This window comes from Schistocerca nitens, chromosome 4 (assembly GCF_023898315.1).
Source record: "Schistocerca nitens isolate TAMUIC-IGC-003100 chromosome 4, iqSchNite1.1, whole genome shotgun sequence".
Lineage (NCBI taxonomy): Eukaryota > Metazoa > Arthropoda > Insecta > Orthoptera > Acrididae > Schistocerca > Schistocerca nitens.
Window position 1 is genome coordinate 304,778,483 of NC_064617.1, and position 265,879 is coordinate 305,044,361.

Sequence of the window (265,879 nt, forward strand, 5' to 3'; positions counted from 1 at the left end):
GACTGTACTTAATAGCATGTCTCACCTCACTTAGTTACTATTACAGCATTTGGTTTTCAGAGCATAATTTCCACAAAGATCTTAACTAATGAAGGTAGAAATTTTTGCCATACTTCCAGTAGTAAGGTGAATATTCATTGTCAGGTTTATGTGTAAATTTGTCTGGCAGAAGACTGATACGTTCTTCACAATGATGCTCATTGCCATTCAGACAGAGACTGTGCAGGGCATCTGGCAAATGCGCTTGATTTTTTTCTTCCAGAGACAAAACATTGACATCCACTTTCTAATCATCATCATCATCATACCAAAAACATCAAATTTCCAGCTGTTACCTCTGCTTTGAATGGTACCGCCAGCTAAAATGTTTATTTCATAAACACCTGTGTTCATTTTGTCAGGAGATGGAACAAATGAAAGTCACTTGGTGTCAGGTCAGGGTTGTAAGCTATATGCTCAAAGACCTCTCAAAAACTGAAGCAACTGATTATGTGAGTTGTTGACTGTGTATGGCTGCACATTTTTATGCAAAAGCTTGATGCATCCAGTCAGCATTTGCCATCTCCTGTTCTGCAATGTTCTTTGCAGATTTCACTTCTCCTGCAGTAAAAACTCAATGAAGGGATATCATGTCAGTTCCAGAAGAGAATGCGAATGATTTTTTTTTGGTTCACAGTTCAGCCAAAGTATATATCACCCCCTGAATTTCACTGTATATAGATGCAAAGAAATGTGGATTTTGGAGAATTTTTGGAAGTTACCATTGCCCTTCGCATAATCTATGAGCATTTGGAGTTTGTGGTTTAGTTATTGTAGTAGATTTTCTAACTAACATTTTGTCACATCTAGTCTTCCCTTAAAGAGGAGTAACCCTATATGTTATCTGTATTTATTCTAAATTAACTCAGTTTTTGAGTTTGCTAACAACTATAATTAACATCAAACGTTTTAGGAAACTAGTAATTTCTACCACAGGTTTTTGTGTTGCCTTAAAAGAAATCTCATTTTGTGTATCTGTTTCAGTTCTTATAGGGAATTAGCAACTTTTTTAACTCAACAGATTGAAAGGTAATCAACTGGTTTAATTCAAAGTCCTTTGTTCACTGCCTTGTAATACATTGCACCAGACAAAATGCAGCCCCACTGTGAATGCTGTCCTCAAACACAGGATGAGTTGGTTGATGTTTGTAAGCAGCTGGAAATTGCCCTGACTACTGTCAAACAATTGACAGCTGCTGCGAATCAGTGTGTTGGGAAGCTCCCGAGAGTCCTGTACCTGTGATACCTTAAGTACTATCCTCTCCTGTGTATCCTGTCTCCTCTGCAGAAAGTACAGTATCTGTCTTTACTGGTCCACCTGACTGAGTGGGGTGTGAATGGTAGATCTAGGCATCCTGTACAGGGTGGACCGGGACCAGGGAGGACTTGAGGTTTGTACCCATCCCTTTAACTGGCAAGTTTGAGGTACTGTCATTCATTGAAACTCAGCTGTTTGGGGAAACCTGTTTTCTCCGGTGTCAGGAGGAGGCAAACGCAAAAGGGTAGGGGTCATTAATCACTGGCTGTTCAAACGTATGGTGAATGATGGTAATGCTTAGGGGAAATGGCAGCAAGGCCTAGGAAAGGATACCAGGTGCACTCAGTGTGTATGCCTGGGGGCATCATTCAACATGTTGAAGAGGCTATTCCAACAGCCACTAAGAGAACGTGGTGCAACCAACTGCAGATTGTGGTGCACAATCGAACAAATGATGCCTGTCATTTGGGCTCCAAAGTCATTCTTACATTCCAGCAGCTGGCAGAGAAGATTGAGAAGACCAGCCTTGCACACGGATTTTCAACAAAGCTCACAATTTGCAGCATTCTCCCCACAACTGATAATGGTCCTTTGGTTCTGAGTTGAGTGGAAGGACTGAGCCAGAAACTTTGAAAATTCTGTGACCAGTTACGCTGTGACTTTCTGGACTTGCGACATAGGGTTGAGAACTGTAATCTTCCCCTAAATAGGTCAAGTGTGCACTACACATGAGAACTCAGGTAGCTGACTGTGTGAGGTGCTCACAAGTTTTTTTTTAGATTAGGTGACTCTCCATCTAATCCAGATAACAATGGCTGTAGGAAACCTAGAAGTACCAGTGTTAGATCTGTCGAAGCATTCATAACAAAGTGCCAGAATTTGAAGCACTCATAAAAAGCAGTGAAGCTTTTTGGGGAAAATTTAAGTGTATATTGAAAGGATAGGCAAATGGAAATGGAGGTGGCTTATTTATTGCAGTAGACAAACAACTCAAATCCACTGAGATAGAAATTGAAGCTGCATGTGAGATTATTTGGGCAATACTCAGTATCATGGGTGGGCATAAAATGATAATTGGATCCTTCTATCACCCACCAGACTCATCTCCTGATGTAACCAAAAACTTCAGATGAAATCTCAGTTCACTTGTGTTTAAGTTCCCCAATCATACTGTAATCATCAGTGGAGACTTTAATCATCCAACAATTAAATGAGAAAATTACAATTTTTTTAATGGTGAGCACGGCAAGACATCCTGTCACATTTTACTAGATGCCTTCTCTGAAAACTTCCTGGAACAGATAGTTAGGAACCCTCTCATGATGGAAATATATTGGATCTAATAGCAACAAATAAATCTGACCTCTCTGAGGATGTCCACTTCGAAACTGGTATCAGGGACCATGACATGGTTGTGGCAACAATGTTTGTCTTATCTCAATGAGAAACTTGAAATTTTTAGCACAGGTCAGGATCATGTAGAGGAACTCTGACTCAAGTCTAAAAGAATAGTTGACCATGCACTGGATAGATATGTACCCAGTAGAACAGTTCATAATGAGAGGGAACCTCCATGGTATACAGCCATTATAAAGAAACCCCTAAAGAAACAGAGATTACGGCAGATTAAGTCTAAAACAAAGCATAGGGCTATAGACAGAGATATGCTGAATGAAATGCATTCGGCTGTCAAGAGAGCAATGTGTGATGCCTTCAATGTCCACTGTAGAAGAATGTTGTCAAATGACATTTCACAAAATCCAAAGAAATTCTGGTCATATGTAAGCACTGCTGATGGCACCATAGTTAGTGTCCAATCCGTAGTGAATGAGAAAGGAACTGAAATTTATGGTAGGAAAGTAAAAGCTGAAATACTGAACTCTGTTTTCAAATGTCCCTTTACAAGGGAAAACATAGAAAAATTGCCCCAATTTAATCCTCATTCCATTGGAAATTTGAATGAAATAAGTATTAGGGTCAGTGGTGTTGAGAAGCAGCCGACATTAAAATTGAACAAACTTCCAGGCCCCAATAGAATCCCTGTCAGATTCTATACTGAATTTGCAGCTGAGTTAGCCCCTCTTCTCACTAAAATCTATCATAGATTCCCAAAACAAAAAACCATGTCCAGTTCTTGGAAAAAGGCACAGGTCACACTCGTCTACAAGGAGGATAGTAGAATTGATCCACAAAACTACCGTCCAGTATCCTTGACATCAATTTGATAAGATTTCGACATGGTGCAGAGATTGGCAACTTGCTCTAAATATTTAGAAATGTAAAATTGTGCACATCACAAAATGAAAAAACGTAGTATCCTAAGACTATAATATCAATGAGTCACTGTTGGAAGTGGCTGACTCATGCAAATACCTGGTCTAATACTTTGCAGGGTGTGAAACAGAATGATCACATAGGTTCAGTCATGGGTAAAGCAGGTGGTAGACTTCAGCTTATTGGTAGAATACTGGGGAAGTGCAATCAGCTTACTAAAGAGATTGCTTACAAACCACTTGTGTGACCCATCCTAGAACATTTCTCAATTGTGTGGGGCCCATAGCAGACAGGACTAACGGGGTATATAACGTATACAGAGAAGGGCAGCACAAATGGTCACAGGTTTGTTAATCCATGGAAGATTATCACAGAGATACTGAAGGGACTGAAATAGCAGACTCTTGAAAACACATGTGAACTATCCCGAGAAAGTCTATTAACAAAGTTTCAAGAACCAGCTCTAAATAATTACTCTAGGGATGTACAACAACCCACTATGTATCGCTCATGCAGGGATCATGAGGATAAGATCAGAATAATTACTGCACACACAGAGGCATTCAAACAATCATTCTTCTCATGCTCCATACATGAATGGAACACGAAGAAACCCTAATAACTGGTAGAATGGAACATACACACTGCCATGCATCTCATGGTGGTTTTTAGAGTATAGATGTAGATGTAGATTTTTTTTGCTTCACATTGTCTGCTTGAAGTGATTACACTGCCAGTGTCTGGGTCATTATTTTGTTTCTGGCAAGTCAAGCGACAACAAACTTTCATTCCCAGTGATATCACAAATGAGGACCTTCACCCTTTCCTCTTATCATTGGACAGAAGTCAATGCTACAGCTAAACATGTAGTTTTGTGTCAGTTGACATGGCACTCATCTAGGATAAATTTTGTGAAAACTGAACCAGTGCATGACAGTTATATTTAGTTGAAAAAGAGAGATATCTGGAAGAACTGACCAGAATTCTGAAACTGTGAAGCATCAGTTCTGTGAAAGTGCTTGACACATACACTTTCCATTATTTCTGACATTAGCCATTAGTGTCTTCATTGTGCATATTGGTTCGGCCTTTAGTGAATAGCCTGCACCATTGTTTGATCACAATGTTGAGTCCATAGGCATGACACAATCGGCACATGATGTCTGCTAGAATTCACTTCTAAGGGGACAGAGATCTGATAAATGCATTAAGCCCGCAGTTGCGTTATTAATGCCATCATTTCTCCTAGCACTGAAATGTCGTCATTCTCACAAAACTATAACTGCACCATATTGTTGCCACATACTTTCTCTACACATGCATGGACATTCTGCTATGACTGTTCATGCCATCTCTCGACAAAAATCAGAACTTACTTTTTGGATGATTCTTGTGCTTCATGTACCATGACTCATCACACTACAAAACTTTCTGCCATGACTCCAGAGATCAGTAGTGGCATCATTTTAACAACCAAGCCAAAGCACTTAATAGTTCTTGTGATCAGTTGTGTCTGTACAAACTGTACTGTCATTTACTTCAGAGCCTTTTCTGCAATGGATGTAAGCAATCACTGAAAACAGTATCACACTGGTTCATATGGCCTGACACACATCAGCAATCTCTATTACTTAACTTGTGAGACCTATCAAAGCATTCAATGAATTCAGTGCTTTCTTAATGTTTCCATTTCACAATAGCATCATTACCTGTCGATCTGTGCATGCATGACTCTATGAAATCTCTAACAGAATATCTGCAGTAGTTGGTCGCTAAAACCATGCCGTGTATGAACACACTCAATTGTCTCTGTTGACTGCTCTGAGTTGTACACTTTTGTACACGCATAGATTTGGCAGTGGAGCCTAACATCTGACAAAATGTGATCAGTGCATTATCTGGAGACTTTTGGCCACATAGTTTGGGGTTCCTATTATGAAAGTGTGACTCCCTTCTACAGTACATTACACTATCAGGACATTAACAATAGTTGTTGGCAATTACATGCTTACCTCCTACCACCCCATTTCACATACAGCAGAAAATTATTCTGGATAGAGTGAGAATCATATTTCATACTATCAATCTCAGCTGGAGCATGGTTTAAAGAGGTAAAACAGCGAATTTATCCATGGAAAAGAAGGATATATCTTCTTTTGAAAATAGGGGGGGGGGGGGGGCATTTGATCTGAACTAATAAATTTACTTCCACTAAAGATATCTCAGAAATTTTAGAATGTGAAAGCTGGTAAGATGACTTTGTTACTTAACAAAAATGTGTGTAACAAAATACATCTTCAAAAAGTCAAAAGAAAGGAACAGAAATGTGTTAAGACCAATTTGAATTAATTATCTAACAATTCTATTTCAATGGAAATATTTCATGGGCAATCAATCAGTGCTTGCTTGGTTATCAGTTCACTATAAAGAGATTGCAACAATTAATGCTTCTGCATGATACTTATGGTAGGTTGAAAACTATGAGATTCACAATACATCATAAGAAATGCGAGTGGAACCATTTATTAATGAAATGGAAAATGATGGAACTGAAAATCTTTGTCTTGTGATACAACGTCCAGAATAGACAAACAACTGAGTTTAAAGATGCCATTTAAAAAAGCATCAAAAACAGAGGGAAAAAGTGCACGCAAACACACACATGCGCGCTCACGCACCCCCCCCCCCCCCCACACACACACACATGAGAGAGTAAGAGAGAGAGAGAGAGAGAGAGAGAGAATACCATTGGTACAATACAAACAATAATGACTGTCTCAGATTCATAATTTTTATTTCCAATTATCTCCTGTTACAGTTTACTCTGTTCTTATACTTTTCTGTGCAAAGAGCACCAGTAGCACATATCTTTCATTAAAATGTGGTGCACACAGTGCAGCTAGGGAACGCATCACAAGAGCCACAACCATAAACAAATTTTAAATTTTAACACCCACTATTTTTAAATACAATATAAATACTGATGTACATAAAATTTGTTTCTTGTAGTAATATTTCTTTAAACTTACAAAGTTCACATTTTTTTCTTTAAGGACACATTTATTGAGGATCTTCCAGAATATCGCTCTTTGATGAAACACACTGTTAATAAATACTGACAGTTTTAAAAATACTGGCTGTGAATTCTACATCTCTAAACAAATACTATGAGCAAATAAAAATAGAATAATGTATACTCATCACATATCAGCAGATCCACTCACAAAATATAGTCTGTCAGATATATTAACATTTGGAACTATCAGTTCTTCTGCCCAACAAAAAATAAATGACATGAAGGAAGCAGAGCTCCATAGGCATTATTACCAAAAATTGATTTTTCTTTCAGTCTGTCACCACTAATAAAGAATATATTTTTTCTATTTTATTTGGTCGCATTATCATTCTGGATCATTCTATAAAACATTCAATTCTTACATTAATTAATTTCATAGTATTGAAACATGAATATGTATTCCATACCATTTTCTAGCAATTTTTTGTGATGTTATGGCACAACTATCACACAAGGGTGTGCTATATAACTGTTAATACTGTATTCCCATATGGAAAATGACCTCCACCATCAAAAAAAGTCATAAAATGGGAATTATTTTCCCCAGTCTCACATATTATAGAGTCAACTGTTAATCAAAACAGAGTAATTGAAGACATAAAGCACTCATCCAGAATTGAAATCTTTACTTTCATAATGGCACAACTGAACACAATCACTGAAACTCATAACGACTACAATAATACATTGGTAACAACATTAGCTCATTTAACATATCATACATTAAGTACATTTCTTGGCTGCACAAAATTACAACCAAAAAGTATTGAAAAATTAATCAAATATGGACACTGTAAATGCATTAAATATCAGATTATTCAAAATTTTCTGCAAGAAGCCCAATTACATTACTGTAAAAGACCAAACTAACTTTATTTTTTTTTATTTATGTTCCAAAATAGGTGGTAGAAAATGTCTTTCAATGTTGTAACTGCAAATTATATGTGCACACCAACAGTTAAGCTACAATGTGGTCACTTCCAGGTCACGCAGGTCAGAGAACATCAGTAGTTACTGGAAATTAAGCATTCATCATGAAGGCATATGGGATACCATGAGACATTATTTTTTTACGTGAAACATTCATACAAATTTAAATGCCTGACTGTAAAATCTGTAAGAAACTCCGTCACTAATTAAACATTCAAATGAATTAACCGTTCCATGAACTTCAGAATTTTATTCCAGCCAGTGTTCAAATGCTGATAACCATTGCAAAGCATGGAACTAAGGATTCGAGAATATATTATCAGCACAGGTAAATATAAAATGGATTACAGTTTCTTCACAAATAAAACAGGCACAAAAAATGGAGACAAACTACAGAACTGGATGCATTGTAGGGAACAAAGCAATTGTTATTCTGTTATGTGAGAATGTACAGAAAAATTCATGATGAGCAATATAATTTACACCATAATTTTTTTAAGACCTCCAGTTAAATCAGGGCATCAGAAAACTGTAGTAAAACAGCATTGTTTGAATATATTCACAGGAAAAATCACCAACCACATGTTATAATTTTATGCTCAGAAACTTAAAACAGAGAAGAGGTGAGACATTCATATGTAATAATTTCAGAAACTGATTTCTTGTATCATTCTACTGTTGATAAGAAAAATTAGTGTGGCAACATCACAGAGGAACAAATTTAATACTATGAATTACATATTTACAGTTTGAATAACACTGTTTAATGCTATATTTTATACAAGAAAAATTAAAAATATCACATCATAGGAAAGCATTTCTAAGGCACTTCAAGTGAAATTATGTGCAATTTGTACTTTTTTTAAAATTTACTTACATTAGTCTTTCCTGTTTAGCACCATTTCACAATGTTCTGCTCCTATTTCTGCTCTTACAATTAAGAATACACATTACTGATAAATAAAATAGAAATATAATGTCAGCCTCATAAAAACAGAGCTGTTGTTATAATATAATGTGTCACACGTTTCACTTTTAGTGTAACATCAATTTCATAAATGTTAAACATACCATTTCTATAACAGCATTTAATACAAAACATTTTCTAAATTTTACAATAAAAATATATGCTCTTAAAATATTTTCATCAATTTGAAATAACTTTTATTGTATTACTGCAAGACGTATGCAAAAGCTCAACTACTCAATACACAGAAGTTATATAAAAAATTAAAATAATCTAAAATGCAACTATATAACTGTACAACTTTCCTTTTATAGCAGCTGAGAAACATAGTGAGTACAGTTAAAAAAAGGGATGTCAGAAAAGATGGAGATGGAGGGAGAGAGAGAGAGAGAGAGAGAGAGAGAGAGAGAGAGAGAGAGAGAGAATCCTTGAGGAGGGCAGGGGCCGGGGGGGAGGGGAGGGGTGATGGATCGCTAATATTTGCACTATTAAACAACTCCTTGGGGTAAATATTAGCCTATATCAATTACTGAACTGTTAAATGATGACACATTAAGTTGTCCACAGCTCTCTATGGGTAGGGAGGGCTAGGTTATGAAATCTTTATTACAAACTGCAGTTCGTCAGTTCAATAGTTACTGATCTTTGAAAATAAAAAAAATGCCATGGCACATTATCATTATGAATAAATACATCTCATAGGAGCTCATTCAGTTCTATAGCAATGACTGAAAATTCTACAAATACATCAGCTTGCTTCTTAATGGTACTACATCAAGTCATTAAATACAGTTCAAACTGTAAATTAGCACATACAAAAATGTGACTTTGTAAAATACTGTACATTAAATTTGGCTTTCATTGATCAGTAATCAACCAGGCTGCCCTTCATCCCACAATTTTCTTTTGAAATCAAAGTCATACAAAAATTTAACTACATTGCACTTTGCTTCAGTCCCCAGCGATACTTAAAGTGAAGTAAGAAAAAGAACATTTAGGTGTACACACACACACACACACACACACACACACACACACACACACACACACACACACACACAATCACACAAAAATATATGAAGGATGTACAATGTAACGAGCCACAGAAATAATTTTATGACATAAATATGAAAGGAAAGGCTCAAGTTCCTCACCCAAAATGTATTGTGTAACTTTTTAACAAGATTAATTTAAGATTGTCAGCTGGTAGCTACTGATTGTGTAACTTTTTAACAGGATTAATTTAAGATAACTGGTAGCTACTGTAAAATACCCAACTTTACTACAACACTTTTAAATAACAAACCATGCTGTTCAACATCTTTGTTCTGCAAAGGGGAAACAAACTTTGCAGTAAGAAAATTTCTCCAGCTGAGAATACTAACCGCAGCCAATACATTAAGAATCATCTTATATAAAAAGTATTCTTTATACAATTTATCTTCATAAAAGCCTTTTTTAACCAAACTTAAACTGTATACAAATTATTTATTGCTTGTCCAGTGTGTGGGACCAACTTATCTTCAGGAACCTAAACTGGCACTAATCACATCTATGTTGGCATAACATGTATTAGGTAACTACTTTTAGTGTTTCTCCAGAAAAGAAAAACTGATAGTTACTAACAAATATACACTCGGATGTGATTAGTGTCGGTGTAAGATTGCTGATGATGCCTAGTTTCCAACACCAGTTACACAATAAATAATTTATTTGTAGCTTGAAGGTACATTGATGCTGTGGAGTGCCAAGCATCAAAACTGTCGTTACAAGTTAACCCTCCATGCTCCAATTTCATCTGTCATTATCATGCTGCAATCTTCTGTTGTTGTCCATTTTCCATGATTGATGCATAACTGGATGGTAATGTGTAAACAATAGCACTGCCATCACGCCTGAAATCTGCTGCTTGTGAATCTGCAGATACTTCGACCCTTACAGGAAGGCTCTTGTTGCCCAGCATACACTGGAAGCTACTGCTGACTGTAACCGGCAGATCACTGCCGCGGAACCTGTGTACAGTAGGCAACCAACACTCATGTTTTGTGTACGTAAAAGACAAAAGACTATGGCATCTATTTTGCACCTAAGAAATCATACTATGAACAATGATTGAGAGGATGGACCACTACAATACTTTAAATATGATGTTCTGCAGTAATATCTACTGAAAGACAAAATGAACAGATAAAGTTAATTTTTCATTTGGTGCAAGCAATACAGAATGTAACAACATCTATCATGCATTAATTAAGTACACAGACATCCATTTAATGCCAATTCTATACCAACAATAATATATGCTGAAAAATTTGTCACAGTTTAATTAAATTGTAAAAAAAAGAAAAATATTAGGAGAAACAATATGCAACAAGTAATAATTGTAAAATCTTTGTCAGGTGTGGGGGATAAAAGGTTCTCCTTTTTGTTAGGAAAATGACTGTGAACAGTGTTCCCTAAATAATGTTTGTGTAAAATTTAAAAATTGAAGAATGTTAAGCAGTCTTTACATTCCTAAACCGGAAGAAAGAAAGAAAGAAAGAAAACAACAAAGTTAAAGCACGACAAGTTACCCATAGAAAGTGTTAGTGAGAGTACGTTATTTAAACACTAATACATGTAGGTGGGCATATTAATATACCATTATGTCACAGCTAATAATAATAATGATAATTCAGAAATGCAGACCTTGTAAATCAAATCTTTTGTACTATGTATTTACAGGGATGGTGAAAATGATGTGAAAGCAATATTTAATGTAGGTCAAAACAAAATTTTAAGCCAATGAAAGACAGCAGATGAAATTCAAAAGTAATCTAATATTCACAATCAATACATGTCCCCAGTTTTGAATTGATCTCAAAATCTAGAATGTAACTTTGACTCCTTCAAATCTTCATTTACTTTAAGCTAATTTCAGAGTCTTTCTGAAAACGTATCAGTTGCTTGCTGAAATCGTTTAACACTAATGAATGTCGGTTTGATTGCAGCACCTCAAGTTAGTTCATCGACTTTTGTAACAAAGAATATCATGAAATAAGATTAGTCAATATGCAAAATTATTGTTCCACTAAATAAAGTGACTAAAAAATAGAATTATAATAAGCGCTTACTCATGGTAACGAGAACATAGAATGGCAACCAGTTCTCCAATTCGATCTTCATTTGCCTGTAAAGACACCACAAGGTCATTGCCTTTGTTGGAGTGTATTACTATTAGCTGGTCCCGTCCAGGACTAACACTCAGGCCAGTTACCTGTAACAATAAAACACTTACCTATTACATCTGTACTACTTATAGGATGAAACATAAATTTCAACAGTGTACTGCCATTTGACAACTGCGAGCAACATGATGGCAAAGAAATAGACACAATATTGAGGCAACATCATGAAGCACATGTTCGTCAACCAGTCCCCCCCCCCCTCTCTCCCTCCCTCCACACACACAAACACACAAAACATGATGGGCAATGGAGCACAATGTAAATTGCCTAGAAAGCCTGAAACAAATCACACACTATGTTCACATGAGTTAGAAAGGAGAACATACGAACTACAACTTAAAAAATAATAAAATGACACAAATGTCCTCCAATATTTTTCAGTGACATACCAGATGAAAGGTTACCTAATTTAGGAATATAGAGTTTCTGGAAATCCTGTTAGCATTTTTAAGTCTCATCTTCAGCAAGTAGTTTTTTTACTATCCTAATTTTGTAACACCATGAAAAGCAGAAAGAAAGCAGTATCATGAAAATCTGCAACATAAACACTTTTGTAAAAGGAAACTTAACACATAACGTATGTTACATCCAAATCAGAATTACAAAAATGTTATCTGAAGGAAAGAAAGCAAACAGCAGCAGCTAGTGGGGTGCTCTGTAATGAACCAAATATAGGAAGGGGGAATTGGAGGGAAATTAAGTGAAAACAGAAACACGAAGGTATAATAAAAAAGGAATAACATTACCTTTTAGGGAAGTGTGAAATCACATGTCATGAATCAAATGGGTGACACAGCATGGAAGATAGCATAAAAATTGTGAAGTATGGACATGTCATTGATAACGTACAATGAAAGCCAAATATGAGACAATCACATGATGCTTTATTATAAATGTTTTCATGAAATGAACTAAAGTTGTCTCAGTTGTAACTGAGAATAATTAAGAGACTTAGCTTGGGAAGACTGCAAACAAACATTGCCACAGAACTGACTTGGTTTCAGAGGAAGACAGGCTAAAAATTAGGAGCTTTAATGCAAGTTGGTGAGACCATTACTACAAATATGAAGAGAAAGAAATTTGGAAACATGAGTTAAGAAACAGAAAATAGTTTAAAAATAGATGCGCATCTATACACACACACACACACACACACACACACACACACACACACACAGCAGAGTAGAGTAGAGTAGAGTACACAAAACGCTAAAAATAATAGAAATCCATGGCCTTCTGAGCATAATGCTTCATATTCATATAAAACACAAGACTGAGACAATAAAACAACCGACACTTCAGATGTTATTCATTGGCAAGCCTCAAGGTGTCTATGTACTGAGGAAGGCCACTACATCGCATCTAAAATATCTGTCATTTTATTATTTTAAGTATGCTCTACAACTATTCTTTGCTGGTTGCAAACTAGTTTTACACCACCACCACTGCCACCCTCACCCTTCTCCTCCTTCTACTACCACTTCTCCAAGTTTCTGAAAATGTCAGCAATACCTCTTGTACTATTTCATTACCTAGCCAGCCTTCCCTGTAAGCTCATCATGCGGCTATTGTGAGTGACAAGACTGGTTTCTGGGATCCAGCAGAATGAGACTTTTGCCCTTCCTGCGGAGAAAGAGCTGGTCTTCCCTTAATCCTGCTAAATAGGTTGAGCTGACTATGGCATTTTCTAGGGTGAGTGATTTCCTCAACAAGACCAAGCAACTGTTTGCTGAATGCTATTAATGGAATATGGTAATGGCCAATGAAAATGTCTGGATTTGACCCTGTGGCTGAATGGCCAAAAGGCCGGACTGAGAGCTGCTGTTTTATTAGGGATCAATGAAGTTGTTCTGACTGTATGGAAAGCTTTGAAAGAGTTCGTAGGTACATGACCATGCACAGGTGTGTAAACCAGCTTTGTCATCTGCCTGTTTTCTAGATGAATGTTGCAGCTTAGTTGTCCTACACATACTCGGTACGAAAAAGGCTGCATAGTAGAGCATGGAGCCATTAGCTAGCTGGAGCTAGTGTTCAATGAATGAGACAATTAATCTTGTTTGCTGAAGAGTGAACTTGATGTGTTTTTGTGTGTGTCCTTCATCTTCTGACTTTGGACTGTTACCCTTTTTTTTTTTATGGGTGAGATTACCAGTGGGAGACACTAGAAACCTTTTGGAACCAATGTAATGATCAGAATGAATTTTCCCTCTGCACTGATATGGAGCTTCCTGGCAGATTAAAACTGTTTGCTAGACCGAGACCCGAGCCCAGGACCATTGCCTTTCACGGACTGAGCTACCGAATCGCAACTTACAACCAGTGCTCACAGCTGATTGAGTACTTTCTTATGGAAGACAAAGGTCCCAGGTTTGAGTCCCAGTACGGCACACAGTTTTAATCTGCCAGGACGTTTCAATTCACTTACTGTTTCCAGTGGTTGTTTTCCAACCTAGTGATGAGATCTGAGAGACTTTTGAACTCAGATGTATTGTTGCAGGTATGGGAGTAGTGACTGTTTTTAAAACTGTTTTGTGGACCAAAGCAGGGCCAACAACTCTTTTTTAGAATAGTAATGTACAGTATGTGTAAAGTGCAGAGAATTGATCCAGGCTGCTCAATAAAATTTTCTGATCAAGTCGGCAGAGCAGTACATCACATAATTTGACTTGTGCACAGCCCAACACTAAGAATGGGGTGGAACTTTATGCGATGCACTTACTATTCCAAGAAATGGACAAAAAGAATGTTTCACCCTGTGGCATCTACACGTATTTACCTATTTGGGAACTATAAAAGAATGAATAACAAGAATGCTTTCAGTACTTTTTAATCTGTGGGATCAACTGTAAGAAGTTACAGAAAAATTAAATATAATAAAAGCATGAAAAATGCAGTTTTCTGGGAAGATCAACACATTACTACATTCAATTATTATCATATGCCAGATGCATACAAACTTGCTAGTACCCTGTACCACAACCCCCTCACTGTGACTCTGCAGGGGTAACAAAAATTCAAGTAATTTGTTTCACAAACATTCACTTTATTTAAAAGATAAAGTTACAATAATGTAATTTCAAAAGAACTAATTTCTACAAGGGCCTACCTTCTCCTTTAAAATTTGAGAATATTCAGTCACTTACTGAATCATTTCTTCATACACATACGATGCCGGCACAAAATTTATGAAAAAATTTCTTACAAGCAGAACTTCTACTTTAATCAGAAACATTTCACTTTGTCAGGTGATTTCTTGTTTTGTTTTAAGCATTAACAAATCAAATCTTGGGTGTGAACCAATTTGCTTGTATGTTTAAATTTACAGCAATCTTTTGTAAAACAGAAGAAACATGGCAGATCATTACTTAAAATGTCAGAAGAAGGTTCAGCTAAAGTGCACATTCAGTTTGTTCAGATGGTCCACTAATATATTTTTGGTGTATACGAAATATGCAAATAACAATCAATGTAAGCAATTTTACCATCATTTTACTCTCTGTGTAGGGCTAAATCACAACTACTTCTGCCTCCAATCTTCCAAGATGTAATTATTGTATTTCTCTTTGTGCCACAAAGACATACAATAGACTTCTTCCTGAACTTTTCATTAAACTGTCATTTGAGATACTATTCATCAGGCCGTTTCAACTTGCAGACATGGGCAGGGGTGAGTAAATTGCTGAGGTGTGGGCAGTCTTACAGCCAGTCCACAGCATACATGATCATGTTTCGTGGCTGAGTGCCCGCCCGAGAGTACAATGGGGGATGGGTACAAGGGCCCTTGTCCCAAGGGGTAGCATTGGAACAGCCTGCTGTACAGTAACCAGAGCATGCACACAAAATGTATGTACAGATGTGTGCAGCCCCCCCCCTCCCCTCCCCCACGACACAGCACACCAACCAGCACCACCACCACCAAGCACAATGACCAGCACCGGAGTGAGTGAGAGCAAGGGCAGTCTAGCACACAGGGGTGCAATACCAGCAGCAACTTAGTAACTTTAGAGAATGACATGTCTATAGCTAAACAATCAAGAAAACCTGCAACACCACCACTTCAGAAACGAGGCTCTGTTTCAACCATTAGCATACTAAGCAACACATACATATAAATGTTACAGCTTCCATTATACTTCAGAGAATAGTGCAAAATTTAGAACTGGAAGAGAAGTTATGCAAAAAATTCTGTATTACCCCAACTATTCACAGGGGTCCTATATGAAGCCTTCAGATCCCCAAAGAGGGGCAAAGACAAATTACTTTTAATGGGACGTTCGCAAAACAGGGAGAAGGGAGTGAGACAGGGTTGTTGCCTATCCCCGATGTTATTCAATCTGTATGCTGAGCAAGCAGGAAAAAGGAAACAAAAGAAAAATTTGGAGGAGGAATTAAATTTCGGGGAGAAGAAATAAAAACTTTAAGGTTTCCCGATGATGATGTAATTCTGTCAGAGACTGCAAAGGACTTTGAGCAGCTGAACAGATGGACAGGGTCTTGAAAGGAGGATACAAGATAAACATCAACAAAAGCAAAACAAGGACAATGGAAGGTAGTTGAATTAAATCAGGTGATGCTGAGGGCATTAGATTAGGAAATGGGACACTTAAAATAGTAGATGAGTTTTGCTAATTGAAAAGCAAAATAACTGATGATGGCCGAAGTAGAGACGATGTAAAATGTAGACTGGCTAAGGCAAGAAATGCGTTTCTGAAGAAGAGAAATTTGTTAACATCGAGTATAGATTTAAGTGTCGGGAAGTCCTTTCTGAAAACCCTTGTATGGAGTGAAGCCATGCATGGAAGTGAAACATGGACAATAAACAGTTTAGGCAAGAAGAGAATAGAAGCGTCTGAAAGGTGGTACTACAGAAGAATGCTGAAGATTAGATGGGTTGATCAAGAAACTAATGAGGAGGTACTGAATAGAACTGGGGAGAAGAGAAATTTGTGGTGCAATGTGACTAGAAGAAGGGATCAGTTGGTAGGACATGTTCTGAAGCATCAAGGGATCACCAATTTAGTACTGGAGGGAAGTGTGGGGAGTAAAAATGATAGAGGGAAACCAATAGATAAATACAGCAAGCATATTCAGAAGGATGTAGGTTCCAGCAGTTACTCACAGATGAAGAGGCTTGCACAGGATAGAGTAGCACGGAGAGCTGCATCAAACCAGTTTTCGGACTGAAGACCACGACAACAATCTAAACCACCTGCATTTTTGATGACGACGATTTGCTGTTGGCTTTCAGTGCTGATTATTTCAACTAATTGACCATGTTTGAAAACAGGCCTGAAATTCAATTATAATTAGACTAAAAATGTATAATCAATAATCAAAAATAGAATTGTACAAATCCATACAAATTATAAAAATGTATGACTGTAAGTATGATGTATGCATGCATGCATGCATGTTTTTTCCACATCACCACTTGAACTGATGCACTGATTTCAACCAAACTTCATACACATACCATTTACTGTCAGGAAAGAAGCACTGTGGGAGTAAGAACCATCCACCTATCCAAGTTGTGGTGGTGGGAATGAAAAAGCAGTGTAGTCCATGATGTGAGAACATCCGTAATTTAGTCATCTAGTATTTGAGAATGAGAGCACTTAGAGACTTTCAACAAACTTTACACATAAATTCAAATGTTTACAAAATTTTTCTCACTGATTGGCCCCCACAAAATAATGAAATGAAAAAAAGTTTATTACTTACTTCATTTTTTTTCTGTTCATGCAGTAAAACTGCAACATGAAGCACGACATTTTTAATTTATTACTTTTTACCACTAACAGTATTCGAGTCACATTTTGCAGACAGTATTCACAAAATGGCTCTAAGCACTATGGGACTTAACATCTGAGGTCATCAGTTCCCTAGACTTAGAACTACTTAAACCTAACCAACCTAAGGACATCACACTCATCCATGCATGAGGCAGGATTCGAACCTGCGACCGTAGCAGTAGCTTGGTTCTGGACTGAGGCACCTAGAACCGCTCGGCTACAGAAGCCGGCCACAGTACTCACATATAACACTGAACATACCATAAAAATTACAATATTGTACTACTTTTAGTTCAAGAGTATTACTTAAACACCAAGATGCATGAAAAACTGCACATCGTGCATGACATTTTAATTTATTACTTCTTTAGTACTAACTCTATTCACAATACATTTTGCAGACAGTATCCACATATGTCACTGAATGTACATGCACAATTACATCATTTTACAGTACATAATTCAGGAAATACAATGTCACAAACATTGAGCTGTGTGAAAATGAAAGTGCGTGGAAAAATTCACTAGACACAGAGGTGAAATATATGTGAAATATATTTGAAACGTGCATACGTGAGCAAAGCCACAGGTAAAAAGCTCTTCCTAAACCCCTGGAATGATTTCAATCAAGTTTGGTACATATATATAAATTACAGTCAGAAAACGAATATTGCACAGGTAAGAATCACCGGCCTCATATTGGGGTGAGTGTGATAACGTGGAGAGAGAAGGAAGAACGAGGAGATGGATAGACAGTAAGGGGGAAGAAGGAGTTGGCATGAGCAGGAGGAGGAGGAGGGGGAGGAGGAGGAGGAGGAGGAGATGGATAGAGACAGGGGGAGGGGAAGAAGTAGGCAGAGTGATCGAGAAGGAGGAGAAGAACAGGCAGACAGGAGGAGGAAATGGACAGAGAGAGGATAGAGGAGGAGATGGACACAGAAAGGAAAGTGGAGGAGATAAACATGGAGGGGGGCAGTGGGATGGAATTAAAGGGGGAGGAGGAGATCAATAGAGGGGGAAGGAGCACATGAAGAGAGGAGAGAGGAGGAGATTGACAGAGGGGGGGAGGGGGGGGGATGAGGATGAGCTGGACTAGAAGAAGACTGGAATAAATACATAACCAGACAACACCGGGTACTCAGCTAGTTAACAATAAAGTCCAACCCCATTTGATAAGTTTCTGCAGTTGGGGCAGTTGAAGACTAAAACTGGATGGACAGCAAAAGGAATAAACAAATGCTTTCGGTAAACTAACTAAAGTTTTCAAGACAAGGCTTACAACATTTCTCAAAAGCAAAATTTACAATCAGTGTGTTTTATCAATTTTGACATGTGGCTGTGATAGATGCAAAACTCAATCAAAAACTGATGGCTCCTTAGTAAACAAAGAGATGCACATTAAGAAACACAGAAGTAGGAAAACAAACAAACGGGTAAAGGAACAGACAGGAGTGAAGATGCAATTAAGATTGTAATGAAACTGAAATGGAAATAGGCAGGATGCGTAGCTGTGAAAATGGATGGTAGGTAGAGCAAATTCAATCTTTGCTGGATTTCAAGAGCTACATGGAATAAAGGAAAATGAGCTGTATATTTTCAACCTGAAAAGTAACTACATATCTACTGTGTGACAAATATTGGAGACACAAGAGCAATGGAAAACACTTTCTGACACCTTTTTTCTCTTAATTAACAAATAAGCAGTTTTGGAAGACTAAAACTAAATTTAAATATTTGATGGCATCTATAACCAATTACATTATATCTTTATTCCCATGTATCTTTTGTAGTTACTTCTCTTCCATCATCATTATGACTGCAAAATATACAGAACAGACACTGAGGATAGAAAAGCATTACACAAGCAGTAGCAAATTATCAACAGAAAACTTGTTGCATACAACAGAACTTAATTTTTATGCTACATAGACCACTGGGATAATGTAAATAAAAAAAAGTTGAACAAGAAAGTATACATTTGCATCATAATATTGCACTTGTGTTTTGATTCCATATATCTAACTTAACGCAAAAATATTTATTATTTTTGTGGAATAGGCACACATAGTTTTACACAATCAATCATTAACTTAGACTGTAAAAGAAGATTACATAATTAATTATGAGAAATTTCCACAATACTGAGGAAATCAGCGAAGCACATGTCAAACATATATGGAAAACAAATTAATATTTTGGTCAGCTGCCAGATTATTGGATAAATTTCAGAATATAAAAAATGGCTTATAAGACAAAAATATCCTTACTGACAATTAAAACGAATATGTTACAACTTAATAATGACACTGTACAAATAATAATTCTTAGATGCAATGACTTTGATGTTTTTGGCATGACAACTAGGAACCCATTCTGTGAAGAGACTACACAGCAATATCATCATCATATTCTCCCTACTGGTTGGTCCACGTAATGTCAGCAAAGTTCATCCATTCTTCCTTACATTCAACTCACAAATAAAAGAGCAACAAATGAACGAGCAACTGAAATACTTTTGATTCAGTTGTTACATGCTCTAAAGACAACAGTTTACATGCCAACTTTGCAAATAGAATGTTGCTACAAGACAACAAAGTTTTTGTGGATTGAGTTGTTTTCAGTGATGAATCAACATTTCACCTAAGTGAAAATGTGAACACACATTTGCGTGCACCTAGGGGATCAGCAAATCCGCATGAGATGGCACAGTTGCAATGGTGTTCCCTCGAAATTGAATGTTTTTTGTGCTATATCCCGGAGGAAAGTTTATAAGCCTTACTTTTTTAGTGAAGCAACTGTAAACGTCATTTCTTATCTTCATGTCCTAGAATTATAGCTCTTTCCTCAACTGTAAGAAGTTGAACCACTGCCTGACTGACATAACTCAACATGTGATTGGTTAAACAATGTTATACTAGGTCACTAGATTGGCTACAAGGGACCAGATGACAGAGTTTGTTTTGCATGACCTCTACATTCACACACAATCTGACAATGTGATTTTTATCTTTGGGGGTTCATAAAGGATCATCTGCATGTGCCCCCACTACCATCTGATCTACCCAACTTTAGAAACAGCATTGTTGCAACAATTACTCCACCCACAGTGATCAAGGTTTGGGAAGAAATCTCTAACTCTGTAAAAAAAACTGTTTGAGTTTCTCTTTCATTAGATGTGCTATAACTGTAAGTTGAATGTATCATATGCTACAAAGCCTTAAAATCCATATATTCGTTTTGAAACACCCTGTATGTTCTACTGGTCTCTAAGGTATCAATCAATTGAGCTCTTCTGGTTTCTACTTCCATATCCCTTTTGTCTTGCCATCTATATAATCATGCAGAAGACAATTGCATCTCAAAATATGGAATATCTCATTAGATTTTCTATGAACGATATTTGTGAAAGTAGATTTCCTCTTCATAACTCACAGCAGAACTAGTTTGTGTGTTATTTTTTCTATCAATCTCATCTTTTCTATTATTTTACAACAAGTTCTCTGAATAGTTTCTATTAATTTCTCTTAAGTCTAGAATTCAGATTGCAGAGATCATCTTTTTGTGAATGTCTCAGTGGCCATGGCAACTGGAAAACAGATTTCACTGATGCAATAACTTTTTCCAGTTTGGTCAACTGTTCTCTCTTATGAAACGGAATTGTTATTGCAAGATATTCTCTAGCACTATTTCTTTTCAACATTAATTTCTAATGTCATAATCATTCAAACACCAGCTACACCTTATCATTTATTGTGTAGATTCCCACCCCCCCCCCTCTCCCCCCCCACCCAATTTTGGCTATATCCACTACATGCATGTTTCACATTATTAACTATTCACTCCCATACGTTACAAAATCCAAATTTTGCCGATGCCTCTCAGAAGGTACTTTCCATATGTTACTTTAGGATGCGTGCCACAACCTAGTCTTGCTTCTCCAACAATTTTAACACTCTTGGTGTGTCCAATCTTGAGAATTAATTTTGCTTTCTGATACGTAGTATAAATTAAGAATTTGATCTTACCAGCCTACTCAAATTTACTTTAGTATTTCCTGGAATCTGGTTCAAATGAAATGATCAAAATCTTTTTCCAGTTAATACAACAAACAAGGTTTCTCACATGTCTCTCAACCCCATTCCAGTATCACTCTCAACAATCAACAGTATCTCTTGTTCCTTCTCATAATTTAAATCTGATCTTATTTTTCATCTTATTAGTCGAAAGTAGGGTTAATGCCTAATGTATAAAACAAATGGCGGTCCCTGAAGGATTGCATCCTTGTCCGAAAAGACTGTGACCATGTGTTTTCTACTGAAGATGATGTATAGATTTTCTTCAATAGGGTGCTGTCTGTATGCTCCCACTGTATTGATTGGGCTTTGGTCTCCGCCTCATGGTACTGGAGCCAAGTCTCATCACCAGTCATGAGTTTGGACAAGAAACATCCTGGATCCTGAATGAGGTGTTGAACGAGATCACTGCACATGCCTTGCACTGTTGTGTTTGTGCTACATACCGTGATTTGGGAACCAACCTGGCAGATACCTTCTCAAGCTTAACATGTCAGTGCGCTAGGCACTGCATAGTGCTTCTAACAAGTTCTGTGGCTGTTTCTTTTTCCATAAATATGATGCAGCTATTCTCCTGAATATGCTTTTTCACTCTTGAAATGTTGAGAGGTGTGTTTACCTCCGCCTTCCACAGAAACCATGTCGTTCAGCACTGTCCTTGATGATCACACTCCATGTGTTCCATTCACATCATGACACTAGTTGGGAGAATGGACTGTACTACATACGGATTACACATCTAGTAATTGTTAGACTACAGTACTACACATCTGCAACTGTGATGATGCACCAGATGGTGCATCATGAATGATGGGAAAAAATAAAGTGTACACCAATATGGGACTCCCCTTAATAGAAGAATATCTTACAACAAATAAAACAAAGGTAATCACTTTTTAATGAGGCTACAGATGATGCTCACAAACTGACAGGCTCAACACAAGATTTTTTAAATTTATTTTTTATTTATTTATTTATTTATTTTTTTTTTTTTTGGGGGGGGGAGGATAAGAAAACTACAGGCACAGTTTTCCGCTTCTTTCACATGTGCACCACTGCTTTATCATTTAATAAACTAATACCTTCACTAACAGTCCTCCTCAACCACTGAGAGCTTTCATGCTGCCATTCAATTTACAGTTGAAATAACTAAGATTGACTGCTGAAAACAAGCACCACCAACCTACATGTAATTTATAGCTACATCCATCCCCAGTGCCCACGTGCTCCCAGTTTCCTACACTCATAAACTGACATCCCCCCTCATCATATATTTGACCTGTCCACTTTATTTGTAATATCCTTCACCATAATCATATTTAAAATCTATGGATTTAAATAAATTTGGACACAATGACTATTCAAACACAGAGATTTTATTCAAACAAAATTATTTCATTGTAACCAGTCAAATTACAACTTTTATCCATTTTTTCTTTTTCTCCAGTTTCAGCTCAATAAGGTGATCTATAAGATGTACAGTGAGGTGACAACAGTCATGGGATAGCAATTTGCATGCAGTATAAAGCATACAATGTATAAAAGGGCAGTGCTTGCCAGAACTGTCATTTGTACTCAGGTTGTTCATGTGATTACAGTCGAACGATGGGAATTAACAGACTTTGAATGTGGAACGGTAGTTGGAGATAAATACATGGCACATCTCATTTTGAAAGTCATTAGGGAATTCAATATTCTGAGTTCCACGGTGTCAAGAGTGTGCCAATAACAACCAAACTTCAGGCTTTGCCTCTCACCACAGACAACAAAGTGGCCAATGGCTTTCACTTAATAACCGAGAGCAGCGGTGTTTGTGAAGCGTTGTGAGTGCTAAAAGCCAAGTAGCACTGTGCGATATAACTGCAGAAATCAATGTGGGACGTAGGATGAACATATCCGTTATGAAAGTGCAGCGAAATAAGGCATTAGACCACATATATGGCACTGGTGTGACCAATTCTTGGATACTGCTCGAGTGTTTGGAATCCGTACCAGGTCAGACTGAAGGAAGAAATCGAAGCAATTTGGAGGAGGGCTGCTAGATTTGTTACCAGTAGGTTCGAACAACACTTAAGTATTACAGAAATGCTTTGGGAACTCAAATGGGAATCCCTGGAGGGAAGGTTTTTTTTTCCTTTTTCTTTTTGAGAAACACTATTGAGAAAATTTACAGAACCAGCATTTGAAGCTGACTGCGAAACAATTCTACTGCCGCCAACATACCTTGTGTGTAAATAACACGAAGATAAGATATGAGAAATTAGGGCTCATACAGAAGTTTGTAGACAGTTATTCTTCCCTCATTCTATTTGCGATTGGAACAGAAAAGGAAATGACAAGTAGTGGTACAGGGTACCCTCCGCCAAGCACCGTACAGTGGCTTGGGGAGTATCTATGTAGATGTACACTATGTGATCAAAAGTATCTGGACACCCCCAAAAAAATACACTTTTCATATTAGGTGCATTGTGCCGCCATCTACTGCCAGGTACTCCATACAAGCGACCTCAGTAGTCATCAGACATTGTGAGAGAGCAGAAAGGGGTGCTCCGCAGAACTCACGGACTTTGAACGTGATCAGGTGTCACTTGTGTCATATGTCTGCACGCGAGATTTCCACACTCCTAAACATTCCTAGGTCCACTGTTTCCAATGTGATAATGAAGTGGAAATGTCAAGGCACAATTACAGCACAAAAGCGTACAGGCCGGCCTCGTCTGTTGACTAACAGAGACCGCCAACATTTGAAGAGGTTCGTAATGTGTAATAGGCAGATATCTATCCAGATCATCACAAAGGAATTCCAAACTGCATCAGGATCCACTGCAAGTACTATGACAGCTAGGCAGGAGGTGAGAAAACTTGGATTTCATGGTCAAGTGGTTGCTCATAAGCCACACATCACGCCGGTACATGCCAAATGACGCCTCGCTTGGTGTAAGGAGCGTAAACATTGGACGACTGAACAGTGGAAAAACGTTGTGTGGAGTGACAAATCATGGAACACAGTGTGGCGATCTGATGACAGGGTGTGGGTAGGGCAAATGCCCAGTGAACGTCATTTGCCAGCTTGTGTAGTGCCAACAGCAAAATTCGGAGGTAGTGGTATTATGATGTAATCATGTTTCTCATGGAGGGGATTTGAACCCCCTGTTGTATCACAGCACAGCCTGCATTGATGTTTTAAGCACAGTCTTGCTTCCCACTGTTGAAGAGCAATTCGGGATGGCTATTGCATCTTTCAACACAATCGAGCACTTGTTCATAACGCACAGCCTGTGGCAGAGTGGTTACACGACAATAACATCCCTGTAATGGACTGGCCTGCACAGAGTCCTGACCTGAGTCCTATAGGGATGTTTTGGAATGCTGGACTTCATGCCAGGCCTCCCCGACCGACATCAATACCTCTCCTCAGTGCGGCAGTCCGTGAAGAATGGGCTGCCATTCCCCAAAGAAACATTCCAGCACCTGATTGAATGTATGCCTGCGAGAGTGGAAGCTGTCATCAAGGCTAAGACTGAGCCAACACCATATTGAATTCCAGCATTACTGATGGAGGGTGCTGCATACTTCAGATCACATAGTCTAGATGTAGATATAGATGTAGATGTACTCAGCTATGGCAGCAGACAGCCAACACAAGTGCCTTTGTTACTGGTACATCATCCCCTGCAGTGCCTCTCCTGGGTTCATAACCATACCAATTGGACCCTAAATGACTGAAAAACCGTCGCCTGGTCAATAAAATGGTTCAAATGGCTCTGAGCACTATGGGACTTAACTTCTGAGGTCATCAGTCCCCTAGAACTTAGAACTACTTAAACCTAACTAACCTAAGGACATCACACACATCCATGCCCGAGGCAGGATTCGAACCTGTGACTGTAGCACTCGCGTGGTTCCAGACTGTAGCGCCTAGAACCGCTCAGCCACCCCGGCCGGCTCGCCTGGTCAGACAAGTCCCAATTTCAGTTGCTAAAAGTTGATGGTAGGGTTCGAGTGTGGCACAGACCCCATGAAACCACAGACCCAAGTTGTCAACAAGCCACTGTGCAAGCTGGTGGCAGCTCCGTAATGGTGTGGGCTTTGTTTACATGGAATGGATTGGGTCCTCTGGTCCAATTGAACTGATCATTGATTGGAAATGGTAATGTTCAGATACTTGGAGACCATTTGTGCCTCTCATGGACTTCGTAGTCCCAAACAACGATGTCATGTCATTGGGCCACGAATGTTCATAACTGGTTTGAAGAACTTTCTGGAAAATGGGAGCAAATGATTTGGCCACCCAGATCACCTGACATGAATCCCATCGAACATTTATAGGACATAACTGAGTGGTCAGTTCATGCACAACATCCTGCACTAGCAACACTTTTGTAATTATGGATGGCTATAGATACAGCATGGGTCAATATTTTTGCAGAGGACTCCCAACAACTTGCTGAGTCAATGCCACATCGAGTTGCTGCTCTACACTGGGCAACAGGTGGTCACACACAGTATTAGGAGGTATTCCATGACTTTTCTCACATCAGTGTATTTAGCCTGTTAATACACTGGAGAACAAAGGTTTGGTAATTTGGCTCTAGTCAAGCCATGGAGCAAATTTGCTATTATTTACTTTTTTTAAAAATAGTTTTTTAACACACTGTATTGGTTTTTTTTTTCATTTTTCACCTTTAAGAACATGTACAGAGAGCTCCCGATTATCTGAGTTAATGCAGATTGCAGAACGCACTAATCGCCGAAAACACAGATACCAAAAGTACAAGTTTTTAGTGGAAATTGCTATTCAGTCTATTTAAAAGACACGCTACAAGTCACGTTTTACAACACACTGCATTTATTTGTGTTTCTTGCTGGACATTGGTAACCCGTTTACAAATTCCCATTTAAAACACACTATACCTGTATTTTGTATCAATTACTATTAGTTCACTTTGGGTAAATAATCATCCAATTTTTTGATTTTTTCTTTACTTTTCTTCAGTATGACCATTGTCCTTTAGCCGAGAATCAAAACTTTGGTATAGTCCAAATTTTTCCCATGCATACCCATTGATCAGATCAGTGTATTTCATCGAACATGATAATAAGTTCCTCAATCACCTTGTCTCTCTCTTCCACTGCCAAACACACTTTGTTCACTGTATCTGTGTCACTTAGTTGCTCAAATCCTGGATCATAGGCACCACTCTCAGATGTTTTTGTCATTTATGCATTCACAGCCAGAAATTTGTGTACTAAATGAAAATATTCATTTTAACAATAACACAACAGGTCTGGCTTCAATTTTATTTCATTTCATTTCATTTTAAACCATGTAAAGACAATCTCTAAGCTTGATAGTCAGGAGTTGTCTGTATCAAAATCATTTATATAAGAATTTTTAACTTATTTCTAAGAACATTTTTTCCATAAATTTTAATTTTCTCAAATCATATCACATTTTAATAGTTCATAAGGAAGGGTGGTGGACCACTGAATGGAGACGACCAGTCAGACATTACCGAACACTCCACACGTGGAAAATGTGTCTTACAGAGAAATTTTAAAAAAAATATAAAAATATAAAAAAATATAAAAAGTACTCATTATTTACTTGGCCTCTAACAATACCTTGTCTCTTTTCTCATTCTTTGCAGCTCTCTCTTTAATGACAAACGTTGTTGACTCAAACATATCCATTAGGTTCTTCACAATATCTTTGTCTTTTCTGCAGCTTATATGAAAATTCACCATTTTAGTTCCAAAATGATTACCTAGTTCTGAGCTATTATTCAAGAGTCCTTCGGCTTCCAAGTCTCACAAGCTTTCAATGAGCTATATCAGCTGACTTAAATTATCTATACATTGTTTTTACACATGTATGAATGCAGCAGATATTTGTAGAAATAGGATAGCTGACACTGAACAAAACAACCTTCAACAATATTAGCATGCAAACAATCCATGTAATATTGATACAGTTCATGAGACTGTGACACAAGCAACAAAATAAAATATCGAATAAAGCTTTTATGCTTCACTTAGTCATGAATAGTGCATTTTCAAAAAGCCAAGTGACCATTCAGGCAACATAAAAATTCAAATGACACATTTAAAAAGTAGCTATGAAAGATGAAAGCAAAGAACATGTGACAAACTTCCTTAGAGTTTTAAGTTTGAAACATAGTAAGTGTATCTAGCACATCTAAGTTACAGCACACTATGGATCATCTGAGTTAAGGTAATAATATAACAACCAAACTAAAGTTAAATGAATAAAATACACAAATTAACCACGTAAATGTAATACAGAAAGTTCCAAATTATCGAAGTACGGAGTATCCTGCGATGTTTTCAAAAGGGGAGGGGAAGACTTGTTATAATCAGAATGAATATTTTCATTTACAATACAAAATGTACATCGTCTCACGTTTTACCACTGGAAGCTGACGTAAAACCTAATCGCATAGTCTACGTCTACATATATACTCCACAACCCACCGTATGATGCATGACAGAGTTCCTGTTACACTCACGAGCAGAACAAGGGAAAAAATGATGGTCTATTGCCTCTTTATGAACCATAATTTCTCTTATCTTCCTGGTTCTTATGTGAAATGTACATTGGTGGCAGTGGAATCTTTCTGCAGGCAGCTTCAAATGTCTGTTCTCTATATTTTCTCAACAGTGTTTCACAAAAAGACTATTGTCTTCCCACCAGGGAGTTCATGAAGCATGGGTTCATGAAGCATCTCTATAATACTCGTGTGGTGATCGAACCTACCAGTAACAACTTTAGCCGCCTGCCTTTGAACTGTTTTGATGTCTTCCTTTAATCCAACCTGGTAGGGATCCCAAACAATCAAGTGGTACTCAAGAATGGGTCGCACTTTTGTTCTATATGCAGTCTTTTTCACAGATGAGCTACACTTTCCTAAATCTCTCCCAACAAACCAAAGTCATCATTCACCTTCTCCACTATTGTCCTTGAGTGCTCATTCCATTTCATATCGCATTGCACCTTTACACCAACATATTTAATCGACATGACTGTGTCAAGCAGCAAACTACTAATGCTGTATTCAAAAATTAAGGAATTGTTTTTCCTACTCATTTGCATTAATTTATTTTTTCTACATTTAGAGCAAGCTGCCCTTCATCACACCAACTAGAAATTTTGTGTAAGTCCTCTTGTATACTATTACACTCAATCAACGATGACACCCTCCCCTTCACCACAGTGTCATCAGCGAACATCCACAGACTATTGTTCATCCTGTCTGTCACATAACGTATGTATATAGAAAATACAAGTGGTCCTATCACACGTCCATGGGGCACTCCTGACAGGATCCTTGTTTCAACATTCGCTGTTGAGGACAATGCACTGGGTTCTATTACTTAATAAATCATTGAGCCATTCACATATCTGGGAACCTAAGCCCTGTGCTGCACCTTCATTAACAATATGCAGTGGGGCACCATGTCCAACTCCTCCTGGAAATCTAGGAATATGGAATCTGCCTGTTGCTCTTCATTCATGGTTCAGGGAATATCATAGGAGGAAAGGTCAAGATGAGTTTTGCTCGAGTTATGTCTTTTGAATCCATGCTGATTTGTGGACAGAAGCTTTTCCGTCTCAAGGAAATGTATGACATTCGAATTCACAGTATGTTCAAGAATTCTACAGCAAACCAATGTTGAGGATATTGATCTGTAATGTGACACATTGGCTGTCATCCTTGAAATATTTTTCCGTTGTTTTTCAATTTATCATTAGATAAATGCAGGGAATCTTCCTTGTAACATATATGTTGGTGATTTGCTAGCCCTTTACCTAGGAACTGAAATTCAGCATTCTTTCTTTGTTTTGATATGAAGTGAAAGTATACTGTTCGACATCGTCAAGAGGAATGCGTTGTTCACTACTTTTCCAGCTGTAGACAAAGATTAGAAATAGTCAATAATCAACAACAGTTTCCGAAATGGATAACCGACAGTGGGTGTTATTAGTCTATACCACATTATTTCTTGTTTTTGACAGTACTTAAATTTACACTTGACAGATAAACCTAAATGTGTTGCTCTGATGATAAAAAAGAAATCAGAAGGTATACATTACAAAAGGGATAATCTGTAGTAAAAAAAAAAAAAAAAAATAATGTTGACAGTCAAGTTGGACCGTCAAACCATAAGTGCCCGAGAACTTCAACTTATGTGAAGCCAGATGAACCATTGCATTATTGGTTCCTGCAGAAGAGAGCAGAAATTGTCCCATACCAGGTTCGACATTAATAGCAAAAGCAGCAGAGTTTCATAAAAGGCTGAAGGGTAATTTCATGCTTCATCAGGATGGCTGACTCAATTTAAACACTACTTTGGGAGTCAAAAAATTGCTGTTAAGGGTAAGATGCAATTGATGCTTTTTGTAGTGAGTTCTCCAGCTACATCAAACAAAACAATTTTCTCCCAGAAGAGATCCATAGAGCTGATGAAACTGTACCATACTCTAAGAGTATGCTCAAATGAACCTTAGCCGCTCAGAGCGAAGCACATGCTACTGGACGTAAGCCTAGTAAAGAAAGGCAGCAAAAACTTGTTCTTTACAGGTCAATTCTTACAATAAAATAAATACAGCAACTGATAACTAATAATAATGCCATTTATTACCAATAAATAGTGCAGTTACTGGTCTCAAACTGACTGGTTCGGCCACAGAAAGCTGTTTGAATACAAAATTTTGTTGCAGGGCACCACCGCCCCAAGGAACTTTCACCACAATCAGTGAACAGCCCAGTACAGCATAATTACATTACAAATATGAACAGCCATCTGAGGATGAAGCTGTCAGTACAAAACTGGTAGCAGCACTATTAGTTCCCCATAAATAGCATTACTGACAGTGTGTGGTTGCTGTTATACAGGGTGATCAAAATAGTCAGTATAAATATTACAACAATAAATCACGGAATAATGTAGATAGAGAGGTACAAATTGACACACATGCTTGGAATGACATGGGGTTTTATTAGAACCAAAAAAATACATAAGTTCAAAAAATGTCCGACAGATGGCGCTTCATCTGATCAGAATAGCAATAATTAGCATAACAAAGTAAGACAAAGCAGAGATGATGTTCTTCACAGTAAATGCTCAATATGTCCACCATCATTCCTCAACAATAGCTGTGGTCGAGGAATAATGTTGTGAACAGCACTGTAAAGCATGTCCAGAGTTATGGTGAGGCATTGGCGTCGGATGTTGTCTTTCAGCATCCCTAGAGATGTCAGTCGATCACGATACACGTGCGACTTCAGGTAGCCCCAAAGCCAATAATCGCACGGACTGAGGTCTGGGGACCTGGGAGGCCAAGCATGGCGAAAATGGCGGCTGAGCACACGATCACCACCAAACGACGCACACAAGAGATGTTTCACGCGTCTAGCAATATGGGGTGGAGCGCCATCCTGCATAAACATTGTACGTTCCAGCAGATGTTTATCAGCAAGGCTGGGATGATGTGATTCTGTAACATATCGGTGTACCTCTCACCCGTCATGGTAGCAGTTACAAAACCAGAATCACGCAATTTCTCGAGAGAAAAAAAAAAAAAGGCCCGATAACGGTAGATGTGGTAAATCCAACCCATACCATGACTTTCTCGTTGTGCAATGGAGTTTCCACAACAGTTCTAAGATTTCGGTAGCCCAAATTCTGCAGTTGTGGACGTTGACAGACCCTCAGAGCGTGAAATGAGCTTCATTGGTCCACAACACGTTACTCAACCAATCGTCATCTTCCGCCATCTTTTGAAACGCCCACACTGCAAATGCTCTCCGCTTCACTAAATCGCCAGGTAACAGTTCATGATGCCGATGGATTTTGTACGGATAGCATCGGAGGGTACGTCTACGTGCCAACAAAACAGTAGTGTATGGAATGCCGGTGCGACATGCGACTGCATGAGCACTGACTTCCGCATGCATACACGAACCCGCTACAGTCTCCAGTTCTTCCTGAACTGTCTCAGCAGCATTACGCCTTGTGCTCGGTCGGCCACTATGGGGTCTATTGTCTAAACAACTCGTGGCTTCGAACTTTGAAATCATTCTCGCCACAGCTGCACTTCTCAATGGACCTTTACCCGTTCAAATCCCCTTCCTATGGCGATAGGATAGTAACACTGAACTAACACATTCCCCCTTCGGCTAATGCAACTTCACTAAAAGTGTCTTTTCAGGTAACGTCAACATGCTGCAACTGCTGGCGCATCTGATTCTCTCTCTCATTACAGCTCCTTTTATATACGATTGTCATGCGCAGTCACTGACGTTTTGCTGTCCAGCGCCATCGGTCAGACATTTTGTGAACTTTTTTTTTTTTTTTTTTTGTTCTAATAAAACCCCATGTCATTCCAAGCATGTGTGTCAATTTTTACCTCTCTATCTACATTATTCCGTGGTTTATTAAGTTTTCAAATTTATACTGACTTTTTGATCACCCAGTACTTCATTGTAAAAATACATGTTAGTTCGATATGTGAATACAAACTGAAGCAATACATTGATTAAAAAAAAAAAAAAAAAACACTCTGCACATTCAGAAGAATAATGAATTTACCTCTTGATTACATATGTCAGAAAGGAGTTTTGATGGACAGTACTGTCTTCAGAGACTTGTTCGTTCCATGTTTGTACTCAGCTCTGACATAGCCAGTCCTAAACCCTGTTGAGAAAGGAGGAGGGGGAGGAGTAACACCTTGTTAAAAAAACCTTAGTTCACCTAGCCCGAGTGACAGTACCTTGTGAGGGCCCCTTGCTAGGGTAACGGTGAAGACCTCAATGGCAGGGAAGGTGAAGATGAATATCATTGGTACAGTGGAACTGGCAGAAGAGGTAACGGTGAAGACCTCAATGGCAGGGAAGGTGAAGATGAATATCATTGGTACAGTGGAACTGGCAGAAGAGGCAACCCTGCAACCCAATGTATACTTGGTGGGAGTGGGTGTAGCGAACTCAGTAGGCTGGTACCAGGCAGCAGTGGACACCAGTTTCGACTTCATGCACAGAGCAAATGATACTTTAGATGGATCAAGATTGAAGACTCATGGGCAAAGCCAATCACAGTTTGGTTCCTCAGCCATGATACTGAAATGTGGAAAGGAATTGGAACGACTATGACATAATTATATTTCCTGAACGTCGGAAGACGGGGAATCACAATGGCACTTCCTGGAGTAAAATATTCTGGAGGTAAACTACTGCCCCATTCGGATCTCCTAGTGCAGAGTATTTCAGGGGGAGTTATTGAAAGAGATGATCATTTTAAGTTCAAGATCAGGACATGGAATGTAAGAATGCTTCAGACATGAGGAAAACTGGAAAATCTAAAGAGAGAAATGGACAAATGTGAAGTGAACATAATAGGTTTAAGTAAAGTGAGGTGGGCGAATAGAGGTGAAGTAACATTAGGTAATTACACAATGTTTTATGCGGGTGGACAGAGTTTTGAACATGCTGTGGCAATAGTGGTGGGAAATCAAATAGTTCAAAGTGTGACTAAAGTAATATGCCATAGTGATTGTTTAATGTTTGTGAGAATAAGTACACAACCAGTGGACATTCTGATAGTACAAGTGTACTTGCCAACAGCAGACCATGATGACGAAGATGTGGAGAAAATTTATAATGAAATAGAAGATCCACGAACCTACTACGGTGTCGTAGCAGGCGGAGAGGTGATACTCCGACGTGGCGCGTCCCAGGTGGCGGATAGGGGGGTCCTCACCGGTTTACCGGCGGACTTGAGCGAAATAAAATAGCTCTCGCGGACCAAACACTAAACAACCTCTACGGCTAACAACCGTAGTTGTAACTCGGAGCTTGCTCCATACAAGGTTGACTACCTTTGAAAGTCAAACATGGAAGGAAATCTTTCAAGGAATAATCCACCGCTTGGCAATAACCAAGGAAGACTGCACTCGGATACGGTGGGCAGTCACCTGAAAGATAACTTGGATGAGTCGGAGCATCTGAAAATACCCAAAACGGACAGACGACCAAAACTCAAGACAGGACAAATAAACTACTTTGCGACACACAATATAAATTCCCTCATACAACCAGGCAAACTCAAAATTCTGACGGATGAAATGGATCGCAAGGGGATTCTCATAACCGGACTTCAAGAAATGAGAAATACTGATCAGGAGCCGATAGAATCACAAGGATATAGGATTTATAAGGGAATACCAGGGAAAAGAGTCATGAAACAGTGTCCACAATTTGGAACAGGATTCGTGGTGAGTCTGAAAATAATAGAGTCCATAATAGCACAATCTCCCAGGCTCTCAACATTAACTCTAAAAGCTGCAAATAAAATGTATACAATAATAAATGCCCATGCCCCGACAAATGATAAAAATAATAAAAAAGAACACAGAGAAGAGGTAGAAAAATTTTGGGAGCTCTTAGATCAAACGACGAATAACATTAATAAAAATCACATCAAAATTTTAATTGGAGACTTCAATGCCCAGTTAGGAAGGGAAAAGAGATATAGAGACATAATAGGGAAATCGACAGCACAAAGAAGAACAAACAAAAATGGCATAAGACTAGTGGAATTTTGCAGAAACCATGACATGATCTCAAAGTCGACGTATTTTAAGAGAAGACCAAGTAAACTAAAAACTTGGAAACATCCAGACTGGAAAAAAGGAGAATGGCAACTGGACCATGTCTGCATGGATAAGAATTACCACAAGGAAATTTACAATGTGAAAGTACTGAAAGGGACAGATACCGGATCAGATCATTACATGATAAAAATTAAAATTAAATTAACCCCATTAGCAAAGAAAAAATCCCACCAGAAGAAGAAGAGAACCTATGACCCTCATAAACTGATACAAAATGAGGATTATGAAGCACAAACCAGGAATATAAAAATAACAGATGATCTGGAAGAAATAATTCCCAAATTGAAACAAATAGCTGAACAAGTTGCCCCTATAAATCCAAGGAAAAAACACCAGTGGTGGAACGATGAATGTGATGAAGCAGTGTTGGATCGACACCAAGCCTGGTTAAGGCATCAAAATGAAAAAACAGAAAAATCATATTTGGAACTCACAAAACAAAGGAAGACAACACAAAAAATAATAAGGTGAGTTAAACGTCAGTACCAAAAAGATATACTTCTAATGATAGAAACAAATAGTGAAAAAACAAACTCAAGAGACTATTACAAAATATTTGGCAGACAATTACAAAGATATGATCCTCCAACATTAATGTTAAAAGATAAAGATAATAACCTAGCCCATAGCAATAGTAAAAATACGGAAATTCTAGCAGAAACATTTAACAAGTTACTAAATTGTGAAGATCCCCCAGAACTTCTTCAGATAAACACAGAAACCCCAATTAAAACACCAGCAGAAAATATAAATCCACCTACAATTAATGAGGTCTACAGAGCTTTGAAAGAACTCAAAAACTACAAAGCAAGTGGAGAAGATCAAACGTTTGCTCAACTTTGGAAATATGCAGCAGAACCAGTAAAGATAGCATTACACCAATGCATAGTAAAAATCTGGAATGAAGAGAAATTACCAGAAAATTGGACTACTACTATAATACATCCATTACATAAGAAAGGAGAAAAATCAAATCCAGACAACTATAGAGGAATTTCCCTTTTGGACTGCACGTATAAGAGCATGTCAAGAATACTATACAACCGCTGTAAAGATCAACTAGAACTGGAACTGGGAGAATATCAAGGAGGATTTAGACCCTGGAGAAGCTGCCCAGAACAGATAATCACCTTGAAGTTAGTTATGGATGTCTACAAAAGAAGGCAAAAACAACTAGTCATAACCTTTGTAGATTTCAAAAAGGCGTATGATTGCATCCATAGATCTTCAATGATGAAAATATTAAGGAATTTTGGACTTCATCCTAAATTAATAAAAATGATACAGTTAACCTTAACAAACACCAAATCCAAAGTAAAATTTAGAGGAGAAATATCTGAACCATTTACGATTAAAACAGGTTTGAGACAGGGAGATTGTTTATCACCATTGCTATTCAATTGTGCTCTTGAATATGTAATGAGAGAATGGTACAAGGAAAATCCTATGAATATTAAAATTGGAACTAAGAAAGATAAAATAAACCTAAATTGCTTGGGATTTGCTGATGACCTAGCATTACTAGCTAATAATATTCAGGAAGCCACGAAACAAATAACAAGCTTACAAAATATAGCACAAAAATTAGGACTCCAGATATCATTTGAAAAGACTGAAATAATGGTAACGGATCCACTTGTAATAGATCACATCACAGTGAACAATAGGGAAATTAAAATAGTGAAACAATTTATATACCTGGGTGAAATTATAACACATAAATTGGATGAGAAACCTGCATGGCGAGCAAGAACTAATAAAATGATAAAAGCTCAAAAACTAACATGGTCTACGTACAATAAAAAATGTCTATCAATTAAAACAAAATTAAAACATTACAAGACGGTGGTTCAACCAGAGGTTACATACGGAAGTGAAACTCTTTTTAAAGTCACCCAGAAAAACAGAATTGACAAAATTTTAAAAGTAGAGAGAAGAATTGCTAGAACATGCATAAATAAGAAATATCAAAAAGCTGGGCAATGGCGGATAGTTCCAAATGAAGTGGTATACAGAGAACTGGAGCCCATCACTGATACTATACGAAAGAAAAGGATCTCTTTTTGTGGTCACATTCTGAGGACACCAGAAACCAGATTATCAAGGAAAATTATTGAGAAACTCTGGAATTTGAAACAACAAGGAGGATGGCTCAAGGAAATAAGAGAGGATATGGAAGAACTGGAAATAACTCTGGATGATTTGCAGAACAAAACGCCAAATTTAAAGAAGTTGAGGGACACAGAAATAAGATTTAAACCAAAAATTGACAAACGACATACAATGAAAAGGGTATTTACAGATAAGGAACGACGAAAAGCATCGGAACGAATGAAGAGATACTGGGCCACTCGGAAGGGGAAAAATACCAAAGAAGAGGACCAGAAATGATTGACTGAAGTGGTCCAATGAGGCCGTAAAAGCAGAAGAAGAAGAAGAAGAAGAAGAAGAAGAAGAAGAAGGAGAAATAGAAGATATCATACATTCTGATGGCAGAGGAAGAGTAAACATCATAATCACGGGAGACTTTAATAGTGCGACTGGAAAAGACAGAAAAGCAAACATCGTGGGTCAATATGGATTAGGAAGAAGAAACGACATAGTAGGGATGTTAGTGGAATTCTATCAGTGAAACAACTCGGTGGTAATGAACACCGGGTTCCATAGGAGTAAGAGTGAATTGTACACACGGAAGAGCCCAGGAAACATTCACAGATACAAGTTAGACTACATACTCGTCAAACACTGGTTTAGGGGTAGTGTAAAAATGCTAAGACTCTGCCAGCTGCTGATGTCGATTCTGACCACAACCTTTGGTTGCAGACATTAGTACAAGATTGAAGAGGATACAACAGCATGGGAGGAGAAAGCATAGATCAGACCTGGAAAAGCTAAGAGAGAACAATGAGGCAGTAAGAGAATCCTTGGAACAACATTTTGGGAAATTAGAGATGCAAATACAAGTGAAAATGTGGATGACCAATGGTGATATGTTAAACAGCTTTTATGGAATATGTTAAAGAGCAAAGTTGGTAGGGAGACAAAGAGAGCGAGGAAACCATGGATCACCAATGAGATGCTAGAAAAGATGGAGGAAAGGAGGAAGTGAAAAAATGTCAATAAAGAAGAATATAGAAGACTTACAACACACTTGGAAGAGAAAAACTGACAAAGAGAAAGAAAAGTGCGACAAAATAGAGGACCTATAAAGAAGAGGAAGGTATGACCTTGTGTATCAGAAAACAAAGGAGCTGGGAGGTAGAGAAAACAAAGGAGTAAGGACTTTTGGGACAGAAGATTCTAGAGGACAAATGGTTATTGAACAAATGGATGTGCTGAAAGTATGGGAAGAATATATAAAGAAACTCTACGATAAGGAACATCGCCCACAAGGCAGTGAAATAGAGACAGAGGAAGAGATTGACGAAGACAAAAAAGGACCTAGCACACTGACAACTGAAGTAGAGAAGGTGATTAAGGACATGAAGAGGAGGAAAGCCACAGGAGATGAAGACATACCGATGGATTTGTTGAAGGAAATCAGAAAAGAGGGTCTGAAGACATTCACACATCCCATAAACAAAATATATGAAACTGGGGAAGGGTCCAGGGACTTTTTGGATGTCACAATGGTTGCTCTTGAGAAGAAACAGCAAGCCAATAAATGTAGTGATTTCAGAAAAATCAGTTTAATCTCACACATAGCAAAGATTATTGCAAAAATAATCAACAGATGGCTGGAACACAAACTTGAAGTAGTAATAGGAGAGAACCAGTTTGGATTTAGGGAGGGAAAAGGAACCAGAGATGCCATTGGCATGGTGAGGATCTTGTCGGAGAGAGTTTTGGCTGTTAACGAAGAAATTTGTATTTGTTTTATTGACTGGCAGAAGGCCTTTGACAGAGTCAACTGGATAAAACTGATGAACATCCTTAAGGAGATAGGAATAAACTGGAGAGACCAGAGACTAATTCTCAACTTGTACCTGGGAAAGGAGTAAAGGTGTGGCTGAACTATGGAGAAACAAGCAGTGTGGAAATAGGAAGAGGCGTCAGACAAGGATGTTGTCTATCGTCGAGTCTCTTCAACCTGTATGAGCAATGCTGGCGAGAGCAGTTTTGAAAGGATATGGAAACTTCAGGATAGGAGGACGCCTCATCAATACCATGTACGCAGATGACCTGGTAGTGCTTGCTACAAATCAAAGACAGCTGCAACATATGATGAACTAGCTGGTAGAAACTGGAAGGAAGTACAGCTTGGAAATCAACATCGAAAAATCAAAAGTGATGTCGATATCAAAACCATCGACAAAGAAAACTAGAAGACGTGAAACAGTTCAAGAACTTGGGAAATTTGGTGACAAAGGATGCCCAACGCCACAGTAAAATTCAAGCAAGAATTCATATGGCCAAAACTGCATTCAATAAAAAGAAGAATCTGCTGACCAGCAAGTTAAGTTTGGAATTATGGAAGAAACTGGTGAAGTGCTACATCTGAAATATTGCACTGTACAGAGCAGAGATGTGGACCAAGAGAGAGAGAGAGAGAGAGAGAGAGAGAGAGAGAAATGAAAAAAAAAATACTTTGAAAGTTTTGAAATGTGGTGCTGGAGGAGAATGGAGAAGATCAAGTGCACTGATCGGGTGATGAATAACAATGTGCTGAGAAGAGTAGGACAGAAGAGAGACATTCTGAATAGAATTCTTCAGAGGAAGGCCAACTGGATCGGACACACACTTCGACAGGGATGGCCCATACACAAAGTCACTGAAGGCAAAATTAAAGGAATGGTAGGATGAGGAAGAAGAAGAAGAATTCAACTTTTGGATGACTTAAAAGATGGGAAGAGATACAGCAGACTGAAGGAAGAAGCTGAAGACAGGGAACATTGGCATTAGAAATTCTCCATACGAAGACACAGACCTGCCACTAGGCAGAATACTACATAATAATAATATGTTTGTTCCTACTACATGAATGTATCCGAAGGAAAAACGCTTAGCTGAAAAACAGTTGACCATGCACTGGACAGATGTGCACGTAGTAGAAATGTTGATTTTGGGAGGAACTCTCAATGGTTTACAGTCGCTGTAAAGTCACTTCTAAAGAAACAGCAACTACTGCATAATATGTATAAAACAAAGTATAGGGCTATAGACAGACAGCTACTGAAAGAAATTCATTTGACAGTCAAAGTGGCAATGTGTGAAACCTTCAGTGACAAACATAGAAGAATCTCACTGAAAAATTTCTCACAAATCCCCACAGAAATTCTATTAGGGACACCAAGGTTAGTATCCAGACACTTGGGGACAAGACAGGAACTGAAATTGAGTGTAGCAAAGCAAAAGCAGAGCTGCTGAACTCCATATTCAAACAGTCCTTCACAAAGGAACGTACAAATGTACTACCCCAGTCAATTCATTTGATTCAGTATCACAGTTACGTTTATTATCAAAAGAACGATTGTATGGGGTATCAAGTGAAACTGACGATTTCTTGGTAGAAACGATGCAGCATGTTACCTTGGATAGAAAGTCATTGACAGATGTAGAATTAACTAAGGTATACCCTAGAGACGTGTTGGGGTCCTATTAGTTCATATTCTATACTGATGATCTTGCAGACAACATTAACAATATACAAATCAAAAAACATAGTGTCCTACAACTACTATATCAATGCACCAGTCAACTTATACATGCACATGGGTGGAGCAGTCTGTAGGGATATGAGATGGGAAAATCATATAGGACCAGCAATAGGTACATCAGGTACAAAATACTTCTGTGATGCATCCTAGAATATGCTCAAACATATATGAATAGGACTACTAACAAAGGATATCAAATGTAAACAAAAAAGGGCAGCACAAATGTCATAGGTTTGTTTGACCCAGGCTGGAATATCACACAGATGCTGACAAAATTGAACCAGATGCCGAAAGATAGACATAAACTACACAATGAAAGCCTACTTCAAAATTTTCAAGAACCAGCTTCAAGTGAGACATCTTTCATAAAGACACGGGTCTTTTGTGTTACTACAAGCCAGCTTCAGTGTCAGTTCTCTCTTTTTTTATTTGACAGTGCCTTTACTCATAGAACACATCTGGTGGACAATTGCCAGTGTACCTTCTAGACTTCAATAATACTGAATATGTCTGGCATCTGCCTAAAAAAAATGTAGCAGATAGACTAGCACCTTCCACATACATTCCAGAACCAAATAAGGCTCTTTCTTGAGCTTCATCACTCTTGGATTTCCAAATTCATTATTTTCACTTGATTTATATAGCTATTATAAATTAATAAGCTGCTTTTATCCCATAATCATTCTCATAAGGCTATCAGGATTCCAAATACACACTTCCTATTCAAAGTATTGGATGGTTCCTCTAGGTTCTACATCTACATCTACATACATATTCTACAAGCCACCATATGGTACATAGCAGAGGATACCCTGTACCACTACTAGTCATTTTCTTTCCTGTTCCACTCACAAACAGAGCGAGGGAAAAATGACTGTCTATACACCTCCATATGAGCCCTAATCTGTCTAATATTATCTTCACAGTCCTTACACGAAATTTACATTGATGGCATCAGAATTACTCTGCCGTCAGCCTTTAAATTTTCTCACTAATGCTCCTCGAAAAGAATGTCGCCTTCCCTCCACATGGCTAGGCTTCACACTGGCCTTCCACCTCAAGTGATGCGAATACATTACCACCTGCCACACATCCTCCTGTGAGGGAAATATTGGGTACACTGAGAGGTGCCTCAGTAAAAGAGCAAATGGGCGAAACAAGCAATACCTGAAGTGCCTCATGCAATATGCCAGATACTACTCTGCCACTGCTACACCCTAGACAGCAGCCTGAAGATGACTGACTTGAGCCAAAAGCACATTCAGTTGTCCACGAACTGTGGCCAGCTCCTCCTGTGTCTGCTCACAGCATGCACCACATCCTAGCCATCCCAGTATTACTAACTTAAGAATCAACTATAAATGCACACACACAAAAACCTAGATATACAACTTGCTAACCTCCTGACAAGTCACCAATGGAGGGTGATGCCATATGGGCTGTGAAGCTGGCTGTTCATCATAAATGAAAACTGTGCTACAGACTGCCTGACAATGCTTTACAGTTACAAAAGTACAACAATTAAACCTCTTAAGTACAGAAAAAACACACACAAAATTTATGATATATACTACTACAAAAACACAGAGTTTGCTCTTTCCAGGTGTGTACCAGACAGCAGTAAGAGTCCGTGAGTTCGTAACAGTGTTATAAGTGTCATAATTTTTCTGTCAAATTTCCTTATTACTAAGATAAAACAGATTTAATACTGTTCCTACTTTTTCTGATGTTGAAGTTAATTTCAGTCAAAAAATCTACAACATTTCTCCATTACTCTTATGCTAGCTAACAACTTACAATGTCTGTATGGTCAAAACCACATGGATTCCCCGTCCTGAAACTGCTTAATAGTATTACTTGTCAAAATGCTTTTCAATAATGCAAAATAATTTACTTAATTTCTGATATTGCACAAATCTGTCAAACTCAAGATTACATCACTGAATCATCTATTTTTGGTAGCACAGTCACTTCTTTCTCTACTTGCAATAAGGACTACATGTAGTAATTATAATATTTTCAAGATAAGCATGGTACCAACAACATTTCTCTGTGATAAAAAGTAAAAATGGATGGATGCCACATGCACACTACAATGGAGATATTTCAATGAGAATAAGACCATCAGTCTTCATACAGTTTAAGCCCCATGCACTTACTGGCGCAGACAGTGAGTTCACCGTGCACAAGGGATCTAATTGGACACATGGAGGATTTCACATTCAATTCTACAACAGTAAAACAACTGAAAACAAAGAAAAATCACAAGTACTGCTTCTAATAACATTGCAAATATCTCTAGAACAAAAAACTGATTGAAATAAATGTTCAATAATCATGTATTATGAAACCTCCCGGCAGATTAAAACTGTGTGTCAGACCGAGACTTGGACGCGGGATCTTTGCCTTTTGTTGGCAAGTGCTCTGCTGTCTGAGCTACCCAAGCACGACTCACACCCAGTCCTCACAGCTTTACTTCTGCCAGTACCTCGTCTCCTACCTTCCAAACTTCACAGAAGCTCTGCTGCGAACCTTGCAGAACTAGCACTGCTGGAAGAAAGGATATTGCGGAGACAAGGCTCAGCCACAGCTTGGGGGATGTTTCCAGAATGAGATTTTCGTTCTGCAGCGGAGTGTGCGCTGGTATGAATTATTAATCTGCCAGGAAGTTTCATATCAGCGCACACTCCACTGCTAAGTAAAAATCTCATTCTGGAATAATGTATTATGTTACAGCTACATGTTGTTGAACTCAAGAATATATATAACCCACATGCAAAACTTCAACTTCACAGAAGGCATGCAGGAAACCTAAAACAATGGCGTTCTCCTTTCTGTGAGTAAAAAAGTTTCAGTGCACACACAACTTAACAATATCGAGATACCAACGCTTACGTTTTGTAGCACAGAAGGCTCCAAACATGAGATATCAAGCCCTGAACAAGGACAAAAAGTAGTAGTTATTATTTTTTATTATTATTGCTCCTATTTTGTATTGGTATCACAAAAAATAAATTACTATATTTCCTACCTCTGAAATTGAAGAGCCCTTTCGCATTGGTTTGAACTTATTTGTTTCCAGTTTGTACAGCATATTCTCAGTTATGAGCAAAGCTCTGTCAGCACATTTGCTGAACCTGTTTGTCTTGCGAATGAATGATGAGAATAGGACCTGAAAGAACAAAAGACTGTAGCAGGGAAGAGAAACAGGAAACATTTACATTTTTATTGTATATTAGCAATCACTAAAAGTATGTATTTTTAGTAAAACAAAACCAAACAAAAAGTTTTAAAATTGAGTAAGGCACCACATTTCATTATCTTTTCCTACATATCAAACTACACAAAAACACTGAGCAACTTCTCTGACATGAAACACATTGTACATTGGAAGTATCAAATAGCTGTCATGTTCTGAGGTATTTTAGTTTATCATTGTGATGAAGTTTATCCACATTTAGCACTAAATTATAGTACACATATATTGAAAGTGCAGTCAATCAACGAAAAAGATGAAATTTTTTTAACATTTCCTAAAAGTCTATGTCTTTGGATCATCACTGCTATGCAGTTGTAACAGAACACACTGTTTTATTGATAATATTATCTATATGAAAATTCTAAACAACATCAAAGCCAATATGTATTGTCCCAGATGCACATACTTAAAAAGTGGCTAAAATTAAGATTCAAATATGTGAGTCAACAATGATGAAGAGCCCAGCTTGTAAGCTAGCACAACAGTGGCTCACACAGTAGATACAAAAAAATATTTATTGGATCCAGTGATAAAAAAGTGAAATGAAGTTTATCCATATTTTGGACTAAATTATAGTAAATATATATTAAAAGTGGCACTGCAGTCAATCAATGGTAGATGGCTTTATATGGAGCATATCTTGCTACATGATTAATAAAAACTTTGCACACATGGACATAAAATTTAGTCTATAATGAGATTTTGTATCATTGTTAGCTCTCGAATATCAGTTACACCCAGTTTTCATAATTATGCACTGTTTTTAAATTATGACCACCATATTGTATTGATTATTTTTGTAGAAAACAAGGATATAATGTTTTTAACAATTTATCATATACCTTTTCTCCTGTTGTGAAAAGTGATTTCAGGAGATCATGAGCTTATATTGAAGTACAGCCTTTTTCCCCTATTCTTGTATGCCCACCTCCACACACCAAATGACCTTCTCACTCATATCAGCAGAAAGATGCATCCAGAACTCAACTTGCAACTCCACAGTCAGCTGTTTTATGAAAATATTAAATGTAGACGATTTGCTACATTAGCATGGCTCCAGTGAGGTCCTTTAGCTAAGATCTATATCCAAAACATTTGGGAGAGATAATCAAATAATGTAGTCTGTAAAAGTGGAAGTAAATTTCAGCTCAACTTTATTGATGTTCTACTGGTTTCAGCTTTATGATCATTGTATGAATGAATCTATCTAAAACTGCAACACAGCTTCTAATGCTGGCAGATGCTATTATATTATTGCCCTCACTATTCAAGCTCGAAAGAGAAAAAAACAATCATAATATTAGTAACATCTGAATGGGACACACTAGCAGAAATCTCTGCCCAATGACATTAGTTCTGAGGATATCAATGACAAAAATATCATTAAATACACATTAGACTATGCCGAAAGTCCTCATCAGAGGCACTGTTAAATTACAATGACTTATTTGTTACTTTCAGTAATATTTTGTTTCTACCAACATATTTACTAAACATAGTTTGTCTCTCGACCCTAAATAACAACAAACAACTAGCTGTGATAACGCAATTCATTCTTTTGACTTGAGTGGTACTGAGATCGTGGATTTATCCTATTTGGAGATGTGAGTACACACAAGTGCTAAGGATGAACTAAGTAGCAAAAATTTTGAACGCTTTTGGCATGCCACAAATGGTAAGTACTGTTACAACAGTAACCAAAGACCAACATCAGTAATAGACAATGTTTGAAAGAAAAATTCAATTAAGAAATTACATTATGAGACAGAACTGCAGACCCGTATTGCTCCTGACCTTGCTGAGGTGGAGTGCCTTGCATGCCTCTGTGATACTGTATTGTAGGTGCAACCGCAATGGAGCAGAGAGGTCAGACTAACCCATGGTTCCTGAAGAAGTGCAGCAGCCTTTTAAGTAATTGCATGGGCAAGAGTCTGGGTAATTGACAGCTCTTGTAATGTTACCCAACATGGCCTTGCTGTATGGGTACTGCAAATTGCAGGAAACAAGAGGAAAGCACAGCCATTATTTTAATGCAGGGTTAAATGATGATGGTATCCTCTTAGATACAATATTCTGGAAGTTCAAGTAGTCCTCTGGACAATTAAAAACTGATTTCATTGTTGCTTTTTACATGGTTTTTTACCTCTGGACAATTAAAATCAATTTTTGTCATCCAATATGGTATGACCTAGCCAAGGTGAATGGGCTTATGTACGTAACAGTGCCACAACTGTTGAATACTGAACATGTGCAGTCATGCACACTGCACAGTACAGTTGGTTTAATGTGCAACTCACACCACAGCCTTCATATTGTGATTCCTCTGTCCTTTGCAGCTGAACACATTTACGTTATGCTTACAGCACAATCTAGTGGAAACATTTTTGTTAAATTTTTTGTTTTCAAAATGTTTCTCCCTTGGTCAAAAATGTTCTATTCATATTTGAAGTTGTTCTGAGCAGTGGTTCTTTTTTTACAGTGTTTTGAAACTGGAACTTCACTTATAATCACACTGTAGAAAGGGAAGAGGAAGTAGGAATCAAAGTGCAAACAAGGACCCTGGAGTAGACAACATTCCCTCAGAATTATTGAGATCCTTGGGAGAACCAGCTACGACAAAACTACTGGTGTGAGGTGAAATACCCTCAGACTTTAAGAAGAAGGACATAATTCCAATCCAAAGAAGGCACTTGCTGACAGGTGTTAATATTAGAAAACCATTAATTCAGCATGTCATAACTGCAAAATACTGACTTGAATTATTTACAGAAGAGTGGAAAAATTGGTACAAGCTGACCTCAGATAAGATAAGTATGGTTCCATAGAAATGCAGGAACAAGCAGGTAAATTCTGATCCCATGACATACCTTGGACGATAGGTTGAAAGAAACAAACCTGTATTTATAGCAGTTGTAGATTTGGAGAAAACTTTTGACAGTGTAACTTTATTAATATAGCACAGTAACAATTCTGAGGCTGCAGCAGTACAACATAGGCCATGTAATGAAATATATCAGCACACACCACCAGCAAATCGACAACTTATTCATTTGTCATAGCTGTCAAATGCATTCACACACTGGCCGCCAGGAACACTGTAATTATTCTCCCTCTGGTACAGTGCAATGCTCTGTGACTGTTGATTCCAAATGCATAACTTCAGTGTGATACTATTCAAACTTGGATGATACAGTTTATTTCCATAGACACTGTGTCTGCCGTCATTCAATTAACGTTCAGATTACAGCTCGACATGACTATTTAGTGAGTCTGTATGTGCTTTTCTGGGGTTTGTTCTAAATAAATGTTTTGATTATAGTACACCAAAATTGATATTTTGTGTGTGTGCTTGGCCGAGTTTATGAATGTTTATAATATTCTGTTAGCAAGACAACAAGTAGTCTTGCAACACCTGTAACACAGTTGACGAAAGTGATATTAGAAAATCTTGACAAAGATTACACACATATTTTTAGATCTGTCCAAGACTTTTGACACTGTTGACCATGAAATACCACTAAACAAACTACAAGCATTAGAAATAAGAGGAACCGCTAAGCTAGAGGTGCATGAAAAATTGGGTGCAAAAGGTAAAGATAGCCATCACCTTATATGACGTTAAGTTTTTGTGCAACAGTTATCAGGTTCCTCATGGTGATATATTAGGACCAATTCTGTTCTTAAGCTCTATCCATGATTTTCGAGACAATATAAGACAAAGAGAAGAAAACCTATTTTTGCTGATGACAGCAACATTGTAGTAACTAATGCCACAATAGAACTCCCTGCTGAGAAAGCAAATGAGACCTGCAACAACACTTAAAATTGACTAACATGCATGACATTAACACTGAACACGAAGAAAACATAGTACCAACTTCAGCTCAATGAGGGAAAATAACAAAAATAATAATTTTTTAAATAGTGTAGGTTTAAGGATGGCAACTAATTTTCGACACACACGGAATGAACACAGAGACAATGGCGTAGAGAATACCATCAGCATGTTATGCCCCTAAGATCATCTCACCATGTATAACTGCCAATATCTTTTAGTGACATATTTTTCCTGGGTACTCTCAATTCTTACCTAAGGATTCTTTTCTGTGGATCAGACAGACACAATTTTCAAACCACAGAAATACTAATAGTAGTAATTCAGTACACTATAAGGAAATATTTTTATAAAATGGGTATCATTACTGAGTCAATGAAGTTTATCTACCTACCTATTACCAATTTAAAAAAAAAAAAAAAATTGTAAATACACTCTCTGATCAAACTGTATGGACACCTATACGTAATGCAGAACTGACCACTGCACGTCAATAGAGGAAAACCCAGAAGTGTAAAAGAAGGCGGGGAGTAAGTGTTTACCAGCAGCGAAGCAGTAACAACAGAATGGGTCAGTCAGAAAAATTCAGAGACTTCAAACAGGGATTAGTCATTGCATGGTGCCTGTGTAAAAAATCCTGTCAAGGTCATTTCAACCCTTTTAAAGCTGCCCAAGTCAATTGTTGATGATGTGACTGTGAAGTGGAAATGCGATGGAACAACCACAGCTAAGCCAAGGCCAGACACCTCATGTACTGATGGACAGGCACTGTTGAGCACTGCGGAGGTGGTGGTACAAAGTCATTTAAAATCAGCAGAAGAAATAATTCACGAGTTCTAAAGCATTACCAGCAGTCTCGCTAGCATAGTGACCATGCATATGGAGTTAAAAATAATGCACAACAATGGTCGAGCAGCTCCTCAAAATTCACACAAGCTGAGTGATGATTGAGGTGGTGCAAAGGCCACACCACTGGGCAGTGGATGACTGATAATAAGTGATTTAGAAAGATGAATCATGCTATACCACATGATAATCTTATGGAAGGGGTTGGGTTTAACAAATGCCTATGGGACATTACCTGCCATCATGTGTAGAGTCAACACTGAAGTCCAGAGGAGGTGGTCTTAGAGTATGGGGATGTCTTTCATGGTTAGGGTGTGGTCCCCCTTATTGCACTTAAGAAAACATTATATGCAGAAGCATATTAACAAATTTTACAGCAACATGTACTGTGTTAAGTAAGAGAAAAGTCTAGAGATGATGATTGTATAAGCATGACAAGGCATCCTGCCATAAAGCATATTCTGTGAGGCAATGGTTTGTGAACAATAACATCCTTGAAATGAGATGACTTGGCCAGAGTCCCAACCTGGACCCAATGGAACACCTCTGGAATGAGTTAGAATGTCAGCTTCACTCCAGGCCACAGTGTTCAACATCACTAACTTCTCTGGTTTCAGTTCCTGAGTGAGAATGGGCTGCAGTTCCTCCACAGATATTCAGCAACTTCATTGAAAGTGTCCTCAGCAGAGTTGAAGCTATCATAATGGTGAAGGATGGACACAATTCATATTAACGTCCACTAATAAGTTAACGTATCTTTCTGACGAGATAGAGTATGCCACAAATAGTTCTGTATATGATCATGGAACAAGAGACAGTTTGGTCTTAGAGTTACCAACAGAAAAGAAATGAGAAGATCAAACAACATTTTCTATCAGGAATTAAAGTTGTTCTACAACTTGTACAACAAGATGAAAGACTACTAAAATACATTTAATTAAAAAGGCAGTCAAAATATACCTCTACAATAATGTATACTACATAATTATACATCAGTTACACAACTAGGAGTAGGTGTTAATAAAAAAATAAAAAAAGTGACAATTACAACATCCCTGTCACATTATGAGGTCTGTTCAAAAAATTCTGCAACTTTGTCCACAAAATTTTTCTATGCTTAGCTTTTATTTATTGTGCATGGTCTCCTTTGAAATACTCTCCTCCACAATTGATACACCGCTCACACTGCCATTTCCACTTCGAGAAACAGTCTTGACACACCTCTTGCTGGATTGCAAAAAGTGCTATCTGCAAATTTTCTTTTATCTCATCTCTTGTTGCAAATCTTCATCCTTTCAATGAGATTTTCTGCTTTGGAAATAAAAAAAGGTAAGCAGGGGTCAGGTCTGGAGAGCACATAGGATGAGTCACCACAGTGATCTCATTTTTTGTGCAACAGTCACGCACCAACAGGGATGAATGTGCAGGTGCATTATCATGATGCAAGAGCCAAGAACTGTCTCGTTAAATTTCAGGCTGTTTCCTTCCCACATTTTCTCACAGGCATAGTAACACATTCCAATAGTACCACTGATTAATAGTTTGTCTTTGGGTATGAATTCATGATGAACTAATCCTTCAAAGTCAAAGAAAACTATCAGCATGGCTTTGATATTTGACCTGACCTAATGACTTTTTTTTGTCTTTGAGAACTTTTCCCGACCCACTGTGCTGCGTGAACATTGGTCTCAACATCATAACCATAGACTAACATCTCATCACCAGTTATGATCCTCTTAAGGAACATCCATTCTCATTTGGGCGATCCAAGAGCTCCTCACAGATTGCGAGGCAAAGACCTTTCTGGTCTCAACTCATGAACCCTGGTACAAACCTGGCAGCAACACGATGCACTCCAAGATGCTGTGTCAGGATTTCATGACATTATCCAACTGAAATGTTACATTCTTCTGTAATTTCTCAGACAGTCAGTATTCAATTGGCATGCACAATTTCGCTGACTTTCCTGACACGATCATCATCAGTAGACATCACAGGATGTCCTGAACAAGGGTCATCTTTGTCTTCTGTCCAGCCATTTTTAAACCATGTGAATCATTCATAACACAGAGTATGGCTTAAGCACTCATCACCATACGCTTCCTGCATCATTTGGTGTCTCTCTTTCAATATTTTCTTGAGTTTCACACAAAATATAATGCAGATGCATTGCTCCTTTAACTGTGCAATCTCGAAAGTCACAAACTGTGCCATGCAATGTTATACTCAATACAGCACTGAACAATAACAGACATAGCAAAATGAAACTTCTGGCAATTGCATAATAAACTCAGGTGTGTGCAAAGATGCCAACTGCATTTTGCTCGCAACACACCATTGGTGTGAAATTATTAATGTTCCAGAATTTTTTTAACAAACCTCGTACCCTTTACAATGTATACTTTGTTCATCCAATATCTGCAGTGCATAATACTAAAATTTCACGTCTGTCCAATCTTTAGGAGATCTTGACTCATTTTTTCAGGTATGCAGAGGGGAAAACATGCATGTAACTGAGACTGGTGTGTGTGTATTTGGATGACCAACAACAAAGTTCTTGGATTAAAAAGGGAGTAAGACAGGGATGTAGTCTTCTGCCCCTACTGTTCAATCCGTACATAGAACACGCAATGATGGAAATAAAAGAAATGTTTAGGAGTGGAATTAAAATTCAAGGTGAAAGGATATCAACAATATGACTTGTGGATGACATTTCTGTCCTTAGTGAAACTGTAAAAGAATTAAGTTCCCCACTGTTCTTTTTTCTGCTGCTTCTCATTACATTTGTCTTTTTCAGACTTACTCTCAATCCATATTCTGTACTCATTCCGTTCAGGAATGAACAGTTTAATGAGTACAGAATATGTCAGAGTAAGTCTGAAAAAGACAAATGTAATGAGAAGCAGCACAAAAAAGAAGAGTGGGGAACTTAACGCCAGGATTGATGGTCATGAAGTAGATGAAGTTAAGGAAGTCTGCTCCCTAGGAAGCAAAATAACCAATGATGGACGGAGCAAGCAGGACATCAAAAGTAGACTAGCACTGGCAAAAAGGGCATTCCTCACCAAGAGAAGTCTACTAGTATCAAACATAGGCCTTAATTTGACGAAGAAATTTCTGAGAATGTATGTCTGGAGCAAAGCATTGTATAATAGTGAAACATGGACTGTGGGAAAACTGGAACAGAAGAGAATTGAAGCATTTGAGATGTGGTGCTACACACAAATGTTGAATATTAAGTGGAGTGATAAGGTAAGGATTGAGGAGATTCTGCACAGAATTGGAGAGGAAAGGAAAGATGGAAAATGCTGGCAAGGAGAAGGGATGGGTTGATAGGACATCTGTTAAGACATAAGAGATGAACTTCTGTGGTACTAGAGGGAGCTATAGAGGGTAAAAATTGTAGAGGAAGACAGAGATTTGAATACATCCAGCAAATAATTGAGGATGTAGGTTGGAAGTGTTATTTTGAGAGGAAGAGATTGGCACAGGAGAGGAATTCTCTGCATCAGACCAGCCAGAAGACTGATGACTCAAAACTATTCTGTGAAAGCCTTCTCACAAAGTTTATAGAGCCAGATTTAAGTGAGGGATCTAGGAATATACTACTGTCCCTAACATATTGATCTCATAGAGACTGCAAACACAAGGTTAGACTAATCACAGCAAAGATAGAGGCATTTAAGCTATCATTCTTCCCACAATCCGTTTATGAATGAAATGGGAAAAAGCCCTAATAACTTGTACAATGGAAGGTACCCCTGACATGCATTTCAAAAGGCATTTTGAGAACATAGATGTAGATGCAGATATTATTTCTAAAGCATTCTTCAACAAACATTTACAAAAATTTCAAATTGAAAGTTATGTACAAATTTAATGTTCAGCACAGCATGGCACTGTGAAGTGCCACTGCAGCCACCTGTTGTTAAACTTTGCTTTCCTGCTAACCTCACCAAAATGTAAAAATTAACATTTTTCAATTTTGCAGCAATTGCTACATAAAATATTTACTCATGTAACTGCTATTTCCATTCTTAAAAAAATTCTATCAAGTGTTGAAGACATAAAACTAGCCTGTTGAAAATGTATGGGTGAGTAGATCATTAGTTACAACAAACAGCTAATTATGAACCAGCAGCATAGTTAAGCAGACTGTTGGTTTTATGGCTAGGGCACACAAAAATTCAACTGTACCAGAGATTGTAAAGTAGTGACAGATAACAAAGGTCAGCCAAACGTTTTGCTATTAGTTTATATCGGCCATGTTGTTGGATTTGAGCAACTGTGAACTTGTTAAATTTGGCTATAAAGATTATAGTGAACCCACTTGTCAAGAGTAGCTAATGTGACTACTCCAGCCAAATATGTCACTTATGGACATGGTATGAGGTAATTTGAGGTTACTGTTAATTACAGTATAAGCCCACTTTTATGTTCTTGGAATTAACGTTTTCCCACCGTTTACAAATTTTTTTATCATTTCTGTCAAATTTCCTATGCCCACAATGTTAGTTTGCACCCAATTTTGCATTAACATATTTATAATTTACGCATTATGAAAAAATATTCGTCGAGAAACAAAATGATGCTGGCATGTTGGCCGTCCAGCAGTGTTTAAAAATATTACACCGCTAAGTTTCTTGATACCATGGCACTCTACTCAGAGGACTTGAACCAGTAAACGTGTAAAAGTTGGAACAATTCATGCCATATCTCCCCCCCCCCTCCCCCCACTGCCAAACACTACTTGGCGTGATGGCTGATGGAAGTAACTAGGTTCGTTCGAATAAAGATATCATGACCATTCACAATCATTTCCAAACTCTCTATCATGCAAATGCAATTTCATGATTGTTGTGATCATCATGACATTTTTGCCGAACCATATTTAGTGTGTTTTCGCGTGTGGCATCTTGTAGCGCTAGTTGACACCGTCATTCACTTTGCTTTGCTCAAATGTTTTTAGTTTAAACAAATGCCGGTTATGATTTTTTTCATGTTGAACAAAAAGTGTTTTGAGAATTTATTCTCGTTGTCGAGTGAAGTATTTTCGTATTATTTTTTGTGATGTTACACAAACAGTATGAGTGACAGTTTGCATGTGTGTGGTTTTCTACATAACTGAGGAGGCAAAGTACCTGATAACCTCAAAAACACAACTACAGCGCATGAGAGGCAGAATAACACAATTTCATTATAATGAATTACAGCTGCAGGCTTCAGAAAAACATCGATTATGACCTTTGAAATTAAAAATTTTCAAAACACGTCATTAAGCAAGAAAAAATATGTAACTAGTGCAGTATTTCATTATTTAAATAATGAATGACACCTGCAGGCTTTCCAAAAACATCAATTATGATATTTGAAATTAAGTCAAATGTTTCTACTTCCCAGGCAGTTATCAATTCCAGTTACATCAATGGTTTTTATTAGATAATAAACTTTTATTAGGTAATAAAAAAAGTCCCTGACAAGTCTTTTGATGCCTGTTATGTAAATATATCATACGTAAAGTGCGAAAATGCATGAGCGAATCCTATACGTAACATCTACAATTTAAAATGTTATTTTGCACATTTTACACCTTTTTTTTAAAGTCAATTGAAAAGTGTAAAAGCGGGGTTTCACTGTATTACAACGTTGTTATCTTCAAATGCAACTACAAATTAAAACTCGAGTAACAATTTAAAGGGCTACACCAATCAGTTTAAGTAGAAGGAAGAAGTTAGCGTTTCACATTTTGTCAATAACCAGAGTATTTTAGACAGAGAACATGCTAGGAGTGGCCCAGGATGGGGGAGGAAATCGGCCATATCCTTTTCATTTAAAGGGAATACATATTGGAAGAATATCATACTTTTATCATTAAACAATGAAATCAAATTATCATTTAACTGCAGTCATTAACAGGTTGTTTCCTAGCAGATGACATTTGTGACACAGTAAGGTGTTCAATTTAGGAAACTGGAGCAGGAATATGCATTGTGGATGTTGTCATAATAAAATGTGCACCCCTTACAACTACCATCGTTATATTATCCCCAAAACAAACACAGCAAATGTAAGCATTAATGACTGTATGAAAGAGAAGATCAGTACATACCAGTGGTTTTCAAGCTGTGGGCCGTAGCTCCTATGGGCATCACAACCTTACAGTAGGGGCGTCGCTGTGGTTTCATAAGAATAATTTGGTGCAGTATGCTCTCTGATTAAAGGAACAACATGTGCACTAGTAGTGATATCTAGCAGGCCAGCACGTGTGTTTCTATGTCAGCATGATAGATGGCAGTCGAATTGTACTACATGACTCATTTATATTTATTCAGTAACAATCAGTTGGAAGGTTAGTTTAAGTGAATGCAGATCATTTATAATTGTTGTTTGTCTTCTTTAATATGTCTTTCTTTGTTAGCAAGGACAAATGTTTAAATTTAAGTACAAAACATAATACTTCAGATTATCATGCAGCTCTAAAGACTTTGAATAGATGACAATGCAGAAAGTATGATGACAGTTACTTGAATTTCAATTTTATGTGTACTAGTGTTGGAAATGAACTACCACACTGTGTCACGTGTCCTAGCTACTGAAAGCAAGCTTCGTAGTAAAATGAAACAACATCTGGAGTCAAATCGCAGTATTTTGGTAAACAAACCACAACAATACTTTTCCCATGGGTTAAAAAATACAGGAAAAACTATCTTTCATTTAGCATGCTTCGTTCCTACAAATGCTCATCTTTCATCTTACAAGTTACCTGCCACGCAGCAAAGAGCAAGAAACCTCACAAACTACTAACGTGGAAGAAGAAGTTGGATGATAAAGATATTGATTTCCGCTCTTCTCCACAAGTGTTAGAAGATAATGACTTTCAGATTATTAAAGAACTGAAGTCTGTGTTTGTCAATCATTTGACTGAACTCAGTGATTACGTTTTGAAGTACTTTCAAGAAGAAGTTGATAAGCACAACTGGATCACAGATCCTTTCCATTCAGAACCTCCATGATCATTTACCACTGAAGAACAAGAGAAATTCATTAATATTTCTCCAGACTCGCCACATAAATCAAGGTTAATGTCCTCATCGCTGCTGGAGTTTTGGAATGTGGTGAAACAGAGTATCCGCAAGTAGATAACAACACCCTACAAGTTTTAACACCTTTTGCAACGTCCTACTAAAGTAGATTTTTCAGCTTGGGCATTGATCAACATTAAGTATATATCATGAATGGGGCAAAGAGATGTGAATTGCCATTTCCAGTCCTGTGCCAAGATCTGAAGAATTGATGATGAAGCAGCAAGCGTATTCTCACCCTAGATTTCATTGCAAGAATAAAATATAACAATATTAATAGTTGATTAAAATGCGTTATGTCAACAATTAATAAAGAAACAACTACTCTTATTCAGTTTTCTAAAAAACTTCAGTTTACGTATCAGTGTTGGATGTTGTGTGCTAATTGAGCCACCAGTGTTTATGTCTCAGGTCAAGGGAGTGGTGGACCCAAAAGGTTTGGAAACCACTGGTATATAAAATTGTAAATGTTTACTAACTTTAAAGAATCTTTACTCACCTTCTGGAACCTGTCTGATGAACGAAGGCTATTAACACTTGTCATGAAAAGATTGGCATTCTGGTTTTCACTACTCTGGGCAAGATAATTGCCTTCCCACTTGCGTGTTTGCCCCCAGTGTGCACGTTTCCCTCGCAGTGCTGATGCAGCTATAATCTAAAAGCAGTATATATGGACTATGAGAAATGTACCCATGTCATTAAGTAGTAACTCAATAAATTTTTGCTGGTACTCTGTAGTAATTATATACCTTGAGCTTCAGCTGTGGCCATTCATCTCTTGGAATTGGCCTTAGGATCATCCATGCTCTCCAACGACTGTAAATATTTTTCAGAAGGGGCACTAGAGGGCGTACAGCCACTGGTGGTGATGGCCATATAATAGTTTTTCCATAATCCCGTAGTGATTTCACATGCCTGTAACAAAACATTATATCCATATAAGTGTACAAAATGATAATTCAAAAACCCAAGACAACAACAAAATGGTGTCTTCATTAATGTTTTATATAAAATTAATAACAGAAAAAATATTATGAAAAGGAAAGTTGCCACTCATCATATATCAGAGATGCTGAATCCCAAACAGGCACAACACAAAGACTGTCTCAAATAAACAGATCTTCCACACAACTTGTGTCTAACATTATAACTCCTTATAGAGAAGTGGGAGATAGCAGGTAACATTACAAACTATATTTTATCACAGATGCTCTTGACGATTTGAAATAACTGATAAAGTATTAACAGTTTCCTCTCATTTTAATATTAGATAATGTATGCTGCATTCACTCTTAATCCAGGACAATATGATAAATACAATGAGCTACATCAGCCAAGTACTATGATAACTTAATAGATGAAGACACACTGAACATATGCTATTATGGTTTGCACATCTATTTCTTCGGCAATGCATTCATATGGCTGTGTACGGATTATACAGTATGGTGGTGTTTTGTCACTCAACACAACAAGAATATATCAATAGTGTGTTTCCACTTATCAGTCATCAGCTGATAAATCTCATCACATAATCACATTGTCTGGGACCTAAACGTGCTTCTTTTTCAGTTTATCCAAATATCTGAAGGAACTAAATTAATAGTAGCAGGTATAATGTTACTACATGTGCACTCAAGCTACAAGAAACATACTCAAATAAAGAGAAAATTTTTTGGCTTGTCAATAAAAGACTGTTTAAGGTACAGAAAAAATCACTTATTTTTTGACAGTGTGTCATTTCAGATCTATGAAGACTGTCCTACATTTTTCAGTACACAGATTTTATCATCATGAGAGGTTCTGGAATATCTGTAAAATATCAATAGCCAACCAAAAACTTCTTTAGATATGGAAATAGGACAATGTCAGAGGGAGGCCACATTCAGTGAATACACTGATCATCTGTCTGCCTGACTTTATTGGAAAAGAGTGAACCCAAATGCTTTTGCATCTTAGAGAAGAACACGATTGCTGTCTTCTCTCTAATACACTATCCAATCTGGACTTTCCATTGTTTGACACTATCTCTTTCGTAAATCACTGTCCTCTTCAATTACCTCCAGAATAACACAACACACAGTCTTCCCACGTTCTTTTTGTTTCAATATAAGACTTTTTGAATCATCTTTTCACAAATTCAAATCATAATTTAACTTTTCCTGCAAAGAGTGAAAGTTCAATTTAGTTGATAATATGTATTTTAATCCTTGATTACTGATTCAGGAAATGTTAATTTTTTTTTCATTCCACATTATAATATATGATAAATTTCTGCAATTTGTGATCAAAGAAAATAAACTTTTCAATATTCATTTGCCACTAATGCTTATGAAAGACACTTACTGGTCAACATAGGGGACATAAAGGAGAGCTTGGTCTTTCTCTGTTGTTTCTATATTGTTAGTTTACTTCTTATTATTAGTAAGTGGTTGGTCTTCCTAATTGTTATTTATCCTTAACATTTTCATGGTCTTCTGAAAATGGTTGTAAAACTTGACCTTGTAATGAAAGGTAAAACCAATAAACATACACCAGCCCCCATTTTTTTTAAGTTTGACATATACTTAAGCACATGATGTTGGTCTATTTTCTCTTGTTTATTTCCATAACAAACGAACTATATGAGCACACTCCTTACGAATGCACCCCAATAACAAAGTGACAGTAAGGAGGTGTAGCTCACCCTGGCCATGAGACAGATTTTTATGAAAGAGGGAAGCATGCTGGGAGGATGCCAACATTATCAAACACACACACACACACACACACAAATACTTTTGCAGTAGTAGTTGTTTCATAAAGGTGTACTCTGTGTCAGTATACTGAAAGATAGGTTTATAATAAACTAATTCAATACTGCCATGAGTTGTGGGTCACCATTTCAAACCCAACCACTACATAGTTATTCATTACTTAGTATTCATCATTTCTAGAAGATTCTTGAAATATCGTATGTCTGTAAGTGTGTACATTCTGGAATATTTGATGTTTGTTTCAGTACCATCACCTTGGAATATTCAATGTTTGTATAAATAGTCGCACTCTCCATCCAGGAGTTCAGTTCGGTTCTGTTCTGTTCTGACTGTATGTCGGTTTGTAATAAATCTGCTTTTAATGCTAAGTGTTGATTTCATTGATGACCCTGCTTTCAAATTTAGACTTCAGTGTTGTTACATCGTGACATCCTCAGGTATTTCATATCACCTACATCATTGTGTCACATATTATGCAATGAAAATGCCATCCCCTACAGCGACAGGGACAGGAACTGGAATACAAGCATTACTTTTTTCCCGTGGTCCACATATTCAGGAGACTGACAGCTTCAAAAAGCCAGCAGTAAGTCAGCTGCACATCAGGCACCCATCAGTGATCTCCAGAGATGCTGGTCAGAACCCAATAAAATGACTGAAAGGACTTGATCAATTGCTAAATACAACAGGGCATATGACATGATGTGTTTGGTGAATGTGTACTTTTTACTTGGATGGCAAAGCCAAGCAAAGATTTGAGAAAACAGAAAAGAAGCTCAAAAGCTGGGATAAATTCCAGGCCAAATTGAAGAAAATGTTTGGCAACAAAAGCAGCAAGTCTGCTTGGTGGAAGCAAAATTACAGAATAGAGTCCAATGTAATTGGGAAACACAGTCCTACTCGTGGAATGTTTGGGCTCTATGCCACTTTGTGAATCCAAATATGGCATAAGCTGACAAAATCTTGCATTCAATGAAAGGAGTTGTTGGAGGCATGTATCAAGCTCTTTTGGTAAAGGATGTCACAATAACTGAGGGATTCATCAAGTAGTGCCAGCACATTGAAAAAATTCAGCATAAAAGAATTGGACAAAAGAAGTATGACTGACTCTCAAATGCGGTCCCTATGACAGTTGTGGAAGATCACCGTGTCCTCGGCACTCTCATATGCCAGCTTGTGAAAGACGAGAGACAGCATTTTATGGCAACCAGAGCTGTCAGACCCTGTAAGCGAGAGACAGCAGTGAGGAGGTAACAGAGGATGTCAAAGAAGAAGTGTACTGCTCTATAGCGTCAACAATGTATGAAAAATATTGATCACTACTTGCCGTAAGGATAGCATGTTAAGTTACAGAAGGCACAACTAAAAGGCACTTACACATTAGGTTTCTGCTACAGCCTTTGTCAGAAAAGGAAAAACACACACACACACACACACACACACACACACACACACACACACACACACACACACGAAGGGCTGGTGCTTTGGCAGGGGGCAGCACACAAAAAAGGGTGGGAGATGAGGATAGGGAGGAAGTGATAGGACAGAGCAGGTGAAAACTTGAGTGGAGGGTGTGAGGACAGTATGTTATCATAGGTTGAGACCAGGATAATTGCTGGAATAGGAATTATGTTGTAAGGATAACTCCCATCTGTGCAATTCAGAAAAGCTGGTGGTGGAAGGGAGGAGACAGGTGGCTCAGGTTGTGAAGCAGCATTGAAATCGAGCATGTTATGTTCAGCTGCATGGCCACACCTGTGGATCCTTGCTTTCTGGTTGTGTTGTTACATTCATCTATCGAGGATCAGCATCTGCGGCAGTCACACCTCCATAGACAGTTTTCCTGAAGTTGGCATCCAGGCGAGCGGTCATATCTAGGTATGGTGCTGGAGAATGGCTGCAATGTGTTGGCAAGCAACTTCATCCAGGGTACGGTGATGGCCTTTGTCTCACAGATTGACTACAATCATTTGCAGTTGGTGATGACTGTCAAAGGTAGCCTCTCCCATTGTCAAGCAGGTCTTCAGTTTCCTTGAAGCTCCCATTCTCAATCTGCCTCTGAATTGCAGTACAGTTTCATATGGATGGCATGGACGACTTCTCTGTGTCTTATCTTCTTGCTGAAGGACTGTAATTGTCAACTTAATACGTGACTTCCAACAAACTGCCACAGGACCATTGACAAGATCTACATCCATAATTCTGTAGTTGATTCCAATGAGAACTTGTGAAATAGTGGGTCACTGATTCTCCAGAAATAGAATAATATCACAAGATGTGGTGCATGCAGTGTGGTGTAGTGGATAGCGTGGCTGTTAGGCATGCCATGGATCACCAGCTTTGACCACCAGGCATTATTTGTTATTTAGTATTTGCCATTTCTGGAAGGTTCTTGAAATATGTTGTACGTGTAATATTTGCATATTCTGGAATATTCAATGTTTGTATTAATACCAGCATTCTGATATATTCAATGTTTGTATAAATAGCTGCGCTCTCTGTCCAGAGTTCAATTCTGTTCTGGCTATACATGAAGTGCTTTCAATGCTACATGTCATTGATGACCCTGCTTTTGGATTTGGACTTTAGTGTGGTTACAACATGACAATATTCTATTAAAATACATGTAATGCATATGAAATACTTCAGGGAAATAAAAAAGGCAAGGAAAATAAACCTTGAAACTGCTCACAGGTTAAAACTGTATATTAGGCTGGAGAACACAAACAGAGCATTATTTAGTAACGTACTAACAATCTGCCCTGACTTCGCACACATAGTGATTGAGTATCTATGGCCGGACAACTTGCCTTGTGTAAGGGTAATAGATTATATACACAAATCTTCCTCATGAATTAGTCTGCCTAATACAGAAAACTGTATCAAAATCCCTACAGTAATTCTTGAGATTAGCCTTCACATACAAACAGAAAAATGTGGTGGGTGAATTTAATTTAGTAATATGTGTAGATGCAGAAGTACTTTTGTGAAGTTTGCAAAGTAGGAGAGAGGGCCTGGCAAAATTAAAGTACTAGGACAGATCATGAGTTGTGTTTCCAGGGCTCAGTCAGTAAGAGGTTTTCCCATGAAAGGAAAGGTTCTGGGATTGCATCGCAACCCAGCACATGTTTTTAATTTGCCACATAGTTTCCAAACAGTGTACACTTTACCGCAGAGTGCAAGTACAGTCCTGAAAAGAATACTACAAGCATCAAACAGTGTCAGTTTGCCAGCCCCTTTTTTTATTTTTTATTTATTTAATTTTTTGGCCATATTGGACCACTTGAGTCAGTCCACATTCAATTTTTCTTTGAAGACTGTACTATTCAGTTCTTGCAATCCACCCAATACTGTTTCATTCTTTCCAATAATAATTTTCTCAATCTATACGATATCTCTACAGCCCTTCTATGTGTCATTTCCCATGAAGATTTGTATTACTTAAGAAGAGTATTAATTTTAACTTCGTTCTCTGCATCTGTTATCTGGAGTCCAGCTGCTTGAAGATCTTGCAAAGTTTACCAGATTCATCATCTTCCAGTATTTTCTCTAAGACTTCTCATCTCAAGTTACCATAAAATCCTATTTCCTTGTATTTGCAAGATGTGAAAGAAGTATGACACTCTTTTCTTCTTCATTATGCTGGTGATAGGGTCTATCCCTCAATAGACAGTTTCATTGTGGAAGATTCTCCAGACTCCTGCGACCAGGTATTTTTTATTTACACAAGGTCTGATGATTCTTGTTTTGCCTTTAAGGAGCCAATCAGTTCCTCTTTCATTTTTAATTTGGAGCAGAGTTTTGCAAGTAAAAGTGGTTTCCAAGAGATTTATTACTTTATAGAACTGGATCACAGTGTCTACTGACAAGCATTTCTTATTACAGATTGACGAGGTTAGAAATGGTGTTTTTTTTCATGTTGTTAGTTCTATTTAAATATATTTCTTTATTGCTTAATTTGTGCTTGATGATTTCTCCAAGATACTTAAACAGCAGACTATTTTAGCCTTTTGACTGTTTATGGAGACTTTACTAATACGCAAGAGTTTCATGGGCATGACCTCAATTTCCTCAAAGGAAACTTGTAATCCTATTTTTAAGGCGATTGTTAGGAAACTGGTGATTTGGGCATGAATTTTTTCCATTTCAAGAGCTAACAGGGCTAAATAATCTAAAAGCCACAGGCAGTTTGTTCTTGTCGAGGGTTTTATTCCAGTTACGATTTTGGGTGGGTTTTCTTTTTGTCAAACTTCAGAAGGCAACATTAGAAAGAGGTGGGGATAATCTAACAATTTGTTTAAGACCAGTTTTCATCATGAAAGCTTTTGAAATTTCTTCCCAGAACATTACCTTGGAATCTGTGTTGGTTAAAGTTAGTTCAATTATTTTTATTAATTTGGGATGAAGACCATATGATCTGACAATTTTTAGAAGTGTAAAACTGCGTACACTATCCTTCTCTGAAATCTGTAACTAAAATAGAGATGTTTATTTCTGGACTCACAATATTCCATTATTAGTTTCAAGTTGATAATCTGGTCTGAGCAGTTTTTGTATGTACAAAAACATCCCTGGTCTTCTCCAAGTTGTGGTTTCAGAATGTTTTGTATGTGCAGCGAAGAATGGTTATTCGTCTGTAATTATCTGAGTTAGCTCCTTTTTAAAATAATGGATGGATTAGTCTTGTGCTCTGAAATTTTCTCTGTGGTCCACATTTAGACTAGATGATGGTGATGATTTATGATTGCATCTTTTACTGTATTTTTTTCAGGTTACTGCACATATTATGTCTTTGCCACATCCCTTGCAATTTTTTAGTTCTTGAATTGCAAGTTTACCTTGTTGATGGTTGGAGGATCTATTAGACAAGGGCAATTAAAATGAATGTATCCATATTTATTTGAAACACTCCCAGTTAGCCAATGCAATTTAAAAATTAGTTGCATGTTTCAATGATCTCTGTACTTTAGTGGTTACTGTATGTTAACTTTCCCGATTTCTCTCTCAAACTTAATGTTGGGCATTCATAAATTTTAAGACAGCTGCCAAAAGTTTTGCAATAATCTCATAATATCTTTTCTTTGAAATTTTATTCCAAGATTTCTAGGGTGTTTTCAAGATGTTTAATATTTTGTCTGGGGATTTTTATGGCTTGAATTCATTTGTTTTCTTAGTTCTAAATTTGATTCTTCTGACATTTAGACTTGGTGGTTTATCCAAGCTTGGTTTCTTCTCTCTATGCCTGGCTGCATTCTTCATTCCACCAATTAAGTTTCTTCTTGGGATTTACTGGAAGTAATTCTTCTACTTATTAATTTGATATGGTTGAATCTTCTCTTATTTTTCTTTGCAGTTTCTTCTGTACCACAGGAGTTTTCTCAGTCCTGTGTGTCTACAATCAAGTCACCATGTGGTGTGATGGGTAGTACATGGTGCACTTGCACTGTTTTGTTTTATCTTTTTACTACTCAATTTGTAGACAGCACGTGGGGAGGAGGACTGAAAATATGCCCCTGTACAAAAACAAATTTCTCAAAGATCATCTTGTGAGATGTGTGTGGAAGGCAGTAATGTTTTTTCCCCCCTTATCTTGGAACTGACACACTAGCCAAAACCAGAATCCTATGCAAATTAGCTATAATTCAAGAACTTCCAAGATTTACTATTAAAAGCAAATGAATAGAAAATGTAAATGTCCCTAATCGCATCCCAATTATTCCAACAGATGGCATTCAAATTTAAATATTTTTTTTAATTTTTTTTTATATGACTCACATTTGCAATGACCATCAACAAGACACAAAATACAATTGCTACACGTGTGTGGACTACATTTGTAAAATCCATGCTTCTCATGTGGACAACTGTATGTGGCTTGCTCACGCTTTGAGAAACCGTCTGACTTATCCGTGAATGCACCACATGAAAAAACCAAAAGTATTGTGTATCCAAAAGCACTTAAATACACAGATTATAAACCAAACACTTTCTTTCTTTCTGTGGTGTTGCAATGCCTGGTGGGTACAGTTAGTATTTTTATACGTTTACTATTTCACTTATTATTACAGGAAAAATATCAGCTTAAACTTCTACCTTCTTTTTGAAATATGAATAAATCCATCACAAATCAGTTACATATGAAATTGTAGACATAATTCTAAAGGCACTGTTTTCCCAACATCTTAATTTTCTTGAATAATGTATAACTTCTCATCATTTTTAAAAAAGGGGCAATCTTATGAATTAAAGTCACTTATCAAATGCTACTGAACACGTCATTTACAAGCAATTTGCTTTCCTGGCAAAGATATAAAAAAAGTAACTGTGAAGAAATGGGAGTGTAAAAGAAGAAGTACTGTAACAGACCAACCAAAAAAGGAAATGCAAAACAGTTGGGGAATAGAAAGGAATACAATAGTTTAATCAATTAGAAATGAAATCAATACCGATGGAAGGGAGTTAAAGGAAGATGATTTTTTTAAAAAATGCAAAGGAAAAGTAAAAAAGTTGAAAGAACAGATTCAGTAAATGCAGCAAAGTAAAATAGATTTCAAAGAAAATAAAGCAAAGGAATCAACACCACGAGTGTGAACACGATTCCACTGGTAAATGTAGAAGAGAAAACAGATTGATGGAAATAATAAATTGAGGACCTTTGTGAGGTGGAGGAACTATCAGCTAATGTAATAGAACAAGGAATAATTGTTGATATGGAAGGGAGGGAGAGGGGTGGGGGGAGGTACGGAATATTCTGAAGTGAGATTAAAATTCAGGGTAAAAGATATCAATCATTAGATTTGCTGGTGACAGGCACTGTTAGTCTCTGTGAAAGAGCAAAGGAATTATAGGGCCTGTTGAAAACAGGGAGGAAGATTAAGAAGGAACCATCCCAGCATTTGCTTGGAGTGATTTAGGGAAATTATGATAAACTTGAATCTGGATGGCTGAACAGTGATTTGAACCATCATACTCCCAAATAAAAGTCCAGTTTAGGGTCCCTTGAATGGAATGAACATTTCACTGAGCAACTGAACACTGAATATGGTTTTAGAGTAAACCTAAAAAAGATCAAGGTATTTAGGAGCGCAGAAATGAGATTAGTGTCAAACTTAAAATTAAAATTGAGAAACATATGAAACAGATGAAGTGACCTTGGAAGCCAACTAAAACATAATAGGTGAAGCAAGAAGGAAAAAAGGAACACACCAGCACAGATAAAAATGGCATTCCTTGCCAAAAAAAGTATATTAGTATTAAATATAGACCTTAATCTGAGAAAAAAAAATCTGGGAATGTACGTCTCTAACACATCATGTTATGCATGAAAATGAATCTTAGACTGTGGGAAAAACAGAAAAGAAGAGAACTTTAGAGTTTGCAACTTGATGTTAGAAAATCATGTTGAAAATTAAGTGGACTTATAAAAAATGAGCAGGTTCTCCACCAAACTGGTGAGCAAATGAATATATGGGAAACACTAAGAAGAAGGGACACAATGATGATATGGCCCATGTTAAAACATCTTGGAATGAATTCCATTGTGCTACAGGGTGTCATAGAGGGCATTAACTGCAGGGGGGAGACAGAGACTGCAATACAATAGAACAAATAAGTCAGGAGAAGTGCTACTTGGAATGAAGAGATTGGCACAAGAAAATTGTGGCAGTCCACATTAAACCAAACAAAAGATTAAAAGAGAGAGAGAGAGAGAGAGAGAGAGAGAAAACCTTTACATACTATGAATAATGTTGACATTTACATTGCCCTCATAAAGATATGGAAGAAAATCTGTTTCAATCGCTTCAAAGCTTTTTACTGGCTTGGATAATAGGTCACCAGCAGCTTCTCTGTCAACATTTGTTTTACATAAATAAATAATGAAATGTAATGTGTCTGAATCTACTACTACAACGTATATGCTCCTAGATTTAACACTGGCTGGCAAAGGGATTATCTAATGCTGTGTTGGCAGGCAAAGCCACCATCTCATGCTGTGTTGACAATTTGTGTACATAAAGATTATCTTTCATTCCACACAGAAAAAGATCTTTTGTGATAAAATTACCCTTGTCATTACGTTAATTTTTGATTTACAATGTCTCTATGTAAATCTGTCCTGTTCATCATCATTGCTCCAACTGCTTATATACTTCTCTCCCACAATTCCCACAGGACAGTAGTATTTTATAGAATTTTTACACATAAAGCGTGTACCCCTTTCTAGAGCACTAGGAACATAATGTTCGCATTAGGGTCTAAACAGAGCTGAAACATTTCATTTTCCTCCAGTACAAATTTCAGCATTATACTTGTAGTCTGTTTGACAAACACAGCTTGATCCCATTCTTTTCCAGTTTGTTTTTCATATATACAGAGAATCCAATTGTCCTTTGAAAAAAGCAGATTGTTTCATGTGTGGAATTGCAATTCATTCATTAGGTTCTTTGTAATCTGTTCAAGTTTTTCTACTTGCAGCACAGTAGTCACTCTTCAAGATCATGGAAATAATCACAGTCTTCTGAAAATTTGTTGTTTCTGTCCACAAGATCATCTAGTTCCAAATCATTACTGATGGGTTCAATTATTACGTTCAGCAAGTGATGTCTAATAGCTCTGTTAACTGAATTACACATTTACATATTTTTACACATGAATGAACAGAGGAAGGACTGGTACAGTAACACAGAATGGCAAAATGAAAAAAAAACCTTCAACAATACGAGGTGTGTGAGAAGAGTAATGAGACTGACAACATTGTGACCGATCTGGCAACACTGTGTTGTTCTACTTGAGTAGACCAGTGTGTTGATACCTTCCAGATGCTCAGTCCAAGAATTTGCTCCGTACAGCCATCACATTATTTTTGAGACTACCATCACTGAAGTTTTGTTTTTGTTGTGTGTTACAAAAACAGAACAGTGGCATTTATACAGCAATGTTATGCCTCAAGTTTTGTATTAAACTTGGGGAATCTGCAAGTGTGGCCTTCAAAAAGTTGAAACAGGCCTATGAAGAACACTCCTTATCAAGAATACAAGTTTTTCGCGGCACAAATCATTTATGGAAGGCCAAGAACAGTTTGAAGACAAACCTCACTCAGGGAGACCTTCAACTTCAAAAACCAAAAAAAATGTTCAATGTGTGTGTGTGTGTGTGTGTGTGTGTGTGTGTGTGCGCGCGCGTGCACTCTTATGAGATCAGATCAGCATTTAATAATAAGGATGATGGGAGGTTACACTTAAACACTTTCACTATACATCAAATTTTGATCAAAGTTTTCCTCAAGCATAAGGTTTGTGCCAAAATGATGCTGAAAAACCTCACAACTGAGCAGAACGACAATCGAAGAAATGCTTGTGTTGATCATATTGAGAGGATTATCCATGACCATGAATGGTTCAGTCATGTGACCATAGGTGATAAATTCTGAACTTTTGAGTACATTCCTGACACAAAGAGGGAAAGCGAGGAATGGCACACTGAGACAACTCCTCAACCAGAGGAAAATGGAATGAGAAAATCGAAGATAAAAAAATACTGATTCACTTTTTTGATAGTAGGGGTATTGTGAAAAGATAATTTGTTCCTCCAAAACAAAATGTCGACCAAGCATTTTACAAAGATGTCCTGGAAAGGCTCACGAAAATGGTGAATTGAGTGAGACTGGACTTTGCAGACATGTGGATGCTGCATCATGAAAATGCCCTATGTCACATGGCCTCTTCCATCATGGAATTTTTTACCTTAAAAGACATTCCTGTTGTTCCACAGCCCCTCCCTCCCCCAATACACCTGGTCTGAGTCCTTGCGACTTTTTTCTTTTTCCAAAATTGAAAAATGTCTTAAATCTCATCATTTTCGGACTCTGGCGAATGTTCAAAAGAATGTTAAAGACCCTACCAGTTGAAGTCTCTCAGCGCTGCTACCAAGACTGAGAACAATGACTCAGCTGGTGTATAGCTGCCGAAGGGAACTACTTTGAAGGGGCAATATTGTTGTTTGAAAAAATAAATAAATAAAAACTTTGGTAGATAACAGATCAGTCCCATTCCTTTTCTCACACCTCATAATCCCAAATAAAAAGTAATTTGTTATGCCCTCAAACCATGAGCAGCGTATTTATGATACACAAAATAATGACTCCTGGAACTTGTTAATGTAAAACACAAATTTAGTGGTGCCTAAATAAGTTGGAAGTGAAGAACTTATTTTAGCACTGTGACCTGATTCAGACACTGAATCAGATGAATGCACCATCATTGTCCGTCCAAAGTTGTAATGTTGCCTGGCCACAACGTGGGCGGCATGAGTACAGTGTCTATTGGCAAGACCATCTGGCAGCATTAGCAATGACGGGAGTGCACATGTTTTCCTCAGCCAGTTGTGTTAATGTGTCTAAGGCTTTCCGGTTACCAATGTTACTATTTGCACACAGTGACATGGCTTGTTCTAGGTTATTTAACTCTGTCTGTTTGCTGTTTAGGTATTGTTCGTTTGCTGTTGACAATTCTTTTGGCCTCATGTGTGAATCCCTTTCTGTTTGTCCTTTTAGATTTGTATATTGTTAGCTGCCGTCGACTAGGTCTTTTTGCCCACTTACCATTTTTGAGAGGATACATCTAACGATACTCCGTCACCCAATATGTGCATTACAAAATTGGTGACGAGGCTGACTCTTGCATGCGAATAAGTTTATGTTGATGGAGCAACAGTTTTTGGAGCTTTGGTAGCATCAAAAACCACTGCATCAAAAACAGTAGAAACAGATGTGGCTGCAAGAGTTGATTAAGCAGAATGCACTGCTGATTCAAAACATGTGGATGCAGCCTGTGAGTTGAGGACCTGTGGGGCGTAATGGTGAGTCTTATAGATGTAGCTGTCAGATTAGCACCAGACAAGAAGGTACACTTTAGAGGTTTGGAATCATCCTACCTCCAGTTAAGTACAATTGCAAATATTGCCAAAGCGTTTGAGGTGCTGATACCAGCTCAAAAAGTGTTTTCCTACAGCTGGAAAATAGCTTAGCTCTCAACCCCTTATCAACAAATTAGTCCCTAGCTGAAATTCAGGGTGTGAATCCTGCACAAGGAAACTTTTCTTGCTCCCAAGTAGATTTCAACGAACTCAGAAAACAGATGCAACCTGGCCAGGCTTCCCAGCATAGACCCTGCTCCTTAGACATCAAGAAATGATCCCCCTCAGCATCAAATTCATCCTCACTGATGCTCATTTTCTGTCCAGACTGCTGTATGCGCCATGAACATCACCAACGTCCAAATTTTTTCAACATATGCTACACCCCTCACAAACAAAGCACTTGGAAGCAGTCTGCCAGGACAGGAAATAGCACTGCAGGCTGACGTACTATGTTCTCCACTACACCGTGGGCAGCAGAACTTGACCAAGTGCGGGTGTTCACTGTAACTTCAGTCTCAACAGAACCCAGCCAAATGCCTAATACTCCTGATGTAGTTGGCGATCAGTGGTATTACACATAATTTCAGGTGGACATTGGGGCAGTAGTTTATCTGATTAAACAGGACTCCTATCAGTCTCTGGGCTCCCCCACCTCAGCCACTGCAGCAGCAGGTGATTTCATATAGCCGGCAAAAGATACCTTTGTGAGGGCAAATTACTGTATGCGCAAAACAGAAGAAAGTGGAGCCTTGTTGGTCTTAAATTCATAGTCAGCTGTAAATATTTTTGGTTTAAATGTGTTCGCCACATTTGGTTTCCAAGTATCAGATGAGCTGAACCTGGGATCCAGTTAAGTACCGTTATAGGATTTAGAATTATTATTAGAGAATTATAGGCACTTATTCCAATCAATGCTGAGTAGGGCCAACAGTCTGAAATGAATATTTCTCTAGCAGTCCACCGTGCCTAAACTGTGTCGTGCACGGCCAGTTCCGTTTCCACTGCATGACAAAGTAAAGGGCACGTTTGAGAGGTTACAGGAATTGGGGGTAATTGCAATGATCTCAGCTAGTCAGCAGGTGCTTACCATGGTCGTTGTTTAGAAGCAAAAGGGTCATCATTAAGAAGTAAATGGGTCCCTCAGGCCACACTTATGCACAAAGTGAGATTAACATACATCCAGTCCCTTTAGCAAAGTTAGATTTGGGGGGGGGGGGGGGGGCAGTATTTTTTCGAGATTAATTTTAAGTTATGCATACTTGCAGTTACTTCCAGACACAGACACACAGAAAATCCTGGTAATAAATACACATTTTGGAATGTATCAATACAAGGGGTTGCTTTTCGAGCCACATCAGTGCCATAAATTTTCCAAAGATACATAGAGCAATAAACTAACTCACGGTATTCTGTAGTGCGTAAATTGTCTGGATGACATTTGGGTAATGTGTGTTACCAAGAAACAACACAAGCAAAACTTACTATCATTATTTCAGCTGCTACTGTAGAATGGGCTCTGTTGCAACCTGGGGAAATGAAAGTCCTTTGCAACAACCATGCAGTATTTGTGGCAAATATTAAGTGCAAAGGAATTATGCAACAAACCACATTGATGCAGCTGAAAAGCTGTCGAAAAACCTACAGGGATTGCAATCGTTTCTGGGGGAAGTGAACTACTACACAAAATTTATCCCAAAGGAAGCTCATCTCACACATTCACTGAGCCATTTCAGTAACAAAGGTGTTCTGTTTGTTAGTGTCCTAAGTATCACAACGCATACTTGCAGTTGAAAACACACCTGAGATCAGCTCCGTGTTAGCAATGTTCACACCAGGTTAAGTTCCTGAACCTTGCAATTGACTATATGGGATTGGGGCCATCCTCTTGCAAAAGAAAGCCTATGGTATACAGCAAGTGATAGCTTTTGTTTCTGAAACAGTTTTGCAGGCACAGCAAAATTATTCACAAATTGAGAAGGAGGCATTGGTGTATGGTGTTAAAAAATTCCATTTCCTGTATGGGAGTAAGTTTCAGTTACTTGCAGACTACAAACCCCTCATTTCTCTTTTTGTTCCATGTTCTCAACTTCCAGGCAGAACAACGCAGTGTTTGCAACACTGGGCTCTGATCTTGTGCAATTATCATTATGACATTAATTTTTTTACTCAATGCACAGAATTAAAATGTCTAGGTATTATCACGGCTCCCCAATGGCACCAACATTGAGTTTGACCGTATGGAAGCAGTGTGTTTTGTCCTAGACGAGACTGTGTGACACATCTTGCAAGATTTTCCAATCACCACTCACAAAATAGCATTGGCTACTAGCTGGCATCCCCTCTGTGTAGAGTCGGGTCAGCATTGCAATGTGGTTTCTATAGAGTCTCCAAAAGGACAAGAACTGATTTTTTTCTAAATTATTTTGCTATGAAAACAGGGTTAATGTTGTTCAGGGCGTACAGTGGAATTTTGCATAGTGAGCATAATTCGTTCCAAAATCTTACTCATAGTGCAAAACACTCATTAAGCCAAACAATTTATCCCGTATAAATTAATGTACAATACAATAATGTGTTCCATGCAGAAAAAATGCAATCTTATGCATGCCATTTATTAAAAAAACATACTTTATTATGTACTTTGTTATTCACAATACGTAACTAATTCTTTTTCACTAGGAAGCTGTCTATAGTAATTTGCTTCTGGTGACACTTCAACACTTGGCGAAAACACAACACAGAATTATTGTCAAATAAATTTGTAGCGCGCATAGCCACTGCTTTATTGGGGTGTTGATTGTATGATGCCACCAATTCCCATTCTTTCAGCATTTGTCTTATTGCACCAGAAGATTACTGCTTTACTGTTGCCGCATCCTACTACTCCTCCTCTGTAGAACTCCTCTCCACAACTTCCTGCTGTGAGACACACTGCAACTCCATAAGCTCTTCAGTGACCATTTCTTGTCTGTGATCTTCCACAAGCTCATCGATATCTTTGTTGTCCACTTCTAGTCCCAAGTTCTTGGCCAAAGACACAATCTCGTTGACTACCCGTTTCACAGGTACTGACTTAAATGCCTCAGAGTCACATTCAACAATGCACTCCACCCAAACCTTCTTCCGAGCAGAAGTGAGAGTTCTCTAGGTAACCCCTTCCCATGCCTTTTCAATCATCTTGACGCAGGCAACAATGTTAAAGTGATATTTCCAAAACTCTCTGAGAGTGAGATTGGTAGCTTCAGTCAACTCAAAGCAACTCTCAAAGAGTGCTTTAGTGTAGAGCTTCTTAAAGTTAGAAATAATCTGCTGGTCTATAGGCTGGAGTAACTGAATGGTGTTGGGAGGCAGAAACTGGATGTTGATGAATTGAAATTCTTCAAGGAGGTGGTCTTGTAGACAAGGAGAATGGGCAGGAGCGTTGTCCATACCAAGCAAGACATGGTGTGGTAGATTCATCTCAAGAAACTATTTTTTCACCAAAGGACCAAACACTTCATTGATCCAATCACAAAAAAAAAAAAAAAAATCATGTATCACCCAAGCCTTGTTGTTGGACCTCCACATCACATTTCATCCACTCTTCTGGACTTTACATTTCTTGAAGGCTCATGGAGTTTTTGAATGGTAAACAAGCAGAGGTTTAGTTTTCAAATTGCCACTTGCATTGGCTCAGAATAGCAGTATGAGATGGTCTTTCATTGGCTTGTGACAAGTCAAGGCATCCTTCCCTGCTGTTATAAAGGTACGCTTCAGCATCTTTTTCCAGAATAACCCATCTCGTCACAATTAAAAACCTGTTGCCGCAGATAACCCTCAGAATCTACGAACATCTTGAAGTTGCTGATGAAGTTCTCTGCTGCCTTTGTGTAGGAGACTGCTGCTTCACCGTGCCTGACAACACTGTGGATGCCGGTTCTTCTCATAAACTTCTTGAACCGTCCATGGTTTTCCTTAAACACTTCTTTGGCTGTTGAGGATCCTGGCATCTTCTTAACGAGGTCGCCAAAAATCGTTCTCACTTTCTCACAAATGATGTTCTCGTTGATAGTGTCACCCTGCAATTGATTTTCATTTATCCATGTAACGAGCAACCTTTTGATATTGTCCAGAATACAAAACCATTGTTTAGATACTCTTGTCATTCCCTTTGAAGTATATGTTTCCTTAATCTTATTCTTCTTCTTGAGGATAGTGCAAAAAGTTGATGTAGACTGATTGTATGTGTGCGCTAAATCAACAATGGTCACACCACGTTTACATCTTTCAATGATTTTACATTTCATTTCTAAGGTCATTTCCTTTCTCTTATGGTCATCTTCTTGCAACTTTATCTTCAGGGACATTTCTACAAAGTTTATTAAAATTTGCAAAAAAAAAAAAAAACAGTGTGAACACACGCTTAGAAAAATGTGCAACCAAAAGCTGTACTAAGATGGTAGCAGAAAGAGCACTAAATCCAGACGCTATATGTACTAAAGACATTGTTCATATCCCACTGCTGACAATGAAAGGTTTTCATATTGTTGAACGATTCCCCCACTGCATGTGAATGGTTATTCAAAGCATTACTCATTGAGTGAGTGACCCCCCCCCCCCCCCCTGCTCATTAAGCGAACTGCATGTCATGGGAGGTGCTCACTGAGCGAAGTTCCACAGTAGTGTTGTTGTCTACAGAGGATGCTGAATGTATACCGTCTTTCTATCTCCACTTTGTGGTTGCATCCTTCAGTTCTTACATAAATACCACTAGGAAATGTCGAGAATGATAGCTTTGGCCCAGTGTTATATTTATTGGCCAGGGATAGATGGCATAATTAAGCATGATGTGCATGTGTGTCAGGCTCGCACTCGCAACAAAGTCACTCTAGCAAAAAGTTTTTCTCTGTGGCCCCAGCCTGAGGACTCTCGGAAACGGGGGCACATTAACTTTGCCAGGACTTTTCATGATGCAGTGTGGCTGTTGGTGGTGGAAGTGCTCTCTAATTTTCCTTTTGTGGTGCGAGTCTTTTCTATGACTGCACACGCCTAGTGACCAGAGTGCAAGCTACCATTTTTGTTGTACAGGAAGCTCGCTAAACCATAGTATCTGACAATGGATCTCCATTTGTTTTGGCAGAATTTGAAGATTTCTGCCATTGTAATGCAATACAGCACCAGCCACTTTCTACCTGGCACTGAACTCCTAAGTGAAGCAAATGATCAGAAACTTCAAGACATGAACAAGGAAAGAACAGCATTGATGTTCATTGTCAGGGTCTTAACAGTGTTTCCTGCCACACCCCAATCAATAGATGAAGCCCTCCTGAGATACTGCATAGACAGTATGCTCTTGGATCCGCTGCATTTTGACCCATGAACCTCGAACCCAAGTTTTCATTACCAGCAGGGTGCCACTCTGTGGGCTTGCGCATTCGGCCAGAAGCTGGGTTTGGCACTGAGTATCATTCTAAAGCACAAAAGGTGCCAAATTTTACCCACCATGGCCAAACCAGAGTATCTGATCCATCAACTGACTCAGTTGTGGCTGTGACATATGCAGGAGTCACCCCACTCATCGAATCAATGCAGGGGACATCCAACCCTACCTTCTTTGGCAACCACGCTTTCAAGTCGTCCCCACCACCTGCCAGTACTCCCAGGTTCACACTCTGGACATTGGCACAATGCCATTACAACATGCGCCCAAACCATCAATACTAGCAACAGCAGCAGCTGAAGATGGAACTGCAGGACTGGCACCCACAGAGGTTAAGTCACTTCCTTCACTAATGCAAACACGGACAGTTTCAATGCCTCAGCAGCAACCAAAGTCTCCAGTGGTCCAGGCAGAACACTAACAAGATGCTACAGGGATATAAATCCCACAAACTGAGATGACATTGGTCTGCCCGTGCAATGCCCACCATTGCCCCAGTGGGTGAAATTAAACTATGGTCATTTCTGATCCTACAGAACTATTAAAGGTGGAGGGATATAGTACTGTTGTTATATATGGACACTAGCAATGGCCATCCAGAGTCGTGTGGTTTCACAGCTGCACCACAGCCATCTTGGACATGGTGTCCCTTGGCAAGAACCTCTGGCACAGCAGGCAATGAGAAAAGTGCACTCGTATTCCTTGGCCACTTGTATTGATGTATCCACAGCTTTCTGGTCACTGCCATTGCTATTTGCACACAGTGGCATGTTTTATTTAGATCATTTATCTCACTTTGCTTTTCAGATTTTGTCCCTACGCTGCTGACAACTCGTAGCTTCAATTCATGGCTTCCTATCTGAACTACTCTCAATTTTTACTTTCAGAGTTGTGTACGGTAAGCCATCATCCACTCAATCTTTTCTGACACTTGCATTTTACACAGAATAAGCCTAGTGCACTCCTCCCACCTGTGTATTATGTTACAAAACATGTGACATATGTACATCCTTAGCATTAAAATTTAAAGTATAGTGAATTACACCTAGTACATCCATTAGCCCCAAAATGTTAGCAAAAGGCTTATTTCCCTTCCAAAATTTTCATATTTTGCAATCCAACAATATACATACATGAAGGCAGTCTGCAACTGGATCATGTAGCTCCTGATCTTGTACTTTCGGTAGTGCCTAAATATGCATAGTGCTGCTTTCATCTTCCTGTAACGAATCCTACATATTGTGCCACGCCACAGTTTCTGAAGCAGGATCACAATGCCCGGGATTAGCTGGTTTCTTGCCTGAAGAGAGAAGAGACACCTCATTATACAATGGATGTGATATAAAAACTTTACTACTTCAACAACATATCTTTTGACCATACCTGTTCCAAAGCAAAAAGTGTTCTGGGTGAACGAATAAATATTTTTGTGTGCCCATATTTGACATCATGTGAAAATCCCTTTTCATCAATGAGCATTCGTGTCCCCTCTTTGTCAGTGCCAGCTCTGAAGTTAGGCCATGTATAATGTGATATCATCTTATACCTGTTCAAAATTGATTACAAAAGTGAAGAATGTTATCTTTTAAACACTATATATTTTTTAAAATAATGATAAAGTGACACAGCTCACCAGGTGTACCAGTATGAAATGAGAGGTTTTTTTTGTGAAAATGAAATACTAATTTTGAATTGAAAAGTAAAAACATTTTATTCAAATTACTGACCATTGCTTTCTATACATTTTGACCACCTTTCTGGCAATTCGTGGCCACCACGCCAACACCCAATTTTCGACCTCTTCTTAGGAATCGAAGTGTTCCTCAGCCAATGCATGTCCCAATGATGAAAACAAATGGTAGTCGGAAGGGGCCAAGTCTGGTGAATACAGCGGGTGGGGCAGCAGCTCCCAGCCAAGTGTTTTGATCATATTCTGAACCAGTTTTGCTTTGTGTGCAGGTGCATTGTCGTGTAAACAATTACTCTGCCATGTCTTCTGGCCCATTCTGGACTTTTTTCGATCAATGCGTAGTTCAAATTGATCATTTGTTGTCTGAAGCAATTAGTATTCACAGTTTCACCAGGTTTTAGAAGCTCATGATACACCACACCTTTCTGATCCCACCAAACACAGAGCACTGTCTTCTTGTCAAATCGATCGGGTTTTGCAGTTGATGCTGATGATTGTCCCGGATTAATCCATGATTTTTCCCGTTTAGTATTCTTAAAATAAATCCATTTTTCATCGCTAGTAACAATTTGATGCAAAATTTATTTTCTTTCATGTCTTTGAAGCAAAATTTGACAAATGGTTTTTCGGTTTTCCATCTGTCTTTCATTCAATTCATGTGGCACCCATTTTCCACACTTTTGGATCTTTCCCATAGCTTTCAAACGGTCAAAAATTGTTGTGCAACATTTAGCATTGCTGCTTCTGACTCAAAGTATCATCTTCATCCAATATTGCTTGCAATTCGGCGTCTTCGAACTTTTTTGGTGGTCTTCCACGTTCTTCATTTCTTACATCAAAATCATTATTTCTGAACCATTGAAACCATCTTTTGCATGTTGCTTCTAATAGAGCATGATCACCATATGCCTTGACAAGCATTCGATGCGACTCTGCAGCACTTTCTTTGAAATGAAAACAAAAAATTAATGCTTTCCGCAAATCATCACTTTCTGGTACAAAATTCGACATTGTTAACACGATGAAAACATATGATGTTTGTTCCATGACTTGATGTATATTAAATATCTTTGACAGATGTCATACCAACCAAAGAAAAAAAAATTAAGGCTCGTTCACAACAAATGTTCCCTATCGACACATTTGTATCTTAACGCTCCTTTCATTCCGGTACACCTGGTAGAGGACACACTGTCCATTTATTCTAGTGATGTGTTAGTTTTATTAAACTGCTTATTATTAGCAGTATAGTTCCCACAATTTTATCCTATAAAATAACTTGTTATGCCTTACAGTCCAGAGAAAAAGCTACTAACTTTCTAACAGTCTGGCATTGTAAACACTAACAGCAACATCTGAACATTCAATGTTTACAACTGTTGCTGTAAACAACATTTTACATATACCTCATTCAGGTGAAGACAACTTACTACACTACACATTCAAGAGATTATTTTTGCATTACTGAAAACAGAGTGTAAAATCTGCTTTGGAACTGAAATGTTTCTGGGTCATCAGACAACTAAACTCTGGCTGGCAAATTACTTAAAAAGAAATGAAGATTCTTTTATCTTCTTCTTTAAGAAATCCAAAGTGAGATATTACCGTTTAAGAAACTTTGTGTAACTCTGGCGATGCGCGAATCCTGCTCTGCGCACTCTGCAATTTTCCAAGAGCCCGAGGTATCGCACTTGGTGTTCCACTCGCTCAGAGTCAAATACACTAGCAGATTTCACATCATTTGGCTTAATGCACCGGACATAGAATGGTTCCTTGCTCTTCAGAGTCTTCACTAAAGCAATCATGGAGTTTTTGAACAAGGTCCCTGCTGTCAGTGGCCTTTTGGTTGTCTGTGGAGAAGTAAATGTTTAAAACATACAATTTAGAGATAATCCAGAATTTGGAGCAAAATGTTATTTACAACATGAAAGAAGTTTTGATCACGGCACCTCAGATAGAAAAATAATGACTACTCAGTCTGCTATCGCAATTTCCACTCCACAACTTGTTACAATATGTTGAAGACAATCTGGCCTTAGGCCTTGCATTAAATAAGTATCTAGATTCTCAAGGACCATGAAGAAAACAGAAGGTGAGGAGATGTATATGAAGAAAGAAGAAGATGGACATAATTTATGGTTAATGTAATACTGACAATGGCCTAGCAAATTTCACTAGCCTTGAGGTTAGTTAAAGTGAAGTTGGTAGTTGGTTTGGGGAAGGAGACCAGACAGCGAGGTCATCGGTCTCATCGGATTAGGGAAGGATGGGGAAGGAAGTCGGCCGTGCCCTTTGAAAGGAACCATCCCGGCATTTGCCTGGAGTGATTTAGGGAAATCACGGAAAACCTAAATCAGGATGGCCGGACGCGGGATTGAACCGTCGTCCTCCCGAATGCGAGTCCAGTGTCTAACCACTGCGCCACCTCGCTCGGTGGTTAAAGTGAAGTGTACTTTGTTGCAAAGGTATTCAACAAGCTCTTCCCTAATGAAACTAGAAATTACAAATCTTTAACAATTCAAAAGAAAATGAAAAACATACATCTGATTACTTAAATTCAAGAATTGAAAAATGACTATAAGGCAAGTAGCAGTGTTCACATAATAAAACTGCATGACTACTAATAGTGTATTATACAAAAGTCTCTGTTACAATGTAAGTAAACATTTACTTTGAAAAACATAAACATAATCAAGTAAATATCAAGTTACCAACAGCAAACATAAACAGCAGCTATTCAATACAAGTGAGAAGTACCAGACTCCTCCCACTCGAAGAGTAGGTGCTAGGGGCTTTACTTCTAATTTATTGTGATACAATTAGCTGGACTAATCACAAATAGCACTAACCATAAGTAAAGCAAAGCTGAATGATGCATTGTTTGCTCGAGGTTATATACCCTTGCCTTCCTCCAACCTTTGAAATGGGTATCTAGTTACAGGGGAACTTCCAGTTTAACGTAAGACTCTGGACCGTGGATAGTAACATTTTATTCTTAATACAATGTACAGATAATGTACCTGATATTTGTCTCTCTTGATTCACTTCACATCCTTGAAGGTTTTCTTTCTTAATGGGATCTATGGAACTTAATGAATGAATGAATGAATGAATGAATGAATGAATGAAATGAAATGAAATGAACTATACTTGTTACAAAAATCAGCATTGAATTTGGTAATCGTAAAATGAATTTCTGGCAAGCAAATTTCTGTTTTTACACACATATGTTCTGCATCACAATCTACTAACATATATAGTTCAATTACACACCTCACTACAACAACAAGAGATGTTATGCAAATAGAAAGTGAAAGGGCAATACATGAAATTATGAAAGTCCCTGCAAAAATTTGTTAAAAGAATATGGTGATGGGAACATAATTTCTGGAAGCCCAGTAACAGCTGAGCAGAATCATAAAATGGGATGGGACAGAGAGAGAGAGGGAGGGAGGGATTTGAGAAAAATAAAGTGTAGAACTACTGCAGAATACACAATAAAAAGGATTTTAAATAATGACTTACATTTAAATTACTAACATGTAAGTACATACTAGAAAAAAATAATGTATTTATATATAAACTAAATGTTAATGAAATTTTGTAGGAAACCTTTACTCCACATGGACACAATTGATACACTATCTCAGACCATATAATCAAAAGGCAGCTGGTTGTAACCTCTCAAGACCAAATCTGTCCTTCCCCTCCTTTTATTGAATTAATTAATAGACAGCATCTTCACAGTATTCTTGATATACTCAAGAGTCTCTCATTAGTTTATATGTTCCCCATTTCTATACGATTCTGCATGTCATATCAATGCTGGGTCGTTAGTACTCTTGACAGCAGAGCACGCGCCTCTTTCTCAAGTGCTCTGCTATAACTGGCTTCCATATAGGTATAGTATGGGATGCAACAGCATCTTGACTTGCCACCAGAGCATGGCAAGTGCATGGCTGATCCATGTGGGATTAACACAGCTACAGTGTGCAAGATAGTGTGCAAGTACACTTTGCATACCTCAGCAGAAGTTGTTGAAGATTACCAGTACTGTCTCACTTAATGATGGCCACATGAGAACTTATACATGATCGTGTAGATGGCACAGCCAACTAAGTGATTGTTCACAGGCATGCAGATGTCACACACTTGATTTCATTAGCACATAGGCTATGAATCTGCAGTGTGCATATGTGCAATGCACTTTGCTTTAAAACAGAGCTGGATAAAATACATTCCAATGGGGAATAATGAATACACACAAAAATTATTCATTATTCATGAATGGGAAATATTATTTGAAACATTATTCACTTAGATGAATAAAAACATTTATTTGTCATCTGTGAATAAAATTTTACAAATAACAGAAAAATTTGAGCTCAAATAGTATTTATTACTCCAATTCCTTGTCATTTATTAAACATGTGTACTTTTTGTTGCCTTTAAATTAGTTTTCACAAGGAATCTTTTATTCAAAAATCTTATCAGAAGTTTCAGTCGATTTTTGAAGATTTGCCATTGTGACGGTAAAGAAAATATATTCTACACATTCAAAGAAGACATTGCTGTTATATCTCCCACAATGATCTTTATTTCACTAACTGTACATGACTTTCAACTCACAATCTTCTTCAGCAAAAACTGAGAAGTCATCGATTCTGCCATAATTTCTGGCAAATAATTAATTGTGATTCTACATTAGCTTCACTTTCTAAATCACTTTCAAAATAAAATTTTCTTTTTAAGTCATATCATCATTTGAAACTTGCGAGTCAATTTCTTCAACATTTCTTTGGTTATTATACAGCAATAGTTTTTTGTAAGCCTCCCTTAGTCGTGTAAAGCAATATAGGTGAACTATTTGTTTTTAAATTGTGGATAAGACACTACTGAAATAACTACAGCTGTTGTAGAAAAGTGAAAAATGTCTTCCAATCCTCTCTTCACATTTTTCAACATGTACATTATTCGTTATTTAAGTTACACATAAATTTGTTTAAATGATTTACTTATTCGAATAATAATGCAGGTAGAAATTTGTTTGGATAATGCCCATCTCTGCTCGCCACTGCACCTCGCACTTCCTTCCTCTTTCCGTTCATAGCAATTAATTGTATGTATTACAATGAGTCCTAATCAGTCATTTCATCAATTTACTAATGAGAACCTACAGTGTCACTTAACTGAAGTTTTTTTGTGGATTTTAAATGAGATTGACAATTTTAATCTGTTGTCACACTCCTCAACATAAATAATGTCAGTGTGATTCTAGCAGCAGACTGAATGCGAGCATTATTTCATCAGCTATTCTTTCATGCAAATTTACAGCTCCACAGCTAAATCAATTGCCTTCAATAACATTCAATAATCGATTACCACTTTAATTTCCATTGTAAATGTGGTGTTATTTGGTGAATCTCAGGTGTACAGCACACACTTTTTCCATAGAAAACATGGGAAATCAACAGTAAAAAGAAATTCTAATTCTAAATGCATTCCAACACTTGTTGGGCTCATTAGTGCCACTATGTTTTGATGAAGCTGTATAGAATCTGTTGCCTTAGCCATGTGGCAGGGGCATGCACCTGCAGCCCAGCACTCAGTGACTGCATACCACTTGATACTCGAGTGAAAACACTGCCAAGTGCATGGTTTCACGATTCGTACAAAGCAAGTAATGGGTAGCGTGTGCTGCTCACACAATTCCGCCTCGCTGATGCAGTGCTCTCCTTGCAATGGCTTCAACGAGTGGAGAGGCACTACCTACGTTTTATTGATGTTAAAATCACTGTTGTTTAGGGAAATAATATAAATCTTGAATATATAGCTGATTTTTTTCCCACCTACTGCCGATAAGATATTCAATTTCTTAACCAATGTGTCCCTTCATCCCACTGCAATAAAATAATGAAGAACAGCTGCTTGAAGCATTTAATAACTGGCACAAAGTCTACACAAAACTTTACTGTTACAGTCTGATCAAAATTACTTGTTAGCTGAACTTCATTAATAGGAATTTGCTTTCAGAGTCACACATAAACTTGTCTGGCACTGAAAATGCACTGTACCATTGTATCAGTTCACTAGCAGGTTTTGAGTTATGTGCTGCACATTCATAACTTGTTACTGGATCCTGCAGGCAGGCCATTCAATGTTACTGTGAAAAAGTCTTTCTGCCCATGTTGGCAGCATGTTCGCTGTTGTTGGAGTCTTAACTGGCAGTCCGCTGACAGCTAATGTGGCAATGCTGCAGCATGACATGAAAAACATCAAATAACAAGTACTTTTAATCAGAGTGTAGTAGGCACTATGACAACGATTTCTATACGTTAACAACTGACAAGCAGCTTTACAAAACAAACTATTAAGTCATGTTTAATGTTGCTCAAAATGCATACCACCATATCAAATTGTCAAGCCTATTATATATTTTATGTGTCTGCCAAATCTGGGGGACAAGAATATAACAACGCACAACTTAAATTTTGTATCTGAAACAATAACTTAGCCCCATAAACGTCAAAAGAGGATTTGATTGCAGGACAGTTTATGCACGAATTCAAAAAGTTGTCAGTAAAAAGATATTGAAAATAAATGGGAAAAACAATTTTGGTGTACAAATTTTTATAACACTGGAGTTGATCTTTCCCCCTCCTATTCTCTCGCTTTGCTGTGCTAAAGATGACCTCTAAACATGAAGCATGGATCTGTATGCAATTATTTATGAAAACTGTGAATGGACAGAGAGTATTCACAAGGAAACTGATACATGATTTCCATACTATGCCCATTAGGCCATGGTCTAAGGCATATTTCCAAAACCTTTAAGGATATAAATAATTGACAAGAAAGCCTACATTATGTGAAGGAAACAGTCTATTAATGGTAGCATTATGAATGAACAAAATGTTGGAAATGGTGTCATATATTCACAGGAGGTAGAATCAATGTGCACTACGGTCCCAAATGTGTTAAGCCCTCTGTGAACTTGGGATAAACCCTGTGAAGAACTGAAGGTCCAATATGTGCATATCAGTGTTCTTAAAATATACAAACTTCTAACAATCATTCCACTTGGCCTTAAGCAAAATGAGTGCAGGCCTGATCTCAAAAATTTAACAAAACGAAAAACAGTTGTGTTTCTCCTCCCATGGCATGAAAACACAGTAAATACATTTCTCAACCACCAGAACTATTTGCGATTAGAACTGGCCACTGTATCTTTACTTCAATGAACAACTCTTATATATTACTAAAGCATATGTTATATACAAACCTTTGTTATATCCATTGCACCTTCAGGCCACATGCTGCTAATTAACTTATTAGACGAGTTGAAAAGAAGTCGCTTGAAATCTTGAAACAAAGTATCTTTGTTCTTGTCAAGAAAACCAATGATGTTATACACCACATCTCCTGCGTAGTGCCTAAAAAAAAGAACATTGCAATTGGAAATCATTTGAGGTTACTGTCTCAAATTCTATCCGTCGCCTTCCAAGCAACATGATGAAGTCTCATTAATTTACATACAATTAGACTATTAACTGTTAAAATATAAAAAATATCTGTTACTACAGCAAAACTGACCTAATGCGAAACTCTACTTTATGCTTTAGTTCCTTGTCCATTGGATTTAGCTGGCGACTTGTGAAATGTTCATGGTTAGACAGTTTTTCATCCATAGCTTCCAGCAGCATCTGTAAAATAAATAACCTTCAAAATATATCAATAACATGTTATTGTATTGGTAACAGCAGATATGAACACACAATCAATACATAAATTATGGATAGCATTGTTTGAAGTTAATCTGCTTGAATTGCTTATCATTCCAAGTTAAATCTGACAGATATCTCTAATAGTACATGGGATGCTGCTACATAGACAATATGCATATGCATTAGGAAACAAACATTCAGCCATAATGGCAATGAGGATACAAAATCAAAAATTAAAGGCAAATATAGAAATAAACTGATAGCAATACCAAAAGTTAATGATAAAGATTAGGAACATAATTCATTTGATGGCTAAAATGATTTTTTTGTGGAAATGTTGAGCCATAGAGCACAAAAGAAAATATTCTTGAGCAAAGATTAAAATGTGAAGACGGCATAGAAGCTCAAGGAAAGAGTAGTACAATTATATTTCACAAAGGTTTCATAAAGTAATGTGCATTCATTCCTCATGGAAACAACATCATTCAGAATTAAAAATGCAATATTAAGAGACGTCTGCTATAAGAAAGAATGGTAACAAAAAAGGACAATCTGGGATTAAATAACAACATGAAAAGGATACCGTATTTACTCGAATCTAAGCCGCACTCGAATCTAAGCCGCACCTGAAAAATGAGACTCGAAATCAAGGAAAAAAAATTTTCCGAAACTAAGCCGCACCTGAAATTCGAGACTCGAAATTCACGAGGAGAGAAAAGTTTTAGGCCGCACCTCCAAATCGAAACAAAGTTGGTCCATTTTAATATGAGACACAATTTAGGTCAAATGAATGATGATACAACTACAGTAGTTTGGTTCGAGTTGTAAGCTTAGCAGTTAAGCCAGTTAAGCTTTACAAGGTAGCCATTGCTATGCGTCAGGCGCTCCGTCCGTATTGATACGGGTACCCTTCCTTTTTCACGTGCTTCGTCTGGTTTGAATTGATTGCTTATTTTTCTTTGATCTGATAAGTGCCATTTTCTTTGCTATAGATGTTAACATCACTCTAAGCTGAAAATGCATTACTGTACTGTGTGATGCATTGTTTGTCGCATTCTGATAGTGCGTGTTCACGGCCTGTCGCCCCTCGCGGCATGGTTTGCTTTTCTGCGCGCTACCGCAGCTTTTTAAAAAAAAAAAAAGAAGAGGAATTGTCTCATTAGCGAAACAATGGCAAGAGACTGCTATTTGTTGTTATTTACACTGCTGCTTTCTTTGATAATGATCAACAAGAACCAAATAATAGATTGCGTATGGTAGAAGATGTTCTGAACAAGAGTTTAGCGAAAATTTTTCCCCGTTTGAAAATCTTTGCAGACGCCGCTTTAGTACATTACATTACAGTTGCACAGAAATTAGTCATCTTAGATTTAAAAATCTAGTCAATTGCCGTGCTTCATTTCTGACTGTATCACTATTAGCCGTAAGAATAATACGAATATAAACATGACATGATATGTATATTCTTCCGCGTTTGCTGTTGTCTCACTCTAGTTTCGTAGTTTATTAGGCAGATAGGATTTAAATGAGATAGCAGCAAACACGAAAGAATACATCGCAAAATGTTTATATTCGTATTATTCTTATGGTGAAGAGAATACTGTATGTGATTCACAATTCATAAAAGTTCCTATTAGCAACCATCTCTTCTCACAGGTAGGAAAAAATTCAGAGCATAGAGTTAGCCATATTGACAAAAACCCCAAACAGTCTTGCCAGTCGGATTTTTTTGGTACATTGAAATGCTGCTACATTCGAACATGAACAATACGGGATTTGTATTTATTTCGTTGTTTTGTTGGATAATGTATGGAAATGCAGTGGTCGAAATTCGGGGCGGAGAAAAAAACTCGTCTTCCACTTTTTTTTTGTTTTTTTTTTTTTAACGGCACAGAGGTTTTGGCGCCAGTATTTATCTTTGTGCCTGCAGAGCAAGCCTGTGTAGCGCTACATATTTTCGATGGCAGAAGTTAGTTGTGGCGGCACCTACCAACATTTTTCAGAGCTTCCGCTTACTTTGCACTCGATTCTAAGCCGCAGGCGGTTTTTTGGATTACAAAAACCAGAAAAAAAGTGCGGCTTAGATTCGAGTTAATACGGTATATTGCTGCTCACATCATGGAGGAAGTATTAAGTAACAAGCACGTAAACTGTAAAAAGACTGCTAGACGTTATTCAGCTGTCAGACTAAGTCCTTCATCAGACATAGGCACAACAAAACAACACACACACACACACACACACACACACACACACACACACAGTGGCCACAAGTGTTTTTCGTTTTATGAAGGATTTACAATTATAATACCAGAAGAAAGAAAGAGTTGCACTATCCTCTACTTAACCTATCTTTAGTACAGAAAGGGGTAAAATATTATGCTGTAAAACTTTCTGATAAATTACCGGATGAAATAAAATGTCCGACAGACAGTAGTAATAGTTTCAAAAATAAATTGAACTTGACAACTCCTTCTATACCATAGAAGAATTCTTGAAAAAGAATAAATAAATCTATAGGTATAATATATGCATTTTGTGCCATTTAAAGGAATGGGGTAGGTGATAAAAATTTTAAGCTTAAAAAGAAGAAGAAGAAGAAGAAGAAGAAGAAGAAAAGAATCTTGACTCATGCATGCATTTCTTACACATTTGACACGTTTCACATCATAACGGTTACTGTGAGATTGATCAATTTAACACATAACTAACTTAGTCCAGTAGCTGAATAATATCACCCACCTAATACTATAGGAAAATATCTATTGTACAGTGGCTGCAGAACAGAAAAATCCAATGTGACAAAGGAGCCTCTGTACTCCTGGATTAGGGAGAATGGAGTGGCAGCGAAGTCATATGCAGTTGACATACTGGCAACAAGAAAGGGCCACAAAGTAATTCACTTGCCACTACACAGTCGCAATTTGAATGCCACTGAGTTAGTGTGGGCAAAAATAAAAAGAATCTTTCAGGAACGCAACATTACAGGTGACATATCGTCTCAAAATCTGTTGACTCTTTCAAGTGCTTGTTTTCAGGCTGTTACTGAGAAACACTGGAAAGATTACTGCAAAAAGATACAACAGCTTGAGCAGGAGTACTGGAGGCATGACAGTGTGATGGAAATAGCCAATGACAACCTCATTGTCGAGGTCGGCTCTTCAGATACCAGTCACGAGTTAGAGAAAATGATTACGTGTGAAAATGAGACTGCTAGTGCATCAGAATTATCAGAAGCTTCAGAAAAATTGGCCTGTTTCATTCTTGTTTTATTATACATCTGTGTTGAATGTTATTATAGCTTTGCTAAAATGTGTGGCATCCAATAAATTTAAAAAATAAACAAATTTAAAAAATAAACAGGAAGTTATCTTCCATTCCTAGTATCGTAAATTGATCTTTTGTCTACTTCTAATTCTGCATTTATTTTGATACGCTAACTGATAATGAGGATGTTAATGACTTTATTTAATATGTCAGTACAAACAGTGATCTCAATTTCAATAGCACTAAGAATTTAACTGATGGTTAACTCTGTCCTACACATAGGTGCTTTTCTAGAAGTTTAAGGAAGACGTTTGTGTTGCCTGCACTGTGTGCTTGCAGTACATGGAGGAGGAGCTTGTTCCCCTCCTCACCCTGCCTCTCCCCTCAGCAGCCCTAGTGCTTGCTCCCCACTCCACTGGGAGATGCCTAGTAATAGTTTGCTTTCAGTATTTCATTATATAACATACAAATATTACACATAAACAAAACATATAATATATTAAACAAATATGCAAAAAGCATATATTCTAGGAAATTTTTCGAACACATTCTCACAAATAAACAGTGATAATCAACACAGAATTCGGTAATAAAGCAGACCTCATCTGTAATCTTTCCAACAGTCAGGCAAGCCTCATCTAATATTGCTAAAACACCTTTGTGTGGTTGCTCCACTAGGTCACAGATGATTTGATTATTAAAGTACTCTATGTTCTTCCACTCAATTCCTTCACGACAGTACTCTTCTTGTTCCTGCTTAAGAACAAGTTCTGCAAAGAAATGAAATCAAACACAAGATATGAGGATGAATTTCAGTGATGAAAAACTTAAGTAGGTTAACTTTTACTGTTAGCAATAAAGAAATAAAAATCACTGAATTAGTAAAATGTGGAAATTTGTGGTAAGATCTTATGGGACCACAATGCTGATGTCATCGGTCCCTAAGCTTACACGCTACTTAATGTAACTTAAACTAACTTACACTAAGGACAACACACACACCCTTGCCCGAGGGAGGACTCGAACTGGGGGTAGCCGCACAAACACTGAATTAGTATTTAAAATGCAGACGATCACGTAAATGAAAAATAAAAGTGGGAAAAGGAGATATGGAAGTGGAAGATTAAGGCTATACATACTTTGTGGATAGATTTCAAATACTGCCAGATCTAAAGCTATGTGGCAAGGAAGAGCCTGAATTTGCTTATTAGTTGGCTGAAGAATGAAGTCTTCAAATAATGGTACACGAGACCAAAAAATGATTCGAGTTTGATCTCGCAAAGATTTGCAGGTTTCAAAAATAGGCCATTCTGGTGTTCGTTGTTTATGACTTGTATTGTAGGCGTTATAAGAATGGTGGTGTATCAATTGTTTTACACAATTGATCAAAATAACAGAGTGCACTTTCTTGCCACTTGAGAACATTATAGAAATAAACTGGTGTGCAAAAGTTAAGGATGAAAGTAACTTTTACATGATCTATCACTGTCAAGTAAGATGGGGTGAAACTTGGACCACACATAAAAAGAACTGCTACAATATAGTAAATAAGGTAACTGACAGAAACATGCAATGAGATGAACAGAAATGGTACTTTCATTCAAAGACAATAATTACACTGAAATCTCCATGATTTATTATGTTCCCGTAAACACTAAAAAAGATTCTTAATAGGGTATGTGATCACCATGGATGTCAATGCATACCCTCATGCTGCCACTAGGTAGCTAACAAGTCCTTGTGCCAGGGTATTCCATCCTTCCACCAGCATGGGTAACAACTGCTGGATGGTGGTCATGCTGTAGTAGGTCTTCCCATTGCATCCCACACCCCATGTGCTCAATGGAATATAAGTTGCAGGAAATGGTAGGGCAGTCCATTCTCTGAAAATCCTCTCTTCCCAAAGGCTCCTCCACCCAAGCAATCCAATTTAGTTGTGCATTTTCATCCATAAAAATGAAATCAGCGTCTAATACACACCAGAAAAGGTGTGTGGGGAAACAGTATCCTGTCAAAATAACACTAAACAGTGAGTGTGAGGGTAGATAATGCACCCAGGAACACTGTAAAACATGATTGCCTTGACGTTAAAGGTATTATGGTGTGAGGAGACAATATTGCACAAGGGTTCTGCCCTCAAAATCTTTGAATATGGTACACTCACCTGTTTATGTTACAGTGACACAGCACTCCTCTCCCATGTGAGTTTTTCAGGGTTGCATTCAGCCCTGACTTTGTTTCTTATGGATGAGAGTGAACAACCGCATTGAAACTACATAAGTGGAGGAGCTCTTGGAAACAGAGCATATTCAGTGACTGGACCACACTGCCTATGTTAGCAACTTAAACCCCATAAAATGTGTGTTGTGTGTTATGTATATAGACTGAAGCAGTGAGTGAAAATTTGTACCAAGGCTGGGAATCGAACCTGGGTCTCCTGCTTACTTGGCAGTCGTGTTAGCCACTAAGCCACCATGGCACAGTGGTTCACATAACTGCATGAATTACCTTGGCATGCCTCCCTCCTCAATCCAAATTCTCACTGTCGCCCCAGTCTACTTTGAATTCCCCCTTCCACATAAACAGGATTTTCGAGATTGTCCATGTTCTGGAATAGCACCTCAGCATCAAATGTAAGTAGGTGCTTACACAAATGACACAGTTTTAGAGACTTTACTGGTCTCATACAGATATGATTTATGTACATAGACTGAAGTTTCATACACTGATGTACAACAACAAAAGAACAAAAATAACTTTCGCATGCTATGTCGCTGCCAATAACATAGCTTGATGAAACTTGGAACATACATAAAAAGAACTGCTACAGTATAGTACAGAAGGTAACTCAAAAAACACTCAGTGAGATGAATAGAAACAGCACTTTTATTCAAAGATAATAATTATACTGAAGTCACCACAGCTTTGGGGGGGGGGGGGGCGCTAGGACAGAGAGGAGAGAGGACGTACACTGAAATTGACAGTTTGAACTAATTTGGTGTCAACTATGTCACAGTAACTATCCTTTGGTTAAACCTGTTAACTACCATCAATATTAGCAAGTAATATTCAACATCTCATAAACAATTAAACAAAATCATCGTTACTCACCTTGCAAAATCAAAATCAAGTAGTGATTACAAGAACCCTTAATAATATTAAATACTTCAGTTATTTCTAACACACAAAAATTAAAAATATTTGGTTAGGGTTTATTAATATTTTCAAATACTTTTCAGTTTGGAACAGCTGCAAAACTTACAGGCAGACATGGGCAGCTTTTGTGCAACACACTAGAAATAAATTATCTTAGTCAAATGACAAGTTTTTTAAGAACCTAACAGCCTAAAGGTCTGTGGAACAGTGTAGCATTTACTACAGAAAAACAACTATGCCAATTTCCTGTGTTTCAAATGAACTCAGTGTCAACATTAAAATTAACATTTAATGAAAACTGTACTTATGGCTAATGAAAAATAATGAAAGGATATATACCTACCAATAAAGAGTTGCTGTAACTTCTCATTACAATAATTAATACAAAACTGTTCAAAACTGTTTGTATCAAATATTTCAAATCCATATATGTCTAGCACACCAATCACTGTACCCATGTATGACTTCTTCATCTGAAGATCACCACTACCAAGTGTCTCATTTATTTTTCCCACAATCCATGTGAATAATCTATCATACACAGCCTAAAAAAAGCAAAAATGAGATACATCTCTTACATTTTCAAAATCAAAATTTGAGAAAACAGATAAGAGAGGAGGAGTTGGACAGAGGAAGGTATGTTTAAAATATATTGGAATGTTTCAGGTTACATTACTTAAAGAGTTACTTAAAATACAGACATATTATTAAAAATTAATTTTCTCACCTTGGCTAATGCATCTCTGCCATACTCGGCTTCTGACTGGTTGTGGGTCTTCTGCATGACTTCCCCACGAGCTGCTATAACCCTTTCACTTAGTGCCTTAGTCAGCTCAGCTGGTACCACACTAAGCATAGATGCTACACGGCTTACTGCTCCTTGGTCTACTGGCCGAGCAATATCATCTTGTGAAGTAAATTCCACATTACCCTGAATAACATCCAATATGCATCACTACATTTGAGAAGTGATAATATATTGTGAATTATATTGCAGTATTCAGGTGTTCAAGTTTGCAGTAAAATCAGTGTTGTCACTTTCACGCAATATTTTCACAGTTTACTTAGCTGTCTTCTTCATATCTCGAAGCGCAGATCCCTGTTGTTCTCTGTCTGGATTCGCATTCATTTAGTTGGGATCCAGTCAGCAACTAAGATATACATTTCTGAAGAAGACAACTAACAAAGCTTTCTTAACATTTAAAATAACACAAAGTTGGCTGATAATACAGAAATATTGATCTTAAAATAATAACAGAACTGTATTTTAAATATACTGGTTAGGTTTCGTGTTGGTATGGTCATGATCCCTTCAGGTGTGGAGGAAATTTTCAGGTTCTCAGTATTATGGAAGAAATCAGTCCCAGAATCACCTGCAGAAATTGACAAACCAGTCAGACATCAGCATCAAGAAAGTGGCTTACACAGCAAAGCCACAGTGGCCACTCCAACAGATGACAGCCAGGTCTCGCATACATGCCAGGCCAGCAGGCAGCAGCATAATAGCCCCGAGAGATCATTGGCCACGCAGACCTACTTGACTCCAAGGAGCCACATGGTTTCAAATAGACCTGGCTGTATCCTCATACCTTCGCTGCATTTAGGTCAGCACCCAGGCTGTGCTATGCTATTCATTCCTACCGAGCTCTCCGGGCCAGGAGCCGAGCACAGTAGCAGTTCACAGAACCAGCAGGATCTTTGACATCATAAACCAACCAGCAACATCCTCTGTGTGGAACAACCAGTGCCATCAGCAGGCTTCACCAAGACATGACCTCTGCACCAGGGACATGTGTGCACTTTGGACTTGGCTGTCATAGTACTCTGTGTTATTAAACCTTTTATTCCAAAGTGAAATTAGCAATTAACTGTGATAATTCAACAAACTATATTGCGCCTTTCAATTGCAATTCTGACTTAAACACTTACTGTCAATGTAAAAACTTACTCCAAGGAGAAGCTTTGAGTTAATATGTTCACAAATAAACTTGTTCTGCACTAAGCTGCACTTGGCTGTGTTCTTATTGCACTTCCAGTGATGCAGTACATTTCGGTATGACTGCATACAAAAGCCCTCATGAACAAGAAAAGAAATACAGGGTGTCCATAGTCCCTTTAAAACTTCAAAATTTTATTACAATGGCAATTGTTGAAATATTTTAACAAAATTTCTTTTATTGTAATCACTGTTTACTAAAGTTTTTATATATACTAAAATTTTGTGTTTCAGATACTCTGTTGATGGAAGGAACTAAACATCTATGAAATGGCAACTCCTCAACACAAGGTACAATGTGTGTCCTGGTTTATTGAGACAAAAACGGATGTTCAGACTCAACAAAACTTCAGAAGAAAGTGTGGAAGAGATCCACCATTGCGCCCTCCAACCCATACATGGCACAAAAAATTTATGGAGATAGGGGCAGTGTTGGATAAAGGGAGGAGTGTGTGACCAAGAACATCCGAAGAAAACATCAATCGCATTTTAAATGTCTTCACTCATTCACCTACGAAGTCCATCCGCACTGCTGTCAGACAGTTGCAACTACCACGTTCAACTGTGCATAAGGTCCTCAACAAGAACTTACAGTTGTACACTTACAAAGTGCAACTGTTACAGACACTTGAGCCAAATGACAAGCCAAAATGGACAGAGTTTGCACTTAACATGCTGGAACGCCTTTCAGAGTATGAAACATTCCTCAAGCAAGTTTGTTTCAGTGACAAGGCAACTTTACATTTTTCTTGGAGATTAAACAGACAAAATGTGAGAATCTGGGGCTCTGAACATCCCCATGTGACTAGGGAGGTTCATTGGGCTAGTCCAAAAGTGAATGTGTGGTGTGGAATCATGTGCAACTGAATAATTGGTCCATTTTTCTTCAATGAGTCAATAATTACTGCAGATGTTTACCTCGATGTTCTGAGCGAATATGTAGCACCACAATTGACTAACTTACAACCAACTATCATTTTCCAGTAAGATGATGCACCATCACATTGGGGACTGCAAGTTCGTCGGTTCCACAATGAAACATTTCCAGGAAGATGGATTGGGAGGGATGGGCCAATTCCTTGGCCACTGCGTTCACCAGATATCACTCCCTTGGACTTTTTTTTATGGGGCTATGTAAAAGATATTGTGTATCAAACACAGATATGGGACATTGCTGACTTGAAGCAAAGGATTCATAATGTCATTGCCATCATTGATGACAGTATGCTACAGTGAACATGGCAAGAGGTTGAGTACCGTCTTGATGTGCTTCGTGCAACTAAAGGCACCCATACAGAGGTCTATCAAACACTGTCAAAAAAACTTTTATAAACACTGATTACAATAAAAGAAATGTTGTTAAAATATTTCAACAATTGCCGTTGTAAATGGACTTTATGGACACCCTGTATATTAACTAAACAATGACCAAGAGGAGAAAGAATACAGTTGGTTGCATTTTAGTTTTTAGATATCAATTAGATGAACTGACTTTTAAATTGATGTAATTGTTACATTCAAGAATTATCCATATTCATTCTCTACGGTACTTCAGCATTTTGAGTGATCTGCCACACATTCACAAATTTACCACAATAGTGCATACATAATTATGTATGTACGTTGTCTATGTGGAAAAGAGCTGCAGACACTGGAAGTGTTCAGACTGGTTACAGATTTTAAGCTGTAAGATATTTGCAGAGGTAGATGTGGACCCCTAGTTATGAATTGCACATTAAAACTGAATAAATTGCAAAAAGGTGGAGAATTAAGGTAATGGGACCTGCATGCATGGAGAGAACCAGAGGTGGTTGAGCATTTCAGATGGACCATTAGGCAATGTTTGACTGAAACAAGGTAAAGGTATACAACAGAAGACAAATGAGTAACTTCAAGAGATGAAATAATCAAGGCAACAGATGATCAAATAGTTGAAAAGACAAAGTCTGAATTCTCCGATAATGCAAGTGATATTGAATTTTATTGACAAAAGGAGAAACTGTAAAAGTGAAACAGGCAAAAGGGTATACAGACATCTCTAAAATGAGACTCACAAAAAATTCAAAATAGCTAAGTATGAATGACTAGAGGAGAAATGCAAGGCTGTAGAAGTGTGCATGACTAGGGGAAAGACAGAATTAGAGAGACCTGTGGAGAAAAGAGAATCATCTGAATGAATATCAAGTAGAAGTAGATGAAGATGAGATGACAGATATGATACTGTTTAAAAAAGAAAGAAAGAAAGAAATGATAGAGCAATCAAAGACCTAGATCATCAATATTAGGTCCCTGGAATAGATGGCATTCCCTCAAAATTGTGGAGATCCTTCAGTGAGTCAATCATGATAAAACTATTCGTTCTTGTGCACAACATATACTCCAACACAAAAAAAGAAACATGAAGGAACCATCTGAATTGGGCAGAAATTGGCAGATGTGATGTGCCTGTTCACACAAAAAAATTATTACAATTTCAGAAAAATTGGATGACTCAAGAGAAAGAGCTACACAAATTGAGCAAGTCAATAACATGTTGGTCCACCTCTGCAAGCAGTTAATTGGCTTGGCACTGATTTATAGAGTTTTTTGATGTCCTCCTGAGGGATATCATGTTGAATTTTGTCCAAGTGACACTTTAATCCTGAGCTGGTTGGAGGGCCCCACCCACAATTGTCCAAAAATTCTCAACTGGGGAGATATCCAGTGACCTGGCCAAAGCAGGGTTTGCCAAGCATGAAGACAAACAGGAGAAATTCTTGCTGTGTGCAGGTGGGAATTATCTTGCTGAAATGTAAGACTAGACCCCTGCCATGAAAGGCAACAAAAAGGGGCATGGAATATGTCAACGTGTGCTGTAAGGGTGTCATCCGTGACAACCAAAAGGGTCCTGCTTTTCATTGCACCCCAGACCATCACTCACAGTTGTTGGGCCATGTAGCAAGTGACAATAAGGTTGGTATCCCACTGCTGTACAGGGTGTCTCCACACACATCTTTGCTGGTCACTGTGGCTCAGTCTGAAGCGGGACTCATCACTGAAGACAGTTCTACTCCACTCAACGAGAATCCTGACTGAAGACTTGTCTGGAGGTGCCGCGGACAGTAGTGGGATACCAATCTGACTGCCATCTGCCATACAGCCTGACAAAGAGAAATGATGTTCTGGGGTGCCATTTGTTTTCACAGTAGGACCCCTTTAGTTGCCATAAGTGGCACCCTTACAGCACAGTGGTATGCTGACAATATTTTATGCCCCAATTTGTTGCCCTTCACGGTAAGTCACCCTGGGCTTACACTTCAGCAAGATAAAGCCGGGCTACATCCAGTAGTTTCTGCTGCTTGTCTTTAAGCTTGCGAAACCCTACCTTGGCCACCAAGGTCACCGTATCTCTCTCAGGTTGTGAATGTTTGGAGAATTATGGGTGGGGCCCTCCAACTATCTCAGGATTTTGACAATCTAATGCACCAACTGGACAGAATTTGGCATGATATCCCTCAGGAGCACATTCAACAACTCTATCAATCAATGCTAAGCCAAATAATTGCTTGCAGAGGTGGGCCAACATGTTACTAACTTGCTCAATCTGTGTAGCTCTCTCTCTTGAATAAATCACCCAGTTTTTCTGTAACTGTAATCATTTATTTGTCTGTACATGCGTATCATATCTACCAATTTCTGTCCCATTTGGATAGTTCCTCCATGGTAATTAATTTTCTTGACTGTCAGAAAGCTGTAAATAAAATAACATCTGAAGGTAATAACATATTTCAGCCTTCCATAATTATGTGAATTTATTTTAATTCACTTGATAGCGCCCAGCCACAGATATCCATATTGTTTTCATTTGATGTGATAGTAAACGAAGGAGACACAGCAAAATCACTAAATGTAAACACGGGTCACATGGAGACTACTCTCAATAACTCAGACTGCTCTGTGCATCAGCCCCGGATCTACGATATTTGCTAACTGGATCAATACTAAAAGAAATTGTATTTTCAAAAATATGTTCATCTTGTAGCACACATCTTCCTGAAAAGTCAAACATAAAACGTGTGTTCGAGGAAATGTAAGATATGTTGTTTAGTCTTAAGTGTGCCAAAGTGCAGTGCCATGCCTCTTCAGACAGCATTCTTCTATCGCACGTCACTGTATTTCGCTCTGTGGTATTGAAACGTGTATATTTTGTAATGGATGCCATCAAGCTATATTCAGGACAATCTAAAGTGAAATGTCCTGTGGTGTGTCTCCTGCTCCCAGTCAGCCGGTTTGACAGCCTGCCCCTCTTTTTTTTAAAAAAAAAAAAAAACACACACACACTCTGAATTAAAAGGGAATGGGATTATTTGTAATCGGGAGAACAACAAGAACTCTTCAGAAAATTTGCACTCTTTATTGCCTATTAGCTAACAACTTGCTGTTTTCTGTGGCATAAAATTAAATATAGGATGCATAAAACCAATAAAGACAATAGACAAGCAAGAAAGTACACATTTCTTCAATCCTTAGCTCCTAGCATTTTTTTTTTCTCTCTCTAATCTTGCTACAGCTTTACATGGCGTGTTTTTCTTTCTGCAAAAGAATCGATTAGCTCATCAAAGTTCGTCAAACGTTTTGCTACATGAAAAATTGAAATGTTGTTATCTAATAATAATACCAAAGACTGGTGTGGTTTCTCGATATGCTTACGTCTATTTTGTCACTGTCTGCTAGATAAAACAAAATAGGCCTTTCTAATATTGCAGCAATTTTGTAACACACATGAAATTAACAAGACTGTTTTGGCACAAATGGTCATTTTTATAACACGACCAAATATAATTCAGTAAGTACCAATATCAAATGCCTATTAGGCCTACTACAAGCAAAAAGCTTTATGTTAGGGAATAGTTTCACATTTCATTCATACGCACCAGTTTCTCAAGCATGAGATCGAATAGTAGTATTACGAAATTTTTATATGAATTTGGAATCGTCTTATTCTTCCATAATTTGTGTGATGTCCCCGTTTCTTCTTCTTCATCGTTCCAACAAACAATCTTGTCATGACCAATTCTGTAGCTATTCCTGCCATTGTCAAAAGTTGTTTGCCGATTAATTTCACTAACCCTGCCAGAATCACCAGTTTAGATATCACACGGTTATTCTCCGGTTCGTACAACACGTTTTCCACATTACTTCCAGAATAGAGCTTAAGCGGCTGCTAGCCAGGGACTGTAAAACTGGCCCTTACTAGCGTTGCGATCTGGCCAAAAATTTTCGGTCAAATTTCATTTTCTTGGATACACCGAGAAGATAAACGTGATCTTTCTCACCTTTTATTCCTGTTAGTTGTTTATTCCATTCTGGTAGTCTGAATCTATGGATTTCACTAGTAATTATAACAATGCTGATCATTCGCAAACCCAATCAACCACATCATCAGACGGCGTTTGGGATTAATCCGTTCGGCTTTACTCCGCTCAGCTCGTATAGGCCTGTCCTATTTTGTCAGCGAAAAGTTTATTTCTAGATGCGACAAGGATTCTCCTGACAGAGACATCGCGTACACTACGCACGCATTCAAAAAACAAGTTATGATTCATTCAGAAATCAACTCAAAATGTGTTCAAAAATGTTCAAAAACCAACAGGGATGCATTTCAAAATCATATGAATAATCGACAGACTAATGTGCGCTGGATGCTAAGCGCTTTGTGAAACAAGCTTTTTTCCCTAAAGAATATGAATTTGGCACCCCCTTTTTCCGATAGCATCTAGCTGCTTGCTGTGACTGCTTGCACAGCCAACAGCCACATTCCTGTAGTCAGAAGCAGGAGAATCTACTGCTCAAATGCGACTCAACTGCGCACGCGCAAGAGCCCACTCGTAACTGCTAAAACGAATCTAATGTAAACAGTTGTGACTTCATTCTCGTTGGAGGCAATTTGTTGTTATGAAGCATTTGACACATTCTGCTGTTGGCACACGCTTGCATGAGCACTGTGTGTCGTCGTTTTATTGTTGTATATGGCACATTTCATTTGCAAATTATTTTCGTGTTTTTCTCTCGTTTATATTTTATTGCTGAAGTGTTATTCTGCAGTAATATCCTTTGTTAGAGCATTAGTTCTTACCAGTCAAAATTACAAAAATTTAACAGAAAACTAAAACACTGAAAAATTCCCAGAATTCTAAAAAATCTGCAGATTTTTCCGGTTTTCTCCTGGATGAAAAAATTCCCGGGTTTTTCCCGGATCTCCTGGAAACTGCTCATTCAGGCCACACGACTTTTTAGATCAATGAAATTTTTTAAAGCAACATAAGAATTTCTCTGTTCCATAAGTATTAATTCCACAACACTACAATGTATCTATAGTCTGGAAGACCATGCATGTGTATTTCTTGGTTTGTTCTACACACACACACACACACACACACACACACACACACACACACACACACACACACATATATATATATATATATATATATATATTTCCACTCCTTCAGGCCACGAGTGGCCTACTGGGACCATCCACCATCCTAAGTGGAGGATGCGGATAGGAGGGGCGTGGGGTCAGCACACCGCTCTCCCGGTCGTTATGATGGTATTCTTAACCGAAGCCGCTACTATTCAGTCGAGTAGCTCCTCAATTGGCATCACGAGGCTGAGTGCACCCCGAAAAATGGCAGCAGAGCATGGCGGCCTGGACGGTCACCCATCGAAGTGCCGACCACGCCCGACAGTGCTTAACTTCGGTGATCTCACGGGAACCGGTGTATCCACTGCAGCAAGGCCGTTGCCAAAGTTACTGTGTAATTACTATAATATTTCGGCACCAAGAAGAAGAAGAAGAAGAAGAAGAAGAAGAAGAAGAAGTAGTAGTAGTAGTAGTGGTAGTAGTAGTGCAACAACAACAAATCATCACAACATACTGTCTCACTCATGGAGCCCATTACCCCTGTAACATACGCTGGTACAATCTCCCTTCCTAAATTTGATGCTCTACTGTCAGACAACTGTCTGAAACTGATCCATACTTGCTGCCTGCACCGCTGATTGAGCTGCAAGCTGCGGGAGGCCACCACAAGACAAATGCCGGAATGAAGCCATGCCCTCAAAACAATAGCTGCACCACTTCGTAGAAGCCAGTGGCCGACCTGCCTGATACAAGCGTGTGCTCCGCCGGGAATGGCAGTTATCGTTGGTGCTCTATATGATCCACATATTACACTACCTGCCCTGTGACAACAGCAACCACCTCAGACGTGGATTACCCTTGGACTGTGTGATTCTGTACTTCTTGTTCACCATTTGTCTATCCTGTGTATATGGAATAAAATGTGTTAGTAAGTGTAAACCTTCCATTCGTACAAGCACTATGTTCTAACAATTTTGTTCCACCGTTCCTAGACCCATGTGAATGGCTGCTCTTTTACAGATTTCATGATAGGATGCTAAGCCTACCTTAACTAGTAGCTGGCATACCTTCCTTTTTGTTGTTGTTGTTGTTGTTGTTGTTGTTGTTGTTGTTGTTGTTTGAGGCTTTACCGGCATAACAACTGCATGGGCATTGCATCATAAAATGTAGTTACAACAGCACAGTATTTCCATGAGACAGCTGCTTACCAACGGATTGCTGTTGTGGCTCATCATGAACTATGGAGAATCAAAGATCCTTACATCCACCTCCACAACCACTGGGTCTGCAACTTGCAGCTGTTTTCCCTCACCGACATGCGAAGACCACAACTTGTTCCTGTGCCATGTGGCTATGAATGTGGACATCCTCTACAATTCATTTGCGATTACATTACAGTCCTGATCCTTGGCACCTGCACTTTCCTAGTGAGCCGGTGCACAAAATGGTGAACCACAACAGCAATAAGCCAGTAAGCACCTGAAGATGACAAGCAGCTGTCTCATGGAAATGAGCAGTTTTCACAACATATATGACACAATGTCCAAGAAACATAAAAGCTATCATTTTGTCATACTGTCTAGAACGTCGATGTTTGTTGCAATGGAAAAATAGCAGCAGCATTACTCAGCACTTTGGATTCATAAGCCAATGGTCAGATCATTCCCAGGTATCCTTGAGATGCAGACATTGAATGGATTACTCTGTGATAGTGTAAGCTAAAACATGCTGACTTTAAAAAAATCTTGCATGAAGTTTTCATTATTCAGCACAGAGGACTGTTGTCCTGGAGACATTTTTCCATGGGAATCCTTTTATGATGACAGAATAGAATGTGAACTAATCATTAACTAAATTACACACAGACAATGAAATGCTTATATCAGCACAAAGATACCTCTTGGACCATTTTTTCCCTTCCAGAAACACTAAAAAGTCAAACGTATGATGCAAATAATTACAACACTATACAAATGAAAAAATATATACAATTATTGGCTCAACACTAAGCATCAACAAACAGCAAAAAGCTCTGTAAAAGGAGACAAATGCCACTTTCTTACCAAGTGAAGAATTGCTGCCACAATTTTCCAGACTGTATCTGTTTCAGCACTGGAAAACCCCAATGTTTTGAATGCTCCAACAGTTGCTTTGTAATCTGACCTATCACTGATTGCCTCTACTTTTGAAGCATTTCCTTGTCGAGTGTAAAAATAGTTTCCGGGGTCACGACTGAGCTGGAATTCCTTAAGCTCTGGTTCACTTGCACCACCAAGCAACTGTGAAAAAAAGAACAACCATACTCAGATTAAATAATGCAGGCAAAATGATAGCTCACTTTCAGAGATCCTAGTGTATGCAGTTATTAATCAAAATTAATATGACAGATTTTCATACAATAATTCAATTAGATGCAAACAGATAATAAATTGGTATGTCATTGCTTCAGAATGTTACACAATTCTCAGTGATTCATTAGGTAAGTAACCGATTACCTATCTAAATGTAAAGGTGTTCAATCTTCAATTGGTGCTGGGATCTTTCTGTCACTTATTGAGAGAGCAAATTTAATTGGCGGAAGGAGAAAATATAACAATGCAGAAAATAAAGCAACCAGAAGTAAAACACAAAACTGCAGAATCATGCATGACTACAGGGAATATAGATTCCATCTGCAGGAAAATTAAAGAAACCCTGAAGAAAGGGGAAGCAGCTGTATAAGATGATGAAAATGACATGGGAGCTCTGTGATATTGTGAGAATAATTTGACAGAGCACTGAAAATTCTAAGTCAAAACAAGCGACCTGGAGTACCCATTACCGAGATCCTTGGGAGAACCAATACACAGAGCAATAGGCCCAATATCCTCTGGCCTATCGAGCTGTTCTCTATCCATGATCTCTTGGCAGAGATATTAGCACCTCTCCTCCCTCTACTGCATGGTCCAGGCCATACCCTCCAACGTTATCAGTTTTATTGCTGGTTAAAGGGGGCACTCTCTGACAGTAATACCGATATGAATTCTGTGGGGAGCAAAGATACTCTACACATGACGATCCATTAGGATAGAACCAATTACGCCTACTAGAATCACAACAAGTGCACAAAATGCGTGGAGACAGTCTAGTTAAATACCTATTTACCATACCAGTCAGATTGTTGCCTTATATGAAGTTTAAAACTTCATACCACAACTGTCTTCTGAAAACAACATAGCTTGTGTATTTGGATTTTGCACTGGATATTACTGGATTGATTACACTAGCTTACAACTACTTTGGCATTCTTATACTTTCAAAGAAAATTCAAGAGACAGACTTGGTTGGAACTCCACTGTGCCCCATGTGTCCTTTCCTACACAAATTGTTCAATATATTTACAGGGGTACAAAACTACCTAGCAAACTTTAGGCTACTGCAAAAGTAATAATTTCTAAACTTTATTCCCCTCAGCAGATGTACCTACTCTTCAACCTTGAAACTTTCTATATGTGTCTCAGAACACAGTCAATTTGCAACTCCATGCTTTACAGTGCTCAAAAAACACACACAAATTTGTGGAAGTGGGCATTTGACAGTTGATCTATCTTATTGCATTTGCAGTATTGCCTGCTCATTATAGAATGAAACAATGGCATTTAAAATACAGCATGAAATCTGTAGTAACCAAAACCAACTGTAGGAATGCCTTGGGCTGCGGATCGGAGCTGCCAGGCGGGGAAGCCGCTGGTGGTGGAGCACGCACCACCGGGTAAACACAGGACGAGTCGGACGATACACCAACGACAACTGACAACAACCGACCACAACCGACTATGACCGACACAACAAGGAAGAGATAAACAACGGAGGCTTGTGGAAACCACAACCCCAAACACCAACAGTAAATCCACTCAGAACCAGAGCCAGGCAAATATCAACAACGAGCAACGACCAGAACGCAGTACTGCCGAGATAGAAACGAAATCCAGAGCGAGTACCAGACTGACTGGACTAGGGCAGAGCGGGCCCTGTATACGAAACCGGAGGGAGCGGCTATTGGCCGCTGTCTGCATGTGGCGTAACGGTGGCGCCCTCGCTGCGCGAGAGCCGCTGTGCAGAATAGCCGCCGTGGAGGCAGAGCCCTCTATGGGCTGACCACGTCCATTTGTTCTGGCGCGTTTTCGACTTCCGCGGCGGAAGGTACTAGAAAATCAGGAATACATGACAAGGCTTGCATCATCAGACTTAGCACTGATGATGAATCAAAAGTTAGGACAAGGGCAATCACTTTCTTCAGCTCACTGTTTTCATTGTGTGTTTCAATGATATGACCCTCTCATCATACTATTCCTTTTGCAGTAATAAGCTCTACAGTATACAGTAATCTCCATACAATTAATCATTTTGAGCTCTACAATAGTGACATGATATTCACTTGGGATGTTGCATTTATCTGTACATTTTGCCAGTCATGATTTTTATAATTTGAACAGAAAGATACCATTACAAAATGTTTCCACATATTATAAACCAACAAAGAGTGTTCCTAAAAAATTATCATATACTGGGAAAAGTTTGTCAAATGCCATATCTTCACTTTTCATGACTATACTTGATTAGGAAAACAAAATGATTCACAGCTATTTGTTTAAATGACAGCTACAACCAAGCGGGGCATGAGCTTGATCATGCCTATTGTTCGCTTGATCATGCCTATTGTTCTCTTCAATTTGTCATATCGTTCTGTTGAATCAAGTGCTACTTATCATAGACAGCTGCAGACAACACTTTAGGCCAGTGACATAGTAATGTGATTTATTTCTGTTGTTGCATTGTTTCTCTATGTGGCATGGTTATTTTATGAGACAGAATGTCTGAAACTAGTTGCGAAATTGCAACAGAACTGACTGCTGCTGCTGCAGCCATATTGTGCATGCTGCCCTTCCATGCTTGAGTGTCAATTTGTTACTTTGATTGAGGTATAAATAACACATGCTACTACAAGTATACCCTAATGCTAATCATACTTCTAATTTTTACATGTAGAATGTTCTTGAGTATGGGAAATTATATAGTTTTTTTGGTAGGATAGGAGTGAATGCTTGTTAGTGTCTTCTATCTTCTGCTATAGGTTAAAGGCCAATTTTTGGGGTATAGAGTGCATGGAAAAGTTATTCTTGAGAAATGAAACATTATTATTTGTAGAGAAAAAAAAAAAAAAAAAAAAAGAGAGAGAGAGGGGGGGGGGGAATGGGTAAGAGCGAGAACACTAAGCACACTATCTCTTTTAGTGCCTGCCAACACCCATAAAAGCAAGTGGCCAACACCCATAAATGCAAGTGTAACATCAAGTGTGACATGATTACAGCCAGAGATAGCTGGACTTCTTAATACACCCATTTGTTTTATCTCAGAAATGTGTCAATGGACATCTCTATCTTTAACAGCTTTCCAACATTTATAAGTAGGTGATTAGATAACACGGCCAATCTGGCATCCTATGCATTAATGTGATACTGCCATACTGATTTCGGCTGAAGTTTCACTTAAACACTATGTATATATCACAATGACTCTGTGGTAGCAATATATAATGTTGCTGCCATTAAACAGTAGACCATCTGCATTATCATATCAACAGTGTTAATATATTAACATACAGTTACGATCACCTTGAATTACCTGGTAAAAACTATGAAAATTTCTTTCTCCTTTCTGTTGTAAAATTACTCTTGACTTTTCTAATAAGTAATTATTAATGTGGCCTCCCACTGGATCTCCTTTGAAATCAAAGTTTATGTCCATGTACTTTCCAAACCTGGAGGAATTGTCATTCCTATTCGTTTTTGCATTTCCAAATGCTTCAAGAATTGCATTTGACTGGAGAAGAACATTTTTCACTCTGTAAACAAAACAGGATATAATATACTGTTCACTGACATTTCTAGTTATTGACCAGATACAATATACCAATATAATATAGTATACCTCTCGACTTCCTGCCGACCACCTAAATTGGTCACTGCAGCTATATACTTCATTATTATTTTTGAGGCTTCTGTCTTTCCACTTCCTGACTCACCACTAATAACTATACATGTATCACGTCCCTGCTGCTTCATTTCTTTATGAGCTGCATCTGCTATTGCAAATATATGGGGTGGATTTTCAAAGAATTCTCTTCCTATAATAAAAATCACAAACTCTCATTAAAAACAACATAGGTTATGTATTACAGACATTCTTTATTATCTTAAGTAGAACTGGTAATTCCAAAAGACCTAGTAAAGCATATGTCACTGCACCCATATTTCACTTCATTTTTTGTATGGTTTTAATTAGTTGTGAATTACTAATTAAAATAGTTCTCACTTATGCTACTATTGGTTACTATTAGTCTACTACAGGTACTCTCATGTTTTTCACACCAGTAATGTTGTCCTCTGTAAAGAAATAACGTAAGGACAACACAATAAAAGATTTTATGTCTGAGGGCAACATTGCCACTTTTAATACGATGAAGAAAAACAGATACTGTCTAAATCTTTTCTGGGTTTATTTGGATTACCAATTCTGATCTCTGTTACAGGTCATCCTCATATCCAGCATCCAATTACTATGAAGTACAGCTTGTAATCAGAGTGAAGATTCAGGTTTAGGATCTGAAGAGGACTTTTAACAGTGCTCAAAACCATAATCCAAATGACATAAATTTGATGTAGACAATGTGTCTTTCTTTACAGGCAAGCCATATTTAAACATTTTCTTCAGGCAGATTTTTGTGTCTCACTTTAGCAGTATTTAGTTTATCAATCAAGATCGAATCCTAATAATTCTGGTATTGTCATACTAACAGTATTCTAGGTGGACTTCAATAAACTAATGCACTCCCATCCTTTTCTCTTTCCTAAGCCTCCTCTTTACTATATGGCTTATTTTATTTTCCTTAGGGACTTTATTATAAAGCAAATTACTTGATAGTTGAACTGCAGTCAATAAAAGAAGTGGAAGACTTTGGTACAAATATAGGCAGTCAATATTATTGGCTTTGTCAGTTTTTATCACCACCTACTTCAATGCTGCATCTAAAAGATCTGAAAGCTAAAGCACTCATACCACGAAAAATCAGACTAATGTTTTCCTAAAAAAAAGTAAATATAACAAATTCAACAGAAATAGTTCTAAAAAAATAACTTCATTGTCTGTTGTGCCATTTGACCCTACAAAACATTAATAAACTGTCAAACCATCACTCACCAATTAACCCAAAAACATACTGATTACAACTTGTGACTGCCCTAAAAAACTTAACCCAAAAATAGTACTGTGAAAATACTGACTATGTTAGCAAGCAGAACAATTAACAATTGATTACAACTTTGCACTATATTATGAGTCACAAATGAAGGCAAGCTGTGCAGAGAGGTGCAGGGTTACTAAATGCACCACTGTAAATTTTTAATGACTGTTTTGCAAGTGTGTGGAGCTTCTACAGTGTGCTCCTGAGAGATGGCATCATCTGTAATTGGAATGGTGTTATCTGCCTCATACTTGAAGTAAACATGTATTCTGTAAATTATGTCTCACACCTAATTGTGTAGTATTTATCACTCACGAACAACAGAAGCCACAACAATTTGCAATAAATTTATGAGGAATAATTAATAATTCCTTTGTTAGTGCTCAGAGCACAGTCAGAGCTGTGTGTCATACCTGATGTACAGAGCTTTTCATCCACCTCCATTTGTGAGTCTTATAGTTAAATTGCTCTCACTCCATTAAAAACTGTGGAATGAAACATTTGAACACTGCTACTTCTAAACCATAATGACACAAACCTTTATACTGAGTGATATATTCTTGCCCATAAATATTCATAGTTCGGTATGGATTGACAGAAACGCACACTTCTCCTATATAGCTGTATATCTTTCCACCTTGAAATCTGGGAAAAAATGAAGGAAAAAAAAATTAGAAAATGATTTGTATGGATCCAAGTTAAAACTAAGTATATTAACATAACTAGATTAGACATATTTCTAAGAATAATTCAGAAAGTACCTGTTAATGTTTCTCTCACCTGGATAATCTGAAAAACTCGTTTATAGTGTTCTCTTTATAATCTATCACAACTTTACTCTCAAAATTTACTGTTAAGGAAGGAACCACTCAAACATCTAAATTCTGTACACCTTTTTATGCTGCCAGTAATTTACTACGTACAGTTTCATTCACATATATGTAACATAACTCAATCTAATTGAAAATGAAATCATTTTGCAGAACCAAATCCATGACAATGTGGCCACTAATCCATAAGTCAGACTCCTGTAATACAGTTGAGAGAGGACAAGAACTTTCTAAACATGCATGAGGTAGAGGGCTCCACACCACAGGAAGCATTAACGAAGCTGCGGAGAGTGCTGATTTTCAAATGACACTTATTTTTAAACTGGCAAATATATGGCAGTGGCATCAACCAGGTTTCAAATAAAAGTTCCAGATAGTGGGATGAATCTGCCCTGTTGAGCAGTTCATTATGAAGGGAAAGTTCTGGACATGGCTGCACAGTTGTACATCAGCAGAAATACATATACACATTTTGGTGGCGGAAAATTGGAAGCCATGGGTCAGAGCTCAGGACTGTGCATTCTTTATGGCACCCCAAAGGAGGTGTTCAGCAACACTCATGGCTAAAAATCTGCAGTACATGCAAATATCATCTGCACATAATGACAGCAAGACCATAGGCGCCATAGCTCTTGCAAGGTTATTGTTCAACTTCTCCTTTTTTTCACTTCGAATAGTAGGTTTACTGCATGTTTTGATCTCAGTCCAGCCAGAGAAAATTCCAGTAAGGATCACGATGAGTGCCTCTGAAACTCCGCTTATACAGTACAGTGTGGATATGGTAATGTCAGCGGGTGTCACAGGACTTCCTTTTGTCAAAGAAGACAGTAATGAGGTGTTGGAAAAGAACAAAAATCATCCTTACAGCCAACTCCAGAAGAAATAAGTGCTCAGTTGTGAACTTTCCCTCCTGAAAGCCACAATTGGAGTTGCACGAAAGGCTCATCTCAAGAGACCAACAGAGTTGCTGGAGGCTGTCCCTCATCTGCTAGTTCCTGAGACTGATTGGTCTACAAGTGTCCATCTTATATGAGTTTTTACTCTGTTTCAAGTCAGGAACAATTACACTTTCTCTCAGCTGATTTGGGATCTCATCCTCAATCCAGACACAACTAAAGACTGCAAAAATGTGATGTGGGTAATCCACAGTTAGATGTAGTAGTATTTGGTAGTGGATTCTATCAGTTGCTGATGCAGTATTGTGCCCAAGGGCCAAAGTCCTGAGGAGTTCTCATTCACTGAAAGAGGGATTATATGGTTCTAGATGTTATGTAGTGAAGACAGGTTGTAATTCTCCACCTGGCTTTTGTGTATATGGAATGGGAAAGGATAACTGGTAGACGCAAATACTCGAGTGAAGTGTTCCATAAGGCATTCTGCAATAACAGTATAGTCACTACAGAAATTTTCATCTAAGATGTTAGCATTAATACTGGTTGCTAATTGGTGGATGTAGATACAATGCAACTTGACACAAATCTGTAAAGAAGAGGTATACGTCCCTATAGTAGTGATATAAGCATACTCCTGGTATTTTATGAGCTAATGTGCCTGAGCTCAGCCCTTTAGAAGCAATAACGTTTCCTACTGATAGGTGACGCTTATGTTGTAGGGGCACACAGCTGTGTTATCTGATGGTCTTGATTATTTCTTGTGTCCATCTTGTGACTGATTTCAGATGATATGTTACAGAAGAAAGGGGGATCATTACTGCCACTGCTTTTATATTGGGTAGTTGCATCTTGCAGCATCTCATCAATGCTGCCTTGTGGGGTAGCACCAGATGATGCACCAACAATGAAACATGCCACTAAGCTTTCTTGAGACCCCATTGGGATAGGTGGTCGATCAGGTGTCGGTGCTGAAGGGAAATGACAATCACGAAATGATCACTCTCCCAGATGTCTTAATACACGCTTGTTGAAGTAAAAAGGGAGGAGGCTAGAGCTACAGATCGAGACACTGATGGCTGAATACGTCATGTACTACTTCACAAATGGCTTCCCACTGCAGCAACAGATAATTACTTTTACTTTTTCAGGTAATACATTCTCTTTGAAAGTCAAAACAAGAGCACCAGTAACCATTCTGTTATCTTTCAGCTACATTGTATATGACATTATTCCAGCTTTGTGTGCAGTTCATCTGCAATGTGATGTCGTGAAGGAAACAGGGATTGTTGAAGCTCTTGTACAGAGTGATGGTGACATAAATATTCACAGGAGAGGAATGGCTGACTTGAGATTGCTTTTAATGAGGCAAGAGTTGGTTTGCATTATACTGATTGATATTAAATCTCCAAATTTATCCTCAATATGCTCGACAAATATTGACAGTTTTAGGTAAAAAAGGACTTGCCATAAGTTTAGGTACAAAGTAGTTACTGAGGGTAGTTCTTCTCACTATTTCTTTTGAATCTACTTTCCTCCCATGGTGTGGCCAAAAAGAGAAAAACTTAGTGTCATACCTTTCAGTGATGAAACAGTCTACTCTCTTCAGTGAGACTGCATAGATTTGGCCACCACCAGAGTGAGGAAGTCTGACTCACTTCACTTCAAATCACCTGCCGTAGTGCCTCCTACTCTAACTAGGAGTTCCTGCAGACTCAACAGTCAAACATGCCTTGGCACGCATGGGGAGTTAACAGCTCTGGCACCAACAGTGTGTTTCCTGCATTGTTAAGAGGCCTGTAATAACGCAGGAACTTGATAAGAAACAACCCCCCTCCCTTCCCTTCCTCAGCCCCACCACAATGGATTTGCTATTGTATTATGTTATATGCACCTAATGCCAACAGCTTTGCCGTGGCGGTAACACCAGTTCCCGTCCCGTCAGATCACCAAAGATTAAACACTGTCAGTCTGGGCTAGAAATGGGTGACCATCTGGTCTACCGAACACTGTTGGCAAGCAGGGCGCACTCAGCCCTTGTGAGGCAAACTGAGGAGCTACTTGATTGAGAAGGAGCAGCTCTGGTCTTGTAAACTGACAAAACGGCCGGGAGAGCAGTATGCTGACCAGCTGACCAATGCCCCTCCATATCCGCATGCTGCGATGCCCTTGGGCTGAGGATGACATGGCAGCCAGTCGGCACTATTGGACCGTCATGGCCTGTTCCAACGTAGTGTTTTTCTTTCTTCCGCCCCTCCCTCCCCCAATGTGATACACTCTCACAAGAGATGCGTAAGGTAGAATTCGACAGTGGACGCCCCATGTACCAGGTTAAGTGACATTCCCTACACTTCCCATGCTACAGTAAAATTTTGAAATAATAAAAATCAAACCTGGAAGCAGGGATGAAATGTGTTAGCTGAAATGAGGTGATCTGCTTTCAGTTTATAAACATCACCTGGTGAGATTCCAAAATTTTTAACGCCATCCAAAAAAGGGTTACACGCAACTGAGATTTCTGCATTATAATGGCATATCTCTTCATGTTAAAGTTTTCTTTCAATCAGTTCAAATATTCAAGTTAGGGAAGAGGATACATCTGCAATCAAGTATAAGTTGGAACACAATTTCAGGTCCCAAGTGATGAATCTTTGCCATTGCAAAAGCTGATATGTGACATAGTGTACTTCCCAGGTGAAAGCAATATGCTTGGATGCTAATCTTGTTTGTTTTCCAATAAACTCCCATTAAATATGTTCCAATGTGGCATAATTTTGTTTTTGTATTTACTCAGATATGATTAATTCCTGAGAATTCCAAAAACCAGCAGTCATTATCTTTCAGTCCACTCTCTTAGGTGAACTATCTCAAATATTTGTTGATGGTTTTAGTTGTTCCTTGGATACAAGAATGCAATGATGGATCCGAATTTTATTCAGAAGGAAGGAAGGAAAAATAGATTAAGGTTGGAGACTGATCACAAGCACAGGGGGAAGGAAATTGGCCTTGTCCTTCCCAAGAAACCATCCCAGCATATGCTCCACCAAGGGTTATGAATCTGCAAAAGAAAAGTACTGTGGATTGTATGCCAGATTCAGATTCTGTGTTTTATATTCCTGGGTTGTGCAGGCAGGGATATTCAAGTATCTGTATCTCTCTCTCTCTCTCTCTCTCTCTCTCTCTCTCTTTTTCCACTGCCAAAATGAAAAGGGAAGTCTTGTCATTAAATGTCTATGTATCAGACTCCATTAAAGCATGGTTTACTGCTCTAGAGGGGAGTCCCACACGTGGGTAAAGTTGGTAAGGTACACTTTCAGTGAAAATAAATTGATCAAAAAAAATTGCAGCACTCCATAACTGGCACATGTAGTGTTGTTTTATCCCCAGGAAACCTATTTGTAGGTATCCTTCTGACCAGGGGAAAAGGAGGTAAATATAAACCAGAACTCTCAGTGCACTTCAGTTAAGCTTGAGAACGGAAAAGTGAAGGCTTGTGTGGACTGTTCGTCTGTTGACATACCTCTGAATGTCATTAAAAGCTTAGACAAGGCCTGGTCAAACAGTGTTCCATGAGTGCTTCTGCCTAGCACTCTGGGTGCATGTGGGGCTAAGGGGTGAGGAGGAGGAGGAACAGGAAAATGAAGTCTGCTGCCGAACATCGCTAGTGAGAGCTGGTTGGCTTGTCAAGATTTGCTAACAATACCAACTGCTAAACAATATTTATGTTCTGCATTAAGAATACCACAGTGTCTATGCACTTGTCCAAAAAAAAGTGGAGAGGCCACATCATTCAATGTTAAATGGGAATTGCTTGGTTTTTCTATAGTTCAGACATCACATGAAGTGCTTCACATGGCATCACACTATTATGAGCTGGGAAAACATTCACTGCAATATCACTATAACAACAGCCACAAAGACAGTATGGGGAAAAAACTTGAGTTAATCGTAAACAGAGCAGCGACAATATCTTTTATGGTCAACCTCACCCGTTATTTAATTTCACTAAGTCTTTTAATGCAAGGATAGAATTATTTGGTGACAGCCATGGCAGACAAGATTGATATTATCAAACAGAAGTTAATCCTATGGAAAAATGAGCTTCAAGTTCACAACCTGGAAAATTTCAGGGAATTCAAGGCAGTCATTTGTGGACCAGACATGACTGATTACGTTTCAATAACTGAAGCATCTCATCACGAATTCTCTGAAAGATTCCAAGACTTTGGAAGCTGAAGACTGATTTTGATTTATTTGTCAGACGGTTCTTGCTTTTTGTTGCTGATGTACTGCCTCATTTACCATCAACTTGAGCTGATCGACATACAGTGCAGTACCCAGCTCCGTGACTTGTTTGTCCAATCCTGGAATTTACAAGACTCTTCTAAAATTCACACCAAGAGCAATATCCTCGATTGCACAGACAAGTTACTAAAGTTATTCCAATGTATGTTTCAACAGGTGTGGGTTTTTTTTTTTTTTTTCTCCATTATGAAACTGAGAAACTCCACCAACATTTGGGTTTAATAGATTTTATTCTGCATAATACCATATGTTTGGAGTATCACAAACCATAGTTCCAGTTTATTATACATTCTAAAATTGGCATATGTATAAATTTATAAATAATACAACTTAATTTACATGATGATGGCATCTTCTTGGGTAAAATATTCTGGAATTTCGTCCCCCTTTTGGATCTTCAGGTGGGGACTACTCAGGAGTATGCCATCATCAGGAGAAACAAAACTGGCATTCTCTGGATTGGAGCAAGGAATGTTAGATCCCTTAATTGGGCAGGTGTGTTAGAAAGTTTAAAAGGGGAAATAGATAAACAGAAGTTAGATTTAGTGGAAATTAGTGAAGTTCGGTTGCAGAAGGAATAGGACTTCTGGTCAGTTGAATACAGGGTTATAAATACAGAGTCAAACAGGGATAATGCAAGCCTGGGTTTAATAACGAATATGGGTAACCTACTATGGGCAGCATAGTCAATGCATTATCGTAGTCAAGACAGATACGAAGTATGCCTACCATGGTATTACAAGTTTACATCCAAACTAGCTCTGCAGATGATGAAGATGTTGAAGAAATTTATGATGAGATAAAAGAAATTATTCACATAGTTCAAGGAGACAAAAATTTGATTGGGGTGGGGAACTGGAATTTGATAGTAGGAAAAGGAAGACAGGGAAGAATAGTAGGTAACTATGGACTTGGAGCTAACACTGGGTTTAAGAATCATGAAATAAAACTGTATATGTGACAGAGACTTGGAGACAATGGAACGTTTCAGACTGATTATATAATAGTAAGACGGAGATTTCAGAACCATAATTTAAATTGTAAGACATTTACAGGGGCAGATGTGGGCTCTGACCACAATTTACTGGTTATGAACTTTGGATTAAAACTGAAGATACTGAAAAAGACTAGGAAATAAGGAGATGAGAACTGGATAAGCTGAAAGAACTAGAGGTTGTTGAGAGTTTCAGAGGGAGCATTAGGATACAGTTGACTAGAACAGGGGAAAGGAATACAGCAGCAGACAAGCAGATGAAATAGTGACGCCAGCAGAGGATCAAGTGGGTAAAAAGATGAGGGCTAGTAGAAATTCTTGCACAACACAAGAGATATTGATTTTAATCGATGAAAGGAAAAAATAGAAAAATGCAGAACACAAAGCAAGCAAAAGGGAATACAAATGTCTAAAAAATGAGATTGACAAGAAGTGCTAATTGATTAAGCAAGAATGGCTAGAGGAACAAATGTAAGAGAAGCACATATCATTAGGGGAAAGACAGATACCACCTACACGACAATTAAAGATACCTTTAGACAAAAAAAAAGCACCTGTATGAATATCATGAGCTCAGATGGAAAACCAGTTCCAAGCAAAGAAGGGAAAGCAGAGAGACAGGAGGAGTATATAGAGGGCCTGGAGAAGGGAGATGTACTTCAGGGCAATATAATGGAAATGGAAGAGGACATACATGCAGACAAGTTGGGAGACATGATACTGTGTGAAGAGTTTGACAGAGCACTGAAAGATCTAAGTCGAAAGGAGGCCCCAGGAGAAGATGATATTCCGTCAGAAGTACTGATAGCCTTGGAAGAGCCAGCTATGATATAACTCTTCCATCTGGTGTGCAAGATGTATGAGGCAGATGAAATACCCTCAGACTTCAAGAAGAATATAATAATTCCATTTCCAAAGAAAGAAGGTGGTGACATGTGAAAATACTGAACTATGAGTTTAATAAGTCATGGATTTTGAGACATCAAGGGCTCACCAGTACTGGAGGGAAATATTTTGTTTGCTTTGTTTTGCTTTAGGGTGCAAAAAACAACTGGGGTCATACACGCCCAAGTCAAAACTATAGAACACCAACAAAAAGAGGAGTTAAACGACTATACGTCAGTCCAAACTGACAGAACAGAAGACAGCTAAAAACAGGCATGTGAAAAAAGTGCTAAGAAAAGACACCATACAGAAACGGAGGTCCAAAACTAAAAATTAAATGGCCTTCGCCATATTGCTGCAGCGCATAAAAAGTAAAATCCAGTCGATAACCCACATGTCATTCACTAAACCAGCTGATAAATCAGACAGCAAACCCAAGTTGGAATGCAAATGGTTAAAAGAAGGGCATTCCATCAGGAAGTGGCGGAGAGTTAAAATGTGGGCGCAATGTGTACAAAGTGGTGGAGTAGCGCCACATAGCAAATGACGATGGGTAAAAAGACAGTGCCCAATATGCAGCCAAGTTAAAATAATCTCCTCCCAGTGGGAGAGCCAAGAGGAGGTGGTCCAAGGCAAGGCACTGGGAGAGGCTTAATAATTGATTGATTGAGAGGGGTATGGGACCAAACGGCGAGGTCATCAGTACCGCAATTCCAAAGTGAGTTACAGAAGAAAGAGGGTCTGCTAAAAGTGGATGGATTCGGTCAGGGGAGACAAATTATAATATAATGAACATGAAACACACACAGTACAAGCATAAAAGCTGAGACCAAATCTAAAAACTGGAAAAAAAAGAGGGGGGGGGGGTCATGGGGCACAGACTGCAAAAGAAGTCCCAACCACAACCAACCCGCTGCTGCTCCAAAACTACAGGAGAACCTTGTATCTGGAAATAAAAACCACTTTCATGGAGGAAACTGAGGACCAGGCCAACCATCCGTGGACTGTCTGCTAATATTAAATTTAAGGGAGCAGGAAGACTATACGTAACACGAAGGGCCAAAAGAAGGGGACATGCCAACAATATGTGAGATATCATCAGTCTGGCACCACAACCACATTGTGGGGGTGGGTCGTAACATAGGAGGAAACAGTGGGTGAGCCAGGTATGACCAATGCGTAAATGGCATAAAACAGGACTCCTTCTGAGAGGAGTGTAAAGAAGGGCGCCAAACTGCAGTAGACTCCTTGATTGTGCAAAGTTTATTATTATGAGCAGTAGCGCTCGAGATGGGATTCCACTGTTGGGCAAAGAGAGATTTAACGTAGATCTGCATATCCACAGCTGGAATCATGAAAGAAAATGGAGGTTAAGTATCTGCTTCTCTAGCCAAATGGTCAGCCAATTCATTCCTTGGGATGCCCACATTACTTGGGACCCAGAGAAAGACGACTGAACAGGCGGCACATTCATGGGCAGAGAGGAGGTCATGGATAGCAGAGACCAAATAGAAACGAGAGTAGCATTGATCGACAGTCTGCTCATACAGTTGGAAAAAATTAAAACACTGTGGAAGGAGGCCTGAGAAACAAAAAGGAGGGCCCTGTGAATGGCTAGAAGCTCTTCTGTGAACACACTACATGATCCTGGCAACAAATGGTGCTCAAAGCCAGTAGGAGATGTGAAAGCGTATCCCACCTTATCAGTAGTCATAGAACCATCAGTGTAAAAGATGGTGGTACCCTGGAACTCTGCAAGGATGGCACATACAAGACACTGGAAAACCATAGGAGCAACAGAGACCTTAGGACCCCGGAATAGATCAGTCCTAATCCTTGGTCTAGGCACCATCCAAGGGGCGGCAGGGGGGGGGGGGGGGGGGTTATGGAAGGAAAGACATGGGGTGCAGTCTAGTGAGTGCAGATGGAGATCCCAACAGAGGGTAGTGAGACGTATGTCAACCGGCAATCCTACCCATGGGCGGGTGTTAGGAGGGAGACATTACTCATTGGCGAAGAGCACAGGGTACAAAGGTACATAGAATGGTCAGGGAATTGGCGTATGGCGATTGCGTACAAGACAAGGAGTTGGCTCCGTCGGATGTGTAGAGGGGGAATCCTACTCACGTGAGGAGACTATCAACAGGAGTAGTGCGAAAGACACCAGTAGCCAGACAGACCCCACAATGATGGACAGGGTCGACGAGTTTCAATGTGAGAGGAACTGCTGAGCCATAAACCTGACTACTATAATCCAGTCTGGACAAGACCAGAGCACGGTAAAGATGTAGAAGAGTGGAACGGTCTGCACCCCAAGATGTGTGGGCCACGAGGCGGTGAGCATTAAGCTTCCACATGCGTGTAGTCTTTAGGTGGCACATGTTGGGCAGCCATGTCAGCTTGTTATCAAAAATAAGGCCAAAGAAATGGGATTTGCTACATCAAGGAGCTGGTTGCCTTAATAAAATTTTGGATCGTGGGTCGACAACAAAAATGCATAACCCGCGTTTTGGAGGGAAAAAACTGGAAGCCCTCGCAGAGGCCCGTTGGATGGCTCCTTGGAGCTGGCGCTCGGCAGATGCTACTGAGTGAGAACTGCACCAGATGCAAAAATCGTCAACATACAACACCAGGGTAACCAGAGGCCCAACAGAAGTCACAAGCCCATTGATGGCAATGAGGAAGAGTGTGACACTTAGCACAGAATCCTGTGGGATACCATTCTCCTGAATCTGAGGGGCACTGAGGGAAGTGCCAACTTGAACCCGGAAGAGCCGGTAAGATAAAAACTCAAAAACTCATGGATAAAAATCGGAAGGGGACCACAGAAGCCCCACTCATGGAGGATAACTAAAATGTGATGGCACCAAGCCATGTCATACTCCTTATGTAGATCAAAGAAAACTGCGACACGGTGCTGGCAGTGAGTAAACGCCTGTCAGATGGCCGATTCCATTCGGAATAAATGGTCAGTTGGAGATCACCCTGCCCGGAAGCCACACTGATACGGTGACAAAAGGCCCTGAGATTCGAGTACCCAACATAATCTGAAGCTGACCATCCTTACGAGCAGTTTACATACAAAGTACATTTGTAAGGCTAATGGGGCGGCAGCCGTCAAGAGATGTTGGGTTTTTCCCAGGTTCAAGGATGGGGATAACTATACTGTCTTGCCATTGTGACAGAAAAGCACCTGTGAGCCAGATGTGGTTGAAGACCCTGAGGAGCTGTTGCCTCTGGGGAACGTCCAAGTGTTGGATCATCTGATTGTGAATGGAATCCGGGCCTGTGGCTATGTCTCATGAAGAGCTAAGAGCCTGCACCAATTCCCATTCAGTGAGAGGTGCATTATAGGGCTCAACATGGTGTGGGATGAAATGGAGGGGGGAGGGGGGGGGTCTGTTCAATTCTGCATTTCTGCTGGAGAAAAGTAGGAGGATAGGAAGGGGACGATAATGCCATCACAAAGTGTGTCACAAGGTTTCCTGCAAGGACCAATGGATCAGTGCACAGAGCACCTTGCAGGTTCAGACCCTGGACAATTGACTGTTGCTGGCAGCCCAGAACGCTACGGAGTTTTGACCAAACCTGTGATGAAGCGGCATACGTCCCCAGGGAGGAAACATAGAGCTCCCAGCATTCCTTTTCACTCCGCTTAGCACGAAGACACTTAAAAGTGAGGAGGTTGGTCTGGGAAGGGTGTCGCTTAAATCGCTGCAGCAACCGTCGGCAGTCCTGGGCAGCGACTGTGATGTCCCAAGTCCACCACAGTACCAGCCGACGATGAGGGGGCCCTGTGGATAGAGGGACAGCAGTGCCAGCAGCATGAAGAAGAGCAGCAGAGATGCCTTGCATGACCACATCAATGGAATTCGAGAGGAAGGTGTCAAAGTGGACAGCAGACATGTATAAAGGCCAATTGGCCCTGCAGAATGCCCAACATGGGTGCCCGTCTGCCTGGCGGCAGCAGGGGAACGATAGTATCACTGGAAAGTCGTCACTGGCACAAAGGTCATTGTGGGATGACCAATGTATGGAACCCACAAGGGCAGGGGAGGAGATCGTGAGATCGATAGCAGAGAACGTGCCATGAGCGGCACTGAAGTGGGTAGGAGAACCATCGTTGAGGAGCACAAATCGAGGTCCGTGATAATTTGGTTGAATAGGATACCCCTACCCATTGAAGCGACACTCCCCCAAAGTGGATGGTGGTCATTGAAGTCGCCAAGGAGGAGAAATGGGGGCAGGACTTGCTGGATTAAGGTAGATAGTGCAACATAAGCAAGTGCCCTACCTGGAGGGAGGTAGACGTTGCAAATGGTGATGGCCAGAGTCGTTTGCACTCTAAACGCTATCACTTCCAAGGTGGTATGTAGGTGGATCCAGTCACTAATGACATCGGAGTGGACCAAAGTGCAGACCTCACAAGATGCTATCCCGGGGCCAGCATGGTTCCAACAGAACGCTCGATAACCACGTATAGCTGGAGAGTGGTCATCACGGAAATGCGTTTCTTGAAGAACGAGACAAAATGCAGAATAAGAGGAGACAAGATGTTGCATTTCCTGTAGGTGACGATAGTATTCATTGCAGTTCCACTGGATGATCGTGTGGCACGATTTCAAGGTAGACATGGAGAAGCCGAGGAGGAGGTCAGGTCACTTGGTCAGTAGTTGTCACTGACAAGGATGCGGTGACATGCATAAATAAGATGTCAGACTCGGGTTGTGAGGGGGGGAGATAGCACCTTCCGGGGCACCAGGGGCGCCTTGTCTTGGGATTTATGTTTCTTCTTCTCTTTCTGAGGTGGAGAAGAGCAGGGCATAGGCGGAGTACAGGCTTCTGCAAGACTGGGTTCCGAAAGAGAGCGGGCGACCTTGGGTTCAAAATGGTTCAAATGGCTCTAAGCACTATGGAACTGAGGTCATCAGTCCCCTAGACTTAGAATTACTTAGACCTAACTACCCTAAGGACATCACACACATTCATGCCGGAGGCAGGATTCGAACCTGTGACCGTAGCATCAGCGTGGTTCCAGACTGAAGCACCTAGAACCACTTGGCCACAGTGGCTAGCGCGACCTCGGGGCACACAGATTGTGCGCCTCTTGGCCAAGTGGTGGTGAGAGTCTTCTGGCCTGAGAGACGCCGGGGAGAGGGGTCCCGGGAGGGAGCCCAATGACCGGCTGATGCCGAAGAAGGGGGCACTTCTTCGGCCGCGGAGAGGGTGCGGCTCCCTGATGGGAAGTCATGGGAATGGCAGGGGAGGTGGAGGGGAGAGTATGGTGGGGCTGGGGTAAGGACGAGGGAGGGGGAGGGGGAGGGGGAGGAGGATGAGGAGGGGGAGGGGGAGGGGGAGGGGAGGGGGAGGTGGAGGGGGAGGGGGAGGGGGGAGGAGGAGGAGGGGGGGAGGAGGAGGAGGAAAGGAGGTAACAGAGGCAAAAGTTGGAGATAGTGACACCGGACGGAGTCTCTCATACTTTTGGTGAGCCTCAGCATAAGACAGGTGATCCAGGGACTTGTATTCTTGAATCTTCTTTTCTCTGTTGTAAGCTGGGCAATCCGGCGAGCGAGGGGAGTTGCGGTCAGCACAATTGACACACACAGGTGGCGGAACACGGGGGTGGGGGGGGGGGGGGGCTTCACTCATGGACTGGGTGGGCACAGTCGCCACACAAAGGGACAAAGGGTATGCCGTACAGCAGGAAGACATATGCCCAAAACACAAGCACCGAAAGCACCGCATAGGGGGAGGGACGTATGGCTTTATGTCACATCTGTAGCACATAACCTTGACCTTCTCTGGGAGGGTATCCACTCTGAAAGCCAGAATGAAGGCACCAATATCGGTGCAGTGGTCTTTGCAACCTGTCTGCACACGTTGAACAAAATGAACCCCATGCCGCTCCAGATTAGCCCGGAGTTCCTCATCAGTTTGCAGGATGAGGTCCCTATGAAAAATTACTCACTGGGCCATATTCAGAGATTGGTGAGGAATGATAGACACCGGGAGATTACTAAGACGATCACAAGCACAAAGACCTGCAGACTGGATAGCAGAAGCAGCTTTGATCAAAAGGGAGCCCAAACGTATCTTACTAATAGACTCCACTTCACCAAACTTGTCCTCGATATTTTCCATGAAAAACAATGGCTTTGTGGCAGTGAATGTGTCCCCATCGGTCCTAATATAGAACAGGTAAAGGGGAAAGCATTTCAACCCAAGACGGCGAGCCTGGCCCTCCTCCCATGGAGCAGCCAAGGAAGGGAAGGTTGTCACGTCATACGAGGCAGCATTCAAGGATCCTTCATTCGAAGAGACAGCTGTCTGAGAATGGCCAGATTTTTGCAGCTTGATACGCTTAATGCGCCAAGCGTCTGCCCTGATAGCACCCACTCCGAACAGAGGCTCTCCCCATGGGCGCCACCCAACCACAGCAAGGGCCGTCTGGTGCAGTGGCGGTTACTGGGAGTTCCAGTGCTCCAAGAAGATGAGCAACCACTCCTTGGGATACATCGAGAGGGAACAGCTCAGGCATCAGTAGTGTGATTCCTGAGTTGTCAGGGGGCTCAGCCATACAGGTACGTAACAGCCCCACCACACGGTCTGGCTACATGTGCTGGTGACCTAGCAGGGGGCTACAGTGGGGCAGGGTGAGGGGAAGGGAGGGGGGAGAGAAATCCACACCATAGGTGCTAGGGAGGAAGTTCTTCCCCATATGGCTCACACTAAAAAGTGGAAATTTTGAAGTGGAGGTCAAACCTCAAGCGGGAACCGAAACACCAAAAGGGTAAAAGAACAGGCAAAAGGAACAAAACTGCAACCAATACTGGAAACCAGGTGGATAGCCAGATCAACATAAGTCAGAACACCGAGAGAGGGGAAAGAGGTGGCACCGGGGAAGGAGTGGGGTTAGGGAGGGAGAGGGCATTGGGAAGGAAATGCAGTCAGGGAATGAAGAATGGGCTGCTATAGCTCAGGGCCACATGTGCGGCATGCACGAACTCATGAAAGAACAGTGAGCCCCCTGGGTGGGAGAGGCTTAATAAGCCAAAGCTTATTCCCATGAAGGGGGGACCACTGGTGATGCCAAAGGGACACCACCACCTGACAGACGGCAATGCAAAGATCATTAGAGGGAATATAGGTACTGGCAGGCTGAGGTACGAGGACTGCGGCATTGGCAGCAGTGTCAGCAGCCTCGTTTCCTGGCAGACCGACATGACCAGGAACCCACAGAAACATGATACTGGCTCCATCAGGAGTGAGCAAGTTACAGTTTTCCTGGATCCGCTGCACTATGGGATGGGCAGTGTACAGTGCACATAGACTTTGAAGGGCATTAAATGAGTTTGAGAAGAGGGCACAATTGAAAAGGCGGTGTCGCCAGATGTACTCTGCGACCTGATACAAGGCGAAGAGCTCGGCTGTAAATCCTGCTGGGTGTGCCAGAAGCTGATATTGAAAGACACTGGTGACAATGACGAAGGCACACCCCCACAGTCAGTCCGAGAGCCATTGGTGTATACAAAGGTACTATCGCGAAGTACCACGCGAAGATCGTGAAACTGAAGGCGATAGACCGAGGCTGGAGTAATGTCTTTAGAAAGCGAATGAAGGCCAAGGTTAACATGGGCCACTTCATGAAGCCAAGATGGTGAAGGGTTCACACCCACTGGAAAAGTTGCAGGTAGTTTGAAGTTTAGCCGCCATAGCAAGTGCCGAAAGTGGACTACAGGAGGTAACAGAGAAGAGGAATGAGCCCCATACTAACGATCAAAGGAATCCTCAAAGAAAGAGGCATAGGAGGAGTGGCCACGCTTGGCAGACAAACGGCATGCATACCTGCTGAGGAGAAAATCACTGCTGTAGAAGAGTGGTAGTTCAGCAGCTTTAGCATACAAACTCTCAACTGGGCTGGTGTAAAAGGTGCCAGTGGCCAAACGGATGCCACAATGGTGGATAGTGTTGAGACGGCATAAGAGGGATGGGCAAGCAGACACCTAAACAAAGCACCCATAGTCGAGTTTTGAACGGACAAGGGAGCGGTACAAATGGAGGAGGGTGGTTTGATCGGCACCTCAGGAAGTACCATTGAGGACACGTAGGCTGCCAGGTAAGACACATGGAGGACTAAAACGAGTTTCCTATCAAGCATGAGCCCGAAGAATTTTGTAGTTTCAATGAACAGAAGGGCAACAGGCCCAAGATGTGCAAATGATGGGAGAAACTGTTTGCACTGCCAGAAATTCATAGATGAGATTTTTTCAGTGGAAAAGCGAAAGCCATTGTCGATGCTACAGGAGTAAAGACGATCAAGACTTCGCTGAAGATGCCGTTAAGTGAGACAGGTCCATGGAGAACTGCAATAGATGGCAACATCATCAACAAAAAAGGAGCTGGAGATGCGCGGCGGGAGACAGGCCATTATAAGGTTAATGAAGATAGCAAAGAGGACGATGCTCAGGACAGAACCCTGACGCCTACCATTTTCCTGGATAAAGGTGTCCGACAAGGCAGAACCCACACGTACCTTGAAAACTCAGTCTTGTAAAAATGCCCAAATTAAACAGGGTAGGCACCCACAGAAGCCCCATGCGTAAAGAGTATGGAGAATACCAGTTCTCCAGCAGGTGTCTTAGGCCTTCTCCAAATCAAAAAAACACGGCCAGAGTATGGGACGTTCACAGGAAACTATTCATGATATGGATGGACAAAGTAAGGAGATCGTCAACTGCAGAACGCCGTGCTCGAAATCCACTCTGTGCATTCGTTAGTAAATGGCGAGACTCAAGTCACCACGCCAGACAGGCATGAATCATGCATTCCATCAACTTGCAAACACAGTTGATAAGAGAGATGGGGTGGTAGCTAGAAGGAAAATTTTGTCCTTATCGGGCTCAGGTATGGGTATAACTGTGGCTTCACACCAGCGTCCACGAAATGTGCTCTCTGCCCAGATGCAGTTGTACATGTTAAGCAGAAAGGGCTTGCCCGCAAGAGAAAGGTGCTGCAACATCTGAATGTGGATGGCATCTAGCCCTGGGGCGGAGGATCGGGATGAACTGAGACCATGATCTAGCTCCCTCATAGTAAAGGCGGCATTGTAGTACTCACAATTCGGAGAAGAGATTCCTCCACTTGTTTTCAATGGAGGAAGGCAGGGTGACAGTGGGAAGAGCTCGAAACTTCCACAAAATGGCAGCCCAAGGTGTTTGAGATACCAATAAGGTTTACGATGACATCATCAGCTACTGTCAGGCCAGAAATTGAGAAATGTATCTTAGTTCCAGAAAGCTGTCAGAGATTGGCCCACACAACAGAGGAAGGTGTGGAACTGTTAAAAGAACTGGTGGATGAAATCCAGCTAGCTCTTTTGTTATCCCGAAGAACGCAACGACACTTTTCACGCATCTGTTTATAATGAATGCAGTTTGCCAGCGTAGGGGGGCGGTTAAAAACGTGGAGAGCACGTCTCCATGGGCGAATTGCATCATGGCATGCCTCGGTTCACCAAGGGACTGGGACACGACATGGTAAAGATGGGGAATAGGTGTGCGAGGAGTCGGAAAGGAAAGTGGGTGCTCCAGTGTTGCAGCAGAAGAGGTTAAATTGGTTAAGGTCAGCCAAGAGGGCACCTCTCTGACAGGTCCTGGGAGAACCCCAAAGGGGATGATGTGCATGAAAGTCACCGAGTAGCAAAAATGGGGGAGGTGGCTGCCCAATAAATTGCAGGAAGTCTGCCCTGGTGACAGAGATTGATGGAGGGATATATATGGAACAGAGGGAAAAAGTCAGGTGGGGAAGGAAAAGGCAAACTGCAACAGCTTGAAGATTGGTAGTTAAGTAGATGGCTTGACTATGATTGTCATCCTGTATGAGCAGCATGACATCCCCATGAGATGGATTGCCGCCCTCAGGGGGAAGGTCAAAACGAATCAATAAGAAATGTGAAAGCTCAAAATGGTCGTGAGGGCGCTATTTTGTTCCCTGAAGGCAGAGTACAAGGGGATGACGCAATGCTAAAAGCAACCATAAATCCTCTTTGTGGGACCGAAGGATGCAAATGTTTCATTGGATGAGAGCCATGGTGAGGAAGAGATGTAGGGGTGTCACCTCGCTGGCTGCCGAGTGACAGCTGGGGAAGAGGCACTACTACTGGGCACAAAAGCAGGAGGATCCTGCTCCATGGGGTCCACAGAAGCATCAGCTTGCTTGTGCGGGTGGTCTGTGCAGTCCAACACTGAAAAACGGTTGATGGTGCACACCGGCAACAGGGAGGCTGGGCGGGCTACGCTATCACGTGGCAACACCACGAAGAGGATCTTTGAGGTGGTGAAGGAAAAGACCGTTTGCCTTTGGTGGACTTCTTTGAACCTTTCCAGTTAGATGAAGACTCTGGTGTTTGGCTGGAGGGATGGAGGACGTCTTCACTGGAGTACTACACCTGTCCTCTCTGGCCTACCAGTTGTGTAGCTGGTGGCTTTGCCCCTTGAGGCGAGAGTTTGACGGCTTTTTGCACAGCTGGATGGGGTGGGGGGATGGGGATGCTACATTTACACTGGGCAACTTCACAGCCTCAGAGCTGAATTGAAGATTGCATGTCTGCGTGGTCATGTCCTTCATCAAGTGAGGGATAAGAAGAACAGAACTATAGGTACCAGACAGGAGAACGCAGGGTTTGCGACTAGCCAGTAACTTGCGAGGGATAAGGCACCTTTTCCTTTACCTGGATCTCTCGTACAGCCCGCTCATCAAGATACAGTGGACAATCCCGAGAGGCGGTGGAATGGCTGCCACTGCAGTTGATACAGCGGGGAGAAGGAGGTGCGCATCCCTACCACAGATGACACATTTGGCTGGGTGTCGACAAGACGTTCTAGTGTGGTTGAAACGATGACAATGGTAGCAGCACATTGGGTTCGAAATGTACGGCCGGATAGTGATAACTTCAGAGCCTGCTTTGAGCTTGGATGGAAGCACCATTCTATCAAAGGTGAGAAAGAGAGTGCAGGTTGGTACTAAGGAGGAATCTACCTTTTTCTTTACACGATGGACAGCAATGACATCCTGATCAGAGAGGTAAACTGGATTTTGGCCTCGGTTAGACCATCAAGCAGCCTGGTGTAAATTACACCACGGGAAGAATTCAAAGTTCTGTGGGCTTCGACACGAACAGGGTAACCGTGGAGAAGCGAGGCACCAAGCAGTTGTTGTGCTTGAGAATCAGAAGTGGTCTCCAAAAGCAAAGTGCAATTCCATAAACAAGAGCAGGATTTCATAGGGCAAGCAATTGCATCTACACCTTTCTGAATAACAAACGGACTTACTGTGGTGACGGACTGATCATTTTCAGTACGTGAGACCATGAGGAACTGTGGTGCAGTGGGAAGGGTCTTTGAATCATTAGCCTCATTACATTTATGTTTTGTAGACATTGAGTGGGAAGATGATTGACTCATTGCAGGGAAATCCCCCATGATTGCCAGCTTCTCCAATGGCATTCTCCTTCCAACTGGGGGCCCCCTTCACAAGAGAGTGCACCCGCCTTAGGTGATTGTTCACACCTCAGGTCACACTTCCCGAACACCTGACAGAGGGACCAAGTGGCAATTTGGGAAGGTTATAGCTTAGGCAATCACCCCTCCCTGGGCCTGGCCTGTACCAGAGGGTATGTGCAAACCCTACCTGTCAACCTGGGGCCGGGAATTACCCGTTACCCAGTCACCTGTCACCTATTATATGTCAGATGTGTGGGCCGGCCTTCAGGAGTGCACAGGGAGGAAGAACAAAAAAGGGGGATCCTCAGATGCTGAAACGGAGGAATGCGAGGAGAATGGAAACAAAGAAAGGAAAAGGGGGGGAAAAACAAAGGTGAGCCTGTTCGCACGTCAGTGACAGAATGCAGAAAATTCCCAATAATACCCCAGACATGTTCCCCAGTGGAGGGGAAAAAGAATAGCACGAGGACAGACATGCAACACAAAAGGGAAAAAGGCTGCAAGGGCTGGGGCCCCATGGTAGCCAAGCACGAACCTGCCACAGAGTGTTAGAAAACCCCACAGGGGTTAGAAATCATAAGGGAGACTAAGAGATGAATACAGTCAGCAGATTCAGAAGGATGTAGGTTGCAGTAGTTACTCGGAGATGAAGAGGCTTCTACAGGATAGAGCAGCACGGAGAGTTGCATCAAACCAGTTTTGGACTGAAGACTACAACAACAACAGTGTTAAATGCCTGCACGTAAAGCTTTTTTGTAGTTCTGCTCACTGCACTAGTGCATTTATTGAATTAAGTAGTAAAGTTATTGCTTTGGCGGAAAAAAATAAAAAGTTGAAAATAAGTACTATACTCTGTTCATCATAAGAATAAACCTGATGTAAACATCACGTCATGTATTCTTCTGCATTTGCTTGTATCTCATTGGATTTCAGTTCATGTAGCCAAGTTATGACCAGTACAGTCACGTACGATCATAAGGATACGTTTGATGCTGTGTTAATGCATATAGACAGAGCGATAATGTGCAGGACAACAGCTTTACCGGTGCATTAAACTGGGACAGAACTGGCCAACCAGTGGTCCAATTAGCCTGCAATGATGTGAGCTGCTGCAGGTGAGACTTAAAAGGAGACGGGCAAAGAAACAATATAGCCTCAAACACCATTTAATTTTTAAAGAGAATGAAATAATATTTAGCAAAACTCCAGCACTACAGCGCGTTTTTTAGGTGACCAGGTGGAAAGCTTAAAATGCTATCATTCTCACCTGACACAGTATTCTAATTACAAACAAAATTGAAGAAAATTCCTAACTTAAACACAGGGTAATGTTTTTGAGCGAGTTATGAGAGATGCAAAAACATACTGCAGGGATTTCACCATACAGTTGAATACTGAAGCCACTGGCGGTATTAATTACAGTCAGTCATCTGGTAATCTCAGAGCTCCTTCCGTATCTGAATCAGAGAAACACATTTCAGAATTGGAACCATCATCTGCAACATTGATAAAGAGTCGATCAACAACAGAGTCCACAAAGCCACCCAGGTGCCGCATTTTCTCCTCTTCTTTTACGATGTGGCGTTCTATATCCCACCGATGTTCAGCAGTGACGTGAGAAAGATGTGCATGCGTTAGTTCCAGTATGTCTGGCAGCTTAACAGGCTTGTTATTTCTCAGGCCAAATCCCTTAACTTGGCTCCATCAGTTGTGTTGGGTTCATATAGTAATGGTACAGTGGCAAATTTACAAATGCAACATTTGTATGGTGTGCTCGTGCCGTGCGGAGTAGCCATGCGGTCTGAGACACCTTGTCAAGGTTCACGCGGCTCCTCGCCTCAGAGGTTCAAGTCCTCCCTTGGGCATGAGTATATGTGTTGTCCTTAGCGTGCGTTAGATTAAGTAGTGTGTAAGCCTCAGCAGTTTGGTCCCATAGGATCTTACCACAAATTTCCAAATGGTGTGCTCAATCCTGTGAAAATGATTGTTTTTCATGTTTCTATGACACATGGTATAAAACAATGGACATAGTCCAAATACAGAGTATTTTGTTTTCATTTTTGACTTAAAAAATTAAATTGTTATGTTTTCTTAATTTAAGAAACCTTATTAACAGTCTTTCATAAAATATCGATAACTGAGACTTCATATTTGAAATACAAACAGGAATTTCACATTCAATATGTACTTAAAAACAAGACGTGCGTTATTCGTAAAAAATGATGATGGATTTTACAATCATGAGACGTAGGTAATTCAAACTGAATGTGAAAAGACATTGACTTTGGCGAGGCTTGTACCAGACCACAATGTACTACGATGAATTGTAAAGCTACTACGATACCAATTCCACTATACACTAATGTGCACGTATGTCTCAACCGTACCTAATATGGTCCCTCAGTAAACTTCAAAGCCAATTATCTATGTAAATTTATGACAAACATTAAGAACAATCTATTTCCCGGCACTTTTTAACTGTGTTCCAGACATGTATTTCACTATGTAACAGGAAGCAGCCTCAGCCATTTTCAGACTGCATATTAACAGCGCAACAATCAGAGCACAACAGTGCAGAGACTGTGAATATATATGATTTTTTAAATAAAAAATACATAATCAAAGTGTGATAAAGAAAAACATTGATGGCTGCTAATACAATTGAATATCTTATGAAGTCCTGTTAATAAAAGTATGCTGCTATATTTGCCTTTTAGAAGTAGTCACATTGTGTTGCAAAAATATCTTCTTAAGTTTCCCGCATGTGCAGTTTTTGGCTTACAGCCATCCCACTTGCACACCAGCACAGAATAGTGCATTGGTGGGGGAAGCTGAAGCGCTGATTAGACTCGCTCCAGGAATGCAAAACTTGGCCAGGCCTGACTCAAGAGTGAGTGCACACTGTCACACTAGAGTAAGAAGAGTTGTTAGCGTAAGAAAATCCCAATCAAATTGGTGTATGCCACAGTGACATTATTCAAACACTGTACCACTATTGTGAGACACAAAACATTGAAAACAGGCCTCATGATCTTCACCTGTGATCAATAACACCAGCTCATCACCACTACCTACAAACTATAGCTCACAGGTACCGAGAGGAAAACACAACAAGACTTTGTGCTGTTTATACAGAGGTAATTGAGAGAGTGCTGTGTCCAAACTGGCCTGCAGTCATCCATTAGGAACAATAATACAAACCCCCCAGCATCATGCTGTGTGAAAAAGGTGGGAAGAGAACATCTGGATTCGAACCTGGATCACTGGCATTCGGTTCTCTTCACTTGTAAGTGCAGTACCGGTAACTGACTGGTGGCTAATGATTGCCACAGAAGAGTGTTGAGGTGGCCAAGTACCAATGCATATCTCGGGTACGCAGTACCACAGGTTTATCAGAAAGGTAGGTTGGTCATATTTCCGCCTAGTATTGTGTACCGATATCTGGCACCTCTCATTGCTACTAATGGATGTGCAGTGTTGTGTTGACAGGATCCTCGAATGGATTATCTAGCCCTAAAATCAACATTTTAGCAAAAGTTTTGTTTTTGTAGTTAATAAGGTACGAGAGTACTGCATCAAACTTGTAAACGCATTCCTTTACGAAGCATAAAACAACCAAACACAATGGCCGTAAATGTCTGCTAATGTGTGTACCCAACTGCACATGCTTGGGACCAAAAGAAGTGTGCAGTGGTTACTGCAGGAACCATCCTCACACACTGGATGACTTCAGGAGGGCCAGTCTTAAGGCATCATGACCACCTTTTGGACAGCATGCTGAGAAATGTAGAACAACACGGTACTGGATGTTACCCAGCATCAGTTTTGGATTTCACAAATTTGCAATTCTTTTTTTAACTAAATGCCTATATTTTGGTCACTCTTTTTATTTCACAGTAAAGTTATTTTTTCAGTTTCATAAGGCTTAGTCTTCCATTTCTTGCTTCCACTGACAAGGGGAACGCCTCAGACACGGCCAACCGATTCGGCTCAAATTTGGCAGGTCGCTTGTGTACAACCTAAAACGAAGGAATCTAAGATATTTTGGGTCAACACCCCCGCATTTCTGAGAAAATCACCCCTAAAGGTTAAGATGAGCAATCGACTCAAAATTGGCGGGATCGATGTTGTTGTTGTTGTTGTGGTCTTCAGTCCTGAGACTGGTTTGATGCAGCTCTCCATGCTACTCTATCCTGTGCAAGCTTCTTCATCTCCCAGTACCTACTGCAACCTACATCCTTCTGAATCTGCTTAGTGTATTCAACTCTTGGTCTCCCTCTACGATTTTTACCCTCCACGCTGCCCTCCAATACTAAATTGGTGATCCCTTGATGCCTCAGAACATGTCCTACTAACCGGTCCTTTCTTTTTGTCAAGTTGTGCCACAAACTCCTCTTCTCCCCAATCCTATTCAGTACCTCCTCATTAGTTATGTGATCTACCCATCTAATCTTCAGCATTCTTCTGTAGCACCACATTTCGAAAGCTTCTATTCTCTTCTTGTCCAAACTATTTACTGTCCATGTTTCACTTCCATACATGGCTACACTCCATACAAATACTTTCAGAAATGACTTCCTGACACTTAAATCTATACTCGATGTTAACAAATTTCTCTTCTTCAGAAACGCTTTCCTTGCCATTGCCAGTCTACATTTTATATCCTCTCTACTTCGACCATCATCAGTTATTTTGCTCCCCAAATAGCAAAACTCCTTTACTACTTTAAGTGTCTCATTTCCTAATCTAATACCCTCAACATCACCCGACTTAATTCGACTACATTCCATTATCCTCGTTTTGCTTTTGTTGATGTTCATCTTATATCCTCCCTTCAAGACACCATCCATTCCGTTCAACTGCTCTTCCAAGTCCTTTGCTGTCTCTGACAGAATTACACTGTCATCGGCGAACCTCAAAGTTTTTATTTCTTCTCCATGGATTTTAATACCTACTCCAAATTTTTCTTTTGTTTCCTTTACTGCTTGCTCAATATACAGATTGAATAACATCAGGGATAGGCTACAACCCTGTCTTACTCCCTTCCCAACCACTGCTTCCCTTTTGTGTCCCTCGACTCTTATAACTGCCATCTGGTTTCTGTACAAATTGTAAATAGCCTTTCGCTCCCTGTATTTTACCCCTGCCCCCTTTAGAATTTGAAAGAGAGTATTCCAGTCAACATTGTCAAAAGCTTTCTCTAAGTCTACAAATGCTAGAAACGTAGGTTTGCCTTCCCTTAATCTTTCTTCTAAGATAAGTCGTAAGGTCAGTATTGCCTCACGTGTTCCAGTATTTCTACGGAATCCAAACTGATCTTCCCCGAGGTCGGCTTCTACTAGTTTTTCCATTCGTCTGTAAAGAATTCGTGTTAGTATTTTGCAGCTGTGGCTTATTATTCGCGGGATCGATAGATAATTGTAAATAGAGCATTTTTCATCATCAGGTATGGGGTCCGAAAACGCATACTTTCCCAGAAATCGAGGTAAGAAACTTTTACAACTGCCACTTCTGTATCACCTGGTAAACGCTTTTCGCCGACAGCACCGATAGCGTTGCTGGCACGGTAGCTCTGCGCGTTCGCTCAGAGGGTTAGTTGCCCTCTGTAAAATAGGGTTAGCTGCCCTCTGTAAAATAAATATAAACTGAGTTAATCGATCAATAACGAACTTAAACGGATGTCTTACGACGTCCGCCCCGAGCAGATGCAACAAACAAAAGTGAACAAAATGAGATTTAAAAATAAATAAATAAATAAATAAAAAATTGCGCAACGGCCAAGGTAACTGGCTGAGAATCAGAGAACCCGGGTTCGAATATCATAGAAACGTAGCAGATATTATTCTCTTCGTTTGTATTTTTTCATATCTCAATTGATAGGGATAGGAGAGTTAATAACATAAGTAAATCAATAAGGAATGATGATAATAATAAAGTAGGCAAATAAATTTCTCAAACCTCTTGGGATAGTAAACAACTAAAATGTTACTACAGGTCACTTTACAATGGCTCTTCCAATCACTATTACGTGTCCTCACTTTTCTCCGAACAACTAGATGGATGGTACTTGTCATATAAATATTCGAAACTAATATACTCATGGCACCAAGAACAGCTAATGTATGCAATCTTTCGACAGCTACACTGTTCCTTCCGAGGAGTCGGCGGAAAACAAATTTAGTTTACATTTAAAAATGTGTGGTTTTTTTTTTCTTCCGGGAATTAATTTTGATGCGTACGACGCATACGATATCATTGCCTGAAAAATCGGTGCTGAAAGTTGGTTATGAATTATTCTGTGAGTAATTATTGCATCCGTGCGGTTGTGCAATTCCCGCTGGGTTTCCAGAAGCACACTGCAATTCTGAAGCTTGGAAATAAAATTTTTAACCTGGCGATAGAAATAAGCATCACACACACGGCTGGCACACAGGTGTGCAGTTTGGCGGTATTACTTTTACTGTGCACGTCGGCTGACCCTCGTGATCTATAAACATTGTGTCATATATTGTAGTATTAATTTGTCCACTCCAGGAATCCAATATTAGACAAAACTTGTTATCAGAAACGTATGGTTTTAAAACATTCTCAAGAAATGTTATGTAAATCGCATTCGTCAGTTTCCCGAATTCGGAGCAGGTAATGTAAACATTTTTCAACAAGTCGGTTAAACGAGTGACCTCTTCTATAACCCGAGGACCAAATGTAACATTCGTTTCTTGTAAACACAGGAAAACCTTAGGCAACACTTTTCCAGAGGCTGTGATGGCATATTGTGCCGTGTACGAATGTGTTAAGTTTGTTTTTACTACTGCAACAAGGGTTCGTTTTTCTCCCTTATGCGATAACGTGCGTCGAATGTTCACCCAATACTCGCATCCTCTTCGATCGGTGTTGATCACAGAATCACGATTAAAACCGATCGTAAGTGACGCCATTTGCGTGCTGAAAAGAGCCGCCACTTTCTATATATCTTCTATATTTATGAAAGACGTATTTAGTGACGTGCCGTTGACGAAGATAATGATGCAGCAAACGTAAAATCCTTGTTGGCCGTATATTGAAGCGCTGGCTAAATTAAAGCCTATTTATGCAGCATTTACAACAATCCATGTGTGTTCAATGTTGAATCAAACCTTCTCCCAAGTACACAGTCACTTCCACATCTGTACTGACATGGCAAGCCATAACACTTACACAAAAGATGAGCATGTTGTGGCATTAACAAACAGGATAATCTCTATTCCAGTTTAATTTTGTTGTTTGCTGACAGCAGCAGTTTCAATCATAGAAGTATCATTGCATAATTTTTTACAGACTCAGGGTAGCAGCTAACTCTGCTAACCCTCTCCGACATAAACCAAAGAAAGTCTCCTCACAATAACAAATTAAATGAATTCTTCATGGAGTCCTTGCCATATCAGATTTGTTAGTCTCAAGCATTTAACAATTTCCTCCATCACCATCATCATCAAGCAAATTAAAGTACCTAACAGTCTACTGAAATCTAAATCTTCTGATGACAGTAACATGGGAAGTCATCGAAAGCTCATGGCTAACAAATCTGATGTAGCAAGAACTCCGTGAAGTATTTATTCAACAATGCCACCATGAAAAGCTACATGCTCATAACAACACATTAATTTGGGGAACAACCACCCTGCTCCTACATTCAGTACTTATTTTGTTTGAGAGTTTATCACTGAGATTCCTCTCTCGAGCTCTCTTGATTGCTGGTAGCCTGCTCAAGCAGTTTGGAGTGTTAAAATGTTTATCACTGGGTATCATGGTGGCCAGACGACAGTTAACTCTATGTACCTGAGCATGCATAAGATGTCGGGATGCAGCATGAGCTGCAGAAATTATTCACCAATAAATTTCTTGCATCAAGAGATAACCATCGCATAAGTGTCCTGCATACCATGAGGCTGAGGACATGGCACCTCCATTCATATAATCTAAAGGCATCCATTGCTTAACATGCCTTGTATGGTGCTTGCCATTGGGTACTGCCTGGAGGGTGCTTGCCATTGGGTACTGCCTGGAGGGCACTTGCAACTTAAACTGCTCTAACTTTTGCCTAATGTGACACAGGGAAATCTGGATGGCCAGAAAATAATCTGAGTAGCCACCCTCCCAAATGTGAGTCCAGCGTCTTTACCACTGCATTAGCTCACTCATTATAAGCATAAAAAGACAAATTAATTATTTCATTCCAATTTTTAAACTCCTTGTGGATCACTTGCAAACTGGAGACTAGAAGCTAAGTATTCTGAACATATATGCACCATTAAGTAGAGCACATCAATACATAGATAAATAAAAACATGATCATCTGTCCAAAGAGAACTTGAAAGAGGAAAAAATGTACAATGACACGCACAATATCCATGTTTCCATTTCAGTTATCTCCTCAGAAAATGTAAAGATGCAGCTCTTTACCACTTTGTAGCTTATCAGGACCTTACACTCCACACCATTAGATACTTAAGTGCAGTCTGAGAGCTTGTGTATGATTATGTGTATCACTTAGCAGGCAGCACTAAAAATGTAACAGAATATGAATGAGTAAGAATGTGTTCTCAGAGAGAAAGAAGAGCTATAGTTTAATGTTGTATCAAATCTGATATCATTAGCACTAACTCAATTAGAGGAAGAAGAATAAAGGTATCTACCAAGAAAATTTTATAAGAACCAGCCCAGAATTTGCCTAAAATGATCTACAATTTTGGGGTAATCTCCGATAGATTACTTTGGAAAGGCTCGAATAGAATTGAACACTTTCACTGTTAAAAATGATTCCATTTCTTTACACATTGTCGAACCTCATACAGTCAACAGAGAAAGCTTTTAACAAGCAAACTTCTTTACTTTTGAGTTGTATCATCCATTCTCTTAGCAAGGGAAAAATTGATATTTTTGTAGCACACACTAAGAGGCCATGTCATGTTTCTACTCATTCTTCCACAGTTCCTACGACCCTCTCTAAAACTCACCGCAAGTTGTATGATCACTGAATAAAATATGATATTTTGTAATGGTGGCACAGAATTAAGTGGCATGACAAATAAATGAATCATAAAACATTTTTTTCGAAAACAGGAAGAGCTACTGTCAGAAGTTTTCTTGACAGTGGAAGAGATCATTTTAATTGATTTTATTAACACTTTATTCATCTTGGCATCTACATCAATAGCAGAAGGTCGCGGACTGTCTTATAAAATATACATGCGTGTTTTAATAGAAGAGAAAGTCATAATATTAAATTTAAACTGTGTAATTCCAGTACAGTAAAAAACAATAACAACAAACATCAGCATACATATGACGTTTAATAATGGGCAAGCTAAGGGGAAGCTTTTTGTCAGGAACTGTTAGTAGGATATGTCCTGATATTTGTCTGAAATGATTTGGGCAAATCAAATCATGCTACCTGCATGAGGCAAACAAACCTGCATCCTTTTTATGTAAGCAGTGTTTCATACTTTGCAAATAATTTTAATGAGTTACACTTTTACATGTTGTAGTCTTTAATCTGAGGTCTTTAATCATGCAGCACACTGTGCTAGACCATATTACATAAACTCATTCATCCCTGTGTAACTACATACAATTGAACCTACTGACAGTAGTTATATCTTCATCTCCATTTACAATTTTATGGCCCCTCCCCCATTCCTTATAAAATTAACTATTCTTTGACAACTCAAGCTGTGTCTTATCAGCCAATCCCTTCATTTAGTCAAGCCATAAATTTATTTTCTCCCAATCTCATTCAGTACCTCCTCATTACTTATCTGATGTACTCATCCAATCTTCAACATTCTTCTGAAGCATCACATTTCACAAGCCACTTTTCTCCTCTTACCTGAACTGTTTATCGTTGCATTTCACTTTCATACAAGGCTATGTTGGTATTCTTGTACAATTAATCATAAAAACATAACCTTACAGCTACATACAGCCAAATACCTTCATAAAAAAACTTCATTAACATTTAAATTTATACAGGGTACACTACAATTCCCATTAAAAACTTCTAAGATTTGTACAAGGGACTGCAAAGGCAATATTTTGGATTGAAATCCATGACCAGAAACATACTGTTTCCAGGCTACAGCCGTTTGAAAACATGTTTTCTGGGTAAGTATACAACAGGATAGTCATGTTGGGAGGTGCTTACGGTAGATCGGCTCATGTCATTTGACGTCTGTCTTATCTCTCTGACCTGTTTTGAGCCTCATTCACGTGTCTGTGTTTGTTAGAGCAACATGGTTGAGTACATGATTCCAGAATACACTGACATGATCCTTCTGTATGGTGAATCTCATGGTAATGGAAAACCTGCCATTCACCATCATTCACAATATCCGAGTCTGTCACTTACTCTTTTCACAATTATGCATCTGCTTCGAGAAAGGGGTGCCTTTACCATTAGCAGGCATGACTGTGGTGCCCAAGGAGATAACACATACCCAAACTGGAAGAAGCTGTACTACATCACACTTAAGAGAACCCATCAACAAGTGGAATGTATGTGTGTGAAATGGATGTTGCTCCCAGCTCCGTCTGGTATGTTCTGCATAACTAACAACATCCATACCACCTTCAAAGCATGCTGCTATTAATGCCAGCCGATTTTGCACCATGCATGGAGTTCTGTATGCAGTTCCTAAACTTCTGCACCAATGAGCCCCTAGTATTACCATGACACATTCTCTTGCAAGAAGAACGTAAATCTACAAGGGCTGCATTCTCAATTCTCAAAACAGTTATGTCTGGACAGATGATAATCCACACGCCACAGATGTCCAGGGATTCCCCCACAGATTTGGTATCAACGTGTAGGCAGGTGTTCTGGATGGCCATGTGATTGGACCATACAAGCTTCCACCCAAGCTCACAGGTTCCATCTACCTCCTCTCTACAACAACTACTGGGCATTTCTTGGATGCTGTGCCACTGAGCGTCCACCAAGACAACTGGTTTCAGCACGATGGCACATCCATTCGCTATACACATCATTTTTGGGAACATCTGGACCAATGATTCAGACACACAAGGTTAGGCTGAGGTGGTCCAATCGCATGGCCTCCACAATCATTGGATTTGACTCCATTGGATTTTTTCCTCTGGGGTCGAGTGAAAAGTTTGCTTTATGAGACTCGTGTATGGACAGAGGACAATCTGGTGGCATTAGTTTTGGTCACTGCAGGACATATTGCAGAGACACCTGGTGTGAGGGCGTGTGTACCACATCATTCCTATATACAATGTGTGCACCAAACTTGGTGGCCACCACATTGAACCTTACTTGTAGTGGATCAGAAGGCTAATCCTCCTTTGAAAATGGCAAACATGGTTTAAGTTTAACTCTACACAAAAATGCTTAAGAAAACTCATTAAGTTTCCTTTTTGTTTCTTTGGTTATTAATGAATGAAAAAACTTTGTGTTCTGCCTTACGGCAGGTCTTGTCAAGGGGGAAGCCTCGTCAGAGAGGTCCACCACATGAGCGCTTAGGGAAATGATTCCAGTGGTGGTTTCCCGCTGCCTTCCACTGGTGATGATAAACTGATAGTGAGGACAACACAACACCCAGTCCCTGAGCGGAGAAAATCTCCGATCCAGCCGGGAATCGAACCCGGGCCCCTTGGCATGACAGACTACCGCACTGACCACTCATCTATCAGGGCGGACATTAATGAATGGAACTGTGCAATACGAGCACGGAAATATTACATTTCCGGACATGGGTTCCAATTCAAAATATTATCTGCTCAGTAACCTCTACAATCACAGAAGTGTGTAAAGGGGATTTTAGAGAACCCTGTATTAGACATTAATAAATTCCTCTTTCAGAAGCACTTTCCTTGCTATTGCCAGTTTGCATTTTGTACCCTCTCTACTTCAGCCACTGTCAGTTATTCTGCAGCACAAACAGCAAAACTCATCTACCACTTCTAGTGTCTCATTTCCTAATCTATGATTTAATTTGACTACATTTCGTTTCAAGACACTAGACATCTCGTCCAACTGGTCTTCAAAGTCTTTCTTTTGTCTCTGATGGAATTGCAATATTTTCAGCAAACCTCAAAGTTTTTATATCTTCTCCCTTCTTTCCAATTTTATTCTGAGTATTCTCTTCTGCTTGCTCGATGTATAGATTGAATAATGCTGGGAACAGGCTACAACGCTCTCTCATATCTTTCGCAACAATTGCTTCCTTTTCATGTTCTTCAACTCTAAATCTGCAGTTCGGTTTCAGTAAAAGTTGTAGACAGCCTTTTCATTCCTGTATTTTATCCCTGCTACCTTGTGAATTTCAAAGAGAGTATTCCGGTCAACATTGTCAATGCTTTCTCTAAATCTACAAATGCTGTAGATGTAGGTTTGTCTCTCTTGCATTACAATTACACTGCACAACTCAAAATTTACAGACTGTATTTTTGTGCTTTTTTGATTATCTATTGAGTTACATTTACAACAATACAATCAAGCGAGCAAAAAATAAGTCCATAAATTTTGTCTTTGGCATTAACAGATGCAGCAAGCCTAGGGTACGAGGTCTGCCCAGAGTGTACATGCCTAGAAAAGAGAAATGATGTCGGGAGAGCAGGCCTCACTCCATTTACAGAATGTAGCCATTAAAACTATGCACTTGCCTTGTTCCAAGGATCTACCTTCATCGCAGACAATGACTTTCTTTTCAAAGAGTGTTGGGTAGTAGTCACTTTGGAGCAGAATTGCTTCAAAGATAATTGTGCCGTAACAGTACAAATTCAATTGCTCTATTAAAAGATGATAAATACAAGGTAATCCCAACAGCAGCCAATAATAAGATTAATGGTGAAATCTGGAGGTAACATCATTTAAATATTTCGGGGGTAATACTAAGAAGCTGTATTATGTCAAATATGTAGTAGGAAACATTAATAGGGAACTTTGTACTGTACTGCAAGATACAAACAACAGCAAAGCCACAATGAACCAAAGTTTATTCTTCTTCCACATACAAGTGAACAACAGTTGAGAATGTAGACACAAACATAAAACAATCCAGGTACTGATACAAGAAGTTGCTGCCAATAAGTATGAACACAGTACGAGAGCGAGTGCATGCTGCACTGTGCTTATAAAGAGAAGGGCTTCAGCAGATGTCGCAGCGGGTGCCGCGCTGCGAGCGCATGTCAGGTAGCCCTCTGTAGGTCGCCTCTAGTGGGTAGTCTGTGATGCCGTTAGTGGGATGTTTGAAGTATAGTGTGCTGATGGCCTGGTGCTGCAGTGGGTATCCAAGTATTATACAGGGTGTCCATAAAATCCCTTTACAACTCCAAATTTTATTACAACGGCAGTTGTTAAAAATATTTTAACAAAATTTCTTTTATTGTAATCACTGTTTACTAAAGTTTTTATATATACTAAAATTTTGTGTTTCAGATACTCTGTTGATGGAAGGAACTAAACATGTATAAAATGGCAACTCCTCAATACAAGGCACAATGTGTCTCCTGGTTTATTGAGACAAAATTGGATGTTCAGACTCAACGAAATTTCACAACAAAGTATGGAAGAGATCCACCATTGCGCCCATCAATTCGCGCATGGCAAAAAAAAAAAAAAAATTATGGAGACAGGGACAGAGTTGGTTAAAGGGAGAAGCGGGTGACCAAGAAGATCTGAGGAAAACATCGATTGTGTTTTAAGTGTCTCCACTCATTCACCTACGAAGTCCATCCGCACTAATGCCAGACAGTTGCAACTACCACGTTCAACTGTGCATCAGGTCCTCCACAAGAACTTACAGTTGTATGCTTACAAAATGCAACTGTTACAGACACTTGAGTCAAATGACAAGCCAAAACGGACAGAGTTTGCACTCAACATGCTGGAACGCCTTTCAGAGGATGAAGCATTCCTCAAGCAAGTTTGTTTCAGTGATGAGGCAACTTTTCATGTTTCTGAGACATTAAACAGACACAATGTGAGAATCTGGGGATCTGAACACCCATGTGACTAGGGAGCTTCACCAGACTAGTCCAAAAGTCAATGTGTGGTGTGGAATCATGTGCAACCGAATAATTGGTCCATTTTTCTTCAACAAGTAAACAATTACTGCAGATATTTACTTTGACCTTCTGACCGAATATGTAGCAACAAAACTGATTGACTTACAACCAACTATCATTTTCCAGCAAGATGGTGCACCACCACATTGGTGACTGCACATTCATCGGTTCCTCAATGAAACATTTCCAGGCAGATGGATTGGGAGGGATGAACCAATTCCTTGACCACCGCGTTCACCAGATATCACTCCCTTGGACTTTTTTTTATGGGGGTATGTAAAAGATATCATGTATCAGACACAGTTATGGGACATTGCTGACTTGAAGCAAAGGATTCATAATGCCATTGCCACCATTGACGACACTATGTGAACATGGCAAGAAGTCGAGTACCATCTTGATGTGCTTTGTGCAACTAAAGGCGCCCATATAGAGGTCTATTAAAGACTGTCTAAAAACTTTTATAAACAATGATTACAATAAAAGAAATGTTGTTAAAATATTTGAACAATTGCTGTTGTAATAAAATTTTGAAGTTGTAAAGGGACTTTATGGACACCCTGTATACAGAGTTATAGCATCCTTGGAGAAAGGGCACTCTGCCGTTGCGGGTGTCAAGGCAACTGTTTAAACTTCCATGGCAGATGCTGCAGGCAATCACAGTGGCGGCAAAAGGAGATTTTTGGCCAGAACAGGTGAGTAGGGGCAGAAGTGGCACAGCCATGGACATGCGCAGCGACCACTGCCTTGCAAAGTACCATAAGAGAGAACCGGTGATAAGGAGACAGGTTGCGTCTCGACAGCTAGTTCCTCCATGAGCCAGAACTCAGCTGACAGAGAAGGTGCTGGTCACTTTGTTGGAGGCGCTGGGGATGCTGGTGTTTTAAGACTCAGAGGCACTGGCCCAGCCAGTGGCAGAATCATTAGTGCCAATGAAGAATCATGGGAAGGTATGGCAGCAGGGGTGCTGGGGGGTGGAACCTGGGAGAAAAGCATGAGGCAGCGACACTCACAACGTTGGAGGGAGCTGTGGACCACGGCTGGAATCCACTAATATCAGTGGTCGAACCTCCGAGCCCAGGCCATGGAGCCACGCACAAACCACACTGAGGAGGCATGAGCAGATGCAGGAGGGTGTGTGGCAGGTAGCTGTGGAGCATCCTTGTCAGACTCTGATTTCTCACTAGCATAAACCTGCAGGAACTCAAGAAACATTTCAAGGTGGCATCTGTGGAGAAGTACATGGCGTATGTCTTCATTTGAACCTTGAAGATGAGAACGAGATGTTCCCCCTTGCCATGATATTGGGGGTGAAAAGGAGAAGCAGTCACGTGTTGAATGTCTTGAAGGACACAGCAGAAATCGTGGAAGATCTGAGACACAAACTATTGACTGTTATCCGTCACAAGTGTATAAGGCAATCCTTCAATAGAAAAAAATTTGGAGGGGGCTTGAATCACAGCTGCAGCTGACACTGAAGGGCAGTGGATAACATATGGAAATTTAGAGAAAGCATTGACAACCAACAAGCAGTAAGAATTTAGGAAATGTCTCACGAAATCAACATAGTCGTGTTCCCACAGATGTTGCAGTGCTGGCCACAGAGAGAACATCGCCAATGGCACCACCTGTTGGGTACCACACTGAGAGCAGGCCACAACAATATGCACAATGTCACCATGGATGCCAGGTCAAAGCATATGCTGATGGGCCAGCAACTTCATATGTGAGATCCCCCAATGTCCCTGAAGGAGAAGCTGAAGCACTTCCTGCCACAGGGAATCTGGAATCACAACAATGGGTGACAGCCCATCTGTAGCTAAGAGAACACTACCATCAAATACCCGAAGACGATGACAGAGGGCAAAATAGTTACACAAAATATCAGAAGCCCTGCCCAGAGGCCTGCTTTGGCAACCATGCTGAATGAGGTGAACAACTTGACACAATACTGGATCGGCAGCAACAGTAGCTGTGATCTGGAAGCCTGTAATAGGACACACATCCATCGCATGTTGTGCCTCAACATCTACATGAAAACAAAGGTGTTCATCATGATCAAAAGTAGGATCTGGTCCCATTGGAAGCCATGAGAGCGCATTGGCATTGGTATGTTGCATGGTATGCGCATCAGCACTGGCATGTTGTGTGGTATGCCGAAAATGTATTTCATCATTGTAGCGAAAAAGAAACAAAGTCCAATGCTGAAGGTGATGTGCTTCTTTGTTGGGCAATGAAGCAAGAGGATTAAACAATGAAACCTAGGGCTTGTGCTCACAAGAACACATGGAACGTTTTTGGGGCATAGACAGAACCAAATGCTTCCTCTTTCCAACTTGGGAGGAGGGCTGCTGAGCGGTGTTGAGTGTTTTTAATGTGTAAGTTGCTGGATGTTCAGAACCATCTTCATATTGATGTGTGAGAACAGCCCCACATCCACACTGAGAAGCATCCATAGCCAAAACCAAGAGCTGCCCAGCATGAAAAGTAGTCAAACAAGGTGCAGAATGCAATTTAGATTTCAAAATAATGAATGTGCACTCACAGGCTGGCGTCCACTGAAAAGGAACAGTCTTGAGGAACAACTCGTAAGGAGAGGGGGCCAATGCAGCTGCACCCAAAATAAATTTGTGATAATAAGCAATTTTACATAAAAATCCTTGGAGTTCTTTGATATTTGGAGTGCGAGGCAGAGCTGTGATGACGGCGACATGACAATATAAAGGATTAACACCATCCCAAGAAACTTCAAACCCCAAATGCACAATGCATGGCTGAAAGAAATGTGGCTTGGCCAAGTTGCATTTCAGTGCTGCAGTATGCAAACCCATGAACAAGCTATATAAGTTTCATAAATGCTCCCCATGGATGCACCCACCATGACGATTTCAATGAGATAGTTGATGCGCCCCGGAAAATACATATTCAGTTGTTTCAAGAATGATTGTTTGAATGCCTCTGCACACCCAGTAATTATTCTAATCTTATCCTCATGATCCCTATGTGAGGGATATGTGGGGTATTGTAGTATATTCCTAGAGTCACCATTTAAAGCTGGTTCTTTAAACTTTGTTAATAGACCTTCTCCAGTATAAATGATTTATACTCAGCTGCAAATTCAGTATAGAATCTGACAGGGATTCCATCGGGCCCTGGAGCTTTGTTCAGTTCTACAAATTTCAACTGTTTCTCAACACCACTGACACTAATACTTATTTAATTTTTCTTTTCAGTGGTATGAGGATAAAACTGGGTCTATTCTCCTGGGTTTTCCTTTGTAAAGGAACATTTGAAAATGGAGTTAAGCATTTTAGCATTTGCTTTGCTACCCACAATTTCAGTTCCAGTCTCATTCACTAGGGACTGGACACTAACTTTGGTGCCACTAACAGCTTTTACATAGGATCAAAATTTCTTCGGGTTTTATGAAATATCATTTGAGGATCTGCTATGGTAGTCACTGAAGGCATCACACATTGCTCTCTTGACAGCCAAACACTTTGTTTTACATCTACAGGCTCCTAACTATCTATTCTATGTAGTTTTCAGAGAAAGCGTTTAATAATGTTTCACAGGATGTCTTATCATGCCCATCACTAACAAAAATGTGATTTTCGCAATTAACTGTTGGATGATTAAAGTCTCCACCAATGGTTACAGTATGATTTGGGAACTTACGTACAAGTTAACTGAGGTTTTCTCTAAAGTTTTGAGTTACATCAGAAGATGAGTCTCGTGGATGATAGAAGGATCTAATTACCATTTTATGCCCTCCCATGATTCTGAGTCTTGCCCAGGCAATCTCACATGCAGCTTCAATTTCTATCTTGGTGGTTTTAGGTGTCTTGTTCACAGCAACAAATACACCATCTCCATTCCCAACTGCCTGTCCTTTCAATATACACTTAAATTTTCCATTTCTTTCGATCTTACACTGATACTTCTGTGTTTCCTAAAGCTATTGTTAAATGGATTGGACAGAGAGTCACCCAATCTAAAAAAAAAAAAAAAGTGAAACTTTAAAGTCGCCGAAGGGGCGAAGCTGACCAGACAGTTTTTTAACAATCAAGAGGTCAGTAGACCACTCCCTTGATGTAATAGGTTGTATGACCCTCAAAGACATCAGCCTGCCCTATTCTAATCTGACCTCATCACGCAAAGCCACTGGAATATGTCATGCATGGAAAAAGTGAGGCCAAGCTGTAGGTTTCAGGGTAATCTGGGCTGCAAAATTAGTGGCACAACCTAATCCATACCAGAACAGAAATGTGAATTTAAAACACACAGAATCTACCTGTCGGTGAGGGACTTGGTCAGAAACGAGTTGTACGGTATCCAAAATGGAAAAACCAGAAGCACTGAAATCATTCACACTGAACAAATTAATGGTGCCACCATCACCCACTATGAGAAAAGTCAAGGAATGAACCACAGATTTTTACATAGTAGGTTTATTAAACTGCCCCATAATTGGAATATGCTACTTGTTGTAACTCACCAAACATTGGGTAACTGGAGACAATGCCGTAGAGCCCAAATCCACACAAGTTTGTAAGTTTAGCAAAGTTACAGCTGCAACTGTGTCCATTTGTAGTCTGAGCACTTTCTCCATCACTTACACTTTGATAAACAGTTTTTTATGATTTATATGCACTGGAGACACACAATTAACATACATGTCCATATCCCCAGGAGGAGGCTGGGAATGACACACAGATGCTGCGTGTCCTTTTTTCTTACAGTTGTTGCAAATCACCACGTGCTTAGGGCACTCAGCCCTGCCATGTTGCATGGAACAATATGAACAAGATGAGGGTGGGTAGCACTGCCATTGCTGAGGTTGTTGTGGTTGTGGTTGTTGTTGGGCATGTCGCTGTCCAGTACACTGTGGATGCCGTATTTGTATGGCTGCCTCGTTGACCTTCCCCAAGGACCGACTGACGCCCATATACATATATGACCAGAAATAGAAGCCACCACGCTGATGTCGCATCAAGCCTCAATATATATATATATATATATATATATATATATATATATATATATATATATATGTGTGTGTGTGTGTGTGTGTGTGTGTGTGTGTGTGTGTTTTTCGTGCACATGAGTGCTCAACAGCGAGGTTATCAGTGCCCCTACATACATTAAAAGAAACAAATGAGGATAAAATCAGTAAAATGTGATCATACGTGTCAAGGCAATGCGAAAGAATTAAAGATGCTATACCGGAAAGAAAAACACAAGTAAAATGAGAAAGGAGCTAATAGGAAGGCACACGAAAATCTCACTGCCTTGACACTTATGTAAAAAGTGGGCCAACCAGTCACCCTGTGAACAAATTAAAACCTGCTCCCTAAAATCTTTGTAAAAACATTGGTCAATTCACAAAACTTTAAAACTCCAACCATGTTCATTTGATCAGTGCCTAAAATAGAATGCAGATCCACTGGCAGATCAGCTGTTGCCCACTGGTCAGAAAAAAACACAGTCCAATAAAATGTGACTCATGGTGATATGTACGCCATAAGCACCACACATTGGAGGGTTCTCTTGCTGGAGCAAGAAGCCATGCATCGCAGAGCTGTGGCCTATGTGAAGACGAGTGAGGAGGACCTCGTCCCGTCAATGTGGCTCGAAGGAGGTATGCCCTGACCGAATTATGGACCTAACTACACTGAGCTTATTCTTGGTCACTTTCAGCCACTCATCCTCCCTCTGACGCACGACTCTTGAGCTCAACTGCAAGGTGGTAGCATGCAGGGGGATGGCACACTGAAATACTTGAGGATCAAGACATGCCTCCTTGGCTGCTAGATCTGCCCTTTCATTCCCCGCAATTCCCATGTGTCCTGGTACCCAGCAGAAAGACACCTCCTCCCCAATTGTCGTGGTTGGAGGAGGGCATCCTGGATGATCTGGACTACTTTATCTACTGGTTGCAAATGTTTCAGCGAATGAAGGGACCTAGAGAATCAGAACAGACTAGAAATTTAGCACTGGAAAACATCTCATCTGCTCCAGTGCCAATAAGAATGCATGTAATCCTGCATCAAAGGCAGGAAAGATCCTACGTAAAAACAGCTACAGAGTTGTGGTGCTCAGATAAAACGCCAGAAAACATTGCATTAAAATCGGAAGCAGGAGTTCAATCTCTTTTGTATCAGACGAAATCTAAAATCACTCTGGGCCTCTCCAGTAACCAGGGCAGCTGACAGTTAAAACACTGGATTTGAGGCTGTACATGCTCCACACTGAACAACTCCAGCACATGTTGCATGTGGATCCCAAATGGCATTGTGGCTCGTGGACGGTTGGAAAAAAAGGCATTCCAGAGGCAGACGAGCAACAATATGATGTGCGGGTGAAGTTGGAGCTGTGAGGAACTTACACACCTGATGCCCCATGAGAGCTGCTGCTGGATGGTAAGTGGCAGTTCCCCAGCCTCAGCACAGAGACCGGGTATGAGACTAGTCCTATAAGCACCCATGGCCAGCCGAAGCCCCTCATGGTGGACAGTGTCAATGATCTTCAAATAAGAAAGGCTCACCAACCCATAAACTGTGCACCTATAGTCCAACCATAAAACTGGAGGGGGTTGAGGTACCTGTGGTTGAGGTACTTTAAGATATTCAGTGCCTTCAGCGTTCTCGCTTTTAGCAAAGAGGGTGGCACCTAAAACACTGCCCTGAAGGACACCATTCCCCTGCTCAAAACAATCTGACACTGAGTCACCAACTCTGGTCTTAAAATACTACTGAGACAGTAAAGATCAAGTGAAGATGGGGAGATGACCACGAAACCCCCATTGATGCATTTGTGCGAGACTACAGTGTATCCAAGTAGTATCGTACACCTTACTGGTAGTAAAAAATATACCAATACAGTGATGACTATGTAGGAAAGTTGCTGAATAGTCTACAGTCACACGGTGGTGACGAAACACTGGATCCCAGCTGGCATTTGCAGTAGTTTGTGCAAAATTCTCCATCAGGTCTGAGTGATATCTCTGGGCGCTGTCTGGAGGCATCCCTGTGTCAGCACTGCTGCTATTGGTGAACGACTGTGTTAACCAGAAATCCTCCTGATGGCTTCCCATACTTTTGTAGAGCAAGTGGAGCGATTGATAGTGTCCAGGTCTGAGCAATATCTCTGGGCACTGTTTGGAGGCATCCCTGTGTCTGCACTGCTGCTATTAGTGAATGATTGTGTTAACCAGAAATCCTCCTGATGGCTTCCCATACTTTTGTAGAACAAGTGGAACGATTGATAGTGTCCAGAAATGCTTGCCATGACCTTTTCTTGCTCTCCTTAAACAGACGGGCTTTTGCTCTCACGACTCGAAAGGCTATGAAGTCGTCTGCTATAGGGTGGTTTTTAAATCGTCAAAGAGCCACACACCTGTTCCATATGGCTGAACGGCACTCATTGGTCCAACAAGATACAGGTTGCTTCCTAAGATGACCTGAGGATTTTCGGATGGATAAGTCAGTGGCATGATGGATCACTTGTGTGATATGGTCCTCCCATTCTGGTTGCAATGTTCAAACACAGGTAACTGGCTAAACAGCATCCAGCTAACCTAGATGACCATTTATGATGGTGGCTTCTCTTCAGGTAGTGCCCCATCCAATAGGTGAATGCGGAGTGGGAAATGGTCACAGGAATGGAGGTCATCAATGACCTCTCATTGAAAGAGCCTGTGAGGGCTGGAGAACTGAAAGATAGGTCAATGGCTGAGAATGACCCAATAGCAGTACAGAAGTGAATGTGAGTACCTGTGTTGAGGATGCACAGCTCGTGAGAGGTCATGAGACTCTCTAAAACTCGGCCTTGAGGGCAAGTAGAGGTCGAGCCGCACAAAACATGAAGGCCATTGAAGTCTCCCAGTATGAGAGAAGGCTGTCGGAGTTGGACCACAAGATCTATGAGAGTCTCAAGAGTTGATCACATCTTGTGGAGGGAGATATAGTGAGCAAACCGTGATCCTCCAACACCCCTGAATTTCGACAGCAACTGCTTGCAGGTCTGTAGCCAGGGGGAGATGAGAGGAGCATGCATGTTTCTGGCAAACACAGCAACACCTCCCTTGACTCTGTCCTCAGTCAGGTCATCCTTTCGGCGAAGGGTACAGAGCAGAGGTGTCAGTGGCTTTAAAATGTTTTTCTTGTAAACACTGGTGCACAGAGGGCGTTCCTGTACTAGCAGTTTCAGTTCCCCCACATGTGTCCTGAACCCCTTAATGTTCAACAGTAATATAAGAGCTATCTATCATGGGGTTGCACTTTCACCCTGTCTTTTAAGCCAGAGGAGCCCGTAATGGGCAGGGACTCAGTCTCTGGGCGAGATGATTGCCCCAGTCTGACATCAAGCTCCGCTAGTTCTACTGAAGATTCAAGAGAAACGTTAGATGATAGGATGTCGACATCACTGGACTGTTTACTTCTTGATCCCATCAGCGGTGGATGTTTGACCTTTGATTTTTTGCCCTGAGTATGCTTCAGAGCCAAAACAATGGCAATGGTAGTGGCACCGCTGGACGGTGGACCAGACTGAACCTTTGGAGGTGCAGGGAGCTCTGCAACATTAGCGACAACAGACTTGTCTGACATTTTGATGGTAAGCTTTGAAGGAATAGCAGTGACAAGTGCACTGGCAAACGCAGGTGCTAGTGCAGACACTAGCAACCTCTGTTTGGGTAGCAGCATCAGCCTTCTGAAATGGATGTTTAAGATCAGACACGAAGGAGGTTGCAAGCTTCAGGGGCTTCATGGCCTTATAGATTGTTTTGGACTCTCCATATGAAATACATTTAGTCATTTTAATTTGCTGTATCCTCCTTTCTTCAGAAAAGACACTGCAGTCCCTACTCCAGACAGTTTGATCACCAGATCAGTTTACACACTTTGGAGGAGATGCACAGCCAACACCTTCACCTTCATGGGTGATCTTATCACATTTGGCACAAGTTTTTGCTCCCTTACAACCTGAGAAGGTGTGCTTAAAGGGCTGGCATGTAAAAAAGTGAATCGGTTTAGGAAAATAAGACTATATGCTGCGGCAGAGGAAACCAGCCTTAACATTCTCTGGAAGTTTCATGCTGCTGAAAGTCAGTATAAATGAACCTGATTAAACGAAATCACCATCCATCCATTTCATTATGTTCTGTACATCAACAATGCCTTCCTGGGACTACACAGCTTTCAGTTCTTCTTGGGGAATGTCAAACAGATCCCTGCAAGTCACAACACCTTTGCTACAGTGTTGTGCTGTTCACTTTCTACTGTATACTCCCCGAGGCACTGAGCTTTTTGGATGTTCTTCACTTTTTGGATATTGGATGTTTCCAACAAAAGGGTCCCGATCACAAGTGCTTGACAGATTTTAAGTTTCCAGCGATTCCCTCTAATCCTTTTTGTGTGTAAAATGGTGAAACTTTCTCAAAGCTCCCTTCTTTCCGTTTAATTCTAAGAAACACATTCTGGTGACCAGCATGTGTTATGTTAATACTGACAGATACTGTGTAAAGCCTAAGTCTGGAGGACTGTCTACACGAGCCCTCTTGTTTGGGTTTTGGTAGCTATCAGCAGGCCACCTTTTCTGTTGGGAGGAGGAAGAGAATATTTCAAAGGATCCATGCTGGTCCCATGAGCAGCTAGGGAAATAAAAGCCCACATAGAGTCCCAAGTGCCTAGGTAAGCCTTATACATCTGAGGTGTGGTAGGTTTCCCAGAGGTTGCCAGCTAGCGACAGTCCAACTCAATAACCATGCACCTCATTAATGTGCAGCACACCATGAAATAGAGGGTTTTCTTGGTAGAAGTTTGCACCATCCTCGCGATCTGGGTGGTCAAGCCAAGATCCCTGTTCCCTGTGACACACAAGGTCCCACTACCATGCTGAACGGTGGTCGCTGAAGCATGCCCAGAGCTTACGGTGACACAGGACTGGTGGCACTTACCAATCCCCAGCTAAGGATCCCTGGGGTCACCAAGCCCATACACAGCAAACGAATGCTGAGGCCCTGAGGGGACCAAGCCTCAACCTGATCACGAGCAGAGATACCTCGAAAGACTTTAGCCAAAGATTAGAGCCTCACACTGTAATGCACATTGATGCACCTCTTTGTCAGGAGCCAAGTGAATGACGGCATCATGGGCCATAGAATCAGCATAGAAATCATGAGTGGTATCTGTAACAAACTGACTGACTGACGGGTGTGGAGTTCAGCCACCCAAGCCCAGTAGGATAATTACACAACTCTACACACTCTGCAATGACATACATGCATTTGCAGTAATAATCTGACAAAAACTTACACTTTTTGTCAAACACAAGTCTCAAAGGTTGCTGGAGTGGGGCTAACTAGCACAACAACTGGTAGACCCAAGGAGAAATCCAAGAAAAGAACAAAGCCTTATGCATGTCTTATCAGCGACAAAGCGTGGCAGTGTTGCCAAAGCCACGTCTCATAAGCCTCCCAGCCTTTCATGGCTTCATCATCATTTGGGGAAAAGGGTGGCAGGTACGCATGGAAGCCTCCACAGTCAATGTGGCTGACAAGTTCATAATAGCAACTGTAAGAGCCTGCTGCTGTTTGAGGAGAGACTGGAGCACTCCGTAGACATAGGAACCACAGGACCAGCCAAATAGACTGAGCATGCAGAGGTGACCACGACACTTGTCAGTAATTGTACTGTACTCTAAGACACGAACAACAGCACAATCATAATGAACCAAATTTTATTATACATGCGAACCACAGTTGAGAACGTAGATATAAACATAGAAACAATCCTGGTAGTGATATAAGCAGTTGCTCATAATAAGTAGGAACACAATATGAGAGTGAGTGCCTGCTGCACTGTGCTTATAAAGAGGAGGGCTCCAGCAGACAGCACGGCATATGGTGTACCATGGGCACAAGTCATATGGCCCACCACAGGTGGTCTCTGGTGACTGGCCTGCGCAGTTGCCATTGGTGGAATATTCAGTGTGTCATGATATGGTGACCTGGTGCAGTGGCACATATCCAAGGGGTACGTATATGGTTATAGCAGATTTCAGTTTAATAAAAGAGTTCTGAAAAAGCTCTGTTCACCTGTAAAAGAAAAGGCACGCAGGACACCTGCTTGACCAATTCTACTACACTGCCCCCAAGTTTCGAGGTGTTATTAAAAAGGCACTACAGCAAATATTGAATGAATTTAGAAATGTAACAGATTAGCATAACCCATTCATCTACACATGTAAGCTTTCAGCCAAAAGGCCTTCTTCTAAAGCAGAAAATACACACAGATTCACGCAAGCACAACTCATGCACACTTCACCACTGAGGCCAGACTGCAAGCATCTGGGCCTGATGGGAGAAATAATCCACTGGTGGTGGGGGTAAGGAGGAGGCTGGGGTTGGGAGGGAAGAGAAAACAAGGTAGGGGTGTGGGAGGTTGTAGTGCTGTTTGTGGGAGCATGCAGGGATATGATGGGGTCAAGGGACTGCTAGCAAAGGTTGAAACCAGAGGGTTACAGGAATATTAGATATATTGATGGGAGAGTTCCCACCTACAAATTTTGGAAAAGCTGGTATTGGTAGGAAGGATCCAGATTGTACAACCTGTGAAACAGTCATTGAAGTGAAGCACATGTTGGGCATATGTTCAGCAACTGGGTTGTCCAGCTGTCTCTTGGTCATAGTTTGTCAGTGGCCATTCATGCAGACAGACAGCTTCACAATTAATAAAATGTTCCAAGCTATTACGCCAGTCAAATGGATTTCACATTTAAACCCAATGTTTCGTCCCCATCTGCAGAGGACATTTTCAAGGGGGATCATAACTTCTTTCAGTGTGTGATTCACACCCTGGCTCACTACTGATTGCAGCAAAATTCTCTGTACATGTGCTTTCACAATGAGGTGTGATGTCATATGGTTTGAATATCCGAGTGCTATTGGCTGTTATCAACTTCCATTGTCTGCTGTTGCTATCATCCAAAGGTGGAAGACATCATCTTCAGTACTGGGTTCCAAATGCCATTCAATTTCACGTCCTCTCCTTCCTACTGAAATCTATAGGGCGTTTTACATCGGAATCCTATAAATTCCTGCTTTTCCAGCAGTTTGCGTGCATCCTTGACCAATTTCAGATGCTCTTGCATCTTCTAGGTGGGTCTGCAGATTCCTGCAATGATTTTTTTTTTCTTTTGCAGTCCTTAATGAAAGGCAGGAAAACTTTTGATTTCACAGGCGCTTGCACATCACTATGATTTATGCACATTGGTCTTAAATGCTCTTTTTACTTCAGCAGACAAACAACCATTTCTGAACATTGCATTGATGAGATGTTTTAATTCTGCATAAAGCAGCTCTGGTTCATAGCTAATGTTTTTATGATGTCTCATTTTCATGTGCATGGTTATTTGAATCATGGTGTAGGTAATGGTCTATGTGCATGGGCTTTAAGTAAAATGTGTGGCCTAGGCTAACATCTTACTTCTTGATAACTAGCACATCAGGAAAATTTAATCTTACGCCTGCCTCCTCCTCCATGGTAAACTGAATCTTCGCATTAATCCCACTGAGCTTGTGGAAACAAGCTAGTTCCTCTCTGCCACGCCTCTACAAAACAAATGTATCACCTATGTACCAGAGGCTATTTACAATTTGTACAGAAACCAGATGGCAGTTATAAGAGTCGAGGGGCATGAAAGGGAAGCAGTGGTTGGGAAAGGAGTGAGACAGGGTTGTAGCCTCTCCCCGATGTTATTCAATCTGTATATTGAGCAAGCAGTAAAGGAAACAAAAGAAAAATTCGGAGTAGGTATTAAAATCCATGGAGAAGAAATAAAAACTTTGAGGTTCGCCGATGACATTGTAATTCTGTCAGACACAGCAAAGGACTTGGAAGAGCAGTTGAACGGAATGGATGGTGTCTTGAAGGGAGGATATAAGATGAACATCAACAAAAGCAAAACGAGGATAATGGAATTTAGTCGAATTAAGTCGGGTGATGTTGAGGGTATTAGATTAGGAAATGAGACACTTAAAGTAGTAAAGGAGTTTTGCTATTTGGGGAGCAAATCCTGGTGCTGAATGAGATGTGTACCACTCTTCCACCAGGGTTTGATAGCAACAGCAGACAACGGCAGTCAATGACGACCAACTGCAATTCGGTAGTCAGAACATTTGACATCACACCACATCGTAGAAGCACGCATAAAGCAAATTTTGCTGCAGTCAGTAGCGAGCCAGGATGTGAATTGGATGCTCAAAGAAGCTACGATACCCCTTGAAAATGTCCCCTGCAGATGGGGACAAAAAGTTGGCTTTAAACGCGAAATCCATTCGAACATAGCATAATAGCTTGGAATGTTACATGAATTGTGAGAAAGTTTATGCCTTATAATTAGGACAGACAGCTTGTTGGCTTTCATGCCCACACAGAAAGCAGCACAATGGTTGCAGCTTAGTTTGCAGATCACATGACTGCTTTCGCAGGTAGCCCTGCCTTTGATGTGATAGGTTTTGCCTGTGACTGGAGTGGAGTATATGGTGGTGATGGGAGGCTGTATGGGCAGGTACTGCATATAGGTCTATTGCACGGTATGAGTCATGAGGCAAAGGATTGGGAGCAGGTGCGGAGTAGAGACAGACAAGAATAATGCATAGGTTCAGTGAGTAGCAGTATACTACTGCGAGAGGGATGGGAATGATGGTAGGTAGGATATTCCTCATTTCAGGACATTACAAGGTTAGTCAAAACCCTGACAGAGAACCTGATTCAGTTTGCTCAAGTCCTTGGTGGTACCAAGTCGCGAGGGGAGTGCTCCTTTTTGCCCGGATGGCAGAAATGTGGGAAGTGGTAGGTGACTGCACAGACAAGGCACAGGAGATCTGTTCCCACGCAAGATTGGGAGGGCAATTCAGTCTGTGAAGGTCTCAGTGAGACCCTTGGTATATTTAGAGAGGTATGCTCGTCACTACAGAGGCGATGGTCACAGGTGGCTAGGTTGTATGGAAGTGACTTCTTGGTATGGAATGGGTGTCTGCTGTTGAAGTGGAGGTATTGATAGTGGTTGATAGGCCTGACATGTTCTGTTTTAGGGCGCAAAAACAACGAGGGTCATACTCGCCTATGTTAGTACTGCAGAACAAAAAAAAAAAAAAAAAGAAGTTAAAAGTGACCACACGTTAAGCCCAATCGACAAAAGAAAAGATAGCTAAAAACATAATTTGGAAAAAGATCCATAAAATATGCCACAGAGAAATAAAGATTAAACGTACTTCACCATATTGCTACAACAGGTAAAAAATAAAACGTGGTTGACAGTCCACCCATCATTTGCTAAAACAGCCAGTAAACATAAATTGGAACATAAGTGGTTAAAAAAAAAGGACATTCCCTCAGGAAATGGTGAACCATCAAAGGTTGAGAGTAATTAGCGCAAAGTGATGGGGGAGCACCACTCAACGTATGGCAACGGCTGAGAAGACAGTGACAATACGCACCCTAGCTAAAAAGATCTCCTCAGAGCAACAGTGCTGAGAGGAGGGTCATCCAAGCTGCTGGGAGAGGATTAATTTCACAGAGCTTATTCCCATGAAGGGAGGACCAGTGGTGATGCCAAAGTGACATCACCTGCTGACAGACAGCAACAGAGAGATCATCGGAGCGAATGGAAGAATTAGTGGGCGAAGTTAGCTTGGGAGCAGCATCAGCGGCCTCGTTTTCCATCAGACCAATGTGACCAGGAACCCACATAAACATCACAATGGCTCCATCAAGAGTGAGCAAGTGACAGCTTTCCTGGACCTGATGCACCAAGGGATGGACAGTGTACAGCACACAGAGGCTCTAAACAGCACTGAGAGCGATGGAGCATATAACGCAATTGAAAAGCCTGTGTCTCTGAATGTACTGCATGGCCTGATACAATGCGAAGAACTCTGCTGTAAATACTGAGCAGTGTTCCAGAATACGAAACGGAAAAATGTCAGTGCCACTGACAAAGGCACACTCAACACCAAGTCAGTCCGAGAGTCACCAGTGGACGCAAAGGTACTATCATGAAGTTCATGCAAAGTTTGTGAAACTTATGGTGATACAACGAGGCTCGAGTAGTGTCCTTAGGAAGTGAATTAAGGCCAAGATGAACATTGGCTGCCTCACAAAGCCAAGGTGGTGAAGGGTTCATACCCATCAAGAAAGTGGCAGGTAGTGTGAAGTTAAACTGCTGGAGCAAGAGCCGAAAGCAAACTCCAAGAGGTAACAGAGAAGAGGGACACGCCCCGTACTGGCGATCAAAGGGCTCTCGAAGGAGGAGTCATAGGATGGGTGGCCAGGCTTGGCAGACAAACGGCATGTGCAACTGCTGAGGAGGAAGTCATGGTGGTATGACACAGGTAGTTCGGTAGCTTATGCATACAGTCTCTCAACCGGGTGAGTGTAAAAGGCACCAGTGGCCAAATGGATGCCACAAAGGAGGATTGTACTGTGATGGCGTAAGATGGACAGATGTGCAATTGCATAAACGAAACACCCATAGTCTAGCTTCGAACGGACAAGGGTCCGGTACAAATGGAGGAGGGTGGTCGGATCCACTCCCCAGGCAGTACCACTGAGGACACTTAGGACAATGAGGGACCGCATACAGTGGGCAGCCAGGTAAGACACATCGGAGGACCAAGAAAGTTTCCTATTGAGCATGAGTCCCAGGAACTTCGTAGTTTCAATGAAAGAGAGAGCAACAGGCCCCAGATGTAAAGATGGTCAAAGAAACCTATTGCACTGGCAGAAATTCATACAAACATTTTTGTCAGTGGAAAAGTAAAAACTATTGATGATGCTCCATGTGTAAAGATGACCGAGACATTGCTGAAGACGCTGCTCAATGAAACAAGTCCATGAACAACTGCAACAGGTGGCAAAATCATCAACGAAAATGGAGGCAAAAAACAGGCCACAATAGGGTTAACAGAGACAGCAAAGAGTACAACACTCACCATGGAACCCTGAGGCACACCGTTTTCCTTGATAAAGGTGTCCAACAAGGCAGAACCCACACATACCTTCGAAAAACACAGCCACAGTCTGGTATTTCTGCAGAAAACCATTCATGACATGGGTTGACGAGGTGATGAGGTGGTCAACAGAATGGCGCACTCGAAATCCACACCGTGCAGTTGTCAGTAAATTACGAGACTTGAGCCACCATACCAGCCAGGCAAGAGTCATACATTCCATCATCTTGCAAACACAGCTGGTGAGAGAAATGGGATGGTAACTAGAAGGAAAATGTTTGTCCTTACCAGGCTTAGGCACGGGTATGACAGCGTATGGGAAACGTGCCCTCTGCCGAGATACGATTCTACGTATGAAGGAGAAAGTGCTTGCCCACAAGAGAGAGGTTCTGCAACATCTGAATGTGAACATCGTCCAGCACTGGGGCGGAGGATCGGGAGGAAGCGAGAGGATGATCTAGCTCCTTCATAGTACAGGTGGCATTGTAGCATTCACAATTCTGAGAAGAGAAGGGTATCACCTGAGCCTCTTCCACTCATTTCCGATAGAGGAAAGCAGGGTAATAATGGGAGGAGCTTGAAATCTCCACAAAATAGCGGCCCAATGTGTTGGAGATAGCAACAGGGTCCACTATGACATCGTCTGCTACCGTCAGGCTGAAAATTGGGGAACGGCCCTCAGTCCCATAGAGCCATCGGAAGTTGGCCCACACAGTGGTAGAGAGAGTGGAACCGTTAAAAGAACTAGTAAATGGAATCCAGTTAGTTTCTTTGCTACACAGAATGACGATACTATGCATGCAACTGTTTATAATGAATGCAGGACGATGGTTAAAAACGCGAAGAGCATGTCTCCGCACAAAAATGGCATCACAGTATGCCTCAGTCCCCCAAAGGACCAGGACATGGTGCGGTAAAGAGGAAGTGCGGGGAATAGCATGTTTTGCGGTGGTAAGGATAACACTCGTAAGATATTCTACCTGGTCATCACAACTGGGGATATCAGGTTTGTCGAAAGTTGCCAGTCAGTGGTCTTAGAAGGCTGCCATTTGCGTGTGCACATAGGTGAGGTAGGAGTCAGCAAATGGATAGCACATAGAAAATTGTCACTTGAGTACATGCCAGAGAGAATGGATCATTCGAGACGATGGGCGAGCTGGGCAGTGCAGAAGGAGAGGTCCAAATGCAAATAGGGATGTGTGGAGTCTGAAAGGAATGTGCGTGATCCCATGTTAAGTCAGGTGAGGTTAAATTGATTGAGGTCAGCAAAGAGGGCATCTCTCAGACAGGTTCTGGGAGAGCGCATTAAAGTCTCCGAGCAGCAGAAAGGGGCAAGGGAGTTGCCCAATAAGCTTGAGGAAGTCTACCCTGGTGGCACCAAATGACAGAGGGATGTAAATGGTACAAAGGGAAAAGGGGAAAGAAAGGAAGGAAAAGGTGAACCATAACAGCTTGAAGATGGATAGTCAGGGAGATGGGTTGAGTATGAACATCATTCTGGATGAGCAGCATGACCCCCCTGGGACGGAATGCTGTCCTCGGGGGAAGGTCAAAGCAGACCGGGAAGAATTCCAGTAACTCAAAATGGTCGTGAGGATGCAATTTTGTTTCCTGGAGGCAGAGAACAAGCAGACGCTGCAACTCTAAGAGCAGCTAAAATTCCTCTTTGTTGGATCAAAAGCTGTGAACGTTCCATTGGAGGAGAGTCATGGCAAGGAAGCGGGAGGAGGGAGAAAATGAAGTGTTGTTGCCTCAGCAGTTGCTGAGTGCCAGCCTTCAAAGACACACTGCTAAAGGGAACAAAGGCTGGAGAATCCTGCTCCACAAGATCTACAGAGGCGTCTGTATTCTCCTTCTGTCGGTCTGCGGAGTCCAGGGCAGAGAAATGGTTGGCGGTGCGCACCAGCAACGTGGACGTCGACCAGGCAAGGTATCATGTGGCGACACCATTGAAGAGGATCTCCGAGTCGGTGAAGGAGAACACAGTTTGCCTTTGTTTAACTTCTTGGAGACTTTCTGGTTGGCAGAGGGAGACTCAGATGTTGGGTGGCTGGAGGGACGTAGGAATTCTTCGTGGAAGTATTCCTTCTGTCCTTACCAGCCTGCTGGTTGTGTAGCAGGTGAATTCACCCCGTGAGGCGAAAGTATGGTGGATTGTTGCACACCTGGAGGAGGAATAGGGGTTGCTACCATGACACTGGGCGATTTAACAACCGCGGTGCTGAATTTGAGGTAACACGTTTGCATGGCCAGTCCTTCATGGAGTGAGAAGCAGCAAGAATAGTACTGTAAGTACCGGATGGTAGACCACAGGGTTTTCAACTAGCCAACAACTTGTGAGCAACTGGGTAATGCACTTTTTCCTTAATCTGGATCTCCTGGGCAGCCCGCACATCAAGATACACAGGACACTCTTGGGAGGAGGTTGCATGGTCGCCATTGCAGTTGACACAGTGGGGAGAAGGAGGCGGACAATCGCACTAGTGAGCTTCCCTACCACAGGTTACACATTTGGCCGGGTGTCGACACAAAACTCTAGTGTGGTTATAACGATGACACTGGTAGCAGCGCATCAAGTTCGGAATGTACACTCTCACTGTGGTAACGTCACAATCTGTTTTGATCTTTGACGGAAGCATCACTACATGAAAAATGAGAAAAAGAGGGGGTGTAGGCACTAAAGAGGCATCTACCTTTCCATCACCCAATGGACTGCAGTGAAACCCTGATCAGAGAGGTACACTGGATTTCTGCCTTGGTCAGACCATTAAACAGCCTAGTGTAAATGACACCACAGGAAGAATTCAGTGTTCAATGGGCCTTGACATGAGCAGGATAATCATGGAGGACTGAAGCTGCAAGTAGTTGTTGTACTTGAGAATCAGAAGTAGTCTCCAATACCGAAGAGTCACTGTATAAACGAGAGCAGGATTTCACAAGGCTAGGAATTGCATCAACATCTTTCTGAATAATAAACCAATTTACCGTAGCAAAGGAATGACTGTCTTCAGTACGTGAAACTACAAGGAAATGTGGTGCAGCTTGGAGGGTCTTTGAATCGTTAGCCTCATTCCATTTATGTTTCGTACACATTAACTGTAAAGATGATGATTGGCTCATTGTGAGAAAATGTCCCATGACTGGCAGTGTCTCCGATGGCACACTCCTTCCAACTGGGGAACTGGGGGGGGGGGGGGGGGGCGGCTTCAGAAAGATGTACACCTGTCTTAGGTGAATGTTAACACCTCCCGAATACCTGACAGAGGGACCAATCAGCAATTCGGGAAGGTAGTTAGCCCTCCCTGGGCCTGGCCTGTATCAGGGGGTATGCGCGAACCCTACCTGTCAACCCTCTACTTCTCTCCTTTTCCACTCTCCTTCTCCCCCTCAAACATCACGACTACACCTAGCTGCCCTATCCTGTCCCCACTAGACCTCTGCATGCTCCCACAAGCAGCACTACACCCTCTCCCACCTCTACAGTGATATACTCCCCCTGCATGCCCCAGCCTCCTCCTTACCCCCACAACCCACTAAATGCTTCTCCAGTCATGTGTAGTTGCTCGCAGTCTGGCCCCAGTAGACAAGGACAGTGATTAAATGTGTGTGTTCTGCTAGCATGAATGTGTGCTTGGTTTCTACTTTAAAAGATGGCCTTTTGGACAGAAGCTTAAATGTATAGCAGTCTTTTTGTTGTCACTGTCTGTTATGATTCAACATCTCCTCCATATGGAGAGTAACAAGCTTTCCTTTTCATAATATTGTTGTTATTCCATTCTGGATTTTCCATTGTTTGATTTTTTAGTACAATAGTGGATCACAGATGCTCAGAGAACTTCAGCACAAAGAAGGCGATAATGTTCTCACTGATCTCAGTTGCATAATTTTAGAGAAGCAATATTCAGAAAGATTGTGTGAGAATTTTGCAGACATTATAGTACATCTTTATAAGGATCATGAGATAAAGATAAGAGTGATCAGGACATGTACAAATGCATACAGTCAATTTTCCTATGAATATGTGAAACAATAGAAAATCGGCATTATTGTGTTTGCACTATGAAATGCACATGAATTTCCACATGAGAGGGTAACATTTGTAAATTGTGTATCTTGTTTACATTCCACGTTACAAACTGTGTTGCTAAATGTGATGACCATCTGCATCAATGACAACCTTGAACCACCCTAGAGACTGCTCTACTGCTGCCCATTAAGATCTTGGATGAGATTTTGGTTGCCTCTTTTGCTATGCTCATCTTCATCCTCCAACATATGTTTGTGTCCCATTGGTAAACTTTGTCTTTCAGGCAACTCCACAGCCAGAAGGAGTACAGGTTCATATCTGGTGGTTATGGTGACATTGTGGTTTGGAATGATTGGCCATGATTTGGTTTTCTCCATATGTGTTACTGAGTAACTGGGTAACCTCGCAAGCAGTGTGAGGTGAAGCTCCACCATGCATCAAAACAACTGAGTCCAAAGCATGTCTTTCACAAAGAGAAGGCATCACATGTTGGCGAAGCAGATCATAGTAATGTGTGCCATTCATGCTGCATGTCCTTGCTGCTTGGAGTCCAAGTTCCTCCGACATTGCCATACCAGTATCATGACACCAACACTACTAACAATGCAAATCCTGCAGCGCACAGTCCGAACATTATTCATAAAATGTTGAGTACTCATGCAGTAAATAGTTTTACATCTGCATTGGCTCAAGTATCGAAAATTTAATTATAACCACCCTATACTCAAATGAAGACTACTGTCTACTATTCCACTCATTTCAGTAAATTACATCCCTGTAATCAAAGAAAGTATATTGCATGGAATACAAAGAGAAAATTGTAAACTTATATTTGAAAACCTGCACTTTGCCATTAACAGCCATAAAATCTGGAAGAAGCACCTTGAAAATGTGTGTTGGATAGTAGGGCCTGCTACACACTTTTGGAATGGTACCTATGGCTGGTTACACATTTTATCTTTTTCTTTTTCTTTTTCTTCTTCTTCTTCTTCTTCTTCGAGGCCTCCTTTCAGACCTTTTGCAATTGAGTTTTTCCATTCATTCTTGACATTTATCTGCACTTGAGACAAATAGTACAATGCCATTCCACAAAACACAGATGCTTCAGATATGATCTATTACAAAATTTTCCTTCATTTTTGCAATTTAAGGATCTGAAAACATCCTCTAGGATGGCCGAAAATAGTTAAGATAGTTTTATATCCCTGTATGACTCCTTCCTTCAGTTCTAAATTTTCCAATATTCTGATGAACTCTGATGTAAGCTGCAGAACTGGCTTACATTATTCAGTACACTACTCAACGTGTTGTTTCTGGAGGGCCATTTTAAAGATGTTGTTGAAACGGAGTCAAAAGCTTCTAAAAATCGATGAATTTAAGACTTAATAGTAATTCACACTTGTTTCAGCATTCTTTAATCTTGTTCACAGTTTTAAAGTTCATACTGCAATATCTATTTTTAAGGCAGCTTGTTCCATACTTGAATTAAATGTAATATTTTTTTTTCTAGCAGTTGGTGATAACTTCAGTGAATAACTTCCACATTAAGCTAACAGACTGAAACTTCTTTGGTTTTTTTGTCATGGACTACAATGATTACAGAACTGTTCCATTTTTTAGAAGCAGTGATGATCTGATGTTATTCTGCAACAAATTCACAGGTTCCTTCTGTCTTACATTGGAACTCTACCCTCAATAACTTTACCGACTTCATATGGCATCGCTTCCTGAATGCCCTTTATTTTTTTGTGTTCCAATTCATCTCTCGAACTATGGAAACATTTAAAGAAGTCTGGGAATTTGTTCACACTAATATTTGCCATATATACACAGTGAATTGTAACTGGTTGCAAATAAAGAATTTTCTATAAGTTAGTATTTTATTTAAAAAAAAAAAAAAAGAGTGACAACTTATGCGTTCATAGAAATTTGCTTATTAAGTAGCCCCAATGAATTGCTTCGCTGCAAGACCTTTACAGTCTCAACTGAAATTGGTGTGGCATAATTCCTATTAACTGGCAGTAACCATACAACAAATCTAGGATGCTATAGTTGAAATTTCATACTGGCAGTTACACAAAATTTGATAACTACATTGGGCTGTGTACATAATCACTGTGCAAGAGTCAATTATATTCTGTTTGTCAGGTGGCATAGCAAACAATTGACACGATTTCTGAGGTAACATGTATCTTCAAACTAGGCCTACTTGAAATAATACATTTGTAAATATGTTTAACACGCATTATTTTAAACTTTTGTATCCTTTTTCGAATCAAGGTTAACAAGTCAATGAGTGTCTATGGCATACGATCAGTAAAATAACATCTGACGTTGGATTTATATAGTTTTCATAGAAAGAGATACTTTACCCTTCCTTATTTTCTAACAACAACATCAATGGCATAGGTTCTACCTGCTGTCGCCTTGCAAATTACACATATTAAGGTAACAAGGATAGTATGCAGTTCTTTACTCGAAATGACCAGCGTCAAAATATTTCCTCTGGGTTGAAATGCAACAAAAACGTTAGGTTTTCCCCCTAGAAAAATGATCTGACAACGATAATGGTGTAAATCTTATTTAAAAGTTAATTTTTGCACACAGTCGCGTTATTATCGTCGCTAGTTTTTATCAGAGAAAGAAATTTCACGATGAGCGCTTGTCCTCGTAAGTGTATAGCTCACAAGTTTTTTGTCAGTCAGGCTGTAAACGCAAAGAACCGTGGGGTAGAAATTTGTGACGATTGCCTTTTAGGCGGCTCTTCATCCGCTGTGGTGATGTCATTTGAATGAATAATACTCGCCTTACTGTGACTCATACAAAAGAAACCTTGACAGGAAAAAAATCTTTGCCGAAGGATATATTCGTCATTCACATGCTCCTTTGTCTGAGGATATCCTTTGTTTTTTCAATTCGAAATCATATAAACATAGCGCATCATCAATAAATTGTTGAAACTGGTGTAAACCACGCCCTCTCTTCCAAACTAACTGACTGACTAAGTAAGATGCACATATTTCGGTTAATTTATTTGACGTTTAATACCATACCTTCTTTTAAGGTTTTCCATAAAAGTTTCCATGGTGATTTCGTCCAAAAGGACGAAATCACCAATTCCAACCTCATCTTGCGTAGCCATCACTTCCCGCTGATAACCGAACACCAGTTGTACTGACGTCTGTGATGTGCACTGGCTTTACTTTCCTTCAGTTACTCCTACACCCAGGAGCAACGCATCTCGTATGTCACGCACACGCACATCGCAGAGTGGGAGTCAGCAACACAAAATCGATGTTTTGACGAGACGGCTTTATCAATCGTTCGCACGCCCACACAAATAAAAACAGATTATAATGGCAATCATTTCACTGAATAGCCAGGAACCTAAATCCTAATTCTGATTGTGCACTAAGAATCGCAGAAAATTACAACGACCTAAGTACAAACCCAATCTACAAAAATGTCTATATTCTTGTAGAAAAGTCTAATCCGACTAACCCTTTAAATAACAATGAGAGATGTATGTACCACTAGAATCAGCATATAATTTTTTTCTCCTGATTCATTGGTATGAATATTTACCACCCGTAAATAATAAACTAAGCTGTTTTATTCACTGCTGTTCAAATAGTACATATTGGCGGTTATTTCATTGGTATGCTACGAAAAAGGTTGGTGAGAAGACTGTGCATCGCTCGCAGTGCGGCAGTATTCTTCCATATTGTGAATAATAGTAATCAGTAATCACTAATCAGAGTGGAAGGAACCCGCGGCTATACTTGATGTAACCTCGTTGTCTACGTGGTATGTAGATTACAGATGAAATTAAACTCGCACGCAATCACTATGAAAGGAAAATATCACCAATCATTATATTTCAAAAATGGAAAATCTGTTCAAGCATCCGGCTTCTGCAAATTAAATATTTACCTCAATATTTTTATTCTTTTCATGACATATTTGTTACATAAATTCAATATTGATGCACTCTCTAAAATACAGTATTTTCAGTAAATAGTTAATTTGTACAGCAAAATAAATCCACACTAAGTCGATTGTTTCATCGATAACTGCGATCTGTAAATAGAAGGCCCCTCGAGTGCAGCGTACCCCCAGAGGTTTGGCGTTGTTTATGTTTGGGTAGAGTAGGCGGACTAAAATGTTAGCAAAGTGGAAGGAAGTTTTTGTGCGGGATTACACTTGGTTCAACAGGAAGGAAGAGGACGACGATGACGGTGGGGACGATCTTAAAATTTATGGTCCCCGCATCCTACAACCGCAAATGAATGAGAATAATCTAAAAATATTTAAGTCTCATGATTCCTCGCAACTTATGCAGAATACTAAAAGTGATACGGAGTTGAAAGTAGCAAGATTTATGATGTATTTTTCATTCTCAGTGCTTTGCTCGAAGATATATTTCGGTTACAGTAAGTATATTTATTTTTAAAAAAGTTCTCTGACTATATGCTATCATAAAGACTAAGCATTGGGTGTGGACTCAATCGGTGAAGATGTAGACGCAAAAATGCAGCAACGTTAGCATATTACATGTGTTGCGGAGAGTAGAAGGAAATAGACTTAATTAGAGGAGAGCTTGCAACATAACAGTTAATACTTTTCTAAAGAACTAAATTATTGCTTTACAAAGTCAAATATTTGTTTTTATTATTATGGTATTCCATGGACCATAACTGCAAACGCATTATGTTGAACGTGTAAATTAGTTGAAAATACATTTTCTTAGCGAAAATTATTCTCTATATATATTCTCTCAATGTGCACGACAAGATACAACCGTTGTACCAAATGGCAAGATCTATTCCTGTTCCATTTGCATATGAAGTGTACGAAGAAAGACCACTTAAGTGCCTTAGTGCGAACTGTATGTAGACTAATCTTCACTTCATAGTCACTACAGGAGCGACATTAGGAGGCTTAAGTACTTGCTAGATTACAGTGTTCATTTAACACTGGTCTTAAAACTCTAAAATAGGATAGCTGGAGTCCATCTTCAAATATTTGCATTTCAGGTTTTTCAACATTTCTGTAATCCTTTCCCTTTAGCTGATAGTTTGTGCTTCCTTTCTGTGTCTGTATTCAATTTCTTCTGTTAATCTTATTTTGTATGAGCCCAATATGTTTGAATAGTATTTTAGAATCCATGGCACAAGTGATTTGTGAACACTCTTTTGTAAAGTGACTGCATTTTCCCCAGTAGCATACCGATGAACTTTAAGTCTGTCATCTACTTTTCCCGTGAGTAAATCTATGTAATTTTTCCATAATTTCCCCACTCGATCTTACACCCAGTTCCAGTTTAATTTGTAGATATTGTAGTCATGGGACATTACTTTTCTGTTTCAAATATGCTCAGTTTTACACTACTGTACATCTAAAGGAAGTTGCCAAATTTTAGACCACTTAAATCTTGTCAGATCTACTTGGGGTATTTCTGCAGATTTTTTTGGACAGATTGTAGATGAATGTATCATCTGCAAAAAGTCTGAGGTCAATATTAATGTTGTGTGCCAGGTAATTGTATATTTTGATTAAAATTACATTATGATTGACAGATGTCTCTGGTGGGGAGTGGAGTTGTCAGCTCTTGCTCAACATGCCATGAGCTTGTCTAACCATTGGTTGCTTGTGTAGAGAAAAAAAAAAAATAATAATTAAAAAAAAACGTTGATGTGCCTCACCTAACTGTCTCCCTACCTTTAAAGCTTTGGTCATCCAGCAGTGCTCTGCTGCTTGTGCCTGCAGAACAGGCAACACAGAGAGCACATAGAGCCGAACAAACAGTTGCGATTATAGGTTAATGGTTGGCCCCTATCACTGGACTCTTAGAGAGGTCATTTACAAAGTTATTTTAATCAGAGTACAACATACATCATGAACAGCATGGTTCACAATGTGTTTTGCTAGAGTACTCCATATGTTATTTCTATCAATGACTCCATCCAAGATGACATGTTGTGTCCTCTGTACCAAGAAATCCATACTCCATTCACAAATTTAATTGCTTGTGATACACAGTCATACTTTCATTAATGAGTGTTGGCATGGTAGTGATTCAAAAACTTTTCAGAAGTTGTGGCATACTGCATCTACCTGACAACCATGATGCATTTCTTTCTGTATGGTATGACACAAAAGCATACATTGAGATTTGCCTCAAGGATCTCTGCTGAGTGTGTTTGAGTTCACAATATGTTTTAAGATCCTACAACAGATGGATGTAAATGTTCAAATCAATTGGTAGTTTTTCCAAGATAACATGTTGTGTTGTCCCTGTCAAGAAATCCTTACTCCATTCTCACATTTTGTTTCATGCAACGTAAAATCATACTTTCATTAATGAACATTGATGTGGTACTGATTCAAAAACTTTTCAGAAGTCATGAAATACTGTGTCTACCTGACACTGTTGATTCATCACTTTCAGGATGTTATGACAGAATAGCATAAGTTGAGATTTGCCTCACTAATGTTTCCAGAACTTGTACTGGTTATATTGGGATTCAGAATATGTTCTAAGATTTTACAACACATGAAATTAAATAATAGTTTTGGTGGTCACTTCCACCAACCTTCTTGTAGACAGGTGTTACCTGCATTTTCATCCAATCACTGGGCACAGTTCCCTGTTCATGCTCTGTGGCACATCATGTTTAAAATGGGAACTAACTGAGCTGCAAATTGAGGCAAACTGAAACCTCCAATAATGAATGTTGGCTCCATCGCTTGCTTTAATGTGTTGAAATGTGTGACATTATATATGTGTACACAGAATGAGAAGAGGACTTACCTACCTTTCTTTCTTTCTTTTATCGATATTATTTTTAGATTGTAGTTTGTTGTGATGACAGACCAATCTGTAGTGAGTTGGTGAACAAACAAAAATGTTGTAATTTTAGCAATTTCAGGTGTTTCTCAACATCGCTCACATTAATATGTACAAGGGTTGACTGAAAAGTAATGCCTCCACTTTCGTAATTCTTCAACAGTTGGCAGCATTGGCATCCGGCAGGTACTGGCTTGTTCTGTAGCCTCTTCTCTATACCTTCAGTTGGCGAGAAGCCTTAGCATTGAACGTTTGTGTTACAGTGTAAGGTATGGAACCTTGCACAGATGGTCGGTCAATGCGATTTAAGCAACATGCAGTCATTGAATTCTTGACAGCAGAAGGTGTCATCCCAAAGGAGATTCATCAGAGAATGAAAGCAGTTTATGGTGATTGTGTTGATGCGAGTACTGTGCGTTGTTGGGCGGGTATGTTTAAAGATGTTGCGGCCGGAACATCTGACCTATGTGACAAACAAAGAGTTGGACATCCTGTGACAGCAACACCCAGTTTCACAAGCAAAATGTTGATTCAGGACAGTCATTGTATCACTCAGAGAGAAATTTCAAGCACAATCAGCATTTCACAAGAACCTGAGGGTCACATTATTGCTTTGCTTGGCTATCGGAAGATCTGTGCACGATGGGTACCCCGGATGCTGACTCCTGAAATGAAAGCGCACAGCTTGAAATTTGCCAGGAACTCCTCTCTCGTTACACGAGAGTGAAGGTGATGCCTTTTTCCATTCAGTTGTGACAGGAGGCGAAATGTGAGTACACCATTATGACCTGAAGACGAAACATCAGTCTATGGAATATCAACACAAAGACTTGCCCCTGAAAAAGGAAATTCAAGACACAGCCTTCAGCTGGAAAAGTCCTGGCCACAGTGTTCTGGGACGCAGATGGTGTTACCCATGTTGATTTCCTTCATCATGGAACAACAATAAATTCAGAGTGTTACATCACAACACTGTCAACTCTGAAATGACAGCTAACAAGGGTCTGAAAGGAAAAGGGAAATCTTTTCCTGCAGAATGACAATGCCAAACCACACACTTCAAGTGCCACCACAGCAGAACTTCAGAGACCGAATCTCACCACCATACGGCATCCTCCATACAGTCCAAATTTAGCGCTGTCTGACTTCCATCTGTTCCCGGTAATGAAACACGATCTGCAGGGACATCATTATGCTTCTGATGAAGTCATTGAGATAACTGTGAGACTGTATTTGTGGAAACAGTGTGTCGACTTCTTCTGTGACGGCTTCAGAAAACTTGTTAATCGATGGCAGAAATGTATCCAATTGGCTGGTGATTATGTGAAAAAGTAAATGTTGGTAATTAAAGATCACATTCTAAGGATTATTTCTGCATTTTATTTATTAAAATATTCCCCTCCAAACCCAGTTAACGAAGGTGGAGACATTACTCTCATTCAACCCTCATATATTACTCATTTTACAGTTGTGCCAAAATTAATTGTCTCATCTATTAATGTGTGCTCACTGACTTTGGTGTCACTGATAGTCTTATCATATGCCAGAATTTCTTTTGCATTTTATTAGAGATCTTTCCGACATATTATGCTACGATAGCCGTTAAAGGCTTCACACAGTGCCTTAGCAACAGCCAGACACATTTCAATCAACATCTCTCTAGGTAGGATTTGGTTTTACACCTAATATGCTGAAGTTGCTGTTTCCATCGAAATTCCTTTACAGTGGCTATACCATAGGGTGTCTCTTCCATCAGTTAACCATTCAAGTAGATACATTTCTCTCCCGTGCTTAGTCAGTTATTCTTCTAAATGCACGCTCCAGTGTCTGTACATTCTCCCGACCAGACCTAAATGTTTTGATTTCCTCTTTGAGATAGGACACTACTGCACCTTTTTCTCATATACTCTGCATGTAAATATTTCTATTTGCCTTAGTTGCTCTTTGTGCTTTGGTAATCACCTTTGCTAAACTGCCCGATAGTCACTCATATTTGTTACCACTAGATCTAATATATTTCCATCATGAGTGGGCTTTCAAACTATCTGTACTACGTAGTCATTAGAAATGTCATGTTGTATTTCCCAAGATGTCTTGTCATGCCCACTGATTACAAAATTGTAACTATCCCAGTTGATTGTTGGAAGTTAAAATCTCCTCTAATGATAACAATATGATTGGGAAATTATTTATGAATTATCTGAAGTTTTATTTAAAGTTATCAGTTACATCTGGTGCTGACTCTGGTGGTTAATAGAAGCATGTTGTTATAAAACAAACTGCTATGAAACAAGAGGCTCCAGGACCCAATGACTCCCTGCCAGATCCTGTACAGAATTTGCATCCAATTTAACTCCTATTTTAACTAAGATACCCTTGATCCCTTGAACAAGGATGCTGCTTAGAAATTAGTTGTGCACCCCATCTTAGAATATTGTTCAGTTTTGCAAAACCAGTGCCAGGTAGGACATACAAGGGATATTGAACGTATATACAGTGTGTAACTAAATTAATTTTACAGACTTTCTAACGGTTTCTGACGACACGAGACAGTGTGGTACTAGGGTGCAAGACTCGCACATCTCTCGTGGTTGACTTACGTATTGCGTGCAGCCGATCTTCTTCTCGGATCAGACTGCTGCATCGATCTTCACAAACTCTTCTTCCCCAAAGACTATAGCTGGTTAAAGGAATTTCAAAGTAGACTTCTTTTCTACTCTTGAAATGATTCTGTACTCTCAGGATACTTTTTGTTCGACTCTGTTTTATTTTCATCTCCACAATAAAACAACTTCACAAGCTTCACATAACCATTCAACTCTCTTAAGTCAACCCTGTCTTGGACCATTAGATATTAACAAATACAATTACAATATGTTTGGTTTAATAACCACTATAAAACCAATGCTTGCTTCTAGCAAGTCCAACACCAGAAAATCAAATGTAACTGTCATTAGTTCAATACATAAGTCATTTGTTCACAACAAAAACAGTTGTTACACCTTCAAGGAATAAACCGTGCATGCTCCTTGTACCGGACATACAGCTTTTGTGGCGCGAGCGCCAAACACTTGTCCACGCCGAGTCGCCTGGGCGGCCGAGCAGTTCTAGGCGCTACAGTCTGGAACCACGCGACCGCTACGGTCGCAAGTTCGAATGCTGTTTCGGGCATGGATGTGTGTGATGTCCTTAGGTTAGTTAGGTTTAAGTAGTTCTAAGTTCTAGGGGACTGATGACCTCAGAAGTTAAGTCCCATAGTGCTCAGAGCCATTTGAACCATTTTGTCTACGCCGATCGACCGTCACTATTGCAGTATCCCCCCCGTGCATTAATTGTCATGGAGAACATGCTGCATCTTCTCGTTCTTGTCCCGTCTATCAAGACGAGCGGGCTGTTGAGGAGATAAGGGTGAAGAAGAAGGTACCTTTTCCTGTTGCCCGTCAATTCAAAAAGGATTATTCCCGGGAAGATTTCTTGCGTACCTAGAGTTCGCAGCCGTCTGGCTCTTCTGCCAATCACCAAAAGCCAAAACAATCATACGAAGGCAAACAGTCTTCCCCCTCTCTGGCTCGTCGGCCCTCTTCGACTCATCGGTCCTTTTCAACTGACCGACACCGGGGAAGCTCCATTGATCCCGCTGAGTTGATGGACGAAGATCCTCCAGCTGTGGATTCCAGTGGCCATCCTCCCTTGACAGCTTGCCCCAAGCGGCCTTCGAGGTGAGTTTCTTCTTCATTCTCCGGTGTCCCTAAATTTTATGGCCCTTTTACAATGGAATATCTGTGGCCTTTGGTCTAACAGGGCAGACCTCCAGCTGTTCCTGCAATCGCAATGTCCACTTGTCATCTATCTCCAAGAAACCAAGCTACGTCCTCAAGACCATTTTGCTCTCTTCCATTTTACTTCGCTCCGGATGGACCTTCCCCTTAGGGTGGGGATTCCTGCTCATGGTGGGGTCATGCTGCTTCTACTAGATGATGTTTGTCATTGTCCTATCCCCTTGCAGACCCACCTGCAAGCAGTTGCTGTCTGTGTTTTGCTTCCCAAATTTACCTTTTCTCTCTGCACCATTTATATCCCTTCATCTTCTGCTGTCACTAGGGCAGACCTGATGCAGCTTGTTGCCCAGCTTCCTCCACCCTTTCTGCTCCTTGGTGACACCAGTGTCCATCATCCTCTTTGGGGCTCGCCTCTTGCCTGCCCGAGAGGTTCTCTTTTGTCGGATCTTCTTAATCATCTTAATCTTGTGTACCTTAACACCGGCGAAGCCACGTTTCTCTCTGATTCCACGCACACTTATTCCCACTTAGACCTACCTTGTGTGACTCGCCTGTACAGTCATACCCCACCATAGCGGCCCGCTCATTGGAAATTCTCTCTTGTTGACTGAAGGCTATATTCCTCCTTGGCAGTGTTTGATAAATGGCTGTTTCCCAGCTGTGATGATCAGGTCGAGCACCTCGTGGACATTATTCTCTCGGCTGCCGAATCCTCTATCCCTCGTACTACTAATTCTCCCCATCGGGTCCCGGTCCCTTGGCAGACTGTGGAGTGCGGCAATGTGATTCGTGCCCGATGACGTGCACTTCGCGTCTTTCACCGTCATCCTACGATAATGAACTGCACCCGTTACAAGAAACTAAGTGCGCAGTGCTGCTGCACTATTAAGGAAAGTAAGAAAGCATGCTGGGTTTCCTTCACCAGCTCGTTCAACAGTTTTACTCTGTCCTCTCTCATTTGGGGTGGCCTGCACTGGCTTTCTGGGACTACCACCCACTCCCCGATCCCTGGTCTGACTGTGGCAGGAAACGTCGTAGTCGACCCTGTTGATGTTTCCAATGCTTTGGGCCAGTACTTTGTGGAGGTTTCGAGCTCCACCCACTACCATCCTGCCTTCCTTCCTCGGAAACAGACGGAGGAGGCTCATACAGTCTCTTTTCTCTCTTTGAATCAAGAATGCTACAATACTCCTTTTACTATGAGGGAGCTCGAACATGCTCTCTCCTCATCCAGGTCTTCTGCTCCTGGGCCCGATACAATCCACGCCCTCATGCTGCAGAATCTTCCTCCTGCGGGAAAATGCTTTGTCAACGATACCTACAACCGTATCTGGCCTGATGGTGTTTTTCCCATGCTTTGGTATGAAGCCATTATTGTTCTCCTACCTAAGCCTTGTAAAGATAAATCTCTTCCTTTCAGCTATCATCCAATTTCCCTTACCAGCAGCACTTGTAAGGTGATGGACCCATGATCAATGGTTGATTGGTGTGGTGTCTGGAGTCACACCATCTTCTCACTAATGCTCAGTGTGGGTTCTGAAAGCGCCGCTCGGCAGTTGATCATCTTGTCACCCTGTCAACGTTCATAATGAATAATTTTCACAGTGGCCATTTTCTTTGATTTGCAGAAAGCCTATGATACCTGTTGGTGGACAGGCATTCTACGCACTATGCACGCATGGGGCCTTCGCAGTCATCTTCCCACTTTCATCCTGGATTTTTTAACAGACTGAGTTTTTAAAGTATGTGTGGGTTCCTCCTTATCCCACACTGTTTCACAGGAGAACGGGGTGCCTCAGGGCCCCGTACTGAGTGTCGTCCTCTTCGCCATAGCCATCAACCCCATTATGGACTGCCTTCCAGCTGGCGTTTCCAGTTCTCTTTTTGTTGACAACTTTGCTATTTATTGCAGCTCCCAGCGGACATGTCTCCTGCAATGCTGTCTTCAGCATTGTCTGGACTGTCTCTATTCGTGGAGCATCACAAATGGTTTCCACTTTTCTGCTACCAAATCTGTTTGCTTCAACTTCTGGCGGTACAAGGCGTTTCTTCCACCGTCCTTGAGACGGCTAAAATGCTCTCCCACTCGTGGATGCAGCGAAGTTCTTAGGGTTTACGTTCGATTGGAAACTCAGTTAGTCTCCCCACATGTCCTATCTGGCTGCACGCTGCGCCCGGCCACTAAATGTCCTTCACATTTTGAGTGGTACCTCTTGGGGAGTTGACTGGACTGTCCTCCTCCGCCTCTATCGATCTCTTGTCCGCTCCAAGTTGAATTATGGATGCATTGTCTACTCCTCTGCACTGCTGTCTCTCTTAGGCCGTCTAAATACAATACATCATTTGGGGATCCGTCCCGCCACTGTTGCCTTCTGTACTAGCCCAGTTGATAGTCTCTATGCAGAAGCCGGTGAACTACCACTGTCATACCGGCGCGACATCCTACTCAGTAGATATGCGTGTCGGCTTTCTTCCATGCTAGGCCACCCAACCTTTGACCCTTTTTTTGCTGACATTCTTGACTGCCAGTACGAGATGTACGTTTCTCCTCTTCGGCCTCCCGGCGTCCACTTTTGTCACCTGCTTCAGGAGCTGCAGTTCACACTTCCTGCCACTTTCTGAATGGGGAAGAGCCCTTCACCACCTTGGCTTCAGACACAGGTTTGTGTTCGTTTTGGCCTCAGCTCGTCCCTGAAGGATTCGACTCCCGAGCTGACCTATCACTGCAAATTTCTCGAACTTTGCTCACAACTTGCCGATAGCATATTTTTGTAAACTGATGCTTCCAAGTCCGCCCAAGGTGTTGGCTGTGCTTTTGTCCTCGGGGCTGATAATTTTCAATATCGGCTTCTCGACCAGTGCACAATTTTTACAGCAGAGCATTTTGCCCTCTATTGGACTGTTCACTATGTCCAGAGGCACCAGCTCAAACGCTGTGTGAGCTACTCTGACTCCCTCAGTGCCCTTCATAGTCTAGATGATCCCGATCCAGTCTACTCCATCGTTCGACGGATCCAGGACTGCCTCCATCTGTTCCCAGATGGGGAAGCCCAAGTGATGTTCATGTGGGTTCCTGGCCATGTTGGTGTGCCTGGAAATGATGCTGCTGATTCTGCAGCCAAGACTGCAGTCCATCTCGATTGGCCCGCCGCTTACTCTGTTCCCTCGCAATATATTTGTACTTTTCTCTATCAGCGTATTACGTCACTTTGGCATGACCATTGGTGCTCCCTTCATGGGAACATGAAGTCAAACCTCTCCTAACAGAGAAGTCAAACCTCTCCTAACAGCCTGGTCAACTTCCTCCCGGCCGTCTCGCCATGAGGAATTAATGTTAGCTCGGTTGCGAATAGGGCACTGTCACTTTAGTCACCGCCACTTGTTGAGTGGCGACCCTGCACCCAGCTGTCCTTTCTGTAGTCAGCCATTAACAGTCAGCCATTTCCTGATCCTTTGCCCCTATTTTAGCCACTTACGTCTCAGGGTCGGGCTGTCGCCCGCTTTGCCGGACATTTTAGCGGATAACGTGCAAGCTGTGGCTCGCATTTTAAGTTTTTTAAAAAGCAGTAATATGACAAAAGAGACTTGATTTCTACCTGCTGACTCCAGTGTCTTGTCGACATCTTTTAGATACCCTTCCGTAATGTTTTGATGTTTTAGATTTGTTTTTTCTTCCTTTTTGTATTGGATCTTGCAACGGTTTTTTTACCCTCGCAGTCCCAGCATTCTATGGTCCTATACTGGGCACTTAGGACCTTAGATGTTTTGTGCCCTTAAACCCCACAAAAAAAATCTGTTATATTTTCATCTCCACAACAAAATAACTTCACAAGTCATCCCCGTCTTGGACCATTAGATACTAACAGATACAATTACAATATGTTTGGTTTAATAACCACTATACAGTTCTTGCCTCTAGCAAGTCCAACACCAGAAAATCAAATGTAACTGTCTTTAGTTCAATACGTAATTCATTTGTTCACATCAAATACAGTTGTTACACCACCAAGGAATAAAGTGTGCTTGCTCCTTGTACTGGACATACAGCTTCTATGGCGCGAGCAGTAAATACTTGTCCATGCCGATCGAGTGTCACTATTGCAGTATTCTCCCAATACACATCCATCCTGCACACAGAAACCGGTGGTGAGGTAGACACGTCTCCACTCTCTCACCCTCGTACTTAAAATATCGGGTGTTTGAGATGGAGGAAAGCCGAGTGTCTCTAGAACTTACATAGAAATTTTCGAGGTACTACAACTTTGAGGACTTGTAGAGGTGACCAAGACAGTTAAATTTAACAAAGGAACTCCGCAAGCATACTGTTTTCCTGCTCGTGCAGAATACATCACACATTGATCTCTGACTCCTGCTGCATATTGTCTTGTGTTCACTTACAAGTAGGGTTCAATGTGACAACCAATGACATCAACACAGATACAGTACCTCCGTATCTTGTGGGGCACACAGTCACCATCCTTGGCTCTCCGACATCTGCGGCATCCTTAACCCAGATCAGTGGGTCTTGCTCAGATGCCTCCAGGGTTCTCATAAATCCAGGATTTTCTGTCACCCCACATGTAGTAATCTAGTGGGTTCAAGTTGGGAGAATCTGCAGGCCAAGGTATCAGGCCACTATGACCGAATCCAGATGATCTCGAACTGGACATGAAAAATGAGTTGATGTACCATTGTACTGGAACCACATATTTTGTCTCGCATGCATTGGGACATCTTCCAAGAGCCCATGCAGTTTGCCATCAAGGAGTCACAAGTACACAGTTCCCAGAAATGAGGTGGAAGAAGTTATGGCCCAATCACACATCCATCCAGAAACCCTACCTGAATGTTGAGATTGTATTCTTCCCAAAACCCATGGGGGCTTGTAGCATGCAGGTTTTCATCAGTGCACACATGAATGTTGTGGGAATTGAGAACTCCTTACCTTTGCTTCATCCATGAAAAGGGTCCGCCATTGGAAGTCCACACGACAATACAAGAACCACTTTCAGAATTGGGCTTGTGCTCAAAATCCTGTAGCTGCATTGCCTTTGCCTTCTGGGGTTGTTACAGATGTAGCTGCTGCTTGTGTAGAATGCACCAGGTAATTGAATGATCCACACTCCGTCAATCACCAGTGTTTCTGGTACTTGTTGTCATGTTCTCTTCTACCACATGGAATACAGCCTCTTCAAACTCAGGTGTGCGCCACTGCCGTGGAACACCACAGTTGTCCTTGCTGGTGATGAATGTACCCATTTCTAAGACCCATTGGTATACCATAACAAAGAGGGAATGCGAAGGTATCTGGCAGTGTGGAAAATACTCTGCCTATAACTGACATGAAATCCTCCCATTGCATCAAGCTTTGCTGTACTATAACATCATGTCGGCATATTTCGCAGATGTGTAGTTCACCATGGTCAGTAACAAAGTACTAAAAATGAAATGTATGCATGGCTTGTATTCTGTACTGTAGTTTGGTCACTACTGTACAGTAGTACAGTATGAACAAAGACAACAAGCACAACAGTAGGTACAAACCTATGTGGGCAGATCACAAACTCAATAGAATGGCATGTAAACAAACCTGCAGTGGGTGTGGGACATTGGGTGATAGGTGAGTGGCATATGTAATACCCTAGTCAGTGGCACTGAAAATGCGGGGGTTTTAAATGTGTATTGCAGTATTTTGCATGTACCGGGAAGACAGTATGTTTCTGCACATGAGTTCTTATGCTAACTTTGTCTTGGTCCCCACTACAAGTCCTCAATGTCTGTAAGGGGTATTTGGTTACACCCTGTATGGAATGATGGCATGAATGGTCAAAATAGATTTGCTTAACTCACTGGAGAGAATAGTGGAAAGATTGAAAAACATAGTGTCAGTTACTTTGAGATACAAGTTATCGTGTGAAACCCTGCTTCCAAAATTTCAGGAACCATTATTACAATTGAGGAATCCATGGATGTTGTTCATCCTCACTGTGGCTTGAACCCAGAGCTACTGTAAAGACAAAATTATACTAATTACAGCAAACATAGGATCATTTTAGCAGCCATTCTTGCTGTGCTCCACGTGCAATTGGAAGGGGAAGAAATCTTAACATTTGGTACCATATTAAGTGCTCTCTACCATGCATTTCACATTGTTCTGCAGAGTATGTATGTAGATTTAGAAAAGTTTATACCCATCCTTGATACTAAGTATTGCCCAAACAGTCTTGCCTGCAGTTTCAGTTTCTATCTCGATGGATTTGTGAATTTGAGTGTCTTGTATATGCACAAACTCAGTATCCTGTCAGCCTATTCATTCAACATACACTTATATTTACTTCAAAAATCTCACCGCTGATCATTTTTAATAATGTTTCAAGGGGAATCCGATGTAATTGCTTAGGGAGTTCGCAGGATTTTAGTATCTATTTTTTTTTTGGTTGGGTGTTGACAGTGACTTTCATAAGGGAACAAATGAACTGAGAGATTTTTCTCAGTATGTACAACTTTCTAAAAAGCTATCTACAGAAGATTTGTACACACCACATATTCTCTTGGTTGCATCCTCCTGCTCTATAACCACCTCCTTCCTCAGTGGAGAAGAATCATACAATAGTTTCCTCTATCATTCGTGGTGAGAAGTGACGGCAAATATTTCAGGAGTAGTGCTTAATCCAACATAAATATTCCTAACACCAAAATATGCCTAAATACTCCTTTTTGCCAAGTAGAATGTATAATCTGATCTGGTTTTTATTGTACTAGTACCCTTCCATTTGAGTGTATCAAAGATCAATTGAAGAAAGTGGATAATGTATTGAAAATGAGTTATAAGATGAACATCAACAAAAGTAATACAAGAGTAATGGAATGTGCTTAAATCTGGATATGCTGATAGCATTATATTAGGCAATGAGACACTGAAAGTTGTTGAACTTTGTTTTTTGGGCAGCAAACTAACACAGGATACAGATTGACGATAGCATTCTGCATTTCTGAAAAAGAGAAGTTTGTTAAACCACACTAGCCTTGTATGGAAATTAAATGTGGATGATAAATAATTCAGATTAGAAGAGAATAGAAGGTGTTGAAATGTGGCACTGCAGGAGAATGCTGAGGATTAGGTGGCTAAATCAAATAAGTATTGAAGAAATTAAGAAAAAAAAGAAATTCGTTCCACATCTTGACTAAAAGAAAGGAACATTTAATAGACACACCCTGAGGCATGAATGAATTGTCTGCATATGCAACTAGAAAGATACTCTGCAGTCCACCATACGGCCCTTGGAGGATAGTACCCCATACCACTAATAGCCATTTCCTTTCCTGTTCCACTCATAAATAAGTGTCTGTATGCCTCCAAATGATCCCTAGCCCCCTACCCCATGAACCATGGACCTCGTGGTCAGTGGGTTGGGTTACATGCCTCAGTGATACAGATAGCCGTATCATAGATGCAATCACAATGCAAGGGTATCTGTTGAGAGGCCAGACAGACATGTGGTTCCTGAAGAGAGGCAGCAGCCTTTTTAGCAGTTGCAGGAGCAACAGTCTCGATAATTGGCTGATCTGGCCTTGTAACATCAATCAGAATGGCCTTGCTGTGCTGGTGCTGCAAATGGCTGTAAGCAAGGGGAAACTACAGCCATAATTTTTCCCAAGGACATTTGGTTTAAGAATTGTAAAAGAAGGTTGTATGCATGGAAGAGACCAGGAGATACTGGAAGGTTTCAGGCTGATTATGTAATGGTTAGACAGAGATTTAAGAACCAGATTTTGAATTGTAAGACATTTACAGGGGCAGATGTGGGCTCTGACCCCAATTTATTGGTTATGAACTTTAGATTAAAACTGAAGAAACTGGAAAAGGATAAGAAATAGGGAGATGAAACCTGGAGAAGTTAAAAGAACTAGAGGTTGTTGAGAGGTTGAGTAGATGAAATAGTGAAGGGAGCACAGGATCAAGTAGTTAAAAAGATGAGGGCTAGTAGAAATCCTTGGGTAACAAAAGAAATATTGATTTTAACTGATGAAAGTAGAAAATAGAAAAATGCTTTATGTGAAGCAGGCAAAAGGAAATACAAACGTCTAAAAAATTAGATTGATGGGAAGTGCAAAGTGATTAAGCAGGACTGGCTAGAGGACAATGTAAGGATTTAGAAGCACATATCACTAGGGAAAGGTAGATGCTGCCTACAGGAAAATTAGAGAGACCTTTAGAGAAAAGAGAACCAGTCCTAAGCAAAGAAGGTAAAGCTGAAAGATGGAAGGAGTGTATAGAGCGTCTGCACAAGGGAGATGAACTTGAAGGCAATAGTATGGAAATGGAAGAGGACATAGATGAAAGTGTGATGGGAGGCATGATAGTGCAAGATGAATTTGACAGAGCTCTGAAAGACCTAATTTGAAACAAGGCCTGCTGTTAGCCTGGGAAGAGCCAGCCATGACAAAACTCTCCCATCTGGTGTGCAAGATGTATGAAACAGGTGAAATAACCCCAGACTTCAGGAAGAATATAATAATTCCAATTCCAAAGAAAGCTGATGGTGATGTGTGAAAATACTGAACTATCAGTTTAATAAGTCACGGTTCCAAAATACTAACATGAATTCTTTACAGAAGACTGGAAAAACTGGTAGAAGCTGCCCTTGGGAAAGATCAGTTTGGATTCCAGGGAAATGTAGAAACATGCGAGACAATATTGACCCTACAACTTCTCGTGGAAGATAGGTTAAGGAAAGGCAAACCTACATTTATAACATTTGTAGACTTAGAGAAAGCTTTTCACAGTGTTGACTGGAATACTCTGTTTCAATTTCAAAAGGTGGCAGGAGTAAAATACAGGGAGCGAAGGGCTATTTACAGTTTGTACAGAAACCAGATGGCAGTAATAAGAGTCGAGGGGCATGAAAGGGAAGCAGTGGTTGAGAAGGGAGTGAGACAGGGTTGTAGCCCATCCCTGAAATTATTTAGTCTGTATATTGAACAAGCAGTAAGTAAAACAAAAGAAAAGTTTGGAGTGGAAATTAAGGTCCAAGGAGAAGAAACAAAAGCTTTGAGGTTTGCCAATGACATTTTAATTCTGTCAGAGACAGCAGAGGACTTGGTGGAGCTGTTGAATGGAATGGACAGTGTCTTGAAAGGAATGTATAAGAACAACATCAACAAAAGCAAAACAAGGCTAATGGAATGTCATTGAATTAAATCAGGTGAAGCCAAGGGAAACAGATGTGTGCAGCAAAATTACTGAGGAAGTAGAGAGGATATAAAATGTAGCTGGACAATGGCAAGAAAAGCATTTCTGAAGAAGAGAAATTTGTTAACTTTGAATATAATTTAAGTGTTAGGAAGTCTTTTCTGAAGTTGTTTGTCTGGAGTGTAGCCACATATGGAAGTGACACATGGATGATAAACAGTTTAGACAAAAAGAGAATAGAAGATTCTGAAATGTGGTGCTGCGGAAGAATGCTGAAGGTTAGATGGGTTTATCACGTAACTATTGAGGCGGTACTGAATAGAATTGGGGAGACAACTTGACCAAAAGAAGGAATTGGTTAATAGGATAAGTTCTGCAACACCAGAGATCACCAACATAGTATTGGAGGGAAGTGTGGGGGTTAAAATCATAGAGGAAGTCCAAGAGATGAATACAGTTTCAAAAAGATGTAGGTTGCAGTAGGTCAGTAGGTATTCAGAGATGAAGAGGCTCGCACAGGATAGTGTAACGTGAAGGGCTGCATCAGTCCAGTCTTTGGACGGAAGACCAGAACAGCACAATGTGAGCCATAGTTTCTTATATCTTTATCTTGGTGGTCCTTATGTGTAGTAGAATCTTTCTGCAGTCAGTTTTAAATGCCAGTTCTCTAAATCTTCTCACTGGTGTTCCTCGAAAAGAACTTTGCCTTCCCTCCAGCGATTCCCATTTGAGTTCATGAAGTGTGCCCATAATTGTGTGTTGTTCAAAGCCACCAGTAACAAATCTAGCAGCCTTTAATCCAACTTCTACATCGACATGTACATCTACATGACTACTCTGCAATTCACATTTAAGTGCTTGGCAGAGGGTTCATCGAACCACAATCATATTATCTCTCTACCATTCCACTCCCGAACAGCGCGCGGGAAAAACGAACACCTAAACCTTTCTGTTCGAGCTCTAATTTCTCTAATTTTATTTTGATGATCATTCCTGCCTATGTAGGTTGGGCTCAACAAAATATTTTCGCATTCGTAAGAGAAAGTTGGTGACTGAAATTTCGTAAATAGATCTCGCCGCGACGAGAAATGTCTTTGCTTTAATGACTTCCATCCCAACTCGCGTATCGTATCTGCCACACTCTCTCCCCTATTACGTGATAATACAAAACGAGGTGCCCTTTTTTGCACCTTTTCGACGTCCTCCATCAATCCCACCTGGTAAGGATCCCACACTGAGCAGCAATATTCTAACAGAGGACGAACAAGTGTAGTGTAAGCTGTCTCTTTAGTGGACCTATTGCATCTTCTAAGTGTCCTACCAATGAAACGCAACCTTTGGCTCGCCTTCCCCACAATATTATCTATGTGGTCTTTCCAACTGAAGTTGTTCGTGATTTTAACACCCAGGTACTTAGTTGAATTGACAGCCTTGAGAATTGTACTATTTATCGAGTAATCGAATTCCAACGGATTTCTTTCGGAACTCATGTGGATCACCTCACACTTTTCATTATTTAGCGTCAACTGCCACCTGCCACACTATACAGCAATCTTTTCTAAATCACTTTGCAACTGATACTGGTCTTCGGATGACCTTACTAGACGGTAAATTACAGCATCATCTGCGAAAAACGTAAGAGAACTGCTCAGATTGACACCCAGGTCATTTATATAGATCAGGAACAGCAGAGGTCCCAGGATGCTTCCCTGGGGAACACCTGATATCACTTCAGTTTTACTCGATGATTTGCCGTCTATTACTACGAAGTGTGACCTTCCTGACAGTAAATCACGAATCCAGTCGCACAACTGAGACGGTACCCCATAGGCCCACAGCGTGATTAGAAGTTGCTTGTGAGGAACGGTGTCAAAAGCTTTCCAGAAATCCAGAAATACGGATCCCAAACATTCGAGCAGTACTCAAGAATAGGCCACACTAGTGTCCTATGCGGTTTGCTTTACAGAAATCTCCCAGTAAACCAAAGTCAACCATTTGCCTTCCCTATTAGAATCCTCAGATGCTTGCACCATTTCGTATCTCTTTGCAATTTTATGCACAGATATTTAAACAATGTAACTGTGTCAAGCAGGACACTACTGATGTTGGTTTGTTTTTCCTGCTCATCCATATTAACTTACATTTTTCTACATTTTGAGCTAGTTGCCATTCGTCACACCAGCTAGGAATTTGGTAATGGAGAGAAGTGAAGAGAGTAAAAGTTTTAGATGGAGACCAAGGCTTGAGTACAGTAAACAGGTTCAAATGGATGTAGTTTGCAGTAGTTTGGCAGATATGGAGAGGCCTGCACTGGGTAGACTAAAGTGGAAAGCTATGTGAAACCTATCTTTGGACTGAAGACCACAACAACAACAATTATTAGCGTTACAACACGATGAACTATGTAGGCTAACAGAGATACTCCTCAAAACAGCTAAAAAACAGTGCTCATTCAATATCATTATTCACATATTTGTCTTCATAGAATTTCTGCCATTCTCTACCTCCACAAAATCAGTTTTTGTAATGTTCTGGTCTCAGAGATATAGCATCCCTGAAAGTAAATTTATCTTTTTGAATGGGGCCAAATATGAGGAAGTTCGGTCAGTATTGGTTGTCGAATCAAGGTTCATCTACATATATACTCCACAAGCCATATTGTGGTGTATCGTGGAGAATACATTGTGCAGTACCACCTCCCCTCACCCCACTCCCCATTACCAGTCACAAATAACACATGGAAAGAACAACCAATGTTAATAAGATTCTGTATAAACTAGAGATTATTGGTGTTACCAGTGCCCAATCACTGTCACCGTAATAGGACCTTCAGCATTCACCATTTAGCGTTTCATTTGAACACTATGTACTATAGAATAGTTATCATATTTTTATTGCTTTGATCTTGATAATGATATAAATATGTACAAAAAGTGACTGTAAGCCAGTTGACATTCACTGCTGAACAAAGCTGCCTCCAGACATGGCTGTGTGTTGTGCTTTTTAGCTGTATACTACATATCCATGCTGTTCTACAAATTTTCTTGTGTCATTTACCCATCTTACATCAGGTCCTTCAGTTATATCTTAGAATCCAGACAAGAATTACTTTGTATAAAAAAACTGTCAGTTATTTTTCCACTTCAGATTTATAAGAATCCAAATTTGACATGACAAGTCAACCGAGAAGGTTGTATCCCAAACACCCATCGCAAAAGACTTCATAACTGAGAACTTCGTTGGCCCATCAGTCAACCAATTGTCTGGCTACATATCCCACCCAACTACATTTCATTTTCATTACAGTCAAAATTATATACTTGTAGGGGGTTCATGACTCTAGTGTGACTGTGATATTTGCAAAGGACCACAAGCCTTTGCAGTAGTATTTCTCTCTTTGTGCTGCTGGTCCAACCTCTGCTTGTCCTGGTGATCCCAGGATTCTTGAGCAGGGAACTGGCGTGTGCCACCCATCCTCTTTACCATAACCTTCAGGCATTTTTCAATGACCGCTGTTGAATGCAATGAATAAATTTTAAATGTGAACATTTTAGGTTAGGCTTTAACGTGACTGGTAACAGTAAACTTGTTGTTTCATTTAATGGCAATGAATAAACTTCATATGTCACAGAGAAAGGGGTTTTGCCTTAACACCCTCTATATGAAGGTGTGCTATGTGCTGATTGAATGGATGGCTGCTTAGGTAGTTAATCTCAGGAATCTGCTTCACCTCAGTTGTTTAAGTCGTAACCAGGTAAGTGAGATATGAGCTGTATAGATCCTTAACTGTTTGAGGCACAATATGATCCTCCATCTACTAACTAAGAGCACTCCCAACATTAGATCGAGGTCTAATAAAACTGCAGAAGTCATCTTTTACACTTTATTACTACTCACAGAATGCAGGCTAAGTATCATCTTTCTGTTACTCAGTAGTGATGCTCTCGAACTCTGCAACCGAACTGGGGCTTACCAGCGATGGGCAGCTTGTGAAGTCAACATTTACAGAGGATGCTGAACTCTCTCTCCGTGTAGGTATGGCAGTGCCTGCTCTTCAGAATCAGGACCAACAGGAAGGAGAGAAAACACGTCAACATTTGCAATCTTCAGTGTGGCCCAGTACAAGATTTCGTACTGATACTGTGACAGTAACAAAGCCCAACATTATAGCTTCTGAGTCGTGTGGTGGAACAGGTTTGGATGGATGAAACAAAGACTGAAGTGGCTTATGGTCTTACGCTAGGTAAAACTTCCAACCAAACAGATAATGGTGAAACTCTGTCATGCCATAGATAAGGGCAAGCACTTCCTTCTCAATTTGAGAATAGTAGCACAGCTCCAATCCCACACAAAGGAGTGTCCACTGCCAAAACCACAGGCTTAGCAGGATCAAAATGAACAAGGCATTTGTCAGTCAACAAGGCATTTTTAAGTTTCTGGAATGCATCTTGACAGTCTTTGGTCCAAACAAAAGGCACATGCTTCTGGCACAAACGTTGCAACAGAGCCACTATCTAGGCTGCAAGTATAAAGCGGATATAATATGTCAACTTTCCAAGAACTGACTGCAATTCTGTTATGTTCCGTGGGGCAGGGAGGTCCTGGATGACCAGCAAATGTGATTTAAGGTTGTGAACACCTTGACTATTAATAACATGGCTGAATTTCAGTCTGAAAAAAAGCAAATTTTTCCAGACGACACCTGAAACCTGCAGCTAAAAGTACTTGAAAAAGCGTACAAAGGTTACTGATATGTTCCTTTGGTGTACGTCCTGACACCACAATATTGTCCTGGAATTCGAACAGCTTGGAACTTTTGCCGTATGCTGTTCTAAGTAGCGTTGTAATATGATAGGTGTGGAAGCACAGCCTAAAGGCAAGTGCAAAAATTTGAACAACCCTAAATGTGTGCTGACCACAAACACTTACTGAAACTCCACAGCTAGTGGAATTTGCAAATATGCATCGCTTAGGTCAGTTTTTGAAAAATAGTGGCCCACACCAAGCGTGTCTACGAATTCCTTAGGGCAAGGCAACAGGTAAATATGAGCTATTGTTTGTGGACTCACAGTGGATTTAAAATCAACACAAAGACAACGTCATCCAGAAGGCTTTGGTAAGATTGATTAGCCTGGACAGGAGCAATAACACCATTGTCTTGCCATTCTTTAAGTTCACAATTGCAACTTTATCTCTAACTGCATGAGAGACAGGACACGCTCAAAAGAACTTAGGTTGCACATTGTCCTTCATTGTAATGTGCAGCACAAAATTATTTGTTGTGCCAAGTTCTTCAGTAAATAAATCAGGAAACTCCTCAGTCAATTAAGTAACACTGTTACTGTTATCAAAAGTACATTGTGCTGAATATGAAGACCAAACAAATCAAATGAATCTAACCCAAAAATATTCTCACAGCAAAGTTGTAAATGTCACTGTTCTGGTGTGAGGCTGGAATGTAGCAGGGATACAGTATGTACCGAGCACATAGTTGTACATAGTAAGTTGCATGCAAGATTTTGCCACCTGTTGTGAGCCCATCTGTTCACAGGTGTCACGATTACGTAATGTAACCGAAGTGCCAGTGTCTAACTGAAGTTACACATTGCGTCCGGAAATGGCTAAGTTCACAAGCAGTTTGTTGACTGTTGTTGCTCAGCACTTGGGTGGGCTGAAGGCACGTCCTGAATTTGGTCATTACTAGTACCAATGGCCAGTTTAGAAAAAGCTATGTTCACTGAATGAGAAGGTGCTCCATGCTTATGAGAGCAAATGCGGGTGGAGTTCTTTTTCTGCTACAGTCACATAGCAGCTTTCAAATGGTTCAAATGGCTCTGAGCACTATGGGACTCAACTGCTGTGGTCATTAGTCCCCTAGAACTTAGAACTACTTAAACCTAACTAACCTAAGGACAGCACACAACACCCAGCCATCACGAGGCAGAGAAAATCCCTGACCCCGCCGGGAATCGAACCCGGGAACCCGGGCGTGGGAAGCGAGAACGCTACCGCACGACCACGAGATGCGGGCCTCAGCTTTCAACAAGCAAAGCAAGTTGCATTCCACAAAGGGCAATTTTGTCTTTTATTCATGTAAAAGCAGTGGGGACATGATTTCACAGCAGATACGTGCATTGTCACTTGTTTACTCTGTCCATACCACAGTGGTCTGTTTGCATGTGGTAGTTGGTCACAAGGCCGTACCTGTTTGTCACTTTGTGTTACTCTGCAAGTGGGAGCTACGTCAAAGTTTTCCACATCACTCACACACAAGTCCTGATGTTCAATAATTTGTAACACTTATTTCAAATTAGGATCAGAAAGTTTGAAAATTTGTTCTCGAATCCTACTATCTGGCATATTGTATGTAATTGCATCATGAATCATTGCATCATTAAACTACTGTCTGCAGCTACATTGAAAATGACACTGTTGTGTCAAACCCTGAAGTTCACATAATGTCTGTTTTGGTTTTTTCCCTAATCAAAAGAACTTGTAACAAGCTGCAGCAACTTGTACCTGATCCTCGTAATACTTAGTAAGGGCTGAAACTAAGTCTTCAAAAACTAGCAAATCTGTCCTACTAATTGGGAAAAACTTAGTGAGACTGTTGGATTGCAAGAAATAAGAAAGTTTCACAGTGCCTTGAAGTGAAGTGAAGTGTAGCACAATGAGTGACTGACTGAGCATACCACTTGTTCCATTCCCCTTGTTGTTCATTGAAAGCTCGGAAAGGTTGAATGCATGGGGGTGGTGCTGTGGATGTGGCTGGCTGTGGTGAAGTTGACGCAACAGCGGCTTTTGCATTAATAAGCTTCAGGACTGCCATCATCACCTGCTACATTTGATGGTTCTGAAACTGAATAAACTGAATTAGATTAAAGTCGCCAGTAACCTGAGGTGTAGGCTCAGGTGACTTAGGAGGCAGGTTAGAGGCCATTTTAATGAGAGGAGGCCGGCAACAGATTAATTATAAGCAATGCGAATGCACAAATAGTGAAAGCATTGCTGCTTGTCTGCAAGAAAGAACACAGTTTGTAGCAATGCTCCTCTGGAAGAAAAGAGAAAAATATTAGTGACACACTATGACGGAGCAGCGAGGAGCGAACCTGCAATCTGCGGTGCTAGATTTTTTGTGTCTGATGCTGTTGGCCAGTGACCGAGCGAGGTGGCGCAGTGGTTAGCACACTGGACTCGCATTCGGGAGGACGACGGTTCAATCGCGTCTCCGGCCACCCTGATTTAGGTTTTCCATGATTTCCCTAAATCGCTTCAGGCAAATGCCTGGATGGTTCCTTTGAAAGGGCACGGCCGATTTCCTTCCCCATCCTTCCATAATCCGAGCTTGCGCTCAGTCTCTAATGACCTCGTTGTCGACGGGACATTAAACACCAATCTCCTCCTCCTCCTCCTCCTCCTCCTCCTGTGATGGCCAGTGGCAGGAATCCAAAATGACCTGTACATAACACTTGCAGATTAATGGAGCACTTTATTTCGAAAAAGAAACGCAACATTAGTTAACTTCTCATTATGAGGTGGCTTGGTGTGCTTTCTGTGCCTCCCACATACAATTACTTTTACACTCTATTACTACTCGCAGAACACAGGCTAAGTATTGTCTTTTTATTACTCAGTACTGATGTCTTGGAAGTCTGTGACCAAACTGCGGCTGACCACCGATGGGTGGATGGTTAAGTCAGCGTTGACAGGGGATGCTGAACTCCTGTCTTCCTAGCTAGATGTGGCACTGCCTGCTCTTTCCATTGGCATGTGAGTCAGCACCTTTTTGATGCCATTTTGTTGTGCAGTGCTGGTCGGTGTGCAGCCAATGGCGTAGGACTACACGCAAGCATTGTAATAATGACACCCTTAGTGGTGAAAGGGTGACAGGTGGAATAGTTGTGTTTGTCAGCATCTCTTACAGGTTCCCACCCCTCAGAGCTATAGTACTTGATACAAGGCACAATTACATTTGTTCATATCCCATGTTGTTTCAGTGTGCTAAACTTATCTAACTTCTCATTAACTTGAAACTTCCTGGCAGATTAAAACTGTGTGCCGGACCGAGACTAGAACACGGGACCTTCACCTAGGCTGTTCGAATCTCGGTCTGGCACACAGTTTTAATCTGCCAGGAAGTTTCATATCAGTGCATACTCTGCTGCAGAGTGAAAAATCTCATTCTGGAAACATCCTCTAGGCTGTGGCTAAGCCATGTCCCCACAATATCCTTTCTTTCAGGAGTGCTAGTTCTGCAAGGTTCGCTGCCATCTGTAAAGTTTGGAAGGTAGGAGATGAGGTACTGGCAGAAGTAAAACTTTGAGGACGGGGCACGAGTCGTGCTTGGGTAGCTCCATTGGTAGAGCACTTGCCCACGAAGGGCAAAGGTCCCGTGTTCGAATCATGGTCCAGCACACAGTTTTAATCTGCCAGGAAGTTTCATATCAGCACACGCTCTGCTGCAGAGTGAAAAATCTCATTCTTCTCATTAACTTGTTAGTAATAGATTCTCACAGACCTCACTCTAGAACTCCTTCCCACCATTTTGTCCTAAATATGCTAATGTATGAAATGTGCTTGGGGGGGGGGGGGGGCTTCTCTATTACTTGTCTGTGGAGCCTTGTTGTAGAGATTCTCACAATATGAAACTGATTACGCTAAATATTTATTAAAAGATACAGTTCAGCACCACATTGGGGATGTTCTCTGCAGTAGGCCTCACTACATGTGCTCCTTCCCTTACTTTATGGAAATGGTAAATGTTACATTCCAGTGACTATTTTTCTTTCTTGACCTTAGCAAAGGGAGCAGTATCTGATTGATGGTAGCTGCCAAGTAAGATTAACTGAATTCTGAGCTACCAGCTAGCTTTGACAGGAGAATTTGACAGTGTGCTGGTGTATGTGGTCAATGTTACAGATCATTCACAATGATCATCCATTCTGAAGTCTTGCCTCATATTTTAGAAGAGTTCCTTGGTGGAACAGTGGTGTCAATTTACATTAAGCAATAGGAGCGCAGCACTGTGAAGACTGAGAAGCAATTGATCTGCAAGAAATCTTGTAATGTTTTGGAAGGACAGGAAAAAGATCTGATTGCATGATTCCCTGTGCCACAAAAACAGTTGTACCTCATCAATAAAAATATAGGTACCAGTAAGGAGGATTTCTGGGGAAGGACAAATATCTTGACTCACTGCTCTACTGAATAACAATATCCTAGTTTCCACTTAAGAAAATATAGCCCAAACAGTGGCAGAACATTTCTCCCAAAACACCTGCATGGCTAGCCAGAGTCCCACATTTCAGTTGTGTAATGAGACTGGATCATACATCAAACAACATATAGGATTACAACTGTCTATTTACAAGCTTGGAATTGGAACCAGCCCTGTCATTGGCTCTTATCCTCACCTAAGGCTGGTGATGTTCAGCAGAGCATGGTACAGTAAACCCGTTTGCAACAAAAGAAACCCTCCTTGCTGCTTTCAGCAGAATTATTAGATCAATGAGCACTACCCCAACCCATAAAGGGAAGCAACAGTAATATCCTTCATGAAACCAGGGAAGGCAACAGTTGTATTGTCACCTTAAGACGATGTGTGGGAAAGTCTACTGAACTGATCGTTAGCCACCATATTGTCTAGATTCTGGAGATCTGAAGGCTCCTTGGCAACTACCAGTATGAGTTTAAGAAATATCATCCTACTCCCGATAATCTCACACTGCTGGAGGTGGCAGTACAAGAATAAAAGTGATTTCAAATAATAAACAATCATATATTGTGCGAAGGTGGTGCCCCACAGCTTGGAAATATTTTTAAGAAGTCATTGTTCAACTCCAAGAGCTGATAATAAATAAGCCTACTTATTGATTACAACTGATTTCAGTCCTTAGACCATCATCAGATACCATGTATACCAAAAAAGAGGACATATGAAACACATTTCACTGCCAACATAACACTCTCTCTCTCTCTCTCTCTCTCTCTCTCTCTCTCTCTCTCTCTCTTTCTTCATATAAGCACATGAAAACTCACATAATAAGATCTCACATGCTCACTTAAAACATTTAGAATAACTTATTTGGAGATATGAGACCCATGTTGTCAGATATAATAAAACCCATCACAAGTCACAAGAAAATAAAAGTAAGATATAAAGTAGGGGCCTGACTGTGTTCATAAATGTAATGAAACACTTAAATACAGTGCATTCGCACAGTTGCCTGTTGTTGAGTAGTGAAATAGATTGTCAAAAATAGAATGTACCAAACACTATAATCTTTGTTCTATATGAATTAACAATAAACTGTGTCCAGTAAAGCCCAGCCTTTGACAGTTATGCGTGTCATCGTAACCACATTGCCTCCATCATAACCAGATTGCCCGCATGATGTAGAGTCATCTTTTTAGACCAGGGGAGCCATCAGTATGCAGTGCTTGCAACTTAGCCCTGTTTAAACACTACATCTTTAATTAGGTTTGTTTTATTTGCTATCAATTTCACCTGTTAAAAATACAGATGTTGTAAAAATATTAAAATTTTGTTTTGAGCCAGGGCATCTCTGTAGAGAGAGCCAATTTATAATGTGTAACACAGTGATTTGTTCTACCAGTTTTTATCAAGTGATCAGCCACTCACATAAATCTGAAGTGCTATTTTATCTTTCATCTCTTCTTGGTTTTACTTTACTCTTCGCTATACATTCGTTTACTGTTAATTTTATTTATTACTAATTATTGGATATTTGAGCACACTGTTGACATCTCAGAGACATTAAATAATATTTATCAGATTTTGTTAGCAATGACCCATGTATGCTTGTTATAATTTTAACTGTAGGCATGCAGTTTTGTAAAACTGTATTGAGGAAAACTTGTTTATTTGTCTCTTTCAGAGACTTAAGTTTATTCATTTCTCATATTAACGTACTCTGTTTTATTGCTCATCATAATTCATCTTCTGTCAGTGATGGTATTAATAAATTACTGATATGTGAAAAACATTTCATATTGGAATAATCTGAACTGTCATTTATCAACTTCAGTGGCATTCGTCCTATAGCTGTGGGCTTCCCAGTGTTGTGGAATACTCCAACCTAAGTCAGCAGTGTGGCAGGCAATGTTGGCATTGGTGTAGATTGGGAGGACAGAGTCCCGCAACAGGTCTGGTCCCGAGGAGCTATCTTCCTTGCTCTCTCAAGTGTTGACATTGCCAGACAGTCTCTGAAAAGCAACTAAAGTGTCCAAAGGGCATAATCACCAGAACACTTCACTTGTCACACAAAAGCCATACAGTCACATTCAGCAAGTACACTGATAACCATGCCATTGAACACCATAAAACAACCACCACCACCACCACCACACCTTCGCTCCATTCTGTTCCCTGATTCATTGGTTGTTTCCCTTTCTCTCCTTTCAAGATCAGACTTATGTCTCTCTATTATTTGATGGGAAATTCGCCATGTTTCGTGGCCATTAATCAAACCAGGTAATACATTGATTGTGAAATTTCCTTTTTAAACACATCAGAAGTTTATTTTTGAAAACCTTATTTTGTTTACCCATAAGTACTCTAAGCCATCTTTAATCTTTTACTTATTTCTTTGCCTGTCCATTGAATTGTCATCTCCAATTATATTACGTACAGAAGCCCAACTGGATCTTTGACTTCATTGTCAATTTGTACTATTTTCTTTTTGATATGTTGGTAATAAATTATTTTATTCTAAATATGACTGATTTTCATAAATTTGCTCTACCAGATTCTTCCTTTTCTTTTTTAAATTTCTCTGCAAGCAGTCCAGTAATAATTAGCAAAACAAAGGGTGTTCAAATGTGTTCCATTGACAGATTCTTTTTTTCTCAGTTTATGGGTCTAACACTTTGCAGGGATATGAAATATAATGATCACACAGGCTCAGTCATGAGCAAAGCAGATGGTAGACTTCAGTTTACTGGTAGAAAACTGGGGAAGTGCAATTAGTCTACAAAGGAGATTGCTTACAAATCACTCATGTGACTGGTTCTAGAATATTGCTCAAGTGTATGGGACAAGTAACAAATAGAAGTAATAGGGGATATTGAACATACACAGAGAAGGGCAGCACAAATGGTCACAGGTTAGTTTGATCTGCGGGCGAGTGTCATAGAGAGAGTGAAAAACTGAGCTGGAAGAGTCTTGAAGATAGACATACACTATCCCAAGAAAGTCATAAAGTTTCAAGAACTGGCTTTAATTGATGACTAGGAATACACTGCAATACCCTATGTATCACTCACGTAGGGATCATGAGGATAAGATTACAATAATTACTGCACACTCAGAGGCATTCAATCAATTTCTTTCCATGCTCCATATGTGAATGGAATGGGAAGAAATTATAATAACTGGTACAATGGGACATACCCTCTGCCATGCAGTTCATAGTGAGCTGCAGAGTATAGATGTAGATGTATCTGGAAACTTCATATATGGTTGCTAAAAATACTTTTAGTGATACAGAATATTCACCTCACTCTGAATTTTCACTCTGATCAATTCTCGTGGAAGCTGTATCATTAATTTATATATTCTACAGTGGTTGGACAAAGATATGGAAACATATGCTTGCTTAAACATAATTGCAGATGCTAAACAAATCTGCAGGTTGTGCTGTTGTATTTGACTAAATGGCACCTGAGCGATGTCCTTAATATCATGCAAATGTCGGTCATGGTCAGAACAGTGTTCTTTGTAGTTGTGAGTGCATTATGTCAGAGCTAAATGAATGCAGATGTGGGCAAATTGTTTAGCTTATATGGTGGGTGCTCCCATAACCAAGACAGCCAAAGCGTTAGGTGTTTCAAGAGACATTGTATCAAAGATTACACCCCATTCAGGAAAAGTAGGAAAAACACATCTGCTAAGTCACAGTGTAGAGAGAAGTATGTGGTGAGTGATTGTGAAAGATGATTGTGATTGTAACAAAAAATAAGAATAACAGCTGCAGAAGACACTGCAGAAGTGAATGTTGCACTCGAGAACCATGTTAGCACCAAAACAACACAAGTGTCTGTTAAGTGATTGTGACAGGTGATTGTGATGGTTATGAAAAATAGGGATGACAGCTGCAGACGTCACTGCAGAACTGAATTTCACACTCACAAACACTCTCAGCATCAAAACAACAAAAAGGGAGCTCCATGAGCAGGGAATTGCAGGTATAGCTGGAGTGGTTAGTGATGATTTGGGCAGCCATATTGTGGTGGTATTCCCTGGGTACCCTGCAAGGTCGCTTTGCTGCCAAGGATTACGTGACCATTTTGGCTGACCAGGTCCATCCCATTGTACATTGTTTGTTCTGCAATAGTGATAATGTGTTCCAAGACAACAGCCACCCTATCCATGCAGCTCACATCACCCAGGATTGATTTTGTAAGCAAGAGGGTGAATTGTCACATTTTCTCATGCCATCACAGTCACCATATCTCAATATTATTGGGTCTTTGGGGTCCATTTTGTAGAAAAGTGTGTATGATCACTATCTATCTCCATCGTTATTACCTGATCTTGCCATTATTTTGTAGGAAGAACAATAGTAGATTCCCTTAAACCATACAGACCTGTATTTATGCATTTTGAGATGTTTGGAAGCTGTTTTGAATGTTGATGGTTTTCCTACACCATACTGGCCTCATAATGTGTTTTTAGTATTTCCATAAATTTTGTCCATCCCCCTGTATAGTATTTTAACATTGTGCAAATGAGCCATTGTGCTTTATCTGCATCTAAAGCTAGCTTTTTCCTCAGTATATCCAAAGTCTTTTCAAGTGAAATTGTCTTCCATTGAATATATTTCTTCCTGTGCTACACAGTAATTAATTGGCACTTCAGTTTAAATAGTGCTAACTTCCCTATTTGTCATGTAATCAACCCACTCCCTCCCCACCCCACTCCCAGAAAAAAATCCATCATAGAAATTCTTTGAGTGAGGGGGAATAATTCCCATATCAGTTCAGTCATTACCATTACCCTACACTCTGGCCCAGGTGTCCCATGGTGGCCCTTGTTTGGCGATGTAGCCTGACTCCTAGCCTTATTCTCCTTGTTCTTTTATGTTTGCCACTTTCATGTTTTATTTTTCCAAAATTTTATCATCTTGTCTGTGCCACCCATTTTCTTGGGTAACTGGTGGTGAGGCGGTGCTATTGGGATGGAAAGGGTGCTTCTACCACCGCATACCGCACTTCGGGGACCTCCAGCTGCATTTTGGGCTTAGCGGCTTCCCCTCTCTCACTCCCCTCCTGCTTCTCCTTATTTTATCTCTGTCTTATTGTATCTTCTTTACAATCGGGCTTTCCAGTATTTGCCTTTTGTACCTTTCTTCTGAGGATTATTCCTGTTTCAATACATAGGGGATGAAAGGACTGCAGAGTTTGGTGCCTTTAACTCCAACGTCCAACCAACCATTACCCTAATATCTCTGCCAGTGGTTATAATTGACAGATCAGGCATAGTGAGATTCAGTTCTGGGCACAGTTACCACAATGTAGGTATTTCCAATTTACGTAAGACATTTAAAACAAATGACCAAGTCATTTACTTCTAGAAAAGTATGTGTGAATTCTTTTTCCTTTGTTGTCTGTCACTCAGAACTACTTGGAAAGGGGGTTGACAAACATGTTACATGAAGGAAAAGTCAGCCACCATAATTTAAGTTACAGTTGAACCTTTTGTGCATCACAGAGCAGAGACTTGACCTAATTCCTGAAATCATTTGGGAAAATATGGCCCTTCCTTTTCTCAGAAATTGAATGTTGTGGGACTTGATGAATTATCTCATAAATATTTGCTCCCTTTTAATTTTTGACCTGAACCACTTATACAACCCCTGTTATTCATATTCTTTAATCAAATGGTGGGTAAACTGGTTATTTGCTACTTCATTCATTATACTTTTTTTTTTATTTTTTTTTTTATTTTTTTTTATTTTTTTTTTTTATTTTTTTTTTTTTTATTATAAGGAACCTCCAACACATCATAAGAAATGCCACCTAGTTATATTTGATGTTTACAGATTTCAAGTCTCATCAGTGGACATGTATAAAAAAGTTACTGGTGAAAAATATTTCCAAAGTGTTTTGAAAATTATATTTAAAAGGCCAAATTTAGTATATTTATTCCTTTAAGCAGTTGTCTTTACTTATTTAATTGTTTGTATTCCATCCAAAGGATTTTCCATTGCATCACCAATATTTGTCATGTACACTGATGAGGCAAAGCATTACGACAAGTGCTCAACCCAAGATTGAATGCCAACAGGTGGCACTGCGGGCACGTGACACAGTAAGGAAAGCATAGAAGCGAAGCAGAGACTGATGGGGAATCATTCTAGAAATGATGCAGGCCACTCGTCGGGAAATCCTTCGTCATATGTGACTTTGACAAAAAGCAAATGCTTACAGCCTGGCATCTGGGAACGAACATGTAGGAAATGGTGAAACTGGCAGCTGTGTGCATTCAACCATTGTGAGTGTGTATGGTAAGCAGTAGAAGGAGGCCTACTTAGGCAACTAAGTTTTGGACGTGCACACTTCATCACAAAACACAGAGGTCGGAGGCCTTGCACGCTCTGGAAAGCGGGATAAGCAGTTGTTTGTTGTAAATCTGATAATACACTACAGTTGCAAATCTGATAGCAGACTAAAATGCTGTTGCAGGCCAAGTGTTTCAGAGCACACTGTTCAGTACACATTTGTGAAAACAGGGTTCCACAGCAGATGAACCCTATCTAATATTCCCAAGTTGCACCAACAACATAGTTAAGTTTGCAGTGGCTTTAGGATAATCAAGACTGAATTGTGGATAGTGAGAACATGTTGCCTGGCCAGCTGAATCATGTTTCTTGTTAAACAGGTCAGTGTATGTGTCTGGATATGCCACATCAAGGTAAATGGCTGTTCGAAATTTTGAAATTAGGACCATGCCATGCCATGCCATGGCTGCAGGCTATTGGGTTCAGTATTGTGCTGGAGGTGGGTGGGGGGGAGGGGGAGACACACATTTACCTGGACTTCCATCTTCCATAGAACCTTTGGTAGTAATTAACGGCACCATGACAGCTCTGGAATATGTGAATGATGTGAAAATTATTGCGAATCACCTGCGTCCCTTAATGCTTGATGTCAACCTCAGTGGCAGTTATGTCGTACGCCATGATAACTACCAAAGTCACAAGGCCAGAATCATTCTACAGTGGTTTGAGGAGAATGATAGTGAACACAAGTTGACGTCATGGCCACAAAATTCACCTGATCTTAACCTGATGGAACACATCTGAAATGCTATCGGGCTACAGATCCACACCAACAAAGTGCCAGACCATAATTTGCTGGAGTTGTGTGACCTGTGCCAAGTGGTGCCACATATCTCTGGAAAACTACGAAGGACTTGTTGATTCCCTGTCACACACAAGTGGTGCATGGCTAACCAGACTATTAAGTAGTTGGTCATAATGTTTTAGCTCATAAGTATGTGTATTTTGTGCAACTGTGCGTTACTTTTCAGCAGTTTGTAATTGCTTTCAATTGTAGATGATGTTGATATACCACTTATATTAACTCCATTTTACAGGAAAAACTTTTGATACATGGAGTGTTAAGCTGTTGTCTTTATTGTCAGCTGTATGGCATCTTGCAATAGACCTCAAATGGTTTCTAATACCACTTTTGACGGGCTTGCTGATTACATATGTAACGTGGGTTGTAATTTATTATGACAGCAAAGTGCCAGGAGTGCAACCGCCAAGTCCCTTCAGTGCGTCGTAAGTATGAAATAAACATTTGTTCTGTGACATTGTTTGCTTTAGCTATTAAAAATGTGTTCCAGGTAGAGTAAATAATGCAGTTATTATTCCAGTTTTCATTGAAGTACTGTAGAAACATACAAATATTGCATGAATTGACAGAGAAAGAGTATAACTATTCTATGCACTGAGTGCCCAGTATTACACATTTATTTGTGAACTGCGTTTAAATTCTAACAAACACTGTCACTGCACATCTTAATGTTACATGTTTATCACCTAAATAAACGTAGATGATGTGACTGTGTCCGCCAGCAGCCACAGCAGAGGCTCACACATGACGCCATGGCCTGGTCTAGTCTGGTAGTGAAATATCCATCATTATGCATATGGTAGCCAATGTGTTAAAACTGGATGCGTACCCCACACGAGGCTCAGCTTTTTGAGTATGTGCATGGCAAGCATGGGGCCCCAAGCCATTGCAGTAATTCTTCCTTTCCTGTGCTGCAATTATACAGTCTGACTATATTTTTCGTCACATGTATTCCCTAGAACAGATTCTCCGCTGATGCCCTAGTTCACTCATAGGACGTTGATTTCGGCTTCTCCCACTTCGTTCCCTTTATTTCGGTTAACATATGTTCTGTTCCAGTTCTGGGTTATACTACCACATATTCAAAATTTTTACAGATTGTGCAGGGAAAATAACCCAATACCCAGCAGGTGGCCAGTTCATGTAGGGGTTCATCAGGTATCCATATGCTGGTAGCCCCCTGACCATGCAGGGATCACAGTGTTGATGCCCAAGCTGTTACCCTTCTGTGCGTGTTGAGGATTAGGTCCCTGTCCATTGGGAAGCATCAGGGTCCCAGGCACTAGCCACATGTCAGGTTGCCTTTGCTCCAACTTGGATGGCACTCATGGAGAGAGCCCTCATTCAGAGTAGGCAGCATCATGGCAGATATTTAGCATCACGAAATGACCAAAATTATCAGCATGTATCCAGGAGTTTCTGGCAGTCTTCCAGACTCAAATTCAATGCCAATCATTATGAGTATAGCAACTTTCTCTCCTTGGCAATGACTTAACAGTCAGTTATTCCTCCCAGTTTGCATCCAAACAGATGGAGGATCCATTCTCTCTACTCAGCCATGTTTTTTGTGGAGAATATTGAAAACATATTTGGTGAACTCCCTTCCCTTAGCAAGTTATGAAGCAGTTCTACATTAAGACAGAAAATACTACCCAGTTCTGGTTGTTACCATCTTGTAAATAAATTGATGTGTCCGTTTTCTTCACACCCAAAAGCAACTGAACATGATACAGGATTAATTTTTCACAGCACCAAACGCTGCAGATGAATGAAGAACTACATCAACACCTGGAGAGGTGAGGGATCTACTTTGTATGTCACGTATGTTGAGGTTCACCAGACAACGAGGTAGACACTAGCACATTCATCCTTGCTTTTGAGTGGGGATTCGCTTCCAGAGGGGGTCAACATCATATGTGGCCACTGTGAAGTGAAGTCGTATTTCCCATCCCGGTGTTTTACTTTAAACGCTAGTGATTTGGGCATATGTCTTCCTGGTGTACATATGACCCTGTTCATGGAGACTGTGGCCACCCACTTTGCAATAATGCATCACATGTGTTACCACCTGTCTGAGACAGTTTCAGGAACGACCACCCACCCTGATCCCAAGAGCACGCTAACCTACCATATTTACTCGAATCTAAGCCGCACTTTTTTTCCGGTTTTTGTAATCCAAAAACCCGCCTGTGGCTTAGAATCGAGTGCAAAGCAAGCGGAAGTTCTGAAAAATGTTGGTGGGTGCTGCCACAACTTATTTCTGCCATTGAATATATGTAGCGCTACACAGGAATGCTTTGTAGGCACAAAGATAAAATACTGGCGCCAAAACCTCTGCGTCAGTAAATAAATAAAAAAAAGGTGGAAGACGAGCTTTTTTCTCCGCCCCGAGTTTCGACCACTGCATTTTCATACATTATCAAACGTAGTAAATACAGATTCCGTATTGTTCATCTTCGAAATGTAGCAGCATTTCAATGTACTACGAAAATCCGACTGGCAAGACTGGGATGTTTGTCAATATGGCCAACTCTATGTTCTGAATTTCTTCCTATCTGTGAGAAGAGATGGTTGCTAATAGGAACTTTTATAAATTGTGAATCACATACAGTATTCTCGACACCTAAGAATAATACGAATATAAACCTTTTGCCATGTATTGTTTCATGTTTGCTGCTATCTCATTTAAATCCTATCTGCCTAATAAACTACGAAACTAGAGAGACAACAGCAAACGCGGAAGAATATACATATCATGTCATGTTTATATTCGTATTATTCTTATGCTTAATAATGATAGTCAGAAATGAAGCACGGCAATTGACTAGATTTTTAAATCTAAGATGACTCTAATTTCTGTGTGGAATGTAATGTACTAAACCAAGAACAAAGTGATGTAATTGTAAATGATGTTTTTCACAAAATTATTCAGTGGTTCTCAGCAAACGGACTCTCTTTAAATTTTGATAAAACAAAGTATATACAGTTCCGTACAGTAAATGGCACAACTCCAGTAATAAATATAGACTTTGAACAGAAGTCTGTAGCTAAGGTAGAATTTTCAAAATTTTTAGGTGTGTCCATTGATGAGAGGTTAAACTGGAAGCAACACATTGATGGTCTGCTGAAACGTCTGAGTTGAGCTACGTATGCTGTTAGGGTTATTGCAAATTTTGGTGATAAGAATCTCAGTAAATCAGCTTACTATGCCTACTTTCATTCACTGCTTTCGTATGGCATCATATTCTGGGGTAATTCATCGTTGAGTAGAAAAGTATTCATTGCTCAAAAATGTGTAATCAGAATAATTGCTGGAGCCCACCCACGGTCATCCTGCAGACATCTATTTAAGGCTCTAGGAATCCTCACAGTATATATATTCACTTATGAAAGTTGTTGTTACTAATCCAGCCCAGTTCAAAAGTAATAGCAGTGTGCATAGCTATAACACCAGGAGAAAGGATGATCTTCACTATGCAGGGTTAAATCTGACTTTGGCACAGAAAGGGGTAAATTATGCTGCCTCAAAAGTCTTTGGTCACCTACCAAACAGCATCAAAAGCCTGACAGATAGCCAACTAACATTTAAAAATAAGTTAAAAGAATTTCTAGATGACAACTCCTTCTACTCATTGGCTGAATTTTTAGATATAAATTTGTCATGCAATATTTTGTGTAATGTAATATCTTGTACAGACATCTTTTATTAACCGACACGTTCCACATCATTACGAAGTGCCGTATTCATGATCTATGGAACAAGTATTAATCTAATCTAAAGAGGCACCTGCAAATATTTTCAAACAGAGAAAACTTTTCGCTAAACTCTCGTTCAGAACATCATCTATTATAACGCAGTCTATTATTTAGTTCTTGATGATCATTATCAAAGAAAGGAGCAGTGTAAGCAACAACAAGTAGCAGTTTCTTGCCATTGTTTCGCTAATGAGACGATTCTCTCTCTCTCTCTCTCTCTCTCTCTCTCTCTCTTCTTCTTCTTCTTCTTCTTCTTCTTCATCTTCTTTTTTAAAAAGCGGCGGTAGCGTGCACAAAAGCAAGCCATGCCGCGAGCAGCGACAGGCCGTAAAATCGCACTATCAGAATGCAACAAACAATGCATGATGCAGTACAGTAATGCATTTTCAGCTTAGAGTGACGTAAACACCCATAACAAAGAAAACTGCGCTTATCAGATCAAAGAAAAATAAGCAATCAATTCAAACCAAACTAAGCACGTGGAAAAGGAAGGGTACCTTTATAAATACGGACAGAGCGCCTAACTCATATCAATGGCTACCTGGTAAAGCTTAACTGCTAAGCTTATGACTCGAACCAAACTACTGTAGCTGTATCGTCATTCATTTGACCGAAATTGTGTCTCATATTACAATGGACAAACTTTGTTTCGATTTGGGGATGCGGCCTATAACTTTTCTCTCCCCTTGAATTTCGAGTCTCAAATTTCAGGTGCGGCTTAGATTCGGCAAAATTTTTTTTCCTTGATTTCGAGGCTCATTTTTCAGATGCGGCTTAGAATCGAGTGCGGCGTAGATTCGAGTAAATACGGTACTCAAGGAATAGAAAATCCAGGAACTGAAAACCACAGAGTGTCCCTCATATTTTGAAACCTGTAAAAAATATAACCATTTGTATTCAGTGTCGCCGATATCGACTTTTGCCGCTAATGTGGCTCGGTCATCAACAGTACTGATGTTTTTACTCCCTCAACAGCAACATCTGGTAGTTACACAAATAAATTTGACTGTGGGGGCAATAGGCACTCCCCTCTCATGTTTGACGTGGGAACCTTCTCACCTAAAGTCCACAAATGAGGCCAGACACCAGCCATTGTCTGAAGAAGCCTCAGACTGTGGGTCCCAGGGCTGCCCACTCTGCTTCCATTGCTATACCCACAGCCCTCATAAGAATCTTTACCATTAACAACTGTGGGAAAGAACAAGAAATCTTGTGAGAAGGTTACCATGGTGAACTTGGAGGTACCAGATCTCCCCATGCCATCGGTCTCCGAACCAATGTTCTTTGATGATGTTCCACCCCCACCAGTGACAGACAGTTATCCTGGAAAATGACCTGTTCTCTTGGTCCCTTCATGGCTAACCAGGACACCATCAACATAGTGATCAAATGGCATTAAAATGGATGTTACTGACATCTGCCAGAACTAGAACAATTAATTTCCTTGTGTTCTGCAATCTGTGTTCCTCTCAAAGAAACACACTTTACTGATGGCCATCCTCCAACTCTTCGAGGTTGCTGTGCATTCTGCCTGAATCATACTAGGCCTGAGAGAGCATGTGGAGGAATCTGTACATTGCTTCACACAGATGCCCTCAGAGAGTGGATTCTCATCCATACCATGTTGAAAACAATAGCAGTGCAAGAGCAAACAACCCCTGCGATCACAATTTGTAATATTTATTTGCCTCCAGGGAGGGCATTTCCTTACCTTGAGATGATGATTATAATGCAACTACTCCCTCACGTTTTTCTCCTAATTGGGTGTTTCAGCACACACCCCATAGGGAAGCAACACTTCATCTGTTGGGGGCCTCCTGATTGACCAGCTTCTTTCTGATCTTGATTTGTGTCTTGTATCCACTTCAGTGCCACCCATGGCATCTTTTCAGCTGTCAACCTTACGATCTCTTCCCGCACTCTCACGGCCTTGCCATAATGTTCACTAAACAGTGAGCTTTATGATAGAAACCATTTCCCAGTGATCCTGGCACTTCCTTGTCAGCGACCAATGGACCAGTTAGCACAAGAACTCTTCGAAGAGCCACCTGGCAGTTATATAACTCTGCTGTCACCATTTCCCCCTCTCCACAAGATTCCACAGATGAGCTTGTGGGAGGGAGATCTCTCTAAAGCAATCATCCACACCGCTGAACTGCTATTTCCCTTTCTACAGGCGCCATCCACTGCTGGCCAGTGCTGTGATGGACTAAACAAGTTGCAACAGCTTTCGGGATCATCAAAGGTCCCTGCAATACCTCAGATGACATCCTACACAGACTGCCCTCTTCACTTTCAAGCAACTTCACACTAAGGATCACTGTCTAATTAAATACAAGAGGAGGAATGCTTTGAGTGCTGTGTCTCCTCCTTGGGAACATATGCCTCTTCAGCCCCAGTGTAGGCAAAGCTCTTTTGGGCCACCAAAAATCAACAACTGTCCTGGACCTCTTTCTTCATAGAGGTAATTGCCCCAATGCGTTGACTGTTGCTGCACATGTTGTGACTCACACTGCAACAGCATCAGAGTCCTCCTCATACATGCTACCTTTCAGATGCAAGACAAGTTGAAGACATCTCCCTCCCAGTCACACCAAATTATAACATGTCATTATATGATGATATGTTAAGTAAGGTGAAGAAATAAAGCAACAACTCACATATAAACACATAACAGTAAACACTATTCACACTAGTTTTCAAGCCCTTGCCCTTTTTTTTTTTTGGGAAAGTACACACATTCATACGCACAGACACCCAAAACACACACTCCTGTCGTGTCCCCCCCACCCCCCTCCCCTGCAGGTCTGGGGGTAAGATTAGACCTGATGTATTGCTACCTGTCGTAAGAGCGACTAAGAGGAGTCTCACACGTTTCGGCCTTTATGTGATTGTCCCCTGTAGGGTTTGACCTCCATTTTTCAAAATTTTCCCAAAGAGCGAACCAATTGGGGAAGGGTGCCTTACATGGTACATCGTGTCCATCGTGCATTGAGATCTGTAGACCACTTTCTTGACATCGCATTGCAATCCCGCCCATTCTCCATCTCTTTGGTGAGGACACTTCCTGGGTGCGTTTTCCACCATGAACTATGCAGTGTCACCTCTATGCCAACAATGACCATGGACTTCTTTGTACCCCATATCCATCATGGTAGCCAGTCCATTGTGGTGGGGCCACCATGTACCCTGTTGGTTGTAGCCCCCTGAAAACACAGGGATCGCTCTGCTGATGCCTGTGCTATTAACTCCCCTCCCCATGTATGCCGAGGAGTAGATGCCCATCACCCTGGGGCATCGGGACTCTCGACAATGATCATCCTGCCAGGTGGCCTTTGCTGTGGCTGGGTGGTGCCCATGGGGAGGGCCCCTGAGCAGAGTGGGTGGCATCAGGGCAGATGACATGCCATGAAGCGTAGTACATCATCTCTTGCTAGTGGTCCGCCGCCAGCAGTCTCTAAGCGGGCAAAGTCTAACATTAATGCTAAGAAATATGACCCCAAGTCATTCACCTCGCTGGCTACACCATGGGAGGGACGCCAGGCTAAGGATGACGGTGAAGCTTATTCGCCCCGGTACCTCGCATGTACAAGACTTGATGGGGAATCTTTCATGTCAATGAAGCCTCAGTTTTTTGTGGAGCATTTGGAGAACAAGTTTGGGGAGGTGGAGGGCTTGTCCAAAACAAGCTGTGGGTCAGTTTTGATAAAAGCAGAATCCTCTGCCCAGTCACGGGCATTACTCGCTTGTGGCAAGTTGGGGATGTTTCTGTTACCATCACGCCTTACAAGAGCTTAAATATGGTCCAGGGTATTGTATTCCACAGGGACCTTCTTTTGCAGTCTGACGATGAGCTGCGCACCCATTTAGAACAGCGAGGTGTTCATTTCGTCCGGCGCGTCCATCGGGATACAAGGGATAACCAGGTTGCCACCGGCGCCTTCATCTTGGCCTTCAAGGGTGCCACATTGCCCGAGAAGGTCAAGGTGATGGTCTACCGCCGTGATGTCAAGCCTTATATCCCTCCCCCAATGCTGTGCTTTAAGTGCTGGAAGTTCAGCCATATGTATTCCTGCTGTACTTCGAGCCCCACCTGTCAAGATTGTGGATGTCCATCGCATCCCAATACACCATGCCCCCCACCTCCCATCTGTGTCAACTGCAGAGAGCATCATTCACCTTGCTCGCCACACTGCAGGATTTTACAGAAAGAGAGGTAAATCATGGAATATAAGACCTGGACTGACTGACCTACACTGATGCTAAGAGGAAATTTGAGTGTCTACATCCTGTGGCTATGACCTCCTCATACGCGGCCACTACGAGAACAGTTCTCGCCCCATCAGTTCCTCGAATTCCTGTCGCCTCTCAGAACTGGGAGACTACACCTGCCCCCTTGATGGTAGGGGGCACTTCCCTCCCTGTTGCTCCCACACCACCTACTTCGGGAGCAACAGCCCCCCCCCCCCCCCAACCATCGGGGATTTCAGTCCCCACTTCTGAGCCAGCTTCTTTGGCTTCTTTCACTAGAAAGGGGTCCCTTCTCAGGTTTAGTTGGTGGCAGCAGGTGACCCTGAGGCATAAACTGCCTCATTGAATGTTCCGTGTCCACAGAGGCCATTTTGAACAGCATTCCTTGCCCAATGGCTGCAGTGTATTGACTGCAGAGCTGGTGGCCATCTATCGTGCACTTCAGTATATCCGTTCATGCCCCGAGGAACCGTTTCTTCTGTGTACTGTCTCCTTGAGCAGCCTACAATCTATCGACCAGTGCTACGCACGCCAACCTTCAGTAGCGTTCATCCAGGAGTCCATCTATTCCCTGGACTGGTCCCATCGTTCAGTGGTGTTTATGTGGATCCAGGACGCGTCGGCATCCCAGGCAACGAACTTGCTGACAGGCTGGCCAAACAGGCTATGCAGAAACCGCTTCTGGAGATGGGCATCTCTGAACCTGACCTGCGTTCTCACTTACGCCATAGGGTTTTTCGGCTTTGGGAGGCAGAGTGGCATAACAGTACACACAACGAACTGCGTGTCATTAAGGAGACTATGAATGTGTGGAAGTCTTCCATGCGGGCCTCTCGCAGAGAATCAGTTGTCCTCTGCCGGCTCCGCATTGGCCATGCTTGGGCGACCCACGGTTTCCTTCTGCACCGTGAATACCTGCCTGAGTGCTGGTATGGCGCCTGGTTGACAGTGGCCCATATTCTGGTGCACTGTCCCACACTGACTGCCCAGTGATGAAATCTTGATTACCGGACTCATTGTCGCTAATTTTATCTGACAATGCCTCATCGGCTGATTTAGTTTTGCGTTTTATTCATGAGGGTGGGTTCTAGGGTGGAGGTTTTAATGTGTTGAAGAGTGGCTGGCTTCTTTTTTATTCTCATGGTCAGCCAGCCATGATAATTGCTTTCTTGTTTTAATCTCTTCATCCAGTTTCTTGCATTTCTGTGCTTTTCTTGTCCCCTTTTGTCCATTTACTTGTTTGTTGCCCTTCATCGTTCTTGTGATTTTTTCTTTCATTATGTTTTAAGTTGTCACTCTCGTTTGTTTTATTCACACTTGTGGCATTGTTTTATTCAGAACAAGGGACTAATGACCTCATAGTTCGGTCCCTTTCCCCCTCTTTTAAACCAACCAACACACTCCCATGTCCACTTTTACCAGAAAAAGAGCAAGAGCTTGAAAGCTAGCGTGAATAGTGTTTCCTGTTACATGGTTCTGTGCTCCACACATCAGTTCACTGTCGGTGAGTGGTTGCCTTTCTCTCATTTTATGTATTGTTCCATCCAGGAATTTCTATTAGAATTATATCGTCGTGTAGAGGAAGGTGTAATTAGATGAATGACGAACACTTAACTTCACTTAACGAATGTTTATTCTGCACTTGCACATACAAGAGCGCGGAGCGAACTGCCTCCGGCCAGAACACATACAGTATATATACAGCTACAGAACATTCCAGTAGAATGATTCTTGACATTTGTGGATATTTCTAGAATGAACTCGAACCGAACTGTACAGTCCAGGTGAGTTTTGAACTCACGACCCTCCATGCAATAGTTTAGTATCATAACCACTACACCATGGTGCTACTCAACTTCTTCTGCGACATTGCTCCTTCCTTAAGAGAACAGCGTCTCGGTGTTACATCCTCCTAGTCCAGGAACGCATCATCGGTCCTGCATACTCCGACTCCCGATGACTGATTCTCGCCCTGGTGGTGATCTTAGAACTTCTTTTGCCGCTATGCTCTTAGTCACCTTTCCACTTGTTGCCTGTCATTGGAGCTTCGAATTTATCCTGGGTTGCAGGGTCCTTATAGGGCTTCATTCGAAGGACGTGGACCCTACCTCATGATCTTTCGTCATCTTGTGTCGGAGTCGAAATCTTCAACTTCATAAGTAACATCAGGCAACTGTCTTACAACCTTATAAGGTCCAAAGTAGTGCCTGAGGAGCTTCTCAGAGAGGCCAACCTTGCGATCAGGAGTGAAGATCCGGACGAGGTCACCAGGCTGATACACAACAGGGCGGTGGCTCGCGTCATACCTTCGGCGATCGTTTTCTTGAGCCTGCAGCGTGTGGAGTCGAGCTAACTGCCAAGCTTCCTCAGCTCTGGTTAACACCTGGCCGATGTAGTAATCATCCACGACGTCAGGATGTAACATTAACACAGTGTCCATTGTCGTAGTCGCTTCACGCCCATGCACCAGGAAAAATGGCGTAAATCCTGTGGCTTCTTGTTTGATAGTGTTGTAGGCAAACGTCACGAAAGGTAGCACCTCATCCCAGTTGCTCTGCTCAACTTTGACGAACATTGATAGCATGTCAGCCAAGATATTATTAATGCATTCAGTAAGCCCATTAGTTTGCGGATGGTAGGCAGTCATCATGTGATGAGTAATGTTGCACTGACGGTTTATCTCTGTCACAGGATGCGATTGAAAAACTTTCCTTCGATCCGTAATTAACGGCCTTGGGGGTACCGTGTTTTAATACAATGTCTTCCACGATGAATTTGGCTACCTCGGATGCTTCGGCTGTTTTCACGGCTTTTGTAATGGCATAGTGTGACAGATAATCAGTTTAAACAATAATCCATGTATTGCCAGTAGCAGACATTGGAAATGGTCCGAGGAGATCAATCCCAACACACTGGAAAGGCGTTTCGGCTGGTAGAATTGGTATGAGTTGGCCAGACGGTTTCTGAGGAACTGCCTTTCTCCTCTGGCACTCTCGACAGTGCGACACATAGTGACCGACACTCCTGAATAATGCGGATTCTGTCATATGTCTTAAATCCTAAATGTCCAGCCTCAGGTGTGTCACGGAATTTCTGTAGAACATCTAAGCACATGTGTTTAGAAATCACTGGTAGCCACCCTTTCCGAACGGATCAGAGTTTTTCTTGCAAAGTAATCCATTAACTACCCTAAACTGTCCTTTCACATCCTCTGACTGCTTTAAGGCAAGCATAATTTGAGATATCTTCTGCTCAGGAGAGAGACCCTGGAGTGCAGTGAGACAGTCACTATCTTCATCAAAGTCTTGATGGTCTTGCACAGGGTTTCTTGAGAGACAGTCGGAATCTTGGTGTTTTCTTCCACTTTTGTACACTATGGTCATATCGTACTCTTGAAGACATAGTGCCCACCTGCCAAGTTGTCATTTGTGGATCCTTAAGACCTGTCAACCAACAAAGTGAATGATAGTGTGTAACAACTGTGAATGACCTTCCATAGAGATACTGTCCAAATTTGCACATGGCCCAGATCAAAGCAAGACATTCTCTTTCTGTAGTTGAGTAGTTTCTCTTGGCTTTTGTAAGTGTCCTAGAAGCATAGGCTATAACCTTCTCTTTTCCATCCGAAATTTGCACCAGAACAGCACCGATCCCATACCCACTGACATCTGTGTGTAGTTCTGTAGGTGTTCTCTCATCATACAGATCAAGTATGGGGTCAGTCGGAAAGAAACTTGTTGAGCACCACCCCAGATAAATTTAGCTTCAGTTTTTAACAACTCTTGGAGTGGCCTGATGGAAGCCACTGTGTCGTTGATAATGTGCGCTATCACAAGTTCCAGTACCCAGCGTCTCCACCAGAATAATGTCGTGTAGAAGAAGATGTAATTAGATGAATGACGAACACGAACTTCACTTAATTGAGGTTTATTCAGCACTTGCACATACAAGAGCATGGAGCGAACTGCCTCCGGCCAGAACACATACAGTATATATACGGCTACAGAACATTCCAGTAGAATGATTCTTGACATTTGTGGATATTTCTAGAATGAACTCGAACCGAATATAGAAATTGTACAGTCCAGGTGAGTTTTGAACTCGCGACCCTCCATGCAATAGTTTAGTATTGTAACCACTACACCACGGTGCTACTCAGCTTCTTCTGTGACAATATAATGAATCTTCCACTGATTGGAAACTGCTTTAAGCTCTTGTCTTGTCACATGATACGAGACCAGGCCCTGACGCGGTTCAGATGATATAACATCTTACTATTACTCAGAGACTCCATCTACTCAGGGTCTTGTACCATATTTGGCTAGAAGGTGTTTTCCTTTCGCAGTGATGAGATAGTATCATCATTGCAATTGTTAAACCAGGCAAAACCCCCACACCCATCAACAGCTACTGGTGTATTTGCCTCACCAACATGCTCTGAAAACTGCTTGAAAGGATGGTAGCCCTACAGTTGCACTGGGTTCCTGAATCACAGGGCCTTTTGTCCCCTGTAAGTATGGTTTCCTGAAGGAATAATCCACAGTTGAACATCTGGTTAGGTTGGAATCAGAAGTCTACAGGCTTTTTGTAAATATCAACTCCGCATTGCAGTCTTTTTTTACTTATGTAAGGCATATGATGCCACTTGATGGCATCACATTTGACTTACCCTTTTGAAGCTCCATACTGTTTTTATTCATCAGTTTTTATCTAATCAGTTATTTCCAGTTAGATTTGGCACATCACTCAGCTTTCGAAGGGCTCCAAGTTGACTGTTATCGTCTTCCCCATCGCCATCAATGGGCTAGTGACCTCCTTGGAACCACTGTTCACCCCCACACTGTGTATCAATAGCTTTTGCACTTCTCAAGGGCCTTCGCTTGGACACTTACACATAGCTTCCAGTTCATGCTCTTCTATCATTGTACCACAATCAATCATCACCCAGTAATCTACTTGGATACTCAACACTTGGACATTGTTTTGCAGTCCCAATTTTTGCGTTTCCTCATTGATAAAAAGCTGACATGGTTGCCCCATATTTGTCAACTAAAGACTAGCTTCAAGTGAAAGCCTAACTCTGTCTGCTCCCATGCCCACACTTTCTGGGGCATGTACTCTCCTCCATGTTTACAAGGCCCTGTTCTTGTCCTGATTTGGCTATGGTTTCAGGGTTATAGCTAAGTGACTCCATCAGCTGTGAAATTATTGGACCCAATTCATCATCATAGAGTAAGATTTGGCGCTGGTTTTTTCCAGACTAATCCTGTAGGCAGCCACCTTGCCAGAGTAAGCATCTTCCCTCTTCGATTTTGATGGTACCAACTCTTGGTCACTTATGCAATCACCATCTGACAGTTTACCATTCATTCAATTCATGGATTTCTTTTTGCATACAAGAGGCATTCACCCAATGATACCTGTTTTTCGGGTGGGATGAACAGTTGGAATGCGCCTTTAGACCCTCTGAAGGGACCTCTGCCTAGCCTGCTTTAGACTGTGCTCTCAGTATTCCTCCCCCCACCCCCCCTTCTTTGATTAGTGCAAATAAGGCCTCTCCTCACTCAGAAAAAGAAAAATGGAACAATAACTGCCCCTCTCATAAGCTCCTCACTATGAAGGAGACCACTGCTTCACGACACTCCTCCTCCTGTTCCTCCCAGAAGCAATTCACCATCCTGTGTCATCTAACAAAACACACATACCCCTCCCCCATTGTGGTTGTGGCAGCTCACATCCTGGCGGAATGCCCCATGCTTCTGGCTCTCTATGCTAATTGTTGTCATCCAGATTCTTTGCTTCTAATATTGGTGGATGAGTCACAGTCAGTTGAACTTGTTCTCAGTTTCTCTATGCTTATTGTTGTCATCCAGATTCTTTGCTTCTAATATTGGTGGATGAGTCACAGTCAGTTGAACTTGTTCTCAGTTTTCAAAGTTCTCAGTGTTTATTCTCAGATACAACATGTCAAACTACTTTGAGGATGGGGGGGGGGGGGGGGGGGGTTGAAGTCGAGGCATCTCCTACCACTTGCTGAGTCTAGAGAACCCTTGACCCTGCCTTGTTTGCCAGCTGTCTTGGTCACACCTCTTTTACTCTGTTTGAATTGCTTTTAGATGTGGTTAGCCTCTTTTTTTTTCTGCTGAATCATAATTTTTGTTTTAGGGGAAGCATTCTGTCTTTAACACTTTGGTTGTAGCATATTTAAGATAGGATGGTTGTGATATGGCTGTGGAGGGTATTCATCATTTGCAGATCCCCTTGAGACACTCACCTACTTATAGCTCTTTCCTTTTTCATTAAAGGTTGTCCAATTGATGTCTATTACGTTTCAGCCTTCTCACTTTTAGTATTACGAACCTCCCTGCTAGAAGGCTTCATTTACTCTGCGAGGTTGGTGGGGGGAGGGGTTTACCTTCTTCAGATTTTTTGAAAACTTGGGGAAGAGGGAAATAGGGCTATAATTAGAGGTCATTTGTTTATCAACACCTTGACAAAGAGTATTACTATTGCATATTTCAGACATTGAGGAAATGTAGCTTGACTTATTGCAAAGGCAATTTGAGGACAATATCAAATTAACATAAGGTTTCAGTACTTGAGCTGAAGTAGCATCATAGATAGAAGAGTTGCTGCATTTCAGTGAGATAACAGTGGAATGCAGGAGTAGGTCTAACAATAAATAAGAAATAGAAATTGAGTAAGCTACTATGCACTGTGTAGTGAATGCATTACCATAGCCAAGATAGGCACAATGCCAACTCCTTAGCATGAGATTGTGTGCCTTCTAGCTCTGGAGATGGTGAAGGGATGAGGTAACAGAAATTATTCAGATTATTAGGGTAGGTGAACATTTAATTACAATGTGCATTAGAAATCAATAGAAGGAAAAATAGTACATGAAAGCAGACTGGGGAAACAGAGTGAAAGGAAAGATGCCTGGTAGAATTTTGCAAAGGGCACAATATAACCATTACTAGTACTTGATGTGAGAATCCTGAAAGAAGTGTCTATAGATTGAAGAGACCTGTTTACTGCAAGATTTCGGATAGATTGTATTACAGTAAGAGAGAGATTTTTATATCAGATTTTAAAATGCAAATATTTCCAGTTGTGGGCGTTGATCATAATTTATCGATTGTGAAGGTGCAGATTAAAACTGAAAGAATTTCAGAAAGATAGGAAATTAAGGAGGTGGGATCTGGACATATTGAAAGGGCCAGAGATTGTTGAGAGTTTTGAATGTATCATTAGGCAGGAATTGACTGAAAAGGGGGAAAAGCATACAATAGAAGATGAATGGGTACCTCTGAGAGATGAAAATCTGTTTTTGTTTCACATCTATGGAGCATCTTTTGGTTAAGATAGCAGTGAATAAAAAATTCAAGTCCCAATAGAAATATGTGGGTAACACTCAAGATATTGAATTTAACTGATGAAAGAAGAAAATTTATAAGTGAAGTTGGGCAAAAAGGAATATAGCCTAAAAATGAAACGAATATCTTGTAGATATTTGCAACAGGAAGGTATGGTGGGGTACTGGGAGATTTCGGTTGGGTCTTTGGCCAGCATAGTTGAGTTTGTACCCGAAAGCGTGTTCCAGTCCATATCTGCTCGGTTTCACACCCGATACCCGACTCAGACCCATATGATTTTGTGGTTGTTCTAATTTCCCTCTAGTCACAAGGTAGGTTGCAAGTCATTTAGAATGACATTAGAAACATATGTAATATTTATGAATTATGAACAAATAAATAAAAATACCCTAAAGCAAATATGAGCAAATTTCAGCATGATGTACAGAGAGTAAAGATAAACAAATCCGTATGTGTTTACATAGTGCATATTTTTAAATCAAAACAACCCTGCATTTTTGCAATTTCTATTATGTATAGTTGTAACCAATACCAAGAAAGCTGTGATGTAACTGTGCATTTAATATTTTTTTCTATCGATACATTTGTTAAATTAAAATTTATCATTAGCATGAAATCAGTTCTCTGGATGTTTATAATAATTGTTAAGGAACAAAAGATTATCAACATGTTGACAGTTTATTTCTGATATTCTTTTGTAAATGGTGTTAACTGCCATACTAAATGTCCTCTCATATGCACCTCTAATAGCAGGAATAACAAAAATATATTTTGCTATTTGTGATAGTTGTGAGAATGTTGGGGATTTTTATTTCCACCAGTCAAGTAGTCAATCTTTGTTGAAAGTCTGTAATTACTTGATACAGAGACACATCACCGTAACTTTGTGCATTATTAACATCATGATGCCAAGCCTTGTAATCATTTCTGAGCCTCTTGAACCTCTGCTCCTTCCCTCATCCAGATGATGCTTTTCATTTGCATTTTGTGCGTTCTCCTGCAGAGATCTCTAGTAGGTGTTCATACTTCTTCCTTCTTTGCTGGAGAGGAAAGCATGCTCATATTTCTGAAATGAATAATGAGGAACATATTTATCTTCCGATTAATTTCAAGATTAATTTTCTGATGTGTGTACTGCAAAGCCCTCATTGCCAGTTTTGTCATTATTTCATACTCTTCCATACCACTGAAAGTGCCAGACAAGTGTTTCATTATTCTTGGGTAACTTAGGAGGCAATATGGTATTGGACATTTTTCCTGTTGCAATTTGTCTATTTCATGATGAAGTGAATTTAGAAAATGTAGCAAGAATTCTGAGAAGGTCCTTATCCATTCCATCTATTTTTAGAATATTGTTGGTTTGCTACACTGTCTCTATAATCTGTTCAAACTGAGACAAGACTGACTCACTCTGGTTACTTTTTTAATTCCAACATACTTCATTCCTGCTACAGCAACTTATTTGATGTTGATGTCAGTCCTGCACATTTCATTTATGGCATTAAATTTGTGCAAATCGTTGTTTGTTCAATCAAGTCATAATTATTTTCTGCCAGCAAATAATCTGCATGAAATGTGTGGCATCAGACTGGTCCATAGTATATGGGCAATATATGGCCTTACGTACTCTTTTAAGGCACTTGCTATATTAGACCCCTGGTCAGTCACCCAAAACTAGCTTCAAAACGTCTTCTTTGGCTATTCTCAGAAAGGGAAATATGGTGTAGAAACTCTTTACTCTGTTCACAAGGGACCACAACTCACTAATGTAATCAACTAATACTGTAATGTAATATGGTTTTCTAAAATCATCTGTTGACGTATCTGTGCTGGCTGAACGCCTGCCTTATCTGATTACTGCAGTAAATTAAGAAAGGACAGTCATTCTTGCAGTTTCTGCAGTGTTGGGAAGTGCTCAAGCAACTGTTGTAGGGTGAAATACATGTTCTTTGGCATCTACTATTCTGAAAGTTGCTCCCGTGATGACAGCCTCGTGGATTAGTTCAATGAAGTTTGTAATAGCTGCACGCCTTATGCTACGTATTATACACTGGCTGTCATGAAACAGTCATGCACATACAGTGGCATAGATACAAAACTGCAACAAGAGTAAATCATTAATAATTACTGTCATTATTATTTGTAGACATATGCAAGTCTCTAATGATATGCAACGAGACCATGGGGGAGGTAGGAGAAAAGTTAGAAAGGGGGAAGGGGGAGGCAAATGAAATCTAAGATAGCATTTATACATGTTATCCATGTCTGTTTTATCTGTTTTTAACATGGGCTCCTTCTATATTGATACATGCTTGTCTTAAGAAAACTTCAAGTCATAATGCCTAACCAAATTCCTATTGCCCAATGATGACTTTTATGATATCATGTGCATGCATTTCAAGCACTGAATCAATCCAGGAATAATATAGTACATAAAAATTGACCCAAACTTTGCTTTTTTGCTCATGGTCTTGGGTTTTTGTGAGGTGCTTGTGCTCCCCTTCTTATTCTGTTTTATTATATCATCCACTTGAGAACTAGATAGCACAGCCATTGCTTGTTAGTAGAGTCAACAATAAAAGTATTCAAAGATTAAAAATACCAGTTAATGGCAAATAATTTAGGAAAAACTGCAAGTGCTAACAAATAATCTAAGAAGTATCAGTTGCTGAATCCTGAGTGAAACTTGTCATAAAGGCACTTTTGTAGGATAGTGGACACTATGGAGCCATTGTCAATTACAAACCTGCAAATATCCAAGCAGTGTGTACACTTGTTATTCAACATCAAGCACAGCATGTCGACTTCACCATTTCGACATCCACTCACACTCAGTAGAACCCTCTCAGACCTGCATATACCCAGAGATCCAACTCAAAGCAAGCAGGGTTCACTGCTATGTCACACAATAAAGCTCAGTGTGGTGAATGCGTAATTAATGGAGTACCTAACCACTCCTGTCCAGTGCAGGTTACTGATATCAGGAAACTATCCACAATCAGGCCTATTTTATTATCTAGTTGGATACTAAATAGTAGGTCACTACCTGGCACATACCAGATTTTCAATAAATTATTAACATTTTATAAAATGGACTTCTTTTAATACACAAATAAAATACTGTAATTAAATAAAATTACAATATAATCAAATCAAAATACTATTAATTATTCATATCAACAAAAAGATAAGTTATTACTTACTAAACTAGAGTTAAATTATGTTGAATGAACACAAATTTCTCTGCATTAAGAGAAAACAAGTGGTTTCACTTGTCTTTATAAACAAGGCCAGATTCAGAATAAAGTCTTTGATTTATGCAGTGTAAGATGCTGAAAGATGAATTCTGGCAAACTTCTTTGAATTTGGGAACATTGTTGCATTCGCTGACTATCAAATATAAGGATCACAATTGGTTCGAACTGTCTTCAGATAATAGTCATTCTCACTTGTGATTGCATTTGTTTCTTGACTGTCATACTATTATTATTTTCATTTGCCACCTCTGCTTTGGTAGATTGATATTTAAGTTCTCAACTTCACATACTATAAATTAAAAAAAAACTGGTCAATATGTGAATGCTAATAGTATTCACCTTTTGGTGCACAAAAAATTGGTTCTGAACACGCTAGTACATCTACATCTACATTTATACTCCGCAAGCCACCCAACGGTGTGTGGCGGAGGGCACTTTACGTGCCTCTGTCATTACCTCCCTTTCCTGTTCCAGTCGCGTATGGTTCGCGGGAAGAACGACTGTCTGAAAGCCTCCGTGCGCGCTCTAATCTCTCTAATCTTACATTCGTGATCTCCTCGGGAGGTATAAGTAGGGGGAAGCAATATATTCGATACCTCATCCAGAGACGCACCCTCTCGAAACCTGGCGAGCAAGCTACACCGCGATGCAGAGCGCCTCTCTTGCAGAGTCTGCCACTTGAGTTTATTAAACATCTCCGTAACGCTATCACGGTTACCAAATAAACCTGTGACGAAACGCGCCGCTCTTCTTTGGATCTTCTCTATCTTCTCCGTCAACCCGATCTGGTACGGATCCCACACTGATGAGCAATACTCAAGTATAGGTCGAACGAGTGTTTTGTAAGCCACCTCCTTTGTTGATGGACTACATTTTCTAAGCACTCTCCCAATGAATCTCAACCTGGTACCCGCCTTACCAACAATTAATTTTATATGATCATTCCACTTCAAATTGTTCCGCACGCATACTCCCAGATATTTTACAGAAGTAACTGCTACCAGTGTTTGTTCCGCTATCATATAATCATACAATAAAGGATCCTTCTTTCTATGTATTCGCAATACATTACATTTGTCTATGTTAAGGGACAGTTGCCACTCCCTGCACCAAGTGCCTATCCGCTGCAGATCTTCCTGCATTTCGCTACAATTTTCTAATGCTGCAACTTCTCTGTATACTACAGCATCATCCGCGAAAAGCCGCATGGAACTTCCGACACTATCTACTAGGTCATTTATATATATTGTGAAAAGCAATGGTCCCATAACACTCCCCTTTGGCACGCCAGAGGTTACTTTAACGTCTGTAGACGTTTCTCCATTGATAACAACATGCTGTGTTCTGTTTGCTAAAAACTCTTCAATCCAGCCACACAGCTGGTCTGATATTCCGTAGGCTCTTACTTTGTTTATCAGGCGACAGTGCGGAACTGTATCGAACGCCTTCCGGAAGTCAAGAAAAATAGCATCTACCAGGGAGCCTGTATCTAATATTTTCTGGGTCTCATGAACAAATAAAGCGAGTTGGGTCTCACACGATCGCTGTTTCCGGAATCCATGTTGATTCCTACATAGTAGATTCTGGGTTTCCAAAAACGACATGATACTCGAGCAAAAAACATGTTCTAAAATTCTACAACAGATCGACGTCAGAGATATAGGTCTATAGTTTTGCGCATCTGCTCGATGACCCTTCTTGAAGACTGGGACTACCTGTGCCCTTTTCCAATCATTTGGAACCCTCCGTTCCTCTAGAGACTTGCGGTACACGGCTGTTAGAAGGGGGGCAAGTTCTTTCGCGTACTCTGTGTAGAATCGAATTGGTATCCCGTCAGGTCCAGTGGACTTTCCTCTGTTGAGTGATTCCAGTTGCTTTTCTATTCGTTGGATACTTATTTCGATGTCAGCCATTTTTTCGTTTGTGCGAGGATTTAGAGAAGGAACTGCAGTGCGGTCTTCCTCTGTGAAACAGCTTTGGAAAAAGGTGTTTAGTATTTCAGCTTTACGCGTGTCATCCTCTGTTTCAATGCCATCATCATCCTGGAGTGTCTGGATATGCTGTTTCGAGCCACTTACTGATTTAACGTAAGACCAGAACTTCCTAGGATTTTCTGTCAGGTCGGTACATAGAATTTTACTTTCGAATTCACTGAACGCTTCACGCATAGCCCTCCTTACGCTAACTTTGACATCGTTTAGCTTCTGTTTGTCTGAGAGGTTTTGGCTGCGTTTAAACTTAGAGTGAAGCTCTCTTTGCTTTCGCAGTAGTTTCCTAACTTTGTTGTTGTACCACGGTGGGTTTTTCCCGTCCCTCACAGTTTTACTCGGCACGTACCTGTCTAAAACGCATTTTACGATTGCCTTGAACTTTTTCCATAAACACTTAACATTGTCAGTGTCGGAACAGAAATTTTCGTTTTGATCTGTTAGGTAGTCTGAAATCTGCCTTCTATTACTCTTGCTAAACAGATAAACCTTCCTCCCTTTTTTTATATTCCTATTAACTTCCATATTCAGGGATGCTGCAACAGCCTTATGATCACTGATTCCCTGTTGTGCACATACAGAGTTGAAAAGTTCGGGTCTGTTTGTTATCAGTCGGTCCATATCTCCACGAGTCGGTTTTCTGTTTAATTGCTCGAGGTAATTTTCGGATAGTGCACTCAGTATAATGTCACTCGATGCTCTGTCCCTACCACCTGTGGTGTCACTGCCAGACACCACACTTGCTAGGTGGTAGCTTAAATCGGCCGCGGTCCATTAGTACATGTCGGACCCGCGTGTCGCCACTGTCAGGATCGCAGACCTAGCGCCACCACAAGGCAGGTCTCGAGAGACGTACTAGCACTCGCCCCAGTTGTACGACGACGTTGCTAGCGACTATACCGACGAAGCCTTTGCTCTCATTTGCCGAGAGACAGTTAGAATAGCCTTCCGCTAAGTCCATGTCTACTACCTAGCAAGGCGCCATTAGCCTTAGATAGCTTGTATCTAAAGAGTCTCACTTGTATCGTCACAATCTCCAGATGTCTCATCAAGAACGATGTATACAAAGCATGGATTAAAAGATAAGTACCAAAGGAGCTGCATACTTTTCTTATTAGAATTCACTACTTATCCTGTTCCAGAATTCACGCCCGTCTGCGTTAGATAGCGTGCATTTCGGCCTCCTCTATCTACAAGGTGTTGGCACATTCACCAACACATCACCACCCATCCTAAACATCTGAGCGTCCCAGTCTATATCTGGTAAATTGAAATCTCCACCTAAGACTATAACATGCTGAGAAAATTTATGTGAAATGTATTCCACATTTTCTCTCAGTTGTTCTGCCACTAATGCTGCTGAGTCAGGAGGTTGGTAAAAAGAGCCAATTATTAACCTAGCTCGGCTGTTGAGTGTAACCTCCACCCATAATAATTCACAGGAACTATCCACTTCTACTTCACTACAGGATAAACTACTACTAACAGCGATGAACACTCCACCACCGGTCGCATGCAATCTATCCTTTCTAAACACCGTCTGTACCTTTGTAAAAATTTCGGCAGAATTTATCTGTGGCTTCAGCCAGCTTTCTGTACCTATAACGATTTCAGCTTCGGTGCTTTCTATCAGCGCTTGAAGTTCCGATACTTTACCAACGCAGCTTTGACAGTTGACAATTACAATACCGATTGCTGCTTTGTCCCCGCATGTCCTGACTTTGCCCCGCACCCGTTGAGGTTGTTGCCCTTTCTGTACTTGCCCAAGGCCATCTAACCTAAAAAAAACCCCAGCCCAAGCCACACAACCCCTGCTATCCGTGTAGCCGCCTGTTGCATGTAGTGGACTCCTGACCTATCCAGCGGAACCCGAAACCCCACCACCCTATGGCGCAAGTCGAGGAATCTGCAGCCCACATGGTCGCAGAACCGTCTCAGCCTCTGATTCAGACCCTCCACTACACAGAGCAAAGATTATTTCTGATGGTGACCATGTACAGTCTGAATTACAGCATTTGAGATGCGTTCAGAGAGAACAGTTGGAGCAACAAAGACATTAAGAACTCTTTCAGCAGAAGATGCCAAGCCAGCTGCTTTCATGCCAGCTGCTTTCATGGGGCAACAAGCAGCAAGTTAGGATGTGTAGAGCAGAGACATTGGACTGAGACCAGTGTTACGGCCCATCCCCAAGATACGAGATAGACTGCGCTCTGTTAAAGGCAACATTGTTCTTCATGTGCCCTGTGTGTGTGGTGTCCCTTGTGAATACGGCAGTATCTATATAGATCAAACTGCTCACAAAGTTGCAGAGCATTGTACTGAACACAAGTGACATGTTAATCAAAGGGAGCTTGACAAATCGGCCATAACTGATTGTCTGGAAAATGAACACAAAATACAGTTTGAAAAGACAAGAGTCTTGGTCCATGCACCAACATATTGGGATTCTGTTATAAAGGAGGCACCTGATATTGGAATAAAAAGCAATAATTTTAACAGAGACAAGTGGTACACACTTAATAGGGCATGGGGGTGGACACCAGGTATCGAAAGAAAGCAAAGATGGATACTAGATGCTTGTAGGGAGGTGGGAGCTACAGTTTCAAATGTGGCACCAGCCACTTGTGTCACTTGACACCACTTGGTGCCACAGCGGTTCAGAGCTGCTAAGACTTGTTCAATTCACATTCCATGCGTGCCTCATTTGACGCTCTCTGAATAGTATCAGAGGTTGCAATTGCACCTATATAAGCAGAAAACAATACTAGCCGCAGAGGTCAGTGGTTTTTACTGCTGGTGATGATGACAAAGATAGACATTGAAAGCTCGAGTATTTTATTTGAATTGACAAGGCTTTAAAACCAAGAAGATTGTATTCAGACATTTCGCTACGTCGCAACATGCAACTCTGAATATGCAGAGCTGACCAGAACTTACTTTTGTTATTTCTTCAAAGATCTTCAGAAATGTAATACACAGCTCTGTCAAACACCACTGATGAGACATTGAAATGGTAAGCATATCGTGGTCAGTGACTTGGCCTGTTTGTTCCAACAGACACTCTGTAATTCCACCTTGTGCTGATCTTTGCACCAAGTGATGCTCTGGTAAATTTTCCTCTGCTAAGTTCAAATGATTGAAATGCATTACAAGATTCTTCTATAATAATTTTTGGATGTGCAGCTGGATCCTGTTGATATTCTGCCACCGTTAAAATCAGCAGTAGCAGAACACTGTATTTCCTTGGGACACTCAATGGAATACAATAGCACAAAAACTGTAGCTCCAATTTCCACTTTTTGGGATTCAGTAATCAAAGAATCAGTGGAAATACATCTTGCCAAAAACCGTATAACTCGTGACAATGGCTTTCAGCTGGATAAAAATCGGAATCCTGTAATTAAAATTATGCAGTATTAGTGGAACAGATCATCACCTGATGCATGCGCCGAAAGACACCAACACATTTCACATGCGCAAGATTCGGCATAAATACTGTGAATGCACCTCGGCTCTTCAGTAGTTGTCCACTCACCTGAAGGTGGCCGGACGTCTCTGGACCAAGATCAAGGCAGAATGTGGATGGGATCTGGCTGCAAACCTGAAAATTATAAGAAGTAGTACCCAGGAAAATTTCAGAAGTCACAGCATTACAAGATGCCTGCCAGTAACTGTCATTCCTGCTACACTAGCCTGGACATCAGTGACTCTGTTACAATCCTTTGAAGCGAATGGATGGTACATCAGCCACTTGAAAACTTTTCACCATGTTAGTGTCAACTGTCATGAATTAGTAAATATGTTTTGCTTGGGCAGTTTCCCAGCAATTTGTGGTAATATAAGCTCCCTTGCTATAGTTTCTCAGGTATGGGAACTTAGAAAAGGGTTTATAGCAAGAAATCCATGCTCTAGCTGGAATTCAAGAGTCTTGTAAATCCAGCCCTTTCTACAGTAGATAATAGCTTGTTGTCTAGTGCAATAATTCCTGCTATTAAATAAATTAAATAATTAAATAATAATATGTTAGGGCTTTTCCATAATTTACAATCCAAAGCTATTTCCTTTCAAATAATTCTGACATGGTTAGTTGCTTTTCTGTCAATGTTGAAGGTGAACTTGCACTGGGGATGACAACTAAAAACAATACAGGTGCAGCAGTGGCCATAAATTAATTGCTTGGAGTTTATCTGGATGTTTGATTTTCAAAGGATTTATTATACCTGAAGTTCTTGTTGGACAGAAAGAAATATTTCATTGGGTTTAAGGTAGGTTAGGCATTTTCTGTTACTTTAGATTTTTTTTTTCCCTGTAAATACTACTACTTTCAAAAGGCCAAGCCTTGTCTCTGCAGCCACAGCTTCCTTTACATTATAAGATACTGCCATGGGATATCCAAATGGATTTTTGATGTCGTAGTTTCCCATTGCTTTTCCACATCCATGCTGTTGTTTTTCAGGAAAGAATTGAGTATCTTTTACTAGAAGTTCATGATAAACTTCAGCCCATTGTTAGTCCAATAAGTTTTGTCATCATTTATGGTTCTGTGAAACTGGTTTTCCATTATAAGCTAAACCTGGTTCGTGGGGATGCATTGTTTTACTGTCATAGAAAGACAAACCATTTATTTTGGGACTTGCATCATTTCATGAAAGGAAAATGATTTCAGAAATAAATTACCAGTTTGTGTCGCACTATGTCATGCTGTTCTTGTTGACTGTTTTACTGTGGTGAACACACTGAAGGCAGAAATCCTACATCTTATTCGCCCTCTGATTGTCAGGTAAAGTGCAAAACCTTTTTTATTGGGTGCTTGCACACTTTCGGAACTAGTATCTTGTATGTTTCCAAGTCTACTGAAATGCAGCAGTCAGTGAGTTGTTCATTGCTGTACTCGTTTAGGTCTGTTGTCTGATATTTCACCCCACTTTTGTGAATATAGTCTCCCTGTTTCCTTGTATTACTTGTACAATAATGTGATACATCCACACAGGTGCATCTGTTCAAATGCTGGTCTGTTGTGCTAAACACGTCACTACAAATAACTTACGATTTTTCCATTTCCTGAAGTGATATGAGAAGCTCATTTTTCTTGTTTAACAGGCTTTGTATTATTTGATGAAAAGGACATTTATTTTGATTGTTAACCTTTCTAATGTCCAAGCTGCCATTCTGTTTCTTTCTTTTTTTTTCAATTAAGCATTTATCCCAAAAAAGGTTTAATGAAAAATTGTTGGAAATCCTTGGCATGAACAGACAGTGCTAAGTTTACACTGAGAAAATCAGTCATGCGACCATTTGATGAGTGAAACTACACATTAATCACACGAGTGTGTGATCACCCCATCTGTTTGAACATCTCTCGGAGCTCTGTCCTTACATGTCCAACAGAATTCTTCACCCAGTGCTTGTCATATCAGAAAGAAATGAATTCTTATGCTGTAGAAAATCTTGGACTGTTTTACCAGTAAATTGGGGGTTCTAACAGGCAGTAGAAATAATATTGAATGGAAATTGAGATCATTTCTCTTTAATGATACCTTAGTATTTTAGTTGTGAATCATTTGAAATCTTCTTGATCATAAAATAATATAGTGAATGTGATCCCTGCAGGTAACTAGTTGTTTGCAATTAATATTGGACATTGTTGCATTGATACGTTAGTGAATGTGATCCCTGCAGGTAACTAATTATTCCCAGTTAATTTTGAACAGTTTGACATTGATACAAAATAATTGATACATGTACTTATTCATTTGCCTTATTATCTTTGCTTATTAGTGTTTTAATTGAAATAGAATTGTGATAATTGAATGGTAAGATAACGCATTTTTTCAGTAATGTGTTTATATTCCAGGAAAACTTCAGGAAGGCGTTGGCACTCCTGCTATATTGCAGCTGTTGCAAATGGCATCATATTTTTCACAATTTTGCTTTTGCTTTACCAGTGAAGTGTCAATAAAAACTGTTTTATCTCATCAGACAACTGAAATTGGAAGACAATGTGATGCAAGGGAACTGTCCTTTTCATGGCACATCTTAATCTACTTCCCATGCTTTAAACAAATTGGAAAAAGGTGATCTGATTAAATTTGAAACTTAAATTTGCCTTATTGTTACAGTTTGTTTTCAAGAACAAAAATTTTTTGTTTTGGTATTCAGCAGTGCTATTAACACTAGTTTTCAAATTGATTTCATATTTTTTGGAACATCTTTTAATGCATTTTATGCATTCAGTATTCTGAAGGAACGTGTATTTTAAAACTTCATTGAAAACATGCTGTGTCGTGGCCACACTTTTAAAATGGCCATAAAATATTGGAGGAAGCATTTGTGAATTGATGTATCTTTCTCAATGTTTCTCCTTTGATTAACTTTACAATTATTTGAACGTATTTGTTGTGTTGTGTATTATATGATGATAGAACTTCTATAAGAATAGTTGCTATCTTTTTTTTTAATCTCTGGTGTTTCTTAGGGTCGATGTTTTGTTTCTTTTCTTACTCCCTTTTTTTTTAAAAAAAAAAGAAAAAAGTAAATAATGCAAGAAAAGTTCTTGAAGGAGTGTAAACTGTGCCAAAAATTTTCAGAACATATTTATTAACTTTCCTCAAGGGGGAATAGCATTATATTTCATTTTATGTGGCTGTTTGTATGCTTTGTGATACATGTATTTGAGAAAGCTGTATATCGTTACAGCTACATAATGAAAGACTGCAGTAATCATCTTGCACATGTGTTTTGTGGATCACAACTCCCAATTATTGTTCTTGGCTTTCAAAGGACTGCCATAAAGTTGAAAAAAACATCATCATAGAACTGATGACTAATATTTTATAAGTCTAAACAAAAATCTTTAAAGTTGCTGAACTTATTTTCAGCATAATCATCATGTAAATATGTGGCACCATAATGTCATAATTATGTATCTGGCAGTCAGAAAAGAAGTTAGGAGATCATGTGTTATACAAATAGTATTTTATTTGACTCTGCCTTACTTAATTTACAAGGTACATAGAAAGTTATAATAATTCATGAAAATAGACAAAATTTAAGACATAATTGTCTAATAAATAGATTGACGTAAGAGAAGGCAGCAGATGAACACAAACAAAAATGTTCAGTCCTAAAGCACAACTGCTGACGATTGACATTAGTCATAAAATATGTTCCAGACATGTCGCTGATAGTTGCTGGATGAAGGACTGTCTTTGGTACTTAACTTGCTGTAAGAAGTACACAAAATTATTTAATTACAAGACATTTAGTGTACTGTTTGAAATGTGATACTCTTGATCAGCAGCCCCAAAGATGAAATTAATTATATTTATACATTGTTATCTAACTTTAAGATGTTTTATATATCACTGAATCATCATCATATTCATATTTTTATGAAATTTTGTGCAGAGATAGATCTGGCTCTCTAACTCCCTAGTAACTAGTGAAATTGCAATAAATTCGACATAACCATTGTTTAAAAGTGTTGTTAGTACATCTTTTAATATTTGGTGCATGTTGATTAAGTGTATAATCATTTGATTATTTTATAATTTCCATGGGTGATTGTGTGCCGTATAATTTATTATTCATGCGCATTATGGAGAAAACAGTACCTGGTGGATAACTTATCAACTCATTGTATGAATCATATAAGTTTGTGATGTTATTGGTTTGGCATGTTGCTGAATGGACAACAATATAAAGAAATTCTAAGATGCTACAAGACTTCATTGTAAATAGTTTCAAAAAGTATTCTCAGGCTACATACTTATCTAAATTTAAAGAGGGTGCTTTTTTTGTATCAAAAAATAATTGATCTCAGTGTGTTTGCAAAATAATATTGTGTGTTATAATCAGTTGATGTGGTTGAGTGGTAATTAATATTTTTGTTTGATTGTTTTAGAGTTATACATTAATGAATCACATATATTGTTTTTGTGCATGGTGAAAGATTACATTTTCTACAGAGTGTTTTTAATGGAAATACATTTCATATGATGATTTTTACGTAATAAAGCATATCTTACAAAGTCTACATAGTGTATGTATTTTTCTTCCGATGAATTTTGGTTGCTGTTGAAATTAATTAAAATGTTATAAATGTTCTGAATGCTTGTAGTTTATGCACAAGATCACTGACCGCAAAATTTTGGTCATATGATTCAATTAAATACTAGTGCTAATACTGTAAGGACTGAGTCCACCATGAAGCTGTAGACAGGTACCCAGAAGCATTTCATCCATATAGCACATTACGGGTCCTATGCTGGTACATTGTTCTTATTTTTCTATGGGAAACTTAACAATATCAGTTTTGAACTAAAAATAACTACAATGGTTAGGATTATCTGTGCATGATTGGCAGCATTTTTGAAGCACAGGAAATAATAAATCGTTGACATAAAAACATGTATTTTCAAACTTTTGAAGTGTACGTTTGATATAATTATATTTTATAAAACCACATTTAATTTACTACAAAATGGAGCAAGAGTTTTATTTATACGCTCTGTCTCTCTATGGAATGTTACGAACTATTACAGAATTGTACTGCAGTATTGCCAGTAGAGATCATTTGAGTTACATTATTAAGGGGGGATGTAACGGAAAATGTAAACATTTATTTAAAAAATCATTACAGTCGTATATGTCTAAAATTTTGCATGTGTACTGCAAAAGAGCTGTGTTTTAACATAAAAATATAATGAAACATGCAGGATTAATATTTTGCCAGAAATTTGAATTTTTAATTCTTTTTATTGTCTTTTTTTATAAAAAGCCATAACTCAAATTCTAGTCATGCAATTAACCTGAAAATTTTATTGTAGTGTCCTGAGAAGGTTATAAGACCACTGAACTACAGTTATTAATTTATGGTACAAATTGTACAGAGTTTTCAATTTTACACATCCAAAATTAGCTTTTTTTCTACATCAGTCATCTAAAAATCAGAATATAATTGCAGGATCTCGTATTTTTTAGTTCCAGGGAGACAGCAACATGTTGCAAACAGTTCCTGAAAATTTCATAGCATTAGCGCATATACTTTTTGAGAAAAGGCTTCTGATAACATAAAAAATTTAAAACAGAGAAAATGAGGTTCAAATATTTTCTTTCATGCTTCTACATGTAATAAGCTTACCTCAATTTTAAAATTCTCCATACTGATATTCCTCATCCTCCAGGTTTCTCTTCTCTCCTCTTCGAATTTGCCTGGCCTGTATTTGCAGGTAAGACACTGATTTGTTAGCTTTCTTGATCCTGCTCTCGTCGAGGGTGCAAAATACTTTTGTTGTAATCACACCAGGATCTATACCAACTCTCTTCAGCACTTCAAATCTGTCATTATTTTCATTACTGCAACACAAAACTGCAGCCTAGACACCTATTTTGAGTACTTCAAGTCCACAGAATGTCCTTTTTGAGCATCTAATCTAAACTAAATTATTGAGGCTATCATTTGCATTTTCTCTCTTTCCATGAAGACACTTTGTCAATAAATCAGGGTTTGCAAGGAACCTGAATGTGGGCACAACTGCATTTATAACAGGTTCTGGTAATGAGTGTTTATGTGAATATGTCTCATCTCTATTGTTGCACTTACACCAATTGTCTTTCGGACACAGATTGTGCATTGGTGTTTGGTTAGTGGATAGTTTGTGGAGAAAAAATTGCCCAAACAGCATGCCTCATTACCTCTAAATTACGTGTGGTTTTCCTGATAGCTCTTCCATAAAATAACTGAAGAGAATCCAATTTCTTTCAGAGTAAACCTGTCATCCTCAAGTACTTCACCTTTCATCTCTTTCAGCAAGCGACGAAGCCTACCACAAAGCCTCTATTGGGCAGCCTCCATGCCCCCACTTGAGCCACTATAATTTTTTGGACATGCTACTGCATGCTTTTCTTGCCACAGTTTCTCACTGTCTTCATTGTTGGACATTTTCCTTGTTGCACATTGGTGCCAGTATTTAGACATAATTTTTACATCTAGAACTTTACCTGAGCCAATACCAATAACTACCCGAGTCAATACCAATAACAGATGCAGCTCCATGCAGAGCTGTGTGACCCCTTTTCATTCAGGTCCCGTCTACAGACACACACAGGTCAGTAACATTTGTAGGAGATTCACTGTCACGAATATCTACCCCAGGATCTTTTATTTTTGGTTTATTTCCACCAATGCCTCCACTGCTTTCTTCACAGAAATTTTGGCAGTATCACATACAGCATCAGAGATTTCTTTATTTATTTTTTCAAACCTCGCACAACGTGGAGGCACGTTCAGAAAACCACACAATAAATTATCCCCTTCCCTGCCCTGTCCAAGGCACCTCGGAGCATAAGCTAACCTAAAATTGCTTTCATAGGTAACAGTGTCAATGGTTTTTTTTTTTTTTTTTTTTTTTTTTTTTTTTTTTTTTTTTTTAAAGAGGAAAATGAAAATTCATAACCACATGAATTACAAATTAATTTAAAATCACAAGCTATTCCCACTCTTCTTTCTTCAACAACAATCATGCATTCTGTATTTTTACAGCTAACACACGAACATGAAAACTTTATAGCCTGGCAGAGAAGCTCTAGATCAATAAGTCTGAATCCAGTGGAATCCATATCAACATCATTCACACACCTGTACAATTCTCCTGTCCCAAGTTTCGATGCTGAAGCTGAGAGCTTATGTTCTTCATTTTGAGCTGCTTCCTCTTTTTTGTTGGTAAACAGATTTCCATGAAACCTCCATTTCCTAAACATAGTTTTTCCACCCCCCATTACGCATAAATCTTGACTTCCATGTAAAGGTTTGGGAATTCAACCTTCCACCGTCTCCAGCCATCCTGATTTAGGTTTTCCGTGATTTCCCTAAATCGTTTCAGGCAAATGCCGGGATGGTTCCTTTGAAAGGGCACGGCCGATTTCCTTCCCCATCCTTCCCTAACCCGAGCTTGCGCTCCGTCTCTAATGACCTCGTTGTCGACGGGACGTTAAACAACACTAACCTAACCTTCAACCTTCCACCTACTTATGTTGTTAGTATTGTCAAAACATAAATAAACCACAAGCAAGAAAGTTTTCAGGCAGTGCAAAGATACAGATGTCAGCCAGAGATATAGATGTTAGCCGAAGATATCAAAAGAAAATAGCCTTATCACTGACAAAAATTCCGCTGAAGCAAGCAGTTTCCCAAATGTCGGTAAAGGTGGGAGTGGCCACCAGTGCAGATTTAATCAGTTTAAAAATTTAAAGGAATTTCTAAAGCTGCTATCATAACATAGATTAAACTGTGTAGATCAGGAAAATAATAATTTTGAAAAATCGATTTTTTGGACAAAAATCCATTACATCCCCCTTAACGAGGCACGTCTAAAAATCATGTGTTGATAGAGAAGATGCAGTAAAACAGGTGGACAGTCAGAATACACCTTAAGTCTGCCAAGTACTCATTTGAATTGAGATTAGTTATAATCTAGCACACTTTGTGTTGTTTTGTGATCTTGTTACACAATCCTTTTGCACTAATGTTGAATTCAGCTACCGTGCTTTCACATTATATTAAACAAACACCATCTGGCTCACAACTTTTTATTCCCAACTACCAGTTTCCTTCTGTGTTGCAAATCATCTTCAAGTCTGAGTTGGAACAGGAAAAATGGGAACAACAATTAGAGAAATTACAAACACTGCCATCAAAGGTTGCCCAAGTAACAACAAAGTATTATGAACCCATAAGTACCTGGTGCTACTAAGTGCAGTTTGTCAACAGTGGAATAAAACCAATGTAAAATACAAGTGTGTGAATTTTAAAATATAACAAAAATAATTAATACAAATTAATTATTAAAATACATGTTATGTAATACATTTCAGTACGTATGACCCGCATCACAATAAAATACAGAAGTAAGTAGCGACCCACAGTACATTATGCATTGTACATTTTCATGATTGTTTCTATACTTTAAGAGTCATTGCAAAATTAGCTTGAACCCCCCATCTGTTAACATACAACTTTAATAATTTGCCTTCATGTTAATAAATACAAATACCCTAAGGGCTCTTTAAGTTAAAAAAAAGGAGAAAAAAGGAATGCAGTTACAAAAATAACTACAACCTTTAACAAACAATAAAGATGTTGAATGATGATAGTGTGAGAAATTAAAGTGGCCACTAGACTGTGCCACCTACCATAGAAAGTTGAGTGGTGAGCGATGCAATAGTGTGTTATGCATGTGGTAACCTGCAGTTTGCACTGATCATCATCCATACGGCCAACCAAAATGATAAAGCTCATCCACAATCAAAAAATGGAAAGTCCAGAACCGAATAACAACAATATTAGGAAAAGGATAGATTCCTACTCACTATCTACATGGATGAAGTGGTGTGTTTCAGACAGGCACAATGAAAAAACTACTAAACATTTAAGATTTTGGCCAAAAGATAACCAGAAATAGAAAGCGTGTATACATTCACACAAGCACAAACAACTCGCACACACTTAGGCACTGTCTCCGGCCACTGTGGCCTGACTGAAGTGGACCTGCATATGATGTGAGCAGCAGGTATCTGGGGTGGATAGTAGAGGAGGCAAGTTGCATGGGGTGGGGAATGGGGGAAGGTGTGCTGCCTGTGAGAGCATGCATGGCTTGGTGGAGACAGGAAGGCCTGTTAGGTGCAGAGTCGGGATGCTCTTGAGAGAGGGAGAAAGGGGTGGGGGGGCGGTGGGGGGAGGGAGGAGAGGGTTGGAGTTGGCAACAAAAATGTGGAGCAGAAAAGGAAGGGGAGAGATGTAGAGACGGGGAAAAAGACTAGTGGGTGCATTGGCAGAACGAAGGCATGTACAGTGCTGGAGTGGGGTCAGGGAATGGGATAGGTAGATGAAGGACAGACAAACAAAGGTTGAGGCCAGGGGTTGCAGGAATGAAGGATATATTGTAGGGAGAGTCTTCACCTGTGCAATACAAAAATGCCGGTGTTGCTACGAGGGGTCCTGACAGAGGCTGTGAAGCAGTCATTGAATCAAAGTGCATCATGTTTGGCAGCATGTCCAGCAATTGGATGGTCCATATGTCTCTTGGCCACAATTTGGCACTGGCCTTGCCGCTGTGGTAACACCAGTTCCCGTCAGATCACCGAAGTTACGCACTGTTGTGCTGGGCTAGCACTTGGATGGGTGACCATCAGGTTTGCTGAGCCCTGTTGGCAAGCGGGATGCACTCAGCCCTTGTGAGGCAAACTGACGAGCTACTTGATCGAGAAGTAGCGGCTCCAGTCTCGGATACTGACATACGGCTGGGAGAGCAGTGTGCTGACCACATGCTCCTCCATATCCGCATCCAGTGACGCCTACGGGTTGAGGATGCCGCAGCAGCCGGTCGGTACTGTTGGGCCTTCATGGCCTGTTCGGGAGGAGTTTACTTTTTTTAATTGAACTTACAGACAGCTCATTAGTTGTCATGCCCACATAGAAAGCAGCACAGTGCTTCCAGATTACTTTGAAGATCACATGGCTGCTTTCACATGAAGCCCTGCATTTGATTGGGTATGAGATGTCTGCAACAGGAATGGGGAGGTGGTGGGAGGATGCATGGGACAGGCCTTGCATCTAGATCTGTTGCAGTCCTCCATGTCCATCCCTACACCACTACTGTTCCCAACCCTTTGTCTCAGGGCCCATATCTCTGCAATAGACACAGATGCAAGATCTGTCCCACACATCCTCCCACCTCCAGTTGTTCCAGTCCTGTTACAGACACCCTGTAGCCTATCAAAGGCAGAGCTTCATGTGAAAGCAGCCAGGTCCTCTATAAACTAAGCTATAAATATTGTGCTACTTCCTACATGGGCAATAAGCCGCCTGTCTGCATGAATGGCCACTGCCAAATTGTGGCCAAGAGACAGCTGGACCATCCAGTTGTTGAACATGCTTCTAGTCAAGATGTGCTTCACTTAAGTGATTGCTTCACAGTATATATCATCTGGATCCTTCCTACCAACACCAGGTTTTTCTAATTGCAAAGGTGGGAACTCACCCTACAAGATACCCCATAGACCTCTTTGTTAGTCCCAATCGTCCACCTCCTGCTCTCACTGCAGCACTATACATGCCTTTATTTTGTCAACACACCCTCTGATCTTTTCCTCTTCTCTCCTCTCCCCTCTCTGCTCCCTATCCCCCCCTTTCCTCCACAGCCTTTAGTCTCTGCACTTAGCAGCCATAATTTTTCTGCATTACGTCCATGCACACTCTTACAGGCAGCACAACTTCCCCCCATTCTTGCCCTGCTATTCCTCCCCCTCCTTACCCCACGCTGCCTTCCTGCTCCCCACCTTGATGCTCATATCGGATACAGTGGCCATGTGTGAGAGTTGTGCTTATGTGACTGTGTGTATACTTTTATTTCTGAAGGATACCTTTTGGCCGAAAAAGCTTAAATATTTAGTAGTCTTTTCATTGTGCCTGTCTGTGACATAATGCATCCTCTACATTGTGAGTAGCAATCTACTCTTTTCATAAAAAGTCCTTTTCAGAATGAGGAAAAATATCAGACATTGCACAACTGCTGGAATATGTCATCATAAATATTAAAATAAGCTTTAGGGGAAAATTCATTCTGTTTGTTAAGATTTTTGTCTGGTTCTTTTCATTTGGCAGTATTAATTTCAAGCACATCAAGATATCATTCCTTGTTTGCTCTGTGCAACATCTCCATATTATGCCAGTACCAGTAATTTCAGGGATATGTATTGATATAAATGTGTATCTAGTGCAGTTTTGCTTTGTGTATGCATACATTCATTTAAATGAGTTTTAAATGATCATAGTTCCTATGACATAGCATGAATTATGTTTTTACATTGTGTTTGTTTGCCATGTTTCTGTACAGTTTTTATAATGATTAAAGGTTTTAACCATCCAGAATCACAAGTATGCTCATTGTCTCTCACCAAATTTCACAATGTTAAGTTTCCAAATTTAGATTACAATTTGCAGTATATTGTGTCATTACATCATGCTATGAAGTGTAGTCGTATGGACTGTGTTGCAAATGCATTTTACTTTTTAACAGCAGCTGTACTGATTTGTAATCAATTTCAAGAAAGCCTACATAAATCAGTGTCACAATGGTGGGCAACTGTCAGCCCTGTGTATCAGCAATTCCAGGGTGGTACACATGAGTAGTTAGTAGTCCAAAATTTTTATTTCAGTTTTACGATGGAGAGATTTGTTATTTGTAATCAGTGATTTTTGCTTGCTGAGGGAATGAATGTAAAAGTCAGTGGCAACAGTAATTTTAGTGTCTGGACTAATGTGGATAATGCTGCTCAGAAAATGGTTCAAATATCAAATCCATAGCATCAAATATCAAGTAGCATAGCATTTGCTAGTGCTTAAATTAGTGAAATAAAATGTTATTCTCTGTTATTACCCTTACATATTATACAGAAGTAAAACAAAACATGTGAAAAAAGTTGGAATATACAAGGGCTGTTCAAAATGTAAGGTAGCTTTTCAAACTATGTGGGTATCATACATTTAATTATCAGTGTGTTCACAGTTTCAAGTGTACAGCATACTTCATTTGTTTTTGACAGATAGAAAGATGATATGTGTTTTAGTGTGTGCGGTGATTTTCAATTATTCTAAAACATGGAGCAAAGAATTTGCATCAAATTTTGTGTGAAAAATGAAATCAAGTGCTCTAAAACACTTGAAATGTTGACAGTGGCAAATGGTGAGTCTGCTCTAAGTAAAATAAAATTTTACAAGTGATGTAAGCACTTCTAAGATGTCCAAGAAGATGCCAATGACGAACCTCGCTCTGGACACCCCAGTACATCATCAACAGATGATAACATCAAAACTGTAAAGAAAATTGCTTTGGAAAATCATTGAATTACCATAAGAGAAGTTGCTGAGGATGTTGGCAATTTGGTTGGCTCGTGTCATGCAATTTTTTCGGATATTTTGGGCATGAGACGTGTGTCAGCAAAATTTGTACCAAAACTTCTCAATTTTGATCAGAAGAACCGTCACATGAGCATTGCTCAGGAGCTCTTGAATGACATCAGTAATGATCCTGATTTGCTCTAAAGGGTCATAACTGGTGACAAAACATGGGTTTATGGTTATGATGTCGAAACTAAAGCCCAGTCGTCCCACTGGAAGCATCCAGGAGAGCCAGGATCAAAAAGAGCACGCCAAGTTTGACATTTGATCGAAGTTTTGCTCACTGTTTTTTTTTTTTTTTCAATTACCATGGTGTAGTGCATCATGAATTTTTGCCTCAGGGTCGTAAGACCAATAACGAGTATTACTTTGACCTTATGCACCACTTGCGGGAAGCAATACGCAAGAAAGTCCAGGACTGTGGAATAATAATTCGTGGCTTTTGCATCATGACAATGCACCTGCTCATTCATCGTTGCTTGTGAGAGACTTTTGGGCCAAAAACAAAATAACAGTAATGCCTTAGCCACAAAGATTTTCAACAACTGAGGAAATAAAAACTGCATCCCTGGAAGTACTCAAGGCTGTACCAAAAAGTGCTTTTGAGAAGTGCTTCAAGGGTTGGAAGAAGCGTTGGCACAAGTGTATAGTATCTGAGGGGGATTACTTTGAAGGGGACAACAAGAATATTGATGCATAAATAAACATTTTTTTCATAAAAATATAAAGTCGCCTTACTTTTTGAACACACCTCATAAATTGTCATTAGTGATACTGACCCTGTCAAAAAATTAATGGGGAGCATAATTGGAGCTTGGAGAAAATAATTATTTTCTTTATTGAATTCTTCATATTCATCTACATTTATGCTCCCCAGACAACTAAATAATGAATGATATGGTACACGAAGTCCAGATAGATTTTTTTTTGTATTGCTCCACTTTCTCTAGTCTTAGAACTTCTTTGTAGTGTCTCAATTAGAGATTGAGCATCTCCACAATGTAGGTTCATTTTAATGAATTTATTTCATCTGGTAGCGTCAGAGCCTTCACCCTGTTTTTCACCTAGTGTGGCATCCTTTCATATTGTCCAGGTGCTGCAGCCCAACTGGGTCCATTACACCAAGGCCAAGTCATTGCAGAATGTTTGAAATGTTTCACAGAAACAAAGCAAATAATGCTGTGTTGTTGTGGTCTTCAGTCCAGGGACCGGTTTGGTGCAGCTCTCCATGCTACTCTATCCTGTGCAAGCCTCTTCATCTCCAAGTACGTACTGCAACCTACATGCTTCTGAATCTGCTTAGTGTCTCCCTCTATGATTTTTACCCTCTACACTGCTCTCCAATACTAAATTGGTGATCCCTTGATGGCTCAGAACGTGTCCTACCAACCGATCCTTTCTTCTAGTTAAGTTGTGACACGAATTCCTATTCTCGCCAATTCTGTTCAGTACCTCCTCATTTCATGATCTACCCACCTAATCTTCAGGATTCTTCTGTAGCACCACATTTTGAAAGCTTCTATTCTCGTCTTGTCTAAACTATTTATCGTACATGTTTCACTTCCATACATGGCTACACTCCATACAAATACTTTCAGAAAAGACTTTCTGACACTTAAATCTATACTCAATGTTAACAAATTTCTCTTCTTCAGAAATTCTTTCCTTGCCGTTGCCAGTCTATAATTTATATCCTCTCTACTTCGACCATCATCAGTTATTCTGCTGCCCATATAGTTAAACTCATCTACAACTTTAAGTGTCTCATTTCCTAATCTATTTCCCTCAGCATCACCTGATTTAATTCAACTACATTTCATTATCTTCATTTTGCCTTTGTTAATGTTTATCTTATATCCTCCTTTCAAGACACTGTCCATTTACAATTTAGAACCTGGTTCCTAAATCTCTGTCTTGCCATTATATAATCTATCTGAAATCTTCCAGTGTCTCCAGGCCTCTTCCATGTATACAACCTTCTTTCATGATTCTTGAACCAAGTGTTGGCTATGATTAAGTTATGCTCTGTGCAAAATTCTACCAGGTGGCTTCCTCTTTCATTCCTTACCCCCATTCCATATTCACCTACTACTTTTCCTTCTCTTTCTTTTCTACTATCAAATTCCAGAATTCCAGTCCCCCATGACTTAAATTTTCGTCTCCCATCACTATCTGAATAATTTCTTTTATCTCATCATACATTTCTTCAATCTATTTGTCATCTGCAGAGCTAGTTCGCATATAAACTTGTACTACTGTGGTCAGTGTGGGCTTCATGTCTATCTTGGCTACAATAATGCGTTCACTATGCTCTTCATAGTAGCTTACCCGCACTCCTATTTTTTTATTCATTATTGAACCTACTCTTGCGTTACCCCTATTTGATTTTGTATTTATAATCCTGTATTCACCTGATCAGAAGTCTTGTTCCTCCTGGCACCAAATTTCACTAATTCTCACTATATCTAACTTTAACCTCTGCATTTCCCTTCTTAAATTTTCTAACCTACATGCCCGATTAAGGAATCTGATATTCCACACTCCGATCCGTAGAACGCCAGTTTTGCTTCTGCCGATGATGACGTCCTTCTGAGTAGTCCCCACCCGGAGATTCAAATGAGGGACTTTTTTACCTCCAGAATATTTTACCCAAAAGGACACAATTATCATTTAACCATACAATAAAGCTGCATGCCTTTGGGAAAAATTGCGGCTGTAGTTTCTGCTTGCTTTCAGCCATTCGCAGTAGCAGCTTAGCAAGGCTGTTGTGGTAAATGCTACAAGGCCAGATCAGTCAGTCATCCAGACTGTTGCCTCTGCACTACTGAAAATGCTTCTACCCCTCTTCAGGAATCACACATTTGTCTGGCCTCTCAACAGATACCCCTCCATTGTGGTTGCACCTATGGCACACCTCGCTGAGGCACGCAAGCCTCCCCACCAATGGCACGGTCCACGTTCATTTCAAATAATAAAATAAGGAATAAGAAGTTAGAAAAACTCAAACACCACTAAAACAAGAAGGAGTAGTGAAGCAACTTAAATCACTTAATAAAAGCAAGTCTTCTGGTCCAGGCTGTGCACCAATTAGGTTCCTTTCAGAGTATGCTGATGCAGTGGTTCCATACTTAATAATCATACACAACCACTTGCTCGATGATAGATCCGTACCCACAAGACTGGAAAGTTGCACATGTCACACCAATATTCAAGAAAGGGAGTAGGATTAATCCACTAAATTACAGGCCCATATCACTAACGTCAATATGCAGCAGGATTTTGGAACATATATTGTGTTCAAACATTATGAATTACCTGGAAGAGAACGGTCTATTGACACACAGTCAACACGGGCTTAGAAAACATCATTCTAGTGAAACACAACTAGCTCTTTACACAAACAAAGTGTTGACTGGTATTGACAAGCGATTAATTCCATATTTCTAGATCTCCAAAAGCCTTTTGACACTGTACCACACAAGTGGCTTCTAGTGAAATTGCATGTGTATGGAATATCATCTCAGTTATGTGACTGGATTCGTGATTTCCTCTGAGAGAGGTCACAGTTCATAGTAAGTTACGGAAAGTCATCAAGTAAAACAGAAGGGATTTCTGGCATTCCCCAAGGTCCTCTGCAGTTCCTTCACTGTATGAACGATTTAGGTGACAATCTGAGCAGCTGTCTTAGATTGTCTGCTCATGATGCTGTTGTTTATCGTCTAGTAAACTCATCATAAGATCAAAACTAACTGCAAAATGATTTAGAAAAGATATCTGAATTGTGCAAAAATTGGCAATTGACCCTAAATAATAAAAAGTGTGGGGTCATTCACTAGTGCACTCCATTTACATGATAAATCAGTCTTATCTAAGGGCCATAAATTCAACTAAATAACTAGGAATTACAGTTACGAACAATTTAAACCGGAAAAAATACATAGAAAATGTTGTGGGGAAGACAAACCAAGGAGTGTTTTGCTGGCAGAACATTTACAAAATATAACAGATCTCCTAAAGAGACTGCCTACACTACGCTTGACCGCCCTCTTTTGGAGTACTGCTGCGCAGTCTGGGATCCTTACCAGACAGGATTAATGGAGTACATCGAGAAAGTTCAATGAAGAGCAGCACATTTTGTGTTATCATGTAATAGGAGAGAGAGAGAGTCACGCCATCATACAGGATTTGGGATGGATAACATTAAAATGAAGGCATTTTTCGCTGCGGCAGAATCTTCTCGCAAAATTTCAATTACCAACTTTCTCCTCCAAATGCAAAAATATTTTGTTGATGTCATCCTACATAGGGAGAAACCATCATCATAATAAAATAAGGGAAATCGGATCTTGCACGGAAAGCTATAGGTGTTCGCTTTTGACACGCTCTGTTCAAGAGTAGAGTAATAGAGAATTATTGTGAAGGTGGTTCGATAAACTCTCTGCTTAAGTGTGATTTGCAGAGTATCCACATAGATGTAGAGCAGGGCTTAACAACTGGCCGGTTTCGAGCGCGAGTACTCGCGTCTGCTCAGGCAAGTGTTAGCGAGCAGCTGCAAGGTCGCAGAGTAGGGAGGGAGGGGAAATGCGCGCACACGTTTGAATAGTGCCGCAGCGTGCCTATTGAATTCGCGCCGACTGTGTAGCGTTTAAAGTACTACGATCAGCTCTTAAGTCACTTTGCTGGTTAAGAATCATGTGAAGTCGCCGTTGTGCAACCCCAACCATGTTTTCGCAGTTCAACCCCCATTGGGAGGAATTGTATCTGTTTACTGAAAAAGATGGTGTTGCAAAATGTTTAGTATGTCACAAAACGCTGAATTCTTTTACGAAATTTAATTTGCAGCGACATTATATGTCGTACCACGCGAAAGACTACGAACGTGGAAAATGTGATTGACCAGATCGTGCACAGGAAGTTATTAAACTTAAAAGGAAGCTATCCGAAGAAGATCTGGACGACGAAGAAAAATCAGCTGAGGCAGCTCTGAGTGGGTTACAAAATTGCTTTGCTTTTAGCAAAACCCCTGCGCCCCTTAACTGATGGCGATTTAATAAAAGAATGTTTGGTAGTTGCACCGGAACATTTGTGTCCATCTCAAGTTGAACAGTTTCGAATTGTGCCATTATCTAACATGACCATTATGCGTCGCATACAGGACATGGCAGACGACGTCCAGAGCCAGCTTGCAAATATCTGTAAAGATTTTATGGCGTATTCTCTAGCTCTGGACGAAATTGTTGATATCACTGGAACAGCGCAGCTTGCCACATGTATTAGAGGTGCTAATAGAGGTCGTCAGGTGAGGGAGGAGCTCCTCTATGTAGTAGCCATGAAGAACACTACAACCGGAGGTGATATTTTAAGTAGTGTTGAAGAAAGTGTTGAAAATACAGGATTGTCCTGGAATTCTTTAGTTTCAGTGTCTACAGATGGTAGAGGCATACACTAAGCTAATAAAATTATGTGGCACGTGTACATTCTCCTTTATTTGTTTCATTTGTCGCAGTAATAATTCGTGAGTGATATCCCTGCAGGTGGCCGCGGATTTACATTGACTGGCGGCAGCTGTTGTTTGCCCCACGTGACTCTCCCCACTCTCCGCTCTGGTCCGGTAGTGGGGGTAGCGTGCTCGCGCTGCTCCGTGCTCGCGCCTTGCTGCTCACAGCTTGCTCCGCGAGCACGTATGTTGTGAAGCCCTGATGTAGAGTGTGGTGAGGAAAGGTTCACTTATGGTGTAAGTCACTTCCCAAAAAATGTTGACCTGTTATGTTCCATTTGACAGCCTATGTGCGTGCCATCATTTTAAAAGTTTTTTTTTAATTTTTTGACTGTGTATTTTGTAAAGTGTGAATCTACCCTCAAGCAGGAACTTTGGATTTTACACCACCTGGAGAAGGAAAGCCCACTATACACACAAAAAAGAGTATAAGGTAATCTTACCAGTCTATCCAATTACCTTATTTGGTCAAAAATTGATTGTTTTCATTGTTATATTAGCCCAAATAAGATTATAAATATATAAAAAGGTTTTTAATAACAGGTGGATAAGTCAGCTCTGTTAAGGGAGAAAAATATTTATTTGGCACTGAAGTTGATATACACAGGGTATCATTGGAAGAGAAGGGGCCTCAATGTTTGTCAGGAAGAAAGTGATGCTGGGGGACAGGGTGGCTTTCTCTTAGTTATATTGTAAGTTAACTTACTCTCATTTGTAATTCGTCATGTTATAGTTGTGGATTTTGAGCATTTTTGCCCACTTACTCTTTATTTATTTGTTTTTTCTTTGTAACAAATTGCAAATGTTTCACAAAGACTTGCACATATTTTTTCCGTTCAACTTCTACCATGAGAGACACTACATGTCTGAAAGGAGAAAAGGATTTTTAGTTTTTTAATACATTGACAGAGAAAAAACAAACATGGCATAAATAAGAACATAAACTGATGAAGTAAATGCTCCCAATTATAAACTTCTATTGTAGAGGAAAAAATACAGTATTTTTGCCATTATTTGATTCACATAAATAAAAAAACAATTGAAAAGGTAAAAAATCTACATGTATTGCCATATCAATACTATTTGTAGAGGGAAAAATACAGTATTTATGCCATTATTTGATTCACATAAATAAAAAAAAATTGAAAAGGTAAAAAATCTACATGTATTGCCATATCAATACTATTTGACATTTAAAGACTGGAAAGTCCAGGATGAAACAACAATATGAAAAGGATAGATTGCTACTCACCACATAGAGGAGACACTGAGTTGCAGACTGGCAGAGCAAAAAAAGTGCTGTACATTTAAGCTTTCGAACAAAAAAGAAATAGAAAACACACTGACACACATGGATACTATCCCTGGCTGCTGGGTACCCAACTGCGTCTGGGCTGGGTGAGGGTAAGAGGGGAGCATGGGGTGGGAAGGGGGAGGGGTAACAGGGTATGACTGGGAGAGAATATGATGTGCTGCTTGTGGGAGCATGCAGGAATGTGATAGGGACAGGACAGCCTTGCTAGGTGCAGAGTCAGGAGTGTGTTGGTGGTGGGGGAGGAGTGGGGGAAGGGGAAGGGAAAGTCAGAGGGGGAGAGAGACGTGGAGAAGGGCAAAAGAGTCGTAGGTGTGTTGGTGAAACAGAAGGTGTTTGTAGTGCTGGAGTGGGAGAAGGGAAGGAATTAGACAGGTATAGGAAATGGGACTAGTGAAGGTTAAGACCAGGAGATTAGAGGAACAAAGGATGTGTTTATGGTGAGTTCCTAATTGCGTAGTTCAGAATTCCTGGTGTTGGTATGGAAGATGCAGATGACGCAGACAATGAAGCAATCCTTGAAGTGAAGCACATCATGTTCAGCAACTAGGTAATCGAGCTGTCTCTTGCCCATAGTTTGGTAGTGGACATACAGCTTGTTAGTAGTTATGCCCGTGCAGAAGGCAACATGGCAGTTCCAGCTTAGTTTGTAAATCACATAGGTATTTGCACATGAAGCCCTGACTTTGACGGGATAGGAGATGCCTTTGACAAGACCTGAGTAGGTGGTATGGGATGTATCAGACAGGCCTTGCATCTAAGTCATTGCAATGATATCTACATGTACAGTCTTAGACATAAAAACTGACCGCCGGCCGGCCGCCACAGAGGCCAAGTCCGAATTATCCACTTAAGGTGGCCAATAAAACCGACCGCCGCTGACAACGCTAAGTCCGGCCATCTGCACCATCTGGCAACACTGCTAAATGCGGAAGTGTCAGGAGGAACTGTTGTCTACTTCCGAGATGTAGTTGTGTTGGGTGAACCCGTGGGCTAGTGGTAATCCTTGCGGTTTCTAAACTTACGAGGTGTGGCTAGAAAAAAACCGGACTAGTACTGGTGAAACAATAAAACGAATGCAATAAGGCTGAAAGTCGCGTGGCCTGTCACGTGACTCTCGCTCCGCCTACTGCTCGAATTTCATCTGCCTCCTGCACTCAGTCTGCCCGTGGCGTCTGTTTTAAGTAGTTGACGTTTTGTCTGTGCGTCGGAAAATGTTGAGTGTACAGAAAGAACAGCGTGTTAACATCAAATTTTGTTTCAAACTAGGAAAATCTGCAAGTGAAACGTTTGTAATGTTACAACAAGTGTACGGCGATGATTGTTTATCGCGAACACAAGTATTTGAATGGTTTAAACGATTTAAAGATGGCCGCGAAGACACCAGTGATGACACTCGCACTGGCAGACCATTGTCAGCAAAAACTGATGCAAACATTGAAAAAAATCGGTAAACTTGTTCGACAAGGTCGCCGTTTAACAATCAGAGCAGTGTCTGAGTTAACAGGAGTTTCCAGGACGTCAGAACAAATCATTCTTCGGCGTTCCTTCTGTTCAATTGTGAGACACTTTGGAACCATTTTTGAACACACTTTGTTCATGTTGAAACTTTCATGAAGAATCTGCCTAACACTTTCCTTGTCAACTCCTGTTAACTCAGACACTGCTCTGATTGTTAAACGGCGATCTTGTCGAACGAGTTTACGGATTTTTTCAATGTTTGCATCAGTTTTTGCTGACAATGGTCTGCCAGTGCGAGTGTCATCACTGGTGTCTTCGCGGCCATCTTTAAATCGTTTAAACCACTGAAACACTTGTGTTCGCGATAAACAATCATCGCCGTACACTTGTTGTAACATTACAAACGTTTCACTTGCAGATTTTCCTAGTTTGAAACAAAATTTGATGTTAACAAGCTGTTCTTTCTGTACACTCAACATTTTCCGACGCACAGACAAAACGTCAACTACTTAAAACAGACGCCACGGGCAGACTGAGTGCAGGAGGCAGATGAAACTCGAGCAGTAGGCGGAGCGAGAGTCACGTGACAGGCCACGCGACTTTCAGCCTTATTGCATTCGTTTTATTGTTTCACCAGTACTAGTCCGGTTTTTTTCTAGCCACACCTCGTATAGTCGCGTGTTCGCGTCCAACTTCTTCTTTTTTTTTTCGGCCCTCGTCTAAAGTTAAAGAGTCTGATTGAACATCGAAGATAATTCGCTTCACATTCTACCCACCAGCAATAACAAGTACTTACAGAAACAATTCCGCATGACAGCTCGTGGCAGCGTCATGATCAGAACACCTTACGCTCGGGCGTTTCCTCGCGCTGCAGGGGCTACCGACCACCGGCCACCGGCCAGACGCCACCCGCCGCCTGAAATCCGGCGCCGCCCAGATGAACGCTGCGCGACGCTATCAGTGTATGTATCAACTGTCATTTTAGAATTTGAAGTTCTAGTTATCATCTTACAGTTAAGCATTGGATTTTGCGTACTTGAAAATCATGAACTACGTTTAACGTTGTAAAATTGAGTCGCAAATGGAAAAAGGTGTAACAGAGGAGTGAATGCAGAGAAGGAAGCTAGAAAGATTTGAACTGTGTGTGGCGCGAGTGCTTTTGGGAAAAATACGCCAGATAAAGATATTCTTGTTTCAACAAAGATCGTTCTGGCATGAATGATTTTCCACATTAAGGAAGTCTCGTGTACCTGATATATGTGATGGATTACCATTTAACCATCATGCGACATTTGCATTCGACAGGCATATTTCAGAAGCCTGGTTTAGGAGTACTGCATGCTCTAGTTCGAAACAACAAAAATCAACGGAGTGACTATTGTTTGACATCATCAGGTCGCTCATTGAGTATTCCTATGCAGTACTGTTACTGGTGACGAGTTATGATGCCTTTATCGTTAACTTCCTAAGAAGAAATGAAAGGCTGAGCCCCACCAAAAGACGTAAACTCGAGCAAAGAGTAGTGTGAACATAATATTTTACATCTGATAGCTCCAAAAGTGTGTTTTGGCTACGAATTTTGCCCCAAGAGTGTGTGCCAGCAACTGAGACACCTTTCGGTCGCAGTGTAATAAATCGACCGATAAAACTACATCATATGTGATAAGGCACTCTGTTGATTTGAGGAACAAAACTATCCAGGAGATTGAAAAGAAAGTCATTTCTCAGGCCCTTGTATTGATAGGGAAGTCTTCTCTCAAGCACTTGTTCCTCTCATCATATACTTGTAAAATTTTACATTTCCCACTCTTGATCGCTCAAACGTCAAGGCAATTGATTTCTAGACGAAAATACTCTTCAAACTGCACTGGTGTCATCATTAGAACCACTAGGTTTCTAAGGGCATAGAATTTGTAAAATACTTTATCGTTGCCAGATTGTTTTAGATATCGTGAAAGAAAATGCTGCTGCTGATTAATTTCTCTTCGATGATTACTTTTGCGTTCAGTAAACTAATGGAAAACGCAGTTAAAACATTCACTGTACTAATACAAATTAAATTCAGCTTACTATAGAAACATCACGACGGCAGCCCATCTTAATAAAGCATTAAGTACCTGTAAGACGATTGAACCTAGTTTAACACGAATTAGTAGGATATTATCGACTTTTGACTTCGAAAATGTCTGTATTAACTTCATGTCCTGTATCATTCGCAAGTATTATGAAAATGTGGCAGTTCATAGATAAAATTATGTTTTCACAACAACAAGAAATATGTCGAAAGAAAACGGAAGTGACATTATGAATTTTGCGGTACCGTAAGGTTTTCGCTCAGACACTAAGGGGTACTAAAAGTAGCAAGACGAATTTTGCTCGAGCGTTGTTTTACGATTCCCTTATCGAGTTTGTATCTGCCACTATGTAGCTCTGCTACAAAAGAATTAAAAATCTGGCTTTCAGCGAGTCTAAAGGCGAACGGAAGCAGCTTGCACCTGGTAGCCAAGCATGTTACCTGGGAACTGGTTTTTTTCTGAAGTAGGTATCCATCATTTTGAGGTTGAATTGTTGGCAAATGTGAGTTAGATGTGGGCCGTTGGTGCAAGTATTTCGGTGTGTTGAATTTGTGCCAATGATTTATCTATAGTTTTTTTCAGTCCAAAATAGAGTTGTCTTCCATTAGTATTTTCACGTCATCTAGATGAATTTTGGTCATGGTTTTTTTGAGTGTGTTCCAGAATTTGTCTCCATTTTCGGTGTTTTTCTTATTTTCGATGTTGGTGGGGGCATGCGCATTGATGAGTGTGTATTTTTTATTGGGGCTCTGAATGAGCATAGTCGTGAATCGATTATTGATGGGTGTGATTTCTTTGTTAGAGTTGATGATATATCTGTGTTCGAGAAATGCCATGCCGAAGATTGGTGCATCTTTCGCTACATTTAGTTGTGTTTTGCTCTTGAAGATGCGATAGTTTCCGTGATGCAAGGTTTCATTGTCAGTTAGTCGTGGTTCTTGAAGAGCAAGGATGAGAATGTTTTGTCGGTCGATTTCTTATGTGAGAATAATTAGTTTTCGTGTTTGGATCAATGTATCGATGTTTAGATACATGTTGTAGGGAAATTTACCAGAGACCTCCGATATTCTCTGCCATGCTAGCCTGGACTCAAAAAAATGGTTCAAATGGCTCTGAGCACTATGGGACTTAACAGCTGACGTCATCAGTCCCCTAGAACTTAGAACTACTTAAACCTAACTAACCTAAGGACATCACACACCCCCATGCCCGAGGCAGGATTCGAACCTGCGACCGTAGCGGTCACGCGGTTCCAGACTGAAGCGCCTAGAACCGCTCGGCCACTTCGGCCGGTTTAGCCTGGACTCACCAGAATCCGAAAATCCAGCTGCCGCCTGTCGACAGGCGTGTTGTGTACCACCTGGGGTAAAGTTGACTTTGCTTGCACAGTTCATGCTTGCTTGTTACTAGGCAGACGTGCTGACGACTGTATTTTTTTTTTTTTTTTTTTGTAAGTTTGAGAAGACTTTCAGCGCCAGGAAGGCGGAGGCAAAGAAGGCAAGGGTCGAAGATCCGTGGCCTGGCCACAATGCCTCCCCCATACCTGTCACTGAGTTGCTGCATCGTTCCCATGTATTCCATGTTTGTTCCCATATATGCCTTAAATTGTAGAACAAAATTGAAGTAGTAATTAAGGTAAAATAAATTACAGACTGCCGCTTCCAATGGCGTGCGTTCTTTGTAGAACTCATAACAGGCAAAAGGATGACGGAAAAATACAAAACAAACATTCATTCAGAAACATATTCACAATTTAAGTTACTATGCACTGGATGCATATGAGGTCTGTAATGAAGCCATATATTTTTCAACAAATGAAAGAAATTTCGGAGCCGGAAGGGTTTTGCCAAATTAGAGCAGTTCTGATTTTAGAACCCACGTAAAAGAAGATTTCAGGAATTAAAAAGATGAAAGAATGGTACTCTGCTTCTAATCAATAAAACTGTCCACGTTCTTGTAGCCCACATAAAGCAATACATGAAAAATTTTGAAACCATTACTTATATTTGTTATTCTTCTTCAACTTAAAATGTGCGTCAGCAGTATAAAACATGTACTCTTCTAAGCTCGAAGTTTTGTTTGTTAACATGTAAAACACGAACTGTCCCAGAAGCCACAAATAACTGTTATTCTTTGTGGACTGGTAACATTTCCAGTCGGGTTGTAAAGCTTCATTTATCGGTATATGGCTTCCTGCGGTTTGTAATATTTCTGGCTTATTGAGCCATCATATTAGGCTCCAGGAAGCTCTTCCCAGGACAGTGGAGATGCAAGAAGCATAGAGATGACGCAATGTGGGATGAGGTACCGGTGACAGATGTTAGATTCGGTACCATTCCCGTGAGAAAGACCGCCTGCATGATGCTGCTACTCTGTGATTGGCTGCTGTGTTCGGCGGTAGGGCGCCAACACGTTAAACTTTAGTTGCTATTATTAATTAAACCTGTCATCCAAATTACTTCATTTTTTTAAATAAACATCTCTCAACAGCCAGCTACCAATCAGTCATTTCAAAATTATTAAAATCAGAGTATTACTAAAACAAAAGACTGACGATATTACTGCCGATGCACTTCGGTGGCGTTCGAGTCATGCCTTGCTGGCTTGGCGTGCGAAGTGTCTCGAGCAGTCCGGCTCTCCAGTTCTGACCGTTCCAGTAGACAGACATGTTGTCCGTTATAGCAGTATTTGTTTCATGCAATTTTATTCTCCAGTTCTGACGGTTCCAGTAGACAGTCATCTTGTCTGTGGCAGGATGTATTTCATGTTATTTTAGCCAGATATAATGACTGTGGAAAGATATGTTCAATACGTAGTGATCAAGAATAGTTTCTCGTGTCTATATCAATAAAAACGCGAGTGGCATCCCAAATGAGTTATAGTTTATTCGTAGCAGCAGTTCTGTGCGAAGTAAATTTCAGCCTCAAGAAAAAGAATCCACGACCTGCGTGCTGTTTTCTGCGCTGGGGACATCATCATCATAAAGACAGCAGGTTAGTGAAGTGTACAAGAACTTATGTATTCCACACAGGGCAGTGGAAACAACTAGGCACCTCACGTATACTGCATGCACAGTACAAATGTGCTCAGTGACACGTCATCTGCACTAATGCAGAGGAGGTCAAGTAGAACGAAAGTATTAACACTATCTCACTTTTATTCCTTTTTTCTTGCCGTAGGTTCTGTTGATAAGTGCTAATTTCTTCCTAGTCCAGTTCCAAATACTGATTCTATTTTCACATAACAACATGTGCACTACAGTTTCTACAAGCTGACATTTGTCACAGTATGGAGATGGTCTAATTTGATTTTCCATAATCGTTTCGTTGTGGGTATGGTTTCGTTTACAACTTCGTACCGTACAGCACTGACTCTAGTTGGTAGAATTTTACTATTGATATTTTTCCAGACGTTCATCCAGTTTTTAGCAGGTTAATTTACCTGAATTGGGTTGTGAAGACAATGTCTGTTAGTGGCATGTATTAGTTTAAAAGCTTGAGTTAGAAACAGTGTGTCACATTTAGATTTGACGTATTTAATTCAAAGTGCTCCATTTTGCCTTTGCAGAGTCACCGTGTGGAAGGACACTTTGAAGATATTTTGTTTCCACACATACCAACACGCTGCAGCTAGTATTTTATGTGCGGTGACCTGCAGTATCGGTAAGACTGCTGCGACATAATATATTTTGCTAAGTATGTATGTATTTATAAACTGAACTTTCTGCAGTCGGTCTAACGATCGCATGTCATGGTCCTTCAACAAGGCTCTGATGGCATTAAGTTTCTGCTCCCAATTGTTCGTAGCCATGCCCTTGGGTTTCGCCCTTAACCACAATCCGAGATGGAGTCTCTCTTCAGTTACATCCAACCAGTGCGCACCTATTGCACTATTGTAAGAACCGAGATGCAGTATTTTGGATTTAAAATGTAAATTTGTGGTAAGATCTTATGGGACCACGCTGCTTAGGTCATCGGACCCTAAGCTTACACACTACTTAATCTAATTTAAACTAACTTAACACTACGGACAACACATACACCCATGCCGAAATAGGACTCGAACCTCCGACGGTGGGGACTATCAGGACACAGCAGCCAACCTCTCTGCAGCACCTATTTACACACGTCCTCGTGAGACGCAAATTCCCATGTTAGCCGCATACCACATGCACGGTACCCCCCCCCCCTCCCCCTCCCGACCATTATTCCACTCGCTCGCGGCCACACTGTATTCTCGCGAGGGTTCGGACGATGACGTGCGTCTACCACTGAAAACTCAATGACCCTTCGAGACCTGAGTAATTATACAGGATGTTTCAGGAGGAATAGTAAATATTGTAGATGGTAGTATAGACAAATTGCAGAAAAAATTCCATATAACATGTGTCCAATTTTTATTGAGTACATATAGCTGGGTTCAATGCATTTTCGTTTCGTATGTTAGTCCTTACAGGACCCAGTTGTCCTTGAAAATGAGCTTCCAGCGTTATTGGAAAAGCTTCCTTTGGCTACAAGAATGCGTATGTTCCTCCAGACGGGGCTCCTGCACATTCTAGTCGTCAAGTGACATTATCCAACCCTAACATTTCCCTGTAGATGGATCAGTAGATATGGGCACCTTTCTTGGCCACCAAGGTCGCCAGACCCTATCTCTTTGGATTTTTACCTACGGGGTTGGTTAAAGGCGAAGCCTACAAAGAAAAAGTAAACCAAAGAGCCGATTTGATCGTTCGGAATATGAATAGTGCAGTCCTCATACAAGAATGCAAAGACGACCTCAGAAGAGCTATACATGGTGTTATCGAGAGAAGTCAAATGGGCATTGAAGTTGGTGGGGGAATTTTTGAAAATCAACTTTGAACGTCCTCATTTGCATTTGCCTTGAGTTTGTTAGGGTCAAGTACTAACAGCTGCATCTCTGTACTCAATAAAAAGTGGACACCTTTATATGGAATTTTTTATGCAATTCGTCGGTACTACCACCTGCTAAAATACCTACTATTCCTCCTGAAATACCCTGTATATGGATATATGTGTGGTGTCTGTTCTTTCGGACATGTACAAAAGAAAAGACACCACGAATCCGGGTTCGAACCTGTCAGGCACAAATGTTCATCTGAAGCCATTGTTCTATTTTAACGCCCATGACAGCCTGGATATCTGTCCTTCAGCCTACTCATTTCACTAGATATAATTGTAATTTTCTGAACAATTCCTGTTTAATAAGTGACAGTGACAGTACTTTGTCAGAAACCTGCTTATTTCTGCCTCAGCCTGTACTACAGCAATGAGTGATTGCTCACGTTCTTGATACCTTACTGGACGCCCTACTTCAACTGTGGCCAAAGATTCAAATCCCGCTGGAAAAGTATGTTTCAAGTCAGATAGTTTTGCCCCTCCCCTATTGTCATTGAAAACGATCACAACGAAATTAAATATAGGAATCCTACGAAACCCTTGAGTTTATACTGCAGTGCTGTGCAGATAAAAAAAGTAGTTTTTCACAATTATCAGATGACAGATGGAATTTCTCAGATTCCACTAATTATGACTGCATTATTAATTGTTGGTTCACAGGCGCTTTTCTGCCGCTTATTGTAACTAGTTTTTTGAATCTCAGAGCTAGAAAATAGAAACACCAGATTTTCGCCATATGGAATATTCGAATTCGCCTTAAGCCTTCACGTTTCAAGCAAAGGCAAAACATCCGTCAAAAAGGATGACAACACGAAGCCAGGCCATGCCTGTCTTCTGGAAGATGTACCAATGACAGTGATCTCAATAACAATATTGTACAACAAACATACGTTGCCAACTCAACCACTGGAGAAGCACCAAAATTGTGAATCGCATCTAGTGAATACGCTTTCAAGGTTTCGATCCGATTAAGACAGTAAAACACAAATAATTGTCGCAGTTATTAGTTTAGGATATTTAGTTTGCACTCAGTGCATCGATGTATTACAAGTAATTACACACTAGCCCCTAAACCTAGTAACAGAAATGCGAATAAGACTCATTGACATATAATGAGGATATTGCGGCCTTTGCCACCCGCAACTTGGAGACGAAGCTATAGTGACTTCCGAGGTCACTCACAAAACACATCAGCCGGTGTCCTTCCTGGCAGTATAACTGAAACTTGGCAACAGCGCAGAATATGTTTGGCAACTCTGTGACTGACGAGTTACTTCCTTGATTGCTAGAAGAATAGAAACACCAGATTTTCGCCATATGGAATATTCGAATTCACCTTAAGCCTTCACGTTTCAAGCAAAGGCAAAACATCCGTCAAAAAGGATGACAACAAGAAGCCAGGCCATGCCTGTCTTCTGGAAGATGTACCAATGACAGTGATCTCAATAACAATATTGTACAGCAAACATACGTTGCCAACTCAACCACTGGAGAAGCTCCAAAATTGTGAATCGCATCTGGTGAATACGCTTTCAAGGTTTCGATCCGATTAAGACAGTAAAACACAAATAATTGTCGCAGTTATTAGTTTAGGACATTTAGTTTGCACTCAGTGCATCGATGTATTACAAGTAATTACACACTAGCCCCTAAACCTAGTAACAGAAATGCGAATAAGACTCATTGACATATAATGAGGATATTGCGGCCTTTGCCACCTGCAACTTGGAGACGAAGCTATAGTGACTTCCGAGGTCACTCACAAAACACATCAGCTGGTGTCCTTCCTGGCAGTATAACTGAAACTTGGCAACAGCGCAGAATATGTTTGGCAACTCTGTGACTGACGAGTTACTTCCTTGATTGCTAGAAGAATAGAAACACCTGATTTTCGCCATATGGAATATTCGAATTCACCTTAAGCCTTCACTTTTCAAGCAAAGGCAAAACATCCGTCAAAAAGGATGACAACAAGAAGCCAGGCCATGCCTGTCTTCTGGAAGATGTACCAATGACAGTGATCTCAATAACAATATTGTACAGCAAACATACGTTGCCAACTCAACCACTGGAGAAGCTCCAAAATTGTGAATCGCATCTGGTGAATACGCTTTCAAGGTTTCGATCCGATTAAGACAGTAAAACACAAATAATTGTCGCAGTTATTAGTTTAGGACATTTAGTTTGCACTCAGTGCATCGATGTATTAAAGTAATTACACACTAGCCCCTAAACCTAGTAACAGAAATGCGAATAAGACTCATTGACATATAATGAGGATATTGCGGCCTTTGCCACCCGCAACTTGGGGACGAAGCTATAGTGACTTCCGAGGTCACTCACAAAACACATCAGCTGGTATCCTTCCTGGCAGTATAACTGAAACTTGGCAACAGCGCAGAATATGTTTGGCAACTCTGTGACCGACGAGTTACTTCCTTGATGGCTAGAAGAATAGAAACACCAGATTTTCACCATATGGAATATTCGAATTTACCTTAAGCCTTCACGTTTCAAGCAAAGGCAAAACATCCGTCAAAAAGGATGACAACAAGAAGCCAGGCCATGCCTGTCTTCTGGCAGATGTACCAATGACAGTGATCTCAATAACAATATTGTACAGCAAACATACGTTGCCAACTCAATATCACTTGATATTATTGTGTCATTTCAATTGAATAATGTGAATGATTTTCTCTTGAGATGTGACATAAGGATATCAGTTAATCCTTTTGAGTCAACGAAAGTCGTTCCACACGGGAAATACAACTAATCTCGCCTCTTACATTGCGATTTATTTGCCATAGCGTCTACTGGGCCAATAAGTAAGTCAAAGGCACAACACCTATTCGCTAGCTCGTAGGTAACATGCTTGCCTGTCAGGTGCACACCGACTTCGTCCGTGTTTCGAGACTCGCTGAAAGCCAGATTTATAATTCTTTTGTACCAAAGATACAAGCAGACAGAAACAAACTCAATAAGGGAATCGTAAGACAACGCTCGAGCAAAATTCGTCTTGCTATTTTTAGTACCCCTTAGTGTCTGAGCGAAAATGTTATGGTACTGCAAAATTCATAAGGCCACTTTTATTTTCTTCCGACATATTTTTTTTTTTTTTTGCTATGAATACATAATTTTATCTATGAACTGCCACATTTTCATAATACTTGCGAATGATACAGGACATGACGTTAATACAGACATTTTCGAAGTCAAAAACGATAATATCCTACTAATTCGTGTTAAAATAGGCTCAATCGTCTTACAGATACTTAATGCTTGATTGAGATGGACTGCCGTTGTCATGTTTCTATAGTAAGCTGAATTTAATTTGTATTAGTACAGTGAATGTTTTAACTGCGTTTTCCATTAGTTTACTGAACGCAAAAGTAATCATCAAAGAGAAATTAATCAGCAGCAGCATTTTCTTTCACGATATCTAAAACAATCTGGCAACGATAAAGTATTTTACAAATTCTATGCCCTTAGAAACCTAGTGGTTCTAATGATGACACCAGTGCAGTTTGAAGAGTATTTTCGTCTAGAAATCAATTGCCTTGACGTTTGAGCGATCAAGAGTGGGAAATGTAAAATTTTACAAGTATATGATGAGAGGAACAAGTGCTTGAGAGAAGACTTCCCTATCAATACAAGGGCCTGAGAAATGACTTTCTTTTCAATCTCCTGGATAGTTTTGTTCCTCAAATCAACAGAGTGCCTTATCACATATGATGTAGTTTTATCGGTCGATTTATTACACTGCGACCGAAAGGTGTCTCAGTTGCTGGCACACACTCTTGGGGCAAAATTCGTAGCCAAAACACACTTTTGGAGCTATCAGATGTAAAATATTATGTTCACACTACTCTTTGCTCGAGTTTACGTCTTTTGGTGGGGCTCAGCCTTTCATTTCTTCTTAGGAAGTTAACGATAAAGGCATCATAACTCGTCACCAGTAACAGTACTGCATAGGAATACTCAATGAGCGACCTGATGATGTCAAACAATAGTCACTCCGTTGATTTTTGTTGTTTCGAACTAGAGCATGCAGTACTCCTAAACCAGGCTTCTGAAATATGCCTGTCGAATGCAAATGTCGCATGATGGTTAAATGGTAATCCATCACATATATCAGTACACGAGACTTCCTTAATGTGGAAAATCATTCATGCCAGAACGATCTTTGTTGAAACAAGAATATCTTTATCTGGCGTATTTTTCCCAAAAGCACTCGCGCCACACACAGTTCAAATCTTTCTAGCTTCCTTCTCTGCATTCACTCCTCTGTTACACCTTTTTCCATTTGCGACTCAATTTTACAACGTTTAACCGTAGTTCATGATTTTCAAGTAAGCAAAATCCAATGCTTAACTGCAAGACGATAACTAGAACTTCAAATTCGAAAATGACCGTTGATACATACACTGATAGCGTCGCGCAGCGTTCATCTGGGCGGCGCCGGATTTCAGGCGGCGGGTGGCGTCTGGCCGGTGGCCGGTGGTCGGTAGCCGCTGCAACGCGAGGAAACGCTCAAGCGTAAGCTGTTCTGATCATGACGCAGCCACGAGCTGTCCTGCGGAATCGTTTCTGTAAGTACTTGTTATTGCTGGTGGGTAGAATGTTAAGCGAATTATCTTCGATGTCTGTCTGTTTCATTGGTCACCTTGAGTAAACAACTCGGACTTAGCCCCTGTGGCGGCCGGCCGTCGGGCAGTTTTTATGTCTAAGACTGTACATTTATACTCCACAAGTCACCTTATGGTGTGTGTGGCAGAGGGTTCTTTGTACCAGTGTCACTTTCCCCTTTTCCTGTTCGCCGGCCGCGGTGGTCTAACGGTTCTAGGCGCTCAGTCCGGAGCCGCGCGACCGCTACGGTCGCAGGTTCGAATCCTGCCTCGGGCATGGATGTGTGTGATGTCCTTAGGTTAGTTGGGTTTAGGTAGTTCTAAGTTCTAGGGGACTGATGACCATAGATGTTAAGTCCCGTAGTGCTCAGAGCCATTTGAACCATTTGAATCTTTTCTTGTTCCAGATACATGGTTTGTAGGAAGAATAATTGCTGGTAAGCCTACATGTGAACTCTAATATATATAAGTGTATGTTGATGGTTTTCCCACAAGATATATGTAGCAGGAAGTGATATATTAGTTGATCCTTCTAGCAACATATACTCTCGGCACTTTGACAGTAGACCATATTGTGATGCAGAATGCCTCTCTTGCAGTATCTGCTGCAGGAGTTGTCTGGGCATCTCGATAGCGCTTTCCCACTTACTAAATTAAACTGTAATGAAACATGCTGCTCTTCTTTGGAGCTTCTCTATTTCCTCTATCAGCCCTATCTGGTAGAGTCCCCATATTAGTGAGCAATATTTAAGCATTAGCCGAATAAGAGTTTTGTAAGCTACTTCCTTTATTGCTGGACTACGTTTCTTCAGGATTCTTCCAATGAATCTCAGTCTGGCATCTGCCTGACTTGCGACTAATTTTATGTGGTCATTCCACTTCAAATCGCTTCCTAAGCATACTCTTAGATATTTTATGGAAGTAACTGCTTCCAGTAATAATCTGCAATTTTGTAATTATATACTAAATGGTGTTTCCGTCTATGTAACCACAATGCATTACATTTGTTTATGTTGAGGATCAATTGCTACTCCCTACATCAAGCATCAATTCTCTAAGCGACTTCCTGCATTTTGCTACAATTTTCTAGTGTCGTGACTTCTGTATACACAACAGCATCAGCCACAGAAAGCCTCATTTCCGACATTACCTGCTAGGTCATATACATTGAGAAAAGTAGTTGTCCTATAACACTCCCCTTAATCGTGCCTGAAGTAACATTTATGTCTGTTTGCTAAAAATGCTTCAATCCAAACACACAGTTGGCCTGATATTCCATACATTCTTATTGTATTCATAAAGTGACGTTGCAGAACTGCATCAAATGCACTCCATAATTCAAAGAACATGGCACCTGCCTGGGCACCTGTATCTTGTTGTCGGAAGCTATGTTGCTTTATCATCATTCTTCTGGCTGATTTCATGCAATCCACCATGAATTTCTCTCCTGTACCAACCCTTTCATCTCAGAGTAGCACTTGCAACCTACATCACAATTATTTGCTGGGTGTATTCCAATCTCTGTCTTCCTCCACAGGTTTTACTCTCCATAGCTCCCTCTAGTACCGCGGAAGTTATTTTCTGATGTCTTAATGGATGTCTTGCCATCCTGTCCCTTCTCCTTGTCAGTTTTTTTCCATATTACTTTCTCTCTGATTATATGGAGAAACTCCTCATTTCTTATCTTATCCATCTATCTATTTTTCAACATTCTTATTTAGCACTACATATCAGCCGGCTGGAGTGGCCGAGCGGCTCTAGGCGCTACAGTCTGGAACTGCGCGATCGCTACGGTTGCAGGTTCGAATCCTGCCTTGGGCATGGATGTGTGTGATGTCCTTAGGTTAGTTAGGTTTAAGTAGTTCTAAGTTCTAGGGGACTGATGACCTCAGCAGTTAAGTCCCATAGTGCTCAGAGCCATTTGAAGCACTATATATCAAATGCTTCTTTTCTGTTAAGCTTTTCCCATAGTCCATCTTTCTCTAACATGTAATGGTGCGCTTCAAATGTACATTCTCAGAAATTTCTTCGTCAAATTAAGGCCTCCACTTGATACTAGTAGACTTCTCTTGGCCAAGAATGCCCTTTTCCCAGTGCTGGTCTGCTTTTTAATGTCTTACTTTCTCTGTCCATCATGGGTTATTTTGCTGGCTAGGCAGCAGAATTCCTTAACTTCATTTGCTTCATCACCAATTCTGCTGCTAAGTTTCTCGTGGTTCTTACTTCTACTATTTCTCATTACTTTTGTCATTCATTGATTTACCCCCAAACAATACTCTGTACTCATTAGACTATTTATTCCATTCAACAGTTCTGTAATTCTTCACTGTCAGTGAGAAGAGCTGTATCATCAGCAAATCTTATCGTCAATAGCCTTTCACAGTGAGTTTTAATTCCAGTCGTGAACCTTTCTTTTATTTTCGTCATTCCTTTTTCAATGTACGAGGGGCATTTGAAAAGTCCGTGCAAAAATAAAAACTACTTACGTGTTTGGGGTAAACCTTTTTTATTTTTCGACATAGTCTCCTTTTAGACTTATACACTTCGTCCAACACTGTTCTAATTTGTTGATCAATTCTAAATAATAGGAATTGTCCGAGTCTGCAAAGTAGCTATTAGTTGATGCAGTCACCTCCTGTTTGAATAGAATCATTGTCCCGCCAGCCATTTCTTCAAATTGGGGAACAAATAGTAGTCCAAGGGAGCCAAGTCTGGAGAATAGGGGGGATGTGAAACGAGTTAGAATCATATTTCCAATAATTTTGCAACCACAACTGCTGAGGTGTGTGCTGATGCATTGACCTGATGGAAAAGGACTTTTTTGTGGTCCAATCGCTGACGTTTTTCTTGCAGCTCGGTTTTCAAACGGTCCAATAACGATGAATAATATGCACCCGTAATAGTTTTACCCTTTTCCAGATAGTCGATGGGGATTATCCCTTGCGAATCCCAAAAGACAGTCGCCATAACCTTTCCGGCCAAAGGAATGGTCTTCGCCTTTTTTGGTGCAGAGTCTCCCTTGGTAACCCATTACTTCGATTGTTGTTTGATCTCAGGAATATAGTAATGTATCCATGTTTCATCCACAGTGATGAAACGACACTTAAAGTCCTGCAGATTCTTTCTGAACAACTGCAACCATCCTTGTAACACTTCACACGATCCCGTATTTAGTGGCTCTGAGCACTATGCGACTTAACTTCTGAGGTCATCAGTCGCCTAGAACTTAGAACTAATTAAACCTAACTAACCTAAGGACATCACACACATCCATGCCTGAGGCAGGATTCGAACCTGCGACCGTAGCGGTCACTCGGCTCCAGATTGTAGCGCCTAGACCCGCACGGCCACTCCGGCCGGCCCCGTTTTTAGTCAAGCATGTGCAATCGCGGAACCCATCTTTGCAGATAGCTTTCTCATGTCCAAATGTTTATGCAAAATATTATGTACCCACTAATTCTAGATGCCCACAGCACTAGCAATCTCACGCACCTTAACTCTTCTGTCATCCATCACCATATCATGGATTTTATCAATGATTTCTGGAGTGGTAACCTCCACAGGACGTCCAGAACTTTCAGCATCACTTGTGCCCATATGGCCATTCCGAAAATTTGGAAACCACTTATAAACTGTTCTAATCGAAGGTGCAGAGTCACTGTAATGTTTATCAAGTTTCTCTTTAGTCTCCTGGGGCGTTTTGCTGTTCATAAAGTAATGTTTAATCACCACTCGAAATTCTTTTTCGTCCATTTTTTGACAATCACTCGACTTTCTTGATTCACACGAATGCCAAACACAAATAAATAGACCAATATGTCTGAAACTTGGTGTGCGTTCTTTCCAAAGATGCTACTAACTAAACATGACCTCGATACGCGCCAGTGGTGCCATCTCTCGGACTTTGCACGGCCTTTTCAAACGCCCCTCGTATAGTTGGACAGTAGGGGTGAAAAGTTACATTCTCACCTTACATTCTTTTTAATCTGAGCACTTTGTTCTTGATCTTTCAGTCTTATTGTTCCCTCGTGACTCTTGTATATTTTGAATGTTACACATGTCTCCCTATACTTCACACCCATTTTTCTCAAATTTTGAAAATCTTGAACCACTTTACACTGTCAAACACTTTTTCCAAGTTGATAGTTCCTACGAACATATCTTCATTTTTCTTCAGTCTCGTTTCCATTATCATGCGTACTGTCAGAACTGCCTGGTGCCTTATCTCTCCTAAAGCCAAACTAATTGTTATACAACAGATCACCAGTTATCTTTTCCATTTTCCTGTATATTATCGTTGTCAGCAACTTGGATGCACGAGCTGCTAAGCTGTTTGTGCAATAATGTTCGCAGTTGTTGGCTCTTGCGATCTTTGGAATTGTGTGGATGATGTTTTTCTAAAGTCAGATGGTATGTCGCCAGATTCAAAAATTCTACACACCAATGTGAATAGTCATTCTGTTGTCACTTCCCCCAATGATTTTAGAAATTCAGACGTGATGTTATCTATCCCTTATGATGTATTTGATTTTAAGTCTTCCAGAGCTCTTTTAAATTCTGATTCTAATATTCGATACCCTATCTCGTCTATAGCGACTCCTGTTTTTTCTTCTCTCACATCATCAGATAAGTCTTCCCCCTCATAGGGACCTTCAATGTACTCTTTTTCACATATCCACTCTTTCCTCTGCATTTATTAGTGGAATTCCCATTGCACTCTTAATGTTAGCGCCATTGCTTTTACTCTCACTGAAGGTTGTTTTCTATTTTCTACATGCTGAGTCAGTCCTTCTGACCACCATTTCTTTTTTGATTTCTTCACATTTTTCATGCAGTCATTTCACCTTAGCTTTCCTGCACTTCCCATTTATTTTATTCCTAAGTGACTTGTATTTCTGTGTTCCTGAATTTCCCTGAGCATATTTTTACTTCTTTCTTTCATCAGTCAACTGAAATATTTCTCCTGGTACCCATGGTTTCTTCGCAGTTACCTTCCCAGTACCAACTTTTTACTTTCCAACTTCTGTGATTGACCTTTCTAGAGATGTCCATTCCTCTTCAACTGAACTGTATATTGAGCTATCAAAGTGTCTATAGCGTCTGAGAACATCAAGTGTACTTCTTCATTCCTTAGTACTTCTTTGCATACTAGTTCCTTCTGACTAACAACTTAAATTTCAGCCTACTATTCATCATTAGTAAATTGTGATCTGAGTCTTTATATCCTCCTGGGTACACTTTACAATCCAGTGTCTGATTTGAGAGTCTCTGCCTGACCATGATCTTCCTGAATCTTCTGTCGTTTTCCAAGTGTAGCTCCTCCTCTTGTGATTCTCGAACAGAGTACTCACTATTACTAGCTGATATTTATTGAAGAACTCAATTAGTCTTTCTCCTATCTCATTCATACTACCAAGCCCACATCGCCCATAACCATTTCTTCTGCTCACTTCACTACAACCACATTCCAACCCTCCCCCTCCTGACTATTATGTTTTCACCTCCATTTACATACTGAATGACCCACTCAATAACCTCACATACTTCTTCTATCTGTTCATTCTCTGCTTGAGCCATCGGCATGTATATCTGAACTATAGTTGTTGGTGGTGGCGGTGTACTGCCAGTTCTGATGAAAACAACACTATCACTGAATTGTTCATGTAACTCACTCTGCCCTACCTTCGTACTTGTATTGAATCCTACTCCCCCTATACTTGTCTGACCAGGAATCCTTGTCTTCCTATTTCACTTCACAGACCTCCACGACATGTAGATTGAGCCATAGCACTTCCCTTTTCAGATTTCTTAGCTGTCCCACCACATTCAAACTTCTGACATTCCACTCCCTGACTCGTAAACATTATCCTCTCTTTGGTTATTCAATCTTTTTGTCATCATCATCTCCCCCTTCACACTCCCCTCCCAGATTTGAATGGGGGATACACTGCACTGGAATCTTTTGCCAGATGAGGGATCAACATGACAAATCAATTACGGGGCCACATGACCTGTGGACATGCATTGTGCGTCTTTAATGCAGTGGTTTCCATTGCCTTCTATCTTCTCATGTAGTTGATCATTGCTGATTCCTCCGGCTTTTTGGGGCAGTTTCCCACTCCGTGGGCAACAGAAACGCCCTGAACTTGTATCTTCTCCTGTTCTACTTTTCTAGACGTCACATTCGCGTCCAGAGACAGCGCTCCTACACAACTGTTTACTCTCTGCCATCTTTCCCAAATGGCATTAACTCAGAATAAATACATCATAATACAAAAAAATTAGGTTATAGCACATATCATATTTCTAATTAACACATCATATCTATGATAAAAATAATGGGCGAAATTTTAAATAGCACATTTGTACTATAGAGCTATATGTGCCTAGTGAGCTCAGTACAAATTTGCCCCACATTTCATGAGTCTATTCCCAAAAGGACGGAGACAGGGAATGACAGAGAGAGAGAAAACAATAGAGAAGGATAATGCAAATGTGCACGAAGCCTTTCATGGCATAACTACACCAATACCACAAAAACTCGGTGCCACTATTTTTCAAATTAACTCAATGGAACATTACATACACTGAAAAAGATAAATTACACTTCTGCAAAAAGGATCATTGCGTTTCCAATTGACTGCTACGCTAATCACATTTTCCATTAGTATTACAAAAGCAAACATGTGTTACATTTCATTTTGTATACAGCATAACAAGAAGATGTAAAGAAAAACATGATTTACAACAAATTTTTCAGTATGTTTACCATAAGGACATCAACTTAATATTAATCTCATAACAAAAGTTTCTTTTCCTTTTAAGATTATTTTTAACAAACCACATTTTTAGAGTGTGCCCTTGCAAGTAGAACATAAATCATTTATAGTCACTCAAATTTGCATAAGTACCATCTACATTGCTGAAAATTAAATATTGCGCACCACTGGCATGTGTAGGATTGCCGTTCATTACAAGCTTGGCTGAAGTATTGAAGTAACGCCACCTGTTGGCACGACATGTAAATGCAGCCTCAATTTTACTTACCTCAACAAGTTTCCATGAACAAGTTCGTCTCACAGATGGCGCTGCATGTTGTGTATCCTAAATTGACAATGCACGCACCTTCTAGATGGAGAGCGCCACCATGTGGGAAAATACCTCTAGTAGTAAAGGGCTGGAACTATTTAAACAGCACCACATGGAATCAGGCAGTTCCCATTTGAATAGCGATCTGGTAAGATGATCATTTCAAAATGATACGAACAACATTTGCAAGTTAGTAATGTTTGAAGTGTTTACTGCAGGTATACAGGACGTGAAGTTTGTACTGACATGTACTACGATGACGAAAGTGTTACTGTCGAGTGTCTACCATCTAATAAACTTAGCTTACAAAAAATTCCTAAAGATGGAATGAGAATGTGTCACTTTTCGGACGATTACACAAAAGAGTGGTCTTTTATCAAGAAAGGGCATACGGATCAGAATGTGTTGTGTGAGATGTGCAGCTGTTACATCTCAGTAATTCACTGAGGTAAGGAAGATGTGGGGCATCATATTTCCACGAAGAATCATTCAAATTGATTCACAGTAGCATCAACATCAAAGCCTCTTTCTACATTCATGATTAAAGAAGATACCCAGGAAGAACTGCTCATTGCTGCTGCAAAACTAACAACAGCTTATAAAGTTGTCAAGCACCATCGATCCTTCAGTTCTCTTAACCGTTGACAAAACTGAATGTCACAATGTATCCCGCCTCTAAAGTCGCCACAATGCAGCCTAAGGGAAGAACAAAGCTATAGCAGTTTCTTAAAAAATATTCTCGCACCACACTCCATGCCCGAATGGTAAAACAACTGCAAAAAGTTCCATTGTACGGTACAAGCACTGACACATCAATCCACAAGGCTGAAAAGATGTTTTCTTTAGTTGTTCAATAATTTACTGAAACTGACAGAAACCAACAGAAGCTGCTAAAGTTTGATTCACCGAATAACGAAACATCGGAGACAAATTCAAGGTTTTGTGTAGACCCTTTAAGACACCATTGAATTCCATTCGATAAATTTATCACTTTTTGTGGAGACAACACCAGTATCAACTTCGGGGGCTTTATCGACACTGCCAACGGAATGTTGTCACCGAATTAAAAAAAAAAACTAGAACAACATGTAGATGGAATGGATGCCCTGCTCATATTCCCCACAATACTATATTGAGCACTGCTGAAGTTTTAACTGTTGACATTGAAATAGTCATCATGAAAATATTTAATTATTTTTCAGTATATATGGTAAAGACAGAGATGCTGAAAGAGTTCTGTTTATACGTTAATGTCAATTATCTGACTTCTATCTCACTCAAAAACAAGATGGCTGTTGTTGATGCCTGCAGTTAAAAGAATTCTTAAGCGGCAGCCACATTTGCGTTTTTCGATGCTGGATGCTCAGCGTCAAATGAAGCAGTTTCAAAAATCGCCTGACGGTGGCTGCGTATATTGTAACTTCTTTCAATGCAGAGCGTCCTAGTGTCCAAAGACGTGAATGTTGCCATGATTGGCTTAGTAGCGTTTCAGACCTGTCTGAGTAACATCGCAGCATTGAAGTATAGAAACTAATGTATTAAGTAAATGATTTTCAACAATAAATGTGCTCCATTGTTGCTGTTTTGACAGAGACAATGCAGACAAAGAAGTTTTTTTATTCATCCAATTTTTGAGGAAAGACCAGAAATTCAATCTACTACACCACAGACTTAAAGATAACCCTGAAAAGTTTTTTGGGTACTACAGGATGTCTGTTAAGTCATACGAAACTCTGCTATCTAATGTATCGAGCACTGTTAGTAGAAGAAACACTTGATTGCGTGACTGTGTAAGAGTTGGAAAAAAAATCTGCCAATTACTCTGAGGTAAGTGAAGTGTTATTACTTATTTTATTATTTGTTTACAAAATAAAAAGGTACGGAATTGATTCTTCTGATTCTTCCTCAAAATCCATTGTAAATGTGCTGCTTGTGGAATTAGATTATTATCAGTCATACACAGATGTAATTCCGGATGGCTGTGGTAGGACTGAACAAATTGTAAATATTTCAATTGAAAATCAATTTTGTCAGCTGGGCTAAAGTTCTTAATTAGGGGCATTTGCGAAAGCAAACACATTTTATCTGTATTATCAGCTCTAGGATTCTTCACATGTAGTTGTTGCAAACTCGTTTGCAGGACGCCCAACAAACATTTTTCAGACTGGTCCTGTTTCAATTTGTTCGGAAACAGAGTCTTTGGTTGTAGTATGTTGTATTGCAGGTGTCAGCGTGTTTATTTCTTCTTGTGCAGTGTTGTTATTGGCGTCTTGTGTGCTTCCTGTAAGACCAACTGCCATATTCCCAGAGGTCCTGTGGTAAAAATGGAAAACTGTAATTGTTCACAGTAAAATTTTATGTATACATTGGTGTCCAAAATTAAAGCAACAAACGGAAATTTTGCAAGGTTGCGTTTATTTTGCCACAAAACGGTGTAAACAGCTGATAGTAAAGTAGAAAAAATGTAAAGAATACAGTATGTAAACAACTGCAACATGCTTAACGGTAGGCAAAATTGTTCTTTGTTTTTTCCAACATAACAGATTTTCACACAAATTCTGAAAACTGGTTAACATGCTCAGTGTGGGGTGTTACCACTTCTGGCTGCAATACAGGCCTGACATCGACAGTGCATGCTGTGAGTTATGTCATTAATCTCATGTTGAGGCAATAACGCCCATTCTTCCTGCAGAGTTGCTTGCAAGTCTTGGAGAGTGGTAGGTGGATACTGACATGATACAACCTATCTCCCTAGTGCATCCCAGATGTGTTCTATGGGATTCATATCAGGCGAGCTAGCTGGCCACACCATGCACGCAGTATCTTCCGTTCCCAAGGAAACGTCATCCACCCATATTCTATGAGGTTAAGCATTATCGTCCATCAGTACGAAGTCTAGGCCCACACCACCTCGCAACAACCACACATGAGATCCCAATATTTCATCGCAATACCTGACAGCAGTTAAACCTTGCCAATTGACCCATACAATTTCATGAAGAGGCGTTTGAGTGGTCAACATAATCCCTGCCCACACCATTAACGATCCTCCTCCATGTCGGTCTCTTTCCACAACATTCGTATTCCAAAATTGTGTTTCAATTCCCGCCTGATGCGAATGCTTGAAGAATCACTCCCCAGACCAAATCGGAACTCATCTGCGAAAAGAATGTTGAGCACTGTTTGACTGCCCAGGTGGCTTGTTGATTACTCCACTCTAGACGTTCCCTTCTGTGATGACGTGTCAGAGGTACACATACAGAAGGTCTCCAACAATAACGTTTACTCTGCTGAAGCATTCTGCACACCGTTTTTCTAGATACAAAACGTCCAGTGGATACTGCGACGTCAGATGTCAGTTGCTGTGCAGTACTAAGGCAGTACCGTTGCGCCTTTATGGCTAAATAACAGCCCTCTCCTTTTGATATCACATGTGGGCGGCCATACCCTGGTCTTTGGGATACTGTTTCTGTCTCTATAAATTGTTGCCACATCCAAGAAACAACAGAATGATTAACATTAAGCTTTCAGGCTACATCAGTTTCTGACTGTCCTGCTTCCATTCTTCTTGTGGCCCTCCACCACAGACAGTCTGTAGGCGCCTTCTTTGTGCCATACTTGATCATCTGTCACTGTATACACAGTGATTATGGATGGGGACTACCTGACAAACACTACCCCGTTTGATAGGTGCCCTGACATCATCGCTGACATGGTTGTCCATTGACCGGAATTACACCTTCCTTGAAGAACACGACTGTACAGGCATCTGTTGACATTTTGTATGATTACACCATGAATTAGACACAATACAGGAAAATAGCAGTTTGTTGCTGTAATGTTGGACACCAAGGTATTTTACCACATATATATATATATATATATATATATATATATATATATATATATATATATATATATATATACACTCCTGGAAATTGAAATAAGAACACCGTGAATTCATTGTCCCAGGAAGGGGAAACTTTATTGACACATTCCTGGGGTCAGATACATCACATGATCACACTGACAGAACCACAGGCACATAGACACAGGCAACAGAGCATGCACAATGTCGGCACTAGTACAGTGTATATCCACCTTTCGCAGCAATGCAGGCTGCTATTCTCCCATGGAGACGATCGTAGAGATGCTGGATGTAGTCCTGTGGAACGGCTTGCCATGCCATTTCCACCTGGCGCCTCAGTTGGACCAGCGTTCGTGCTGGACGTGCAGACCGCGTGAGACGACGCTTCATCCAGTCCCAAACATGCTCAATGGGGGACAGATCCGGAGATCTTGCTGGCCAGGGTAGTTGACTTACACCTTCTAGAGCACGTTGGGTGGCACGGGATACATGCGGACGTGCATTGTCCTGTTGGAACAGCAAGTTCCCTTGCCGGTCTAGGAATGGTAGAACGATGGGTTCGATGACGGTTTGGATGTACCGTGCACTATTCAGTGTCCCCTCGACGATCACCAGTGGTGTACGGCCGGTGTAGGAGATCGCTCCCCACACCATGATGCCGGGTGTTGGCCCTGTGTGCCTCAGTCGTATGCAGTCCTGATTGTGGCGCTCACCTGCACGGCGCCAAACACGCATACGACCATCATTGGCACCAAGGCAGAAGCGACTCTCATCGCTGAAGACGACACGTCTCCATTCGTCCCTCCATTCACGCCTGTCGCGACACCACTGGAGGCGGGCTGCACGATGTTGGGGCGTGAGCGGAAGACGGCCTAACGGTGTGCGGGACCGTAGCCCAGCTTCATGGAGACGGTTGCGAATGGTCCTCGCCGATACCCCAGGAGCAACAGTGTCCCTAATTTGCTGGGAAGTGGCGGTGCGGTCCCCTAAGGCGCTGCGTAGGATCCTACGGTCTTGGCGTGCATCCGTGCGTCGCTGCGGTCCGGTCCCAGGTCGACGGGCACGTGCACCTTCCGCCGACCACTGGCGACAACATCGATGTACTGTGGAGACCTCACGCCCCACGTGTTGAGCAATTCGGCGGTACGTCCACCCGGCCTCCCGCATGCCCACTATACGCCCTCGCTCAAAGTCCGTCAACTGCACATACGGTTCACGTCCACGCTGTCGCGGCATGCTACCAGTGTTAAAGACTGCGATGGAGCTCCGTATGCCACGGCAAACTGGCTGACACTGATGGCGGCGGTGCACAAATGCTGCGCAGCTAGCGCCATTCGACGGCCAACACCGCGGTTCCTGGTGTGTCCGCTGTGCCGTGCGTGTGATCATTGCTTGTACAGCCCTCTCGCAGTGTCCGGAGCAAGTATGGTGGGTCTGACACACCGGTGTCAATGTGTTCTTTTTTCCATTTCCAGGAGTGTATATATATATATATATATATATATATATATATATATATATATATATATATATATATATATATAATTAGATTTTGATGGGGGGGATTTCAACAGATGGACTCTGTGATAATATAGACTTGTAATGGAACACAACATAGCCGTAATATACCATCCCGTCCTTCATTCACATCGAGTGAACTAGGAAACCACAGAAATCGACTATAAGATCACTTTTCCTTCTTTTTTTCTTTTTTAATGTTTTTTGGGGAGGGGGGGGGGCAGATGTTGTACCCCCAACAACCACCATGTTACTATGATAACCATTACCAAGACAACAAAAACTGACAGGCATAGTCAAGCAAGTCATTATCATGATCCTTGGATGTTAGCCACTAGGTGAACTATCTATTGGTTTTTTAGATAGATTATTTAAGAAAGATTCTTATTCCCTTATCTATATGTAACAATGCTATAACTTGTTCATTCTGCAGTAATTTTCAATTCAAATTATTCATTTCATAAAGGCTGTGCAATGTAGTAACATTATAAATATGCAATACTCACTCAAACTTGAAGATTGGAGAAACGAAGTTTGTGATAAACGTAATATTTTCTGGTTTGTGTACGATCTCCACTTTTTCCATCCTTGTTTTTCAAACTTTTGTGTTAGTAATCCTTAATGCTCTTCTACTTTTTTGCGGATCCTTCTCCTTCTTTTAAACAAAAACTGAATATAGACATTTGATCTACTTTTATGCCATTATAAATATTCATGCTCAGCAATCTGGGAAACAACGCAAGGCCAATATATGAAACATTTAACTGTTGAAGGTTGGTTAAACAAGAGTTTACAGTTTGAAAAACAGCTAATTGTCCACATTGCATGGGATGTATTGACAGTAAGCATGTTAAAGTGATTGATACATAAGGATTGAGTAGTAAATACTTTAACTACAAGAAATATTTTTCAATACTTTAAATGACAGTAGCTGACACAAATTACAGCTTCAGATACATAGTACATGGAATGTGCATTTGATATTTTAGCCAACAAATAGCAGATATCCCACCATACGATTGGCATCAGTATTGATTTGTGTTGACATCACTATTAAGCCAAGTTGTGTATGGCACAACTTTGTGAGGGAAAACAATGGATACAAATTTGTGGACACGTTATCGTGTCCTTTGGACAGCATTCCATCCCAGGTGACATGCTGATTCTTGAAACTTTGTATGTAGGCTTTCTCGGGTTAGTTTCCGTCTGCTAGTTCAGTTTATTCACCAGCTCCGTGACGCTTTCCCACGGATCAAACAAACTGTGACATACATGTTATCCTTCTCTGTATAAATTTAATATCCTCTGTTAGTTCTTTTTCGTACATATCCCACAGAACTGAGTAATACTCTAGGATGGATGCCAAGAGGTTATTTGTAAGCCATCTCCTTTGTAGATTGATTACATTACCATAGTGTTCTACCGATGAATCGAAGTCTGCCATTTGTTTTACCTACGACTGGGCCTATGTGATCGTTCGATTTCGTATCCACACGAATTGTTACACCCAGATATTTCTACGAGCTGATCAATTCCAGTTGTGACTCGTTGATATTTTACTCATAGAAAATCATCTTTCTTTCGTTCT

General features: G+C 40.3%; 2 protein-coding genes across 3 annotated transcripts; one reads left to right on the top strand and one right to left on the bottom strand.

The window, feature by feature from the left end:
* Window positions 1-6,348: 6,348 nt before the first annotated feature.
* LOC126251468 (unconventional myosin ID) lies at window positions 6,349-162,350 on the bottom strand. Its single transcript, XM_049951907.1, has 18 exons — window positions 162,190-162,350; window positions 106,161-106,267; window positions 104,311-104,506; window positions 104,005-104,224; window positions 100,404-100,619; window positions 90,669-90,872; window positions 90,285-90,486; window positions 87,386-87,555; window positions 83,388-83,497; window positions 83,077-83,227; window positions 77,400-77,644; window positions 75,488-75,650; window positions 75,238-75,404; window positions 55,759-55,924; window positions 55,509-55,664; window positions 43,019-43,159; window positions 11,658-11,800; window positions 6,349-10,556 (listed from the first exon to the last, which is right to left on the bottom strand). Exons 1-18 carry the CDS (start codon window positions 162,276-162,278, stop codon window positions 10,352-10,354), a joined length of 3,051 nt encoding a protein of 1,016 aa, XP_049807864.1. The 5' UTR covers window positions 162,279-162,350; the 3' UTR covers window positions 6,349-10,351.
* An 884-nt stretch (window positions 162,351-163,234) lies between these two features.
* LOC126251541 (uncharacterized) lies at window positions 163,235-223,909 on the top strand. Of its 2 annotated transcripts, none has more exons than XM_049952048.1 (3): window positions 163,235-163,569; window positions 195,577-195,766; window positions 221,824-223,909. In XM_049952048.1, the coding sequence occupies exons 1-3, from the start codon at window positions 163,299-163,301 to the stop codon at window positions 221,915-221,917; spliced, it is 555 nt and encodes a 184-aa protein (XP_049808005.1). In that variant the 5' UTR covers window positions 163,235-163,298; the 3' UTR covers window positions 221,918-223,909. The 2 variants fall into 2 exon arrangements, with proteins under 2 accessions (XP_049808005.1, XP_049808006.1); XM_049952049.1 differs by lacking the exon at window positions 221,824-223,909 and adding an exon at window positions 197,091-197,138.
* The last annotated feature ends 41,970 nt before the right edge of the window (window positions 223,910-265,879 follow it).

Excerpts from the sequence above, each read along its gene's own strand:
- LOC126251541 (XM_049952048.1), top strand. The coding sequence starts at position 163,299 with ATGTTAGCAAAGTGGAAGGAAGTTTTTGTGCGGGATTACACTTGGTTC. Across the intron at positions 163,570-195,576 it reads GAAGATATATTTCGGTTACA|GAAAAACTTTTGATACATGG; the intron begins GTAAGTATATTT and ends TCCATTTTACAG. Across the intron at positions 195,767-221,823 it reads CCAAGTCCCTTCAGTGCGTC|GAAAACTTCAGGAAGGCGTT; the intron begins GTAAGTATGAAA and ends TTTATATTCCAG.
- LOC126251468 (XM_049951907.1), bottom strand. The coding sequence starts at position 162,278 with ATGGCTACGCAAGATGAGGTTGGAATTGGTGATTTCGTCCTTTTGGAC. Across the intron at positions 104,507-106,160 it reads ATATATCACTCAGTATAAAG|GAAGAGAATTCTTTGAAAAT; the intron begins GTTTGTGTCATT and ends TTTTTATTATAG. Across the intron at positions 10,557-11,657 it reads CTATGTTCTCGTTACCATGA|GTTCCGCGGCAGTGATCTGC; the intron begins GTAAGCGCTTAT and ends TACTGTACACAG.